The following is a 258,611-nucleotide window of genomic DNA, read 5'->3' as shown; positions in this document are numbered from 1 at the left end:
CACTGATAACATGACACAGCGTGGCAGGCAAAACAGAATGAAACGGAATATAGCCGAGCGCACGATAGCATAACAAACCATAGCATAACATGTCATGACAGGAACTTACATGGAATGATATAGCACGTGCAGCGGGATAATAAAACATAACATACAATGGCGTAATATGGCATCGCAGCATAGGATAGCATAACTTAATGTAACACAGCCTACCATATATTAACGTAACACAGGCGATGCAAAGGCATCTATAAGAATCATTGCATGTATCTAGGTCACACAACACCAGGCTCGGGCAGGCCTATAGGCCGAAACAATAATACAAAATGCTGGTGTGTGCCTGTTTTTGGCCATTGTGGGACAGTTTGATGAGTTACTTCACTCTGCGGCTAATAGTTATGACCCGTGTTGCTGAATAAATATTCTTTCAAATGCATCACGTTGCTTCAAAAAACTCCCCCTTGGGTACTATTCAAACAGTGTCACAAAACGAATTGCCCTTTGCAACTGTGGGCCACTTTTTCATTGGTGCCTGAGACAATTGTATGGCCCAGTGCGACCCTGCACATCAATACAATCTAAAACAACACAGCCCATTTATACATCAACACACAATGTCACGCAACACGTCGCACTCGCCAATACGCCTCATAAACACAGCACGGCACACCATGACAAATGTTTAAGCAAAGCCTCGTCTTTCGGGAACACACTTACTCTGCAGTCTCCGGGAGAAGTCTGACCTCCTACAGCACAGCCCAGCTGGCTCCCAGTCCTCAAGCAGAAATGAAGGGACAGCAGGATGTGGTCATGTGATACCGAAATACACGGCATGTCAGACACTGAGACGGTGCCATTGATCCGCCCAGCATCATAGACACTTCAGATAAAGGGAGGACTTATATTACAAAACACAGGCCGAGAGCGCATTCAATGAACACCTTCAAATACAAACAGAAGAAAGACTGGAGAGGGGGAGATGGGCCTAGTACAGAGTCTGTCAGGAACAATGGCCGCGGATCAGCACACGCCCACGGTCTGAAGGCAGCCCGCTTTAGGAAGGGGATCTCGGCTGGAGGTTCTATCTCAGTCTAGGCTACAACGGCTACATTGCAGTGCAATGGCAGCACCGGGGTAATGTCAGAGGTGACGATGGAGCCTAGAAGTGGCACAGGCCCTATTCAGACTCAATCAACATACTTGCCAACCCTACTGATTTAGGCAGTAGGCTACTGCTTTTTAAGCATTCCTACTAGCTATAATTCGGGCGACAGATCCTACTGCTTTTTACAGGGGCAGGTCATTTATGTAACTCTAAGACAGGCGTATTGAGACCCGCCCAGGACAAAGCATGCAACACATTAGTTTGTTTGTGCGGCGGGCGGGTAAGTGATTACTTTGATGGTGGGCTCAGCCCAATCCACTGACCTGACAGCTATGTGACTCTGCCCTGCACTCTGGCTGGGACAGGCCTAAGGTGAACCACCAGTGAAGGCAAGTGGCAGAGCGTAACACCATCACACAGCATCTGCCTATCAGACTGAGGGGGGTATCAGTCTCCATGTTGTTCAGTTATTCATCTTGCACTGCAGCAATACATTTGTATTGCCCGGGCTGAGTGGCAAACGTTTCCTACCAGATCTGTGTGATTACCTTCTGTGAAGTTCGGTAATTGAATTTGGTGTTAACTTACCATTCAGAATGATATATTTTAAACTTTTGAATAACTTTCCATGTTGTGCTGTTTGATGGGTTGTGTATTTTAGAATGCTCCAGTGGTGCCAACAATGTATGTGTTGTATTTTCCTGTGATGTAATTGTTATGCGAAGTATTATTTTTGAAACTTGAAAAATCATACTTTTTTTGGTCACAGAATGTTGGCAAGTATGAATCAAAGCGTGGCAAAGTGTGGCTACCCAGCCACATGGCATCAGCCATGCAGCCAGTCTTCTCATGGCAAGGCTGAGGCACAGGGCCTTATTTTCAAAATTGCTTTGGAAGTCAGACCCTCAGCCTTTTATCCGTTTAATGACTAGAGTACGATTACAATGGGTAATAATAGTAACAGTTATTAGTCATCCTCCATTTTTTTCCATAAATAACCTGTTTTTACTTTAGCCCTGTTTTTTAAATATTTTTTTTATTTAAGCGCATTTGGTTAAAATAAAACCTTTTGCACTATACAACAGACAATCAGTATTTCACATGAAAAAAACACATACAAAAAGACAAATTAACAAGTCCATATCAACATAGACATCAAAAATATCTAAAACATACAATCAATAGATACTCCATGTACAAAGGTGCCAAATGCATTTACCTAATTACATTAATATAAGGCAAAGTAACAACATGCCCTAAAGTGCAGCGTCGAAAAAGTGCTAAAGCTTCTCTCCATGTATAATGAAGATTACCCAGGCTAATTGCGCTGGTAGTCTTGATTCTATTAAAGACTCGGAGGCGAGCATTATGCTTAACTCTTTAATACCGCTTCAAATAGCAGCCACCTTTCAAAATACACTATTCATTTTTTTTTAACAACTCGGAAAAAAACATCTTCTTCTTTGCAGGATATATTGAAAGCCGCAGATTGGTCATCAGAATCCACATTTAAAACTTTTTATTTTAAGCCTGTGGCTTCTGTGGCTAAAGTGGTTTTGGAAAGCTTTGAACAAGCATAATGCTCGCCTCCGGTCTTGTCATAGAATGAAGATTACCCAGGCTAATTGCGCTGGTAGTCTTGATTCTATTAAAGACTCGGAGGCGAGCATTATTCCTCCTCAGTAGGCAAGGTGGCGAAGTAGTGATTGCATTTTATGATTGTGGGTCTTGTTCATTTATTCGTTATGTTGTCCACTGCGTACTAACACCCTGTTTAACAAAATTTCCTTTGGTTTGAATTTTTAGGAGACGAGGTTAAGAACAGCTGATTATGTTGAAGTTCGACGGTTTAACAGAGCCAAAGAGTTGGAATTGGCAAGAAGTTTGGTTGAGTCAGAAAAGAATTTAGTTAGTTTAGGAGGTTGACCAGAGTTTTTCACTTGTTTTTTCATCTTATGAACATCAAAGAAAGAGGAAGTGATGATGGCAGGAATTGAAGCATAGACTGAGATAGCACCAGATTGGTGTATGGGATGTTGGGAAACTACCAGGACACAGGGGATTTATGGGTAGTGGTAGTCCCAGGTCGGGGTAGTTTCTGATTTGATTTTTGTTTTTCTGTTGAAGTTTTTGATGTTTTTTCGAGTTGTTAAAGAAAAAATAATGAATAGTGTATTTTGAAAGGTGGCTACTATTTGAAGCGGTATTAAAGAGTTAAGCATACTGCTCACCTCCGGTCTTGTCATAGAATAAGGTGCAGTAACAATCACCAGTGGGTCCGCTCCAAAAAGTGTACTCCAAAATTGATCGGACTCAAATCCATCTTCACTGGTTACACATTTTAAGTAGCCCTTAATTCGCGACACTGAGCACTGTGTCAATATGTGTTTACCCATTTCTATTTGCGAGTGACATGATCTGCACAGCCGTTTCTCAAGTGCAATACTGTTCCAAAACCCAAGATATTCTTTCTCTCAGAGGATATTAAAACAGAGGTATGCAACAAATCTCCGAAGCTTAGGGCACAGTATTTTGTCAAAAAAGAACACCGAGTGCGACCCGTGAAGTCCTCAATACTGTATTCCGCGCATGCTTTTTTCCTTTGAGAGTATCCAGAGTTGCAAAACGGTGCCAATCCCCTGTTTTGTTTTCTAGTATGACATGGCCATTGGGCAGAGTTAGGGCACGTTCCAGAGGTGGACCAATCTCATGTAGATGGACAAGTGCTGAATTATGCAAGTCACAGATAAACAGATGTTTTGCATCCATTACAAGATGTGACGCTATCAAGCACAGCAGGGTATCTCCAGTAGTACCAGACCGGAGAAGCCTAAGGTAAAGGTTTGTACGCTGGAGCGACCATCATGATTTAAGAGATTGTAATCCAAGCTCCAGTCGTAGTGCTGCCACAGGGACAGTATTCCGTACACCTAATATGGAGCGCCGCAATTTACCAACCACACCTTCCAGCCAAGCTGAGTAAACAGTTGAAAAGTCCTACAGGCCGTACAGCAAACCACGGATGATACTATTACAGCATATTGTGAGGAGTCCCTCAATATTGAACCCTCACATTCCACTTCCTCATGGAACATGGTATAATGTGCTCTCCATAAAATTGGCGGACTGGATGAGATTTTACGGGATAACCCAAAAAAATGTAGCTGTCTACAATGTCCAATGTCACGTTAGCCAGCCTCCGGGAAAAGGAAAGTGGTGTTCTCCTTGGCCTCTCTCCCAGTATCAAAATCTTGCAGTGTTTATTTTCATGTTATTTGTAGTCACAAAGTCAAGGACATTCATAGAATGCTGAAACCCAATGGTGGTGAGGTCAAGGAGCACTGTGTCATCTGCATAGGCAAGCCAAGTGTAGGGCTCCCTGTCAAGCTTGGGCGGATTATTCTGACAACATCTGAAAACCTCCCCCATATCAGAGACATCGAGGTTAAAAAGCAAGGATGCCACAACACACTATTGCTTAAGACCTTGATTTGTCGCAATGGGGCGAGTGATGTCACTGGCCTGACTCATCCTTACTGTAACTGTCGTCTCAGAGTGGAGCCATCGGATAAGATAGAGCGATCAGTGATCCTAGCCCCACCCTTCGAATTAGCTCCACAAGGTTTTTCTAGAAATGCAGTCGAAGGCTTTAGAAAGGTCAATAAAGCACAAGTATAGTTTACAGTGTAGCCTTTGTTATGTTTCCTCCGCTACACATTGTAGGGCATATAAATGATGTGCCGTACTATGGCCACTCCTGAATCCGCTTTTGTATTTCGCTAGGAGCTTGTTCTCCTCTACCCAGCATTTCCTTTTCCTTAGTAGGACGGAGGAGAACATTTTAGCACTTGAATACAGCATCGCCAATAGGCGATAATTGGAGGGGTCCATCATGTGCCCCTTTTTGAAAAGGGGACCAGCAAGGATTCCCTCAAACTATTGGGAATAGCTCCTAACTAAAGATGCCTATCAAATAATACCTTCAAAAGCGTGGCCCAATAGGAGGGATTATCTTTGATCACAACGTTAGAAATCGTGTCTGGGCCAGGGGCACGTAAAGTTTTGAATTTGGAAATTACTTTCTTCTAGATCAAAGCCATCCATTTTTATGCCAGACAAATGTGCTCTAGCAGTGTTAATTTTTTTTGTGTCATGTTCAAAATAAAGCTCCAAGATTCAAGCGTTCCAAACTGCTTCGAGGATGGCATTACATTCTAACAAAGAGTCCCCCATCAGGTAATGCGTAGACCCAGCCCAACATCTTTTGCTGTCATTCGCCCGTAAAAGGGAGAACATGAGCTTCCAATTGCCATTAGTTGTTAAACTCTCATGATGTTTAATTCTGTTTTTATACTGGGTAGCGAGCAAAGCCAACGTGGTCCTGCTGTCCTCACTAGGCGAGGGATAATAGCATTTTGGACAGACAACGTCTTTGCAATAAGCCTTCTTTCTCACGTGAATGGCCAAATCAAAGACCCCGAGTTAGACTTGGGATGGTGAGTGCAAGCATGGTAGAGATTTAGCATATGTGCGAACTCGTCCATAATTATACTTCGGTCCCACTGGTGAGAAGGTCTTTGGGGTCAAAATCACTTTCACAAGTCAATAGAGTGAACTTTCTAACGTTCGAATCGGACTAAATGATCCGTTTTCCCCGTGCATTTACTTCAGTGATGAAACTTAAGCTATATCGCTCATGGGGGTCAGGTAAGAACTGGGACCAAATCGAGTGTGGATGATCACTAACTGTAGTAAAAGTGATATCTAAGGGACTGTACCATTCCCACTCAGTAGCATCTACAAAGACATCACCTATGCAGGTAGTGACCTTTCCATTTGTCTATGTCATAACAGGGCCAGAGTCCCCATGCCCCAACACATTAAGGCACTTAAGGTCAAAAACCTCCAATAATGAAGACCACCTATCATCTCCTCTGATGTTCAGTTTCCCAGTGCCAGCACAGGTTAACATTGTCTACAACACCGGAGAAAGAATAGCAATTCACATTGATATCGCCAGTGATTATCACCTTTTTTCCTGGCCTATGATATAACCACTGATACAATCATTTTTCAATTACATGTTGAAAATGTCCACTATCTGTCCTCCAGGGGGATAATATGAATTGAGGATCAAACATTTGTTTTCAGGGAAAAATGATCGTTAAGTACAGCAGACAAAACCTGAGGCACGGTAGGGCCCGCCGTGAATTCCTCAAGGCAGGATTTAGATTTTGCCCCAATGGCCAACCCCCCATCGGGCGACCCTTCTCCTTAATAGTTGCACATTTACAAAGCACGCTAAATCCTTTGATCATGAAGCTGCCCGTTACCCAAGTTTCCTGGAACAAAAAAATATCACTGGCTATCAAGTAGGAAAAGAACAGAGATTTGACAGGAAAGATCTATAGCCTCGGGTATTCCAAGAAAGCCACTGAATTTGCTTCCACAAATAACCAGTTTTCAAGTTAACCCTGTAAGAAGGTTCTCAATAGGGTTTTTTGTGCGTGGCCCATTTTGCGAATACCAATTAACCTTAAAACAGGTGCATGTGTGTGTTCACCTGTCTGAACACCTTTGATGATCTGTGGGATTTTTATTTTGTGGCAAGCGGGTTCCTGCACAGGCAGGCCATCTCTGGCCTGCTTCCCCGCTACTCCTCAATACATGGTTTAACGGCAGCATGGATTTTCATGCTGGTATAAAAAAAAATCACTGGTTTCCCCCAGATTCTGCTTGATTCGTAGACGTGGTAAAAGCAGGCAGATTCCTTAGGAATCCATTGTAAATTCCACCTGCAATCATTTATTGAGGGAGGTAGTTATACTTTTCCACAAACACAGTGGAAAGGTATGATGTAAAGAAGATTTATCGCTTTATTTTAAATTTTATTTTCCCAATGTCCGGTGGAAAAGTAGGAAATTGCACGGAAGGGACCTTTGGCTCAGAAGTGCAACTGGACATGGTCCCTGCCAGTGCAATTACCACTTTTATTAAAAATTACCCCCACAGATTTTAGCACTGGTTACAAAACATAAATGGGGTTGTTTCCATTGTACACCTACGCTGCACGTAGTTTAGGGTGACCCGATTTTGAAAATAAAAAACCAGGACAGGCCAGTGACATAGAAGTAGGACTACTGCTTCAGCAGTCAAACTGTAGTCCTACTTCTATGTGGGTGGCCTGTCCCATGTCCAGAGTTGCACAACGGTCCCAATCCGGGTGCCCCCAGAGCCGGGGCTGCCGTGTGCTGGGTGACCCAGCCACGTGGGTTCCTCCGGTGATCCGGAGCGCATGGGGTGATCCCCACTCCAGGGTCCGCGGTGTGAACACCGCACTGAGGGGCTGTGTCGGGTGCTCCCGACATCCGCAGGGGCCTGCCCGGTGATCAGAGGCAGGCCCCCAACAGTGTCTCAGCTCGGAAAAATCTTGGCCTAACCCTTGACCTCTGGCCCTGTGGGGTGACTGCGGAGCGTGTGCTCTTTGAACCGCACAAGGCTGTCCTCACTAAGACTATTCTTGAATCATGCTGTACTGTAATCGGCTGTAAAATCCCTCTGCAGTGGGCGCGACCTGCACCCTTGGTATTACACACAAGGCGACCTATAATTTCGACTGTCTTGGATATTATTGTGTACTTTAGCACTCAGAAAGCTATTGAACGCCCGTTAACTGCGGTGAAGCGGAACGTTGCAAAAGTTCCTCTGCAGTGGGAGTGACCTGTACCTCTGGCAGTACGCTACCTCACGCTTACTGGGACCAGTGTGGGGACTGCTGGAGGCTCCTTCTTGGAGCTGACGAGGGGGATAAAGATTTGATCCTTTGTTTTCCACATCAGCCTGATTGGTTTGTGACCCGTTGAAGAACGAAATCATGAAACTACGTCGAAACTTAAGCTAAACAAGAAAAATGGAAATGGAAATGGTAGTGGCACAAAGACAACGGGGGAAAAAAGTACCCAAACTGTCACTACCAAGGAAAATAAGATAACTGATTTCTTTACAGGACAAACTGTGATTGTCGAGTTTCATGATGAGCCTCTCAATGTAGATGGTGTATTGTCTGACGTAATGTCTATTCCAGCAGACTTTGATAATAATAATTCTTTGCTCAACCTGTGCTACAGCCTGGAAGGCCAGATAGCGAATCTTGAGCAAAGAAACTCTCTGGGCACCCAATGTAATGTGGACGAGGAAGTAAATTGTGTGCCAGTGGAGCCGGTTGTGAGCGAGGAATTAATCCTCCCGTCACACCCTATGTCTGTGCGGAACTCTGGCAGACTGTCTTATACACCCAGATTGAGTGAGATAGCAGATAGTTCTACTGAATCTAACACCGTAAACAAAGAACAATCAGGGATGTCTGTCGAAGGCTCACTGGCTACTTGTACTTGCAAGATACAACTCAAGTACATGGAAGCACACAGGCTTTGCTTTAAAGATTTTGTTGAAATTGTCCCATAACATTTTGTGCTTGTTTGAAATGAATACATCTCTACTCAAACAGATGGCTATAGCAAGGGAGGTGGGAGGGCTGGAGGCACCTAGAAATACTGTCTCCAACATATTGCACCGACTTCAATTATTCAGGGTGAAATCGTCCCCACAATTTTAGAATCTACACTTGTTGAGAAAATGGCTGGGGATGATACCGATGAAAATGAGTCGGGTAGACTCTCGAAGAGGGAAAACCGTAGAAAGAAAAGGATGACCTTGGAATTGAAGGACAAATTAGCTGTTTTACTTAATCACATATTTCCTAAGGATCTAAACTAGGTCCACAACTGCCACGGAGAATGGGGCAGCATTCAGACCTCTATCTGCAGATTACACACAGATGCCTGCAGAGGATTCTCAACCCAATGTCCAGTTAACCTTCTTGATTGCTACCAGGGAGCCGTTACTTCCTAAAGAAGGCTCTGCTCCTCAGAGGCAAGACTCATATCCACAAGATGGCTTACGACTCATGGGACAAACAGAATCAGTCCTTATTTTCATGTTGGACAACCTAAAGACCAACAGACCTACATGGGGCCAACATACCTAAACCCATGTATTCCTAGAGTTTTCCCCAGCATTCAACTCAGTGAGGAACTCATGACTAATCACAAGATTCAGGATGGGTAACACTGTACAACAATGGATGACCTCATTCCTTATGAATGAATCAGCAACCACCTGGCTACCCCACATCATGTGATGATCCCCGGCTTAGGGCCCCTTTCATGTGGCTCATCAAGTGACTCAGCCCCCTCTCTTACAGGTATACAGAGGACACTCAAATCATCTTCAAACTCAAAACCAACAAAGACACAGCCATGGACCGCACAAAATGCCTTGCACAGGTGTACTCATAGATGACCAGAAACACCCTGAACCTCAACCCAAAAAAAATGGAAATCTTGATTTGCATTTCTAAAGCCTCAACTCACTGAACAATGCAATGACCAACAGACATGGGCACTTTCTCAGAGATTTTGAAAGTGCTCAAGAGGTTAGGGGTTCTGATGGGCAGTCGACTAACCCTGGAAACGTGTATCAATGCTGTGGATAATGACGAACTACACTCACTAAGGCAAATAATGCCCTTCCTGTCCTTCCCACATAGAACCCTTGCTTCATATTATTGGTTCTATCAAGACCAAATTATGTCAGAAGCATTTCAAATCATTTACTGAAGAAACTTCCAGGAATCTTGCACTCAGCTGCAAGATGGCTACTGAAACTCGATCAGACAAATCACCCCACCCTTGCTTCGTTTGTGCCAGACACTGTAGTCATAGTGGGTAAGGCGGTTGTGGAAGGACGAAATTTCTCTCTTCTCTTCCCATGGACACTCTACTCAGCAGGGTGGACAGGAATGCAAAAATCAAAGTGTGTCCAAGTGACAATCATCAGTCACATTACCCACTATGACTACTGAGTCTGGCACAAACCAATCAAGTGTGGGGTGATTCATCGTTAAAGAAAACTCCTTTTTCTCCCTTTTTTGACAGCACGTAAGACAGTGCTGTGGCCCTGAAGAAAGTGGGAAAATAATACATACCACTGAAACTGGTAGGCTCGATTTGACCTTTTTCTAAAAAAGAATAGACCATGTGGATGGTAAAAAGGTCTTTTATTCATTTACTTCTCCAAACCCTCTACTTAGAGGGTGTAGAGTTCCTTCTAACAACATTACATAAGAACCATAATATTATCTAGTAATGTTTAGTTGGAACATTGACAAAAGTCGTTTCTCTAGCCAATTGAAACAGACTCATGTACTCATGATGTTTTATTGTTTATAATTGCAAAGCAAAGAAAAAGAATAAAGTGAAGAATTTGATTTGCGAAGCAAATGACACATATTTCGAAGATGTGTCTTTTAGAATATATGGTGACTGTAATAGAATAGTGATAGGGCCAGTCTCTTGACCTATCCCCTCACCCAAGATAAGTGGCCCATCAGAGCAACCTAGGGTTAGCCATTTCATGAGGGTTTAGCTAGATCTTTTGGAGGACAATTTAGGTGAGTGTTACACCATTGGTAACGGTAAAAATCAAAGGTAATTGTGAACTATAACCTGAGATCTTATCGTGTGATACAAATATTAGGGGAATCGGCAGGTGTGAACCCCCCAACAGGTCCAAAAAATGTGTTTGTGATGCATCTTATGAGGACAGTACATGGTATGTTTCTCTGTGAATAGTGTTAAATGTATAAGTCATCCATACACTTATAAAGTTTATTTGCCAACAGGGAGAAAATTGTGAGCATCTTGGCCTTCTACTTTGAAGAAGGTCAGGTGAAGCATAAATTGTCTGAAACATGTAGAAACACGAGGGCTGTGTAGGAAGGCGCAGTACATATCCCATTCACACTAGAGATGTATAAAGGAAGAATACAAGCTTTATAAGAAGTGATGTATTTTTGTCACTGTCATATAGGTCACGTGATTTGTTTTGGTTATCATGTATTTTAACTTTCATCAGAATTATGTGATACAGATTCTATATTTCATTGGAACATTGTGTTTATCACAAAAGTAATACAATCTAATCAACATCTGTAATAAAGTAATATATACACATATAAAAGCATCAGTTTGGTTGCCTCATAATTGGTTCACAACTAAAGAGCATATTTGTGGATTGTAGGGGGTCTTGATATTTCATTAGTACCTTAGCATATGACAGCATTACCTGGCGGTATGTGTTTGTAACTGGACCTCTTATGCCAATACCAGGCATGTTGTTGGAGTAGCTGGGCCCACTAACTTACCACATGGTGCTATATCTTGTGCTAGCTCTACAAGGCTATCACCCTGAAGTCCCCAAGCTACCTCACTGAGAAACTCAGAATCTCCAGAGGCCTACGGTCCAACAGAAGTTTGTGCAGGCTAGAACTCTGCCAGTGCAGGAGGGAAAGAACCAAAAGACAGGCCTTCTCTGTCTACACCCCATGACTCTGGAAAAACATATCAGTCAACATCAGACTTGTCCCCTTGCTTCAACAGTTCCAAAAGGAGTTCAATACCCTTCTCTTCAATTAATGGATCCTCCCTGTGGGGTATATTTGCCAGCCCCAACAGAAACCCCCCTACAACAAAAAACACTTTTCCACATTTCACCCAAAAGAGGAGTTTTCTCCAATACAAAATCACCCCACCTTTGCTTCGTTTGTGCCAGACTCAGTAGTCATAGTGGGTAAGGCGACTGTGGAAGGAGGAAATTGCTCTCTTCTCTTCCCATCAACACTCTACTCAGCAGGGTGGACAGGAATGCAAAAATCAAAGTGTGTCCAAGTGACAATCATCAGTCACCTTACCCACTACGACTACTGAGTCTGGCCCAAACCAATCAAGTGTGGGGTGATTCATCGTTGGAGAAAACTCCTCTTTCTCCCTTTTTTTGACAGCACGTGAAGAACATGGGAAAATAATACATACCACTGAAACCGTTAGGCTCGATTTGACCTTTTTCTAAAAAGGAATAGACCATGGGGTTAGAAAAAGGTGTTTTATTCCAGAAGGAGTTCAAGACCCTCTGTCTACACCCCACGACTCTGGAAAAACATATAAGTCAACATCAGACTTGTCCCCTTGCTTCAACAGTTCCAAAAGGAGTTCAAGACCCTTCTCTTCAATTAATGGATCCTCCCTGTGGGGTACATTTGCCAGCCCCAACAGAAACCCCCCTACAACAAAAAATAAATTTCCACATTTCACCCAAAAGCGGCTGTGCTTTCTCTTCCTGGCGCAGGGATGGCAAGCTTTAAACACTACCACCACAAAGAATGGCTGTATTTGTTTCTTTCATCTAAATCAAGCAGAAAATGACCTATGCTCAGAATGGCATCACCTTTTTATGTTCTGTCATGCTGAATACTAAAGCTGCACACATGACACCCAAGACGGCTTTGCAATTTACTCTTGATTTCCTTTTTCACAAAGTTGTGCCCTTCATGGAAACCCCTCCTGTCATGTTTTATTTCTGATGAGTAGCAAGAAGTGAGGCAAAAACATTCCCAGAGCAGCTGATGTACTGGGAAATCACTTGTAAGGCAAAGAATTCGGATTTCTACTGAAACACGGCTTGAATTTACTTTTGGAAATAAACTAACACATGCAAAGTACTTCAAAGAAAAGATGCTCTCCCTTGTCTTGTGTCAGTTACAAAGAAACTATTTTCAGCATCTCTCTGTGTCCAGAAACTGACCTGATCTTTAAAAGCCTTTCAGACAATTAATGCCAAGAAACTGCATTTTGTGAAATGAACATGAGAAAAAAAATGAACCCATGTAAACCTGCTTTTGCAAAGCAATGAAATGACACTTTGAAAACTAAATGGGAAATAATACTGTAGCTTGCATAGAAACACACAGAAAAATGGTATTTTGGTGTGAATCATAAATGGCGCAGACATGAAACTTGATGGAAATATGCCAAATTATAATAGACATATATGGAGCCATTTGCAGAATTGTAGATATTATATTTTTCTTAAAAACAACAAAATTGTGCCCAAGGTGACGATTGTAAATATAAGGTTTTTGTTCCATAGCTTATTTTGGTAAAAGTAACTGTGGTGAAACAAAGCAAGTCATAAAATCCACACCATTGAACTGAGGTCACTTCCCTGGAACCAATCCACCTGCAGGGAGGACTGGACACCCTTAGCTTGACCTATCCCATCCAAGGGGTATGTTCAGATTACTTCCGCCCATATTGTAAAAATCCTATGCTGTCAGGCTGCCTACTTAAGAGGGGAGAGAGGGAGGCATAGAAAGATTCAACATTCAAAATTCACTCTGCCAGACTCCAAGACTCCAGAATCAGGTCCGGAGGTAGCTGATCCAGATCCTGCAGAACCACCTATCCAGATTCAGGTTCATCCCAATAATTCAGGGAGAAAGGAGGAAAGGCTGCTGATCCCTTGGGGAGAATCCAGCAATTAGCCCCCTTTGCCCAGCTGATGCATCCCGCTGTCCACAGTGACCAGACCCTGGTTGCCCAGCTGTTCCCATAAAGGAGAGCCCAGCCGCTGCCCAAGTGACCAGATCCTTGTCCCGCTGGCCAGAGACCCGGTTAGCTGTCCAAACTACCCAACGCAAGTGCATTTTGCAAGTATCACCTTCCCCAGTACCAAAAAGCTGCAAACACTGCTCTGTTACCTTGCATTCTGTCCAAACCCTATGAAAATCCTATAAGAACACTAGTAATTTCCCAAATTGTCAGCATCCTCTGTTTATTTGGTCCTTAGAAGAATCTGTGTAGTATATATGTGTTAGCGTAATTATTTTCCTATCATTTCAGTCCTCTGTGTAAGTCCTTAGTACAATTTTTTAGATAAATTAATAAATTCCCATATAAGGAGGTGCGCAGCGCGAATTGGTTAAAATTGCAAATTAACCTCCTTGCGTGCAGTATCTTTCTTTAATAATCTAGCCACTAAAATACAGTCTCAGTAGAACGAATAATTTTGTGAACAAAACCGATTTTGCGCGTGTGATCATTCCCATAAAGAAACCCATACTGTCACCCCATAAGAAGTCATCCCTTCACTTCAATATCCTATCAGTTATGTGCCTTTGTACCCCATCATAAGAACTGATTTCCGACTTTGATTACTAAGCTAATTTCCTTAGCTGTTTGCTTGTTTAAAATATGTGAAAAATAAGAAATTGCAATTCTGCCACGTGTGATTTTTGCTGCATTACTTTCCTTCCCAAAGTCGATTTTCTCATCTGTATTCATGTTGCTTAGTACCTTTCCCAGTCGTTTGTAAGCTTCCTTGCTTATTTAGTACAGCCACACAAATTCCTGTCCTAGCCATTCTACTGCACATGTAAACTGACCTCTAACTAGTGCCATTTTGCTCCTTTTTCAAGGGTTTCATTTTCGTTTTGGCCTCGTTTTGGCCTCACATTCTAGGGTGGTAGATCGAATTTACAATCTGATTTTTCCCACTTATTTGTGACTCCTTTCCACTATTTCCACCCACACAGAATTTAGTCAGCAGGGGTTTGGGGGAGTGTTACAGGGGGAGCACCTAACACAAGTGCTATCTATGAGTATGACAAAAAGTGATCTTGCTTCCATTCATATTTACATTGATGCATCTGATGTCAGAAAGTTAAATTAAGTGTATTCATGTTGCTGTATATTATAACCACACTGGTGATCGCTGCCCTACATTTGATCTGTTTGATTTTGCATTTGAATTTAAAAATAAATAAATATTTCATTATTACACACGGCCTGGTTCATGGCCCATTACGACACAGGCTGTTTGTCAAGGGGGTCTGAGACGGGTTCGGTGCCTTCTCAAAGCAGAATCCAAAATCAATAAAATTAAAAGCGTTTTTATTGTGCGCCACATCCCTTGCCAGTGGAAGGAGTCCTGGTCTGGAGTGTGCCGCGTCGTAAAATCTGCTACATCCCTAACACCTAGATCCACACACCCTTCGTTCCCCATCCTAATTGAGACTGGGTGATCTGCTCCCAACTGTTTCCTACCCTGATTGCTTGTAGATCCCTTGCTACCAAACTGCCCGCCCTCCCCATCCCCGGTTAGAGCCCCACTTCCTTGTTTCTCTGATTTCCTCGCCATGTCTGCCCCTATGAATATAAGCGTTACGTTGGTTCCCAAAGCTAGATCAGAGCTCAATAAATAACTTAATAATTATGAAATAATAATAGTGCTTGACCATATAAAGATGCACCTCAGTTTCTGATTACTATAGCTTTGTATGTGGCCTCAGTTGGCAATATGAGTCTGCCATCCCCCTTTTCTCCCCTGTGCCACTCCCTGTGTGCTTCTGTGTAATCCTCTTGCTCCACCCGTCATGTGCTCCTGAGGCGCCCTCTGCTCTGCTGATTTATTCTGTATCTGGTGTTCTCCTTTCTTCTATACTCTTTCCATATACAGCCATTTTCCATTTTTCTCTAACATAGAGAACCCTTTTGCCATAAATGCCAACGCTATTGACTTTGTCAATGCTTGTTTAATGTATTTGTATGTCCAGTTTCTTAATGACCGAATGTCAGTTTAAACATCCAGGAGATAAACCAGGAGATAAACCACTGAATCAAAGAAACAAAAACGATTAGATTTATTTTGTTTCGTATACATTTAATATATAGCGGACCAATCTCCAAGGAGCAGCAGAAAACTTTATAGAGAACATATACTGTATCAGGAGCGACTCAAACATGCTTAGTAGTGAATGGAGGGTATCCAGATTGCAGGGTCAGTAAATGAAGGACTAGACACAACTGTACTGTGGGCCTCATCATAGCCTTGACGGTATCCTGTCGGCGAACCCGTCAGGATACTGACAAAGGCTATTGCCGTTTCCGGCACTCGGTCCGGCGGCATTGCCGTCGGATTACGAGTGCCAGAGGGACAGAGTTAATCCCCATTCATGGATTTGCCGGCATTACCGGCAATGCTGGTGCCGATAATGAGGGTTTTATTTTCCGGTAGGACGCCCCACCGGCCTCAGGTACCCCACCGGCCTCAGGTACCCCACCGGCAAGCCCGTAGTCGGGCGTTCCAGTAAAGTGTTATTATCCACGAATACCAGCACTTTTTTACCAGACTGCCCGACTTGTAATGAGACGTATCTTTTGCAGGAAGTGAAACTTACAGCTTTATATGTTGAAATCTTGGTTGGACAGACTCATCCTTTCATCTTTCTGAGGTTGATGTAAGGAGGATCATTGAGTCAAGCGATAGCAACAAGCACTACCTACAGACTGAAGTTTGGGTTAGTTAACACAAAATACTGTGGACATGACTCACTAAGGCGTACATCGCAACAAATTGGGAAATGCCAAAGAGTATTAAAGATTTGCACCGGCTACAACATAAAGTCTCAAATGGAGCCAATCAAGAGACGCCTGGGGAAGCTCTCAGATGCCCTTCAGCAAATCTATGTAAATCACGTTTCCAAGTTGCTCTGCCAATGGTGTGTGGGCATCTCCAGAGTTGCTTGAGTTTGTTTGTTGGCACAAGCGCAGTCTTGCAGGTCAGCGCCGTACAACATTGGCAATTAGGCGTTACTAAATCTGACGTTCATTGGCAACCACCATAGGACAATGCGCCCAACATTGGCACCTGGGGACACTGGAGGAGGTTAAACAATTGTGTTGCTTGAGAACCGCATTTTCTGACATTCTGAAATGGGCTCTGCACGTTAAAAATCTGACAATGAAGACGGCCTTGATTAATGGTCCATTTCTGACATAGCTGAGAAAATTGGATTGGTTACGGGTGAGGTCCTCTTTTCCCTCCAATAGAGCAACACCTGTTTCATGTGGCGAAGCAGTGGGGGATTTCTTTGACTCCTCACCAATGCAGATCGAGAAAAATCTATTCCGTTGCTCTTTCCTTGTCCTGTGTCAGAGCCCCCTAGTCTTCCCAATGCACTTAGAACGTGGCGTGGAATATGTCTCGGACACCATCAAACCCAGTTCCTCAACCTTCAGGGTTTGGTTTGGTTCTGGAAGAACAAGCATCCCAACCTCAGACAAATCACCCCCATCATTTAATGATAGTGGGCCTTAGTATCAGTATCAATTCCAGTTGATTAGGGTATATTAGGCAAGAATTGATTTAAGTGCTGGAGGTCTCCCTATGCCCAAGGAAGGAAAAGGTCACCACCTGCTGCCTGAGAAGAATCTGGGTTCTCAAACTCAGGGGTGTGGTGGATAGGATGGTAACCCACATTTTTTTGTTGTTAATGGTTATGTGCAAGCACATCCATTCACTTGCAAGAAGAAAAACATTTTGTGACTCAGGCCCTGTGTGTTCAAATTTGAGGTGATAGGGGCAGTGGAGACGTTCTGTTCTGCTGGAAAGTAAAACAACAAAGGAGGCGCTAGCGAGGGTAACAACAAAGGAGGAATGTAGCACATGTAGTCGGGTCCTGAAACTAATTATCTATGTGTCTCTATGAAGCCATTTTGTTTTTTTGCTCCAGCAGCTGTTCCTCCTTTCTGAGAAACTATACCTGGTGCTGGTAGCTGTTCCCGCCCTTCCTTAGATTGTGAGGGCCAGGTCCCCAGAGTCTCCCAAGGTCCGGGACGGCATGTTCGGCCTGACCTGGTAATCTGACTCCTTCCTTTCAATGTCCTCTGAAAGAGTCCGCCAGCAGCGCCTAGTGCCAGTGGCTTTGACGAGCACTGACGGCTTCTTGTGTTGTGAGGAGAGCTACGCACTTCGTATTCACTGCTGTCAGAAGCCAGACGTTCTGTGCAGAGAAGAGGACGTTGCAGGCGCGTAGTTTCACCAGGTACTTCATTCCCGGTGTTCATCGTTTGAGTCTTCAGTAGAGTGAGTTTCATTCTGTGGAATGCGTGGTCTGGAGCAAATCCCATGTTTCCCGGATTCAGGTGGTCGGAGATTATGGGTGATGTGATATTGTTCTGCTCTGGATCCGGCTGCCTGGCCATGACTATTTATGCTTTTTATATGTACTTGTTTGTGTAGAGCTCACTGCAGCCTTGCATCTTCCATGGGTGGTCCCTTGGGGTTATCTCTTTAAGCTCTTGAGTTTTGCACTGAAAGTCATCAATATGAGGCAGGCCAGTCTCGTGCCTCCTGGGAGGTCATTCCAGAGGCGGTCATTGATTGCAGCACTTTGCCCCATCAGATGTGTGCCCCCTCTTTGGGATTAGCAGGAAGTTGACTTCTGCACAGTCATTCTCTTGAGATCTTTACTTTGCGGTTGTGTGGTGCATAGTCTTCCATGCACAGGGGTGGACTGGGAACTAAAAGAGGCCCTGGAAATAATTTCTGGGGACCAAAAGAGGCCCTGGAAATAATTTTCAAAGCGGCCCGATATGACACATTTTTAGCAAGCCCAATGCTTTTCTTATGAGGAAATTTGGAAATCCCACACACAAGAAACCCAGGATGCAGAGGCCCACCGGGAAATCTCCAGAGTTCCCTATAGGCCAGTCCGCCCCTGTCCATGCATTTGTATGCAAGCCACAGCATCTTGAAGGCAATGCTGACTTGCACCGGAAGTAAACGTATGCCTTTCAGTTCACGACCTCTAACTTGAACCTCAAGCTGCCATCTCAGTATCCGTGCAGTGCTCATTACTTGCACAATTGCACAGTTTATCTAGTGGATTGTGTGCAATGAATTGTTGGTTGCGTGTGGAGTGCTTATGCCATCCTAAGCCTCCTTGAAGTCTGTTTTTTTCCCCCATGTTGTGTCTGCAGTCACACATCTGGATAACTCGGGCTCCAAACGGGTGCTACATTTGGTTTTTGGTTGAGAAATGTTAACGAATGAGGTTGAATTCATCCGTCAAGCTGTTCATAGGCACTTTGAGGCACGATTGATAAGTGACAAAAGTCCTTTAGAACAAGAAAAGAACACTCAAATTCCCTGTTCCATCCAGGTGCACTGTTTCTTCTTCAATATGTGTCTATTGCCCACTGCATTAGGTAATACGAAAGCTGACAGGATTTGATAGGTTATTTTTAACGCGCGGGTTTTTAAGCGCGGAACAGGGATCGAACCTGTATTGCTCCGTGTCGATTTGTTTCCGAGACGAGGACGTTGCCCCGAAACCATCCTCTAGAGACCAGGAGTGGCTCACATAGTGAAAGGGATCGTCATGCGTACATGTATGTCCTGTGCGGGCAGGATATGGAGATAATTTCTCACAAGTCTCTGTGCAGGGATCTTACCATCCCTGTGTGTACAGAAGGGCGACCGCCGGATGAGATTGGATTAATCGGCGCAGGCCGTTCCTCTCTGATTCATTGTTTACTCCAGAGATCTCGCAAATCAAATAATGTTGTGGTTCCCAGGTGTGTGCTCCCACGTGTGTACGAATGAAACATCACGCCCCAGACATTGATCAGCATCGGAATTTTATGAGTAACCGCAAACCGGAATTTTTCAAAATACCCATCAGTGAGACAACATGGGAACCAGGGGATGCTGACCCAGGCCAGGGTCGGGCTGGGACAAGAAATAGGCCCGGTCACCCAAAAAAAAGTGGCCCACCCCTCGCCTCACGACCCTTGACCTCTGAGGGTGATGTCATTTGACCCCACCCCAAAGTGACATCCCGGGAAGTGATGAAACACGACCTTTCACCCCTTGACAAAACAGGAAGTGGCATTAAATAGCATTGTTCCTAAGTACACTAAATTACTGTGAATCCAAGCAGAAGTCCAAGGCCAAATGATAATGTTATTGTATAGCACTTACGCTTAAGCTCTTTTTTTATAGAACAAATATGCATACAATATCACACAACCTGTGTTGGTACTCATTTATCGACCTAAGAAGGATGAAAGGCTTTTAGAAAAAAAGAAAAAAAAAATGTGAAAAAAAGATTCTTTTTTTAAACATTTTTTTTCTTCCAAACCGGCCCAGGCATGACCAGAAACTGGCCCCCACTCCCTAGGGACGATTTCGACCTGGCCACGGGCCGAAAGACTGAGAGGCCAATCCGACCCTGCCCGGGGCTTCCTGATGTATCTGGGCACTGCCATGTTGTGCCGAGCTCATCCAGTACAGTCTTTTCCTAATGCAAAGCGAGTCTGTTGAAACTGACTATATCTGACACATAGGTTTCTGTCTGCTGCAAAGTGACAAAAGCATCCAGTTGGCAAAGTCTCAACTCTCCATCCATGGAGCAAGCGAGGTGAACGAAATGAACTGTTAGTGGTGCCACTGAAACATACAAGCAGCAGCAGAGACAGAGAGATGTGTTTAGATCTTTTTTTGGTGGTGGTCAATGTGGCGCATACGCCACAACATTGCTGTAATTTTGTTACAGAAGAGAGAGAGGGAAGGGGGTTCTGAACTGAGAATATTGGTTGGCATTGCAATCGGCAACACCACAGCATGAAAATACCAAATCACAAAAGTTTATTTTTGCAAACTCCTCCAACGTACGACCCAATGAGGAGTTCTCTAACAATATCTGCTCCAATCAGTAGCTTTGTAAGAAACATGTCGGGTGTCAGGTTTTCCATTTCCCAACCGTGCAGTGATTTGCAAGTTTGTGAAATTAGGCTATGTTGGGCTATTTCATTTACACACCAGTCCCCCTTTCTTTGCCCCCACTTGCCTTCCCTTCCCCCGCCATCTTCCCCCAACCACCCACCCTACCACTACTCTTTCTACCCCTACCCACTCAGCCCAACCCGCTCTCTCTCCACCGCCACCCACTCTAGCCCTACTCTCTCTACCTCGACCTATCCACCCTACCACCACTCTCTCGACAGCAGAGGTCTTCAAACTGTGGGACGCGCCCCCCGCCCCAGATTGGGGGAAATGGACAGGGGCGGCTCACATGATTGGACTGGACCATAAAACTGTCTCAAGCACCAATGAAAATGTGGCCTGCAGTTGCAAATGGATATTCATTCCTTTAATCACAAACTGTATGAATAGCACCCAAGGGTTTTTTTTTGGTTAAAATGTAAGCAAATTGTGATATTTAAAGAATATTTATTCAGCAAGAATGGTCAAAACTACTAGCTGCATAGCGAAGTAACTCATCAAACTGTCCCACATTGGCCAGAAAAGTCACCCATTTTGACTAGCCTACACTAGCATTTTCCATTTTTGGTACATGCTTCACCCTAATGCCCTGTAGGCCAGTCCGAGTCTAGTGGCTCATCCACAATGGGCGTGGGGGCATCCACCCAGTGGTCCTCTCACCCATTATGCGGGTGCTGAGGAGCCAGCCCAGTGAAACACTGAGAACTCCCTCATCTGCTTTTTCCAGCTGAGGGAGTGCTCCTGGTGTGGCTGAACTGTCAAAGGGAAACACTGTTTCCCTTTGACAGTTCAGTGCCCCAGCCGCACATACTCACTGAGCCATGCAACGCTGGGGGCGTTTTGCTTCGCCAGCCTTGCATAGCTCATTGGAAATGCTGGCAGAAATGATAGTGATTGCTGCGTGAATGTGCGTGGTGTGTGTGTGTATTTGTATTGGTCTGTTTAGCTGATTTTGGCGAGTGGGGGGAGAGGGGGAAAGGAGGGTTGTACAACAAAGGCATTTTAAAAAATGCCTTTGTTGCACAATCCCCCTACCCACTTGGTTGAGGATACTCCCAGCCCTGCACACCAATAAACTGCTGACAGTCAATATTTGAGAAGATTGATTATTTGTTTCATTCTAATTTCAAATCTTTGTACTAGGCATTGGGTACCAAGAACTGTTTTGCTGACAGAAAATAATTCTCAACAACAAATATGTATATGGAAAACAATTTGACATATTGATCAAATATGTATTTTTCCAAAAGAAGTACTCAGACCAATTATTTCTTTAAATCAATTTTAATGGATTTGCAATGCATTTTGGGATCAAAATATCCCTTCACCAGGATCAATATTAGCCAAATATGTCAAAAATCTATTATACAAAATATATCAGTTTTCTTTATAAGCTGGTCATCTCTAAAATCTCATGATGGTATCTGAAAAACCTGTGTGAAATATGACATTATTGAAATAAGTTACGTCAATGATAAAGACCCTTGCAATATTCAAGGTGCTTGAAAGTATGATTCTTCTACTATTAAAACATTAGATAAATAGTTTGTATTACAAATCTTGTTTACGGCATACGCGAGGAATTGGTGTCAAAGTCTGCAAAAAGAAATAATACCTTCTTTAGGAAGCAATACTCATACTGGAGGTATACTCAAACAAGGAACAGGCTCTCAGGGAAAATGTCCGCAATAAACAATAATGTAATTAGACTTAAGGCTGGTGTTCAAAGTCTATCATATTATTAGGAGTTAAGATGTAAACCAATTCATTCAGGTTATGCAACATGTGGTAGTGAATCGTCAAGCTGCCATCACCAGAAACCTCTGCTACAAAGGAAGCTGTAGTCAAACTCCTATCCTTAGGTGAATGTACCCATATTTCCTTCTAGGTTTCCCATCTACAGAACCTGGCCATCCGTGGCCTATGGAAGTAAATAGAAGGGCTTTTGCGTCTGTGTTTTCTTGGGCATGGCTTCAACATGACCAGGCTCACTATGCAGTGAGTACATTCCAGACATACCAGCGGCGCAGCAAACACCTCTTCTCCAACTATCTTTCCTTTTGCTGTGCCCCATAGAATTCAGCCGAGACGCATGATAAATTTGGTCCAATTATGCCTTCCTGAGCATCTTATTTATCCCTCGCCCTCATCCCAACTCGCTACCCGACTTTGCTCCTCCCTAATGCTATGAATGTTCTACCAAAAATCAACCACAAGTCCAGAGATTGCATCACTGCTCAAAATTTTAAACATCTTTTAAAAACAAGTAACCTGATTTCCATGGTTGCTATTCCCACACGATTGAATGAAACACTTGCCTGCACTGAGTACAATACCCAGCCTACTTAAGAGCAGAAAGATATTCAAAATCAAAAAAGTAAACAATCGTCTAAGTGTATAAATGTACTGTGAATAGACTGGCATTTAGATTTTTTTTTAATGTCTTTTATTATTGGTTCGAATGAAAACATTAAACAAATTCAACATCAATACTTCTACAGAATTCCACTGCTAAGTAAAAACATCCTCATAAAAATACTCAAAATTCATACAATATGAAAAAGAAAAATAGAGATCCATATTATACAGAGAAACAAGAAATTACACAATAAGTAAGAAGTTATAGAAATGATTGACATATTAAACAAATCCATAACTATTCAAGTAAAAACAATTCTTATTTGGTCACCATTGAAATTCATCAAGGTAAAATCTCTTTCAAAAAGTGAAGTGCCCAGCCATTGGTACTATTTGAGATCATGATATGTTGCCAAACTATTCCACACAACAGCATCCTAAAATCTACTAAAAGTTGTTTAAAATAGAACATTTTCCTCCCCCTCCATGTTTTCCCTTGCCCCCAAAATGTCTCTGGTTGGGAAAAGGTTTAATACAAATAAGAGTCCAGATAATGTTTTGCTAAAGATTCCTTCTAAGAGCCATCTAATTAGGCAAAAACCTTCCCTCCAACAAAACTAACTATCCGTCATGGAGTGGTTAGCTCTTGTGTGAGGTGGTGTGCCGCCTATCTAGGGTTAGAGGATAGACAGAGAAGGCTGGCCCTCAACTACTCTCGACCAAAAGCTTCATGAAAGTGCAACAACACAAACAATGGGGTTATTCGAATAGTCCCTCAAATTTATAAAATCCAGACTCGTCGGAACAAGGAGCACAGGTAAGGGGGTTTTGGGCTACTTTAATACCCCCTACTCATCTGTTCATTTGTAGCACCATTCAAAACACAAATAGAAATTCTTTATGGATATCTGATTACTAGTCAAACATTCCAAATCTTGAATGCTCGACCGGTTTCAGTGGGGTCTCAATTGCTTCTATCCCACTTTCTGAGGTGAGGCAGTTGTCAGGGGAGAGACATTTTCTGCTGATGAAGTTGGTGAGCTTAGTAGAGTAAGCTGCTGCTGATGCAAGGGCTTTGACATGTTTTTGCATGGATAGTTCTGCATCAAATGTCGACAGCCAGGGTTTTCACGTGGCTGGAGACAGTGATACTATTGTCATGGATGGTGAAGGAGGTGAAAGCAGAGTCCAGGAGTTTAAGTCGATGTGGGAATCCAACAATGAGGAGCTTGTTCTTGTCATCATTTAGGCATAGATGGTGTTCGGTCATCCATGCCTGGATAATGCTGTATACATGTTTGATTTTGGTGGAGTCTAGGGTGTGGATACCTATGAGTTTGAGCAAGACTTGTGTGTCATCGGCAAAGTTAGTGTAGGAGATGTTGAGATTTTCTAGGTGGTCGGAAAATGGTTTGGTGGGTGAAATACAAGAGCACTGTAGGACCCTGTATGGTACGGGATGGGGTCAGCAGCTTCTGAGCCAGTGAAGACTCCTGAGGATCGTTCACAGAGAAATTAGTTGACCCAGCCGGAGAAGTTGAATCTGGCGGTGAAGTGTTGACAAAGGATGTCATGGTTGACAAGATCGAAGTCTGCAGAGAGGTCAAGTAGGAGGGGGATGATGAGTTTTCACCAAGTCCTGAATGTTGTGAAGCTGGATCTTGAGGTCGAGGAGGGCGGTCTCTGTACTGTGACTGTCTCTAAAGTCAGATTGACGCTAGCCGAGAAGGTTGTGGTTTTCTAGGTGGGCTCGGAGTTGTGTGTATGCAGTGCAGTCGAGAATTTTAAGAAGGTATGGTAGAGTGGTGATGGTTCAGTAGTTAGTGGCCAGGGAGGCCAGGGAGGTGAGGCCACTACGAAATAGTCCCCTTGGGGGTGGTACTTAGCGGGTGGATCTCATGGGGAGGGAAGCCTTCCATGAGACCACTGACGATCGCCTTGGAAGAAAGCAGTATTCACCCCTTTTATTTCTGTCTCCTCCTTCCTTTCAGTCCAGACAAGGAGGCAAAAGCCCACAGCGGAACCAATTTACATGGTGTAGTCTACTAAAGATTGCTCCAGTGATAAAAAGCAATGAAGGACTGTGTACCTTGCCAAGGCAGCCATGGAGGATCGAGGAACCAGACACTGGTTCTGTGGCGAGAGACCCAAGGAGAAGAGAATGAGACGCTGTCGTGGAGGGATGCCTCAGGAGGATAGCTCAGCGGCAACGTGCTTGCCTTGGAAGCAAGGCAGCACGGAGCAACACAGGTTCGATCCCCGGGTCCACGCTTAGAAACCTCTGGGTATTAAGTGCGTAATAAACAACCTATCATATCATGTCATGTCATGAGTGTCTCCAGTACCTCCATGGAGCGGGAACATGCCAGTGATGGGGAAAGCGGAAACCAGACCGGTGAAGTCAAAGCAAGGCGAAGACGTTCAGCCGAGGACGCAAGAGAGAGCTTACTGCAGAGGGCAGGACGCCGAACGCAGAAGCACTGTAGAAGCTCTGCTCTACTCTCAGGACAGATTGGAGACCACAGCAACATTTCCCAAAGGTAGGGAAATGGTCAGGTAGGCTGGTGGGACACGGAAGGCACCAAATAAGTTAAAAAGATACAAACCAACGTCCGAGAGGAAGAAAGAGATAACAAATGAACTGTAAAAGCTGAATGAACTTTACAAAATATCCTATGTGGAACAGTACCTGACAGGAGAGTACACCAGGTCTGTTCAGTTGGATATTGAGTGAAGCAGGGGTAGAGAACCCGCACAAACAACACACCAGGGTCTGAGACCCATATGAAGTTGGGCAACCCCCACAAAAGCAAAACACCTGGGTCATGGACCCATACAAGACCAAAGAAACAGACAGTCAATGGGCTGGGGCCCAGAGCAAATCGGGGAGATAGTATAAAGGGGCGTTGGGCCCACAACAAAAAGAGACAGAATCAACAAAACAAGTTGGGGAGACCCTGAGACAGCCCAGAGGGACCTGGTTGTAATGTAAGAAAGAGAGGTGCAAGAAGCAAAAACCAGGGCTTTGAGGACCCATTACCAAAGGAAGAGACATTTTCTGGAATTCTAAGATCTATAGTCAAGTCTGGCAGGATAGAGGCACCAGACTTGATGCTACAGTTTCTCAGCTGGAGAAAGAACAAGGGGAAGAGACTTACCCCCTTGATACTTGGGAACTAAGTTTTGTGATAAGAAGGTCTACAGTGAAGTCCGGCAGGATAGTGAATCAGACTTAATACTACGTTTGTGAACTGAAGAGAAGAACAAGGGGACGAGGCTCCCCCTTAATAGTTGGGAACTGTGTTTAATGAGCAACTCATTGTGTTTTCTCAACAACTGAACATTAAAAATCTTAGTCATTTTAGGGTAAAGGACATAAATAGGTTTGGACACAGGACGGTGGACATTTTACTTTACAAGACATCCTGACAGAGTCCTTAGTATTTTTCTTGAGGTTGGGCAACCCCTCATAGAACTTGGGCAAGATAGGTTTTTCATTTCTTTACTTTTACATAAATAAAAGTATTTTCCAACAAGCATGCCACGACTGTGTCAGACCCATACTTCTGCACCCTTACAGTAAATACATACAAATTCAAATAAATTGAGTCCCTTAAGATGGTCCTATGCCACAGCTATGGCAACACACATTAAGCAATCACTAGCAAAACAGCTTCAGTGTTAAATAATTGCAGGGCAGAGGTCTTGAAAAAATAAGTGGGGGACTAATTAGCATCTGGAGATTTGCAACACCACAGGAAGTGACATCAGTGGACATGGTGACTGAGGTATTGACTGAGTGTGTGATTGATGAGTGTGTTGAGTGTAAGGGAGGAAAAGGTGTTATGTGCTGGTTTATCCTGTCCTGCTCGCCGTCGTGAGTTGGAGATGGAATGCTGGTGTGGGCACTGTTTTATGAGAGATCGAAAAATGCTGGCTGAGTGATTTGAATGAATGCCAGTTTATGCGAGGTGGCCAGTGGGTGTCTCCTGCTACTTTGCAACCTGAAGAATTGACTGAAGATCCATGACAAGTACCTGCAATAAAAGTCTATTCTTTTTGTACTCCATGCCTTAACATTATGAAGAAGATTTGGGTATGTTTGACCGAATTATTTTTGATCACAGCAAACTGACCACAATTTATTTGCTCGGGGCCCAATTTAAATGCACATGCTTTTTTTTGTCCCCTGCCTCCAATTTTAAGGAAGTGGGGGACACCCGCGCACCCCCAAAATTGCTAAATATCCAACATAGGCGGACGGCGACACCCCTGCTCTCCATGGTTGGTATTTTGCAATACATGCGACCACATTGCCCTAAACGCCAAATCATCCATGCAAAATTTGAACAAATTGGTCATTAGGTCAATTGTTTTAGGTCAAATAGGCTAATACCGATAAAGACACTAGCCTTGTTTATGATACAGTGGCAGCAACGCAGTGCCACACCCTTTTAGTAAAGGTGGGGTTAGGGTGGGGTGGGCGTGTTCCTGTCCCCCTGTGTTAAATTGACCTGATTGGCAGCAGTCATTTCCATAGAAAGTTAGAGGTGACGAAGTAATGCTGGAGAATGGAAAGCTCGAAATGTGGACAAACTACTGCCCACTTCTCTCTCCGAACAAGACTCCTCGATCAGTCACAATTACTTTAAAGAAAATATGTAGAACCTGCGGCTTATGTTCTGCAAGTCCTGTCTTTTTGCTCATGTCACTTTGAACTTCTGTAAGTTATGTTTGAGGTCATTTTCTCTTTATGAATGTCGGACTGCAAGTATTTGTATTTGTATTTGTTTATTATTTGTATCGAGCACCTAACCCTGAGTTAACTGGGCGCTGGAGAACTTAACATGTTACATACAAAAGGCATAATTACATAAGAGGACATACAAAACAATGGCGGAAGGATCGACCTGGGTTACATAGAGGTCTAGCCTTCCAAATAAATACAGTTAGGATGAGATTAAAGAAATATTAACAGAGCAATGAGGCTGTGATGCCGGATCAGTAGGAGTCATATGTTATTAGGCTTGTCAGTAAGCCAGAATTTAACGCTGGTTTTGAAGGCATTGAAGGACGGTTCCAGTCTGATGGTGGGGGGTAGGGAGTTCCAGAGGTTGGCGGCTTGTACTGGGAAGCTGGATCCACCTGCAGTTTTGAGGTTGAATCTGGGAACTGTGAGGAGGTGAATGTGGGACGATCTGGTGGGTCGGGTAGCTTGGTGTAGGGAGAACTTGTCTGAAAGGTATTTAGGTGCAGCATTGGAGATACATTTGTGGGTGATTGCCAGAGTGCAAGTAACACAATGTAAAGTGATGTGAGCTGTAAAACCAGGACTAGATGAACAATTTACACCTGACAATGGACAACTTCAGATCTATGAAAACTCACATACTTCTTACGGTCTTAAAGACACACTGCAAAGGAGCCTGTGTGATGGCCGATGGCCTTCGTCCCTTTTCTTTACGTAGGCATTCAGCTTGTTGTTACGCATGATGCAGTGAAATCAGCACTTCGACAGAGCAAGCCTGTTTTGAATGTGTCAGTCAAGCAATCATCATCAAAATGGAATAGGGAGCAATAGAGAAGTTCTATTGTTGCTTGTGTACCTGTGGGGTGGAGGACATTCTAAAATGTTCAGGCCACCTCTATTGAGATGTCTGATCCAATCAGATTCCTGGATTCAGTTTCCGGGCTGTCAGCAGCAGGTCCTTGAAGGATCTTGAAGCAGTGATCTCAGTGGAGACGGTAGGGTCGGTAGATGGAAAGGCTGTTTCATGTTCATGGACTAAAGGAGAAGGAACCACAACCCCTCTGTCCTTTCAGGAGCTATCAGAATGACACTGGATCCCACACACTTGATCTTCATTATAACCGGATGGAGAATCGAAAAAGGAGGGAAGGTGAAAGGAGGGGCCCAGGGGGGCAAGGATTGACTAGGGCGGCCATCATTCAGACAACGGCACCTGGCTGGAGCACTGCACACTAGGGCCATAGAGTGTTTTCCTCTGTCACAAATTGTTGTAGCAAAGGTCCCCGCAGCAATCCACATACACATGAGGGTGAAGACAGAAGTCCATCTGATGCTTGATGCTGCACCCCTGAGAGAGATGGTGGATGTATGCTTCTAACCACCTGAGCAGTTTTAATGCCAGGGAATTAGGTATATAACCCTGAGATCTCTCTTGGCACTTGATGTAAGCCTTCACTTCTGATTGTCTGTCTATATTAAGATCTGCCGCATCTTTTTGAAAGTGCTGAAAGGCTCCCAGGACCACTGAAAGATATTTCCAATTGATTATGTTTTGGCTTCATGGGCCTAGGTAGGTGGGACTGGGTAGATATGGATATTATTCAACAGCGCGAGCATCAGACAAACATTCTTATAATTGTTGAAGCCGGCCGCATATAATCGTATCACTAGGAAGCATGCTCGTTCATTGTGTACCTGCTTCTGACTCTTCGGTTCCAAGAGTGGTTTTACATTGGCACATATGATTAGACTTCTGATTCCTGTGCTTGATATGCATGTTAAATAACTTTACAAGAGCCACTGCTTCATACCCGTTTGACTTGAGGAAGAGGACAGGAAACACTTGTCTAAACCAAAATCCTTTTTGATGCCAACCAGTCATGAGAATTTTAAGGATTTTTCACTATGACCCACATTGCGATGCACTATCTGGCTCATGGTCTAAGGAAGACCATTCTAAATCATCCCCCAGAATAACAATTCATATATTCCTATTATGTTATTCAGAAGCTGAAAATACTGTTCCTGACGTTTAATTATCGCACACTTAGTAATCACTGCAAAAATCAATGCTTTGTTTTCGGTTTAATGTCTAGATATTCACATCTGTAAAATGCCCCTCCCATGTCATGCAGGTGACACAAGATTTAGCTTTATACGCCTTTATCAAGGGCCTTAGGATGATACCACGTGTTGTCTTGTAAATCTAAGATTCCCACTATTGACATAGACGAATGGTGTTGCTAATTTATTTGTCTGAGGATACTGGCTAAAGAAATCAGGAACCCTTATCCGCAGATATTTTGATAATGTTATCCCGCCCCCCCCACCGCCCACTGTTGGTTCAACATAGGCATGCATTTCCTATAACAGTTGTGTAATATTTTTTCCCCCCATTTCCTTATAGATTTTTTGGATCATATTTTCGGTGGATGTTTCAATCAACCTTTGCAATTCATTTGAAATGTTTGCCCTTGTATCTTCATCATCTGAGTTAACTGGTATATGATGTTTTCCAATTGTGGTAGGCCGAACAATGATTAAAAAAGACGCATTGATAGGATTCCCACCATGAACTTTCTTCCTTTAACAACTTTATTAGGTAAGTATGGTATGGTATTGTGTATTTATATAGCTCCTATACACGGTTAAGTGCTTCAAAGAGCTCAAGGAGCAGGGGGAAAAAAACAACAGTCGCTCAGAGCCCTTGAAATTCTGATCGACAATTGTCTGCACAGGCAGAGTAAGTGCATAAAATACATTTAACAGCTTGGGGGAAGCATATAGGCAAGGCAGCGATTCTGCAGTTTTACCAGTGCAATTAAGGAGAGAAGACAAGGAAGAACAGACAGACGATCTTCAGGCATGGTGCGTAAGGATCGTGCAAGTGCAGACGGTCACAGGGTTGCCGAGTAACGGGGGGGAGGCCCTTCAGCATGGCTCGCAGATGGGGCCCCCACATTTTGTGTTACGCCACTGCCACTGGTATTCCCTATCCTGGTATACTCCCCTGCCAGGTTAAAAATAAACATATATACTTACGTTTTCCTTTTTTTCTCTTTTCTCTTTCCCCATTTCTAATTGATATTTGTGATATGTATGTACTTAACTTTGCACATTTCCATATATATGTACACTATCCATGGAATTCATGGATTATAATGATATGCATTTGTATACTAAACGTATGATTCATGTGTTATAATGAATTAGTGCTCAACCCTGAAGATGGACTTTCCTCCTGAATGCATTGACTAATGAGCCCACACCGCTGAGGATGCTGTTTGCCTTTACTAATTATAATGAAATACTATTTTGGAATTACGCCTAAAGCATTGGGAATAATTCTTCAAACATTCATTTACATGTGAAGAACCTTCTTATCAGCAGAGTAGTAAAGAAAATATCTCTAACAAGTACAGCAGCTTTTGTACAAGAGCAATTTCTGAATGTCTGGTCTACTGAGTGGTTTCACCCAGTTTTTGGTTTATTAAAAATAAACTCCAAACACTACTACAGTATTTTGTGGTTTAGTTGGATTCACAACTTTTAGTAAAGTCTCTGACTTTCAACAAAACTTAAAACGCACATTTCCTTGTGGAAAGTCACAATATGCATTGGCACTACTCATTCCATTGATTTGTTTGCCCCAGGCAAGTCAGGTCATGTATTTCTATTCCTTGATATTTCTTACAAGGAAAGTATCTCTCTTGCCACTATTTATCTCCTACTTCAACATCAACCAACTGCTTAGAATGTTCCTGTATCAGTTTTGCCTGTCTTTGGTTTAGGCAATGCTTGTTGGTGGGTGGTGTATTTATTTCCTCTTCCTCATATTGTGAAATTGTGTTATTATTCCTCTGCAACAATGTTCTCTAACTAATTTGCCACAGTGGGATATACGTTTGCCAAAGTATTGCCCCCCTCTTTGGCGTGGTAATAGTTGTTTCGGGCTCTCTTAAATGTTAGTCCCTCTTTACTTTGGCAATGGTTGTTTTAGGCTTGCTTAAATATTGCCCCTGCTTTACTTTGGCAATTGGGGATTATTTCTGGATACAATATTTCACCTTTTCACTCTGGCAATAATGTGTGTACTCTTTTTTTTCTTCAAATTGATTATATCGCCCAGATAACCTTCTTTCCTTCGTTCGGTATTCAAAAGTATCATTAGAAGCCAGAGTTTGCTTACAGAGAATTCCGGGGGTTCCTAACATAGGCAAATTCACCGGTTTCACCACAGGCATCTGTGCACAATGCTACCTCTGCTTCTTCTCTTGATTTCTGTACTCCTGCCCACCTCTGTTGTCTTTCCGTGGTCCGCGATGCTTGGAAAATTAGCCTGCCTTGCTCTGTTGGCACTCTGGTGCTCGCCAGCCACTCTGAGTAGGCAAACAATATAGAGAGTCTCTCTCTCATGGGACGTTATGCCAATCTACCGCTTCCCGCAGCATGACCTCTGCAGCTCAGCGTTTTCTCTCTGAGGACCCTCTCAAGACCCAGCTCCACCTGTACAACAGCAGCAGTCCAGTTTCTCCTGCTTTCTGTAACTGCTGCTCACAGCTCCCACTACTGCTCCACCTACAACTGCTTCTCTTGGCCTGCACCTGAGGGGGGTCTTAAATTCCTAAAAGTCCCTCTCAGGCGTGGGTCATTAGAATACATTTACTGCACACTGCAGTTTTGTGCCTCTGATTTCCTCTACCTCGTCCCAGTACTTAGGTAATTATGGGACTTGAAGTCCCCAATGTTCTGCTTTCTTTTTATTCCACAAATACTATTGTCCTTTTTAATTAGTTTATTCCTTTTAGTAAACATACATTTAGCAAGGGATTCAGGAAGGAGTAATGATTGGTCCACATTTAAAGGAGAATTACTTTTATTGGAAGTTAGGGCCTCAATGTTTTGCTTTTCATTTCTTTTCTTTTCTTGTTGATCATAATGAGTTTTACTTCCGACAAAGAGGGTAGATGAGAAGCCTAACACTGACAGAAAGCCATTAAACATTCTCGCATTAAATAATTCCCTCTTTAGACAGAAGACAAATACTGTGTTTCTCCCAATGGAGTCATCTCACTTCCCTGGGGCCCTTCTACTCCCAGATGATCCACCCGACTGATACCACCCCCAGGGTTAGGATCAGCTATTGGCTGCCTTCCCCAGGCCAGGAACTTTATGAGGACTCTGCAGGATTCATCACAGACTCCTGTTCCTAAAGCTATGTATTGACAGCACTCCATGACACATTCTCACCACCGGTTCTCAATTTACAATACAACCCTTCAACCCTTCCATAACTTCTAACACCCCCTTCATCGTAATATATTTTGGACAGCTTTTCACGGGCCATGTTCACCCCATAACCGCTGGACATAAAGACACAACAATGTTTTATATACAACAGATTTTTATTGACATTTATACCATCAGATTTGTATTAATATGTTATTCACAGTGAACATTTAGAGTTATCAAATGTTGTAAAGTGATCAAATCGGACTACAAGCTCATGTGCATGTAAGTATGCGCAATTACTTGATACACACACTGACGTTCAGTGCATCAATAAGCAAACATACACAGTATAGAGGTGGCTGATAGAAATTCATAAAGTTCCCTATCAAACAGCCAATGTCCTTTAACGGCTAGGAAAAGATGTTGCATGTTGTACACCTCCAGCTTCAATGAAGGTCCCAGAGGTGGCCTTGGATCATCAGAAAACTCTTTGTGGTGCTTTTGCCAGTATGTGTACATTAGCGGGTGGCTGCTGTTGGAACACATGTTTGTGATACATGGAACATTGACAACATCCTTGGAGATGTAGTGCCTAGATCCTCTTTAAGTAAATCCAGCAATAATTGCTGTACACATCCACTGGTGGGTTTCACATTAAATTGCTCTCTTTCCAATAGGTGTTATTTTTTTTATTTCCTGCAAATAAGCGTAAATACATGTAAAATATCTACATTATCAATCTTCATAGGTCAGTTTACGGGGCACCATGCACATTGCTGTGCTGTACTGGTTTAGATATACTTTATCCCCCCAATTGTGAACCGTTTTTTCAATGATGCTTCTACCACATAGAGGACACCTCTGTCTAAACTGCTTCATTTTCAAGAGGGGGTTATTTGCCCCTTGTATAGCCTGCAATGTTTAATACACACCTTGTTCCATCGCTTTCCCAACCCTTAGTTGAGTTGTCGGCTGTATTTGATGCATTATTTTTAAAAGATGCTTAGGGCTCAGCATGTAGCATATTTTACGTAAGGATTTATCTTTATAGGCTATTTCCAAACATTCATGAGCCTCCTGCTGCGGATTGTCACTTTTATGCCTGGAGCACCACCTGGAAAAGTGTTTTTTTAAACACGTTTTAACCACTATAGCTGTGAGGCCGTGAATACCTACAATATCAACCCGGGTCAGAACTGATGTGTGTGCATCATCTTTAACACTATCAGCGTCCAGTTGTGAGATACATTCCTTACACAGGCTATTATCGGGATTCCCAAGGTTTTCATTTGAGCAGCAAACACAATAAATATTGACAGTGTCTGCTGAAGCTTGACTTTCCTCATAGCCATCCTTTTTTATCAGGAAGAGGCTGTAGACAAAAACAGAAATGCATGGTTTTAACTCCGGCTAGTTCTCACACCCCTACAAAATACATGTTTTCGCTTTAAATATATACCCACCGGTTGACACGCCATTCGATATCCGAGCTCAATGATCACACATTTTTCCCAAAGCTTCAAGGGTTCGAAGTCACTCTCCGTCACCCCAGCTACATCATTCTGCATGACTATGGACTTTTATCTTCTGTCCTCAGACTCCAATTCGTCTGAACACAATCGCACTGGCTCTACCCACTTAGCTGCTCGAGAACCATGCAGTCACCCCAGGTAACCATTTGAAAATTATCCATGGCTATGGGTGTTTCTTCCATTTCCTTTTAAATAAGAATAAATGTCCAACAGACTGTACTATTAACGTTTTAATGTAATCTCCAACAGACTGATTGCTACTGCAAATCTTTAATAGACATTGGCAGTAGCAATCAGAGGTGGTTGACTTCTAACAGAAAGTGTACCCATATTCTCGCAGAGCTCCCCAGTTTCAGGGTCCTCCATCAAATCATGTGAGTCCTCTATTGCATCAGGACTGTTGCATCCGCCCAGAAGATAGTAAGGTGAATAACTATCATTGGAATTTCCAGAGCTACCGGGGGCTGCTTTCCCCTCATCATCACTGTAGCGGTTCATAATAACGCTGAATAGGCCTGAAAAGCCCAAAAAGCGCAGGTGTTTTCAGGCCTGCAATAACAGCTATATATCCGCGCTATAAAACCTACCCCTAACAATGTCATATCCTTAAGACCACCTATAGACATATATCTATTTATATACAATCCGTTAAAGTTCTTATCCAATGTATATAAAATGTAAATTACATTTATGCTAAAAATGTTGGGGTTCTTATCAAATGTATTTAAAATGTTTTGGGGATCTAAGCAATTTCATATCAAATGTATGTAAAACATTTTGGGGGCCATTAAATTTATATAGAACGTACTTTGGTTCAATCAAATCTATAGAGGTACAGGGGCGTGGAAAAGGGGCATTGAAAGGGCTGGGTCACCTGTCACTTTTGATGTTGATGAAAAGTATCCCAGCCCACTACGAGGGTGAATTTGTAAGCAGTCCCCTTCATGCTAAATGTAGAAGATCCAAAATGATCATCTTGGTGTATTAGGTTCACTGAGCAGGGACTTCTAGTACATTCAAGTGTCCAGGCCTGACACTGAAGGGACCTCTAATAAAGAGTCTTTGGTAGAGCACCCATGTACATTCAGTGGGTGTGACTCTCCTTGCAAGAACCTGTTGTCGCTTGTGGTATTGCCCCATTTTAAAGCTAGTGCTGCACCAGACAGACGGGACCTCTAGTAAAGTTCTATGGTACTTCCCTCTTGTGCATTTCATTTTTCAGACTCACTTAACAGGGATCTTCCAGCCAGTGTATTGCACCACTAGAACATACAGACCAGCGAGTTCTCTTGTATTGCAAGTCTCAGTTGTGCTATGTTTGTGTATGTATTAAACGATTGTAGTAAACCTTGTGTCTAAACAAGGATGTCTATGCAGAATATTCTGCCCTGTAAGTAGCACAGCTTCAGTCATGTTTTACAACTCTGTGGCTGATATTCAGACCATTAACTTTTTCACTGGCCACTTTTTTAGTACCACCTGTGATGTTCCCAATTAACCAGGGCACAAGCTAAGGGTACATGCCTGTAGATGGAATCCCCTACTGCTATAGTTGGGGGCGGGGGTGAGCCATTTAGCTCAGGGGCTAGGGGAAAGTGCTCCATTTATTGGTAAACCTGTGAAGTAGAGCATCTCAGCAGAGTCTCCTAGTGGGCAGCAATTACTTATCATCCTATCCCTGCTTCTTTTAAGACACTTTTGTTATTTGTACAACTGTATCTCCAATTCAAGACCCCGGAGTGTCCACAATAGGCTGCTCAGACCACACATGCGTTCAAGAAGTCAAAAAACAATCCATAAAGTGATCCACAAAACTGATCGATAAAGAATCCCAATGCTATTTGAAGGAGGGTCCGGGCGTACTTATATTCTAATGCAAGCGTTTCCTCTGTTTCATGTTCCAGAGTATTCATGATATCGTGTGCTTCTCAGCAGTCAAAGACTGGAATGTATAAATAATTTATGATTACACTATTTTGTTGGTGAGTGAAGAAATGTCCTCTATTCTTCTATCCCCGCACTGTCCCATGTACTACATTTGAGCCTTGAAGACTTCTCAACAAACCAAATACAAATAAAGTGAACATGCTGCTTCTTCATGTCAGGGCTTATAACAAATGGGTTGCAACCATTTAACAGCAACACGTGGCTGATTTTGGACTTTATCTGTAACGTTTTTAGGATGGGATTCGCAGTATCCGACCTCAGGACCCTCTGGGTAGCAATGAAAGCCTTTCCTGATCCAGGGGCTAGACTGAGTGGCATAGACCCATTCCTCATTTGCCTATTTTGAATTTTGGACTACAGAAACCTTCAAGGAAAACAGTCATTCCAAGAAATGGAATTAATGATTGTGTTTAAACACCTTTGACAGCCAACTTTCAAATGCATAGAGAAAACAGATGTCACATTTCTTGGAAGACCCTATGTTGGTGGCCATCACTTCAGCCAGGAAATTTGGCAAAATGGGGGCCTTCTTGACAGTGGAGCCATACCTTTGCTTTAATTCAGATATAGTAATCCCACAAACACCGGCACGTTGTTTATTCCCAAAATCGGCCAATGTCTCTGTCCCAAGCATTATACACGGATCCTCTACACGGCATGTGGCAGCTTCATGGAATGAAGATCAAGTTGTCACAATCCATGATATCTGCGATACAGGAACTTGGCCCTCCCAAACCTTCTTTATAAGACACACACACATTAGGTTTCCTGCCCACAGAATATGGATTGTGAACCAGTGAGCTGTGGATTCATGAATAAAGTTAACTTCAAAGCAAATATTCTTGGTGTTGGAGTCTCTTTAGCATGTGTTATACCAGCTTAGAAATATACTGCTTGCTACCTCTTCACCTAGTAAGAAAGGTGATGTGGAAAGGGGAATGGAAGGTAATAGCAGATGTGCATGCTAATCCTCATTACTCTTTGTTCTACAGACGTGTCTCATTCCTTACTGTTAGGCAAGATTGTATGTAGTTCCCTGTGGAAGACTGCACCAGCCGTGTTCTCTTGGCAATAGTTAACCCAACCTTTGGTATAAGCAAGTACTACACAAGTTGGTAGAGTTGGTAGAGTGACTGAGCAGCCAGGCTTATCTCAAGAGGGGTCAATGCGAGCTGTAGGGTTATTACACAGAGATTCACAGAGACAAGTATTCAAATAAACACTTACTCTCAAGGTTTCTTGATAAGACAATTATTTATTAATTTAACAGTCAGTTGTATAAGCCTTCCTTGGAAGGGAGCAAATATACGTAACACAAACAAATACTTCAAAAATGCACACTCTCAGTTTCAATAAATCAGTAGGGGCCCATTTGGGAAGGCACACAGATACTTCCTAAACCCTGAGGGGACTTAAATAGCTAGGACAATGTGGACATTGATATATCACTGGAACATTTAGAGCAATACTGAGCTTTGGTGTAATAAGAGAAAGATGAGAGAATAAAATGATTATCAGATATTCTTAGCAGTAAGTACTTTTTGAACCCTCCAATGCAAAGTAAATTAACCCTTTCCGGGGGGAAAGGTATAACACAAAGTCAAAGGTAAGAAGAGTCTTTCAGGGAGGCAGAGAGCCAATGTTAGTTGAGCCAAAGTCTAGGTGCGCTGAAGCACTTCTTGCAGGTAGGTAAAAAGTCTTGCACAATGTTTAAGACGTTTTTGTATAAAATGAAATCACTGTAGGGCCACATGCTGGGAGGCTTGTGAGGGGCAAAGCTACAAGCAACTCTGGAAAGGCAACCAAGACAAGACTGAACTGAGAGCTAGCAAGGCTACACAACAACAGGTAAGCAACCCCTTAGTTTTACAGTGACTTTGGTTTGAAGAAAACTGGTTCTAGCTGGCTTCTCTTCCTTTGTAGGTCTGCAGATCCTGTTGTTCCTGGGCCTCAGTCGTGGAGACAAGAGGGCGGACATCTGGGGACTCCTGCACTATGAATGGAAGGTCGGCGCAGCAATTGGCAAACTTCAGATCAGCAGGACTTTGCAGTTTCAGCTCCTCGCGGCTCTCGCAAACAGCACCACTGCGGTTCTCAGATAGCACTATGGATTTTCCTTGCATCTGGGGTCCAGCAGTCTGTTGCGGTGGCTCAGGCTTAGTCAGTCCTGCTTCATGGGAGTGCAGAGGATCTTCCTGTTGCTCGGGTCCGACTTAGACACAATGCACTTAATTCTGGTTTTCCTCTCCCTGGCAATCGGTTCCTGCAGCAGCAATGGAAGTGCAGCCAGCTCCAAGAGCATGTCCAGAGAAGTTTGCTTTGGGGTTGATTGGTCCCACCAAACCAAGGGGAGAAGTCGTCAGTTGCAGGGCTTCTCTCGTTGAAGCGAATTTGGAGCTTCGGCAATGCAGCAGGGCTTCACCGGGCAAACCAACTGTCTAGGAGTTGCAGCAGGCATCATTTCCAGTTCTTCTTCGGATTCCTTCGTCCAATGGTCGACTCTGCCTTCCAAGCCAAAAGCCTCGCCTTTTATGCAGGTTTCTCCCATTCATTCGCAGCCTAGCTGTCAATCACACAGCAGCCAGCTGGCCAATCACCTTTGGGTGCATTCCTGCAACCAAGGGGATTATGCAGAGAGAGTTTCGGGCACCTCCCTCACTTCCTGCCCCTGCCATACATGCTGGAGCCGGAGACAGGTTTCACCAGTGAATCCCGCCAAAGACAAAACGAACAAAAGGGCCAAACCTGGTTTGGCGCGCAGAGTAAATCTCAAGAAGGACCTTTCCAACAAGAAATGGCGAAAAACAAAGACCGGCCATTTTGACAAAATGGGCACCCAGGGGTGCTTTACTGCAGCTGCAATTGCAGCCCGCAGTAGAAGCACACAATGGTAGGAAAAAGTAAACCACTGCCACCAGTCATTAATTGTAGAAAAGGGTAACATAAAAAATGTTACATGAGAAACTAGACAAAGGGGATACGAAGTAACCCCTCCAGCACCCTATTGTAAGATAGTGTGGGCTGGGTCTAGACAGTTACACAACGTAAGTAAAGTCATTTTCACTTCACTGCTCTTGGAAACAGTAGTTTCACCAAGAGAAGGCATTTAAACCTTTGGGAAATCTAAGAAACTTCCCTGTGCCACTGCACTGAAGGTGCTGCATGTCACAACGTGAAGATGATGCCTATGGAATTCGTCAGACTCCAATGTCAAAAGGAACCGAGTCCAAATTACAGAAAAATACATGAGAGTGGGAAAAAGGTAGAACTGTCATTAGTGTCATTTTCTGTAAGAATTGTAAGCACAAGCAACTACTATTGAAGCAGTCACCTTTGAAAAGTATTGTTGATATTTCCTGTGTATTGGTTAGTCTAAAATAATATTTACTTACCTGCCTTATGTATATAAAATAAATGTGTATTTTATTATTACTTTCAGTGGCCCTCATTACGACCCAGGCGGTAAGGGGTTTACGCCGGCGTAAACATCGCCGACCCTTACCGCCTGAGTACGAGTTCCCTTAGCGCCATGGCGGATGTAACACCTGCTTTTAGCAGGTGTTAAAATCCATGGCGCTAAGGGACCTTGTTGTTAATTACGCCACCGTAATTTACGGTGGCGTAATTAACGCCTTCCCCACTCCCATTATGCCCTATGGGGCAAAAATGGGAATGGGGAAGAGTAAATGGGGATTGGGGACTTACCGCCCTGCCAAGGTCGGAATGGGGCGGTAAGTCCGCCAACCACCATGGCGGAGTTGGCAACTTAGCGCCATGGACCATGGTGCTAATAGCGCCATGGTCCTCCGCCAAGGTCCTAATGAGGGCCAGTGTGTTAGAGTTTCTTTGGACTATTGTATTGACTGGATTCAGTGTACCTACCTACAGCTCACATCCTCCTCCTAAAATAAGCCTGGCTGCTCTGCCATTCTACCAGATCCTTTGGGTGGTACAGACATATACTAAGAGTTGGGGACCTATACACCAAGGGATAGGTTTATAGAGCCTTACCTCCAAGTGGACCTTAGGAGAACACCCCTAACACTAGTGTTACAGCTGGTGGGATTGAGTAGTAGTGGATTACATTGACTCTTGGTTGTACCTGTGTCCAAAGAATCCGTCCACAAGGCTAGTTACCTATACTGTAACTACTAAATCACTGTAACAATGGAAAACCTTAAAGCCAAGGATCTAATCAATCTGAAAGTAGATAAAATAAACGATATCTGCAAACATAGAGGCCTCAGTACTAAAGGAAAGCAAAGTGAACTGATTGAAAGTTTGTTGGATCATCAAATTACTGTGAGTATTCCTGTAATCCCTACTCCAGGAATTGATATCAATGAAGATGAACAAAGGCAAAACTTAACACCTAGTCCACATCTTCCAAGAAGTGAGCAAGAAGATGATGTGGATACAGATATGCCTGTTGATCCACTACCAATTCTGCTAGCCTCACAGTTACCTCTTTCTAACATGTCACCAGAACATGTTCTGGAAATTGAAAAGAGGAAAATAGAATTAGAGTTCAGAAAACAAACTGGAGTTACAATCTGCAACTCAGTGAGAAAAAAAATGCAGCATGAATATGAAATGAGAAGGTTCTCTCTTGACTCCCCTTCTGTTTCAGAGTGCTCTTTGTGTGATGCCTCCTGGTTCAGGAAGCCTTGTCTACCCAAGGAGTTAGTGAGTGTGTATAATGTGAAGACTGATATTCTTGATTGGCTGGGTACTTTGAATTTACATGTGCATTTGCAAGGTATATGGGAGAGTGAACCTGTTCCATGGGTTATCTCTAGGCTCCCCCTAAATGGCTGTGATGCTGTGATGGAGTTGAATGGTGCTGATAGAGAAGATTTTCCAGTTGGTTAAGACTGCTCTCATAGCCAGGTTTGGAAAGACCCCTTCCCAATACATGAAACGGTTTAATGACCACAAGAAGAAAGATGGGGTCGTGTGGGCAACTTGGGTGTGTGAACGCCTGGAAAACATAAATGTGTGGTTTAAGGGACACACAGTGAGCACGTGTGATGGTATGAGATGTCCTGTCATGCTAGAAAGTATTTTTGATGCCTGTTCCCCAGAACTGAGACAGCGCCTTGCTGACTGTAAAGATCTGGACATCCACAGGAAAGAGGAGGGGAAGAAGCATAAGAGGGATCTGAAGAATCATTCCAAAAATCCCCCACCAAAAGATGGCCAAAACCATAACATGGGTAAATTCCCCCATAAACCTTATAAGGCTAGATAAACCTCTGGACCCAGACCAGAGGGTGGTTACCAGAAACGCCCATTCCAAAGAACATTTTGGGAAATGAGGGGTGTGTGGGTCTGGTGACCTTGTGAAAGGAGATCCCAGATCTAAGGGTAAACCTTCAGGGATCCAATCTGTCTCCTTAGCCTTCACCCATGATGGGGAATACCAATGACAGGTGCAAGCTTTCACACTCAGGCTGAAGCCCCCACTGCTGTTTAAAACAGAGTTTATTTAGTATCCCTGGGACTGTGGGAACAACAGAACATAGAGCTCTATAATTCCATTCCAGATAATACTAAAGAGTATTATAAAGACAGTGTGCTCATCAATGGTCAGGACATGCATGCCATTAGAGACACAGGGGCCAGCAATACTGTGGTAGATTAATGTTTCTTTCAGCCTGAGAATGTTGCAAAGGCCCCCAAAAGGCTTGCAGGTTATCAGGAGGTCCAGTCCAAATGTGTCCCATACTGCCATCTACCATTGAGTGCCATGACGGCAAGGATCAGTGTACGTGTTCAGTCTGAGGTACCTGGTATGGTACTGTGAGGCAATGACTTGAAGGCCCTGGGTGTAGTTTCCAGCACACCAAAGCCCCCTCTAAAAGAGAAGGGAGCCGAAAAAGAAAGGAAGGGAGGCAACCTTGAAAGACCTTTCCACTGAGACCAGAGACAAATCCAGAGTCTCCAAAGGAAAGAAGGGCCTCAAGCCCAAACCTTCCTCCAAGAAGAGAGTTCCTGGAAAAGATAAACTCCAGATCACTCCTGTGACCCCACCATCAGCTGAGGCTGAGTTGGTAACAGAGGAATCCCCTGAGGAACCATCTGATGATGAGCCAGAAGTAGAGGAGATTCAACCCTATCTAGAGGATCTGGAATATAGAGACCATCCTGAGCTGCAGATTTTGCTTGCAGAAGGTGGACCCTCTGGACAGACTTTATTTAAGCAATATGCCCCGAGCCGCGGGGGCATTACTGAGTCAGGTAATGCCCCGGGGCCCATAGTTATAGGCCCGAGCAAAGCGAAGGGTAATGCACCTTCGGCAAGGGGCATGTTGCTATTACTGCCCTAGCCCGCAAGACAGGGGTACTAATAGCATTCTTTTCTGTTCCGAAACGCTGCTGCGTTTCGAAACAGAAAATAAAAAAAAAGTGAAAGGAAATGGCCGCCGCGAAAGGGAAAACGGAGTCCATTTTTCCTTTCCATGGCGGCCATCGGGAGCGGACGCGTTGGGAACAGAAGTGTTCCCAGCGTGTCCACTCCCAAAAAGGAGAAATTCGAAGGTAAGTGGGGTTGGGAGGGCTGGGAGGGGATTGTGTGTAGGGGAGGGGGAGAAAATAAAAACCTTACCTTAATCCCTAGAGGGGAACTATGGCAGCCTCCAGCCGCGTCGAGGCTTGGAGCGGGGATGGCCCTGCTTCGAGCCTCCTCATTGGCTGAGGGTCTGCCACGCCCCCCAGCCGGGAACAAAGGAGTGGAATCCCGGCCGAGGGATTCCCAGCCCGGTAAAGCCCCAGCGAGGGCCAGTCAGAATGCTTGTTTCATTCTGGTTGACCCTAGCCAGGTACTAATAAGGGATAAAGAGAGGATCACGCGCTTGAAGGTGTGCGCCAGAAGGCAGATTCCCAGAGTGAGGGGCAAGAACCTGGGAAGCATAGGCTCTACTGGGAGGATGGCCTCCTCTACAGTGAATTTATGGAATCTATTCCAGGGGACTTCAAAAGACCGGAAGTACCCCAATTACAGAGATCCATAATTCTGCAATTAGGCCATGAGATCCCTCTGGTTGGTCATTTGAGTTAAAAAAGCACCAAAGAGAGACTCTCACTGTATTTCTACTAGCCCAAGATGGGTGCAGAAGGATACAAACATTGCAGGAGCTGCCACACTTTCCAATTGTCTGGCAAGAGTGGATTCAAGAATATGGCACCTTTAGTGCCATTCCAAGTTGTGGGAGTTCCCTTTGAGAGGGTGGGGATTGACATTGTTGGTCCCCTAGACGCTCCAACTTCCTCAGGCAACCGATTTATCGTGATTGTAGTGGACCATGCCACTAGATACCCTGAGGCCATACCCATGAGAACTGTTACTGCTCAGGTAGTGGCTAAGGCCATACCTGGTATTTTTTACCAGAGTAGGATTTCCTAAGGAGGTTGTTTCCGACAGGGGGGGTCACATTTTATGTCCCACTACATGCAGGCCATGTGGAACACCAGTGGGGTTACCTACACATTCTCAGCATCCTACCCCCCCAAACCAATGGGTTGGTAGAGAGCTTTACCAGAACTATGAAGTGCATGATTGGTACTTTAGAGGATTCCCTTAGAAGAAAGTGGGACCTTCTACTGCCATGCCCTCTTTTTGCCTACATAGAGGTGCCTCAAGGTGGAGTGGGCTTTAGCCCTTTTGAGCTCCCATACGATCATCCACTCAGAGGCCCTTTGGCCTTGATTAAGGAAGGCCTGGAGAGTGCTCCAACCTTAAAGCCAGTACGAATTACTGACTGTGTGCTAGGCCTCAGGCAGAGGATGGAACACATGATAACAGACGCTTCTGAGAACTTGAAGGCTGGTCAGACTCTGGTCAAACATTGGCATGACCAGAAGGCCAACATGGTGGAGCTTACTCCAGACCAGAAGGTTGTTAAAAAGGGTTCCAGTAAGGCAAAGGGCCTCATTACAAGTCCGGGCCAAAATCAGTGGTAACTCTGCTGCCGCAGAATTAGCGTTACCAATATGTAGTAAATATGGAATATGTAATAGCGGAATTACTGCTGCGCACCGAACAACAGCAGCGACGGTAATTCCACACAGAAGAGTTGCTGCCGAAGACCCATTAAATTGCAGAATGTTTGCCAAAAATCAGTAGAATTTCCGTTACCGCCATGCTAGCCATTGGAATTTCCACCAGCAGAAATTCGTCATCCGTATATAAGGAAGCACAGTGGTGGCCATTTTGGAAATCACAATATGTCAAATATATGGACAGAGGAGTAACATCCAAACAACCAGGCAATTCAAACATTTTCAGGAGGAAATGTCAAAGGCAGGGTGCCTGATATGAGGCTGCGTAAGCCTAAATTCTTGGAGCAGGAACTCGCTGTATTATCAGAGCAGGGGGTGGCGCACTCGGAGGAGCTATATGGGGCACAAAACCGGAACTGCAGCCAGCAGCACAAAAACACCATGTGGGCTGAGATCAAGGACAAGGTGGTGGCAGTAGGCCCCATACAACGTGAAGTCGATGACATGAAGAAGCAGTGGAATGACCTCAAGTCCAGCGTCATCATCCTCATATTCCTCCACTGCCGGGAGACAGCTGCCACTGGAGGTGGTCCAGTTGAACCACTGCAACTTACACCTGGGAGCAAATGGTCAGTGACATCTTGCATATGGTCGGGATCGAGGACGTGGGCATGGCTGAGTTTGGAGCCAGCAGCCAGGGTGAATCTGGTGAGTACCTTAGTGAAATATGGTCCCATGCATAGCCAACCCAGCAGGCATTCACAAACGTACAAACTGCCATGCATGCAAGCGATGTGAACACCAGCATGCATACACAATACATGTGAGGCATCAGGTTACAATGACAAGAGTCAATTAAGCAATGACCACCTCGCCCCCATATATGATACCCAGGAAGGAAGTGGAGGGTATGACGTAGGCAAGAGTCACCATTGCAACGCTACTAAGAAGGTACAATGCATGTCCACATTTCACATCACTACCACCCCTTGCATGGACAGTGGACACCCATCCACAGGCAACATAGCCATCATTTAACCATTTGACAAGCCCATGTCCATGAATGCACATCAGTGGATGACTTTGTCGGACCCACAAGCCCATCAACTGCACGCTTCATGTAGACACACATTGAGAAATCCATTCCCAACATCATGTCCACCTGACTCACAAACAACTAAATGCAAAGCAATCACCTGACTGCACCACCAGAAACCAGGCATCAACAGTCCCGGCACACTTCTGGACAGGGCACACTGTAGCTCAACCCATCCCAGGGTCGAACGTCCGAAGCAAGCAGGCCACCCCACACCTTCCACCTCGTCGCCCAGATGGAATGCATGCTAGGAACACAGTGGCTGACACATGATGCAAGCCCCCCCAACCCCAAGGCTAAACACACAGTGATGACATAGCACAAGTGACAATGAATGTTCAATCGCCATGAACCAATGCACCAAAGTGCCATTGCACATTTTAATTTGCCCCAACAGGCACTGAAGACACCCAGGAAACAACAGAGGATGCCGGATCCTCCATGACACCTGCACCAACCAGTGCCAGCAAGCAGCCAAGCCAAGGCAGTTCGGGGAGTGAGAGTGTGCCACCCAAGGAAAGGCATCATGTAAGTGGGCCATTGACCGGTTCACTGACCATTCAGAAGGACACGGCCACAGGGCCTCCACAAGACCCAATTGTGAAAGCAGCACTACCAGCAACAGGGCCAAACACCACATCTGGGGTGACTGTGGACTCACACCAGAGCCATTGTGGGGACGACAACCTACAATCCCAGCAGGCCACTGCAGGCACTGCAGACGTGTAGTGTGAGTCTGAATCCCCCGCATTGAGCTAGCCACTTTCCCCCATCTGCCAATTCTCCCCAGAATCCTCCCCCCTGGGCAGCCTCTCCGCACTGCACACATCACCTTCCCATCGGTCATCACGCCATGCTCTACAGTATGAAGAGGAGTCCTCCAATGAGTAGGCTGAGGCTGCTCGCCATTTAGCGCACCATGATGCCCATGGCAGTAGACATACACCACAGCCAGTGCATGGCCCAACACTGCAGGCCATATGGGAACAACTATGAGGCAGGCAGAGATTAGCACCATAGCCCAACAACAGTTGGGGCATTCTCAGGGTACGTGATTGCATTCAGGGGGCTTGTAGACGGTTGTGAAAGTCCATAGAACATCTGTGCAGGAGCATGGTGCATAGCAACGCCAGCCAGTGTCTCACGAGCCAGAGGATGTAGGAGCTGGCCAAACAGTTCTCACACTCACATGAGGCCATGGCCAGAGTCATTCACCTAACCATGGACCATCACCAGGGAAGCGTGCAGGGAAGTTCACAGTCCACTACCCATCCTGAGGGGTTATTTATGAGTACCCCGTCCAGGTGCTTACAATGGCGTACATCACATGCTGCAAAGCCTACGGACAAAGGGGAAAAGTGGAAGCGCTAGTGAAAGTTGGTGTTGGGGCCTGGGTGATGGTGTTTGGGCTAGGGTGGGGGTGGGGGGTGGGTGTTGGTGTTGGTGCTGGGTTGGGCAGTGGGTGATGTATTGGTGCTAGGGTGGGTGATGGTGTTGGGGCGGGGGTGGGGGTGGGCGATGCTGTTAGGGCTGAGGTTCCTTGTTTTCATGAATAAACACAGTTGAATCATGATCATTTGAAAAGTATTTATTCAATGGTGTTGAGACATGTGCATTAATTGTACGCATGGGCTGCATGTGTCCCAAGTCAGTAGAAATTGTTCATGAGGTCCTGGCAGACCATTCATCCTTCCCTCACATCCCCACTTATATCCTGTGGTGCCCTGTTTAGACCCTCAATGTCTTCTTCATCTGAGCTAGGAGGGGGGATTGGTCCCCATCTGGGGGCACTTCAATGTTCCTTCATATGCGCAAGTTGCGCATCATTGCGCATATGACTACTATTCTGCCTACTTTCTCGGGGCTGTACATGAGGGTATCACCTGTTCGGTGAAGGCACCTGAATCTTGATTTCAGCAATCCAAATGTGTGCTCAATGCATGATATGGTCCTCCTCCGAGCCTCATTGTAGGCTCTTCTGTGGTGTGCCAGGGTTCCTCACAGGTGTCATCAGCCATGGTAACTGCAGATAGCCTGCGTCACCTGCAAGACATGAATGGACTGTGTTAGACATGTCTATGTGTGGGTCAGGGTGCATGTTTATGGTCCTGATGTGTTAACCCCTATGTGCAGAACTCAGTGCATGTGCATGGTTCACCCTGTGTGCATTGACATTGTTGGGACTTGGCCTACATGGTACCCTTGCAGTCATTCACATTGTGGCAGTTGCCAGACATCAAGTATTTGTGTATGCAATGTCATCAGCTATGCACTTGTCACTTATGGTGTGACAGTACGCCATGTACGGACCATGACAATACTTTCATGGGTTTGACAGGTGCCCTGATTGCGTTGTGCTGCCTTGCATGGCCGGATGCCATGCGTCATCACATGGTTACAGTCTGTGTACTGGGGTGGGTCAGTCAGGGTTCTAGGCCTGTTCTGTGCTTTTCTGTTGTTGCTTCATGGGACTTGTAGTTATTTCACATTACTAATACATACGTACCCCAGGTGTGTGACCATGATTTTGGTAATCAGGTCTGCATACTACTTACCCACAAACCAGGTGAGCATTCCCCTGTGTCTCTCAATGCACGCTGGTAGGGTGCTGTTACAGAGTATCATGGCATCATGTGTGGCCCCAGGGTATCGGGCACAGCAGTGGCTGATAGTGAGGTCCGCATCACATGTCATTTGCACATTCATGGAATGGAACTGTTTACTGTTCTGGTATGCCTGTTCAGTCGCCTGTAGGGGGACCAATGCCACATGTGTGCAATCCAATGCCGCCATGGTATGGTGGAAATCGGCAATGGTGTTCAAACATGGCTTTGCTGTATGAACCTGCACCTGCGCCTGGGTGATGGGCATGGAGATGTGCAGATGAACATGCCTCATGAGCGCATCCCAGACTTGGCCCAGCACCTTGGAGAAAGTGAGCTGTATCATCCCATGCAGTGTCCCAACTGTGTGCTGGAATCCACCTGTACCATAGAAGTGTAAGACTGACACAAGCGTCAGCAGGAGGGGTGGCAGTTCTGATTGCAATGGCACTCTGTAGTTCAGCCTGTATCAGGGTGAGCAGTTCTGTGATGGTGGGGCGATCCAATCAAGATTGGGTCACTAATTGTCTGCCAATCATTATCCATGGGGATGGGCGGGCACATGGTATGGTAGCACTCCGCAGCACACGTCTCCTGTGCCTTTGTGTTGCCTGTCTCCTTCCCTGCTGTGGTTTTGCATGCTGCTGTAGCTAGATGTATAGTAGGAGGTTGCGGAGCCCATAATCGACGTCTGCATGTGGCTGCATGTTGCCTGGATGTGTGTTTGGGGAAGGTGTGGCCCTTTTATACCCCTGCCGAGTGGTTCTTGTGCACTTGTGCCTTCATTCCTGGCACCTCTGTGCATTTACCTCCACTGTTTTGGTGGCGGTAACAATGGTGTGTTTTTGTTGGTATTTCTGCAGCTTTTTTGATGTAATTCCACAGATTTTCGTCTTGCAGTGTGACGGAAATTAGTTTTTGTTTTCTGGTGGTAATTTTGCTGACGTAAATAGTCCCGGTGCTAATTCCACACATTTTTGGAGGAATTACTGCCAAAGGTAATTCTGCCATAGGTAATTCCGTTGGGGGAATTACCTCCAATTATTTTGTAGGTTGTGAATTGGCACAGTGATGAAGCTGGCGGTAATATAATTACCACCAATTTGACCACTTACTGCCATACTTGGAATGAGGCCCAAAGAGTTTTACAGGACAAGTGGACAGGATCCTTCAAGATTGTAGCCAAGCTTGGAGGTGTTAATTATGTGGTGGACTTGGGCAACCTCAAGGAGGCACCTATGGTCTTTCACACCAACCTTATGTCTCCAGACCAGAGATAGGAGCTTTGCAACTATCTTCTGATCAAGAAGAAGACTAGAGTGGACCTCTCACAGACCTTCTAAAAGGACATCCTTCAGATGGGTCTGTGGAAGGAGTTAAACTATCCTCTAATTTGACACCGCAGCAACACAGCTGTACCCCACCCTAACAGTCCTCCTCCAATTGAGCTTAGTCTGTTCACTATATCACATCCACTCTGTAGATAGCAAGTCCTCTTTCCAGCTGCAACCAAAGATCAGAATAACCAGAATTGCTGAAAACGTTCATCAGAGAATCCAAGGTACAAACAGTTCCTCGAGGTAAAACAAGACCCCACCCTAAAATGTGCTGCAGTGTAGTTATCCATGTTTTCTGAGGAAGAAAACAACACTCATTAAGTACAGGGAAGCAAAGCGGGGATCATATTTGCCTCCATGTCATTAATGGAATCATGCCTCACTGTGGTAAATTCTTGGGCTGATCTGAATTCGATTGATTCTGCAGAGGCTCTGGTTAAAAAGAGCAACAGACCAGCGTCCTGAGCACTTGCCTGTTTACACTTTGTGATGTATTATACCATATGCTGTTGGACCTTTGCCGCATTTGTAATACTTAAATCCATGACGGGAAGAGTGAGGGGGGAGGAAGGGGAGCAGGGGGGAGGGAAGAAAGGTTGTGATTGTTTTTCAGATTATCACTGTGGTTGCATTCTTGTTGGACTAATGTCACCTAAAACTTTAATAAAATCTCATTTTCAAAAAAAAAAAAGAGCAACAGATGAAACATGAATAACAGGTTTGCAATACTTTCATGATCCACGTGATTCATTGTGCTGGAGAGGCGGGAGACTTTATAGGGTTTATAAAAGGAAATAAACAGAAACCTGTTGGAAGATGTCAAGTAGATCTTACCATCTCATAATTTTTAAAACACTCGACCACGCATAACTGATGAGAATTAGGAAAAGAAGGGCATTGTACAACCTTTGAGCCATTCTTTGCTCGGTTGGACAAATAAAAAAGAAATCCCTGAAGGTGGTAAATACTCTGTAACACCATGGGACTCGGACATCTGAAAACTATGAAAGACAGAGGACCACAGTTTTTACAGAGGAGCCCACAAGGGCCTTATCCCCTCACTTCTTTACAGTCCTGATCCGTACCCTTAATGCCTCATCTATACTCCCGCTCTGGTTCTGGCCATTATCCACGCCATACCACATGCTTGTTCCTCCTTACTTCTCCAGCCCCCTGCCTTGGTTGATACTTGCACTCTTGTAATTTCTGCTCTCTGTCCTGTTGTTTCCTTCCTACCATCTCCTAACATTTTTCTCTTGCCACTTCTTGATAGCCCCCATATGTTTTTTTCTCTTACTATCACGTTATGTCTACCTGCTGCCACCGTTTGATGCTCTACTCTTGCCACCTTCCTATTGTCATCTACTGGCATTCATCTCTTGCCAGCTCCTGAAACTCTCCCCTGCCGCCTCCTGATGTTCCTTCTCCTCCTATTGTCTTCACTTCTCCTTCTACTCTGCCCCCAACGTCACTCCCCTACTTCTCTCCTGAATCGCGGGGTTTGCTTCAAACTCTGCTCATGACTTCCTCCAAACAACTGCACCTCTCCCTGTTGAGGTGGGGTTTAAATAGCCTGAAGGGACTGCCCCTTGGGTTTGGCTGGGATCGAGAGCCTGAAGCTGTGCAGCTGGAGTGTGAAGGGATTTGGCTCCCCTTAATTAGAACACTTAGATGTCGTGCGTTTGGGTTTTCTTGCACCGGAAATGGACTGCAGATTTATAAGCTGTGTCTGCCATCTTGGAATGGGACGATACATATTCCTGCACATTTACGCAAGCCTTCCACTCTGGAATCCTAGCAGCGGCTGCTGCTTCTCTGTGTTTGTGCTCAGTGTTTGGCTGGCATTATCTGCCGAAATGATGGTGGCATAAAACTTGTCTTTGTCCCTTCGCGGTTACTGCTTTTCTGTCTGAGGAGAGACTGCAATAGGACACGCCTCACTTTTACCAAACAAATGTACACCTCTCCAAAGACTTTGTGATAATGCTTAGATGCACTGTGCGCCGGAACCTTTTTTTGTGTTCACAACTCCGAACTGTGAAAGACCAGCCTGCAGGAAAAACCAGTTTATATTCACAGAGGATTCCTGCCAGACCATTTCCTGCCAGTGGAAACTTGCTGCAACCTAACAGACTGGAGAAGGCCCAACTGTGAACTGGACATGAGTCTCCCATTCCTTCATGTGTCTCATCCAGCACATTGATTCTGCTCTTCCATCGGAATGAATGTAAAGCCAAGCTACATAATTTGAGCCTTTTTTTATTTATAAACCACACCTTTTTTTTATCTTGCCAAGGTTCTGCAGTGTGATGGACCTATACATATTTCTTGGATGGAGTGTGAGAGACTGCCCATTACTCTGGCTAGCTGTCTCGGTTCTGCTGTCTAACGAACTAATAATTGAGACATCTCTTTATTGGCAAAATCTTAGCCCAAAGAAGTTGTAATCTGGCTACTATTACTAATTATCGGCCGCAGCGTAGCTCTGCACTGCAAGGATTGTGGTAACCTTACTAGGCAAGAGTGTTGAGGGGCAGGCAGTAACACGGTGCTGTGTGCGAACACAAAACAAAATAACATGGCTGCTCTTTGTCGAGTTGCAGATAGTCACCCCGGAATCCGAGTCTTGGTAATATCAAGGTGTGACTGACATAGCCAGGTTTTCAACCCTTTCCAGAACAGGAGGGGAGGAACCGAGGGGAGCCCTGATTGTTACTGGGATGGAACTCCATGGAACCAGAGTGTGGCAGGAGAATCACTGTTTCCTAGTGTCCCCGGCTGTGAATGCCTAGCGATCATGCACAAGGTGGGTGCCGTTCTTTACAAGACACATAGTATATATATATGCCACTGCACACTGACAGAACAGGACAATATCTGAAACATGTAAAACAAGTTTGCTCACCTAACTTATATTAATGCAGAAGCCAACAAGCAAAAGAAACCACTTAGTCCCAGGCTATTATGCAAGTCTTGCCACTTAAGGGACTTGAGGGGACCATCTCATTAACTTTGGCATTTAATGCTCACAAAAGGCACAGAATTGACACTTTTGTGCATTTTTTAAAATGCACAAAAGTGTCAATTCTGTGTGAACCGCTACTGTATGCAATCCATTAATATCCGGCTGGAAATGGATGACAAATATTGGACAAATAACATATCCAGTTTCCCATAAATATTGCATGCAGTTTTTCTGGGAATCTACACCAGTTGCTGCCAGCACAGCAGATTTGAAAAAAACTGGTTGGTTTTCCAAAAATACCATATGCAGTAACAATAATAATAATAATTTCAATTCGTAAAACCCCCTTAATGTATAATGAGGGCCTAAGTTGAGGCTTCAGGGCAGTAGTGGGCAGGGCAAGCGGTAGATTGCGTGGATCTGACAGATTTGATATGTTTGTGTATCACCATAGTTAGGGGTTGAGAGACTCTCAAAAACATCTGCCGCTTGTGGCTGTGTTGATCCAAGACCGGGAAGCCACAGCAATATATACACAATGAAGCATCTGGGAACCTCTGGAATGCCAGCCGGCACGCAGGAACCACGCAGGAGTCAGGTAAGTACAAATAGGAAATGTACTTTCTTGCTTAGTTCTGCGGTAGATAGACTAAAGTGTGATATTGCAGTGAGCAGGCTACAGATGTGGTGGCAGAGAAGGAGGAGCATTGTGGGTGTGAAGGGGCAGAGACAAGCAGTAAGGCGGAGGCGGAAAAGAGTAGAAGTGAGGCATGGGAAAGAAGAAAAGGAGTGGTGAAGTGGAGAGTGAATGGAACTATCGGAAGAAGGAGAAGGAAAGAACAACAAAGGTGTAGGGTGTCAATGAGGGATACGGAGGAGGTGGAGATAAGAGCTAAGCAGGTTGCGGTAAAGAGAATGCCAGAAAGGTGGTGGCAAGAACCTCAAGGACAGTAGCTGAACTGTTGGGGGTAGCAAGCAGACTGGAAACGAGGTGGGGAGAAGGCAAGCCAAGAGGGAAGGAGGAAAGGAGCAGATCATTTTAAGCCATAGAAGAGGAGAACAAATAAGCCTGGGGGGGGGGGGGGTAAGTGGGAGGCACGGGACAAGAAATGCAAAATATATGTGGAGCAGGAGATGCCCAGCTCAAAGGGCAGAAGTCCATCAAAGTAATTGAAACCCAAGTGGTTAGAGAGACGGTGTCCGGTCATTTTTTCGAATAGAAAAGTTTCGAAAGGCAAACCTTCTCATTTTTTTTTTCGAAATACAAAAGTTTTGAATGACAATTTGATCGAAAAAAAAAAATCGAAAGTTTGCCTTTCCAAACTTGGGTTAGGGTTAGGGTTGGGGCTTGGGTTAGGGTTGGGGGGTGGGAGGGTGGCGTGGGGTTTGGGGGTGACTGAGGGGGACCACCCAATATACACTAAAATCTTGCAACGTTGCATGGAGCTGTCCAGTGCTGAAATTACAGGCCTGGACAGCTCCATGTAATGTTTCAAAGTAAAAAAAAAGCCATTTAAATGCCAATATACACAAAACACTTTGAAACGTTATATGGGGCTGCCCAGCCCTGTAATTTCAGCACTGGACAGCTCCATGTAACGTTTCAACGTTATAAACAAAAAGGCAGTGAAATGCTACTTTTAACATGTAAAAGCGCATTTCAGTTAAAACCAATCCACGACTATTGTCGATGGATTGGTTTCGAACGAAATGCACTTTCCATGTTAAACTTAGCATGTCGTAGCTTTTGATTTCAAAACTTTTGTTTCGAAACTTTGGCTATTCGAATCTTTTGATTCGAACAAATGACCATAAACCTAGAGAGTCTACTGTGACCAGGTCCAACAAGGTTATTTTTCCGTGAGGTTTGCTCTGGTTGCACAGGCAAAGACTAGTGCAGTTTTTTCGGTGCACAACATTTTGTTTTGGAGATGGATGCGCCCAGCGGGGCTTGCAAAGCGAGGATTGCAGTAGTGGAGAGGAAAGTGCACATACATAGGGATGTGGGGACCCTGCTCCTCCAGCCGGAATATGAAAAGTCCCTTGGCCTTGGCCCACATCTTCTCACTGCCACAGGGGAGCTCTTTCAGGTGCATTCACAGTCCATAGAGCGGCTTTTACCTTAGAGAGAGCAAAAGACCGGTAGGTCCTTCCTTCTACACGTTGAACTGCTGGCCACTGACAGGGACATGGAAGTAGCAGCTCCTTTGGGGTGTGGGGGGGTTGGATACAGAGGGTCACAGAGAAGGGGCGCACAGCATTCGGTGAGTTGAATGCTCCTGAGGCTGCAAAGGTAGATTTTAAGTCATTGCCTTCAAGGAACTATGATTTCCAGTGACTGTGAGTAGCAAAGAAAAAGCAAAAGTAGAGACCCATTATATTTTGTTACCAATCTGATATACTGCATTATTAAAGATCAAAAGTATTCAATCATTACAGTTTGTATCCGCCTTGCCCCTGCCGGGAGGTTTATTGATGTCTTGCTTAGAAGGACCTGTGATTTATAATTGAAGATTGCAGACACTGATTGATGCTATTGATAAGTGCTTTACTCAGGCCCTAAGCCTTGATATTATACGGTTGTGGTGTAACAGAGTAAGACGTCAAGGGTGGGCACCTTTCCCGCCGGCCATTTGTGCTACAACAAATACACGTGCACCCTCTAAAGGTATTTTGAATCAGTACTACCAATGTGGTTGGCATTCTTTCATTTGTTCACACTGTCATTTCAGCCATCGTCATTACTGCATTGTGTTTGTCTGAAATATATGTTGTATTTTAAAAGACGGAACCTGGAGTTTGCTTGAAAATCCAGTGCAGGTAGGCTGGAGTTCTCGCTTGCCCTCCTAGACTAGTTAACAATTAGCCTCTTTTGTCATCGGCCAGACACCTTACCCGGGCCGTGGCTTTTTTGCCTACATCACTTTGCATGCTGCGACGTGTAGTTCTGTACTTATAACAGGAAATCTAACAGTTGTGTAGCAGAATGCAAAGCGCCATGGGTCAAAAGCCTACAGTGATGATATATGTGATTTAATACGTACTGCTATTTTAATTTTGCGAAAAGTCGAGTTCTTTGCCTAAAAAACAATAAATAAATAACAAAAGAAAAGTCTCAAGGTGTCACCTGTCCCCCCCAGACTTTATTGGTCTCCTACGCCCCTGCCCTTGGGGCGTGTGGGGAGGTGACAATGGGAGCTGGGTGCTGCCCCCCTTTCTGTGATGCTGAGTCAGACAGTTTCTTTGGGGAGGAACCCCTGGTCCCCACCACAAAACCTGCGTCCGGGGGCAGGTGTTCATCATATGGACCCTGGTATAACACCTGGCCCTCTAAACAACACATCAAGGTAAATGACACGCAATGTGTGCAACATCAGGGCCAGTGGGCCTTTAAGACAGACTTTGTGGGGTAAAATCCCCCACATGTTCAGTTCCGTGCCGGAAATGCCATGCTTTGTCCCAATGGCCTGCTTACCAGACCAGCAATGGGGAAGTCAATCACTCAATTGTTTGGGACCTCCATTGCCAGAGTACCTCTGTCTCCCGGTAGACAGATGCAGAGTACTGAATCTTCTGCGCATGTGCGGAACATAGACTGAATACGTGTTAGCAGACTGGCATGAAATAGCCTCGGTCTGTGGAAGTTGGGAGCCCCGCATTCCTCCATTAGTAACAGCTGACTTGAAACAAACATTTGAATACAGCCAATCCCCACATAGAAGAAATAACACACAGCTGCAGAACTCAAGAGGTTCCCGAACCATTGGGTAAGGATACAACCATATATAATGGAGTCCAAAGGGAGCATAGGTGTGGGAGTTTGGAGAAGGGGACCAGGCGAGTTTCCTGAAGGCCATTGGACACAGACACAGGCAGAGCAGAGGTTATTGAGAGAGGAGAGGAAGCTGGTGCAAGGATGGGCAGAGGGGGGGGAGCAAAGGGCAAGATAAGAAGGATGTGTAAGGTTAAGCACCGTGTTCAGAGGGCGGTGGAGGAATGATATGGGGAATTTGTGGAGGAGCAGAGGAAGGGAGGAATAAGACCTGGGTTTGGAAGGTGGTGACAAGATGAGACGAGGAGTGGAAGGAGGGACTAAGTACTGAGGAACAGAAAGAGAGTTGAAAGGAGGAGCAGAGGAGTGGAATGAGGGAATAAAACATATGTTGTATTTGTTTTATTTATAACGCGTAAACCATCAGGCCCGGAGGCATCAGGGCGCAATTTGTACAATGTTACAGAAATGCATATATACAGACATAAAAAATTACATTACATTAACAGAAATATTAACAAGGTTTCTATCTGCATATATTCAGTGGTAGGTTATTTATAATGCGTTTGATACCCAGAGGTTTCTAAACGGGAACCCGGGGATCGAACCTGTGTTGCTCCGTGTCATCTTGATTCCAAGGGAGCACGTTGACGCTGAGCTATCCACCTTGATAGATAGAGTAAAGCATCCAAGAAGCAGGAGAAGAGAACAGCAGGTGAACAAGAACGTTGTGGAGAGGGCAGCATGAACCCTAGCGAGTCGTGGGTGAGATTGGTGGGAGAATTTACGAGCATGTGCCAATGCATCGAGGAGGGCCATGAGAAGCCATTGGGGAGGCAGGTTTCTGAAGAGGGAGCAAGCTGCCCCAAGATATAAGGTTCCATTGGCGCTATGGAAAGGAGTGTGATAGTGGGTGGTGGACAGGAAGGACCAGGGCACTGGACCAAGTAGGTGGTCAGGGGCCTATAGACCCTACATCCCCAAACGTACGTCACATCCGGTAGGAGTAGTTTACTATTGTAAACCTGTTGGTGCACATCTAAAACAAAACAGACAACTGAAACCATGACCCCGTCATGCAATGATCAACACAAAAGACAAGGCAACTACCATCGAATGAACCAGAACTGTGAGAGACCCCTGAAGAGACCTGGAAAAGACTGGAAGGATGTCCATTCTAACCAGAAGGTTAGAATGGACATCTAGAAGGGGGTCTGTTTGAACCCCTTTCTAGACCCATTTTGTGTTAATTCCAAAATAAACCGTTGTTCAAACTTGATTAGTATTTGTTTGTGGTGACCACTCTGTTTCATGACAAGAAAGCACATCAATACTGTGCATGGAAGCATTTTTCATGACATATAAAGTGAAGTATCCTCTGTCCCATTCACAAACTCTGAAAGAGTACATTCTTCTTTCATTCCTTCTTTGTTTTTGACTTTCTTTCTTTTGTTCTACTACCAGTCAAAGGCGAAGGGGGCTAGACTACACTCAACAACACGATGCATCCTAACCTCATCCAAGTCCTGCTTTTTTTACTGTCAGGTGAGTGGTTCGATTGCAAAATGGATGTTTGAAAAGAAAAATGTGTAACCCCCTCCGGTGCGTGTCTGTCCATACTACCTTCCCTTCAAAAAAGTATCTTTTTGACCTAACAAATATATGACTTAGTTACAAGCCGAATGTGGGTGAGCTTTGGATTATGTCAACTCGATACCATCATTATCCACGGAAGGCCTGGCTATGGCGAGCAGTTTGCAGGATGTGCAGCTGTAAACTGCAGGCCCGTTAGGTGCACGCCACCCCCTTGAGGAATGTCACTGGTTTGGTTTGTGATGTGATTTCTATGGTATTCACTGAGCTGCAAATCACCTCATATGTAGTCAGGGAGTAAGTGGTGTTGTTGTATGGATGAATCTAAAAGCCTAAAAAGCTGCCTTTAAAATACATTTCCAGTAAAAGGTTTAATGCAGTTTTAAGTTAAGAACTTGCTTCTACTTAACATATCGGGTTTGTATTTTCCAAACTTACAAATGATGATATAATGTGTAGCACAATTTGAAGGAAGAAATGTGTTTCACTTGAGTTCTTAATGCCTTCTTCATTCACTGAATTCAAAACTCTATTTTGAAATAGTTGCCCTCCTGGCCAGGTGGCGGAGTGGCCTTGATCTTCCCTGAGTTGGTTCCTGCCACCATCATCTCCACTCAAACCTACTCATACTTTGAATCCCTCGCCAGTAGGCTGTCTGCCTCTCCTACCCTCTCTCTTACTCTCGCCACCATCCACAGGCCCCCATGAACCACCACCCTCTTCCTATCGGAATGGGCAGACATCTCCTCCTCTCACTTTAACTCCTCCCCAAACTTCTCTTCCTTGGGGACTTTAACATCCATTTTGACTCTCTGGATTTGGCTACTGTACTCTTTCGCGACCTCTGCGACTCTATTTCCCTCACTATTCCTTCCCTCTGGCCCTCCCCATTCTGCCGGGCACACCTTGGATGCTCTCATCTCATCCCTCTCTGCAACCCTCTAACTACCTCTGTCATGGGTATCAGGCAGGTAGTTGGGGCAAGCTGGGTAGAGGCTTGGCAGGCTTGGCATAGGCGCACAAAGAACCCATAACAAATCCCTACTTTCATTCCTTCCTAGTGTTTGTAGTAACTTCCTGGTTACCACTTCCTGTTGCCAAACAGGAAGTGCATGATAACTCATGAGCTCTCTAGTGTTTGGGTGTGGCTGGCTATATAAGCCACACCCAAGATTCTTCCAGTGCTTCGTGTTGCTTACTGTGAGCTGTATCAGCAACACACTTGCCGTGGGCCAGCATCTGCTTACCTGCTCCGGATCATCCTGCTTCTGCTTATCTGCTCCGGATCATCCTGCTTCTGCTTACCTGCTCTGGATCCTCCTACTTCTGCTTACCCGCTCCGGATCATTCAGCTTCAGCTTACCTGGTTCTTACTCCATGCTGCAGCTATCTCCAGTCAAGAGGGGACTTCTACACCGGCACCTGTAAGAAAAAAGAAGAACAGCGTTAACACGCACACATCAGTAACGCTGCGCATACTCACCAAATCTTCCTGCGACGCTGGAATTCAGGTTAGTTGCACGAGCGCACAAACCCCTGTAAGAAAGAAGAGACATTATTCATTGTGCTCGCTCCAATAACGCAGACACTTATTTCACTGCGCTCTCTCTCTCTACGCGGTGCATACTTACCAAAAGCCTCCGTACAAACTTACCTAACCACCAAGTCTCCAGTAGCGCTGTACCCGGACTCGAGGCGCTAATACCACATAATTTCTCCTGCAAGGGAAAGGGAGAGACATTACCAGGCGTGCTGGAATTGAAGGCACTGCTCAAACCGACCAGCAGCTAGCTTCTACACGCAGCGCTACTCACCCACACAAATACCGGCAAACAAAGACAATACGGACAATTTTGGACACTCAACATTCTCCGCGCAATGTTCACTTGTGGGAAGGACTTTCTAGCCAGTGAAGAAACTGGCACCTTGAACTCTCGGCCTCGCTGTGAAGGCATAAAACAGCGTTTGGCATCTGAACTCAGCCTACATACATTGGCACCAATCACATGAGTGAATGGCGTCCCTGCGAATGCAGGATGGAGTGCACACCCTACTAAAGATCAAGGTAAGCCCATTGGGGAACATCACAGCGCACAGTAAAGAGAGGGGAAGGGCCCAGGGGAATCGGGTGAATTCAGGTCTGATTGTACACCTTGTATTTGACAGGTATTACTCTGGGTGAAACAGGGGAAGTGAAGACTGGGGGTCAAGGGAGGCTCATCCATCGTTCCTGCAGAGACACAGGTGAGTGTGATACCTCTCTCTCCTGGCCTGGCCACTCCATCCTCTCCTCCCACCTTGAGCTCCCCTATCTCCTGAGGATGCCTCTGCCCGTACTGCCGGTTTCCTTCTCCGTCATTCGACCGATGAAGCGTGTGTCAGTCCTTACATTTACTTCTACCTTCATCCCTCCTCCGGCTCCTGCTTTTGACTCTCCTTCTGAAGCTGCTCTGGCTAACCTCCACCTCTCTATCTAAAACACCTTGGATATCCTTGCCCCTGTCATGAGGATCCGCATGAAGCCTGCCTCAAAATGTAACTCTTGGGATGACTCTGAAAAGTGCAAAGTTGCTTAGCGGAAGTGGCAGGCCTCAAGTTCATCCTCTGACAAATTGGCCTGCGGCCTGCTCCAAAGGCAATATCATCTCGCCATCTGCTCCAAGAAGAGGGCTCATGTCCAAGCCTGCATCACTAGAGCCACCAATCACATGGCTGAACTGTTTAAAAATCTGCAAAGAACTTGCCAATCCTACTGCAGTCTCCTCCTCTGCTGCTCGCTCCCTGGCCCTTTGCACTGCATTGCCCTCCCACTTATCCTCCAAAACTCAGGTCATCCTGCCCTCACTGTCATCTAGTCCCCCAACCCGCCTCTTCTCATGCCTATGTTGGTCCCCCTCACCCCCTTACTCTCCTCCTTCTCTCCCATTGCACTGGGCAAGGTCTCTAGAGTAGTCCGTTCTATGAAAGTCTCCTCTAAACAGGTGCTCTCCTATTCTCCCAGAACCACCAAATACAACATTGTCTCTCTCATCCTAGCCTTGGCTGACCTCTGTAAGCATTCCTCTGCCACTGGCTCCTTCCCAGAACCCCTCAGGCACTCTGCTGTGCACTCTAGCCTGAAAAAGACATCTGCTGACCGTTCATGCCTGGCTAACTATCGCCCTATCTCTATCACCCTTTTCTTGGGAAAACTCATGAAGAAGCTGGTTATCCCCCAATTGACCCTTCACACTGAAGCAACTGGTTGCCTCAATGACCACCAGTCTGGTTTCAGAGCATCTAGAGGCACAGAAACTGCTCTCCTAAACACCCATGAAGACCTGCTCTCTAACCTGAACTCTAACTCAGCCTCTGTTCTGATTCTCCTCAATATTTCTTCTGCCTTTGACACAGTTAACCATTCCATCTTCATAAATCGTCTCCATGATACCTTAGGCATCACGCACCAGGCACTGGCGTGGTTGACCTCGTTCCTTTCAAACCGACCCTCCAGAGTACAAATGGGTTGTTTCCTCTACTCCACCTCTCTCTCTTACCTGTGGAGTCCCTCAGGGCTCTATCCTATTGCCATGGCTCTCCAACATCTACCTAGCCCCTCTGGGCCACTTGATCTCCACCTTCTGCCCTAAATTCCAGTGTTATGCTGATGACACACAGCTCGTCTTTAAGCTGCCATCCTCTAGCTCCTCTCCATCCTCTTTCATAATTGACTGCCTGACTGCTATTCAGGCGTGGTGCTCTGCCAATGAGCTCTGGGTTAATGACAGTAAGACAGAGATCCTTCTCATTGGGATGCCCACTCCGTGTTTCCCCCCAACTTTCTGGACACCATCCTTGGGCCACCGCCACTCAGCCTCTTGTCAGGCAAAAAACCTTAGTGTCATCTTTGACTCCTCTCTCTCATTCTCTCCACATATCACAGACCTTGCCAAGAAGTCTAACTTGCAGCTCCACCTCCTCAGAGGCATTCTCCCTTTCCTCACCTTCCCCCAGAAGCACAACGTTTCCAGAGCTCTGGTTCTCTCTAGGCTGGACTACTGCAACAGCCTCTTCCTCGCTCTGCCTCTTTCCTCCCTTCGCCCCTTAAACTAATCCAGAATAGGGACCACATAGACCACATCTCTCCAGCCCTAAAATCTCTCCACTGGCTTCCGGTAACCGCAAAGATCAAATTCATGATCCTTTGCATCACCCACAAGGCTATCTGGGGCCTGGGACCTCTCTACACCCAGCTTTCCCTCCCTAAATACCTCCCTGCTTGAGTTCTTCGCTCCTCAAGCTCCAACTCTCTGCAGGTCAGACGTTTCTCCAAGCAGAGAGTGGGAGGCTGATCCCTTTCCTTGGCAGACTCCTCCCTCTAGAAGGGTCTCCTTGCCCCCCTCAGAGTTGAGCCAGATCTTAAATTCTGAAAACTTCTCAAGACATTCCTTTTCTCCTCTTCCTTCAACTCCGCCTCCTGTGCTAGTGTCCCGCTGCTGCGGCGACTGGTGCCTGGTCCCTCCTGAGTCACACAGGGACCAGACCACCCCTGACCAGTGCCACCCCTCATACCCCTGGCATCCCTTTCCAGCACTTTCCCTCAGGCTTCCTTACCCGGACTAACCTGTATCGGGTTCACCCTGTCCATCGCACTTATCTGCCCTTCCCCCTTTGCCCTGGCACTTGCCCTCATTGGCCCCCCTCAGCACTTGCTCACCCCCCTTTGTGCCCCCCAAGCCTGCACTTCACCTGCTCCCATCCCTGTCCCCCCTCGCTCACACTTATCACCTTTGTATTGCACTTGTACGGTAGGATTGCTACAAGGCCAATCTAACCATCATCAATGTTTTCTTTCTTCCATGCCTTCTCCCCCCCCAATTATTTGTCTTGTGGTGCCTGGAAACACTTGTGTATAGGCACCATACAAATGCCCAATACATAAATAAATAAATGCTTATTTAAGGATGGGTTCTGCTGATGTAACTAGCAGTTTACAGGAAATCTCAACAAAGAGTCACCCCCATGTTTTCCTCAACAAAGAGAATGGGCATCTACTTCTAAATTGGGAGGAATGGCATATTAAACACAATGGAAGCAGGTGACCTTGCCCTGTACAGGCATCTACACAAAATGTCCCAAACAAAACTGTTTAATATGGAGTTAATCCTTTGTTTCTCATCTGCAATCACAAATCTGTCTGGATCTTATTCTCAAGGGATTGTAACGCTTCTTCCTGCTTCCTATTTTCTTCCTCTGCTGTGTCGATGATACATATAACCCAATCCCAGCTGCACCTATTTCCCACACCACACCAGTCTGTTTTAAATGTAGGATTGTCTAAGAAGACACAGGGCGCATTCTTTACTTGAAGTCCCTCATGAATGATTTCAGCCTTCAAACACTCCAACAGAAGTTGACCATGGAGTTCAGTTCTGGATTTGTTTTTCTTTTTCTGTGTTAAAGTGTCTAGATCATGTGTGGTGGGGTTGGAAACAATTGTAGCCGGTGAGGAGCCCAGCAGGGATGTTGTATTTAGCAACCTCTGGAAATCTAAGGCTTCACCTACTGGGCATTTTATCAAGCCTAAGCGTAAAATGATGGAGGTAATTGGATCAAATAAGAAACAACTTGGGCACAAAGTGATTAATTTCCGGGACAGGTTTGGCCTTATTCCGTCCTGTTGTTTTTTAAATATTTGACGGGGAAGGGGTTGACTGCTTCCCCCAAAAATATAGCTATATCTCCCATGGTGCTTTGCAGTAGAGAGGCTTTTCAGGAATGCAAAGCTGCATTTTGTTGTCGTTGATGCAAGCGATTACTGCAGTAATATGGGGGAATGCAAAAACGGAGGAGGAAAAAAGAATTTATTTGCATCAGGTTAGAGGTGGTGGTTGGGGGGTGGTCTGGAGAGCCAGTTACAGTACTACCATTTTGTGATTATCGAGGTGATACCTGGGAAATCTCTCGAGATTTCCACGGTAATAACGCAAGACACATTCAGAAAAAGAATGTGTCACATGAAGCAAAGTGTGAAAGGGGGTAATGGGAGAGGGCCAGGGACGGAAAAGCAGCTATGTGGCATGGGGGGACCATGGAACAAGGAGGGGCACTTGGTGAGTGCCCGTGAGAGCAGGGAATAGTTTTTGTATTTTCGCATTATCACAGGAATACTGAGGGAATACCACAGGCATGAGCAGTTCATTGCTTCTGTATCTGTAGTCCATTGCCATTATCAGGGTAAGACTGGGGAATCCTGTGGAATTCGGAAGAGAGTGAAAAAAAAAAGAAATGTATACCTAGTGGTTCCAAAGGACCCTACTGGTGCAACATGTACTGTGGCCAGGGCCAAAGGCCGGGTCCCCTGCCATGGCCGAAGGCCACTGCTTGTGGGATCCAAAGAAACCTATTGGTGTAACATGTAAAGGGGCTGGGGCCGAAAATCATAGCTAGCCTGCCCAAAAGAAACCTATTTGGTGCAATATGTACAGTAGACATGGCCGATGACACCTATAGATGGAAACCTATAGGTGGAACATGAACAGCGGGCATGGCCATAGGCCAATGTGAGAATTTAATTCCTAAGAGAGGGCTCAGAGCTGAATGATATCAAAGTGTTGCAAGGTTCCTTGGAACCATCTGTCTAGACCTAAGAATGCTGATCTTTAAAGGGAAGGAAACCCCCCCAGACCTGCAGCTCAGCTGACAGAAAAAGCTCTACCATCCCTCTATGCGACAAGTCTGCACATGGTCGTTGGCTCAGGTTCAAAAAGGCGTCTCTACGTATGAGTACAGCACCACTTCATGCATTGCTCCAAAGGTATTTGTTGATTAATTGGGTTTGTTAGTTAGCCTGATGGGAACTCAAGGCAGGTGCCCTCATTCAACCCTTTCAGATAAGCACAATTGGCGCAACCTGTCATGGCATAATACATCAACACAACATTTGCACTATGCACTTTGATTGTGAGTCAAAACGGACTATTGCTGTATAGAAGAATACATTTTATTTACAAAGTATTCCACTGTTCTCTCTTTAATGAATCACCAAAACAAGTGAATCATATACATGAGCAGGGGCAGCAAGAAACCACATTTCAAAGACCTCAAATCTGTTCTGTTCAGACCCACTTGGGCATATCACAATTCTCACAATTCCCCTGCAAAAACCAAAATCTTCCACACCAACTAAGTCAAAATGACAGGTATTCAAACCCAGACTAAACAAGAGCACTTATCATAACATTTCTTTGCAAGAATGAAATTACATAATGACATTAAGCAATGTTAGATGGTGGATGATGCAATCATCTATCTCAAGATTGCAAAATATCAAAAACAAAAATGCAATAATTAAGACAAGATGCAATGAAGAAGCCACACTGGCAATTGAAGTAATCATCCATTTCAAATATGCATTGACCATCAAGAGCACACATTTAAAACAAGATATTGCCCATCAAATCACTTATAAGATGTCTGCTTTCTAAGTCAAACAAGCATCCCCTGTGGGTGCAGCTGGTCAGTGACAGGACCCTCTAACAGCTTGCATCTCCTCATCCATGCAATTATCCAGCCCCCCTTCTAAGGCTTGCATGGCATCATATACATTTTATTTGGGAACCCCTTAATTAGCATGCTCACATGTCATTTGATGGACAGCCTCCCTGTGTGTAATGGACCTAATGCACATCTGTGTTGCAGGGACTTTAATGTACTGCCCTTAAGGTGTCAGGTACATCAACAATCACTTAGTGCACTTCTTTAGCTTTAAGCTGGGGTAAACAATGCTCAGTGATTTGTCTGTTGCACGCAGAAGGCTTGCATTGTCTGTCTGTGTCTGGTTATCTGTCAGCAGCAGAAAGTGTCTATCACGTCTAAGGCCACGTTTATCTGTGCCCAGAAAACATGTTTCTGGGGCAGGCTGCTCCAAAGCAATTATGTAATTGCTGTGTCAGTCCCCACCTCTGTGCCTCTGCTGATTAGTGCTGTCATCACGTTCTCAATGCACAACAAAATACTGGTAGGTATTAGTGCAAAGCCTTTTGCACAGTGCATTCTAGAGAACTGCTTTTCTAATCCTTTTTATGAATAATATAAACTAAATAGCTGGTTATCTTTGCTGGTTCAATCTACAAGCTATAGAATTCTATAGCGAACTAATTATGTATGCAGAACTCAGCCCTTCATATGTGTAAACGTTCCATAAAAACGCACACTTCACTGAGAGGTTGCTTTGCAATGTAAAAGCAAATACAGGCTCTCAGGCATCTAGTGCTTTCCATATTTCCTGCTTTTCAAGGCACTATAATTCTAGTCTAACTACATTTTGTTTTGAGGGTATACAGTGTTTTTATCAAATCTTTCATATTGAATGCCCATATATCGAATATTTTATAGTGAAAACCTTTATAGTGAATGTAGTTAGGGGTGCGGTAAAGGTTTAAATATTTTTGGGAAGCAGTCGGGTGGGTTTTTAGGGGTTGGAAACGGGTGTTTTGGGCACCCTCCTCCCCCCGAATCCTCTCCAAAAAGGTGCATTCACTATAAAAGTTTTCAATATAAAATAGTTGAGATATGTACATTCAATATAAAATATTTCGATATAAAGACGCGTAACCGTTTTAAGCGCATAGCACATTTCTTAATTCATAGCGTCTAGTCTAGTTTTGCTTCTATGAGGGGAATTGTAGCATGACATGGTATCTTCATATGTTGCTTCCCTGCCCTGAAGGGTGAATGGGGTGCTAACACATGTCAAAAGACTGTGTCAAGTCTCCATCTGAAGGAAACGGCACCCGCTACCATACAAATTGATAGAACACATAGAATTGGGCACCCATAACAGAGGGCTGACTTGCCTCTGTGTGATATTCTAGTCAAACATCATGATTTCAAAATTAAAGTGCCCGTGCTGACTGAAGTTAGAAAACGGAGGGGAAATATCAGTGTTTTGGTCGTCTCCATTCATATCTACCAGGACCTAGCCAAAGCTACTTTGCCATGCCGCAGAATCAGGAAACTAGTGGCGGAGGAACTACTGGAGCGCCATGTGAGATTCAAAATGGCGTATCCATTTGGATCACAATTTAAGCTACACTACAAGATCTTTATGCTCATGAGACCAGAAGAATCAGCTAAACTGCTGGATATCCAGCTGGCACCAAGGGATGAATCCAGCACATCTCATAAAATGTCAGACAGCGGAACATCATGGAAAAGCCAGAGAACGAGAAAGGGGGAACATGTAGATTCGGAGCACTCGTCACCGCCAATCGAAAAGGTGGCTTGATTGCTGTAGTCTGAATGTGGAGGAATGAGGAATTGAGACCAAAAGATCCTTAAAGCCTGTACAGATACAACCTTTGGTCTGGTGCTCTTAAATGCTGTATGGTTTATTGAGGATGGAATCACACAACCACATGTTTACATTCAGTCCTGAGGAGAAGAGGAATAGATATTATGGGCATCTTGTATAAGGAGAACATTTAGGGGGTTTCGTTATCAATAGAATGTGATAGTTGCTGCGGGGAGGGGCAACGGTTGAACTTTGTGCAAGCCACTACAGAAAGTTGGCGCAGTTAAACATTCAATCTGTGTGGTAGCAAAGAGTGAGGAGGAGATGACACCTTGAATTTCCCTTTTGTGTTGATGGTTTCAGGGAGTGGAGGAGTTCATTTGAGACATGGAGGGAAGGGGCTACATTATTAACAAACCTTTCAAAGAGGAGAAGACAGAGGCAGAGATCAACCGGACAGGGGGCCTTACTTGGAATATGCAAAAGAGAACTGTTTGGATCAAGCCACTGGAGAAACATGTTATGCATTTTACATCTATTGCAAGTATGACTGAAGGTTTTGGCTCACTTACGTACGGTGCATGAACACACCTAATAATTGATGTCAAAGATTTAGCGAAATTAAACATTTGGTTTTAAAAGTACAGGCATTGCAGGAGATGCACTTGCGCTCACTAGACCAGAAAAGACTTCGACAAAGAACATCGCCCATACATTTTCATTCATCGTGTGAGGCGAAGAGAGCAGGAGTGGCATTGCTGTTCCATAGACACTTTGCTTTTCCTGCCTAAGCATTTAGGAAGGACAATGAAGGTAGTCTTATCTTGGTAAGAGGCAAACTATGAGGTAAGCCTCTGACACTAGCATTGTTTAGACCTCAAACTCACGCCAAGACAATGTCATGCTAACACTCCCAGATCAAGTAGAAGATTTGACCGAAGGGGAAGTGATTCTGATGAGTGACCTGAATCTGATAGTGGATCGTGATTTGGATAGATCAATTGAAATATTCAAATGGGGAGCAGTACAAGTCACCAATGATCTAAAGCAGACACTACACAACTTTGGCTTGAAAGGTGCCTGGCATCACATGGACGCCCACATACATGTTCTCATTATACTCATGTACATCAGTCAGACTTGAGAATAAATGATATATTCTTATCTGCAAATTTGACAAGCAAAGGATGCTAAGATCTATCGGTGTGGGGGCAAATGTGCAAAAGTGTCACTGCAAGCGTTTCTGAAATATCTGACACTTTTTGGATTTACAAAAGTCTTCTTGAGCTTCTTGTAAAAAGGAAAAGTGGTGCTGCAGACTGAGAAATGCCTTTCTTAGGAAGGGAAAAAGATGTGTAGTAGATGTCAATGACAACTCATTGGTGCTGTTTTCTAACTCCTTTTTTGACATGCAAAACCAGAATCCCCTTGCAGTGCCTACCCTGTATTCCTTTTTTTGTTGTTGTTTAAAGCGCAGACCTAGCTCAAGAGCAGCAGAGCGCTGTACAGAGTGTGGGTTTCCGGCATTTGGTTTGGAACCTTTTAACAGTACGACAGTACTGTGAGGTATGTGCGTCGTTATGTTTATACATTAGAATTAGTCCCTGGTCAGGGGTTTTTGAAAGAGCCATGTATTGAGAGATTTGAGAAATTGGAGAATTGTGATGGCATTCCGAGCCGACACTGGGATCGAGTTCCAGCGTGTGGGTGCATGACAAGGGAAGGATTGTTTGTGGGTCCTCTGTGGACGAGTTGTGATTCAAGCCGGTTTGTCGATTTGCTGCGCGAGTAGCATGTGCCACCACATATGTAGAGCTTAGGCGACAGGTATGCTGGTGTGCTACTCATGACTGCATTGTAGATGATACATTTACAGGCCGATTCATGGAATAAATGTGCGCCGAAAATCCCGGCGCAGAGGGGCCAATACGTGCGCTGCGCCGAAAATCAGCGCAAAGCGCAGGGAAACCAGCGCACGTCGATTCATGGAAGTCCGTGCGCAAGAAAAGCAGAGGACGTGCGCCGAAAAAGCGCGCGGCGCAGGCCGGCGCACAGGTCAACCAACGTCGTGCGCCACGGCCACTGCGCCATCACTCCGAGCGCAGCGCACAGCTCTAAAGTAGGCGGAACACAGGGCGGGACACTCGGAATGGGGAATAAAATGGGGCACAACACTCGGAATGGAGAAGAATGTGGGCGGCACGGGGAAAGTTCAGGAGGCAAGTGCGCGGAACGCCCACACGCTCGCATACAACACGTATTCATGGAATAGAATAGGGCAAAAAAGCGCACGCTCAAAGCAGCGCACAGGCACAAACAGGCACAAACACGACCGCCACAAGAAAGCAGGCGGTAGCGTGTCTGCGCCTGCAAGAAATGTGCGCTAAAAGGCGCGCCAACAAATAGCACCTATATACAGACATAACCAATGTACAATACTGTTGCCCTCCTGGACAAATGACGTACAAAGGGGTACCCACAAACACAGACACGCGCAGAGAGAAAAAATAAACGTGTGCGTGCATACCGGGGTGCGCGGTAAGTCCCACACGCGATATGGCAGGGAACGTGGAATCGAGGGGTGCGCGGGAAGTTGCACACGCGAAATGGCCGGGTACGTGGATTTCAGGGGCGCGCGGGAAGTCCCACACGCGATATGGCAGGGAACGTGGAATCGAGGGGTGCGCGGGAAGTTGCACACGCGAAATGGCCGGGTACGTGGATTTCAGGGGCGCGCGGGAAGTCCCACACGCGATATGGCAGGGAACGTGGAATCGAGGGGTGCGCGGGAAGTTGCACACGCGAAATGGCCGGGTACGTGGATTTCAGTGGCGCGCGGGAAGTCCCACACGCGATATGGCAGGGAACGTGGAATCGAGGGGTGCGCGGGAAGTTGCACACGCGAAATGGCCGGGTACGTGGATTTCAGGGGCGCGCGGGAAGTCCCACACGCGATATGGCAGGGAACGTGGAATCGAGGGGTGCGCGGGAAGTTGCACACGCGAAATGGCCGGGTACGTGGATTTCAGTGGCGCGCGGGAAGTCCCACACGCGATATGGCAGGGAACGTGGAATCGAGGGGTGCGCGGGAAGTTGCACACGCGAAATGGCCGGGTACGTGGATTTCAGGGGCGCGCGGGAAGTCCCACACGCGATATGGCAGGGAACGTGGAATCGAGGGGTGCGCGGGAAGTTGCACACGCGAAATGGCCGGGTACGTGGAGTTCAGGGGCGCGCGGGAAGTCCCACACGCGATATGGCAGGGAACGTGGAATCGAGGGGTGCGCGGGAAGTTGCACACGCGATATGGCAGGGAACGTGGATTCGAGGGGTGCGCGGGAAGTTGCACACGCGAAATGGCCGGGTACGTGGATTTCAGGGGCGCGCGGGAAGTTGCACACGCGATATGGCCGGGTACGTGGATTTCAGGGGCGCGCGGGAAGTCCCACACGCGATATGGCAGGGAACGTGGAATCGAGGGGTGCGCGGGAAGTTGCACACGCGATATGGCAGGGAACGTGGATTCGAGGGGTGCGCGGGAAGTTGCACACGCGAAATGGCCGGGTACGTGGATTTCAGGGGCGCGCGGGAAGTTGCACACGCGATATGGCCGGGTACGTGGATTTCAGGGGCGCGCGGGAAGTCCCACACGCGATATGGCAGGGAACGTGGAATCGAGGGGTGCGCGGGAAGTTGCACACGCGATTTGGCTGTGTGCTCCCAGGCATTACCTATACACCCTCCACGGCCCCTGCAGGCAGCACACACCACAGGGAACTACCCTGCACACCTGCTCATGTCTCCCACCACCCCCACCCCCAGCACTGTGGGCAACCTGCCAGCAGGCCCCCACCCATGGGCAACCCATGTCTCCCACCACCCCCACCCCCAGCACTGTGGCCAACCTGCCAGCAGGCCCCCACCCATGGGCAACCCATGTCTCCCACCACCCCCACCCCCAGCACTGTGGGCAACCTGCCAGCAGGCCCCCACCCATGGGCAACCCATGTCTCCCACCACCCCCACCCCCAGCACTGTGGCCAACCTGCCAGCAGGCCCCCACCCATGGGCAACCCATGTCTCCCACCACCCCCACCCCCAGCACAGTGGGCAACCTGCCAGCAGGCCCCCACCCATGGGCAACCCATGTCTCCCACCACCCCCACCCCCAGCACTGTGGCCAACCTGCCAGCAGGCCCCCACCCATGGGCAACCCATGTCTCCCACCACCCCCACCCCCAGCACAGTGGCCAACCTGCCAGCAGGCCCCCACCCATGGGCAACCCATGTCTCCCACCACCCCCACCCCCAGCACTGTGGGCAACCTGCCAGCAGGCCCCCACCCATGGGCAACCCATGTCTCCCACCACCCCCACCCCCAGCACAGTGGCCAACCTGCCAGCAGGCCCCCACCCATGGGCAACCCATGTCTCCCACCACCCCCACCCCCAGCACTGTGGGCAACCTGCCAGCAGGCCCCCACCCATGGGCAACCCATGTCTCCCACCACCCCCACCCCCAGCACTGTGGGCAACCTGCCAGCAGGCCCCCACCCATGGGCAACCCATGTCTCCCACCACCCCCACCCCCAGCACTGTGGCCAACCTGCCAGCAGGCCCCCACCCATGGGCAACCCATGTCTCCCACCACCCCCACCCCCAGCACAGTGGCCAACCTGCCAGCAGGCCCCCACCCATGGGCAACCCATGTCTCCCACCACCCCCACCCCCAGCACTGTGGGCAACCTGCCAGCAGGACCCCACCCATGGGCAAGCCATGTCTCCCACCACCCCAACCCCCCATCCACCTGGGGCACCCTCCACCAGGCCCCCACCCATGTCCCCCTGGCCCCTGGTCCTGACGATACACAATAATGGCAGTAATGACCAGCATACCCAGCACAAACACCCAGGCAAGGATTGCATGCACCCACATAGTGAATGCAATCACATGACACAACCCCAAAGGCAACTAAGCAAAAGAACACATGTCCGCCACACACACATACACAATGGGTGCAAGTCAATGTTAAAACCCATATCATGGCATGTAAGAAATCAATGAAAAAATGACACAAGTGTAAGATAAAATAAAAATGTATTAAAAAATAAAAATAAAGTTAACTCTGACAACTATCTGGGAAAGCAAATAAAAGGTCCATGTCCGGGAACAAAAATGAGAAACCAAAAAACAAAGGATAGAAAAAAGATTCGATTTTGTCCAAAGTAAACACAAGTAGAATGAAATGAAACATAAACCATTACGTCATGGTGTGACCAATATGAAAGTAAAAATAAATTATCTCACAAAAAAATATAACTATATTTACAGGATTGTTCAAGGGTCCATGAGCCCAACAGCACTAATTAAACCTAATACTAACTATCTAAAAAAATATGTACAAAGAAGTGGCCATTGTCCAAGCGGTCCAAAAAAAAATTTAAAATAAAGGAAACCTAGCACTAACTAACTAAAAAACTATATACAGAGGCAGCGGGCTAGTCCTGCGGCTCACTTGGTGATGTTGGCCAGGGCATCCTCGAACTCCATGTCTATGTCCTGGAGGCGGGACTCAGTCCTGGCCCCGAGGTCTCGCAGGGACAACCCCATGTGCTCTCCAAATTCCCTGCGAGCCTCCTCGAGGCACGCAGCCCGCCTCAATGCCTGATGCATGGAGATCTCCGCCCTGGCCATGGCGAGCCGCTCCTCTTCCGCCCGCTGCCGCTCCGCATCTATCCGCTGGCCAAACTCCTCCCACACGGAACACACCGCCATGCCAGGGTTGCCCTGCCCTCCGGCCGATGCCTGCCCCTCCGATCTTGATGGCCCTGAGCCATGATGCCTCCCACGTCGAGCCCGCTGCTGCCTGCGACGCCACTGCCTCTGCCAGCACGACGGCATCCAGGCTGATGGTAACCACCGACGCCGTCGTGCACGTGCCCTGCCCGATGATGCCGGCACATCTTCCATCTGCTGGGGTCCACTTGCTGTGTCGTCCACCCCTGCTGGACCTCCGACTCCCAACTGCGGCAGGGATGGGATCCCCACCGAGCTGGCTGCATTGGTTGGGGCAGGTCCACAGGGGGCCATGGTGGCATCTGGGCCGGAAGACGGCAAGGAGAACGACTGGTGGATAGCCTGCACAGAGGAGGAGAGGGCCGTCAGATTGGCCAACACATGCAGGAACCCCCCGAACATGGCCGATCCCAATTGGGCCACGTCGGCACGGTGCACTTCGTGATGACGTGCGTGCTCCTCCCGGGAAGCACGCACGGCATCACGAATCACAGCCGTGCGCATCGCGACCCCAATCAGGACCTGCTCCACGCGGCCAGGGGTTCCCACGGCCGCAGGTGGAGGGGAGTCAGTTGACATGGACATCCCCTCTACCTGCGGACGGGCCTGGGACGGGGCATCCCTGCTGGTGCATGGTGGTGCACTCACAGGGTCAGGGACAGCGACATGCACAGGCCCCTCCACGGTGACCTGTGCTGCCTCCTGCCCCAGGCCCTGGACTGCACCACTTGCACCAGCAGGGATGCTCCCACCAGGCCCCATGTGTGCACCAGTGTCGGCCTCCTCCTCCTCTGTGCAAACCACCAACCTGGATGGCTCCTCACCGTCTCCCGCCGTAGCAGGCCCCTGTGGGGGCTCACCCACCCCTTCCGCTGCAGCCGTGGGGGCATCCCCGCCGCCTTGCTCCACAGCGCCGTCTCCGCCCTCTTCTTCACTAGCCGCTGTGTAGAGGGAGACAAAGAACACAAGCATCAGGCTACTGTACAATGGTCCCCTAGACAGGAAGCAATAGCAGATGAGCACCCCTGTCAAAGTACACTTCCATCATGTCCCTCCACAACACATGGGTCAGTGCAGGCGAAACACACACAGTAACAGGCATGGTGCATGCCATGCACATTTCCATGCATGTCCAAATGACTATTGAAACATTCAATGAAATGTAACTCACATGCATCATGGCTCATGCATATCACATGCACACACTACACCTCAGTCACATCCATCTGGCCACAATCACACCAAACACAGGCAAAACAAGGGTAAGGTGGGTGCGTCACTGAATCTGTGCATTGTCACACACATGAGTCATGCATCCATGGCATGCACAAGTCACAGACATGCAGGTCAGGCACACAGACATGGCTACCATATATGTACCTGGCATCAGCACCCATCCTCACCCCCATCCATGTCCAGGTACAGAGACTGCCATGCTCTCATGTCCCAAATCTGCATAGTGCTCCCCATGCCGCATTTCTACACATGCAACAACCATGTGGGTCACACATCACTGGTCGCACAGGCAGTACCATGATGTCCCAGCACACATACATGCATATATGGCACATGGCACACATACAGGCAAGTATCATAGAACCAGCTCACCGCAACATGCCCTGTCTCACACAGTGATGCTTGGACACTTACCGCTCAACTCCAGACGGGTCTCCCTCTCAAGGATCTGGGCGTGGAGCGCTGGGCGTACGCGTTCCAGGACCCTCTTCTGGATGGTACTCATGTGGCCCCGGCCCCCCTCCACGAGGCGCCGGGCCTTCACAAGGGTCCTGGACCTCAAGTCCTCCCAGCGCTTCTTGATCTTCAAGACGTTGCGGGTTGCCACCCCCTCCGCGTTGATGGCAACCACACAGTCGGCCCAGATCCTCTCCCGTCCTTCCTTGCTGGCGCGGGACGATCCAAAGAGGGCATCATACTGCCCCAGGACATGCTCCACCAGGACACCAACTTCGGTGGCAGTGAAGCTGGTGCCCCTCTGCCCCTCTGGCCTGGGGTTGCCACTGGTGCCAGATGTAGAAGTGCCCGACATGGCAACCCCAGAGGCAGGTGTGGGTGGGCAACTGGGTCCTGGGGCTGGGCTGTGGAGCGATGTAATCCCAGTTGGGAGTCTTCAGTTCCAGCAGGGGTGGACACAGCAACTGGACCCCTGCAGATGGCTGATGTGCAGGCACCAAATGGCAGGGCACGGTGGCAGCAGGCAGGCAGGCAGGCAGGCAGGCAGGCAGGCAGCAGCAGATAGCACGTGGGAGGCTGCTCAGGGCACTTGGGGGGCAGTAACTCGGCCTTCGGGGCAGGAGCGTGGTGTTCCGTGTGTTTTCGGGTGGCCAGCTTGATACGGAGTGATTTGGCACGTGAAATTCCTGCACGTCAGCGTGAAATCCGAGGAAAGGCCCTTAGCGCGTAAGTGCGTCAGCACGCATACGCGATTCTATTGGACCAGAGTCCCTCATCGCGTGAGCGCGTCTGACGTGATCCGCACGGGCGTTCCCCACTCAGCACGTGAAGACGGAGCACACGTGGAAATCCTGCACGTCTGAGTGTAATCGCGTGTAATTGGCCAAAAGTGCGCGTACACGCCATTGGCCTATGTACGTGTATTTCAGGGCCGCGCGGCCCCTTACACAGGCAAGTACGTCAGCGCACCTGTATGCCTGCAGCGTGGGAATATATACACGCGATTGGAGTGGGAACTCGATTCCAGGGGTGCGAGGCTCACACGCTGCCTACTACACGCGCAAGGCATTAATTTGCGCACTTTTCAATAAACAAGCCAGATGCCAGGATGAACATACCGTTCCTAGCAGCAGTGGCAGTGGGCTACCAAAGGAGGATGAGGAGGAGAGTCAGGGCCAGAATATTCACACCCAGAACCAGCCTATTCGGGATGCCTGATGACCAGGTGTATGGGAGGTACAGGTTTCCAGCACACATCATACTGGACCTGGTCAGTGAGTGGGAGGATGACCTCACATCACCCACCCTGTGCTCCCAAGCACTCAGCCCCCTGCAGAAGGTCCTGAATGTACTGCACTTCTTGGCCACTGGATCCTTTCAGCGGACAAGTGCCATAGTGGGTGGTGTGTCACAGGCCACGCAGTCACGCTGCCTACACCAGGTCTTGAACATCATCACTGCACGGCCCTCAGTCCGCAGGCACATATATCTCCCCAGGACTCATGCAGAAAGGCGGACGTGCACCCAGGAATTCTATGGTGTGGCTCAAATCCCCAAAGTGCTTGGTGCTATTGACTGCACACATGTGGCTCTACGTCCTCCCAGGGCAACAGAGCACATCTATAGAAACCGCAAGCACTGGCATTCCATCAACGTCCAAGTTGTATGCAATGGCAAGGGAATCATCACATCAGTATATGCCAACTATCCAGGGTCCACCCACGACAGCTTCATCTACAGAATGTCTACCCTATGCCGGGACCTAGAGGCTGGCCAGCATGGAGATACATGGCTGCTTGGTGAGCATGAATGCCACTCCACATGCATGCATGTCAGATACTGGGTCATGACACAACACCACTAATGATACCCATCACCACCTCCGCAGGGGACAGTGCCTACCCTATCAGCCCCCACATGATGACCCCAATCCGGAACCCCACCACGCCACCCCAGGTAAGGTACAACACAGCCCACATTGCTACACGGGGCATAGTGGAGCGCACATTCGGAGTGCTGAAGTCACGCTTTCGCTCCCTTGACCGTTCTGGCGGGCAGCTGTTATATGCTCCCCGAATAGTGTGCAGGATCATAGTGGCAGCATGTGTCCTGCACAACGTTGCAACACGCCGGGGCCTGCCCGTGGACATGGTGGTGCCCCCACATCCACAACCACATGCACGCCCGCTGCGCATGGGAGGGGAAAGGGCACGGGGGGAGGCAGCCCGTACGCAACTGGTGGCCAACTTCTTCACCTAGGAATCACAGTGCTGGCTAGTGCACACTGCTCTGGCACATGCCATCTGACAATCAATGATGACTCTACCTGACAATGTCTGCAAATTACTTGACAATGAACTGTCAGATACACATCAGCCTGAGATTGTTAACATGGAAGTGTCAATATGTGTGCACCCCTAGCTACACATACACCAGCCATGCATCACAATGCAAAGACACAACTCCATCAATCTAAAATGCATTGCCACAGGCGATTCACTACATGACAACATTGCCATGTCACCCACTCCCTTCACAGTCCCGCCACTGAGGACACCATGTCATGGTATGTGACAGCAAACAAACTGGCCATCACAACATGACACCAGTGTCACAAATAGCAGTGCCCAAAATGGAACATAGCCGCACTTGAGCAGCTAACCGCCCTGGGCCCACTACTACACACCTGTGTAAGAGTAATTTCAATCAAATTACACACCAACCCACCCTGAAGCCCACCCAAACAAGACACATTGCTTGTAATCAATGGTAGTCTCATTACCTGAATCTGCTGGTATGTCCTCACGGTCCAGGTGTACAGTGATGGCGCCATGCAAAAGTGTCAGTGCACATCTACCGACATGTAGTGTGACTCCAGAGAGTATGCCCTTGTGAAGATCTGTGTGAAATACCTGCAAAACATGAGCAACATATGTAAGTAGAGGCACATATCATACCATCATGCATAGTTAGGTGCAACAACAATGAACACTATGAATGTCTACACAGTATTGACTATGGACTGGCCAACAGCTCATGGGAGTCCAATGTCACCGTGTAATTTGCTGTCACTTGGGCACACCCTTTGCAAGCCCATGGAAAGGGAAGCAGGAGGGGTGTGGATGTCTGCTACCCAAGCATCGAAACCAAACTCAGGACAAGCCTGCATGTGCCCAGCCACAATACAGTGTATGCCCAGGTACCCACACAAGGCAACACTCTTGCAAAATAAAAATGAAAAAGAGAAAAAATGGCCATGAAAGGGCCGGCGGGGGGGGGGGGGCCACCTATGAGGTCCGAGGACAGGATGCACGCCACAATCCACCTGTGTGGATCATGGGAAAGGAAAACACCCCATAGGCTCGTGGCCCACACGGCTACTCTGTTGTGGGAGATGAGTCGCTATGGCTCTGCCCAGACCCTGCAGCTGACTCTGGAGGTGGGGGAGCTGCCTCAGATGATGGTGTGACAATGGGAGGCAGCCCACGCAAAGCACGAGTTTGCTCCTCCATGGCTGCAAGCAGGCGGGTCTGGTAGTTCTGGTTCTGGGTTATAATCATGCGGAGGTCCCCATGCAGTAACTCCCGGGATGACCTGACCTCCGCACGAGTTGCCTGCATCTCGGCCGAGAGCGTCCGTGTCAGACGCTCCAGCTGCTCCTCTGTCCTTCTATGGGATGAAGCCTCAAGCTCTAACAGGGTCGACCTGAGGTGACGGAGTTCTTCCCTCAGGGCTTCCCTGTGGCGCTGGGACTCCATGGAAAGTGATTCCCCCAGAGTCGCCAGTGCCGCCCGCCTGTCCATGTTGGACGCCAACATATCCTCCCTGTGTGCCTGGCAGATGGACTCTGTAGCCTGCTCCAGTCGCTCCATCAGCCTTTCTGGGGGGACAATGGAAGTGGCCACCCTATCCATGGCCTGTGCAATCATCTCGGATGATGCTGCCTGTTGGGTGGCCATACCGTAGATGGATTGCTCCCATACGGTATTGCCAGGTGGCATACGGCCACCACGTTGACGGGCACCACACCTGCCTGGGGCAAGGCGGACTGCGCCTTGCTGTGCCGGCAAGGCCTCAGGCTGCAGGACTGCATTCCCTCTCTGATCTGCAGCCCCAGGAACAGGATCAGAGATTGGGTGGTGTGGCCCTGCATCCGTAACCACCGGAGGCTGATCTGCCGACACTGACATCCCCATTGAGGCCAATGGCCTGGCTGCAGGTGGGTCGGACAGAGGAGATTCTCTCCCAAGAACACTCACCTGCGACTGCACATAGGTGTCATCCTCCGAGTCTACACCTGAATACTGCTCGGGGGAGGAACCCCCAGAGACACCCCTCGACAGCACGGCCTGCAGCACTTGTGGGTTTTCACCCACAAACACACCACGTCCCTCACTTGTGGTAGGTCGGCCCGGGTTGCCCTCCTGGGACGGCTCCACCACCACATCCCCAGCATCAACAAGTGCTTCGTCCCCTGCAAAGACATGAAAGAGAAAAATGGAAACAGGCATTAGCACCATGGCATGCAACAAGGGCTGATGAACAACATAGGCAGTAGTCCTACGACACATGTCCTACATGACTGGGAGTCCTCCTATGCATTCACCATCACTGGGTCTGTAGGGGAGGCTCAGGGCATACTATGTACTGATTGGACAGCAACGCCTGCTCACCTTGATGCCTAGCACTGCCATCACACATTGGGCGGTGATTGCCATGTCAAAGGCACATGCCATCACACACATGGCATGTGACATAGCCACCAAGTGAGGAGGGAGAGGAGGGCTACTTTTTTGGATTTCAACCACTCTGGTCCTGACATTGCATCGTCACATCAATTAGTATACATGTTGTACATGGATCTGCTAGTCCAAATTGGCAACGATGCACAGTGCCTTGTCTAGATCAACATAATGCAGTAGACATTGTGATTCCACCTCCCCAACACCTGTAACGGAATAATTTTGCATTCGTGAAGCACCGGTCAAGTAATGTTTGTAGGTGCAGCGGAGCACTGAGGGGTGGTGGGGCAGAAGGGGATGCCAGTCAACAATACTACTGGTGCTGGTGTCATTCATGTCACGCAAGTGCAGGGGTGGGTGGCACAATGAAGTGCAAGGGGGAGTGGCGGCTGGAAGTGCTGTACAAGGTAAGTAGGACTTGACGTCAAGGGCAGATGGTGTTAGGCGCAGACAAGTGCTGGGGGGGTGGCCTATAGGGGTACAGAGACAATCATGCTGTGCTGTGGGCTCGGAGGGGACAGGGGAGGTACACACTGCCTCTGGCTCGGCAAGGTCCTTTCAGATTTCTATGTGTCCTGCAGAGTTGTCACATGCCGCAGATATGTGCCCTTGGATTGGGGATCTCATCTTGGTGAGAAGGGTGAGGCGCTATTGCCTTTGGGGCATGTGGCAGGCCAGTTTGCCAGAGGATGGCCGTGATGCAGGACATTCCCTCTCTGCCACCCGGCACCTGTGGTTTGGGTTCCCAAGATCCGAGTCATGCCAGGACTCTGCATTGGCATGGGGCTTCAGACAGGTGGTCATGACCGTGGCTAAGACATCCAGTGTACCTGACATGGAGTGGAGCATGGAGTGGGCCCTGTCAGGATGGGAGTGAGCCTAAGGGGGAGCTGGATGGGGGGGACATTTTGGCAGCATGAGCCTCGACTGACACACACTTCATGGGTCGGAATACAAAGAAGGTGTGTGACAGTGGTGAGGGTGGCTTTGCCTGTGGGGTGTTGAGGGTGAGCTGGGAGGAGAGGAGAATGTGATCACTCCAGGAGAGAGGAGTGCAGAGATGGACGGAGAGGGGAAAGTCAGATGAGATCAGAGCATCAAGAGTGTGCCCTGCAGAATGAGTAGGGACAGACGGGAGTCTAGAGGGTGAGAGGGAGTTGCTGAGGTCACAGAAAGGTCACGTGGGGGCGTCAACAGGCATGCAGGTGGATGCGTACCGCACCAAGGATGAGGAATTCTGTGTCTGGGGACATGAGTGAGGAGGAGAGGTGAGGACACTCAGAAAGGAAGTAGTACATTTGACCAGTTTTCCCAGACACAGTACGCACTGTTTGGAATGTCAAGGTGTGGTGGACAGTAACCTCACACAAGCCATTCCAGAGTGGAGTAGGTCTAAGTAGGTGTGACAGTGGCAGGAATACCCTCAGGGAAGCCAAGGGCACACACCCCCTGCACAGTGGTGGCGGGCCAAGGAGAGGGTCAAGGATGCAGACAGAGCTGGCCGTCTGACATGTTTCCATGAGACCAAGGATGTCAAGGTGCATAACCTCATGTAAGTGACAGTTATCGGAGGAATGCCTGATGCAGCCGCAGTGAAAGGAGTGTAATTGTGGAGGAGGTTGACAGCCTTGTAGGACTTACGGGGAGTGCTAGAGATCAGAGGTGCCGCATGTGTAGGAGTTGGAGTGGGAGGCGGAGAAGGTTCATGGGAGGGTGCAGGGAGGCAGTGCAGGATTGATGAGGAGAGAGGAGGGGGGACAGCAGGAGAGGTAAGGAAGTTGATGAGATGTGGGTAGCATTTCTCAAGGAGATTGAGGTTGGCCTAAGGGCCTTGGACTGAGACGCTCCCATTACCATGCACATCATTAGTGGTATCTGAGGATTGGAAGGAGGCCAGGAGTACACCCCAACGGGTCCCACCTATGATGGTGGAAGAGGAGCAAGGAGAGAGGACAGGGACCATGTGAAGGGTCTATGGGACAGGCAAAGGCATGTATGAGCAGATGTCAGTGAGAGTTAGCTTAGAGTAGGCTCAGATGCACTGGTCAGCAATAGGGTGGGTCGCATTGGAGGGCAGGCTGCCCTCATTTGACTTTTGGCAAGCAGGTGTCGTGCGTAGGGCACGATGGTCTGAACTGTAGAAGTCATGGAAGATAGACCATGAAGAGCAGCATGGAGTGTGAGGGAATGGGGCTCGAAACCAGACGGTACCAAAGGACACAGGAAGGAGGTGGATCTCAAGGCTACATCCACATTATGACTGCATGTTGGTAGGCATTTATATACAGAGGACGCATTAGCATGTGGTATCATTGCATGTCAGGCATGTGAAGATGATACTTGAATGGCTGGGGGAAAGGAGAGGAATGGTATGTAAGACATCAGATGAATAGACAGGGGAGTATGAGCAACAATGTAGTGACAAAATTACTAATCAAGGGCAACTTCCATGGTGTTGGCCCATATGTGCACTGTTGCCAGTAGGGATAGTGCTGTGGCCAGATGGTGTTGCACTGAACATACTGGATGAGGCACATGGGTGCCACTATCAACTCTGCCACACACCCCCTTGACAGGCACCCAACATGAATGCTTCACACACACAACATGCACAGGGATGATACACACATGCATGTGCACTCACCGGATGATGCCTCGTAATCAGGGAGGTCTCCCACACCTTGGAGTTGTCCCTCGGTGACGTAGGATCCAGCTACAGACTCGTGTGGTGTGAGTTCTATATCCTGTGCTGGGGACCCACCTCCAGTCACCAAGGTTGCGGCATGACTTGAGGCCAGCTTATCCTTTGCCCTGCGCTTAAGGTCATTCCAGCGCTTCTGGCAATCACTAGCTGTGCGCCTCACTACTCCAAGGGCACTTATTCTGTCAGCAATGGTCTGCCAGTGTGCCTGGCGTCTGGCATGTGTGGTCTTGGACCCTGCAACGATGACCATTTCCCTATCATGATCTGACACATACTGAACAAGTGCATTAAGTTCGGCGTCTGTGAAGCTTGGCTTCCTTGATGGGCCGGACTGTGCAGCCGTGTCTGGGGCATCAGCCTGTGCCGGACGTGCACTCTTCCTCTTGCGCTTGGAAGGGGGTGGGGATCCAGAGTGTCCTACGCCGCTGTGGACACTAGGGGCAGGAGCCGTGGTGGACTCTGTACTGGGTGTGTGTGATTGCCCACTCAGCATGGGAGTAGGTGCAGGCATTGGGGGTAGTGGGATGGGGTCAGGCCTGATCTGAGGTGCATGAACTAGGACCGACACAGTCTTGGCAGGGTGTATGAGAGGTGGGGTGGATTGAGCCACACCCTGGCTACGGGGGCCAGCAGATGACCTATCTGGCATAGATGCGCGTGCCCTGATGACACCGATGTGCACCGGTGCACGTACAGTGGACCTGCTGACCTGGATGTCAGCGATGGAATCACCCTCGGACAGGTCTGGTGCCACAATGGCCTGGTCCGACATGGGCTGATCAGGGTTGGTATCAGCCACATGACTCTCACCGGGGGGGGGGGGGGGGGGGGGGCATGGGTGTCCCTGACTGTTCCTCCAGACTGGGGGGAACAGGGGCGCCCTGCAAGTCACAACCACGTCCCCTGTTGGATCCTCCACGGCCACCACGTGTGGCTCGGCCACCTTTGCCACCCTTACGGCTTGCACGCCTCCCAACCATGGCACTGATGGTATTGTGCGTATGGGAGTGGGTGTGCACAATTGTCCTGGGCAATTGGGTGTCAAAGGGGTTGGGTACCAGATGGTATTCGTACCCTAGTGCAGTGGCAAGGCTATATGACACCCCTGGGGAAAGATGACGGGTCACGCAACGCACAGGCACCCCAGAAAAGTATAGGAAAGTGCACAATACCCCTCCTAGACCACGTGTGCTGATGGAAAACCCTGCACTACGCTGTGGCATCCAGTAACACAATGAACGTATGCGTGTCACACGCGGCCTAGATTGACCTCTGAAGGGGTAGGCTACACACGGGGCAAGCACAGATGTTAGATACGTGCGTGACTCACCGTCTGCCAGGTAAAAGAGCGTGAAAAAATAGCACTTTTGGTTGGCAACACCCCCGCCAAAAGAAGAGGTGTACGCTGTCTGAGGAGACAGGTCAACTGTAGAAGGGGACACTGTTTGAGGGAACAGGCCCAGGAAAACCAGTACAAGAGGAAAAAGAGAAAAGAGCTGTCAGAGGTAACAGGGAGTACGAACTGGAAACGCCGTGAAGTAAATCGCGTGTGAAACGACAAGAAGTACCGAATTCACCCACTCGCTCTCCACGAAAAGCACGTACAAGGAAATGGTGTTCAACACTACCTTTTATACAGGCCCACACGTACATCGTCACTTACGGCGTGTACGTGCTTGGCCCATTTTCACCAATCACACGCTTTGGCACTCCTGCGTGTAGGTATCTTTTCACCAATCACACGCTTTGTCACTCCTGCATGTGGATCCTTTTTCACCAATCACGCGCTTCGACACTCCAGCGTGTAGCTCAGTTTTCACCAATCACACGCTTTGTCAATCCTGCATGTGGATCCTTTTTCACCAATCACGCGCTTCGACACTCCTGCGTGTCCCTCACTTTTCACCAATCACACGCTTTGACACTGCACGTGCAGGTAACTATTGACGCACATATGCTGGTGACGGGTTTTCGCGCGATGAGTGGGGGGTTTTCAGGTGCACATTCACTCCCTATCAGGCTGTCCACGCGTTCTAACACGAAAGACCACGCTCCTGGCCAGGAGGCCAAATTTAAGTCCCCAAGAACCCTGAGCACGCTCCCACCTGCCATCGGCTGCTGCCTGACTGCCTGCTGGCCACGTGCCCCACAGTGCTGGTGGGTGGGGGTGGTGGGGGCCTGGTGGAGGGTGCCCCTGGTGGATGGGGGTTGGGGGTGGTGGGAGACATGGATGGGGGCCTGATGGCAGGTGCCCCTGCACTGCTGGGGGGTGGGGGTGGTGGGAGACATGGGTGGGGGCCTGGTGGAGGGTGCCCCTGGTGGATGGGGGTGCAGGGGGACATGATCAGGTGTGCAGGGTAGTCCACTGTTTTGTGGGCTGCCTGCAGGGGCCGGGGAGGGTGTACAGGGTACACCTGTGGGGGCCCACCCAGCCTATTCGCATGTGATGATTCCCACGCACCCCTGTGATACACGTACCCTGGCCAATCGCGTGTTGAACTTCCCGCTACCCCTGTAATACACGCACCCTGCCTGTTCGCGTGTGATGATTCCCGCGGACCCCTGTGATGTACGTTCCCTGGCCTATCGCGTGTTCTACTTCACGCGTCCCCCTGTAATACACGTTCCCTGGCCCATCGCGTGTTGAACTTCCCGCTACCCCTGTAATACACGCACCCTGCCTGTTCGCGTGTGATGATTCCCGCGTACCCCTGTGATTCACGTTCCCTGGCCTATCGCGTGTTCTACTTCACGCGTCCTCCTGTAATACACGTTCCCTGGCCCATCGCGTGTTGAACTTCCCGCTACCCCTGTAATACACGCACCCTGGCTGTTCGCGTGTGATGATTCCCGCGTACCCCTGTGATGCACGTTCCCTGGCCTATCGCGTGTTCTACTTCACGCGTCCCCCTGTAATACACGTTCCCTGGCCCATCGCGTGTTGAACTTCCCGCTACCCCTGTAATACACGCACCCTGCCTGTTCGCGTGTGATGATTCCCGCGTACCCCTGTGATTCACGTTCCCTGCCTAGTCGCGTGTAGTACTTCCCGCGTACTCCTGATTTGGAGATTGCCCGCTTTGCTTTCCTTGTTTGCCTGCCCTGTGAAGTGGTCCGGGGTTAGCGCAGCCCTTAGCGATGATTTAGCGCTTTTGATGGCTTTTCCGTGCGCGAGGGCGTTCTTGGGGGCGTTACTGGCGCTGCTGCAGGCTCGCTGCGATTCTCTGCGCCACGGCTGTTTTGGGAGCTTGAAATCCATGAATACGCTGTGCGCGGAAATCTGTTTTAGCGCACGTGCCTGGCGCAGACTATCGCAGGCGCACGCTGTGCGCCAGCCGCGTGCGCTACTTGTGCGCTGGATTCTATGAATTAGCCTGTTAGTCTTGAACAGTATCCTGGCTTGGAATGGAAGCCAATGTAGTTTGCATACGAAGGGGGTAATTCGTTCAAATTTCCATGCTCCAGTAATAAGACGTGCTGTAGCGTGGTGGACTGCTTTTAGGGGAGCCAAGTGAGCAGCTGGAAGCCCTGTCAGGAGAGAATTTCCCCATCGATGTGCAAGACCACAAGGACCTGCACTACGGTCCAGAAGTCCTGTGGCGGGATGAAGGGTTTGATTTTTCAATAGGTAGAGATTCTGCACCAGGCTATTTCGGCCTTCTTGGCTTTGTGTTTCTGGAAGGACAGATTGCTGCTAATACTGAAGCATAAGGATTTGCTGAGAGTTGTAGATCAAATCTGTGTAGGCGCATATTATTGATCCATTGTTGGACAAGTTGTTTTTTGCGGGTGGACCGATGAGGACAAATTCAGTCTTGGATGGGTTTAGTTTGAGGTAGGCAGTCGACGATGATGGCAAGGTAATCGCAGAGATTAATTATGTCCTGAGTGCTATTTACTCTCATGTATAACTGAGTATCGGCTGCTTATTGGTGGATGGCTATATTGAGATCTTTGAGGACAGTGCCTAGAGGCTCCATGTAAAGATTTAAAAGGATTGGTGAGAGGATGGAGCCTTGGGGGACTCCGCAGCAAACCAGTAATCGGTTAGAATGCAACAACTTCATCTGGACATCCTGTTGACTGCCTGACAGGTAGGAGATAAACCAATTCAGGACAGTGCTAGAGAGTCCCATTCTGTCAGCAAGGAGGGAGAGAATGATGCAGTGGTCGACGGTGTCGAATGCATCAAATAGGTCAAGAAGGACAAGTAGGACAAGGAGGAATGAGTCTTCCTTATCCATGAATTGTAGAGCATCATACTCCATCTGGATTGTGGCTGTCTCGATGATACACTTTGGGCGGAACCCTGGCTGATAGTCATTTAGGAGGTGCAGTTGTTTGGTTCTGGCAAGTACTTGTGTAGCAATTACTTTTTCAAAAAAGTAGCCAATAAACAGGAGGTCCGTAATGGGCCTGTAGTTGACCAGATCGTCTGGATCTAGGGTTGGTTTATTCAAATGAGGTAATTTCAGACCGTTATTCAGGGTGTCTGGGAATTATCCTCTGCGAGGGAGGCATTAATGATGCTGAGGTGTGCATTGAGTGCCGGGCCCATCAATTGCTTTTATGACGGAGGCCGGCATTATATCATCAGAGTAAGAAGTAGGTTAGGGAGGCAATTATTTTTAGGAAATCTGGGGCAAAGGTAGGAGAGAATTCGGTCCGGAGGGGCAGTGTGCATGCCGGGGTGCAGCGGGTGCTAATGCTGCGAGAGGTTGATTTGATGGTCTCTTGGATTTTGTCTATTTTTTCAATAAATTATTTGTTGATTCTGTTGCATTTTTCCTGAGTTGCTTTGCTCCTCTTAGATGCTGCTGCTTTGGTACAATGCTTTAATGCTTCATAGACGGCTTTGCTCCTCTTAGATGCTGCTGCTTTGGTACAATGCTTTAATGCTTCATAGACGGCTTTGCTCCTCTTAGATGCTGCTGCAATGGTGCTGGAGTAGTAAGCAGCTTTGCCCTTGGTAATCAGAATCCTACGGTTCGCACGCAGAGATTTGAGGTTGGTGAGGTCTCACGAGTCATGGTTTTTGCACCACCGTTTCTCTAGGGCTCTGACTGAGCGATTTTTGGAGGCAAGCTCAGGGGTGTACCGTGGGGCAGATAGTTTGGTTTTAGCCCAGTTGGAGTTTAGGGGGGCATGAGTGTCCAGCAGTTTCGTAGCAGAGTTGCTGAATAATTCCAGCAGGCCAGAGGCATTCCCTGTGGTAGGGGGAGTCTCCAAAGTTTGTTTCTAGCTCATTAATCATGGTTACTAAGGCTGTTGCCAGGCCATCAATAAGGGACATGCAAAAGTCGGGGCTATGATGCCAGACCGCCATATTCTTACTTTAACAAAATAAGATGCTTTTAAGACAGGTGTTCTTCCTCCACAGAAAAGCACTTTTCTATTTTTGCATGCACCTCAGAATAGGCCCCTGGAATGCAAAAGTGGTGGATTGCAATGTAATTTGCCACTTTTGTTCAGCAGTCCAGCTCTTCACTTTACGGCTTGGCAACCGTCGGAGTGACCGCATCCACCGGTGGGCCACCAGTGCAGACATATTCTGCTCGCCCAGCACCACAGGTGTATCTACGGCAACCGTGAGGTGCAGTTAAGGAATAAGTAAAGCAACCTCATTGCTCTGTTGTTTAACAAATAAGTACGATTTCATATTTTGGTCACAAGAAAGCACTCTATTGAAAATATAAAATGAAATAAAGCACTGGTATAGTAAACATCATTATTATTGTTGCAGACAGTAGAGTAACCACGCTTTCTTTAACAGCTTGTCACACTTCTATTTTACATAAAGTGCCAAAGAGGGTCTGCAGGCTCGGCAACACTCTCAGTAATATCGACATGCGTAGCTCTCAGCTCACCAGCTTTTGGCGGGTGTCACCCGCAAAAAGCATCCAGTCACCCACCCACCCGCCAGCTCGTCTATTTCACCCGCCCTGGAGCCGCAGACTCTGGTACCTAACTCACACAGGCTCAGGGCCTCATTACACGGATGGCGGTAAGGATTTACTGGTACCGGTAAAATACCGGTACCAGTAAATCCTTACCGCCTTACTACGAGGTCCCTTTGCGGGTTGTGGGATTTAACGCCTGCTTTTTGCAGGCGTTAAAATCCAACCCGCTAAGGGACCTCAGAGCTAATTACGGCACCGCAAAATTGCGGTGCCGTAATTATCGCCTTCCCCATTCCCATAGAGCCCTATGGGGCAGAAATGGGAATGGGGAAGGGCAATGGCGGAAAGGGGATTTACCGCCCCTCCAACCTTGGAATGGGGCGGTAAATCCCCTTTCCGCCAATGCGGTGCTGGTATTTTACTGGCATGAGCCATGGCGCTAATAGCGCCATGGCTCACCGCCTACTGTGTAATGAGGCCCTCAGTCTTACTAAGGGCCTCATTACACGGATGGCGGTAAGGATTTACCTGTACCGGTGAAATACCGGTACTGGTAAATCCTTACCGCCTTACTACGAGGTCCCTTTGCGGGTTGGGGGATTTAACGCCTGCTTTTTGCAGGTTAAAAACCAACCCGCAAAGGGACCCAGGGAGCTAATTACGCTACCGCAATTTGCGGTACCGTAATTAGCGCCTTCCCCATTCCCATTGAGCCCTATGGGGCAAAAATGAGAATGGGGAAGGGCAATAGTGGAAGGGGGAATTACCGCCCCGCCAACCTTGGAATGGGGCGATAATTCCCCTTTCCGGCAAGGCGGTGCCGGTATTTTACCGGCATGAACGATGGCGCTAATAGCGCCATGGTTCTCCCCCATCCGTGTAATGAGGCCCTAAATGAGGCAGCGCAGTGGCCTGTGGGTACAGAGGAAAGCCAAACGGAAGTGTAGGGAACGCCACAGAAACTCGAGTCTACCGAGTCAGCACTGATTAGCTTCAACTTTCTATGTTGTGATTATTTACAGCCTCATGTGAGACAGTGGGGGTCATTACAAGTTTGCCGGTCCGTTAACTACGGTACCGGTAAGCTTGCCGGTACTGTAGTTACCGGACCGGCAAACTACGAGTTCTGCTCGCGGGTGGCTTTTCGCCCGCCAGGCAGGCGGCACGGCACCCGCGAGCAGAGCATGTCGGAGGCACTGGCACCATTCTGAATGGTGCCAGTGCTTCCGACCTCCCTATTCCCATTGAGTCCTATTGGGCTCAAAAGGGAATGGGGAGCATTTATTTACGGCGCCCGCAAATGGGCAATTACCGGGTCCGTCTGGGCATTAATGACCCGGTAATTGCCCATTCACGGGTGCCGGAAAAAATTGCAAGTTTGGCGGCAGCCTGCCGGTTTTACCGGCAAGGCTACCGCCAAACTTGTAATGAGGCCCAGTATGTTTTAGTTTATAAATATAATACGAGATTCATTTGTAAAAAAAAGTCACCCTCCTTACAATCAGCTGTCTCACTTGCCAAGCCCCCTATACACCCATTCACTTCAATGGGCTCCCACTGCACCCCCCAAAAAATCGGGTGTTTTCACTCGCCTTGGTGTCAAAAAAGGTTGAGTGCTATGGAAATGTGTCTTTAAATGTTTCCATTTGTCAGAGGATTGTGCTCACTTTAGATTAATTTACTGGGCAGCAGCCACACCACCTCTCCACCATTCCCCCCTCAACCTAATTAATATGCTTCAAGGAACAGCACTTTTCTTTTTTTGCATGCATTTCAGAATCAGGCCCGAGAATTAATATGCTTCAAGGAACAACATTTTTCTATTTTCGCATGCATTTCTCAATCAGGTCCAGAGAATGAATGTACCCAGGGCACAACACTTTTCTATTTGTCATGCCCCTCAGAATCACGCTCAGAAGTTGTATTCCGTAACAGGTCCATCATTGACGGATGAGGCACTTTTGATGCTATGTTTAGTGCTAACTCTGAAGTATTGTTCTGCCCTTTTCTCATTTTTATATGACTTTTGGCAGACAGTAATGACTTAGATGGGCTTCTTGAGCAAGCTGCGTTAGTTATATTACTGCACAAACCATATCTGTGCTGTTTTTGCACTTTTGTGGATATCATGCTCGTAATTAGGGGTACAGCTGAGCCTGTGCCTTCGTGCTAGTAGATTGATCCGCAAATAGAGGGTATAATGGCAGACCTAGCATCACGATGGCTCTAAACAGCAAACTCATCGTCAGTGTTATCAAGAATGATACCGCTTTTGTCCAAACATAGCCTATACGTCCAAATGGTTATCAATTTCCCAGTTCTGCTGCTCAAGTGGGGGCCAATGAAGAAATCTTATTACTACTGACTTCTCACCGGCTTCTCCGAACTACCCACCGGAGGACACTCACCACTTCTCTAGCGATGATGCCATAGGAAAAACACTCTGATCATCAGAGTCGATGGTAACATCAAGCACCCAAGCCAATCACAGATGAAAGGAAAATAAAATGAATGGTAAACTTGCCACGGCAAAGACAGAGTATCCGGAGTCCAGAGACAGGCTATGTGCCTTATATTGGTTTACAAATAGAGTAACTCGCGTTGAGCAGAGTTGGACCAACCGTCAACGTGGGCATAGCGGGCTGCGGACTGCACTCACCGCCTTACAACCCGGGACTCACCCTCAAGCCTTCATACGCTCTCATCTCAGTCTCGTCTTACCTTATGTTGCCCAATGCCCCCCGCCCCCAACCGGCCAAAGCTGTTTTGGGCTACAGGGCGCACACTTCGTTCCCCCGGTCTCCTTCTGCCCTTTATTCCTGTTCTTTTCATCAGCTGCACCCGCAGCCAGCAGCCAGCAGTCAGTAGCGGGACGCAGCAGTCAGCAGCCAGCAGTCAGTAGCGGGACGCAGCAGTCAGCAGCCAGCAGTCAGTAGCGGGACGCGAGGCAAAGCAATAGTTGATTAGTGAGTCGAAAGTACCCTTGAGTGTCCCTCACACGTCTTTCACGCATGTCAAGCCGCACTGCGCACTGGGTTAGGACAACCACAACAACAATGATCTGCAGCCAATTCCGACACTGGCGTATCTCTTCATATATGTCCCAGATGCGCCACAGCGACCCAGCGTAGCAAGGGAGCCTGCACCAATAAAGGGAAGTTCAGAGGGGTTCTTCCCCCCCAAGAGTTTTTTTCAAATAATGGTGCATACCTTTTAGAAAAAGTGGGTAAAAAGGCAAAAAGTTTGCAATTGGTTTTGTAGGGTAATGCATGAAAAAATCCAATGGATGCAAGTCACCAACAGTGCACAGGAGCATTTCTCCTACACATTTACATGATGCCTTTTCGCACAATATGTGCCAGTATAAAACATTTTCACAGTTGCTGTGCCCATACATTTCCATGCTGACTTCACCATTATACTCTAGTATTACCATATAAGAACATACTCATGTATGCTTTGCGCATAATGTCAGTAATGATACTATAGGAAAACATGTACATGTTTGTTCTGCCAATCTATGGCAGTATCACCACGTGAGAACATACTTCAGTTGGCTTTACCATTAAAAATGCATGCCAAAGTATGGTCACATGTCCAAACTGGTTGCACTAAAATGACAGCCGATCTACATAATAACACTTATCATGCTTGCTTTATCAAATCTGTCCAATACAAAATGTCATGCTTCAGAAATGGCTAGAAATGGCTAGACAGGTTGCATAAAAAATGCCAGTATTGCTTCGTAAAAACATGTATCATGCTTGCTTTACCAAAGATGCCCAATACAAAATGTCATACCACAATAGAAAATGCCTAGACTGGCTTCATTAAAATGCCAGTCTAGCTACATATTAACACTTATCATGCTTGCTTTATCAAAGATGCCCAATACACAATGTCATGCCACAGAAAGAATAATACCCACTGATCATGCTTCCTTTATCAAAGCTACCCAAAATAAAATGTCATACCACAATAAGAAATGGCTAGACTGGCTGCATTAAAATGACATTCTAGCTACATAATAACACTTATCATGATTGCTTTAACAATCATGGCCAGTAAAAAATGACATGCCTGCTCCATGGTGCACCAGCACCTTGCACTCAGACATTATCAAATTAATGATGAATGTGATTATGTGTGATTGCGTGTCAGGAGCTGGGGTCCCAGGATACAGCCATGGCATGTTTTACTGGGCATAAATGACATGTAGAAATTGCCATACACGCCCCCTGAGGCCCCGAGAGCCTCACAGGCACACATTAATTGTGTGCGTGCGTGGTACTGTGGGGGCCCAGACATGGTATTTTTAACTGGGCATCTATCAGACGCCCATTAATAAATGGCATTCCTTCCCTCATTGCCCTCCAGTGCCTCACATGCACAGATAATCAATTATGTGTACATGCGAGGCGCTGGAGGGCCTAGGGGTCAGGCTTGACTTTGGATGCAAGGTGCAAGGAATGCCAAATCAGCTTGGACCAGCACAAATAAACACACACACATTTACACAACATACACACAGCAAGCACTCTTGGTCTGATTCACATAAGCACCCACCATGCACTCACTCATAACACAAGCATACACGCATCCATATACATATTTAAATAATAAAAACATGAACATACAAACAAACACGTTTAGACAACATAAACACAGCAAGCACTCTCTTTCTCATTCACACGAGCACCCATCATGCACTCACCCATAACGCATCCATATACATATTTAAATAATAGGTAAATGAACATACAAACACACACATGTACACAACATACACACAACAAGCACTCTCTGTCTCATTCACACAAGCACCCATCATGCACTCACTCATAACACAAGCATACACGCATCCATATACATATTTAAATAATAAAAACATGAACATACAAACACACACATTTACACAACATACACAAAGCAAGCACTCTCTGTTTCATTCACATGAACATCCATCATGCACTCACTCATAACACAAATATACATGCATCCATACACATATTTAAATAATAAATAAATGAACATACAAACACATGTACATAACATACACACAACAAGCACTCTGTTTCATTCACATGAGCATCCATCATGCACTCACTCATAACACAAGCATACACACATCCATACACATATTTAAATAATGAACACACACACAGACACACACATTCACACAACATACACACAGCAAGCACTCTGTTTCATTCACATGAGCATCCATCATGCACTCACTCATAACACAAGCATACACACATCCATACACATATTTAAATAATGAACACACACACAGACACACACATTCACACAACATACACACAGCAAGCACTCTGTTTCATTCACATGAGCATCCATCATGCACTCACTCATAACACAAGCATACACACATCCATACACATATTTAAATAATGAACACACACACAGACACACACATTCACACAACATACACACAGCAAGCACTCTGTTTCATTCACATGAGCATCCATCATGCACTCACTCATAACACAAGCATACACACATTCATACACATATTTAAATAATGAACACACACACAGACACACACATTCACACAACATACACACAGCAAGCACTCTGTTTCATTCACATGAGCATCCATCATGCACTCACTCATAACACACATATACATGCATCCATACTCATATTTAAATAATGAACACACACACAGACACACACATTCACACAACATACACACAGCAAGCACTCTGTTTCATTCACATGAGCATCCATCATGCACTCACTCATAACACAAGCATACACACATCCATACACATATTTAAATAATACATACATTAACATACAAACACATTCACACAACATTCACACAGCAGCACCCACTCTCTCATTCACACAAGCACCCATCATGCACTCACTCATAATACACGCATCCATGCACATATTTGACTAATACATAAATGGACATACAAACACACACATTTAGACAGCATACACACAGCAAGCACTCTGTCTCACTCACACTAGCACCGATCATGTACTCACTGATAACACAAGCATACACGCCGCCATACACATATTTAAATAATAAACATACAAACACACACATTTACACACAGCAAGCATACTCTCATTCACACCAGCCTCCATCATCATACATTCATCTAAAAACACAAGCATGCATGTATCCATACACATAATTTAAATTAAAAAATACATGAAAATAAACAACTTACCTTCTGCCATAGTTCTTTCCTCTCCAGCGCTCCAGCCCCTGCTAGCATGAACAGGAAATAACCTGAGCGTGGGTGACGAGATACACCACACCAGCCTGCTCTGTATGTGCGAGGAGGAGCAGGAGCACCACATGTACATATAGACATGCAGTTCCTAAGACAGCATTTCCAATGAGGCATGCAAGGCTGGGGAAGCAGAACACCCCCAGCCTTGCATGGCTCATTGAGCTTGCACAGCTAGGGAACTTCAACTGTCAAAGGGAAGCAGTGTTTCCCTTTGACAGTTCAGAGCGCTCCCTCAGCAGAAAAAAGCTGAGGGAGCGCTCAGTATTTCACCGGGCTGGCTCCTCCATAATAGGCGAGAGGGGGCCAAGACCCGGTATGTCGATGGCCGCTCGCCCATTATGGATGAGCCGTCCCTGCCAGACTATTTAGAAATGCTGATGGTGGCCCTGGTGCACACACTGCCCTCACAATGATAGATTGTATCATCATTTGCAGCTGGAAAGCACAATAGTTACTCTCTGATCCTTGCACCCACCTACCTCAGAATGTCAATCCTCAAAACTAGAGTGCAGTATGCAGGGGTATTGCTAGGTCTAGAAAAGATCCAGGGCTACACTAATGTTGGGACTGTTGACTGCTGGGACTTAGGGCTAGCTAGCCTTTTGGTTGTAGCCCTTGAGCTTATATCGGGGCTACAAACAAAAGACCCAGGGCTATAGCCCCCTTACCCTCCTTCTGCAACGTCTCTGAGAGTATGTCAGATTTCCACCCTACTTTTCCCAAGAGCTCTCATGGCTAGATTCAGAGGTGCTTGCAAGAAAAGAGAGGTATCTTTCTTTGAAGGAACGGAACAACACTTTTGTACATTGCACCAGATTGACTTGGAATCTAAAAGCGGTGGATTGGAATTGAATCTGCCTCTTTAGTTCACCAGTTCCGGTGCTCACTTTACGGCTTGGCAAATGGCTCAAGTAACCACGCCAAATCCTGAGACACCAGTTCACACTTATTCTTATCACCCAGGACCACATTTACATCTAAAAGTTAGGTGCTGAAGTATGGCACGCAGCATGTGTCGTTAAGGAAGAAATTAGAGAACTAAAGCACCCGTCATTGCCCAGTTTGGTATGTAATCCCTTCAAAATTATTTCATAGACCACATGATGACAGTCGAGTGTAGAAATAAAGTAAAAGGAAGCACCAATAAGCATGCGTCCTTTAACAGGGTGTCTGTGGAATTACGAGGCAGGAGACAGGGGAATGCTGAAATAATATTTATTTCTGGGGTAATAGAAGGTTTTAAATGTCCGTAAATTATATATGTCCAAACGGTTCCTTCACCGCGAATACTTCTTTTTGCAATACTCTGTTGAAACAAGGTAATGTCTTCTACCTCGAGGCATCCGGATAGGCCCACCACTCTGCTCTGCCTTCACTCCTTTTCTCAGCGTCCTGTAAACATAACAGACAGCGTTACCTGGATTAGGCGGGCCTTTGTACTTTCTCCCAGATTCAAACCCCCACTAATCACCAGGGTTCCTGTCTAGCTGTGTGTTATTTGGCTGGGGTGGCTTTGTCCCGCCTCCCTTAAAGTTCGTGCTCACCGCCGTCATTTCTGCCTGCCGCCGGAGATCCGGGAAAAGACTTGTGGAGACCACCTCAGTGTGACTCGCAAGGGGCCATGAACCGACCACATACGGGCGCACCCTGGCATCCGGCTTCCTTCCCCAGCCGCAATATGCTTCATGACTGCCGTGGGGTGTCTCTCGGCAGCGCTCCCGCCCCCCTCTCGATTCGGCCTGCACAGTCCATGATGGCCACCCCTCCCCCTCTGTTCGGATCCAGCGTCGGGTGAGTAACGGTGCCTGTAAACATTGCTATGCTCCACATACGCGACGTTTCCTGATTGTTTGTATTGTTTTTCATGGTTGCCATTGAGGTGGGTTCTCTTCCCGTGTAGTCCCTCATGTTCGTCCGTCCTCGGTGGGATGTCGGCTTCCCATGGTTTCAGCAATGGTTCCGGTTCCTCCTTACACATACTCACCCCAGTTCCAGGCCGATCAGGCCAGTGAGAGCATCTGGACAGGTAGTCGGCCACCACCTGAAACCTGGCCGGTCTGTGCAAAGTGAGGAAATCAGAAGGTTGTAGGGAAAGGAACCAGCGTCGAACCCTCTGATTGGTGTCTTTGTGTTGGGCGAGCCATTGTAAGGGCGCATGATTCGAATACAACGTAAAACAGCGCCCCAACAAATAGTATTTGAGGGAGTCAATGGCCCATTTGATGCCCAGGCACTCCTTCTGAATAGTGGAGTATGCTGACTCATGCGGTAGTAGTTTCCTGCTGATGAAGCATACGGGTTGTATTTCCGCCTCTTGCTCCTGTGAAAGCACGGCTCCCAAAACTTGCTCCGAGGCATCTGTCTGTAAAAAGAAATGTTTCTGAAAGTCCGGACAGCGCAGTATGGGGTCCGATGTGATCCTTTGCTTCAAGAGGACTATGGCTCTTTGGGAGTCCTCGTTGTTTACCAAATTTGGGTTACCCTTGGGTCTCAATGCATCGGTAAGGGGTGCGGCAACAGAGGAGGAGTCTGGTATAAATCGTCTGTAATATCCAATGAGACCCAAAAATGCTCGGATCTGTTACCTATTAACGGGTATTGGAATCCAATGTATGGCCTCTGTCTTGGATATTTGTGGTTTTAGAACGCCTCCTCCTACAACGTTTCCTAAATATTTCATTTCATGGGTTCCCATTGTGGTCTTTTTGGGGTTTATGTGTAAACCCACTTTGTGTAGATCAGCCACAACCAGTTCGAGGTGGTTTAGATGACTTTCCCAAGATCTACTATACACTATGATATCGTCCAGCTAGGCGGCCGCATATCCATCATGCGGACGAAGTATTATGTCCATCAACCTTTGGAATGTGGCGGGTGCCCCATGTAGGCCAAAGGGTAAAACCTTAAACTGGTAAAGTCCTTGCGGTGTGGAGAAGGCGGTTTTCTCCTTATCCTTGGAGTGCAAAGGGATCTGCCAATAACCCTTCGTCAAGTCCAGGGTGCTCAAAAAGAGGGCAGCTCCTAGTCCTTTAAGAAGCTCGTCCATTCGTGGCATCGGATAGGCCTCGTATTGAGATACCGCATTCAGTTGCCTGTAGTCCATGCAGAAGCGGATTGAGCTGTCCGGCTTAGGGACAAGTACTATGGGCGATGACCATACACTGATTGATGGCTCAATAATGCCCATGCATAGCATTTCTTCCATCTCAGAATTTATAATTTGTAGCCTGGCTTCGGGTATACGATAGGGTCTAAGTCGTACGATCTGTCCAGGCTCGGTTTTTATCTCGTGTTCCAGTATACTGGTTCGGCCTGGTAAGGTGGAAAAGGCTTTAGCATAGGGTGATAATCTGTTCAGTAGTTCCATCTTCATAGTTGGTGACAGGGTCTCTCCCCACTGGACATTGTCCAGAGGTTTGGGAACAGTGTTCACAGTCTCATTTGCTTTGGTGTTGCCAAATGCCGCTACCAGTGGCTCGTTCCATCACTTTAGTAAATTGATGTGGTAGACTTTGTCGGTGGTGGATCGGTCGGTTTGGTGCACCCTATATGTCACTGGGCTTAGAACATCAGTGATTTTGTAGGGCCCTCTCCATCTGGCCAATAGCTTATTTGCACCAGTAGGCAAGAGTACTAGTACCTGGTCGCCAGGTTTGAAGGTCCTCATTCGGCTTCCTTTATTGTAGTTCTTCTCCTGTGTTGTCTGTGCCTGAGTAAGGTTTGCTTCCGCCAAAGTACGTAGCTCTGTTAAGTGTTCCTTCAATTCCTCTGTATATTCAGTTAAGGATACTTCTTTGGAGGCCTCCCATTCTTCCTTAACTAGGTCTAATATCGTACGGGGTTGTCTTCCAAATAATAATTCAAAGGGGGAAAAGCCAGTGGAGGATTAGGGAGTGTCCCTCAATACCATCAGAACCAGCCGTATCGCTCGTTCCCAATTCTTGCCTTCTGGTCCTGTCACCCTTCTCAACATTTTCTTGATCGTCTTGTTGTATCTTTCGACCAACCCATCAGTTTGGGGATGATACACTGAGGTTCGCAGCTGTTTGATTTGTAAACGTTCACATACTTGGCGTAGAAGGGTGGACATAAAATTGGTCCCTTGGTTGGTGATAACCTCTGAGGGCAGGCCTACTCGTGCACAGAAGGGAGTAAGTTGATCACACAATTGTTTGGCTGTCGTCCCCTTGAGAGGGAAGGCTTCTGATATCGGGTGGCATAGTCGACTATGACTAGTAGATATTTACATCCCCTACTTGCTGGTTCGAAGGGACTGACTATATCCATGCCGATCCTTTGGAACGGTACTGTAATGAGGGGCATTTTCTGTAAGGGGGCCTTTGCGGGTAACACCCCACTTGTTAACTGACAGGTAGGACAGCTTTTGCAGAACTGTGCCACCTCTCCATAGAGGCCAGGCCAGTAAAACCGTTTGAGTAGGTTCTGCTGGGTTTTCAAGGAAGCCATATAGCCTCCACAGGGGTGGTTGTGTGCCAGTTGGTAGCACTAGTTGTTCCTTGACTGTCCCATCGTCGGCCTAATACCTCCGGTATAATAATCCCCGACGAAGCAGGAACCCCGCTCCCTTGGGTACGTCTGGGTCCCCTTCTTGGGCTGCCCTTTCTCGAGCTACCCAGAGGGTGGTGTCTGTTAGGGTCTCTCCCCTAATGGTATCTACATTGTCCTCCACCTTCCAGTCAGTGGGCCGAGTCATATATCTAGCCTGACACCAAGCCATACGGGATCGTCTCTTTTTACTCATTAGGGTTTTTGGGCTGGCCAGATCTGTTCCTGTGATACCTGTTTTGAACCGTAGTTCCTTCCCCTCTTCTCAGGACACCAGTGCCTGGTCGAAATTGGGTAAGTCGTTCCCTATAACTACCGGGGCAGGCAGAAAGGGTAGGACGGCAGCGCTCAAAGGAGAGCGTTTATTGTTCAGTTCAATAACCACATTCTTCATTGGATAATGCTTTATGTCCACATGAATACGTCTAATAAGTACAGACATATTAGGTAAATTGGGTGCGTTACTAACAGTGGGTGATATGGCGGTCTGCCTGCTGCCGCTGTCGAGTAGAGCGCGTGTTGGTCTGCCGTCGACTCGTATATCCATGACGTATGGCCTGGGAATGCCTTCTTCGGGCGTAGGGTTCAGGTATCCTATATCCATTGGTTCAGCCGTTCTTCTCCTGGGACAGAATCGGGCGATATGGCCCCATTTGCTACATTCAAAGCACTAGGGCTGCCACTAACCTGGTGGGGCTCCAGAGGGTTTTTCTTCCATCCTAGACACTTGTCTTCTAACCTCCTGGTACCATCTTTGGATTGTCTCCATCTCATGGTGTCACACACCGGCGTGACTGGCCTGCATGGAGCTGATGGCGTTGGAGCGGCCATTAGCCGTTCCGCCACATCTCCATGCAACGCTCAGCGGTGGTCTAGTCTTTTCTGCCGGTCGCCGGGGAGGACCGTTTTAGCCGCTCCAACCCAGAAGTCTGCGCGTTGCAACCTACTCGCGTCAGGCTTTCGGGTTGGAGCGCTTGTAAGTTTTCTCCCTCTGCGTGCTGCCCTGCGCCTTCTCTTGGCTCTGGCTTGCTTTTCCCTGCTGCTGGTGCCCTTCCTCCTGTCTATCTTTTTTCTCTCTCTCTCCTGGGACTCGAGGGCTCCCCCCAGGTTTCGCAGGGATCTTTTCCCCTTTCCCTTCCCTTTCCTCCTGCTCTCCCTCTTAGTCTTAGCTACAGTGCTTTTGTGGTCTGTCTTTGGGCTCGCCCCCGGGTACCTGTCCAGGCTCCTCCACTCCAATCCTTAACTGTATGCCATATTCCTGCCGGCATCTCATCCCTGTTAATACGGAACTTACCTTCTGCATAATCAAGTGTGAAGACCACCAGAGACCATCACAAAGGGGTTTTTTGTGCCTACGGCTTTTTCCCCTCTGGTCTGAACCGGAGGAGGGCCCCCCCGGACCTTCTATTTTGGGGTCAGGGTGGCTTCCCTTTGGGGCAGATCCCTTCCACAAAAAAAAGGAAAGAAGAAATAAGAGCTGTGGAAGAAGCGGTTCGGAGGAACTTTGAATTCAGAACTCACAGGTGAGGAGGAAGGGGATTGGAGTGACTCGGAAGGGGTGAAGGGAACACCTGAACCTGACAGTTTGCAACACCAAAGGACTCCAATGGCTATTCCTGAGCAATTTCAAGAGTTGGTAGCCGTGGTTCAGGCTATGAATGTAGAACTACAGAACGTCAAGACTGAGAATGCCACCCTGAGGCAATCGGTCGCTAACCGAGAAGCTCGGGAATTGGATTTGCCTCCCATGGCCTTGTCCTCGGGCAAGTTCGACGGGGCTCCTAAACGTTTAAAGGAGTTTTTGGAAGCATGTTCGGAAGGGGTGAAGGGAGCACCTGAACCTGACACATGGGTAGGGGTCTGACACCTCGAAGCGTGTGGGGATCGGTTATCGGTATTGCTATGTGGGCTGTAACTCCTGTAGGTTGTATCTTGTGGTACCCTGCCTTTTGATATGCCAAGGCGATGTCCACGGCTTCCGTTAGGGATGGCTGATGGTGTTGTCTGATCCACCTCTGCATCTGCCCAGGCAGAGCTTCGACACACTGTTCCAGGATGATTTTATTTGATATAGGTTGATTTGCTGGTGTCTAATTCATTAGCCATTTCTCAGCCAAGTCCTTTATGCGATAATACAGCTGTCGCAGGCTTTCCCCAGCCCTGAGCTTAGTGTCTCTTAATAGAATTCGATAGGCCTCTTCGTCTAGACCAAGGCGATCTAATACTGCCGCCTTAATTTCCCCATATGGAGTGTTGCTGTTAGGGTTTACCGCCTGGTAGGCTCCCTGCATGACTCCAGATAGTAGTGGAGTGACACATTGTCCCCATCTTTCGGGGGACCACTGTGCGTTCCTGGCGATTCTTTCAAAACTGGTAAAAAATAAAGCAGGGTCCTCGCCGTCTTTATACTTTTGGAGTAAGGCCGACGGCACCATTGGTTGGCGCCTGGTACTGGCGACCATATCTGTTAGCCTGGAGATGGTCTTATGCTGTTTGTCTTGGGCTGTGGTTTGCACTGAGCTCTGCAATTGAATAGCCTGCTGAAAGGCTTGTCGATCAGCAGCTGCTTGCAGTGTTTGCAGCTGTATTAATTGTTTCAGCTGTTGCTGGCCTTCTAATAGGGTTTTAATTAGGGTCTCCATGGCTCTGTCGTGGTCCCACCTTTGTCGCCACTTGTGGAATTACGAGGCAGGAGACAGGGGAATGCTGAAATAATATTTGTTTCTGGGGTAATAGAAGGTTTTAAATGTCCATAAATGATATATGTCCAAGCGGTTCCTTCACCGGGAATACTTCTTTTTGCAATACTCTGTTGAAACAAGGTAATGTCTTCTACCTCGAGGCATCCGGATAGGCCCACCACTCTGCTCTGCCTTCACTCCTTTCCTCAGCGTCCTGTAAACATAACAGACAGCGTTACCTGGATTAGGCGGGCCTTTGTACTTTCTCCCAGATTCAAACCCCCACCAATCACCAGGGTTCCTGTCTAGCTGTGTTCATTTGCTGGGGTGACTTTGTCCCGCCTCCCTTAAAGTTTGTGCTCACCACCGTCATTTCTGCCTGCCGCCGGAGATCCGGGAAAAGACTTGTGGAGACCACCTCAGTGCGACTCACAAGGGGCCATGACCCGACCACATACAGGCGCACCCTGGCATCCGGCTTCCTTCCCCAGCCGCAACATGCTTAATGACTGCTGTGGGGTGTCTCTCAGCAGCGCTCCCGCTCGATTCGGCCCACACAGTCCATGACGGCCGCCCCTCCCCCCTCTGATCGGATCCACCATCGGGTGAGTAACGGTGCCTGTAAACGTTGCTATGCTCCGCATACGCGACGTTTCCTGATTGTTTGTATTGTTTTTCACGGTTGCCATTGAGGTGGGTTCTCTAACTGTGTAGTCCCTCATGTTCGTCCGTCCTCGGTGGGATGTCGGCTTCACATGGTTTCAGCAGTGGTTCCGGTTCCTCCTTACAGTGTCACATTTCTTATTTACAGAAAGTTCTACCTCAGAATGGAAGAGACATTTTTAGAGGGGAGGAGGTGCGAATGTTGAATAAATAAGGCACATTTGCTGGGCTTTAGAATGAGTCCCTTGGACATACTTTCAGAAATATAGAAATTGATGAATTTATTGCTGGAGCTGCTGTGAGCAAGCAGAGACAGTGCCGCTCCTTCTGCATTGATATTAGAAGGCTTTGCACAACCTGATAGTACGACATACCACTCTTCCAGCCACCATCAGACTGGCACAGGTAGGATTAGCAGTGGGAAATGGCATTGTTTTGCCACCCGTTCAGGATCAGGACCTAAATGTTATTGAAAGATAACGAAGGGGTAAAATGGAAGATCTTTAATTCATCTTTTTTTGTCTTCTCAGTAGTCGTCAATAGTTGTCATGCAGTATTTAAGCAATAGGTCCCTAGCAGGGGAGGCATTACCGCCTCAGGTAATGCCCCAGGCCCATAGTTACAGGCCCAGGATAAGCGAGGGCCTTATCGCCGGCTTATCGCTATTAGTACTCCGGCCCATAAGACTGGTGTACTAATAGTCTTTGTTTCAGTTTGCAACTGAAAAAAAGAAACAAAAATGGCCACCAGGTAGCTGGGAGAAGGGACTATAGATAGTCCCTTCTCTCCTTCAATGGTGGCCATTGAAAAAATGAACAAAAAATAAACAAAACATGTCCGCCGTCGAGCGGGAGATGGGACTACATGTAGTCCCTTCTCTCTTTCCATGGCAGCCACTCGCTGAAGGTATCCAGGTGCTGCGGCGGTCAGCAGAGCCTTGTCAGCCAGGTAAGGAACCGCCAAGGACCAATCAGATCATTTCAAACAATATGATTGTCCCTCTCCAGGTACTAATCAATACTAAATGAAGACTAGAAGAATAAAAGAAAAGATTTCTTTAGTATTCTGTTAGTAATCGTCTAGTACTCTGCACACTGAATTGTCCTCATATAGTATTCTGCTTAAAAGATATAGTATTGAATGCGTCATGGATTTTTCGAGGGGAACTCGGAAATCTGAAACAGTGCCATTTTCAGCTATTGACTCCCTTTGCTCTTCATGCATTCACCCACCTGGGAAGCTGAGAACGGGACGTTGCAAATGGGAAACTGTCACGCACTCACGGCTCCGTTCAAGTACGTCAGTCATACACCCCTCATCCTCACACAGCTCTCACACACGCTCTCATGTCCGGGGGGTGTCACGTGAGCAGGCTCATCTCTGGGGTCGGAAGCACCAAACAACCAGGTACAATAGGAGCTTTCCATACCTCCACTGGCGGCTTCCATGGCGCTTACGGGACAGCAACTACAGACAAACGCCTCGGCATTCGTCAACACAGTTCCAGCGTGCACTTTCTGGTCCCGGGTCACGTGACACGCTCACCGGTCCCGCTCGCGGATCAGCTGACACAGGGACACACAGGATTTAAACGCTGGACTCCCGCGAAACAGCGCTTCACAGCTGTTTGCACCGGAGGACTCTGTTCAGCTATTCTGCTTCTTGGATTCACGGCTTTTGACACGGATTTCGACTCTGGACCTTGCTCTGCTCTTCTGCCCCTCCTGACTACTTGTTTGCTTTGGAACGTTATTCGGAATTGCCTTTGGATTACCCCTTACGGATTTTGTGTCTCGGATCTGGCTTCTCGCCATTCCAGCTTGCGCATATATCTCTGCAGGTTGGTTGGGTGGACCCTCGCACGACATTGGTCTTGATACTACTGGGAGGCCAGCTCACCTGATCACCCCCCCTCTCCACGAAGTACCCCAGAATAGGTATACGGCATACCAACTCTCCACATAGGTAAGACTCTGCCTTCTGTTTTCATCAGTGTGTTTTATTGTGCTCGCTTGGTAACTAATCAGACCTTTTTCTACAGCTGTCTGGGGTCAGCAGTTTCGTGGTACCAGACCGGCGAGGGAAACCCACCTGTGGCCCCAATAACCGCAGAGGGAGTGCTTTTACTCTTCCTCTGTGGTGCTTGGGACGGAGGTTCCATACTCTGCACGACAATCAAGAACAGAACAGAAACTACTCAGATTACAATAGTAAAGGGTAAATGATTGCTTGCTGAATTTTCCTAATCCCACTCATCTCACACTCCTGAGTCGTCTCTACTAGAGCACAACTCCCCCTATGTCTCACCTATTGACTAAATGCCATCTGGACAAGCATTGGCAAAGTCAATAGTTTTGGCGTTTACTGCTTTTCTTTGCATTTCGCATGTATAGGCACAAGGGTGCAAGGAGGAGAGTGCAAAGTTTCAAAGGAGGATGCGATAAGGGGTGCGAGTGTGCAAGACCATGAGAAGGAAGGAGAATAGAGCAATGGAGGAAATTATTGAGGGAGGTTGCCATTGATGAAGAGCAAGAGGAAATATAAGTGAGAAAGGTGAGAGGGTAAGAAATAAAGTGAGTGTGTGAGTGGAAGGATGAGAGGGGCGAGAGAGTGAGTTTGGGGTGGGTTGGTGGTTTGTATAGAGAGTTGGGTGGGGGTAGAGAGACTGGGGGTAGGATGGGTGGGTGGTTGTAGAGATTGGTGGGTGTGTGGGGTAGAGAGAGTGAAGGAAGGGTGGGTGGGTGTAGTGAGAGTGGAGGTTGGGTGGGTGGGTTTGGGTTGCGAGTGGAGATAGGGCGGGTGGGAGGGAGTAGAGTAAGTAGGGGTAGGGTTGATGGTTGGGGTAGAGAGAGTGTGGGTTGCATATGTCACTGGGGTTAGAGATAGTGGGGGTAGGGTGGGTGGGGTAGAGAGAGTAGGGGTTGGGTGGATAGGTGTGGTAAAGAGTATGGGGTTAGGGTAAGGTGGGTGGGTGTTGGTGGAGAGAGGTGGTAGGGCGGGGTGTCTAGGGTAGAGAGAGTGGAGGTAGGGTGGGTGGCAGTAGAGAGAGTGGGAGTAGGGGGGTGTGGGTAGAGAGAGTGGGGATTGTTAGGGTGGGGGCAGAGAGAGTGGGGAAGGCTGGGTGGGTTGGGGTAGAGAGAGAGAGTTGGGTTTGGGTGGGTGGGTCAGAGAGGGCAGGGGTAGGGTGGGTAGTTGGTGTTAGACAGGGTTGGGGTAGGTTGGGAGGGGTTAGAGAGAGTGGGGCTTGGGTGGGTGAGGGTAGAGAGGGTGGGTTTCGGGTGTGTGGTGTTACAGAGGTTAGGGGTATAGTCAGTGGGTGGGGTAGAGAGAGTGGGCATAGGATGGGTGGAGTAGAGAGAACAGTGGTAGGGTGGGTGGTTTGGGGTAGAGAGTGGCAGTCGGGTGGGTGGGTTTGGGTAGAGAGAGAGTAGGGGTATAATGGGTGTGTGGGGGGTAATTGATTTGTCAAAAGTAGTCCAAAATAATAGCACAAACAAAACCAAACCAGAACAAATAATGGCAGTGGCTTGGGTGGGGGGTAGAGAAACAGAGAGTGGGAGTGGGCTGGGTTGAGGTAGAGGGGAGGGGGAGGGGTAGAGAGAGTGGGTGTTAGGTGGGTGTAGAAAGGCAGCCTCAGCAGGACAAAAACAGATCTGCAGTCGAAAGAAGACCAGAAATAGCTCACAAGTCTGCAAAAACAGCCCAAATAGCCTGATAGGAAATCACTGCGCAGCTGGGAAACGGAAAGCTAGGCACCCAACTTGCTTCTTACAAAGCTGCTGATTGGAGTAAATATTGTTAGGAATTTCTCATTAAGTAGTATGGTGGTTGAGTTTGGAAAAAAGAGATTTTTAGTAACTTCGAAGTTTCATGCCATGGGATTGCCCGTTATTATGCCGACCAGATATTCTAAGTTCAGAACTCCATTCCCTCTCTCTCTCTTCTCTAAGTGCCACACACATTTTCAAAAACCAAAAATGGTGGTCTGAGACACTGGTCCCCATTTTTACAAGGCCCATTACTGCACTGGTACTTCTTTCATGGCAAGGTGCTCATGAAGGTGGCTAAAAACAAAAGTGGCACACGACTGTAGCCTGCCTTGTGCTCCTAACAGGTCTTCCTGATAAAGCCTCAAAAGTTTTCAAAATCTGTTCTGATGTCTTTTGAGGAGTGATTGTCAGCATCTGGTATTTTATTTTGTATCAACATATTAATTATTTTGTATTTTGCGAAACAACGAAGTACCTAACAGGGCATTTGCAAGGTAACAAGTCTTCCTATCATGTATGTATGGGATGTATGAAGCTCAACCCTAGCTGCGAAGCAAGGTAATGCCATACAAAGGGGATCCGCAGAGGGGTAACAAGTAGGGGGCAGGGGTACGAGAGAAGCTGGAATGATTAGTGGGAACAGGGGATCTCCAGAGTGGGAGAAATAGGGTTGACGGGAGTGATCGGCGATTGACAAGATGTTCTTTGAGCAGTGAGGTCTTCAGGTCCTTCCTGGAGTGATGGAAGAAGGGTGGCAGTCTTCTCTGTGTTGGCTACTTGTTCCAGAGAGAGAATATGCACAATATGTCTTAGACTTTTTTTTAATAATATCTTGAATTTTTACAAAAACATAACACCTTCAGCATTCTTTATGCTTTGAACTTGACCCCTCCCCTAACCCTCCCCCAATAAATAATTGAGACAAATCCAAAGAGATCACTTTCTAGAGGTAGTTTTGAGGAAAGATCCCACTTTAAACAGTGGCTTTCCAGTTATTGCTGGGATCACACCAATGCCAATTGGAATTATATCAATAAATTGATTTTGATTAATGATTCCAAGAAATGTGGGCATTTTGGGCACTTTGCCATGGCTACGTCGACTGCGAGAGAACATATCAGTATACCCGAGGGGATTTGGGCATCCCATATAAAAAATATTTATTGAGACCCAAAGTAAATCATTGATATAGAGAAAAACAAATCAATGGTTGGAACACGGGTATGGTACCATCTAAAAGACTTAGACTGTGAGTCACTGATATATAAAATGAAACCCACTGGGGCTATGGCCCTGATGGTATGAGTAACATGGTCCATAATAACAATCCTGTACTTTGGGCTAATCTTCTCAACCATCTTTTTTCCCATGTTTGTGAAACTGGGATAATACCAGAGACAGGTACCCACTCTGTCTTGGTCTCAATCCATAAATCTGGCCCGCGCAACATCCCAACGAACTTTAGAATGTTAGCCATGTTGGATAGTTCTTCAAAAATATTTTCATCCATACTATTAGAACTACTGACAAACTGGGCTGAAAGGAGGGGTCTTTTAGATTCCTCCCAAACTGGTTTCAGGAAGAATCATAGCACTATCCAACCGATTTGGGTACTACAGACCCTTATATCAGATGCTTGGCATTATGCCGACACCAACCAGTATGCATGTTTTATAGACTACTCTGGTGTCTTCGACAGTATCATACAAAGTAGACTTTTGTGGAAGCTAAGCAGTTGGGGCATTGATCCCTCACTGCTTTATTGCCTTAAGTTACTATATTCTGATCCGGAAATCAGATTGGGCCTCATTACGACTCAGGCGGTAAGGGTTTTACGGCGGCGTAAACAGCACCGACCCTTACCGCCTGAGTACGAGGTCCCTTAGCGCCATGGCGGACTTAACACCTGCTTTTAGCAGGTGTTAAAATCCATGGCGCTAAGGGACCATGGAGTTAATTACGCCACCGTAATTTACGGTGGCGTAATTAACGCCTTCCCCACTCCCATTATGCCCTATGGGGCAAAAATGGGAATGGGGAAGGGTAAATGGGGATTGGGGACTTACCGCCCCGCCAAGGTCGGAATGGGGCGGTAAGTCCGCCAACCACCATGGCGTAAACGTAGTTTACGCCATGGTGGTAAAGTCACGGCCCAGGCGGTAACTTACCGCCTGGGTCGTAATGAGGCCCCTTGTGTCTATCTCAGGAGGGTGAGTTATCAGAATCTTTTTTCTACTCACAAATGGTTAAAACATTTATGCCTCCTAGCTCCCCTGTTGTATAACTTATATGTTTCTTATTTACCTGAATGTCTTGAAATAGTCGGACATAACCACCATCCTAGGTATGTTAACAGACCATTGCACTGTCTTACATATGCAGATGCGATTCTGCCAAGAACCCCGATTGGACTTCAACGCTCCCTAACAACATTGCGACAATATGCCTCTATGAATGGTTTAGTAATTAACCCCCATAAAACTAAAATCCTTATTATTGGTAGGTACGCCCCTATAAATAACTCCTTTAATTGGTGGGTGTGAACGATCTACTGAGTGCAAATACATAGGTATATATCTATGGAACAATCCTAAATCAACACATCTACCTCTGAAAATTGTACATAGAGTCTGGAAGAAATGGATGGTGCTCAGAAAGATCATTGATAGGATTGGGGGAGGCTACATTGAGGCAAAGGTCCATGCTTATAGAATCTCAGTCATTCCTACTATTCTCTATGTGTTAGAGGCTTATCCTGAAGGCTCTCTCAGATGGTTGATGTCTCTGGAAGCTAAAATATTACGATCTCTTTGGGCTTCCTGGGAGCCACCCTGGTTGAGCCACCATGTTAGAGCTGGCCTTGCCTTCAATCATGTCCTGTTGGAAAAATGCTGCATGCAGATTTTGGGCAAATATTACATTAATGGAGGAGGCTAGTAACTCATTAATGATGTCAATTTCTGTCCATCAGTCAAGGCAGTCGCGATGTTCCTGGTTTGTAGACCTTGAAAGGATGGTCAGAGATCACCTTTTCAAAATCAGGGTGTTTAAATTGAGACTCTTATTGAGTTTTGCCTGGCGGGCCATGTCAAAAAGACATTAGAATAGGATTGGATACAGACATTGTCAAAACTCGCAGGCAAATCTAAGTATGAGAGATACACTCAACACAGTGGCTTTTCTGACAGACCTGGTAGTTACTTAACAAAGTGCTGTTCTCCGACCTTGATAAGTTCTATTACATATTATAGATTTGAGTTGGAGAGGATTGTCTATGTAGATTTTGTCAAGGGGAAATAGAAACCGGGAGACATGTGATTACTAATTGTAGTTGCCTGATTTCTTGCTACAATAAAGATTATGCAGAATTTCAGGACTATGGCTCTGATCAATTTTGGAGCTCTGTATATGGTGCTGAGTCCTTAGTAACCACGGCGGACGCATTCAATATATGGAACCTGATTAAGGGTAGACTTAAGTGAACTGGTACTTGACCACATTATTCATAATATTTCCACATTCTTGATTATCTACTTGCTGTTAAACCTAGATAGATAATGGGCCTCATTCCGAGGTGGGTGCAAAGGGATTAGCGGCACTGGTAAGGACCCGGGTGCCGGTAATCCCTTTGCACCCTATTCCGAGGTCCCTTTGCGGCCCAGTCCTTAATGCCTGGTTTTACCAGGCGTTATGGCCGGGACCCACTAAGGGACTTCAGAGCTAATAACGGTACCCCCTTCCCATTGAGCCCTATGGGGGCTGAAATGGGACTGGGGAATGGCTTTTTCAATGGGGATTTACCGGTCCCGCAAAGGTCAGACTAGACCGGTAAATCCCCATTGAACGAGGGCGGACACGGTACCGGTATTGGTGCTAGTCATGGCGCTATTAGCGCCATGACTAGCACCAACCTTGGAATGAGGCCCAATGAATTTTATTACTGAGTCTTAAATTTACATTTCATCTTGATAATGCACCAGCCACAAAAGATTATAATTTTCACACATACCAGTGTTTTATAATGTTTTATAATGACCTTTTAACTGAAAAGTTTTCTAAAGGATGCCTTGTTTTTATCATAAGGAAATACGGTTTTAATGACATAGGATGTAATGTGTTTATGTGTAAAGGGTGGACAGCGAATATGCACAAATAAAACAACTCATGGAACACGAGAGGACATTCCCACTTGTTTGACTCACCTGTCCCTGAACTTGAATCCTGTCAAGTAATTTGTCTTCAAGAAACTTAGCTCACCAAACCGCCGACTTGTGATGGATATATAACTGCGCTCAACCCGGCCCTGCAAGGCACCCGGGGCCGTGCCTCCTCTGGCCTAATGATGCTGATTAAGATTACTCCAGCCTGGAGCCTTCTTGAAACGGAGAACATCAATCCATGGACCCAATTCACATTGATCAAGATTTCTAAACTGATCAACTAGGCCTATCAAAGTCGACAGAATAGCCCTGCTGTTAGATTGATTGCGATTATAAATGTGTATTGGAATCCAGCGGCAACAAATGATAACAACTTCCTGGATGGTGTCTTTCTGACCATCGATAGACTTATTGTGAGATTCCTCAACATCGACTTCATCATCTGTCGGGACCTCAATATCCCTCTTTATGCTTCAACTGGTCTCCTCAGATCCCCTGATGATTTGACAATCAAAGCACTCTGCTTGTCCAAAGAAATAACCATGAGAAACCTGATTCTAATGAGCCACCCCTGTGACGAACACAAGTCGCTGATTCCCACCTGGTCTTGCAGAAACACCATGGCAATCATCGATTACATTTACCTTTCAACAGCATTGCATAATTTGATACTGGAATTTTAAATCCATCCTTCTACTATGAGCGACCATTCTATGTTCATCCTGGGTGGCGTTGGAATGTCCGATCAGAACACGATAATTCCAGCTCCACCTCTAGAACTTACAGGAACAACTACCAGACTAAGATTTAGTTTAAAACATCAAGTCTTCCTGCCACAGACTTTCTGCCAAACCAACATGCCAGATGAAGAAAAGCTAAACTATGATTGGATTTTGACCCCCTTCCAGATAAACGTCACTACAGCAGAAAACCCTGTCCATTGGCATCACTATAATCCTGAGCTAGCAAATAAAAAGAAAACCCTTCGGCAAAACCTCCGTAAATGGGGGAAGAATCTCACGTCTGAAAATCTGCAAAATATGAAAAAAGCAAAACAAGCTTTCAGAAATTGGGAAAAAACACATGAGATGATTTTGCAACAAACAGACACCGAAACCATGCTCTCAACGCTCAAAAACAAGAACTTGAGGAATCTGTGGAATTAGCTAAACCATGACCTCAATCACCAACACCTGATGGTTTCCAATGTCTCGGAACAAAAATGGATCTCACACTTCTCTAAACTGTACAAATCCCAGCACCTAGAAGAAACCTCCTCAGAACTACCCATCTCGAATCAATGGACCATTCTTTGGGATAAACATCATTTTCAAGAGATGATCAAAAAATGTAACGCCTCTCGCACCCCTGGCCCCGATGGCCTGTCAAACAACATTCTGAAACAGGCTCCGGAGACTTGGGCAAACCTAATGGACCTCATTCTGACCCTAATCAATAAACTAAAATCGATACCTGATACTTGGACTAGAGCAGTGCTGATCCCGATCTATAAACAAGGAGATAGAGACAATCCATCCAACTTTAGACCTATTGCTCTCCTAGATACACTGGGAAAATTGTTTGCGACATACCTCCTTCAAAAACTGACTGCCTGGGCCAAAGAAACAAACCGCTTCGATGCTCAACAAACAGGCTTTATGCCAAATATGGGCACAAATGTGAATCTTCTGCTTCTAAATCTATTAAAGCGCAAAGCCTTAAGAAACAACTCTCAAGTGTATGCCGCCTTCATAGACCTCCATATGGCTTTTGATGCCATAAATAGGAACAAACTCTGGTAAAAACTTACAAAATGGAAATGTTCACTAGAGATCAGCGAACCCATCAAGCTGCTCTACTCCAATACGTCTGTCATCACCAGATTAACAAAACAAGGACTCAACACAGATGAAATAAGAACACTCAATGGCCTAAAACAGGGATGCCCCCTCGCTGCAACTTTGTACAATCAATACACTGCTGACTATTTTACCCACATCAAATCTGACACACTCAACCCGCCAAAAATCATACCTCATGTATGCAGATGACATTGTATTGCTGGATAAAACCCCATCAGTCCTTCAAGAGAACCTGCTCTTGACAGAAACATACATGAACATCAATGAGTTGCAGATCAATGTCAAACAAACCAAAATAATGACACTAACCAAGCATCAAACTACAAACACTCGACTTAGACTTCATTGTTGAGAACCAACCACTTGAGGTAGTCACAACATTCAAATACCTTGGTGTATTAATTAATCAGCAGAAAGCTGAAACAGCTTGGGTAACCTCAATGGAAGGTAAGATCCAAAGGTTAGCCAGACAAGGAGTGATGTTACACAGATGCTATTGCAAATTCTCCTTAAATCCCATCCTGGCATTCTACCGTCGAAAGGTCATCCCCATCATTACCTACGGGAGTGATGCTATGATTATAGCAACAGAGCTAAACTGGCAAACCTTGGAAGCATCTTTCTGACAAAAGATCCTGAACCTCCCAAAAAGTTATCCCATGGTCAGAATATGGTTTGAAGTGGCACTACAATCCTTCGGTTACCAGTGATTTGGTCGAAAACCAAAGTATCGAATGCCATTTGATCGACAGTCAAATGGTCGAAAAAAATGGTCGATTTTTTTTTTTTTTTTTAGGGGGGGTTCCCCACTAACCCCCCAATTTTCTTTATTAAAATTTTTTTATATAAATAAATAAATTAAAAATTCGACCTTTTTTTTCTCGACCATTTGACTGTCGATCAAATGGTCATTCGATCTTTTATTTTCGACCATTTGACTGGACACCCAATCCCTCTCCTCGATTGTATGGTGGAAGCAGATGGACCTCTTGCAAAAGCTGATAAATTTATTTATTTTATTTATTTTATTTAATTATTTGTATTGCGCCGTTAACTCGCGAGTTTCGGGGCGCAGAAACGTGAACACAAAGACAACAGAAATGGACGGGACAGTTCCTGGAATCAAGGATTTAGTGGGTCATGAAAGTCGAGGTCAGTTGAAGAGATATGTTTTCACTAATTTACGAAAACGTAAGTAGTTAGGTTCTTTCCTTATGTGGGCTGGCAGATTATTCCAGATGCCTGCTGTAATGACTGGGAAAGATTTTCCCAGTCCAGATCTACGTTTGTGTGGCATCACTGCGATCCTATTTTGATCCGAGGATCTCAAGGCGCGGCTTGGAACATAAGGACGTACTTTCGATTTTAGATAGCCTGGTGCCTTCCTGTGGATGCATCTGTGGGCTATTGTGAGAGCCTTGAAGTGGGTTCTGCTCTCCACTTTGAGCCAGTGTAATTCCTTCCTAGATGCACTGATGTGGTCTGATTTAGATTTGCATTTGATTATCCTAACTGCGGTATTTTGGATAATCTGGAACGCTTGGATGTTTTTTTTGTTGGCTCCTAGCATAAGTGCATTCCCATAATCCAAACGGGAGAGGATGGTTGCTCTGGCTACTGTGGCACAGTTGTTCTCCCTGAGATACGGTCTAATAGTTCTGAGGAGTCTCAAGTAGTAATTGCAGGTTTTTTTTATGTATTGAGTCTGGGCCTCTGCTCCTAAAGACGCTTCCATCATCATACCCAAAGTTTTTACTTTCTCAAGTACTTTGATGTTAGCATCCTTGATCTTGAAATTTGCGTAGTCGTGGGGCAGTGAGTTTCTGGCTTGGGTAGATCAGAAGATCATCAGCTCAGTTTTGCTGGCGTTCAAACACATCCAGTTGGAATCCATCCATTGTTCTATGATGTTATAGATACTGCTTAGATTGTTGTTGTCAGTTTTATGGTCCCCGCTGAGTTCCAGTACCAGCTGCGTATCGTCCGCATAGTTGGTAAAGAATACATCAGCATGGTCTAAGATGTAGCATAAGTATCTAATGTAGAGGTTGAACAGCAATGGGGACATGCTGGCTCCCTGGGGAACCCCGCAGAGGATCTTCCTTTCCATTGAGAATTTGTCTCCCCAATGGACTCGGGATGGTCTGCCTTTTAAAAAGGACATTATCCATGTTTTTGCCTCCTGTGAGCAGTTTGCTGTTTTGCATAAGGCAGTTTCGAGCAGATTATGATCCAAGAGATCAAAGGCAGCACTGAGGCCTAACAGGATGAGAAGTCCCGTTTTCCCCTTGTCTAAGATGCTAAGCATCTTTGTCTGTAAGTCGTGCATGGCTGATTCTGTGCTATGAGATGGTCTGAACCCTGATTGATGTGGGTGTAGCGCATTAGAGGCCTCAATGTGTGCCTGTAGTTGTGCCGCGGCTACTTTGTCCATAATCTTTAGCAGGAAGTTACAGTTGGTTATTGGCCTAAGGTTGCATGGGTCTCTTGGATCCAGGCCCGGTTTTTTTATTAGTGGGGTAACTGTGACTTTTTTTATGGCCTGGGGGACTAGTTGGTCCCTAAAGGAAGTGTTGATGATCTTAGCAAGTGTAGGGACGAAGATGTCTGGGTTTTCTAAGATTATTTTGGCGGGTAGGATGTTCTCCGCGCACGAGGTAGGTTTCATGGAGACGAGTGTTCTTTTCATCTCTTCTGTGGTGATAGGTGAAAAATGAAAGGGTTCTATGTTTTCAAGTGGTTCTTCCGCTGGCATTTCAATCATGGTGGACTTGTTTAGTTGTGATTTTGTGATTTTATCTCTAGCCTTTTCTAATTTCTCAAAGAAATCTTCTTGGGTATTGTCGCATTCCTGTTGGGATGGTAGAAAAGGTGGCGATATAACTGAGGGTTTGTCTAGGGATTTCAAGATGTTAAAAAGTTTGCTTGAGGCATTTTCTGCTGCCAAAATTTGTTTGTTGAAATACTGTTTCTTAGCCTCTGTTATTTCTTTCTTGTATTTTGTTTCTATATTTTTCCATTTTTCCCTGTTTTCAGGTGTTGTTTTTTTTTCCAGTTGTTTTCCATTTTTCTTTTGTCCCCTTTAAGCTTGAGTAGTTCTTTAGAAAACCATTCTTGCCTTGTATTTTTGGTTCTAAATGTTTTGGTCTGCAAGGGTGCGTTTTTCTCTACTAGCTTATTGAGATGGTCTAAATGAAAACGAAAATCCAATCCCGGCACTTCAAATTCTACGAGAGACTCTGCATGCCATGAACAACACTCTGTTGAAAACGTGGAAAGCCGCCTTATTCCAACAAATGGCGAAAGAAGACATCACAATAGAAATGCTCATCAACCGCCCCAACGCGCGAAGCTAAAAATGCAGCAAAACGATTGGGCTAAAACATTTGAAAGAAAAACAAAGATACTCCATGAACCTACAATGCTCGGTTGACATCCGAGCAATTTACAAACTCCCGCAATACTTGGCACATTTCCTAGATGCAATAATTCGTACTGTTTTCATGAACATCCATTTGAACACCTATCCAACCAGACAAAGACTAGCCAACATTCGACAAATACCCAAGAAGGAACAATTTTGCCGCTTCTGCCTGGACAAAAACACACCTGAAACCTTGAAACATCTTATCATGATCAGCCCTGCCCTTGCCGACAAGAGAATTTTATTTGGCGAACTATTTAAGATATCTGAACAGCGAGAAGAAGGAGACTCCAGATGGCTGAAGATCTTAAGAGGACAAGATAAGACACTGATCTACACAGTTGTCCAATTTCTTGCGGACATCCTTGAGCATCCACAAGACCCTAATCCATAAATTGTACATTCTAGAAATTCGCTCTTTTACAATACATTCTAGACATTTGCTCTTTTACAATAATTTTATGTTATATTACTGTTAAGAATGGGATATATTTCAATGAAACCAAATGAAAAGTTTATGTTTAGTCCAAATCATTAAAAAAAATAAAATCTATTTAAAAAATAAAAATCATTACTCTCCGTGGACCATATGAGCCACTCTCCACTTCCATCAAGCCCACATTTCTTGCTCTGAATTACAATTATAAGCTTTGTCAGAAATGCTTCTTTATGTGCACTAATAATTATGTCTATCTGCGGGTTGATCCTCCATACTTCTGTCGTCTAGGCAGTGAACGATTTAACTTGACCTTATCTCTTACCATGTTTATTTCCCCCAGTCTCCCAGTTCAGTGCTTGGCTGCAGGTAGGGATTGCCACTTTTGGTAGAGTTCACTGAACTGCTCTTGCTGATCAGCTGAAGGCTTTATTTCTCTTTGGTCACTCAATGTTGCGGAAGTATGTTAACGGGCATTTACAAGCCAGCGCGAAGTGGCAAGAAGAATGGACCTTCACGCTGGCAGATAAACCCCTCTTTAAAGAGATGGGGATTAATAGTCGCTCTAAGGACCACATTCCAAGTTTGGGGGTACTGGTGTTTCCAATAGCACAAACAGAATTACCCTTATCATAACCCAGTAAACTGTATTTGGAGAACCAGAGCGATGTTATAAATTTAAAGAATACAGAAATTGATTAATATTAAGGTGCATCAATCAATCTATGGTTAGATTTTAATAAAGTGTAAGTATATCTAGTTATCTGCTATGTACCGCACACTTCTTGTGATTCGTGAGCCTGGAGAACCGCAGGAAATAGAAGAACATGGTCAGAGCAACGCATTTCTTAGACTGGAGAGTGTGCTTAAGGGAATAATCTGCAACGAACTAAATCCTACCCTATGTAATTGCAGAGATTTCAGGAGTGAAGTCTCAGAAGCAGAGACTGGAGGACAGCATGTCGGTCAGTTGGGGAGCTTTCAGAGCTTTGCTCCCTCACTATATGGTCTGAGAAGAGCGAGCAGCTCTACACAGTCCATCCCTCCGAGAAATTGGACAGTTATAAACCTGCCAGATCCAAGATGGCTCTACGTGTCTTTATCGACTCTCACCACTGAGCACTGCAAGGCAGGGGAGGGAGCCAGGTAACAGGGAAAGTTTAACCAAACCACTAATCAGGACACCAGTCACCCAAAGAAACACACTTGAATCCTGTTTATCTCGTGGAGGCCATGACGCATGTCAAAGGGTTAATATGAAAGCACGGTTTTGGAAAGTGTGGGTTCCTAGAGAAGAAGCAACATGAGAGGGGATGAGGCAGGGGCAAGAGGGGGAACAGAAACAGAAGGGGAGAGATAGGATGCCAGAGGAGAGAGATATAAGGCTGTAAGGAGAAGGTGACAGGAAGCCAGAGAGAGAAAGAGATTGAGGTTGCAGAGAATCACAAAATAAGAAGGAGGTGGTGGAGGAGGTTGAGAAGGAGTATAAGACTGAGGGAGCAAATCAGGATAAGGTGGCGACAAAGAAGCAGTACTGGAGACGGGAAAGCAGCACCTGGAGGATGTGGAAGAGCAGTATAAGAAGGAGATGGAAGAACAGAATATGGAGGAGGTGGAGGAGCAGTCTGAGGCAGAGGTGGAGGTGTAAGTACAGTATAAGGAGGAGGTGGAAGAGCGGTCTAAGGCAGAGGTGGAGGGGTAAGTACAGTATAAGGAGGAGGTGGAAGAGCAGTCTAAGGCAGAGGTGGAGGTGTAGGTACAGTATAATGAGGAGGTGAAGAACCATATGTAAGGAGGAGGTGGAGTACAAGGAAGAGGTGAAAGAGCAGTCTAAGGAGAAGGGAGATAAACAATATGACAAAGAAGCAGTAGTAACTATGGAAAGATACAAGAATAAGATAATGAATGTTAAGAAAGGAGGAGAAGAAAGAGCAAGCAAGTTGTATGCACACCTCAAGTCTCTGTGTGAGAGGAAGGGGACGAAGAAGTGTCGAGGAGGAATGGAAGGAGGATATGTATAGTGAGGTAGAGGGGAAGCAGCCAAGAGTGGATGCCTGGTGAACATGCACATGGCAAGGGACAAGGAGGAAAAGAGTTGGAATTTACTAGGATTCTATAAAGTAACCCGTGTAATCCCTTACCGCCCTACTACGAGTTCCGTTTGCGGGTCCTCCCTTAATGCCTGGTTTTTCCAGGCGTTAATGACGGGACCCGCGAAGGGACTCTGGAGCTAATAACGGTACTGCAATTTGCGGTACGTTATTAGCCCCTTCCCCCTTCCCATTGAGCCCTATGGGGGCTCAAATGGGAATGGGGAATGGCCCTGGTGAATGTGGAATTACCGGTCCCGTCAACCTTGGAATGGACCGGTAATTGCTCAATTCACCAGGGCGGTGTCGGAATGATTTTGGAGGCAGGCATGGCGCTAATAGCGCCATGGCTACCTCCAACCTCGTAATGAGGCCCATTGTTTGCCACCATTTCAAAATGGGGACCATTTCATTGTGAGCAGATGTAATGGGGTGGGAGATTGGTTAATCAGGCTAGACCTCAACAATGCATATCTTGCCATCGCCTTTGTGTACCAGCACAGATGCCTGATTACAAGTTTGCCGGTCTGGGAACTACGATACCAGTAAGCTTGCCGGTATCGTAGCTCCCGGACCGGCAAACTACGAGTTGTGCTCGCGGATGCCTTTCTGCCCGCCAGGTCTGACTTAGCGAGAAGAGCGGCAGTGTAACGCTCACCTGATTCTCGCAGAGGCGCCGGTCTTGACTGGGCGACTACCGTATCTTCAAAGGTGATGTGTAGCACCCGGTTGGCTCTTTGGGCTGGACCTCTGTGCACTGTATGCCTGACGTGTAGAGTAAGATGTCTGCAGATAGAAAATATGGGGTTAATGAACTGGGGTTATTGGGGTGTCCCTATCTCTTTCCTCTTCTCCTCTCCTGTAGACCCCCAAAGGTTAACGCTCTCACCTTAGGTAAGTGAATGCCGAGCTCTCCATCTGCCTCGGGGCAGGGTGCTGTAACCAGTTTCTTCACTGGATAGGTAGCGCAGGCCTCTTGACTTCAGAGGACTGCTGTCCGTCGTTTACTGCACGAACGGTAAGTTTCGAGTCATTCAAATGTCTTTAAAGTCTTTAGTAATGATGTCTCTTGTTTTGCAGGGTTCCGGCGATGGCGGATGACGGGCTGAAGTGAGTTGAAGATGGAGCCCGTGTGATGAATAGAAGCGCCTGGAAGCACGTAAGAAAGCGCTTGTTGCCTGCTTCACTATGCGCTCTAACTGTCTTTTTATTTTGCAGGTACGAGTTCGGAGCGGCTGCAGGGTGCGGAATACCCACTGGATTAGATGTGGAAAGGAGTAATGGCACGTGAGTATTAAAGTTCCCCAATGTCTTTAAACGCACCTTGTTTTGTCTTTCAGATGCCGGAATGCAGTGTGAAGACCTCCGGAGCGCACGAAGAGTAGGTAAGCCTTTGCCTTTCAGATGCCGGAATGCTAGCCTGTTCTTTCTTGTCTTTATAGGTGTTGCTGAAGACTGGATTCAGGATGGTAAGCCTTTGCCTTTCAGATGCCGGAATGCTAACCTGTTCTTTCTTGTCTTTATAGGTGTTGCTGAAGACTGGATTCAGGATGGTAAGCCTTTTTCCTTAGGCCCAGGACCGGATGCAGAAGACACGATGAGCGTTCTGCTGCAGAGGTTGCAGAATAACGCAAAGCAAGATTCATCCACCGGGTGTGGTTTAAATAGCCTCCTGTAGTGCTTAGGTGTCTCCTTCCACAGCCACGCCTAAGTAAGAAAAGAGTTCCTGGTAAGAAAAGAGTTCCTGCCTTCCAGAAGAGTTCCAGTGTTCTGAATCTAGGGAGTGGCTCCAGCCCCACCCAACAGGAAAAGTAGTTCCAAACAGAAGAGGATCAGAGGCTCAACTGGCAGGCAAGTAAGCAGCATGGTCTGCTGAAGGTAAGTCCACCCAAGCATTATGAGCCCGGCGCTTCCAGCGCTGGGACTGGGCATATTTATGAGCCTGGTGCCACTGGCGCCAGGACTGGGTCCAAAAGGTCCCAATTGGGACTGGTTGGCACTCGGAACCTGGGTTATGGATCTGCTTCCAAGGGAGTTGGGAAAACCCTGACCTTTTGGAAGCAGAGATCATGACAGTACCCCCCCTCAAGGCCCCTCCCAAACCGGGCTTCTCCGGGGGTTTTGGCTTGTCAGGAAATGTTCGGTGAAATCTTTTGATTAGGCGAGGAGCGTGGACATATTCAGCAGGTTCCCAGGATCTCTCTTGGGGGCCGTAGCCTTTCCAGTCAATTAGGTAGAATAGTTTAGATTTGGAGATCTTGGAGTCCAGAATGCTTTTGACTTCAAACTCGAGTTCTCCATCCACTAGGATAGGTTTTGGAGATTTGGTTAGTCGGGTTTGAGGTTGCACGGGTTTTAATAGAGCGACGTGGAAGACCGGATGTATCTTCATGTGCAGGGGCAAGTCCAACTTGACCGCTACTGGGTTTACTATGGTAGTGATGGAATAGGGACCAAGGTATCTTGGGTTGAATGTGCGTGGCCCTTTTAGAGATAGATATTTGGTGGATAACCAGACTTGATCCCCTACTTGATAGTGAGGGGCTTCCTTCCGATGTTGATCTGCTCCTTTCTTGTATTGTTCTTTAGCCCTTTGAAGGTGAGAAACAGCTTCCTTAAAGGCTTGGGTGATTGTAGAATGCAGGTAGTCTACTGCTGGTGTTTCAAGATCTTGGAGGGGATCCAACTCCGAGGTTCGAGGGTGACTGCCGTACAAAAGAAAAAACGGGGTTTTCCCAGTTCCCGAATGGACAGAGTTATTGTAGGCATACTCGGCTATCCAAAGGATATCTTTCCAAGTTTTTTCAGTTTGTTGCAGCATGCAGCGTAAATACTGTTCCAGAGTTTGATTGGTCCTCTCGGTTTGTCCGTCGGTCTGAGGGTGGTGACTGGTCGATAGTCTCACATCAATTTGAGCCGACCGACAGCAACTTCGCCAAAAATGAGAAATAAATTGACTACCTCGATCCGAAATTAGAACCGAAGGAAAACCGTGCAGTCGGACGATGTTTTCGAGAAATTCTCGGGCCAGAGTTGCTGCTGTTGGCAAGCCTTTGAGCGGAATGAAATGCGCCATCTTGGAGAATAAGTCCACGATTACTAGAATCGTATTGTATCCGGAGCATGGAGGTAGATCGGTGATGAAGTCCATAGAAAGCGTATGCCAAGGGCTAGGTGGGATGTCAATAGGGCGTAAGAGGCCTGCTGGTCTTTCCTTTTGACTCTTGTTTTGGGCGCATACTCCACAGGACATTATAAAGTCTCTGATATCTTTTTTCCAAGACGGCCACCAGAAGTAGCGCTTGATCTTTTCTGAGGTCTTGGCTATACCGGGATGACCTTCCATTAAAGAGTCGTGATAACAAGAGATTACTTTTTTCTGTAAATCTGTGCTGGGTAGGTATAATCGTTCTTGGAAATACAATAAGTTGTCCTTTACTGCAAAGTCCTTTCCCTGCAGATGCCAATTCTGTATGTCTGCTGGAGTTACAAGTTGCCTGGCTTTATCCTTAACTTCCTCTATGGATTCTGTAGCGATTACACCCAGAATTCTTTGTTCGGGAATGATTGGTACAGGTTTAGGGTTGACCAAGTGTTCTTCCACTCCCATCCGAGAAAGGGCATCGGCTTTACCGTTCTTTGTACCAGGTCGATAGGTAATTATGAAGTCAAACTCGGCAAAGAATAATGCCCAAGGGAGTTGTCTAGAGGATTGGGCTTTTGCGGTCTTCAAATATTGCAGGTTTCGGTGATCCGTAATCACAGTAACGGTGTGTCGGGCCCCCAGCAGATAATGCCGCCAAGCCTTAAAGGCAGACTTGATAGCCAGAAGTTCCTTGTCAGTAATCGTGTAATTGATTTCAGGAGGCGAGAATTTGCGGGACCAAAATGCCACAGGATGCAACTGATTGGTTACCGGGTCCTTTTGTGATAGAACTGCCCCCATGGCAAGGCTTGAAGCATCAGTTTCCACGATGTAGGGGAGTTCGGGGCGAGGGTGTTTTAAGATTGGTGCAGAGATAAATTTAGTCTTCAAATCCTGGAAAGCTTGTTCCGCCTCGGTAGACCATTCAAAACGTTTGTTTTTCTTTAACAAGGCAGTGATGGGCTGGACTATTCGAGAGAATTCGGGGATAAACCTGCGGTAAAAGTTAGCGAAGCCTAACATGCTTTGCACACCTTTTACGGAGGATGGTGATGGCCATTTGAGAACTGCATCGACCTTCTTTGAATCCATACGCACTCCGCCAGGTGATAATATGAATCCCAAGAATTCAACTTCAGTCACGTTGAAAACACATTTTTCCAACTTAGCGAAAAGTTTGTGTTGACGCAATCTTTCGAGGACCATTTTCACGTGTTTCCGATGTTCAGATTCCGATGAAGAATAAACGAGGATGTCGTCAATGTAAACAACAACACATACATCTATGAGCTCTCTGAGGACATCGTTCATAAAATATTGAAAGGCGGCCGGGGCATTGCAAAGTCCGAAGGGCATGACCTGATATTCAAATAGCCCATACTTGGTGCGGAAGGCCGTCTTCCATTCATCGCCCTCTTTTACTCGTACCAAGTGGTAAGCTCCTCTAAGATCCAGCTTTGTATATATGCATGCTTTTCTGACTTGGTCCAGGAGTTCAGGGATCAAAGGTAACGGATATATATTCTTAACGGTGATCTGGTTCAGGGAGCGATAATCGATACAAGTTCTAAGGTCTCCTTCCTTTTTTGGAACGAAGAACAAAGCTGAAGAAGCAGGGGACTTGGAAGGACGAAAAAACCCATTTGCCAGGTATTGATCCAGGTATTGTCGAAGGTGAAGGTTCTCAGGCTCGGTGAGGGCATAAATTCTACTACAAGGAGGAGTAGATCCAGGTATCAGGTCTATCTGGCAGTCATAAGACCTATGAGGAGGTAGAGAGTTAGCCTGATCCTTCCGGAAAACATCTTGGTATTCTAGGTATTCGGGAGGTAACTGGGGAGTCTCTGAAGAAATTGCGGCCAGTGCAACACCAGGTGGAGGGTGACAAGTAGAGACACATTCTGGAAACTGGACCGTTCTTGCTCGCCAATCGATCAGAGGATTGTGTTTCTCTAACCATGGTATTCCTAGAATAATCTGAAACTGAGGGGCCTTGATCACATCGAACACGATCTTCTCATGGTGTCCATCTTGACTTACTAGCGTCACCTCTTGAGTGGTATGCGTTACTGGCCCGGAGGCTATCTCCGTACCATCCACCATAGTAATGACGTCCTTTACAGCCTTGGGACAAAGAGTTAGATTCATCCTCAAAATCATTTCATGATCCACATAATTGCCGATGGCACCGCTGTCGACGTAAGCTTCAATTGCATGTAATCGATCCGGATTATCAGGGCTAATGAGGACCATAGGTATCACGAAATGCGAGGTCACGGAACTGGTTTTCACGCTCGGCAAGAGGACCTCTATTCTTGTCGGGCGAGGTCGTTTCCCTGCTCAGAGTTTGTAACTTTGGTAACTGCAGCTCCTACTGCCTTCTTGGCAGGTTTCACCGGACAGTCTCGAAGAAAGTGCCCTGAGTTTCCGCAATATAGGCATAATTGCAACTGTTTCCTCCTTTCCCGCTCCCTTTGTGTTAGAGGACCTTTCAGACCCCCTATTTGCATGGGTTCCCCGGAGTCTACTCCTTTGGAAGGAGTTGGCGGTTTGGAAAATACTCGAGCATCAAACTTGGAACGATCGGCCTTCCTGTTCTGCAGCCTGTGATCTATTTGAACGACCAAGTCTATATAATCCGAACAGTCTTGTGGGGGATTCACTACTTGGGCTAAAACGTCTTTGAGCTCTCCACGTAGACCTCTATAAAACAGCGTAATCCTTTTGTCCTCAGGCCATTGAGTTTCCACTATTAGTCTATTGAAAGATGCAATATAAGCCAAAAGGTCTTGATTACCCTGTCGCAACGAAAGAAGCTCATTGTCCAAGGCCTGCCCCTGTGAATGTCTTGCGAACAGTTTTTCCATACTGAGCTGAAAAGCTTGAAAATTATGGAGGACCGGATCATCTTGATTAACTAGATGGATCGACCAGTCTGCCGCATTGCCACTAAGGTACGAAAGCACGAAAGCTACTTTAGCTTGATCAGTTGGAAAGGCTGCTGGCCGGCATAAGAAGTGCAACCGGCACTGATTGATAAATACTGCAAACCTCTTTGGGTCACCAGAAAATCGTTCGGGCGGAGCCAGAGGTACATTCCCAGGTAGGTTGATCTGCACTGGATTCATAGAGGATGTTGAAGGAAGATTTGCCCCTGATGCGGGTAACGGGGTCTGTCCGGCTTGTGACTGTAGCACTTGTCTAGCAAGATTGTCTGTTCTCTCCTTGGAAATAATGAGTTCCCTTCTTAGAGCATTCGTTTCCTGACGAGCTGCATGCACTTCTGCCCTTAGTTCCCCAAGTAACCGGGCTAGGGGGTCAGTATCCGAGGTTTCCATAGCGCCTGGGCGAGAGTTTTGCGGTAGGCTTTGCGTTCTGTAACGCTCACCTGATTCTCGCAGAGGCGCCGGTCTTGACTGGGCGACTACCGTATCTTCAAAGGTGATGTGTAGCACCCGGTTGGCTCTTTGGGCTGGACCTCTGTGCACTGTATGCCTGACGTGTAGAGTAAGATGTCTGCAGATAGAAAATATGGGGTTAATGAACTGGGGTTATTGGGGTGTCCCTATCTCTTTCCTCTTCTCCTCTCCTGTAGACCCCCAAAGGTTAACGCTCTCACCTTAGGTAAGTGAATGCCGAGCTCTCCATCTGCCTCGGGGCAGGGTGCTGTAACCAGTTTCTTCACTGGATAGGTAGCGCAGGCCCCTTGACTTCAGAGGACTGCTGTCCGTCGTTTACTGCACGAACGGTAAGTTTCGAGTCATTCAAATGTCTTTAAAGTCTTTAGTAATGATGTCTCTTGTTTTGCAGGGTTCCGGCGATGGCGGATGACGGGCTGAAGTGAGTTGAAGATGGAGCCCGTGTGATGAATAGAAGCGCCTGGAAGCACGTAAGTAAGCGCTTGTTGCCTGCTTCACTATGCGCTCTAACTGTCTTTTTATTTTGCAGGTACGAGTTCGGAGCGGCTGCAGGGTGCCGGAATACCCACTGGATTAGATGTGGAAAGGAGTAATGGCACGTGAGTATTAAAGTTCCCCAATGTTTTTAAACGCACCTTGTTTTGTCTTTCAGATGCCGGAATGCAGTGTGAAGACCTCCGGAGCGCACGAAGAGTAGGTAAGCCTTTGCCTTTCAGATGCAGGAATGCTAGCCTGTTCTTTCTTGTCTTTATAGGTGTTGCTGAAGACTGGATTCAGGATGGTAAGCCTTTGCCTTTCAGATGCCGGAATGCTAACCTGTTCTTTCTTGTCTTTATAGGTGTTGCTGAAGACTGGATTCAGGATGGTAAGCCTTTTTCCTTAGGCCCAGGACCGGATGCAGAAGACACGATGAGCGTTCTGCTGCAGAGGTTGCAGAATAACGCAAAGCAAGATTCATCCACCGGGTGTGGTTTAAATAGCCTCCTGTAGTGCTTAGGTGTCTCCTTCCACAGCCACGCCTAAGTAAGAAAAGAGTTCCTGGTAAGAAAAGAGTTCCTGCCTTCCAGAAGAGTTCCAGTGTTCTGAATCTAGGGAGTGGCTCCAGCCCCACCCAACAGGAAAAGTAGTTCCAAACAGAAGAGGATCAGAGGCTCAACTGGCAGGCAAGTAAGCAGCATGGTCTGCTGAAGGTAAGTCCACCCAAGCATTATGAGCCCGGCGCTTCCAGCGCTGGGACTGGGCATATTTATGAGCCTGGTGCCACTGGCGCCAGGACTGGGTCCAAAAGGTCCCAATTGGGACTGGTTGGCACTTGGAACCTGGGTTATGGATCTGCTTCCAAGGGAGTTGGGAAAACCCTGACCTTTTGGAAGCAGAGATCATGACAGGCAGCCGCGAGCACAGCATGTTGGATGCACCGGCACCATTCTGAATGGTGCTGGTGCCTCCGACCTCCCCATTCCCTTTGAGCCCTATGGGTCTCAATGGGAATGGGGAGCATTTTTTCCGGCGCCCGCGTATGGGCAATTACCGGGTCCGGCAGGGCCGTAATGACCCGGTAATTGCCCATTCGCAGGTGCCGGAATTTTACCGGTTTTACCGTCAAGGCTACTGCCAAATTTACAGCATTCTCTGTTTTTCAGTTTTGTGTACTTCCACTTTGTTTTTTGTTTATCTTCGGCCACTTGGTGATTTACAAAGTTACTAAGGGCAGTAGGAGGGTTTACTGGGAGCTATATTGATCTGAATGTTGACATACATATACAACTTTTTGATAATGGCTCATAACCCTACAGTCGGAGAGAAGCAATCCAGGACAGTGGCCCTCATTACGACCCTGGCGGAAATCGAAAAACGATGGCGGAAATGCAATACCGCCATCGAATAGCGCTCGGTGCGATTATGACCCGTCACCGTAAAGTACGATGCCATTAGCGACACCGTAGTGAACGCCAACGCTAACTGCACCAAGTACGCGCACGCGCGCCATGCGAAACCGTATTTACCACCATGGCGCAACGGTACGCGAATTCTGACCCTAGCGGACATTTACCTAACGCCATCAAGCATGGCGGAAAGTACCATTCCGCCATGGTGAGAAGTACGGCATCTCGAACCAACCGTAAAAGGCCCTACTGAGTGCCCGTACACCACTCCCTGGCCACATTGCACAACTCCTCGTAGGTGCAATGAAGTCACACAATGCAACCAGTGAAATGTACAAGTCACCCATGCATGCCAACGAACAAATGAATGTAGGGGCTCCAAGTGCCTTGTGAGTGGCCATCCATATTTGCCATGGCACCATTGCCGTACTGATGCAGCACAGGCATGTGAAGGTTCAAGTACAGCAACATGAACTGAAATATGAGACAAACAAAAACAGGCCCCCCATCGCTTGACACGAGTGTAAGGCAACATTCAAAGCAGTATCCTGAGTGAGACTGCCCCAGCCCTGTACTCCTGCCAGTAAACAAACCAACCATCAGCATAAGCTTGTACCACACAAGTTGGCAGAGTGACTGAGAAGCCAGGCTCATCTCAAGAGGGGCCAATGGGAGCTGCAGGGCACAGATGGCACGAATACAGAAGCTATTCCAATGGACATGACCTCAGTCTCCCTCCAAGAAACGCACGCAAACACAGGCACCTGTGACCAGCCATATTCTGATAATCACATAATTCCACCAATCCACCTGGCTGACCGGCATCTGTTACACAAAAGCTAATCCCCCGCCCCTGAGCACGACATCATCAAAACAGTCATAATGGCAGCCCCTATCCCTGACCTCACTGGGCTTCGTAGGCAAACGCGCCCAGTACAGTACCACGCAACTATACTCAGAAGCCGGAACCCAATGCAGATCTTCTCACAATACATCGCTCCACAAATAGGAATATGCTACATTACTTGCAAAGAATAACGCTACACGGTCAATGTCATAATCAAAATTTAATGCACAACAAAATCACCAAGCCCATACAGCTATTAGGTCATGAACTCCAAAATATATTTCATCATTGTGGGCTGCATCCGCAATAAATGACCAGCCTCTTCTTGTGTGACGCCCTGTTCCTTCATGGTACACAGGGGCTACATTCACGTTCAAAAAGGCAACATGGAAGCGCCTAGAACCGCAGGGCCGTCCCATTAGGTAGGCACTAGTCCAGCTGAAAGGTCGATATGTTGCTCCTAGCCACTAGTACTGCGTAAGGGCATGTGGCCCATTGGCGATCGTCCCATAAGATCGTAATGGTGCTCCACTGATTAACATGAAGCAGCAGGTGTCGGGAGTAAAAGCCATCTGCAGGAGTGGCATACAGATGGCAGCGGCAAAAGGGGAGGAGATACCTGTCACCCAAATGAAATGAAAAAGAATAGTATGGGCATCAGAACTTCATTTGAATTACTCACTTCAATGATCACACTAAATCCACAGCCATATGCATGCTAGCCCACTCCAAAGGATTATTCCCACCCAAAAACCACTTGCGAATCATAACTATATAAATCGAGGTGAAAACACTATTACAAACGAGTGTTTGTGTGCATGCGTCTGTTAAAACAGAATCCATTAGCTGGGACTAGTAACGTGCATAGACACAAGTGTTTGAAGGCGCGTCGAGACAGGGAGGGTTCAACAAGGGCAGATAGACGATGGTCCCACTATGGCAGCCCTGCATCACATAGCGCAGGGGAAGTGGATAGATTCCAAAAAGCCATGTACATGGCAAACTCTCTATTAAATCATCTGTCCATGCATCCATACATCATTCCCTCATCCCGGTATGAAAACGCCTGATTATTTACTCACATAACATGTGAAATTTCCATTGAGTCTGTGCGTAATGCAGTCTGCAAAATCCACTGTGCTCCAGCCCGGAATTCCAGTGTTGTGAAGTAACATGTATTTGGGAACGTCCTGCCTTATCGTCCACTACGCTATTGCGTATCCCATACTATTCATATCAATCATTGCATTCTCGCCATGGCCCCTGTCCGAAGGACATTAAACAATAGAACTTTATATCTGCAGTCAGACCTGTGGGCGTCTCCTCGCCGCTAGCTGAAAACCGAAAGCTCTGTCCTTCGAATTCCTCATTTGCAACATCACGCCGAAAAGGCATCTGTGACCGCTTGAAATCACAAATCCATCCATGTAGTGCGGCAGTGTGTGAAAATGGCAACTGGCTTCACTCACAAATGGGACGGCCCGCCCGTCGGTGAACCGCGGTACAGTGCTGCATGCGGGTCCACCGTTAATCGAGTACTACATTCCACTGACCCTTCACAAGTTTGTTCGCGAGAGTATCAAGAAAAAACAAGTTTATTTAACACTAACACGATACACATATTTTCAGAAAACGAGACATATTTTCAAAAAGGGTGCTATTGCATTCAGGATGTGCAACCGTGAGCACATAAATATCTGCTATTTCGTGGGTTAGTAGGCAGAGTGAAAACTTAGTACATGTATTGCTTGGAATCACAATATGTCTCGTTTTCTGAAAATATGTTTATCGTGTTAGTGTTAAATAAACTTGTTTTTTCTTGATACTCTCGCCGTCTTTAATGGTGTTTGTCTTAATAAGCTAGCCATTACCTAGCTTTGCTGCAAATGTTGTGACCTCCTTTCCCGTCTTGGGTCTGGGTAGCCTTTTGACTCCATTTCCTCTTTTTCTAGTATACCCACCCTCAGGAGTCAGGCCCCCTTCACAAAAAAGAGGGTTCCGCCCAATTTTTCTCTCATGTGAAACAATGGGACCATAGCAGAATGAACATATGAACCAATATTCCACTGCCATCGGGATTAAATACATGATTGCAATAGCAAGATGCCATGCGTCGAATTGCAGCGTTGTGTGCGTGACGTGCTCGCCCAAAGGGGATTGCAGCTTGCACAGGTGGAATGAATCACCACAGGTGGAGGCTATACAGCCTGGAAACACATAAATTGCACACCCAACCCCCTCCCACAACCACACCCACTCCAAAATGCTACCGGCAGGACTAGCGATGTTGGCCCTGGGGGACCTGATAGCACTGCAAGTACTCCAACTTCAAGAAGAAGACGAACACCAACTACTACAACAACCGGCCGCACAGAGGAGACGCAGGAGGAGGAGGAGGGCAAGGCAGGGCCAGCAAGGCCCACCAGCACAGCCACTACCACCACGCAGGCAGCCCGCAATCCCACGCCTCCGAGCACATCCGTTCAACCTCACTGATGAACAGATCCACACCCTCTACCGTTTGGACCGGGACACCATAACCGCCATTGTGGACATGACACACGCTGACCTTGTCAGCATGATAGATAGCCCAACCGCCATCCCACCCCTACTGAAGGTGGTGTCTGTACTCCACTTCCTGGCCACAGGCACCTACCAGCACACAGTGGGACAGTTGCATGGCATTTCACAGCCACTGTTGTCACGGACACTATTGCAAGTGCTCGATGCCCTCCTGAAGCACGCAGACGACTACATCTCTCTACCACGCTCGGAGCAGGAAATTACGAACACAAAAGTGGGATTCCATGCACTTGCCGGCATACCGGGTTGCATTGGTGCCATCGACTGCACCCATGTGGAATTGGTTGTCCCACATGCCATGGAGGCCCAGTACCGCAACCGAAAACAATATCATTCTCTTAATGTACAAATGGTGTGTGACTCCAACAGGATCATTACACATTGTTGTGCCCGATTTCCTGGATCAACCCATGATTCTATGGTCTTGAGGAACTCTACAATACCACGCTACATGGAGCGACACGCAGGGAACAGATCCTGGCTACTCGGTGAGTCTCATTTCATGCATGATAATGTGGGGTATGTGATGCGGCAATGACCTGGCAGGAAGGGTGGGGGAGATGCGTACGTAGCAATGTCATTCCACAAACATCCTTTATTGTCCACATACAGGTGATGCCGGGTATCCACTGAAGAGATGGCTCCTTACACCACTCCGGAACCCACAGAACCAGCATGAGGAGGACTACAACCATGCCCACTCACGTACCCGTGTAGTCATAGAACAGGCATTCGGCCTACTGAAGGGTCGTTTCCGCTGCCTCAGCAGGTCTGGCGGGGCACTCCTGTACCGCCATGAGAAGGTTGCAAAGATGGTCATGGCATGTGTCATGCTACACAACATGTGCGTACGTAGAAATGTGCCCATGCCCCCTGACGCAGAACTGCAAGCACCTGAAGATGGTCATGATGAGGGTGGGGATGTGGCAGCACCTCAAGGAGTCCGCGAGGCACAGGAGGGCCGTGAAATTCGTCAGATTATCATAGATTCATGCTTCTAGCACTCACGCCTGGTGGCTGATACATGGACACGGGACTTGTGGCACTGTGTGTGTCTGGAACATGCACAATATGGACTGTACGCCTATAAAGGCCTCGTACACAAAGATCAATGTCCACACATCTCATTGGATGATTGTGAAATGTTTATGGCATATGTGAAATTATGTTACACACCCCATCGACCCGCCACCCAAGTAAGCCCAACACACCCCCTCCACCCTCCTACCTCCCCCCCGAACACCAGTGTCCAAAGATGCTCATTGTCAGTGGGCAGACGCTATTGCAAGCCCCCTCTCCGGGTATCAGGGGCACCCCTGCCTGTGGAGCGCAGGTTCCTCCCAGATCTACGTTGGGGGCTGCCCTGGACGGAACTTGCAACGGATGATGTCTCTGCCTGCTCACGTCCATGCATGTCCCTAAGGGTTTGTGAGAGCTCAGTGAGCACACGGCGCACAGCGGCAAGTTCAGCACATACGTCTTTGGACGTCGCATGCAGTTCCCCCCTCAGGCTCTCGGTGCTTCTCTCCATTTGTACTCTCAGGCTCTCGGTGCTTCTCTCCATTTGTACCCTCAGGCTCTCGGTGCTTCTCTCCATTTGTGCCCTAAGTGTCTCAGTAGATGTTTCTATGGCTGCCTTAGTACCCCCACATTCATCAGCATGGTCCTTGAGGAGCGTGGCCAGTTGCTGCTGTTGCACGATCACCTGGTCGAGGGACTGTTGCCTCTGCTGGGCCATGCCCATTTGCGGTGGTGTCACAGAGGGGCTGATCACCTCATGTTGCCTTGACACAGGGCTTGTGGGGGATGGCCAGTCGTCGTCTTGTGGGTGCCCCTGCGTGGTATCCTCATGGTGTACGGGATGAAACAAACAGGGGGATTGAGACAGGTCATGGATGGATCCTACATCGACATCACCGTTTTCTGTGTCGGAGCATGCTGCCATTAATGCAGTGTCACCTATGGTGCTGCTGCCACCAGAAGCAGTGCCTTCTGTGGCATCCATTGGGGGGACCTGTGGTGGTGCTGTTGTGGGCATGCTGGCTGCTGGGGTGCCTGTTGAAGTCCCCTCCTGTGTGCTGCCACTTGATTTGTGCTGCTGCCGTGTCTTGATCCGTGCAGCTGAGGTGGAGGGTCTTTGGCCGTTGGTCTTGGCCCTCTTTGCAGGTGTGCTAGTAGGGGTGTCCTGGAGCTCGTCGTTTGAATCGGACCCTGTGGTGGAGTAAAGGAGGGCGAGCGTTATTAATGGGTCTGTGGAAATTGGAATGGCAATGTATCACATGCATTGGGGTGGTACCCTAGGGTGATTTGGGTCAGGGCCTTGGAGGTGGTTTCATTTTTGTGTGGATTGAGGATGCAGTTGTTTTGCAGCCTGCAGTTAGGGTGTGCCTGCTGCACGTGTAGAGGGTGTTTTTAGGATTTTTAATTATTTATGTATTTAATGTGACTTTTAAAGTGCGCTATCAGGCCAATGTATGTGGACGTTCTCCTGGACATGTGTTTCTGTTGCACTATGTGGACACATGGTACTTCACATGATTGGACATTGTGGATTTAGCATTGTTTTATTTGGCCCACCTACCTGATTCTTCGGATGTCTGCACTCCTTTCTCCATCCCTCCGACTCCCTCTATACTCTCCATTCCAATGGTGGAGGCACAGATTTCTTCCCAGGGGGTCAACTTGATGGGTGATTCCGATCCTCCCCCGGTAGCTGTGGCAATGTTACGGTTGGCGGATAGTATGCTCCGTACGCGTATCCGCAAGTCGTCCCATCGCTTTCTGCATTGCTGTGGGTTGCGGGGTGCGGTCCCCACCGCACTTACCCGCTGTGCCACCAGGGCCCATATGGCCTTCTTGTTCGCAAGTGCCGTCCTGGTCATTTGCGTCGAGAAGACGACGGCAGCATTCTCCTGGAGGGTCTCTGTGAGCACGGTGAGTTCCTCAGGGGAGAAGTGGACCTGCCGCTTGCGGTCGCACGCTTTTTTCGCTACTTTTCCCATTTTTATTGTTTTCACTAGGGTGGATGACGGGTTGGGATGTGTCTCAGGGTAGTATTTTTAATGGTTGTGTGGGAATTCTGATTTTATAGGTGTACGGCGTGCTGTTTCCCGTTCCGGGACCATGTTTTTACTTCCGTTTCCGTATATTTACGGTCACCGTATTTTCCGATTGCCGCTCATTACGGTGACCGCTATGATGGGTGGCGGAATTGCACCTAGGGCGCCGTACGACGGCAGTGAGGGGCGTTTTGGGGACATTTCCGCCATCGCGGACTTTGCACTTCCGCCATGGCGTAGTGCTCGTGCCCGATGGGTCAGAATTAGCCGCACTTTACTCCGTCGTGCAATGGCGGAAACGCTATTTACGCTATGGCGGTCAGGTCAGTTACTTTCCGCCAGGGTCGTAATGAGGGCCAGTATCTTTAATTAACCTGGTACAGTCAGAGTGGACTGTTCAATTCCTTGGCTTTCTGATCATCTGTATAAACCTGACCCTTCAGGTTTCCCTGCATGATAAAGATAATCAAGAGAGAATTCAGGTGCCTGTTGTCAGGCAATATAGTATCCTTGTGAAGTCTAGGCGGAGGTATTGCCCTATTGTTGCATTTTATTTAGGTGATCTTCCAAGAGCCTTTTCCATATAGAGCACTCTAGCGGTTAACACATCATTAACTAAGAAAAGGGCCACTCTATTAAGCGTAGGTTTCCATCTTGCAAGGAGTTGCAGGTGTTCAGCTCTTTCAAGTGACTCTATGCCACGGGGCCTCTGCCCTACCCACCTACTGATCACTGCTAATCTTTTGGTGCCAATTGTTTGGAGCTTTTTTTTTCATTCCTTACTTAAGCTGCCTACCAGCCCCTTTTCTTTTGTAATTGGTCATCTGGTGAAAGTTGATGCAGGTTACGTGAACTCCGAACGCCAACCCACTTAGCTCTGCCCCTTGTTTAGATCATGCAACATCTGTTGTCCAAGTGCCTGAAGCGAAGGGCAGACAAAGAAAAGGAAAGTTCTTGTATGGTCTGTTAGGGCCTGGATAGGGCCGGACCCTCTGCCTGCTCCCTAAATCGGAGATAAGCCAGCAGCATGTGACCTCACTCTTCCGCCTTCTCAACATCACCCACTGCTGACCATGCCTGCCTCACGCTTCAATTAAAGGACACAAGCGGCATAAGCCAATCCAGCCTCCAGCAGAAGATGCGTGGGTGTAGCAACGTCATACAAACTTGCTCATTTTGCTTTCTGCCTGCCACCCATTGCTGACAACATCCACCTCTGACTTGCATTGAAGGGCATCAGCAACAAAAGCAGATTCAGCCTCGAATAACAAATGAAGTCAGATCAGTTCTCGCAACCTCGCTCTTGCCGCATTCAGCTGCCATCCACTGCTGACCATGCACACCTTGGGCTTCCATAAAGGGACACCAGTGGCGTAAGGAGCGGTGAGTTTAGGCCCTCACCACATATTCCTTCCCTCACCACATATTCCTTCCCTCCCCAGCCTCCTGGAACTCTTTCTCCCCATCCTCCTCTGTCTCTCTCTCTCCCCAGCCTCATGGGTTTCTCTTTCCCCAGGTCCCTAAATCTCTTTCCCCCCAGCCTCTGAATTTCTCCAGCCACCTGGGTTCCCCTCTCTACTGCCTCCTGGGCCTCCTCTCCTGCCTAATGTCCCTTGATCCATCTCCTTATGCACTTCCCCCATACATCTATCAAACCACTCTTTTTCCAAACACCCACACCCTTCTCCCACGGCCTCCTCCTATAATAGATCCTGCAGCCCACCTTCAAGGTTCACTGTCGCCGCAGGGCACTTATGTGTGCCTCTCTATGCAACTGGTATGGGGATTGCCATATGCCCCCCTCCCCACTAGGTCAGCTGGCATTTTTGATGTGGGACTTGGAATGGGCAAATTCCTCCACATAGGCAGTCCTTTCGCTCCTTGTGTGTGTGTAAACCTTGAAATGTGATTGAATAACTGCTTGAGCATTCTGTCCCCATTTGGTTCCCACTCCTTCCGCCTATGCTTGTGTGGTTCTGCGCAAGAGCTTTCGGATTTGTGGGACCTCCCTCTCCTCTCCATTGCCATCTTGCTGGCAATTCCCTGCTGGCTTGAGCAGTAGGGGGTTCCCAGTGGTTAGCAACACTCGAGTATGATTCCCTCATAATCTATTCCCTTAATAGTACAATGGGCCTTGGCGCTTGAATGTGATGATTGCCTGCTTCCTGTTGTTGGCAGGGTAGGGCTAGCCAGAGGATCCTTCTCACATCACCATGGGCCCAGCTTCATATGGCTTTTGGCAGTACCTTATCACCTCAGCGAGCCTGCCATCCACCAGTAAGGTCAGGCAGCATGGTCACATCCCTAAACTGTCCTGATTCTGTTGAACCAGTGGCTAAGATCGCCTGGTCAAACTTCTCCTGCTGGTGTCACTAACTTGATATGGGGCATATTTAGGGTCTCAGGACACCAAAGGGGTTTTAATGTCTTATAGGATAAGCTCCCTCTAGAGGCTTCCCCTTAAATAGACAGGGGCATATTCTTAGTTACTGTTATAAGCCCTTCCATCTAACTGGAGGCCGTGTGGGGTAAGCCATGGCATCCTTTCTGCGTCACTTCTGGGCCCAGCAACACTTAGCGGGGGTCAGTACCTAACCCCCAAAACTACGCCTCCCATTACACCCGGGAGTCATGCAAAAGACACTTTGGCAGTTCCAAAGTACTTAGTTAAGATCTCTACGTTTTGTCCCTCGTGCTGCCGCATACATGCATATAAACTTGGCGGTAATTGCTACACTCAAGAATGATCGACAGGGGAAGGGATATGAATCGCATTTAGCCAGAACAGTGGGGTTAGGAAATGAACTGTCACTAACAAACCGTACTAAAAACGAACCCTTCTGCATACACCTCTCAAGCTCTGAATTAAACACAACCAGACCTCTACAGCACAATAACCCGCACATAGTTCACAACACCACAACAACGAAACAAACCGCATAAATCTCACCCAACACCACATGGCGGCCACCAATCTAAAAATCACACCTACGCTCAGCGAACGGTGTATCCGAACTGAATCTGCCAACAGCAGATCACAGCTCTCTTGTTCTTTTTCCCCTCTCAATTCTACTAACCACCCCCCCACCCCATTGCATTACAGATCCGCCAGAGCGCCAAGAGACCACGCAGGTGGCAACAATGTGCGGTATAAGTACCTTTAACATAGCATAACATAACCCCGCACACCTAACTTCTCTACCCTTAAATCCAAGCTGCCTCCTCCCCGGGTGCACTCCCCGATCTGTAATCTCCCAGCTCGCCTATCGAACGTGGTTATACAGCAAGAGTCTGGGTGTAATTCAAGCTGATGGAAACCTTTATTGGGATCTAATTTTGAAAAAAATGTTGCTCCATGCACCAAGTGCATCATGTCAGTCATTCTGGGGGACACAATGCCTCTGACTCCTCGTCATCCAGTGGAGACCACAAGCCAGGATATGTACATGCAATAGGCAACAAGACAGCAGCAGAATACAGCCTGACATTATTATTACAGTTGAATGGTAGCCCCTGGCATTTCTGATCGACACAGCAGCAACTGTGACTGTGGTCAATGAAGAAACATATCAAGGTCCCAAATGCAAGAGAGCGCTGAAACCGGCTGACATTGATATCTAGCCATACGGAGCAAATACACCCCATCAAAGCAAAGTCATGTTCAAAGCCACATGCACGTACAAGGACAAAACTGCTAAATAATTATATATATAGTCAAAGGTGAGGTGCCAGATGGCAGCATTCTCAGCTTCAAGTCGGCCATACAAATGGGGCTGGTACATATCATGTACCATATCATGACGGCCTACATCACAAGCCCAAACGACATGATGATGAAAATGTTTCCAACCCTTTTCAAAGGACTGGGCCGACTTAAAGGAAAAGAAATCAAACGACACATCAACCTGAACATGAAACTCATCGCACAACACTATGGAGGAATTCCGCTAAACATCCAAAAGCTAGTAGAGTACAAGATACAATCACTCCTCAATCAAGACATTATAGAACATGCCACTGGGCTCACACCCTGGGTATCACCTATCGCCCCAGTCCTGAAGAAAGAGAACGAGACAAGCATTTGCATCTGCATAGACATGAGGGTGCCCAAAACAGCCTTTGAGAGAGAGAGGCATGTGTCCCTGAGAATGACAGACATGATGCACTTGCTGCATGGAGCGAAAATCTTTTCAAAATTAGATCTCAATAAAGGTTTCCATCAGCTTGAATTACACCCAGACTCCCACTATATAGCCATGTTCTCCACACACCTAGGTCTATTTCGCTATAAGTGACTCAGCTTTGGGGTGTCCTCTGCCGCAGAAATTTTCCAACACGAAATACATAAAATAATTAAGCACATCCCGCAATGTCTCAATTATAGCGATGACATTCTAGTGTTTGGTGCTACTCAAAAAGCTCACAACGAAGCACTGCGTTGAGTATGCATGGCACTAGAAGAAGCCAACCTGACCCTAAATGTTTACAAGTGCGAATTTAGCAAGACAACGCTTCTTTGGACATATCTTCTTGCAAGAAGGACTACAACCTGAGCCTGACAACGTTCAAGTGCTTGTTGAGGCGCCCACGCCCGGACAACATCAGCCGCCCATTCATTTCTAGGCATGGCCAGCCACCGTACACGGCACATACAGAACTTTGTGTCCATCAGCACGGTTCCTAGTGATAGCATTGAATGCAAAAGCATCGAATGCAAAAGGCCCAAAAAAATGCATTGAACAAATTCATTTTTTTCCATTTTTTTAATGGGGGTCCCCGTAACACCTGTTTATTGACCCCTTAAAACCCATTTTAATAAAAAAAATGTTACCTACAAAAAAAATTCAATGCATTTTTTTTCCAGGCTTTTGCATTCGATGCTTTTGCATTCAATGCTTTGTTTTAGATGCAATGACAGAATACCCCTCAGCACACCACTACTGCATCTCACAGGAAAGGGGCAGGAATTTTTATGGTCAAATGATTGCGGGGAGGCCTTCCAAGAAATCAAGCAACGGATTGCATCGGCCTCATGTATGGCATACTACGATCCGGATCTTGAACCGGAATTGACTGTAGATGAAAGCCCAGTTGGTTTAGGAGCGATCCTTGCCCAATTTAAACCATGCTGTCCCTCATCGACCTCACACCGAATTGTAGCTTACACAAGCCACAGTCTGTCCCCTGCAGAGTGTGTGTACTCGCAGCCTGAAAAGGAGAGTCTAGCGGTAGTCTGGACATGTGAGCACTACCATTTGTTCCTTTAAGGGTGGAAATTCACTATCATCATGGATCATCAGGCCCTCACAACCATGTATGGAAAATCAACAGCTAAAATGCCTCCTTGCATTGCAAGATGGGACCTTTGCCTGCAAGAATATTCTTTCACGATATTGCATTGCCCTGCGAAAATAAAACAACCCAGCTGACTTCCTATCGAGATATCCCCTCCCTGTGAAAGAGGAATCGCAGTACCTCAAAGCGGATCAATGTATCAATTGCATTGTCAGCAACGCATTGCCAAGTCACTCAGCATTCCTGAAATCCTCAACAGCATGCGCCAGGACCCAGTGCTCATGAAAGTCAAAGAGAGAGTATCCTCTGCGAGATGACATGAATTCAAACAGGAAGAGAAAGTTACCTCTGACATGGAACAGAAGCTACTCCAAACTTTGAACCTTCTGAAGCATACCTTACCTCTATCTCCAGAAGGTCTGCTACTAAAAGAAGATAGAATTGTGTGATCAACATGGCACACACAGGGCACAGAGGAATCGTGTCCACCAAAAGACAACTGCAGACGAAGTTGTGGTTCCCCCTGATGGATGCAAAGGTCGAGAAGATCTTAGGAAGCTGCACAATATGCAAAGCTGTTGCACCACGCACATTTCTTGAACCCCTCAAAATGACAGTGATGCCACCTCAAGTATGGACCGAAGTAGTGGTCGACATGTTTGGACCCCTGTCCAATGGCAAGTATGTACTAGTGACCATGGACAAGATTTCAAGATTCCCGGAAATACACCTAATAAGCTCCAAGGCAGCGCATGCTGTCATCCGAGCACGGGACAAAACATTTGAAGATTACACCATCCCAGCCATTGTAAAATCCAATAATGGCCCACCATTTAGTGGACATGATTTCAAATCATTTGCTGAACACCTAGGTTTCCAATATTGGAAAATAACCCCTAAGGCCACAAGCAAACAGCGCCATAGAATGGTTTATGGCCAATCTAAAGCACACTCTACAAGTATGTTCCATTACGAATGGTTCATTTATGCAAGCCACCTGCACTCTACTCAGAGACTATCGTAACACTCATAGCTCCACAGGAGTGTGCCACGCAGAACTCATGTTTGCCAGAATCGTAAGAACCACCATCCCACATCTGCCCACCATGAGGTGTCTGCTGATGCAGAACTGAAAGTGAGAGAGAAAGACAAAGAAATCAAAGAAAGAATGAAATCGTACGCTGACATAAGGAGGAATTCAAAAGAGACAGAGGTGCACATAGGTGACCAACTACTGGGGTATTAGACACAAGGATCGAAGGAAATGCCTGCATTCAATCCGCAGCCCATGACAGTCACCCACGTCAAAGGATCCCTGATAACAGCAGCAAGTCAAAATGGCACCATCACCAGAAATTCCTCTTTCTTTTAACGAATGGGAAGAGAAGCAGCCCAGCAAAGTGAGGAGAGCGCCCTTGTCAAGGCGAAGTCCGTCCCAACGCGGAAGTAGCAAGAACTCCTACCTCCCCTTGACGGTCTTGGCGCCTGGATTAGCTGAAGCACAGGTCACTGCGACCCCCACGGGGAAAGAGGGTTAGGGTCCACGGATTGGATGGGTTTCGGGATGGTAGGATAACCGGGTTGAGGGTTAGGGAGATGTTATGGATAGGGAGGGGGTTTTAGGGTTGAGTTGTTCCCAGACTCTGACCTTCTGAGCCTGGACTACCTTCTCCTTGGGAGTTGCCTTTGTAACTCCTTGGGCATTCATTCAGTCATGCATTCTTACCACATGCATGCTTTACCCTCAAACTGGAACCCAGCACTTGTTCACCACATTCACAAGTTTGCCCCAGTTTTGGAATTTTCTGTAAACACAATAGTCTATCGGGCTTCTATATGCAGATAACGTCTGCCCTTTGTTACGGAACACCACAAATAAAACATATATCTTGACACATAATGCACTTAGCTCTAGTGTTCTGAGTGTTCCAGTGCGCTTCTTCCGCCCGCCGGCTCTGCAGACTGTACGTTGCGAAACGATCTGGTCGTTGTCGATAGCGGCTCACTCCTGACAAAAAGGGAGAAAATTAGCTTTGCCCTTTCACGCCTTGTGGCTTTCACAAGTGCTCGCTACTGCGAACACAGCATAGATTGACCCGCAACAGGCGAGTATAATGCTACGTTTTGCACCCGCAACTGGCGAATGCATGTCACATGCAAGTTTAGTGGGTTAGTTAATTTGCGAACTTTCGCGTATCTCCCCCGCAGCGTAAGTGTCCTCAAAAGTCACTGGTAAGCGGAGTCTCTTTCCAGTGCACACTTCCCTCTGGTTAACTTTAAAAAGCAGGCAGGGTACTTATCTTTGACATCGCGGGGCCTGAGGGTGTGTCCAGTGGCGAGGGCGGCACCGCGAGAAGCTTCGCTGGAGCTCCGTGAGATGCGTCCTCTCGGCAGCTGAGTCGGGCACGGACAAGCTTTCTGGGATCGCGCATGCGCGGTAGCTTCTTCGCGCATGCGCGTTGTGTCGGGCGTTGTCCTGGGCGTTTCCTGGGCTGCTGGAACTGCAGTTTCAGGCCCGGGGCTGCTGGGAAGCGTAGTCTTCCTGGTTTTCTGAGTCCTGCACACCTTGTACCCCTACACCAAGTACATCTGCAATGGGGACAAAGGTGGCAGCGACTCAGAAACGTTCCACCCACAATCCTTGCAACCCCCCTGTCTTTATTCTTACCATGTGGGCGTAATGCAGGCCGTGAGTTTCTGACAGTACATCCCCTCCCCGCAGAAGGGCCAGGTTTTGTGGGATGATTGTGATGAAATAAACGTACCAATCTAGGGGCATGCACATTGGTGGCAGGTTCCCAGGACCTATCCTCAGGACCAAATCCCACCCAATCAACCAAGTAATGCAACCTACCTTGCCTCACTCGTGAATTCAGTATGGCCTTAACTTCGTACTCTGGGTACCCTTCTATGAGGACAGGTGGTGGTCTTTCCATGCGCATATGGGGTTTTGCTGGTTTTAGGAGCGCTACGTGAAATACAGAGTGAACCCTCATGTGGTCTGGAAGGCGAAGTCGCATCGCTACTGGGTTAACCACTTGTGTAATGCGAAACGGGCCTATGAAGCGGGGCTTCAATTTTCGGGAACCTGAGAGGTGCAAATGTCGTGTTGAGAGCCAAACTTTATCACCTACTTGATCATCCGGGTTAGCACGGCGCTTTTTGTCAGCATACTTCTTGGTTGTGTTCTTGGCTGTTATCAGGTTTTGTCGGCCTTTTTCCAGACCTGCTTTAACTTAGCCACTTTGGTTTGTACTGAGGGCAATGCATCCGGAATTCGTTCTCCACTTGGCTGCACGAATGGGTTGTATCCGTAAGTCATGAAAAAAGGAGAATATCCTGTGGAGGCATGTTGAGAATTGTTATAGGCTAGTTCTGCTAACCACAAGAGTTCAACCCAACCCCCTTCAGTGCCGTGTGTAAAACAGCGAAGGTACTGTTCTAGCGTCTGATTCAGTCGCTCAGTCTGTCCGTCGGTCTCGGGTGGTAACTACTAGACATCTGCAACTGTATTCCTATTTTCTTACAGAAATGCCTCCAAAACCTTGACGTAAATTGCGTTCCTCGGTCCGAAACCATGTGTTGTGGTATTCCGTGCAGGCGAACGACATGTTGTAGAAAAAGATTTGCAAATTCCTCCGCCGTCGGCTGGCCGCTACTGGGTATGAAGTGAGCAAGTTTAGTAAATGAATCTATTACCACCAATATCGTGGTTTGACCCTGATCCGGGGGCAATTCAACAATGAAGTCTAATGATATTGTATGCCACGGCTGTGTGGGCGTGGGTAAAGGTCTCAATAGTCCTGCTGGTTTCCTATGATCTGTTTTATTTCGAGCACATATTTCGCAATTTGCCACATATTCTCGCACGTCTTTGTGTAAATTGGGCCACCAATAGTGTCGTTGCAGTAGTTCTTGTGTTTTGTGCACCCCTGGGTGACCAGCCAGTGGGGAGTCATGGCACCATTTGAGGGCTTGAGCCTGTAGACTCTTAGTACTTCTTTGCCTTGGAACGGTATGCCTTCTTGTAAAGAACGTTTTAACTGTGGGTTTTCCCATTGAAGTAACTCATTCGCTGTCATGGCATTCCCCACCTGTTCCAGCAAGGTATTGATCACGCTCCCTACAATCTTGGTTAAGGGCACAATGGGTTTTACGACTTCCTCAGGTCTAGGAGAAACTGATGATTCCGGATATCTGGAAAGTATGTCTGCCTTCTTGTTCTCCTGTCCGGGTCGTATTCCCACTAGCGGCTCTCCTTTGTTTTCCTGTGTGGCCCCTAGAACCTGCACCACATGTCCCAGTTCTTTAGTGCACTGTGTACGGCAGAGACTAGAAGAGAAACACACTGTTCCACGTGCCCAGTCAATCGCCGGGTTATGTAACGCCAGCCAAGGTAGCCCCAGGATGAAACCAAACTGGGGGGCGGCGATGACATCGAATTGAATGCGCTCTTTATGCCCTTGGATGTTCAAAATCATCTCCCCCGTTTGCTGTGTCACTGGTCCTGATGTCAACAGAGATCCATTGACTGATCGAACCTCCTCATGTATGTTCTTAGTGGCAACTGGTAAACCCAATTTAACAGCATAATCAGAGTCCACAAAGTTACCGGTTGCTCCCGAATCCACCATTAACGTGATGGCTTGATCCCTTTGGCGTGTCTGAAGTATTCCAGTAACGGTAACATGGGCTTTGTGTACCTGTGTCACGTTACCCAATAAATGCTTGGGGGCACTGTGATGATTTTGGCTCGGCAGATCCCCCCTCCTTACTGGCGAGCGTTGGCGTTTCCCGACAAAGTGGAGTTCTTTGGTTTAGCCCCACATTCCTTCACAAAGTGTCCTGACTTGCCACAGTACATACACAGCTTTTCTCTTCTGCGTTTCTCTTTTTCTTCTTTGGAGATCGGTCCGCGGATCGTTCCGATTTGCATGGGTTCAACTTCCGAAGTCTTCTCTGTTGCTTTCGAACCAGGTGCAGCTCTTGGATAATCCACTCTTGTCGAATACTGTTTGGTCTCCCATTTACGTCTGTCTTGCTTCCTTTCTCCTTGCCTGTGATCTAAACGTAGGGCTAACTCTATCATTCCTGGGCAGGTGGTTGGTTGCGGGTCCACCTGCACTATTAGATCTTTCAACTCCTCCCTAAGGCCTTGATAAAAAAGGGCCAGTCTTTTTTCATGGGGCCACTCTGCTTCAACCACTAATCTATTGAATGTTGTCACATACCAAATGAGTTCCCTACTTCCCTGCCGTAAGGTGAGTAACTCTCGGTCCCGGATCAAGGAGGCCGCCTTCCTATCAAACATTTTACCGAATTCCTCCTGAAATTCCCCCCAATCATACAGTAAAGCATCGTCTTTTTGTACTAGCGGGGTAGCCCATGCCGCAGCATCCCCCGTGAGGTAGGAAATCACGAAGGCTGTGCGGGACTGGGCCGAACGAAAGATGGATGCTTTAGTCAAGAAATGCAACTGGCATTGGGTCATAAATATGGAGAATTTTTGTGGGTCTCCCCCGTACCTTTCTGGGGTGGCTAAGGGCATGGGCGGCTCCGTGGTCACTTGAACCTGTACTGGGGTTGGAGGAGGCCCGTCTGGCAGGGGTCTACCTTGTGCTGTGATTTCCTGCACACGGTGAGCTAGTGTAGCATAATCCTGCCTTGTCGCTTCTAAGGCATCTTTTAGTTCGTGTAGGACGCGAGCTATGTCTTCCATGGTGCCGGAGTTCGTGCTACTTGGGCGTGTGAAAATACGTGGGTCCGTGCTTCTGTCAAGGCGAAGTCCGTCCCAACGCGGAAGTAGCAAGAACTCCTACCTCCCCTTGACAGTCTTGGCGCCTGGATTAGCTGAAGCACAGGCCACCGCGACCCCCACGGGGAAAGAGGGTTAGGGTCCACGGATTGGATGGGTTTCGGGATGGTAGGATAAGCGGGTTGAGGGTTAGGGAGATGTTATGGATAGGGAGGGGGTTTTAGGGTTGAGTTGTTCCCAGACTCTGACCTTCTGAGCCTGGACTACCTTCTCCTTGGGAGTTGCCTTTGTAACTCCTTGGGCATTCATTCAGTCATGCATTCTTACCACATGCATGCTTTACCCTCAAACTGGAACCCAGCACTTGTTCACCACATTCACAAGTTTGCCCCAGTTTTGGAATTTTCTGTAAACACAATAGTCTATCGGGCTTCTATATGCAGATAACGTCTGCCCTTTGTTACGGAACACCACAAGTAAAACATATATCTTGACACATAATGCACTTAGCTCTAGTGTTCTGAGTGTTCCAGTGCGCTTCTTCCGCCCGCCGGCTCCGCAGACTGTAAGTTGCGAAATGATCTGGTCGTTGTCGATAGCGGCTCACTCCTGACAAAAAGGGAGAAAATTAGCTTTGCCCTTTCACGCCTTGTGGCTTTCACAAGTGCTCGCTACTGCGAACACAGCATAGATTGACCCGCAACAGGCGAGTATACTGCTACGTTTTGCACCCGCAACTGGCGAATGCATGTCACATGCAAGTTTAGTGGGTTAGTTAATTTGCGAACTTTCGCGTATCTCCCCCGCAGCGTAAGTGTCCTCAAAAGTCACTGGTAAGCGGAGTCTCTTTCCAGTGCACACTTCCCTCTGGTTAACTTTAAAAAGCAGGCACGGTACTTATCTTTGACATCGCGGGGCCTGAGGGTGTGTCCAGTGGCGAGGGAGGCCCCGCGAGAAGCTTCGCTGGAGCTCCGTGAGATGCGTCCTCTTGGCAGCTGAGTCGGGCACGGACAAGCTTTCTGGGATCGCGCATGCGCGGTAGCTTCTTCGCGCATGCGCGTTGTGTCGGGCATTGTCCTGGGCGTTTCCTGGGCTGCTGGAACTGCAGTTTCAGGCCCGGGGCTGCTGGGAAGCATAGTCTTCCTGGTTTTCTGAGTCCTGCACACCTTGTACCCCTACACTAAGTACATCTGCAATGGGGACAAAGGTGGCAGCGACTCAGAAACGTTCCACCCACAATCCCTGCAACCCACCTGTCTTTATTGTTACCATGTGGGCGTAATGCAGGCCGTGAGTTTCTGACAGCCCTCTGTGGGACTGTTCAGACAGCTGCTCGAACTTTATGGATGGCGATATAGACACGGATAACAGTGACAGTGAGAGGGAGGATCACCCTCTGGTGACTAACAGCCCGTCAAAAAGAACCATTTTGGCTTACTGCACAAAAACCCAGACTCATTTAAAAGTGGAAAAGGTCGCTTTAATGTGACAGGCCCAAGCTTACAATTAACGCTTACCTGGCTCCATGGCCTTACAGACTAACGAAATATTTAAACAACCAATTAACTAATTACACATGTTCATTTCCCCCAACAATTAAATAATTAATTAAAGCCATTTCCTCCCTAACTGTCCCTTGGACCCTACCATCTCCTTACCCCTTTTCCAGGCATCCCGCGTTCTCCCTGGGGCCATGCCCCTCCAGGCTCAATACCTGTTCCCCCGGGGTGGCCTGCTTGTGCAAACAGCACCACCCCCTCCTTTCCCGTGACATTCCCCATTGTGCTTCTCTCCCCCCACATCAAAAGGGGCCATGCCCCCGGAGCCCAGACCCACTTAAATACCCCTCATACTCTCCTCTACACCAATCTCCCCCTTCCTATGACCTGCAGCCAGACTGACCTGCCACATCAGCAACATACATTTTACATCACAACTTCTCTATTGCCCCAACCTGTCACACAAAACTACCAGCCAGACGCCCCTTAACCTACCAAAAAGTCCCTCACAAACGCCCTGGGACGTAAAAACCCCAACCAAGTCAACCTCCAAATGGTCCTCCCCCCTTTGATAAACCAAACCCCATACCTAAACAAAATGAAGGGGTGGGAGGGCGGGACAATCGCCAAGTCCAACCGTCGCCTGCCTCCCGAACCTTCCCTGCCCCCTTAAATACCGCAGAGGGGCGCTCTGCCCCCACGGCCACTCGCTGGCCGTGTGCAGCGCCAAAAACTTCCCCGGGGGGAAACGCTTCGCGTTCCCCCCGGTACCCCCCTTTTGGCTTACTGCACAAAAACCCAGACTCATTTAAAAGTGGAAAAGGTCGCTTTAATGTGACAGGCCGAAGCTTACAATTAACGCTTACCTGGCTCCATGGCCTTACAGACTAACAAAATATTTAAACAACCAATTAACTAATTACACATTTTCATTTCCCCCAACAATTAAATAATTAATTAAAGCCATTTCCTCCCTAACTGTCCCTTGGACCCTACCATCTCCTTACCCCTTTTCCAGGCATCCCGCTTTCTCCCTGGGGCCATGCCCCTCCAGGCTCCATACCTGTTCACCCGGGGTGGCCCGCTTGTGCAAACAGCACCACCCCCTCCTTTCCCGTGTCATTCCCCCATTGTGCTTCCCTCCCCCCACATCAAAAGGGGCCATGCCCCCGGCACCAGAAAATCCCTCCCCCGAGGTGTTCTTTCTGCCCCACCCCCCCAACCACCTTCCTTTATTTCCAACTCTTCAACCAATCTCCCAGCCAACAGCACAAGTCCGCCAAATAGTGATTGTTCCCATAAACCGACAAATGCACCCCATCCTCCCTAAATATCATAAAGCCCTCATACACTATTTCCTTATGTTCCATCACCTGTACTGCCACAGAGGCACAAAACTTCACCATTTCTCTGTTGATCCCTTTTCTAGCCCGCTCTATAGCTCCCTCGCTCCTTGCTCCCCTCCATACTCTACGCGGCAACAACTTAGTCCACAACACCTCCGCTTGAGGCCACATTTCCCGCACCCAAACCAAATCCCTTTTCATCTACCTTAGCAGGGCCACCCCAGCATCCCTCACCAAGTCATTCTCCCCAGCGTGAATGATCAACACCTCCGGCGCCCCGTAGCGCTCCCGCAACCCCGCCAGGATAGGCAGCAACTGGTCCCAGCGCAGGCCCCCTAACCCGTGCCATCTTACCACCACATCCTTATAGCTACACCCCAGTTGCCTGCCCAAAACCCTTTTCTCCACTTCTTTCCCAGCCCATTTAACAATTGAATGGCCGACAATCCACACTTGCGCCAACTCCCCCTCCTTTCGCACAGCATCTGAAAAAGAAATTACAACATTATCACCACCATACAATACCAACCCCACGTAGTTGTCAGCCCACTTTTACCCCCTTCCTTCAAAAATCCCCCTTATGAAAATCCCTGACGTACCCCTTGTATCTCCCAGACTTCCACCGCCCCAGACTTTTCACCTTATCCTCCGTGAAACCCCACCTCTTCCCCTCCGATGCTGCGCCCATCCTGAATGAATGTGTACCAAAATCCTCGCCCTTTTCTCCTAACACCCGCAGAGCCTTCTGCAGTACCCCCAAAACTTGTGCCGCTGAGACCGATGACCCATCCTCATGCTTGAACACCAAGCCTGTCTTCACCCCACACCGCTCCTTCCACAACCTCCCTGCCAGCACTGGGCATAAATCCTTACTCCCCCGTCCCAACAAAACCCAGGAACCCTTTCCTTTCTGGTCCGTTTTACACTTTTTAATCCTTAGGTCCAAACCCAATTCTGTAATGTGCACATCCTCCCACTGCAGACCCCCAGATCCCCCTTTTCCCCCACCAACTCCGAAACCCGAAAGGCCCCGAAAAATAACCACGTAAAACATGTTGCAAACAGCTCCCCCTCCCATACCGACCAGCAAACTCCCCCCACTGTCTTAACCAACCTCTGCAGCAACTCCGCCGATATTGGCCTCCTCCTGTCCTTGTCCCTCTTACTTTCCCTTGTCCATCCTTCCAGCATCCTACTTGCCATTTCCCCCCCCACTCGGCTGAAAACCCCAAAACCACTTCCCGTAAAAAGCAATTCCTGCTAACTTCCCCGCTATAGTCACTCTTGACCAGCCCCTGTCCATACACCTCAGGAGGAAATTCACGACATCGTCCCTCCTCCTCTCTTCCGCATCCCATCTGCCCTTCCAACTACACGCTCCCCCCCCAATAAAATCCTCCCAGGCCCTCCTGTATGCCTCCTTAGACGCCACGGCCAATGAACCCTCCACCAACGCCAGCGCTCTCATCTTCCTATCTTCCACAGCTCTTCGGGAATCTGCTGCCCCTCCTGATCCGCTTCTGGAGCCAATCCATGGAATCTCTGCCATTGAAAACGAGATAATGCATCAGCGATGCCATTATCCTTCCCCGGCACATGTGTTGCCTTAAACACCACATTCAGTTCCATGCATCTCAGCACAAACTCCCTCATGAGTCTTGCCACCCTCTGATCCCTTGCTGACTGCCTGTTTACCACGTGGACCACGCATTCATTGTCCACATTGAAATTCACTTTCCTATTCCGCAAATCCTTCCCCCACAGCTCCAATGCCACCAGTAGTGGGAAAAACTCAAGGAATGCTATACTCCTTCCCTCCTTCAACCAAAGTTCAGGCCATTTCTCCGCACACCATTTCCCCCCCCAAAACACTCCGAAACCCCCCACCCCTGCTGCGTCCGAAAATATCTGTACCTCCCACGTCACCGGGTCCCCCTGCAACCACATTGACACTCCATTAAATTTCTCCAAAAAACGCAGCCAAATTCTGCAGTCCTCCCGCACTGACCCCGATACTCTTATCCGGTGATGCGGGCACTTTGCTCCCGCCATAGCCCTCGCCATGTTCCTACAAAACGTCCTTCCTGGGGCTACCACCTTACATGCAAAATTCAGATGACCTACCAGTCTCTGCATGTCAACCAGCGTCATTTTCTTGGCCCCCACTGCCTTTTCCAGCAACACCACCAGTTTGCTCACTTTGTCGTGCGGCAAGCGTGAGGTCAGAGCCACTGAGTCCAGTTCAATTCCCAAAAATGTCAATACCACTGCCGGCCCTTCCGTTTTGTCTTCCGCTAACGGCACACCAACTCCTCCATTAGCTCCTGGAACAACTTTAGCATCCCTCTGCACTCACCCCCTCTATCTGCCCTGCTAATGAACAGAAAATCGCACAGATAGTGCAGCACACTCTCCCAACCCGAGTTAAATGAAAAAACCCACTGTAGGAATGAGCTGAATCGTTCAAACAGCGCACAGGAAATTGCGCACCCCATTGGCAAGGCTTTGTCTACGTATATGCGATCCTCAAACTGCAAACCTAGCAACCAAAAATCCTCTGGGTGCACCGGCAGTAGCCTGAACGCCGCTTTGATGTCACACTTGGCCATGAAGGCCCCCCGCCCTTCTTTCCTCACCAGCTCCACTGCCTGTTCAGCACTTGCATATACAACACCACAATCTTCCGGGGCAATGAAATCATTCACCGACATGCCAAGACAAATGGTGTATTAACCGAAACTCCCCCGGAGCTTTCTTGGGCACCACCCCCAATGGGGATATCACTAGGTCACCCGGCAGGTCATAAAATGGCCCCACGATCCTTCCCGCCGCTATTTCTTTGCTCAATTTTTGCCTTACCACTTCCACATTTTCTTTGGCTGACTTCAGATTTTCAGCCCACCGGCGCACCCTTGGGCCCTGATACCCCAATCTGAAACCTTGACTGAACCCCTCACTCAAAATCTTCGCCCCATCCCTGTCCGGATAAAATTGCAACCATTTTTGCAGAACCCCCACCTTAATTGGCGTAAAAGCCTTTCCCCACAACCCCTCTGCCCGAACCTCTCCCCCTCCACCTGTCTCCCTGTTGGAAGCACTGCATAAGCGGGTGTTTTCCACCACACTTGCTACACTCATGCCTGAACCTACACAGGGTCTTTGTGCAGCCGTCCTTGTTGAACGCCCAACATGCCGCTGAGGACTGCCCTCTGCCCCCCACACCCCCGCCCCCGTATGGGCGGGGCGACCAAGAAAGGGCCGGAAGAGCACCGGCAGCCCACTTGCTGTGTGCAATGTAGGGGCAGGCCTTGTTGGAGCCATCCATTGCAGCCAAAGATCAATGTCTATCTCCCCCCAGACCGCATGGCTGTCTTCCGCCATTCTCGCTCTAAATTCCTCGTCGTACCTCACCCATGCAAAGCCCCCAAAACTCGTGAAAGCCTTCCTAATTACGTCCATATATTTAAGTAGGGCCACACAACGCTCAGAAAATGTTTTCACAATAGACACTGGCATAAATGATAAATGCCGATTTCCAATTCTCAATGGTCACCGGTACCCTTGGTCACGCAGCCAGTTCCCTCTCCTCTTCTTTAGACCCCTCCTTCGCTCTCACTTCCCTATGGAGCAATTTAAAGACGTCTAAAAATTCACCCGCCTGAATCTTCTCCCTGGTCGCTGCCATCAAGTGCTCCCCCAACGGTTTTGTTATCCCCATGTATGGCAATTTTCTCTCCTTTCCTTTCACTTCAACCTCCTTTTCTTTTCCCCCTTGCACCTCGAGCCCCAATGGCTCCACCACCTTGTCCGTTTGAATCTCCACTGAGCAAATGCTCTTCTCAACCCCCAAGGCTCCAATGGCCTGTACACCAACTTCTTTCCTTAGCCCTTGCAAACCCGACCCTTCATTTCCCCCCCCCCCCCCCCCGGGATCCCTCTCTGCCATGCAGATGACCATTCCCTTTCCCGCTCACCTCTTTCTGCACCCGCCGTCTGCTGCCTTACGTCCACACCAATGCTCCTCATCTCCTTCCTTATCGGGCTCCTACTGCGGGGACAAAACATGTCAGCAGACTCACCCAGCCAACCTTTCCCCCGCCCGCTTGCCCCCTGACCCCCCTGCGCCTGTCTTTCCATATCCCAAGCCCAACTTCTTCTCTCCTCCCCCCTCTCCCCCGCCGTCCTATTACCATCCACCTCCCACTGCCCCACATAGTCCTCAAAACACCTTTCATCACCCATCAAATACCATTGTGGCTGTGAGCTCGTGCCCCAGTCGAGTTGTTCATCCTCTTGCGAGCCCGGGGTGTCCACCCCGCCACTCCTTTGACGTCTTCTCGGCGGGGCCATGGAAACCCCTGCCTGGTCCTCTTCTCTCGGGCGAGGCACTCCGACCTCCACCCTGGGGTCTTCATTGCTAGGGGCCGTGCTGCACCCTCTAGGCTCTCCGCACGCTGACCGGGTAGGGGCCGTTCTCAAACCCTCTACTTCCATTTGACCAGCGGGGGCTGCGCAGCGCCCTCCGCCCTCACTCACCCTACCCGGGGGGGCTGTTCCGCACCCCGCCCTCTCCACCTCAATTGATGGGGACCTCCCTCTCCTTCTCCCCCCCGCACTCTTCCGTAGGTATTTCCCCCCTCTTCCCCGCTGCCCTTGACCCCCTTTTGCACCTCCACCAAAGCCCCACTGTGGTTCCTTTGAGCCACCTCCACCTGCGCACCCGCTGCTCCCCTAGTGCTATCCCTCATTCCCTCCCCACGTGGCTGCCCCCCCGAAATCGTTTCTTCCCCGGACGCCCTCCTGTCTATCTCCCTCCTCATCTTCCTGCCCCTGGATTCCCAAACATCTCCTCTCCCCGCTGCAGGGGTGCAAGCCACCACCCCCGCGAGAGCCCCGTCAGCTGCAGCTCTCCGCTGCGGCCTACCCCCACTTGTCTCCCCTTCGCCCGTGACCTCCCCTACCGCCCCCTCCAGCTGGGCCTTTACTGCCCTGCTAATTATGGCCAGGGCCTCCCCCAGCGCCCTCGCATCCACCAGCCCCCCCCTGCTTGCACCTTGTCCCACCATTGTGCCGATATGATACCCCCAATTAATATGCGTTCGCACCTACACAATTATTATTATTATTTTTTTTTTTAATATACTCCTAACGCTGCCGTCACCTCTCCCCACAACCCTGCTGCACCTAACCACCCGCCACTAGACCCTAGTTAACCCCTACCTCACTCCTCACACGACCTACGGCCCTGCTACAGGGAGGAAGGCTCGGGAGCAGGCGACAGGACTTCACAATCGCCAAGTCCAACCGTCGCCTGCCTCCCGAACCTTCCCTGCCCCCTTAAATACCCCAGAGGGGCGCTCTGCCCCCACAGCTACTCGCTGGCTGAGTGCAGCGCCAAAAACTTCCCCGGGGGGAAACGCTTCGCGTTCCCCCCGGGGTCCCCCTCGGAAGACCCACAAGATGGATCGGAGAAATGGGGTAAATGAGGACGTTTTCAGTTAAGTGGGGGGGCGAGGATGTTTCATGTTTATGTCTATTAATCACTGTCCTCTGTTTATGCCGAGCATTGAGGCTCACGCAAGTAGGTGGGGTTACCTCCAAAGAGTTCAGTTAACCTTTGATATTAAAGAAGGAAAGACCTACGCCGCTTTGCCTCCAAGTCATTATTACGCAACACCTTTCCACCTTGCATAAAGCACAACAGCCCGATTCATAGAATCTTTTGTGCAGTGCAAAGTGACTTTGCACTGCTGAAAAGTGACTTTGCACTGCCAAGAAAAACCCTGATTCATGGAACTATGGAAAGTGTATGTTTGCATTGCAAAGTCAGTACAAAGTCATTTTGTACTGCGAAAATGACGTTGCACTGACTTTGCACTGCGAAAATACACTTTGCACAGTTCCATGAATCCGGGTTTATGTCGGCAGTTCAAAGTCACTTTCAAAAATGCAAAGTCACTTTGAACCGTGCGAAAAATTCCATGAATTGGGCAGTGTCTATATCTGCCACTGTATTTACAAGAATTAGATTTCTCCAACCACTGGCAGGGATAGAAGTTTCCAAGCCACCACTTTGAGTCCTGGGAGGACCTACTCATTCTTTATTCCTGAAATTGAGTCATGAGTATCATTCTGTTGAGTAAAGACATCTGTCATAATCGCTGTGCGACCTCAGTGTGTTAACACTGTGATACATCCCTTATTGTATAAACAGCAATATGCATTTCTCTCTTCTTCAATCTGTGCAGCACAGCAGGCCTCCAGCCAGAATATAGGGTGGCGGGATGCCCAGCCTGGGCGGTGGCCCTGGCAGGCCAGCATCGGACCCCCGGGCTACCACATGTGCGGAGGGACACTCATTTCAGACCGCTGGGTGCTCTCAGCTGCCCATTGCTTCACAACGTGAGTTTAACTCGTATTATCAATTGTGTTGTGCACCGTTCCCTGTCATGTCGTATGTTATTCAAACACTGAGTCAGAAGTGAACAATTTTAAAAGGTATGTTGTGTTGCATGTGTGCATTTACAGCAGGTGGCATATTGAGGTCTTCCTGGGGGCTATATAAGTCAATATATTTTTGAAATGTAAATACACACACGCACGGGAGGATAGCTCAGCGGCAACGTGCTCAACGTGCTTGGAAGCAAGACGACAAGGAGCAACACGGGTTCGATCCCAGGGTCTGTGCTTAGAATCTTCAGGGTATTAAGCGCATTATAAATAACCAATCATATCACAACAGCTCTATGTTAAAATGGAAATATCCTTTTCTCTAAACCTTTTGAATTTTTGGATGGATGTATGCCGAATTTGGCAACTTAATGAATCTGACAGCATTTTTCTTACGCTTCATAGAACCGACATCTCAGTAGGAAAACTGAATACTACTAAGCTCAGTTTTAGGTAAAATAATGTAGTTTACAGTATGAGGAGAACTGGCACGAGATTAAGCAATCGGTTTAAGAACCAATGGAGTCGGACAAAGCAAAATAGCTGTATTTTTCTCAAAAGGCAGGAGAAAAGAGTTATGCAAGCACAACTATTTTAATACGTATGAATACTAATGATACCCATACAGATTAAAATATACATATGAATACATAAACAAATATGTTTGAAAAGAAAACAAACACAGATCTTACGTGGAACATTATTGATGGGAAATGTATTATATTTTTAACCGTTTGTTTGAAAACAAGGAACCTACACATCAGATGACTTTTGCAAGATTCTCAGAAAAAATAAAAATGTCCATGGTTGATCAAGGGCACCCTAGCTGGCCTTATTATTTCCATGTGCATGAAAGCTCACTAGCAGCTAATGAGAAACTCGTTGGCCCTCCAATATAAATTCCATGAAGATTCATAAACACAGATGTAAATTCTTTCTTTTGGAAAGTTTTCTTATTGAATGCAAATACATTACATCTGAATCAATTCATATTATATACACTTTCAAACCATACTGAAAGTGAAAAAAAAACTCTTTGGATCTCGTATTCATCTCCACCTCTCGCTGAGCCACTAATACTACCTTCACATCATCCATATCTGATCACTCAATTATTTACGCCACTCACTCCTTTTCCCCCACTGACCTTTCCTTACCACTTGCTTCACCTATTACTAAAAGGAAAGGTACACTTTCTGCCATTTCCCCCTTTCTCTCTGACCTGCATTACTCACTCTCTTCCTTCACACCTGTGCCTCTTCCACCAGCACTGCCTTCTCCAGCTTCCAATCCCTATTATATCACTCATTCTCCTCTCACTTCCCATTGCTTACTTTCACCCCTAACTCTCAGCATCCTCAGCCAGGTCTCACCCCCTTCATGCGCTCACTCCGCACAGACTTGCGTCGGCTGCTGTCAAATAGAAGCGTACCCACTCACATTAGGGCCTGCAACTCTGCATCTCTGCCCTGAATATTCTGAAGTCTACTCTTGATAGAGCGAAAAGGGAATTCTGCCTAATCCTCGTTGACTCTCACTCCAACCATCCTTGCTGGCTAGAGAGCACACTAAACTCACTCCTCACTCCTCCTAAATCTATGACTATCAGTTCCACTCGTGCAGCTAATGACCTAGCGGAATACTATGCAGCAAAAATGTCAGAAATTAGAGACTTTCTCCTTACCTTCCTCATGCTCCCTCCTCCTGCATTTTACACTATGCCTACTCTACCATCACCCTCCGCCTCTATCTCCCACTTTAGTCACACTAATACTGACAAAGTCCTATCTCTACTGATGAAGGCTAACCCCTCTTGTGCCCCATCAGACCCTCTTGCTCCTCAGCTAGTTTAGCCTATTCCCCTTTTTGTGACCTCTCACATTGCTGAACTCTTCAACCTGCCCTTCGACTCTGGCTGCTTTCCCTCTATTTTCAAAACAGCCACGGTCATCCCTCTCCTAAAAAATGAAGGGGCTGTCCCCTACCTACCAGCTAACTTCCGATCTGTGTCTCTTCTTCTGTGCTTCTCTAAGGTGGTTTAAAGGGTTCTGTTCAACCTTCTTACCAATTTCCTAGCCATCCACAACCTTCAAGACCCCTACAAGCAGGTTTTCACTCCTGTCACTCCACGAAAACTGTTCTCACAAATGTGTCCAACTTCATTGCCTCTCCGATGCACTCCAACCTATCCTTTATCCTAATTCTCCTTTACATTTCTGCTGCCCTTGACACTGTCAATCACTCTGATCGTCTTAATACTCTTGTCTTGGAATTTGCAATCAATCCCTTGCCTGGATTGTATCCTACCCTGCACCTTGCCAATTCTCTGTATCCTGGAGCTACACCACCTCTCAACTCACTCCTCTAACTGTTGGTGCACCACAAGGCTCTGTCTTGGGTCCGCTCCTCTTTACACTCAACACCTCTGTTCTTGGGGCACTAATCTCCTTCTTTGAGTTCTCATACCAACTCTTTGCAGACGACACCCAAATCTTCTTCTCTTTTCTTGAAATCTCCTCTGATCTCTCTAATAACATTTCCAACTGTCTCTGTGCCATTAAATATGGGATGGCTTTGCACTCTCTAATGTTAAACTCTACCAAAACAGAGGTGCTCTTCTTCCCTACCAAATGCTCTCTCTAATCTCTTCTCTTCCTATTCAGTTCTCACCTACTCTTCTTCAGCTAGAATCCTGAATTCTGTTACCCAAGGCCTGAGGGAGAGGCCTATCATGACTCATGACCCTAAGGTCCACAAAGGACGTGTGGTGAATCTTTAAGCCAAGATCCATGAGGTGCCTGTCAATAATTCAGAATTCTAAGGTTCAGGGCGGGTCTGTCGTTAGCCCTGAGAGGACCCAGATGCAAGTCTGTTTTGTTAAACGTAGACTAGGGACAGACTTTGAAGAGCAGGTTTGTGAAATGTTTGCTTTGGCCTTTCCTTTCAATTTTGTGTTATTAATTTAGGGTAGCAATAAGGCTATAGACTCATAAAGATTAGGTTTGAGACTTTTTCTGGTACCCAACCATTGCGGTTTCCTTGATTAGAAGTATGGTATTCCTGGAGATGCAAGGAGCTGTTAGAACAGGTGTGTACCTTTATGTTGGATCAGGAGGTCATCATTTGGAGCACTAAGGGATCACTGCTTAGTTTAGTCCACCCTGACACAGTTTGATTCAGAGATCCCTCTTTATTTACAAAGTTTACCTTAGTACTTATTAGGTGTTTCTCTAACCCTGACCATTTTTCCATACACACATTTTCTTTTAATGCTCTAATCAGAATCATATAAGATTTTACATAAATTCTATTTCAAACGTTTACGATTCTATAAGAATTGAATACGTATTTCGGTATCATATAAGTTCTTATAAAGTTCTTATTATTGTTCTGAAAATCCCACAAGTTTCTGTAAGGGTGCAGAAGGAGACTGACACACAAGTGCCATGGTGAGTGTTATAGACTTTTATTAGTCAGGAAAATAAAGAGAAAACCTAACATTCCCGATCTCTAAGAGGAGGTTCCCTGCCTCAACGAAAACACTAAGGGTTCTATCAGAATGTCTGTGTAAATCAATAGTCCACTGTCCTGTGACAAAAACCCTACCTGCTTGAGTCTCCAGTAGTTGGGCTCCTTCTCGTTCAAATCTCCTGCATCTGGCAGCTTCTTCGTTTGTTGCCCCAAGGACTGGTTTGACACTTTCTGCAGTTCTTCTTTGGTTTTGTGTCAATGGTTGTTTGGCAACCACTAAAATGCTCCCCCTTAGTTCTTGCTGCATTCTTCATGGTGGTTTGGAAAATGATTTAAAGGCCCATGAAGGGGACAATGTGTTTATTATTGGAGATATTCTACAATCCCTGGATAACATAAATAGGAAAATGAGCATAATTGAAGCAGTCTCCTTGAGTTTCTTCTACAAACCACAGCTCAGGAACCAGCTGGGCCAAATTAGAGATAGCACAAATAACATTACAAATATTCAGCAGAGGATGATGTTTCTGGCGAATGAGGGCGGCATCAGGTCATTTAATTTGGGGTTCACCCCCCTCAGGGTGAATGCGTCTTTGGGGGCCAATGGGCCAAGAGCAGTAAACCACTTCATTCATTACAACTACGCTTTTCTCTCATATAAGGTTCTGCTGAAACCTTATATGAGCCTTTTGGCTCTTTGCATCAGGTCAAACAATTGATACATTGGTGATCTAATTCCTAAGATGCTGGATGAAGCATTATTGGAGTTCCTTAACCTCTTTGACATTTGTATTCTCCAGCAGACTTGGATGGATTAAGCACCAAAGATGAATGATTTTCTTAGTTATTTCAAGCTGAGAATCCTATAGGGGGAGAAGTAAGGGTGGTTTGGTAATTTGGGTATCAGCTAGTCTAAAGTTTAAATGAGCAATTATACATTTCTGGTCTAACATAATGCTTGTTGTGGAATTGTAGTTTACTTCCAATTGTTTGCTCATAATGATTACATTGTATAATGATGTTGGGACTACCACACCTGGGACATCATTGATCTATCATGATGAGCTTCATGAATGTAACTCAAAATGTTTCTCCCGACTTATAATTGGAGATTACTTTCACATCAATCTAGGCTTGGGTAGCCCTAGAGATTCTTCTGGCCATGGAGAAGATTGTGCAGCACAGCTGCAAAGACAAAGGCAATTATTAAATGGGACACAGATAGGTTTACACCCAAATAGGTTCCGCTTAAAGAGAACCTGTGATTTGAGTCTCGAACCTTGTGTACACTGTTGATGTGGGCATGGTTTTGTCAACATCTGAGAATCTATGAGAAATTATTCGTCCTTTAATTTCAACTGGCAGACCATGCCAACTGAAGTGGAATTCTGGAGTAGAGCTGAGTTGGTACGATGGGTACTGTAAATTAGCTAAGCAGTCCCTGTTAAAATCTCTGAAGACTTCCCCTCGGGACAATGCTGCACACATAACAAATCGAAATAAGTATACGAACGCTATTAGAGTAGCCAGATTGAATACACACGAAATAGCGTGGGGCATGCTAGATGCTGCCATTTTGTGCAAAGACCATTTGACATTTTGGCCTCCTATTGCAACCAGACAGACAGATCTCAATTGTTTGTGGTGGCTAATGTCCCAGAGTGTGGTTGGGTGTCACATTTTTCAGCATTGTATGGGGCAGTCAATGAAGTGCCAGCAGGGGTCGATTATGAGCTATCTACTTACTCCAAGGAGTTGCAATGGTATAGAGGACACTACCCTGGCATTTACTTTAGGACAGGAGAGCAAATAATTACTTAATGTAGCACCCCATGAATCTCCCGGTCCTGATTTCCGCCCTGTGGATATCTTTTAATGCGATGCACCCCATGAATCTCCCGGTCCTGATTTCCGCCCTGTGGATATCTTTTAATGCGATGCACCCCATGAATCTCCCGGTCCTGATTTCCGCCCTGTGGATATCTTTTAATGCGATGCACCCCATGAATCTCCCGGTCCTGATTTCTGCCCTGTGGATATCTTTTAATGCGATGCACCCCATGAATCTCCCGGTCCCGATTTCTGCCCTGTGGATATCTTTTAATGCGATGCACCCCATGAATCTCCCGGTCCCGATTTCTGCCCTGTGGATATCTTTTAATGCGATGCACCCCATGAATCTCCCGGTCCTGATTTCTGCCCTGTGGATATCTTTTAATGCGATGCACCCCATGAATCTTCCGGTCCTGATTCCTGCTCTGTGGATATCTTTTAATGTGATGCTCTTTTTTGGGCTACTATTTTTAAAGCTTCCTTTAATATGATATGATGTAGGTATATGAAAGTGCAGGTGAGTTGGAAAGGATCTACTGTGGTCCCAATCTTTAAGAAAGGTGATCGCAGTGACTCTAAATGCTAATGGACAAGTTCCCTGCTGGATGTGGCTTCAAAGCTGTTTGGCCGACTTTTACATGAGAAACTGCTGGACTGAGTTAAAGAATTGTACCCAATGTTGTAAGTCCAGTTTGGTGGTTTCTGAGGGTCTTGTGCTAAATTGTCCATGGTTAACAGTAAATACAGTCTTGGGCAGTTCATGCAACTCTCCAGTGTCTTTGACATTGTTAACCGCGTTTTATTTTGGGATATCCTTGAATCGAAAGGCATACCGCTCTCTATCTTGAATAGCATGAAAGAAATTCACTCAAATTTGGAAGTCAGAATTAGGTACTGTTTTAATGATAAACTGTCTCCATCTACAGTTGGGGTTCGCAAAGAGGGTGTTTTCATGCCATTGCTGTTAAATCTTGACCTTGATGGACATTTCATGGATGTTGGTGATGTCTGAGGGTAGGTGGTTGTTCATTGAAACCTCTCATATATGCTGATGATGTAGTATTATTAGCTCGTACCCGAAAGCCCTACAGATTTTGATTGATCACTATACAAAGTTTATAGATTCTAGACGTCTTTCTGTAAATACATGTTGTGACAAAATGACCATTGCAGGGATGAGTAGTAGCTAAACCACCTACTTTGCCACACACTACTACTAAACTAGCAGTGATGCCAACCATAAATATGAAACAGGCCAGCCCGTAAAGTACACCTCTTTCGACATATTTGCTAGTGCAGGCAGTAGCAACCCTAACAGCAATGGTACAAGAGTTGAAAATAAAAGAATGACTTATGAAGGTTCTATAAAAATATATACTTTTAATTAAAAAATAAAGATACAAACAGCTAACTAGAAACAAAAGCAAGAACCCACCCCTGTAAAGAAACATAGAAAATTCAAGCTGTTGTATAACGGCACTCTGGGTAGATGAGCAGGGTTATGCAGGCACTGAACTGGCACATTGTCAGTGTTCGAGAAAGTAACAAAAAAAAGAGGTGATGGCTGCAAGGTTTAGAATTAATCTTAACCTATGGCATTGCTCTGGTCAACCCCCAGAGCATCGTTCTTTGCCGGCCAAGCCATTACAGAAAGAGGAAAGACCATATGCAAATCATACTTGGTCCCACCCCAAAGGGGCAGGCCAGCCCGAACTGCTAGATCACATAATTTCTGCACAAGACCACAAGCATCCCCAAGGGACCGGGCGGATAGCTCAGGCGCAATGCGTTGGTCTTGAAAGCAAGCCAATGCATAGCAACACAGGTTCGAATCCCGGTCTCACACTTAAAAACTGGGCTCCGGTTTATAAAAGAACAATTAGAATTATAAGCATGTTTCAGCCTTGTTGGGTCTCATCAGTGGGGAAAAGCTTTGGGTCTCTAAACCCTGCAGGCATGGGACCCCCTTCTGGGCAGACTCATCCCACACAGCAAAACAAAAGAGGTGATGGCTGGAAGGTTTAGAATTAATCTTAACCTCTGGCATTGCTCTGGGCAACCATCCAGACCATCATTGTTCGAAAAAATGCCTTGTAAGAAAAAGGCAATGAAGGGAGGCTTAAGTGATACTATGGTCACAAAAGTGGAGCAGGGGGACAGGGCCTCTTCAAAGTAACTTATTTCTTTGCCTTGTGTGCTTGAAATGCTGAGTTTGGCTTCAATGCGCTTTTCTGCAGTCGAGCCAAATGGGTTGAATCACATTGATCAGTGGCGAGTGGGGATTGAGATGGGGGTCTGCCTGAATTGAGGCAATGCATTCTTTTTAATTTATTTGTACTTGGTTTGCAAGAAACCTTTACAATTTACGAAAAACAAATGACGCTTCACAATGAAATATCACAATATACAACAAACTTACATTTTCAAAAAACCTTTCACTTCAAATATCACTAAAAGAACGTAATCGTCCCGGGAGTATAGCTCCGTGGCAATGTGCGCGCCTTGGAAGCAACACAGGTTCGATCCTCGGGTCCGTGCTTAGAACCCTCTGGGTGCTTAAGCGCGTTATAAATACACAACCAAGACATAACAAAAAAAAAAAACACAGCGCCTCGATGCTCACGTGTTGCGTGTGCGCTTTAGAAATGCAAAATAAATAAAAATAAAATAATATTTGAAACATATCTACAACGTGAATAAAAACATTGCTTATAAGAATTACACAAATAAAACTAATTTCTCAAACTTATTATAGTCATTTTGCCTTCAGTGTACTAATAGTACTATCCATGATTGGCAGTTAGACATTACTGTCATTTCCATTTCCAACAAAATGTATGTTTTATGTTTGGTTCATTGATATGCATCCTAGTGGCTTCGTTTGTTACAAAGTCCTGTTGTATCTTGATACTAATAACAGTTATATTTTCACATAGATAACCTCTATTTGTGGGGCTGATTGTCTCAAACATTATTTTGAAATAAGTTTCATCAATACATTACAATGAGTAGTTATATTAGAGTACAATTGAAATTAAATTAAAATAAAATAAAATAAAATCTTCTACCCCATGTTTGAAAATCGATACTTCAATTCATGGCGATGGTAAGAGATTTGGGAGATGCATGGCTAAACTATGACAGAGAGTTCAGGATGATGAGGGATAGTTACCCAGATTCTGGTTGGGACGAACAAGAAAAGAACCTTAACATATTTAGGGGGTAATTCATAGAATTCAGCGCACAAGTGGCGCACGCGGCTGGCGCACAGTGTGCGCGTGCGAATCCCTGCGCCAGCCGCGTGCGCCAAAACCCATTTCCGCGCACAGCGTATTCATGGATTCCAGCCACCAAAACCAGCCGTGGCGCACAGTGGCGCAGCGACCCTGCAGCAGCGCCAGTTACGCCCCCAAGAACGCCTCCCGCGCAGGGAAAAGCCATCAACATACCCAATCCAGCGCAAAGGGCTGCGCTAACCCTGTACCAGCACAGCAAGCGGGCTACGTGTATCACTGGGGTGCGCGGGAAGTACCTCACGCGATTGGGCCCATGCGAGCAGCGTATGCGTATTTCAGGGGTGCGCGTGAAGTTCCACATGCGATTCCAGCACGGTACGTGTATTTCGGGGTGCGTGGGAAGTTCCACACGCGAATAGCCTGGGCGCGTGTATTTCAGGGGTGTGCGGGAAGTTCCACACGTGAATAGCCTGGGCGCGTGTATTTCAGGGGTGCGCGGGAAGTTCCACACGCGAATAGCCTGGGCGCGTGTATTTCAGGGGTGCGCGGGAAGTTCCACACGCGAATAGCCTGGGCGCGTGTATTTCAGGGGTGCGCGGGAAGTTCCACACGCGAATAGCCTGGGCGCGTGTATTTCAGGGGTGCGCGGGAAGTTCCACACGCGAATAGCCTGGGCGCGTGTATTTCAGGGGTGCGCGGGAAGTTCCACACGCGAATAGCCTGGGCGCGTGTATTTCAGGGGTGCGCGGGAAGTTCCACACGCGAATAGCCTGGGCGCGTGTATTTCAGGGGTGTGCGGGAAGTTTTACACGCGATTTCAGCAGGGTACGTGTATTTCAGGGGTGCCGGGGAGGCCTACATGTGATTTGACAGTGTGGGTCCTCCCAGGTGTTCCCTGTACACCGTCCACGGCCCCTGCAGGGAGCCCACACCACAGGGGACTACCCTGCATCCCTGGTCATGTCCCGCAGGCAGCCCACCCAACATGGGCATGCCCCCCAGCAAAGGCACATGTCTCCTTGAACTAATGAACACCAACTCATGTCCCCCACCACCCCCACCCCCCAGCACTGTGGGGCACCTGCCAGCAGGCCCCCACCCATGTCCAACTCATGTCCCCCACCACCCCTCACCCCCCAGCATTGCGGGGCACCCTCCACCAGGCCCTCGCCCATGTCCCATCCATGCCCCCACCACCCCCAGCCCCCAGCACTGTGGGGCACCTGCCAGCAGGCCCCCACCCATGTCCCATCCATGCCCCCCTGCACCTGGGTCCCAACAATCCCCAATCATGTCCGTAATGGCCATCCTTCCCTGCCAAAAGGCCCAACCAACTATCACATCCACCCACATATCAAAGGGAATTACATGTTACACACCCAATGTAAATAATGCAAATGAACACATGTCTGTCACACACAATGGCTGCAAGTGAATGTTAAAACACCCAACATGACATGCATGAAAGTAATGAGATGATACGACACATTGAAGGATGAAAATAAAAATGTATTGAAAATCAACAAGAATGGAAATGAAATAAGAAAAACCACAAAGCAAAACAACAAAAAGAAGTTGAATGTCTATGAAAAAAATCCAATAAATCCAAAAATCCATTGAAGAACTATATACAAGACAATCCCGGGTCCATGAGCCCAACCAAATGAAACCTAACTATGTCAACTAACTAAAAACTGAACTATATACAAAAAAGTGGCGCATTGTCCAATCGCAACCAAATAAAAAAAAAAATAATTCAAAGGAAACCTACCACTAACTATATAACTATATACAATGGCAGCGGGCAAGTCCTGCGGCTCACTCTGTGATGTTGCCGGCCAGGGCATCATTGAACTCCATGTCGATGTCCTGGAAGCGGGACTCTGTCCTGGCCCCGAGGTCTCGCAGGGATAACCCCATGTCCAGCTCAAACTCCCTGCGAGCTTCCTCGAGGCACTCAGCCCGCCTCAACGCCCGACGCATGGAGAACTCCGCCCTGACCATGGTGAGCCGCTCCTCTTCTGCCCGCTGCCGCTCCGCACCTATCCGCTGGACCAACTGCTCCCACACGGAAGACACTACCATCCCAGGGTTCTCCTGCCCTCCGGCCGATGCCTGCCCCATCTTGATGGCCCCGAGCCATGATGCCTCCCACGTCGAGCCTGCTGCTGCCTCCAACGCCACTGCCTCTGCCAGCACGACGGCATCCAGGATGATGGAAACCACCGACGCCGTCGTGCACGTGCCCTGCCCGATGATGCCGTCACATCCTCCATCTGCTGGGGTCCAGTTGCTGTGTTGTCCACCCCTGCTGGACCTCTGACTCCCGACTGTGGCAGGGATGGGATCCCCACCGAGCTGGCTGCATTGGTCAGGGCAGGCCCTGGTGGCATCTGGGCCGGAAGACGGCAAGGAGAACGACTGGCGTATAGTCTCCACAGAGGAGGAGAGGGCCGCCAGATTGGCCGACACATGCAGGAAACCCCCGAACATGGCTGATCCCAATTGGGCCACGTCGGCACGGTGCTCTTCGTGATGACGTGCGTGCTCCTCCTGGAAAGCACGCACGGCATCACGAATCACAGCCGTGCGCATCGCGACCCCAATCAGGACCTTCTCCACACGGCCAGGGGTCCCCTCGTCCGCAGGTGGAGGGGAGTCAGATGACATGGACATCCCCTCTACCTGCGGACGGGGCATCCCTGCTGGTGCAAGGTGGTGCACCCACAGGTTCAGGGACAGCGACATGCACAGGCCCCTCCACGGTGACCTGTGCTGTCTCCTGCCCCTGTCCCTGGACTGCACCACTTGCACCAGCAGGGATGCCCCCACCAGGCCCCATGTGCGCCTCAGTGGCGGCCTCCTCCTCCTCTGTGGAAACCACCAACCTGGATGGCTCCTCGCCGTCTACCGCCGTAGCAGGCCCCTGTGGGGGCTCACCCACCCCTTCCGCTGCAGCCCTGGGGGCATCCCCGCCGCCTTGCTCCACAGCGCCGTCTCCGCCCTCTCCTTCACTAGCCGCTGCGTAGAGGGAGACATAGAACACAAGCATCAGGGTACTGTACAATGGTCCCCTAGACAGGAAGCAATAGCAGATGAGTGCCACTGTCAAAGTACACTTCCATCATGTCACACCACAACACATGTGTCAGTCCAGGCAAAACACACACAGTGACAGTCATGGTGCGTGCCATGGACATTTCAATGCATGTCCAATGGACTCTCAAATCATACAATGTAATGGGACTCACATGCATCATGGGTCATGCCTATCACATGCACACACTTCACCTCAGTCACATCCATCTGGCCCCGTACACCCCAATCACAGTGCATACAAGGATGACTAGGCTGCATCAGTGAATCTGTACATTGTCACAGACATGTGTCATGCATCCATGGCACTCACAAGTCACAGACACGCAGGTCAGGCACACAGACATGGATACCACATATGTATCTGGCATCAGCACCCATCCCTCGCCCCCACCCATGTCCAGGAACAGAGACTGCCATGCTCTCATGTGTGCAATCTGCACAGGGCTCCCCATGTCGCATTCAAACACATGCAACAACCGTGCGGTTCACACATTACAGGTCGCACATGCATTCCCATGATGTCCCTGCACACATACATGCGTACATGGCCTATGTCACACATGCAGGCAAGTATCAGACAACCAGCACACTGCAACATGCCCTGTCTCACACAGCAATGCTTGGCCACTTACCGCTCAACTCCAGACGGGTCTCCCTCTCAAGGACCTGGGCGTGGAGGGCTGGGTGTGCGCGTTCCAGGACCCTCAACTGGATGGAACTCATGCGGCCCCGGCCCCCCTCCACGAGGCGCCGGGCCTTCATGAGGGTCCTGGACCTCAAGTCCTCCCAGTGCTTCTTGACCTTCAGGATGGTGCGGGTTGCCACCCCCTCCGCGTTGATGGCAACCACACAGTCGGCCCAGATCCTATCCCGTCCTTCCCTGTTGGCGCGGGACGATCCGAAGAGGGCATCATACTGCCCCAGGACTTGCTCCACCAGGACACCAACTTCGGTGGCAGTGAAGCTGGTGCCCCTCTGCCCCTCTGGCCGGGGGTTGCCACTGGGGTCAGATGTGGATGTGCCCGACATGGCAACCCCAGGGGCAGGAGTGGGTGGGCAACTGGGTCCTGGGGCTGGGCTGTGGAGCGATGTTATTCGAGTCGGGAGTCTTCTGTACCAGCAGGGGTGGGCACAGCAACTGGACCCCTGCAGATGGCTGATGTGCAGGCACCAAATGGCAGGGCACGGTGGCAGCAGGCAGGCAGGCAGGCAGCAGCAGATGGCACGTGGGAGGCTGCTCGTGGCACTGGGGGGCAGTGATTCGGCCTTCTGGGCAGGAGCGTGGTCTTCCGTGTGTTTTCGCGTGGCCAGCTTGATATGGAGTGATTTGGCACGTGAAAAATCTGCACGTCAGCGTGTAATTCGAGGAAAGGCCCTTAGCGCGTAAGCGCGTCAGCACGCGTACGCGATTTCATTGGACCAAAGGCCCTTACAGCGTAAGCGCGTCTGTGACGTTTTGCGCACGGGCGTTGCCCTGGCAGGGCTTGGAGATCCCGCATGCCTTTATGTTCTGTACGTGCTTTTCGTGCGGTGCGTGTGTTTTCCATCCGTTGGGGTTCACACGCTATTACTTCACAGCGGGTGTTGGCTACGCGTTCTACTACACGCAAGGCAGACGGTGAGTGGTACCCCGCTCCCCCAGGCCCGATCGCGTGAGAAACTTCCCGCGCACCCCTGAAATACACGCGCCCAGGCTATTCGCGTGTAAAACTTCCCGCGCACCCCTGAAATACACGCGCCCAGGCTATTCGCGTGTAAAACTTCCCGCGCACCCCTGAAATACACGCGCCCAGGCTATTCGCGTGTAAAACTTCCCGCGCACCCCTGAAATACACGCGCCCAGGCTATTCGCGTGTAAAACTTCCCGCGCACCCCTGAAATAAACCCGCCCAGGCTATTCGCGTGTAAAACTTTGCGCGCACCCCTGAAATACACGCGCCCAGGCTATTCACGTGTAAAACTTCCCGCGCACCCCTGAAATACCCGCGCACCCCTGAAATACACGCGCCCAGGCTATTCGCGTGTAAAACTTCACGCGAACCCCTGAAATACACTTAGCCCGCTCCCCCAGGCCCGATCGCGTGAGAAACTTCACGCGAACCCCTGAAATACACGTAGCCCGCTCCCCCAGGCCCGATCGCGTGAGAAACTTCACGCGAACCCCCGAAATACACGTAGCCCGCTCCCCCAGGCCCGATCACGTGAGAATGCGAACCCCTGAAATACACGTACCCCGCTCAATCGCGTGTGTAACTTCCCGCGCAACCCCGAAATACACGTGCCCCGCTCGCACAGGCACTATTGCTGTATGTTGCCACTTTTGTAATGCGCAGGGACGCTACCGCCTGCCTTCGTGTGGCGGACGTGTATCGGCTTGTGCGTGTCTTTCGCTGTGCGTGGCTTTGCCCTATTCGGTTCCATGAATACGTGTGGTTCGGGTGCGTGTGGGCGTTCCCTCTGCTTCCCTGCAGTACATCCCCAGTTACGCCCTTGTTTTCGCAAGTTGTTCCCCATTCCGCGCGTTACGCCCCGTGTTCCGCCCACTTTCTAGTGTATGCGCAGAGGTTGTGCGCTTTCACTGTGCGCGTCGCGCACGTCTTTCGGGATGTTGCAGTGACGTGCAGTGACGTGTGCGCCATGCACGGGTTTGGCGCACATCCCGAGGAAGACACGCGCAGGGACTTCCATGAATCGCACGCCTCTTTTTTTCCGCTTGCGCCTGCTTGCGCCTGCTTGCGCCTGCTTGCGCGTAGATTTTCGGCGCACGTTTGTTCCATGAATCGGCCCCTTAATGTTTTGAAGGCCAAGGCCACTCAGGCCTTCACAGCAAATCCCACGCATATCTCCTGCTCACAGAATGGGAAGGGGAATTCTTACAGCTCATACAAGCAGGTGGACAGCAGTACAAAGGGTATCACTCCTTTCGGAGGAAGCAGCTTGGGGTCAGAGATTGCCATTTCTTAACAACTTGCACCATCAAAGTTGGGGCATCACTCTGGCACGTGAAAAAACAGTAGGCCCCTCCTATACAATCACATTCCTAGGAATAGAGATAGATTCCAGCAAGGGCGAATGTCGGATCCCCAGGAATACAATTAAAGACAGGCTGGATGCAATTGCGTTTATAAAATCAAAAGAAAAAGCTTCTCTTTGGGAACTTCAGTCCCTAGCAGGAAAACTAGAATTCACATCCAGAGTAATACCGCAAGGGCGCATCTTCCAGAGAAGCATTGAGATTAGAAACGAGGAGTTACAAAAGAAACACCACCATACCCGCCTAGGGAAGAACGTCAGGAGAGATTTAGCGGTCTGGGAGGAATTCTCGAGAAACTTTAACGCGTGGTGATATGGAGGTAAACCGTGAAGACAGGTGGGCCTTTCGCACGGATGCAGCAGGCAGCATTGGCTTTGGGGCAATATTGGGCATTAAATAGAGTGCAGGTTCATGGCCCACGGCTTGGCATGACAGAGGCTCGACCAGGAACATCACACTTTTAGAAACATTTCCAGTGTGGGTGGCACTCAACTTATGGGGCTTAGAATTGGCGAGCAAGCAGGTGACCATTTGGTTAGAGCATTTAGCTGTGGTACAAGTGATTAATAGATGCTACACATCGTGTCAACAGGCAATACAATTAACAAAGGCAATCACAAAGGCCATTTTAAAACTTAGCATTGAATTGAAGGCCAGACACATTGCCGGGAAAGGAAATGACAGTGCTGATGCCTGGTCTCGTTCACAGTGGGCATTTTTCAGGAAGCTACACCCAAGTGCGGAGCGTTATATGACACCAATAGCAAAGAAAGTCTGTGGACTAATGGCGGCGTAAGAACAGAACAGGAAAACAACAACCACGCCGGTAAAAGGGTTCACAATGCGAAGGCCAAAACACTGATAAAGGTATTAAGGGACAATGCACCAAACAGCAACATGGAAATTGAAAGCAAGATCAATAAAAACAGAATAGTAATGGACTTGGCAAAGAACGCGCTGGCTCCAAAAAGGGTCAAGCAATATATTAAATGCTTTGAAACCTTTAAAGCTATAATGACATTTAGAACAATTGAAGATATAAAATATTAAGGCAAAGGCATTAAGGTATTCGGAGAATGGGCATTTTTACAAAACAAAAATAAATCCTGGGCATTGGCACATCGTACAGCAGTTTCCCATTTCATTAAACTTTCTAGGCGGGATAGACCCGACCCACAGCACATTGATAAAATATGCCCTCAAAGGTTGGGCAAGATTAGAAGGCAAAAAAGCTGACAAAGAGACGTCCTTTGAATTTTGAGAAACTACTGAGGTTGTTGAGTATACTGGAAGAAATGAGCAGCAACATTTATGAAACGCACTTTTTAAGCCAGTTTTTGCACTGGCTTATTTTGGGGCTTACAGAATTGCTGAATTAATCTCCAGGAGTGCGGTAGCAGAGGATGGGTTATCACGGGCAGGTGTTAACATAACTAGGGACAGTTTAAAAATAATGCTTAGAAAATCAAGCGGGGAAAGGTAGGTTAATCAATGTATGTTGCATCGATAATCCTGCCAGCTGCCCAGTATGTATCACAACATTATTTCTCTACTCCCGCCCCTCCCAGAGAGGGCCACTGTTGATACACAAAGATGGCAGCGCTTTGAGCAGATTTCAATACCAATCCATTTTAAAGAAAGCAATTAGCCTAGCCGGATGCGGGGACCCTGCTGAGTTTGTAACCTACTCTTTCTGCATCGGAGCTGCCACTTCGGCCTAGTTGGGCGGCCGAGGGGAAGAAGGCTTAAAAAGATTGGGGGTTGGCATTCAGGAGCTTTCAGGAGACACATTAGAGAAGAAAAGTTATAATACAGAATTTCTTCTCCTACAGGTCGCCATCCCATCGGGTCATCATGGATAGTGGGACAGTGATTTGTGTCAAGAGCGGGCAAGTGGCTGGAAGAAACACACCACTGCAAGCAACTTCACAGCACCATTATCTCATGGCGGGGTATGTCGGGCATGCTGTAGGAAGACATTCACAATAGATTGCCCGATGTAATTGCTTTCAGGGATCCACCTGATTGCTTGGTAACGACCTAGCAAAACTAGGTAGGAGACAATTAATTGGGGAAATATGCACATCCTTAGGCAGCATAACACATTGCTGGAAAGAAACAGAAATATTTATGTCAGAACTCCTGCCCAGATGGCATTGGCATGGAGCTAATTCAGACAAAGCCGTAGAAATATCTACAAGGAAGTTGAATGCAGCATTAGCAAACTTTTGCAAAGGTATCTGGGTAACATTCATAAGACATGGAAACATAGCACTAAGTAACCCTAACTTTTATCTATCAGACAAGGTACACCTGTCGGGAATCAGAATGGACTATTTTACCAATAATATTTTTTAGGAATTGATCATAAATGGGTGCATTTAGTGGACTTTTGGGGGATCCTGATAGGCTGTAGACCCTCTGAGGTGTGGCGGCAATGGTCAGAACCGACCACCTCATAAAGAGCTGTCAGCTCCCTACGGATTGAAAGCCCAAGGTATTTAATTGCATGGTTTTCACTAGTTATACCACACAGTTCCTCCCCCTCTCCGCTTACCCCACTCCCAACAGTCAATGGCATAATCAAAGATGTTGGCACATTTATTTTGAGACTACTATGATATGATATGATATGATATGATATGATATGATATGGCATTTATAACGCGCATGTGATGCTGGAAATGCATCAGAGGGACAGGGCCTCTGAATCCTTGTCCTTTACTGCTTTTTATTGTGTGTTCTGTCATGTTTTCTGCCCAGGAGTCCATGTGGGACTCCTGGCAGTGCAGCTCTCTCTTTTGGTTTGGTGAACAGACCCATGGGATACCCTTATGGCACCCATGGGTAGGGGTACAACCCTGTGCCCCTAGTGTATGTTTTTGGGCACCTGTGGGTGGCCCACAGAGCAGGGTATGGGCTGGTGGCAGCTCCATGCTGAATTTGACAGGTGCTCTGGGTGTCCTCCATTTTGGGATACCCAGGCCCTGCCATTGGGATCAGTTGATTCCTGATAGGAAACAAGATGGCCCCTGTGGCCTCTTGCTTTCTATTGCCTGTTACCTTGTTTTCCCAAAGTCCTGGGAAGCCCTGACTCTGTCCCTTTCCCCTGACTGGCTGTTGAGTGGAAGTTCCATATATGGTGTTGTTGTGAAGGCCCAGCTAGACTGACTGGAGCCTTCCCAGTGACTGTATGTTGTGGGTACCTCCTGTGGGTGGGACCTGGGTGAATGGAGTGTGTGACCAATATACACTCCTTGTTGTGGTTGTCTGGTTTCTGGCATGAGAGACAAAGACTGAGACAGCCCTGCCCGAAACTGGCCTGAATGCAGTGTGTAGTGTTGAATGGCTGGGTACTTGTCCCAATACACATTCCTTGTTGTGAGTGTCTGAAAGGGAGGAGTGTGGCCTGAATGCACTGTGTGCCTGATTGGCTGACTGACTGCATGAATGCCCTTCTGTATGATTGGCTGCTGAGTGTGTGCCAGCAGTGTGGATGAGAGACAGAATAGTATATCTGGGGACCTCTCACCACTGGTAGAGGGGTTCAGGGAACGTTCAGAAGCGTTTAGAAGCATTCTGGAGCTGAGTCTTCACTCTAAGAGTAACTGGAACTGCTGATCCTCGACGTCCAGCTGGAAGAAGAAGACTTGCTGTTGCATTTGCTTCGACCGATCCGAACGCTGCCGAAATCGTCGAAGACTGACCCGAGAGAGGACCTGGTAAGGCGCCCTCTTCCCGTGCTCCGAGGGACCATCGAGCACCGCTCCATCTTCGCCGAAGTGCCCTGGAAGACAGACCCTCGAAAGGCTGCCGACCCGAGACGGGACCGCCGAGGAGATCGAAGTGAAGCACCCGGACATCGACGCCGTCGAAGTCCATTGCCGTCGACCAGGGTTCGCAGGTTTGTGTAACCGCTGGAGGCCCGTCGAAGTTGTGTTGCCCAGCCGTGGGAACCACTTGACGCTGTGCCGCCGACGACCGGAGCCGTCCGCTCCTTTGCCTAAGAACATTCGAATCGAAGGACTCACTCGTCCGCACCGTTGACCGCTTTATCCTGCCGGAGAAAGTCGAGAACAACCAACGCCCTAGGAGAAACCTGCCGGTGGGTTTCCCGCCACCTGAAAACCACAAAGACTCGAACGACTCGACGCCCTTGCTGGGCCTCCGTCTCCACAATCTTTGCGGTCCAGAACTATTGTCACCAAGGTGCCCCGCACGCCTCTGCCTTGCAGTACGCCGACGCTCCGACGCCGACGAGCACCGCTCGGACGAAGCTGCCGCCTCATCGACGCCGTTCTACCCTGTTTGTCGACGGACGTTCGACGCCCCGTGTCTCCCGCTTGAAAGGGAAGGCATTCAAGAAGGGCCGTCGATTCCCCGTCGCCGAACACCGAGTTCCTCGACGCTTCTCGACGCCTCTCGACGATCCGTGACTCCCGCTTGAAAGGGGGTCTCTCAAGAAGGATCTGTCGACGCCTCTTCGAAGAACTCGACTCCACCAGGTACATTGGGGGGGTAAAAACATTATAGGAGGGAATAAGACTTGCAGAACAATATATGGACTGGGCTTGTGCTATATCTTTATTTTACAGGTTGCCCAGGTGGGGGGATCTCCACACAGAACTGTGTCTAGTGGTAGGGGCCAGTATTCTGCCTATTGCTCAACCATCTTATTTTCTCTCCTCTCTCTATTGCTGGTTTCACTCTATTGATCTGTGTGACATTGTTACAGTATTGTTGATGCACTTTAATGAGATCTAATACAAAGGGTGGTACCACTTTAGAATTGTATATATTTGCCATTGTTGATTTTCCTAAGTACAAAGTGAGTTATTATGATAAGTGTACATAACCTTGAATATTGATTATATAAAGACTGTGTTCTAACCAATACAGTGTGTGGACATTCCTTTGTGGGGGCTTGGGGACTACACTGTACTTAAGAACCAGCCTGCATCACCTCCTGAGAAGCTAGGCCTTGATTGCTCGTCCATTGCTACCGTAATAGAGAATCTTGGCTGGGGTCTTCTGTGCCTCTCTTCTACCATATAGAGAGCAGAAGTACAGACACCCCCTACCGGTCTTCTTCACAGCGCCTATACACAAGTGTTTCGAAGGCGCAACGAGGCAAGGGAGGGGGAACAAAGGGAGGACAGACAACGATCCTCCTAGGCCAGGTGTCATTCAGATTGCACAAGTGCATGGGATGGGGGAAGGGAGAAAGTGCAGGACTATCTTTCCATACGCCATAATAGTCGACATCAATTGCTGAAGGGATTCCCTAGGGTCTTTTAGTCCCAGATATAATCAGCAAACAACTTAAGTTTATACTCCACAGCCCCACATTCAATACCCCTAATGTTAGGGTTCATCCTAACGGCCACCGCCAAGGGCTCTATCACTAGAGCATACAGCAGAGCAGACAAGGGACAACCCTGTGTAGTACCTCTAGACAACTGAAAAGACTCTGAAACTCATCCATTCACCATTACCCTAGCAGTGGCTTCCTGATAAAGGAAGGATACCCATCTTCTGAAATTATCACCGAAACAATATCTCCCGAACTGGGCCTCCATAAATTCCCACTCAACCCTGTTGAATGCTTTTTATGAGTGTAGAGAAAGCAGGGATGCATCATGGTGTGCTCGTTGAGCCAAATACATCAAAATCTAAGTCTTCCTCACATTCTCAGAATCCCGCCACCCCCAAACAAAAGCTACCTGATCACCATGAATAAGGGATAGGAGAACAGCACCTAATTTGGAGAACCTTAGCAAAAATGTTCACGTCTGTATTAAGGGGGGAAATAGGTCTAAAGGCAGAACAACATGTAGAATCTTTTCCCTCCTTTGGGATTACTGTAATGATTGCACCCAACTTGGCAGGGCATCCCCTGTCAGAACACTAATAAACATTCTCTTCAGCAATAGAGCAAGAAGAGAGTTAAGGATCTTATAAAATCGGATAGTAAATCTGTCATCACTCTGAGCCTTTCTACTCCTCATAAACTTAATTGCTGTTGCTAGGCTATAAAGACATCATATGGAAACTAAGGCACAATAACCATACACTATAGTGACATGTCAGACACGAGGTTCGATTTCCAAACAAGTCTGGTTTATTTCAAAGTATTCTCAGTCGGCCGACTGGGTCTCAACGCCTCACGACGTGTGTTCCCAGGCCTTGAGATGCGAGAGAGCGAGCAACACTCAAGCAGCAATATATATACATTACATATAATCTTTACGAAGGCAATTCAATCCGCCCACAAACGTCATTCAGGCTAGGGTTCAGTGATTGACAATCATGACAATTATGACACGTTATGACAAGTCTTCATTCAGTCTAAACATAGTTATTCTAGCAATGGTAGCAGAGACAGCTTTCTGTTATGGGGAACATAGAGCTATTAGCTCGGCAATGATATCATGTTCTTAGCAGAGAAACATTCCTTAGTACGTTATCTGTGTGTCTCGGTTCATGAGCTAAGGGTCAGACAGTTCTGAAGCAGAAAATACCACTCTCCGCGAAGGAGCACCGCTAGGACAATATAATTCATGGTTTAACTGCTTTTACTACAGCATTTGCAAGACAGGCCGGCACCTGGACTACTGATTAGATGCGGCTTCTGCTCGGCTTCAAGGACTTAGTGAGAGAGAAAAACAATGTATTTCTTCACAGTTTGACATTCCTGTCTGTGTTAGTATTTCAGCATTCAGGCCGTGGCCTCGCACTGTGTGTGAGTTCGAAGCATAGAATACATTTGCAAAGCATTTTGACAGAAAAGAAAAAAGCAAATGGCCGACATTTCACAAAATGGACGCCCTCTGGTTACAATGACGATTCTAGGATTGCGATGTTTGTCACATGATGCGATTGGTTTCTGGCCAACATACTATACATACTATAGGGTTGTTTCTGGTCTAACAAACCCTCCTTTTGCCCGTAGGCCAAGAGCATCATCCATACATCGCGTCTTCATCGGACCACGTGTCCGATTCCGAACTATAATCGTCATCAGAAATATTAATTGCAATAAATTCATTAATGATTTCATTTTCGTGTTGTGCACCTTCACTTAGCATGCAAGGAGGTTTCGTTTTGATCGCATGTACACACTCATTTGTAATTTGGGAGCAAAGGACTGGCAGGCATTGTATGCAACAACAGCAGAACATGAGGATTCCAAATATCATAACCAAAATTGTAATTAGCTTCCATCCCCATGATCGCAGCAGTTCCCAAAACCATGAACTTATATTCAGATTCCAACCACCTGTAGGAACATGAATTTCAGAACTTAGGACATGCACATTTTTTATTGCTTCAAATATCGTGGTGAGGAGTCACTTACGAATACACAGCACGCTGACCCCACCAATTTGCATACCCCTCCACGATCAGTCAAAATGATATCAAGGACCATTCTATTTTGAAGTGCAATTAATCTGATTGCTTTTTGTTCCAATGTCATATTATAGAGTGTATCTGTAGTTCCATTTATCATTTTTTCTAACACCCTGGACAGTTTCCTTATATTCCACAAATGTATTGCTTGTCCCCAAAATGGTATAAATGATTTTGCTATATCCCCCACGATTTGCCCTGCGGTATCATCGCGGCGTGGCCGAGATCTCGATAGTTTTGCTATCTCCTAAGTTTTGGAAAGAAATACACCAGGTAAAAGTATACCTAAATAACAGGTCCCTTCCCAAGTTCTAGGTAACCATGGGTAGGCTTGATCTCCACATACAAAATAGACAGAACCTCCTATATATAATGGTTTTTCTTCTTGCTCAATCACAGCAATATTTGTGCATCTAGTGAATGTTCCCACTGGGTAGGAACCCTTTTTCCGTAAGCAAAATGGGACAGAACGTGGACTATGATTAATAGTATAAGAGGGAGGCAGAGCATCGTTATTTCCTACCGGAGCCATTTTAAAAGTGATTAGGGACTTGTAAGGCCTAGAGAGCCTATCTACTGGACTCGTTGTTACCGTGTTTATTTTGCTTCTGCTTGTGAATACGGAACAACCCAACGGTTCCAATACTAATCTTTCAAATTCATTTATGTTTGTTCCATCAAACTGACCAGTAACACTATCATTCCATTTTACGAAAAATAGCGCTCTTAATGATGCATAACAAGCGGTATTAAGTGGCAAAGGATGTACATACCAACCCATTCCTCTTTCCCCGTGCTGCGGTAAATGGGAACAGACCCAACAATTGGACCTATTCAAGATAGCATGGGTCATATTCATAATCTGTAGCAGTGTATTATTGTCATACCCTTTTCTATGTTTCACTTATTGTGAAGAGAGAGTATAAGAGAGCACATACACTGGGCTGCTGGTAGTAGGAGCATTGGTAGCTGTCAAAAGAGAGTTCAAAGGATGCACAGTTTTTAGATACCAAAATATTGGGGCCAGCGTAATCAAAATGCAAAGCGGTATCATAATCCTTAGCATATTATTCTTTCTGAACCAAGTCTTTCTAGGAGCAGACTTAGTCTCTATTTCTATATCATCAACAGCATTGGTGCAGGAGTGAGCAGGAGCAAATATAGGCATTGTCTTTCAATGTTAATCTCAGGAAAAGTTTTCAGTGTCCGTCGGGGAAAGTTCTCCACAGCAACACACGTTAGCAGCAAAGCTTTCAGACCAGTTCATTCAGGCTAGCCTGCTTAACAGAAGACAGCAAGCTGATGTGAACCTGCGCAGAGCTTCAAAAAGGCAGGAGCAAGTATCAATTCGATAGTGTCGGTACCAGTTGCCCCCGCTTGTTCGTGCTAAGTTGAAATGGTCCTTCACTTTTCAATGGCAGCACCGGGAAACCGCGTGTCAGAGCTTTCAATGGATCCAGCTTGATACAGCTCATATGCTCCTTTTCCCTAGGCCTCTGTTCCCACTTCATCCATGCTGGGAACAAAGGCAAAACAAAAAACGCTGATCACTTCCGATTTTGTGAACGTAGATTGTACCTCACAGCTCCAGGTACAGTATGATGGATGAACAATGCACTCTCATTTCCAGATGCAGGATCAGTGCCAGCTTGTGATGCAATACATGATGGTGAGGCAGCAGTCGGACAAGGTTGAGGCACCCTTGGCCTTTCGATCTTCGTTGCAATCTCCCCAGGCCCTTTCGCGGGCTTAGGAAGCACTTCTGGCAGAGAACTGGCGATGATATCTTTGTGATCAAGTGCAGCTGTCATCAAGCTCTTTCTCATGTGGCAAAGAAAATTGAACTCTTTTTGTGTGTGTTGCGTGGATCCAGTGTCTGCGCCCATCCACTCGGACTGCAGTCTGCGTAGCCAGTAATACCTGGAAGGGCCCCTTCCATTGTGGTGCGAGTGAAGACTTTCTTTCAAAATTCTTAATTAACGTCCAGTCCCCAGGCTGCAGACAATGTCCTGGGCCGTTATATGTGACAGGAAGAGCCTCCTGCACCTGCTGATGAATTAAACGCAAGTTTTGAGTTAACTGTTTGCAATAATTAATAAGCAACAGGTATTGTATATCCCTCAGCCATTTCGGCTGAGTAGCATTCCAAACATTTGCTGGTCTCCCCATCACGATTTCGTAAGGGGAGAGACCAGTCCTCGCCTGTACAGCTGTTCTCATGCATAGCAAAGCTAGCGGTAATGCATCGGGCCATTTCAAATTGCTCCCCGCACAGATTTTGCTGATTTTATTTTTCAAGATACTGTTCTGACGTTCCACCAAACCGGCACCCATCGGGTGTCTGGCCGAATGGAATCGTTTATCAATCTGGAGACCTGCACAAATTTGCAATATCACGGTCGCAATAAAGTGCGGGCCATTATCTGACCATATGACTCGAGGTAGGCCGAAACGGGGAAAGTATCTCTTTAGCAGGGCTTTAGCTGTGGACATAGCTGTACAATCTTTCAGGGGATAGGCCTCTACCCATTTGCTAAATGCGCAGACCACCACGAGAACATACTTATAATTTTGGCACATTTCCATTTCTATGAAATCAAAATGGATGACTTCAAATGGCATACAGGGGGGCCAAATCTTCCTACTGGCGTCACTGTTCCCTTTCCAATGTTATGTTGTAAACAAGTCAGACAATTTTGAACCACACTTTCAGCAGTTTTTCTAATGTGTGGATTCTGCGATACAGAATCCAGATGTTGAATCATTTTTCTAGCACATATGTGTGTTGGACTGTGGGCCATGGTGACCATCGCCATCACATAGGCGATGGCAACATCCATCTGTTATTCTGTTTGTCCACCCAACAACCTTCAGAATCTAATTCTAATGCTAGTAGCAAGATTTATGTTACCATTTTGCACAAGGAACTAACAGAATGGGTAAAGGAGAAGAAAATAATTACATTACTTTTAAACAGGTTTTCTTTCTGGTTATTCCGTTATGGGCAATGTAATGATACAACGATATCTGATTGCTCAACCAAGCTACACACATACACACACCTTCTACCATTCATAGCGTTCATTGACTTAAATGCAGCATTTGAGAATGTCGATTGCAATTTATTATCTTCCGAGCTGGTAAGACAGGGTATAACGTTTGGTCTACTACATATGATCCAACAATGATATAGTGAGACAACAGTGACGATACGCCCCAATAAGCACAGGGAACATTCCTGCCAATTCATACTAACAACAGTCTAAAGCAGGGTTGCATACTAGTGCCATTATTATTCAATTTTTGCATAGCAGATATCTCAGAAGTCATTCAAACTACTCATGATTATCCTCCGAAGGTAGGCAATACGAACGCTCACTGGTTGGGGGATGCTGATGGCATAGTGATCATGGATCAGACCCTGATAGGCCTCAAGCATCCACTTGACTCACTCCACCATTATGCATCAGCCGCATCAAAAGTTCATGTATGGTGGTATTAGCACCGAAAACCGGCTCTAATACCGCCGAAAACACTGCACAATTACGTCCATCCTCCTATGGGAGGCAAATGAACACAAGTGTCAGAAATGAATCCACAGGTGATCCCAATCCTTTCCAGAGGGCTACATAAGGCACACCTCTACCCCAAACACTGTTTCCATCACCATGCTGCCACTGGCCACTATGAGCTGGGACAGGCAGCTGCTCATGCTGTGGCTTTAAGTAGAGAGGCAGGACATCCAGGCCAGGGCACAGGGAGTACAGGGAGGGTGAGGAGGAGTAGGGCCCAAGCAAGGCGTGCACCAATCCCCTCGGTCAATTCTTCACCCTGGACCCCCACTGACAGCCAGTTGGTCCCCCTGTACTCAGGGCTCAAGTCGAGGGTACACGCTGGGGATGGAGTCCACCCACTTTATTCAGAGGGTGGACCCCTTCCCCCCCCAGCTAAAGTGAGAAACATTGAATGTCCTCTTTGAATGTATGAATTAAAGGCAACCTCGGGGATCAAACCAAAGTCGTCACGTTTGTAGGCTGGAAACCTCACCACTTCACTATGTAACCTGAAGAAAAATAACAACCAACTAAAGGTAAAATGTCCCATTCCGATACTGCAAGTATTAGGGGAAAAAAGTTTAAAGAGTTTAAAACATGCATACCTTTTAACGTTTTCAAAAACACTATTAAAAGAAAATATCCTCCCTTTGTTTTTGTGTGGATGTTGATTTTATGAAAGGCAAATGCTATTCATCCTGCGCAATTTGGGTGGTTATGCAAAGCCAATTTAATGAAATGTGCATATTTCACCATGATATGCTAATTTCGAGCAGAGAGGAGTGTGCAGGGCAATCCTGAACGCCTGAAATGAATAAAAATACATAGAACGGACCTGATTGCATAGAATTGCATGACATACATAATATGCTCTGGAATGCAGGGAACATTTGAAAGGGCATATATCATACCACACCCACGCTTACTCTCTTCTTTACACCACCTCTCAACTAGAACACAGAGATACTATGACCTCATATCAACATCTACCGCTCACTCCCCATCACTCTAAGTAAACACTGCTGGTTTCACACCCCTCATCCGGGCGTTCTCCTCAGGCCTAACGCAGCCACACTCGGTCTGGATAAATCCTGCCAGAGCGAACACGTGCCCCTGATCTCTCAACCACCACACCTACCGCTAAGAAGCAGCTACCTCACGAATTCCGCACCAGCTGCATACATACCGGTGCGCACACGCACCTTTGAACTCTCTCTACTCTCTCTACTGACCCGAACTTCGGTTCCCAAGGGCGTTCAACCTACCAGCGCCTTCAGACCATACCAATGGTATATAAGGCGCTATATAAATGCAAAATAACATAACATAACATAGCATTTCTGGTGACATCACATCCCATTGCATTTGTTGATGAGTCCCCCCACTTTAATTTTTAGGACTTGACCCCTGCCTGTACTGCCTCAACAGGGAGACCATAACCAAGCTGCTCACCACAATACAGGAAGACATAGGGATCAGGATCAACCTCCGGACAGCTGTGCTCCCACTGCTGAAGCTAGTGACCGTCATACAATTCCTTGGAACTGACACCTTCAAGCACTCTGTGGCCATAATGAAAGGCATGGCACAGCCCACATTCCGTGCAGTGTTGGCCCAGGTGCTTGAAGCCCTCCTGCGGCAAGCGCAATGCCACATCTCACTGCCTACTACCCAAGCCCAGGTTAATGCCATGATAGCACAGTTCTATGCTGTTGCCCAAACTCCAAATGTGATAGCAGCCCTGGACTAAACCCATGTTGCGTTGTTGCCCCCCGAGGCCCATGAAGCAGTGTACCATAACTGCAAGCACAACCACACCCTGAATGTGCAGGTGACCTGCGACTCCAACCTGTACATCACCCACTGTTGTGCCCGCTACCCTAGTTCCACCCACAATTCCATGGTCCTACGGAACAGCATACTACACGGATACATGCAGTGACATAGAGGACAATGGACATGGATAGTGGGTGAGTAGAATTGCCTGCACGCATGTGCAGCAAAGCACCTGGCCAAAAGGTGGGGGTGCCAATGACTACACAAAGCATGGCATGACAAGCTAATGCAATAGATGTACCTGCCCACCTCCTGCACCAACATCACAGTACAGCCCAGGGAGCATGCCCATGTCGGACATACCTGGATTGTGAAGCTGATGTACACATACAGTAGCAACTCCTAACACAAACATGCACAATCCAAAGCAATGCTGACAAATGGCCTGATCGCATCACACAACAGCAACCCTGCCAGTAGCACGGCGATGCACCCATGTGCGACCTGCCTAAAATGCCAAACCGGTGGCCCCAGAAGTCTAGTGAGGACTGATGGGAAACCCAGCATGCCACATACATGTGAGAAATACACTGCCACATGACAGCCACTATGACAGCTGCACATGTCACCAACAGACACCCTACTTAACAACTGCTGTAGGGGAACATCTGAAGTGAAACAATGCATGATACAAGTGACACAGCATACATAGACATTGCACAAACACATGCCACGAAATGAAGTCCTATATGCATGCACATGATGTCCATTGCCCTGATATTGTGTAAGGCCACACCCACACATTGCATCGTGACTGATATATGTGCCTCAACCCAATGGGCTGACTCTGGTTACACACAGCTGTCCCGGCTAATCACTCCTGTGCATGAACCACAAACACAGCAGATATTGCCTCCAACCACATTCACAGAAGGACCCGTGTGTGCATCGAGCCTTCCTTTGGTCTCCTGAAGGCATGTTTCCGCTGCTTCAACTGTACCTACTGTAATCTATGCTCCAGAGGAAGTGGGTAAAATTGTGCTTGTGTCTGCCATGCTGCACAATCTCTTCCTGAAGATAAATGTGCCGATACCCCCTGACATAGACATGCCTCCCCAAGATCATTGGGCCTCATTACAAGTATGGCAGTAAGGCAACAACGGTGCCGGTATCACTATTAGCACTGTTGCTACCGTACCGCCATACTAGGAGTTCTGCTCGCAGGTGCCCTTGCAGCTACCAGGTCTGACCTGGTGGCTGTACCGGCAACCGCGAGCAGAACAAGAAGGTAGCACCGGTACCGTTATTAACGGTACCGGTGCTACCACCCTCCCATTCCCATTGAGCCCTATGCAGCTCAATGTGAATGGGGATGTGCCGGACCCGGCATGCGCAAAAGGGCAATTACCGGGTCCGGCTGTGCCAGAATAACCCGGTAATTGCCCATTCGCGGGTGCCGTACCCGGATGCGAGTTCGAGGTAGCCTTGCCGGTAAAACCAGAAAGGCTACCTCCAACATCGTAATGAGACCCATTAGCAAATGCACTTTATGCAGTGTGGAATTGTAGTATTCTTTCGAGACTACATGAGTCACTGTGATCATCTTAGTTTTCTTAAAATCATGAATTTATCTCAATTAATATAAATTTGTTGATACTTGTAATTGTTATCTATTCTATGTATTTTGTATATCTCCACCATATTGAAATTGCCTTACCTGATTAATGTAGGGGCTTCGTATTTAGGAGGACCTTTGGTCAGCAAATGGATTTTATTCACCATGGAATCTTTTTTTTCCTGATACTTATTTGAGTCACACTGATCTTTCTAGTCTCTAGAATTATCAATTTTTTCTGTATGATTTGAAATGTTGCTGATAAATGCAAATGTTATGTTTTTATGTACATAATGTTCTGGTACGTTCTTTCCTTTGGCATGCAAAGTTTAATTTGTTAACTGACACACACCTGAAAATAAATAAAAAGATTTGTCTTCAAAATTTTGTGCTCTGATTAGTCACTGTGCCACAACCAGGCATAGCGTATTTTTTTAGATTTACCTGTCACCAGACCAATTAAAGCAGGCAATTATCATATATATTTTCAGAGGTGCAGAAGTTAAATTGATACGTGTGCCTGCAGTGATGACGTGTCCTAGCAGATGCACAGGTGATCTTTGAACCTGCTGTGTTCCACAGCAGAGCCGGCACGGTCAAGTCAGTAGACTGGTTACAGCAATGCACGTGTGAACTATAATTTTGGCATGGGCAATTTCGAAAGGGGGGGTCTGATTAGCAGACCTCCCTGTCAGGAACAGAATTATCTGCATCATTTTATATGGATAAAAAGCAAAAAAGCTTGGGCTATCCTACCCTCTCACCAGATGGAATTCCTACACAAATCTAAATTAATGTTGCTTGGCAAATTAAAATATAAAAAATACCCATTTATGTGTAAGGGCTAAAGAATGGATTGGTTTCAGACTTACAACTTTTGGGGATCACATTTGATGACTCTCTCATATGGGATGATCATGTGCTCGAACAGTTGATAAAGTTGAAGCAGTTAGGTTTTTCACTTTTTTGCTTTGCAAAGTATACCAGTAGCTACCAAATTAAACCAATGCGTACAAATTATCTGGCAAACACTGTACAGTCAGTGGCATATGGGGCTAGCATTTAGGGTATTGCAAACAATGACTGTCGTTGAGTATGCTTTTCTTCAGATGCTTTTAAGACTTCACCAGATCAGTTAATTCCCACTATTTATTATACGAGGAAGTAGGTTTGGGTTATTTAAGAATTTATTTAAAAATGAAACCACTTCTCTTCTGATCTAATCCATCTGCTACATCTACTGGGAATATTTTCACAGATCTTCTCCCCTGGTTCAGGGTTGTTAAAAACAAACGTTGTAAATTAGGCTTGATTAATTGGTTCAGTAACCCTTTACTAATGGATGACAAATCATATAGGCCTGTGAAAGGTAGATTTACAGATTATTATTCTATTGGAAGAGAACCAAATTAGCTAATTAAGCCTGCTGTGTATGTGTATAGATTGTTGAAAAAAGTGCTTGTGCAAGAACCATATTTGTCCTGGGTACAAAATGTGTATGCATTCTCCTACCTGACAAGACTTCCGATGAACAAGCAGCTGCTTAAAACTATTTGTACTGTACTAATGTGGTGGTAACTCTGGGAGTAAGCCTTATAGGAAGAAGATCTGTTGCATTTCATGTTCTTCTGCCTATTATATGCAGATTTTGAAGGAATCTTTGGGTTGATATCACTTAGAACCCCCGCAACCTGATTAAATGCAAAAATTTGCACTGTCGCATTGGTGTGCCATAGAACGGAGACTTCGAGTTCCTCAACTCCGTTTGTTTAATTATGAAATTACGGATTATGGATTACACGTGTTTCGGCAAGGTGCCTTTCTCAAATCAGGGTTTATCCAACCTTAAATATCATTGCCGCATCCCGCATTTGAACGCGGGACGCGGCAATGATATTTGCAGTTGGGATTGATCCAGTAATGATCAAGAGAAATAAAGTTGGATAAGCCCTGATTTGAGAAAGGCACCTTGCCGAAACACGTGTAATCCATAGGGCAGATCAATTAAACTTTCTTATCACACAACAGCAATTGGACTTAGTCTCCAGCATAATTTTTTTTTCTGGCGCAGTAATAAGGTGTGACCACAGCAGCCTGGTTGCCTATTATATGCAGTTCCATGCAGAGAATGTGAATTCCCCAATGAAGCATGCACGTTTTGGACAGTGTCATCCTGCTCTGATTTATCATCAGTTGATTTTTTTTGATTTTCTCGTAGGAAAGTACCTGATTTCTGCTTTTAGAATGAGAGATTTTCATTGATATTGATGCATTATTGTATTGCTCTTTGTGAATCTGTAAATGTTTTTAGCTGGAATAAAGTGAAATTGGAATTTGAATTTGAACAAGCATAAATACAAGAGCAATATACAAAAACGCCAAACCCTATTCACACAATAAGAGTTTCGCACTGCAACACAATCGCAGGTTTTTAAAAAAAGGTTCTTTTAATTAATGTTATTTTTAGTGTTAATGTTGTTTTCATTTTATGCTATGATTAGCGTTAATGAAGCTTTTATTTTATGTTATGTGTAACTATAGGCTTAATCTTAATTTTGTCCTTCCAAAAGCCTATAGATTTTATGTTTTTATAGGTTGTAAGTTAATGTAGCAAAAATGTAGTTACGGTGCAAAACATTTTACGCGTGTTATATGGGTATGAGAAAATGTTTACTCTGGCACCGAGCATGATGACTTTTTCAATGGATGTAATCATGGAAAATACATCATGGAAAAAAATAGGTGTATTTTTCGTTTAGGTTTACATAGTCTGGGAAAAATACACCCTTTCAGGGCATATCCCTCCAAAATGCTTTCTGAGATTTTTTTTAGATTTCCAGTGCAGACCTAGGGCAGACCTAGCCCTTATCTAAGCAGGTGCACACTGCAGAAAAATGTGATAGTAATATAATCCAATCTAGGTTATTCACTTTTTGAAATAAAAAGACAAACTATAATCCAGACCTGCTCCTCAGATTTAGGGTGACAATGAATACTCCATTGACAGACTGCATGCAATTACACCCACACCATGATTACCAACACCGGGCTCAGAATAAATGCAAGCCATGTGATGATTCACAGGTATTTGCCCCTTCTCTCTTAGGGGGAGACTCCCCCTGTGAGGGTAGGGAGGTGAGCCCGCTCCACAAGACCCTCCCTAGGGTATTCGAGGCAAGTGGAACCTCACTGGGAGAGACTCCCCCTATAGTGACCAGGACTCACGTTCCTGTGAGGAAATCTCTAACGGAGCTACCATAGCCGCGTACATGGGACTGTCTTCCATGGAGAATATTAATTAGGCTTCATGTTGGGCGGAAGGCAATGCAGGAACAAAATCGTCAGAAGAAAATAGGGAAAATATCCCTTTGACTCAAGATGTGTATTTAACTGTGATGAGTCCGAGCAGAAGGAGGAGAGCCCGATATACAGGGGAAAACCACTGACCTTGTCATGCCTTGTGGAGGCAGAGTCAAGGTATATTGCGGAGCCCACCAGTTTTGAAGAAGCAGAGCAGCAGATTGGGAGATGTCGCAATCCCTGTTTACAAGACCACAAGGAAAGTGGTACAGACCAGAAGAGAAGCAGAAGGTACTTGGTAGTGGTGTGACCACACATGCAGAGTGGTGGACATGATGCCCAGAGAACAGCGCCAAGACTACAGCAAAAGGAAATCCGAAGACCTTTCCGAACACCAGCATATGTAGACGGTAGACGTGCGACACTGAGCTGAGAACGAGAGACCAGGGAAAAGTGAAGAGAGTGAGAAGCACCACCTGAGTGAGAGACGAGCCCTGCAACCCTTCCCCACATCACGAGAGGTACCAGGTGAATTGGGAACAGCGGGAGGCCACCAGCGAATCATTATTTAAGGATGAAACCATAACTAGAAAACGGAATGGTTGAAACTGTGAAAATCGAAGGGAACATATAATACATAATCCAGTAAAGAAAGACCAGGAGTATATGGATAGAGAAGCTTGTCCCAGTACCAAGATCAAAATATTCTGGAATAGTCCAGATGGGAAGGGAAGTGAACAACAAGTGACAAGAGATACATTTAAACAACCTAGTTGGGGAATTGAGGGAGACTGGGAACAGAAACCCTGCGAAGAAGAGCAAGAACCCTATCTGTGAAAAGTTGAAGCGCATGCGAAGGAAAAGCTTAAAACATATAACGAGAAAGGAAATATAAGACTCAGAGTTGAAGAGGATAGAAGTAGCCTAAATCCCAGAGGGAGTACAATTGACAAAGAAATCCTAAAAGGAATAGAAATAAAGATACTTTGCAAAAACATCCACAGAAAGAGTGTGAAGAATGTGTATGTGATACCAATAAGAGGAGAAACGTTTGAAGAAAAATGTACTACTAACATAGGACCATAGAAAGGTCAAGAACCAAACGTTGTCTTGAAGAACTACAAGAAATAATAAGAAAGACTATCAGAGTCGACTATACTAAGAAAGATATAGTATAACAAGAAACCTGGATAATGAGAAGAAGAGACATTCGCTTGGCCTATATTTCTTTAGTTATATTTAGTGGTAGGGGCAGAGAGGGTTTGCTTGGACGGAGGACAGAGTTACTTTGGACTTCCTGATATCTGACTAGCACCTTTAGTTTCTTTAGATAAGCAGGGTATTCCCTTTAGTCATAGGGAGTGATAGAGTTAGTTTAATAAAGATAATACAAAATTGCCCTTAAAGTGTCTGAATCCTTCAATTGGGCAGAATAGGCAAAGGCAATAAGAACAAACAATACACACAGAAAAAACACATGGAACAAATGCACAGAATGTGCGAATTACTATATGATGAATGATTATTAATACTCACCCCTACACACATCATACTAATACACCACAAACAAACACACACACAACCCCCAGACTAGCCCCACCCCCACACATTACAGTTTATAAGGCAGACACACTAAACCCCACATATATACCCCTCACACAAGTATCCCTCTAATTATGGATACATAAAATATACTCCAAACACACACAAGCATAATATGCTCATACAATACATACAGACACAATGCAACATCTACATATTTTATGTTAGAAATGCATGTACGTACATGATTGGAATATGCATTCGCATATACATGCTTAGAGCACACACACAAGATTTACAAACCATAAGAAAGTAGTATGCATACACACAGACAACATACAATATGCATAAACATTGCATTCGGAGTGAACGTAAGCATGCATGATATGCTTTGGAAATGCACATGCACATCCACGTAGGATTTCTACAATCCACACACTCCCAATCTGTGCACATACTTGTAATATGCTTCAGATTCACGATGCATGGAATGTGGGCACTACATAGCCAATACCCTCTAAATGTGTAAATTCACAAGCCATACACACCTATAGCGTGCGGAATAGCAAGGAATATGGTCAGAATAAACATACGCTCATACACATACAGGGCCTGATTCACAGACTCATTTTATAATGGTGCAACCCCATTGGAAAATGCTCTGTGAATCAGGCCCAAACACTCTTAGGAACCACCATATATAGGCAGACAGAGTCAAGCATACAAAGACAAGCAAAATAATATAAGTCTAGATGACAGGTGTTTCAGAATGTCTTGCCCTTTATGTATCTCAAAGTTATCTATCTGTCTGGCTACTAATACTCAGTGAGGACCACACCTGTTTTGATGCTTTAAAAGAATAAACTATACTTCATCTTGAACAATGCTATGGCACTGATGAATACATTATTACAAGAAAAAACAGTCTACAAATAATGCAGTTAATAGTTAAACAATTCCTATGGATTCTGTGTCCTGATGTCATCAGTATCCCAAGGTTACACCAACTATAATTAAGCAATATGACCCGAGCGGCGGGGGCATTACCGACTCAGGTAATGCCCCGGGGCCATAGTTATAGGCCCGAGCGAAGCGAGGGCCTCAACGAAGGTCCCGGGGCATTACCAGAATCGGTAATGCCCCCGCCGCAAGGGTCATATTGCTATTAGTATCCCGGCCCGCAATATTTGCGTGACCGGGGTACTAAAAGCAATTTTTTTCTGTCCCGAAATGCTGCGCCTTTCCATGGCGGTCATCGGGAGCGGACGCGCTGGGAACACATGTGTTCCCAGCGCATCCGCTCCTAAAAAAGGATCAAGAAAAAGGTAAGTGGGGTTGGGAGGGGAAAAAAAAAAATAACGTACCTGCGTCCCCGGCGGGGGATGAGGAAAGCCCCAAGCCGTGGGGAGGCGCGGAGCGGGGATGGCCCCGCTCCGAGTCTCCACACGGCTGGAGAGTTCCCTCGTCCCCCGCCGGGGACGCAAAAAAGGATCAAGAAAAAGGTAAGTGGGGTTGGGAGGGTGGAAGTGGGAGGGAAAAAAAAAAACGTACCTGCGTCCCCAGCGGGGGACGAGGAAAGCCCCCAGCCGTGTGGAGGCGCGGAGCGGGGATGGCCCCGCTCCGAGTCTCCACACGGCTGGAGACTTCCCTCGTCCCCCACCGGGGACGCAGAAAAAAGAGGGTAAATTGGGGGGGCGGGTGGGAGGGAGGAGAGGGAAGCCTCCCCACAGGCTGAGGGGTTGCCACGCCCCCTGCCGGGGAAAAAGGCCGCGGAATCCTGACGGAGGGATTCCCGGCCGGGTATGCACCTGGCGAGAGCCAATCAGAATGCTTGTTTCATTCTGATTGTCTCTCGCCGGGGTACTAATAGGTGTTAACTATTTTAAGGAGTTGAATATTCGTAAACATGTACACATAGAAATATATACATTAATTTTTATTACTGCAGCATTCAACAGTTTTACCAGACTTCCACGTTTTTCACCTTTGAGTGCATATAATGAGTGCATTGTGTCTGCTTCTTCAGGGCCAATTGTACAGAAACATGAAAAAGGGAAAATAAGCTGTAATACTTTATCAGTTTATATATAAACATGAAATGAATATTTAAAATGGAATTTAATGTTTTTGTATAATACCTCTATAGATTGCCGAAAAATTGTCAGTTGTAGTCAAAATTGATCTACGTTTGTTTGTTAATGCAATCCAATTTGACTCTCATTATTTGTGCCAATGATATATTGTATTCAACAAAAAATGTATACAGTGTCACACAATTAATGCGTAACACTGACATTATTTTTACACTTATGTGATAATAAGACGTCTTACTAATATCTGAAATAGATTTGCTAGTCTGCATAATATTAGGTGTAGTTTATATTCCTAGCTTACTTTTGTTCAAATCCTATCTTAGATTTCACAATGTGTAATGTAATTCCTCGTCAGAGGGATTTAGCATAAAAATGAAAGAGAATCATTCATATTATTCTAATATTTACATTAATCCCTGCTTATGGTGACTACACTTTTACTAACACTAGTACACTCTTAAAGATACTCACTAATGACACACCTGAAGTGCTTTTAATGGTATTTGGTGCGTTTGCCAGATGGTCCTGTCATCCATGTGCAGGCACTGCACCATTTTTATTACTCTTAAATATTCCTGTCCTATTAATTGAAGTAGCGAGTGGACTATCATACGAGCAGCTTATTGGCCATTCTTACATAGCCTGACATAGTAGACCTATTATTAATATAACTATTTGAATAAAAAATGGCACTGTTGCTCGTTGTTTATAAACAATTCCACTTATTAAAAATCTTATCTTTTTTTATGTAGTGTTTTATTGGTTAATTTTAACCGTAAACACAAAAATACAAACAATTACAATTAAAAGCTTTAGATACACATACAAATTTCATCATACAGAATTATACATCATGAATAATTAAAGGAGTTAAGAGAATACATTAAGAAAAAACAATCTAAGTTCATTCATATTAATACCTTAATAATTTTCTTGCCACATATTAAATAATGTAATATTCATGACCAGGTTTCACCTGTTACCAGACGTGCCCAAAATTGGTCCGTACAAATAAAATGCTGGTCATATACTTTTTTTGCATAACCTTTCATGTACAGTGGCGTGAGAGAATTACAATCAGTCAGTAGGTGTCTAGCTGTCTCTGTATCCCTCCCACAAAATGGACAAAAGCAGTCCTTAGATGGAATATCGTACCAACCTCCCGTCTTTGATAATGTGGGGAGTTGGTTCAGTCTAAGACACATAATGAAGCGTCTCACTTTCCCACTTTGCAGAATCTTAATATGAGTACAAAAGGTATTCACTGGTAGGGCTTGCTTCGTATACTCCTTAAAACAAGTCATGCTTGCTAATTCTGATACCATATTGTCGCTTTTTGTTTTATTTCCCTGAATTGTATTGCCAGATCACCTATAGGGAGGCAAGTTCATCCAATATCACTTAGGAACCCTATAATTTTGTTATACCAGGATTTTAAGGCTTGTTGGTTACCCTCTTTAGCTCCAATTACATCAAAATATTAATGCATTGGGCCTCATTAGGAGGCAGGCGGCCACATAATGAACGGTGCCGGTACGGGACCGGCACTGTTCATTACAGGCTGCCCTATCACGAGGACTGCTGCGGGACCCGCTAAGGAACGCCTGGTCAGACCAGGCATCCTTAGCGGGACCCGCTAGCAGTGCAGGATGCTAACAACGGGCCCGTTAATGACGGGCCCGTTGTTAGCATCCTCCCCATTCCCATTGAGCCCTATGGGGGCTCAAATGGGAATGGGGATGTACCGGGTCCGGGTCCCGCGAAAGGGATTTACCAGGCCCTCCAAGGTCGGAATGGCCCAGTAAGTCGCCTTTTGCGAGACCCGGACCTGGAATCCGGTATGGGGGTAGCCATGGCACTTTTATAATGAGTAATGAGGCCCATTGAGTTTGAATTATTGTCATTCATTAAAATATTCATATAAAGGGCACACACAGATATAGTTTTCTGTGTGGTAAGAGAAATAAGGCCCAATTCACTGCAAATAGCCCCCACCGGCACAGACTGTGAAAACCCCAAGGCAGACCTCCACAGTTTGCCTTCCAAAACACTCAACCAGGATGTTTCTTTTGCAGTATGTACCTGCAGGCCGTAAAGAATGCAAGGCACAATACAAGTTTTGTATAGTTTTGTATAGTTGTAATAGGCCCTCTGTTGAGTGGCCACCTGATTTCTGAATAAAAGCACTAATAGCCTATAATATTGTGTTGATTTAGTTTATTATAACATTGGATAAGATCGCTTTATCAAAGTTAATTGTAATATGTAAACCCAAATAACATTAATTAGTAACTTCTTTCAGAGCAGCGTTTTGGATGGCCCAATTATATCTTTTTATACTTTTCCTATTTGATCATAACTTCTGTTTTGGGCAAATTTATAATTAGCCCATGGTTTGTAGAAATAAGAAACCGAACTGTGTTTGAACAAAAGTAGCAAAGTGGGCAATCGAACAAATTACAAAGAACTGTTTGATTGATAAGAGAAGGGAACACCAGCTACAGAAGAGGCAGACACCATGTGGGTGTTCACTTGAGAGACTCTGGGCGATTATCATATGGTTGAAACTACTCTTACCAGAAGGCACTGGGAACGGCACGAGAAGAGGGTCAAAGTGATCATACGGGGGTCTGTTCTGAGCCGCCGGCAAGCCACAGCAACTGCGGGAAGACAAGAGGAATGCCTGAGAAGCCAAAATTTTGTGCAAGATTGGAACTGGCACCCAATTATGTATATGAAGGCAAGTCTGGAGATCCGTACCTAAAAGGAGAAGTAACTTGCTGTAAAGTCCTGCAGGAAAGTATACCAGGCAAGTCTGAACATAAAGCAAATATTGTGAAGTCCTGGCAGGAGAGCAAACCAGGCTAAAGTGAATGCAAGTCTGGAGACATGTATTTTAGGAGTGTGAAATCTAGGGAAAATGAAACATACTCCTGAGTGGAATAGTTGTAAAAGAAATGTGAACTGGAAAGAAGAACTGTGATGAACTGTGAACTGTGGAGTAAGTCAATGGGTAAGGAAGAACCTTTGAGTTTGTGATGCTAAGGAAAGGGGATAATACCCCTTCATTGGTAAATTGTCTTTTTCGATGGAAAGGAACTGTGGTAGAGAAAAGAATAGAAGCTGAAGACTCGATGAAAGGGAAGACCTTCCCCTATCGTTCTGAGAGCTGTGAAACCTTTGGGAGCTTTGATCATTTGTTATTTTGAGCACCTTTTGGAACTTTATGCTGGAACATTAAAGAAGACTACAGAGGGCCAGTTGAAATATGTTTTCCCTTTGCACTTTTTCTAAGGTTTAGCTTGTAAGGGTCAGGATAGGATTTTGGATACAGGATGGAGAACCCTTTGTATTTTTGGACATTCTGACACTGACATTCTTTATTTTCGTTAAGGCAGGGAAACCTTTTATAGTGTTAGGGCGAGATAGGTCTTTGTACAACACTTCTTTTACTTTAATAAAAAATTATAACAACCATTACAATGGGCTTCATTCCAAGTTTGCCGGTCGGGAAACAGCTGCAATGTAAGCTTACCGGCACTGTTGTTTTTGGACCGGCAAACTAAGGGTTTGCCTGTCGGAGCCGCTGTGCCCGACAGGTCTGACCCTGCCGGGCACAGTAGTCACAGCAGGCAAAGCCGTCATGGAAGCACCAGCACTGTTAACAACTGTGCAGTGCTTCTGTGTCCCCATTCCCGTAGAGTCCCATGGGAGTCCCATGGGACTCTACGGGAATGGGGATTAAAAATATTGCCGGCGGCTGACTCATGCGCCGGTCATTTTTTACGGCACCGGTAGGTTTACCACCGGACCCTTAATGAGGCCCAATGTCTCAGTGTCTGAGTCTTACTCCTGATTCATTAAACAGTGTATCTTCAAACATTTTCAAATAGTTAAGTGCACACTTATAGTTATTACAAGTTCCACATGTCTAAAAACCCATTCTTTCTTTTTTTTTAAATATGTTTTTATTAACTTTTTCTTATTTTATAACCAACACAAGACGTTTTCAATAAATGTTACCTTCACAGTATTCTTCTACAGTATTCTCATGAAACATTCATGTTATAAAAGAAAGAAGAATTGCGGAGCATTGTCCGACAAGAGCCTAGCGTTTCGGCCCCCCGTTTTCCCCTCCCAATCTCCCCCCACCTCCCCTTACCACTCATGACAGTCTATTGGGCTGAAAAAACAGGATTAATGCTTAAATCAACGATCAACTCATACACATTGACCTTGCACCGTGCATTATTGATAGCTCCCCTTTTTCCTCACCACAAGTAACAATACCAAAACGCAATTCAAAGCTTGGGGGTAGACGATTGACCGGCAGTCAGGGGCGCTGCCCCTAGCTCTATTTGTTGCCTGCTATGGTGCTTAGTACCAATTAGTCTGTGGACTGCCAATATGCGGTGTAGTATTCTAGAAAGGGCAACCATATCACATCCACATTTCTTCACAGTTCGTTGACGGCAGCCGTAAGGCTTTCCATTTCATATATGGCGTGTGCCTTCAGTAACCATTCCCTTTTGAGGGGAGAACTGCTGATTTCCATGTAATGGTTAGGCACACTCTAGCTGCTAGTAAGAGATTGCGTGGCAAATACGTCAATCATTCGTATGTTTCCTGGTCTTCTGAATCCACTCCAAATAACACGAGGATGGGTGATATGTCCCTGTGAACCCCATCTACTGCTCGCATCCAACCGAGCACCTCCCGCCAGTACACCTGGACCTTGTTGCATTTCCACCATTGGTGCCAGTAATCGCAATGTTTTTGGCATCCATCCAGCAGTAGGGAGATGTCCCGGGGAACATTTTAGATAGCCTAAGGGGTGTGTAATACCACCTCATCAGTAGTCGAACATTGTGCATCTTGTATTGCATTGAAACTGACGATGACCACACTGCTCTATATATACTGTTCCACAACTCTGGTCGAGCTTCCATTGCTAAGTCAGCCTCCCACTTTACTTTTGACTGTGGGCGCCGACTAAGACCCTTTGTAATGAGCGATTTATACATTCTTGATATAAGGCCTCTTGATACCTGGGGAGTACTTAAAATGTGCTCAAATGGTGTCAGGGAGTGTTTTAGGGAGTCACCCCATCTAGTGTCGTGTAGGGCGCTTCTTAACTGAAGATAGAGCATAGGGTGGACATCTACGCCCTGCAGGTCTGTTTCCAATTCCTTTCTGGTGGTAAACACTTCATCTTTCCATAACTGTCTCACCCGGCTAAGACCTGCCTCGTACCATGGCTGAAATCGCTGGACAGAACACAACAAGTTTTTAATTGGTGGGGCCCAAATACAACTCAGGGGGGAGGGACAAGTGGTTACCCCTTGCATGACTCGAGATGGGCGCCACAGACACCACAGCACTTTAAGTATGGGGTGTTCCCTGATCCCCCGTGTCATGGCTGACAATGGAACCCATAACCATTCTCCCAGTGTGACTGGTGCGAAAATGTCATTTTCTATAGCCACCCACTGTTTTTCAGGATTTTCCCACAGATGGTCCGGGAGTACCCAAAGTTGTGTTGCCCTGTAGTATTCCCCTAGGTCCGGAAAACTCATGCCTCCCTCTTCTTTGGGTTGGATTAATGTCGAGCACGGGATCCTTGCTCTTTCATCAGCCCACAAGAATCGTAACAATATGCGCTTCACCTCTGCCAAAAAGGTTTCTGGGACCAGGACAGGGAGAGACTGGAACAAGAATAAGAATCGTGGGAGAATATTAATTTTGATGGCTGTAAAGCGCGCTGTCCAAGACATGTTTGCGCCACCTAGAGATATCATTTTGAATGGCAATCCATAGTGGAGTGTAGTTGGCTTCAAAAAGGTCAGCTAGGGAGACTGTTATGTTCACTCCTAAGTATCGAACAGAGTCAGTGTGAACCTGAAAGTTGCAGTTTGCTTTCATACGTTGTGTCAGATCGGTGTTATTTCTTAGGGGGACCGCTACGTTTTTTGTAGGTTGACCCGAAAACCCGATAGGGCACCATATCGTGACAGTTCTTGCAAGAGAGCAGGGATAGAAGTAGATGGATAGGTGAGGTATAAAAGAATGTAGTCAGCGAACATTGCTAGCTTGTATTCTTTACCCCTCCCCTCCATGGGATTCCTCTAATCATGGGGTTGGACCGAACAACCTGAGCAAAGGGCTCCATCACAAGGGCGAAAATGAGAGGGGAGAGTGGGCAACCCTGCCTTGTAGCCCTAGTAAGAGAGAAGGGGGGCGATGAAACTCCATTGATCGAAACCTTGGCTCGGGCAGACCGGTATAAAGCTTCTGCACCCTGTATCCAGGCACCTCCCAACCAAACTCATTTCAGAACAGCTTTTAAAAATGGCCACTCCACTCGGTCAAACGCCTTTTCGGCCTCAACTGACAATAAAAAGGGGTCTTCACCGGCTTCTTGGAGCGTTGCCATTAGGTCGAGGGTTTTTCTAACGTTGTCCGCACCTTGCCGGCCTCTCACATACCCAACCCATTCTTTCTTAATCAATAGATGTATGCTTCACACTCCTCATGATGGTAAAATGGCGGGGTGACAAACTTTTTTTAAGTGTAGTTTTCCATTTGAAAACTATCAATGGCTAGTTATCACAGAGTTCCTTAACATCCACATCTGATTGTAATACATGCAATGTTTCTTCAACCACTTATATATGAACCACTTATTTGAACTGTATCTTGTTATTAGTATAACTTTGTTCATATCGTCATCATTACTTGCCGTGTATTTCAGTAGTTCAAACCTTTCTTTCTTATGTACCTTCTGCGCAGCCTTTTATTACAGTAATGCTATATACTCTTTCCAAAATCATCTTATTAATATGTTTTGCTTCCTTGTTATAGTCCTCTTCCAAGCTACAGGTTCCTTTTGCCCTTATGTATTCTTCTACTGGAATATTTTTTATGGCATTGCATTTATGGCAACTGCTACCATACAGAAAAGTATTCGCCTCTGTTCTTTTCTGAAATGTTTTGGTCTGCAATTTCCCCACTTGCAGAAAACTATTAAGGCCCAATTTCATTTTTTGCTATATGTGATGGTGCACTTTAATCCAAATTTGATTTTAACACATTTAAAATAACCAATTAGGCTCTTCTCAGTTATTTTGCATATCAGCAATATATGAATGGATCTCATTCATTTTATGATGTGTTCTTTGTGATTTTCTAGGTCATGTGTTTGTTCAACCTGACCCATAAACACATTTTTTATCAGAGGAGCAAATTTGGAGCCTGTTGGAACCCCTGCTAATTGTTGATAATGTGTACCATTGAATAAAAAAAGAAAATATTCTAAAATCTAGAATATCCGGAATCATCTGGTGTTCAGTAAAGTATGATCAGACTTTCTGTTGAGTGGATAAGATTTTGCCTTCTTTGCCAACAACGGCATCAAATGTGACCTGCCAGTACTGCTCATTCCAAACAATTTCCTGTACAAGTGGCAAAACGTGCATTGGGACGCTTTTACAAGATGGAACTGATTTTACAATGGACATTAAATAATCTATTCATTCCAGAAGTGGCTTTATTAATGAATCAAATCCACTTGCTGTTTGTCACACCAGTAGTAAAGCTTGAGCATCCTTGTGTTTTTTAGAGAGAAAATAGATTGTTGGTGTAGTGGGAGGAACAACCATATAAATGTTTTCTCTTCATCTGTAATTTTTCCAACATCCCTTGTGGGACACTTATTTGAAGCTTTTCTTTAACTTCTGTAATTTTGGCAATGTCTGGCCTCTTACTCCATCGCTGCATACTAAAATCATATGTATATTATTGTATACAATCTTGCTTTTTCATTATAAGAATTTGCCCTCCTTTGTCGGCCTCTTTAATAATGATGTTCCCATCTTGTTCTAAATTTTGTAAATCCGTCCTTTCTTTGTTTGAAACATTTTGAGTGTAATGTGTTTTGCTGACTTGACTCCTTTTCCTTATGCTCACAGGTTTCCAAGTAAGTCAAAGAAGATGTCTGCTACATTTCCAACAGGGAGTGTTGGTGTAAATGTAGACTTCCTTTTTAATTCTGTACTTATTGTCATGGTCTGGTCTATATTTAATTCATTTGTTTATTCAGAAATTATACATTTCTTGCAAAGTAAAACAAAACAATAATTCAAAGCAGTAACACTTCAAATCACCTGAAAACAGTAATTCATAGTAAGATCACTTAAAATCAGCACCATATCTGAACATGACAAATTGCACAAGGATGGTCTATATTTAATTCTTCCAGTAGTCTAGAAACATTCGATTTTTGTTCTTTGTCTTATAGAGATGAAAGTAGATTGATGGTCCCAATATCCACTCGTGAATGAGTTGAGATATTAATCATTTCATCTATTCCCCTAATTCTAGTGCCTCTTTAGAGAAACCCTTGTTCAATTTGATTTTTCTGAAAAAATGTAAAAAGGTCCACATATGTTTCCATGTAGTTCATTGGGGGATCTTATATATGTTTAAAACTCTACTCGATAAATGAAATATCATTTTGTCGAATTGTGCTTTTCATTCGCAATCTGGTCATTACTTTTATTCCTCTTATTTCTTTTCAGTTCCTTTCTCCTTTCTTGCCTTGTGTTCTTCTACCCTTATATCTGGCTTTCTGATATTGGTTTCTACTTCTTCTTTAAAAGCTGCTCGATATTGTGTCCTCTTAACCCTTCCGTACTCCTTCACTAAAAAAATACTTTTGTTTTTGGGTAATTCATGATGATCTGTTTCATTTGTTACCTGTATTTCTCCACCCTTTTCTATACTCTCTGGCTCTGAGCTCACTGGTGATCCTACCTGTGTTCTGCGCATTGTACGATTATATTAACATTGATCAGTGTTTGCAATCCCGTTCATCCTGAAAGAATGGTTTTGAATTCCTTAGTTTCACTTCATTATGATAGTTTTTTGGATACCATCTAACAATGCCTCATTTTATAAAATGGATTCTGGTGAGTGTACTGATACAATTCCCTACTTTAGTTGGAAAACTGATCCTCCGTTCCTTTGTACACTGTTTCTGCATGAGTTATTAACAATTTAATCATGGTAATTGACGCTTGGTCTAGATTGTTTTCCAATTGCTCATCAAAGTTTGAAAACATTAAAATCCTTAATCCACTAGGTATTCCGTCATGTTCTAGATGTTGGCTAAAGTGTGCTTTGCTCCTTTTAGGGGTGAAAAGTATTTTGATGTCTTCATCTCTACATTCTATGTAGCTGTTGTTGTCCATATTTAAATGGTTAAGCTGCTATCTATAGACCAACAAAGTAATTTAACTATATATGGCGGTATGTCCTGTGCATTATGTATCCCAAAGTTATTATCTATCTGTGTTGCTACTCATGTTCAGTGAGCATCACACTAGTTATACTTAATCATGAATGACGCTATTACACTGATAATATCATTAAATTATTACAAGAAAAAAACAGTCTCCAAAACAAAGTACAGTTAATAGTTAAACCTTTCCTACAGATGACATGTCCTGGCGGGGTAATCCAATGAACTATAATATGTTAATTAGGTCAGCATAAGTGTACATATGAAGACTGAAGATGTGCTAATTCATTCACATTACTACACCATAAAAAAAAAAAAATTCCAGGCATACATGTGTTTCAGACTTCAGTAAAAACTAAAGGTCCACTGCATGTGCTTCTTCAGGACCTATTGTACCAGAAAATGAAAAAAGAAAAATGGAAAAAGTAAGGTGCAATCGTTTATCAATGTATGTATAAACATGAAATTAATATTCTGACTTCAACATTTGTTTAAATTATAATATCTATAAAGATTGCAGAAACGTGTGAGTTGTGATCAGAATGAAGCTTCGTGAGTTGGACTCGGTTTATTTCTGATTTGTATCAATTATACGTTGGCTGGAAGACAAAATGGATGTTTAACTATGATTTAACTATTGACTGCACTTTGTCTATGTTTTTTGTTGTAATGGATTTCATTACCAACAGTCTATGCTCATTTAAGATTAAGTATAGTTGATTTTGTTCAAAACAGTTGCGGTAACTCAATTCCATAAAGAGCAGACAACATGAGGTGCTGTTTCTGCCTTTAACATTCTATAAATCAGACTACCAAAGTAAAGGTCCAAATGGACTGCTTCCATAATACAAGCAAACAAAGTCCACTCCCATCCAAATTGAACCTTAACCCATGCTACACCAATACTTCAGAACAATTGCCTTAAATATTAGGTAGCTCAAATCGATGGATGGTATATTTAAAGTGAGTGTTGTGAAGTATTGATATACAAGGAAAAGTGCCTGACAAAGGGGAAACTGGCCATTTTGCATCGTTGCTGGGGACTCCAGGCATGGCAAAAATCCATGCCATGGGCAAAGTGACCTCTGGCTATGGCCACAGGCTAAAGGCCATGCTCAGTGGAAAAAGCGGATGACTTGAGGGGACCCCAGGCATGGCCAAAGGCAATGAGTAAAGGCACCACTGGTCTAGGGCACAGGTTGCGGGCAGTTGCCACTTTGGGTGCATGTGGGGCCCTGGACATGGATGAAGCACATGCCCTAGCAAAGCGACCACTGAGTGGGGCCCAGTGGGTGGCCTGTGGGTACCTGCGGCAAGGCCACTGGTCACGTGCTGTAAAAAGTAGTTTTCCAGTTCGGGTGCCTTAGAGAACAGGGCCTGGTTTTGGGCACTTCATAAGGCTTGTGCGTGCCTGAGGGAGGGCCTGCCTGCCTTCTCTAGCAAAGTGGTCGCTGGGCATGGCCAGGCTATCGGGTGCCATGGACAGGACCAGGCATACCCATAGGTCATTCCAGTGGATACTGTAGGTATGATGGTGTATATCATTAACCAAATTAAATTCAATGAAAACAAATATTTGCTAAAGGGACATTAATGCTAAGTGTGACTGAAATTCAGTGAAAAGCTTTGGTAAAGTGGAGTTATGGTTGCAGCGCGAAACAACACAACTGCACATTTGCCTGCTATTGTTTCTTAAGGAAACATAACACACCTACTGCTAAAACAAAACGACCACAACTTGGTCATGCATTGCTCATGATGCCACATATGCCAAGATAAATGATAAGCATGTGCACAAGGACATGATCAGAAAATGATCAGAAAAATAGTAGTATCCCAGAGTGGTTATGATCACTTGAATTTGTTGCTAGAAGACATTCTTTCACCACATATGTGTTCAGTTCAAACAATGTTCCATGGATTTTATTTATTGCACTTAAACCAACAAAACGAACATAATGCATCTGTTACCTGCACCTCCACTGCAAAACCACCATAGCTTGGCCACTTCCAAGCACTCCTGAAGGCGACTCTTCTTGTACTGAATGACATGGAAAAGTGGGGCTTCTATAAAATGTTTACGTTTTTTTTCTTTTCTCCCTCACATGACATTTAAATAGACTCCTTTTTCTCTAGGTTTAAATGCAGGTTATTTGTTGTTTGTCTTGGCATATGTTGGTGACCACGTGCGACTGCTTTACGATGGCAATGGTCTAGTCATGGATGCTTTATAAACAATAACTGGCACATTTCAGTGAGTTTGCTTGCTTTAACTTGAAACCATATCAGCACTTTTAGAAAGGTGTTTCACTGACTTTATATGTTTTCCTAATGGAGACTTTAACCATAACTTTAAGCATAGTTATTTTCATGTAATGCTTTGTTTTTTAATGATCTAGGGCATCATACTGACAGTGTCAAGGTCATGGCTCTCCGCCAGGTCCCAGGCCTCCCAGACTCAATTGATAATCCACATTGAGCATGGCAGGATCCCCCAGGCCAAGAGATAGGCCGAATCGGCATGGCCTGAGGTCATGCCTAATTGCATCTTTGACTGGCACTGGCCATGGCCTGCCGCCATGCCCGGGGCCTTCCCAAGGTGCTTAAATTGGCAACTGACTATTACCTATGGTTTTGCCTTCTGGCCCACCTCCAAAGTGGGCATTGGCCATGGGCTGCGTCCATGGTCAGCAGTGACATTGGACAGGATATGGGATTTGGTCATGCCCCCAACTATCTAAGTCCTTGTACTGGCCATGGCCATGGCTAGTGACCTATTTGCCCCATGAAAGGGCTACTGGCCGTGGGCTGTGTCCAGGACTGTGCTCCTAAGGCCGAGGCATGAACCCTGGCCTTCACACCCTTTCCAAAATGGTCACTGGACATGGCCCGTGGCACTAGCCAGTAGCTACTGTAACCCCTGAAGTGATCACTGGCCACTGTGCTGTGGCAATGGCCTTCCAAGCCACTGAAGGCCACAATGTACTGACTGGTAAAGAGGAGGGGCCCTCAGACCTGTCTGGTAGTCTGCAGATACAACGGCCCAACTGCCAGTCTTGTTGAATGTTGGTATATTCTGATAAAGTAGATTTGAAAAACTCACGTGTGTCTCCTAAGAGGCCTCATGGCACTGTAGGGAAAGATTGTCTCCACTAGGCTTACGGTTGTTTGATGGTGTTACAGGTTTTGACCGAACAGATATTTTTCAAAAGCTTTCAAAAATTCACATGGTCCAAAGTGGTTGTAAGCCCCGCTGGGATTGAATGCCACAGCTTGGTTGTAGTGCATGAAAAAACTCAGCTTTGTAGCCTTGTTCTGCCTATTTTTGGGAGCAGTAGGAGGTTGGAAGGCTCCAAGCGTAGAGACCATTTTGGCTTGGATGGTCTAAATATTAACATAATACATTTGAGCACCTTCTTACTGATTGCCTTATAAACCACACATCAGGCCTTCAATTTACCACTGATATTACCGACATGCAAGGTAAAGAAGCCAAAGTTGGGATATATTCCTTTTCTTATACATATAGATATTTGGGGAGGCCTATGTAAACAAGTTAGCGCAATAAACGTGTCATATCCAGCATCTGGATTGCCTGAATTTGCATGGAAAGGTAAGTGAGGGAAGATGTGACTCAGCATTCTCATAGCGATAAAGCATTTTTAGCCACTGCTGTGACTTGAGAGGATATAGATAGATAAGCATCTATAATGTACCCCAGGTTTCCTACTTACTTGGGCAGTAGGGAACCGGTACCACATTGTTTGGGCTACATGTGAGCCCGCCACATGAATTGGGACTCCCTGATAAGAAGAATTTGCCTCATAAAATGGTTCAATTGCAGCGGATTTGTACCCATACGAGAATTAATAAGGAGTAAATACTAAATGTTCAATTGAATTTTGGGTGTTGTGACTGATCTTAAATATAATTTGAGTTTCATCAGCATAGTTATAAAAAAAGTACAGCGAGCTATTGTAGTTGCTTTATCAATGGGTCCAACTAAATATTGAATAATAGAGTGGATAAGGATACGCCCTAAAAGGACACCACGGTACAGTTTGTAAGAAGGGAATGTTAAAGGCAGAAACAGCACCTCATGTTGTCTGCTGTTTATGGAATTGAACCAGGCAAGCATTTTATCATGCACTCCCACGCTATGCAGAGGAACATTTTATGGTTGGCTTTGTCCAAACATGCCAGGATTTGAGCTGCAAAAGTGCTCTAATCCAGCCCACATCCACTTGCTACTATAGATCATCAAAGACTACCACGATAACTCCTGTACTATGGTCTGGGCTAATCCTGTCCTGAATTGAGGACAAATCCAGATTATCCTCAATAGATGTCTGCAACAGTGAGGTTACTATTCTTTCCAGTAACTGTGCTGTGGAAGGTAGGTTAAAAGTAATTCTAAAATGAACATATTCACCGGGATCTGCCTGAGTCTTTTAAAACATTGTGGTGACCATAGGTAACTTACATTCTGGGTGGCATACTCTATTCCTTTGCTCCCCTAAGCCTTCTATGCGTGAAGCTTCCCCAAGTGGACAAAAGTATGCCCCTTTATAAAATGTTTGCAACATGATGTCCAGTTAGAATCTAATGTAATCCACAGGACAGAAGGATGGCCCGATTAAAAATGGTCCATCCTGCAACCATGAGCCAATCTGTTGCATCGTGCTGATTCTGTGGGCCCAGATTCAGCCAGACATTGTATTGCTGACCCAGACCCAAGTAGCCAATCAAGTGGCCAATAATGGTAGGTCCAGACCCAATCTAGCTATAGCCAATTGGTTTTTGCACTTTAAGACAGATCTGCAGCAAATTTGTTAAACCGCAATTTCATTCTGCTAACAAAGGTTGTTCAGCAGCTTTGGTGATAGGTGAGAGCAAAGTTTTGCCTACGGAACTGAAAGAAGAACATAGGTTTTGGCACACTGTATAACTTGATCTGCTTTGACAAAGCCTTACAAAACATTCCCCAAAAAATCAATCAAGTTTATATTTTTGGGAAATGTTTGATAATTGGTGTAGTAAGACTGTGGTTTTGTACGAAGCAAGGACTATCCGAATGGTAAGAGAAGGTGTAAGCAACGGGGATGGGTGGGAGCCGTTTAGGTTTGCTATGTTCTTCATTGTCTGCCTGGCAAAGAAGTCAACAAGAGTGCAAAATGGAGCCTGCAGGATGACAACCTATTCCATCAGGGTAGTGTAAAGGAATGCTGGTAGGATGGAATGAGGCGTGATGAGAGGTTGTAGGGGTAAAATGGAAGGTTTAGGGGTAGTTAGAATATTTCTGATGTTAAAGAGAATACAAGGCAAAATCATTAGGAGCTTCAGACCAGGAAAGGCAGTTAGACTGGAAGGGCAAGCATGGGCTAAAGGTTAGAAGAAAGTTTTTGGGGGTGAGAGACGAGATAGAAGGTGAGGTTGGCATATTAGCCAGATTGTTGTGTCCAGGGTGATGTAGACAGCAACAAGGGAATCCTTATAGGAAACAAGGAAAGCTGGAGAGGGGGGTTTGCACCATAAAATAGATCTACAGAAAGATCAGCTATTCTCTAGACAGGAATGACCATGATTCAATGCCTCCCTTTGCATGCTACAACGAGCATGACGCTATAGGTATATCAGAAACTAGCAACATGCTTCTGGCCTATTGCTGGTAAGGAGAGGCACTACTCATTTGAGTGAACAGTAACTCAATACATTTACTCAGCACACCCTCACCTGAGATTTGTGTACTATTCCTTCTATACATGTAAATAATTAAAAGCAACTTAAATACTGTAAATCAGAGAAATACAACAACTGATTCAGTCCAGTTTTTATATTGCAGGCCTATCAATACCATCCTGTACGTGATACGCCTTGGGGTGCACCAACTCTCCAATTTCACCAGCCCTAGCGTGCTCACCTTGGGGGTGAAGCAGATAGTAGTCCACAACAGATATACTAGTGTCCGGACATCAGGTTGGGACATTGCCCTGTTGGAGATGAAGACCAGGGTCACCTTCTCGCTCTTCATCCGCCCGGCCTGCCTACCACCCATCATGACACAATTTAAGTCGGGCCTAAACTGCTCAGTGACTGGCTGGGGAAGCACTACGAACATAGGTAAGAGTGCCAGTCTATGTGCTGTAGCAAGGGGGAAATCTTGACTAATAGTGTCAGTTGAAGTTGAGAGTTGAAATTGAAGTTTCAAGCTGAATGGAAAGGCATTCTGAGTTTGCAAAGGAGACGGAAATCAATTAATAGGAGGTCTTTTGTAGTCTTTACTCCTTGGGCTACTGTAGCCTCCATTAAGTAGCAGAAAGGGATCGGAATTGCTGGGACCAGTTGAAGGGAATGTGGTTTGCTGCCAAATGTCCCATAAGTGTTTCTGAGGCAATTAGGCAAATTATGTTACTGAGGCAACTAGCTATTAATGTTATTGAAAACTGATGTTGTTCAAATATATGTATTTGTTAGTAATTGTGCTTATGTATTACTGTTTTATAAACTAAATGAAATTGTGAGGAAATGACGACATGAATATGAGTACATGTTTTTAGCATTTCTTATACTGTTTCATGTTTATTAAAGAACAATCTGATTGTTCTAATATTTTGAATAGGCACATGCCATAACCATCCGGGCATGTGTCGTCTGCCTCACAAATGAAGAGGTTCATATTTTTTAATTGTTTTCTTTGTTCGGCAGAAAGAGTAAAAGATTGATGAAAATGTCTTAAACTAAAAAGAAAAATGTTTTGTAAAATCCGGGGTATTGTCCCCTTTCAAAATAAACTGTTCAGTTTGTGTCCTTAGATATAGTACGGGGCACACGACTGAGCAGGTTTTCCTGTCAGATATTTCTAGGCAGAATTGTAGTCTTTCAATAGTACAACCCCATGGAATCCACAGTCTGTGTCTACTTTCTTTGGGCTCAAACTGTGGTTCAATCTGACTCCTTCCTGGGTTTAATGGAAGGATCTATATGCGGCTTTTCACCATTTAATTGGTACATTTTTTGAAAAGACCGGACAGAGCCTACCGGTTTCAGTGGACTGAAATAATTATGCCACTTTCTTCAGGGCTATCTGGCAGCACGGTTCTGAGTGCTGCTTATGTCATTTTCGGCTGTAAAGATCTGATCTTAAAGGTACCCCACCTGTGAGGGAGAGATAATGGAGTGCGGGGGGTGGTGAGAGATACATGACTGAGTTAGATCTCTGTGTCTCTAGAGTTACCACAACATTGCGGCACACATAGAAAGAGGGTGAAAACTGCTTACCCTGCTCTTTCAATGAGACTTTCAGAAAAAAGTTCTTTGGAGGGTGTGATTTGTTTTGTTGGATATCTTCTTCCTGGATGCCCCAATTACTGGCATTCAATAGTACCTAGAATGATTATTAATGCATTACTATGGTATTATTGGCAAATGCACAACTGTGTGGTGAGTTTTGGTACGGCCTCGGGCAGTTTGTTTGTAGGCATACCTGATCTATTTTAGGGATAGTGGTACGGCGAGGAGCTCTCTTGCCTGTCGTGCAGCCATATCTGAGCTCCTCTTTGAGGCTCTCGTACCCGGAACGTTCTGCAAGAGTTTCGCAGCTGCTCCGTCATGTTTAGTATTTACTTGTGTTCGCCACATGTGCGCATGCGCAACAGCGAGTCACTCTTACTGTGTGCGCATGCTCAGGAGCGAGACACTAGTTCCTGGTGAGTGTGCGCTGGAGATTGGCCCTGATGTTATAGGAGGCAGTCTCCCGGCGGGTTTATCATGCCGGAATGCTCAGTAGCTTGCCTATTTGAGTTAGGATGCTCTGTAAACCTGTTCTGACTGGCGATCTCAAGGGGCTAGATTAGAGTCTTAGTATATTTATTTATATATCCAGTCGCGGTCTCGGGAGGTTGCATTCATAGTTGTCACTACAAAATGACCCAGGCTAAATTCTTCGGGGGGCTGCACTCACAGTTGTGTCACTGCAAAATGACCCGGGCTGAATTCTTGTGAGAGTTGGTGGGAGTACGTATCCAAAAATGTGGACGGGACCACTCAGGAATTACTGTGTGGCCCCATTTTCTAGTGGGATATTCGCTCTGCCATGGAGTATGCAAAGACACCCCGTTTAGGGTACTATGTGTGAGCAAAAGGCTTCACAATACAGGAGACACGTTGCTGACTCCTCTGAGTGTTGAGGTATCGTGTTGTGCTAGACCATGCCTGATGAGACTCTAGAACATCTATGGCGGTCTGTATTCCACATATGAGCAGCTGAATGGGGTTCTTAAAGGGTAGCCAATGTTTGCCAGCTAGTTGGTTAATTTAATCCGGTGGTGTCTGTTTTTAGTCTGAAGATCCACAGTTGTTCTCTTCTGTAGAGTAGGTTGTACAGGTTCCCACCTCTTCTCGGTACAGCTACTTTTTCAATGATTGTCCATGTTAGGTCATCTGGCCCATGGCCATTCTCTATGCAGTGTTCCACCATAGGTGCAGCCAGGTTTTTAGTTCGAATGTATGACCTATGTTCTGCCATTCTGGTTCTGATGGGCCGTGTGGTCAAGCCCACATACTGTTTTGGCAAGGGCGTGTTATCCAGTAGATCACATTATTGCTGTTGCTCAGTCGTGTGTCCCGTACTATATCTAAGGACACAAACTGAACGGTTTCTTTTGAAAGGGGACAATAGCCCGGATTTTACAAAACCAAATTATTTTTAGTTTAAGACATTTTCATCAATTTTTACTCTTTCCGCCGAACAAAGAAAACAAATAAAATATACGAACCGCTTCATTTGTGAGACAGACGAGACATGCCCGGATGGTTATGGCATGTGCCTATTAAAAATATTAGAACAATCAGACTGTTCTTCCTTGAGTGTGCTAGAAGGTTAGTGATAGGGCTAGTTTCTTCGCTACTATCCCCTAACCCTAGATAAGCGGGTCAACCAGCGCAAGCAAGGGCAAGCAACACACAAGGGTATAGTTTAGCATGGTTGAAGGGCAAGTTAGACTAGGGCCACATTTTGTGCCAATGAAAGTTATGAGAAACCATAAATACTGAAGACTTTAGTGTGTGAAGAAATTGATTAGGGAGGTCTTCAGGCTGACAACCTGAACAGTCCCAAACGTGTTTCTGGTCATGTTCATTAAAGTCATTTGTTTATACTCATTGTTTGATGCCATGAAAATTATTGTTTTGTAGTAAATCTGTATCAGTGTATCAGAGTTTAGTTCTTAGGTTGAAACATTGAGATTAATTCTCCTGTTTAGTGAGTAACTTCCAAGTAACATGTATATCCCATGTGGAATCCTCTCATGTATTAGATGTTAATGGTCCCTTATTTCCAAATGCGTTATTGGGCTACGCATTCTTGCTTTTTGTGGTGTCCATTGGCCAGCTTCTTGGTGGAGGTTCTGGGGTTACACCTCGTGGTATCCAACAACAACCACTGCCGTAATTGTGGCCTAGAATGCAGACCAAGTGGCATAAGACCAAGGTGGAGGGGTGCTCCAGGAGTCAATGGTGAGAAGCAGAAAAGGCGAATTGACAGAACCCGGAGATGAGAGAGAAGGGTCCAGACACTTAAACACCCCAAACTTGGAGAAACTGAGAATTAATGATGAATCCCAAAATAGGACCCTGGTACATTCCCAGTGACTTTCTTTTGTGTTGAACACAAAGGCATTTTCGGAAACTTAGACTTTAGCATTCCCTAGAGATTTCACTATTTCTTTAGGCAGTTCAATCCCAGGCAAACACAGGCCACAGGCATGGTAGCAAAATGTACACAATCAATACGCAGTGGGGGAGTCACCATTCTCAATGGGCTGAGATAATCAAATGTAGCAAACCCCCAACTAGGTACTGATGGGAAGTTATTGGGAAAAGATGTATTTTATAGGACACATTTAACTTGACCCCAATTTAATACATCTTTCATTTTTGTATCATCCATGAGGATGTCCAATGTTGATCTCTCTCAGTTTCATGACTGTTGCTTTTATGAAAATTCCTATGTCATATGAACTGTCCGATTGGCCTCTAGATAATGTCTGGTAAAAGTATATTTCCTAAATTGACTTTGTATAAGAATTCATACATCAATGAACTGTCTTATTGGACGCATGCTTTGCTCCATTGGAGCTTCTGCAAGACATCTCGCTTTGTATATTACATATTCAGTTCACATATGATCTCAAGATTTTCTTATGCGCAGGTCCGGCTGAATGCTGCACATTAGTGCTCAGTACTGTCGGTTGCTTAATACTGTTGTTGACTCAGTATAATCAGTGGCTTAGAATTCAAGTGACTTGCTGCTATTAGTGGGTGAGTATCAATGGGTCAGTACCATCAGAATGATCACTCTGTATCAGCAATTACACTTGTCTTACCTCCTCTTATCATAAACCCGGTGTAATGAGTAGTTCAGTATCATCAGTGATTCAGTATCATAAGTGGAGGCAGTATCAATGGTTCAGTATTAGGTTCAGTATTAGGTGCGTCTAACAATCGGTAGCTCAGCATCATCAGTGACTCAGTATCATCAGCAAACAAGTATCAATGCTTATGCGTCATCAGAGGCACACGCCAATCAGTGTCTTTTTGTCTCGTGGGACAGTATCATCATGGCTTGGTATGATCAGTATCTCAATATTGTCAGTGGTTAGATATTATCAAGTGATTTATATAATCTGCAACACAGTATCACTGGCTTACTATCATCAGTACCTCAGTATCAACAGTGGCTTAGTATGAATAATGACTCAACAGTATCAGTAGCTTAACATTATCCAATGCTTATATGATGCTGGAACTGCCTTATGGAGGGACAGGGCCTACTGTCCTTATCCTACCACCTCTCTGCATGTGTTTTATATATGTTTTCTGCCACTGAGATCCAACTGGACCTCTGGCAGTGCAGCTCTTCATTTTATCTTTTTGTGAACAACACCCATGGGATACCCCTATGGCACCCATTGATGAGGGTACACCCTTGGACCCCTTATGTGTGTTTTTGGGCACTGGTGTGTTGCCCACAGAGCAGGGTATGGGCTAGTGGCAGCTATATGCTGACTTGGCAGTGGCTCTGAGTAGCCTACATTTTGGGGTACACAGGCCCTGCCATAGGAATCAATGGATTACTACACAAAGGCAAGATGGCCCCTATGGCCTATTGGTTTCTAATGCCCTTTACCTTGTTTCCCGAAGTCCTGGGAAGCCCTGTCTCTGTTACCTTCCTCCTGAGTGGCTGTTCGGTGGAAACACCATATATGTCTCTGTTCACTTTCCCTCTGACTGACTGTTGGGTGGAAATACCATAAATGGCTCTGGGGCTGCCTCCTGTCAGACTGACTGAAGTCTTGCCAGGGGATGTGTGTTGTGGGTACACCCTAGGGTGGGACCTGTGTGAATGCAGTTGGGGTCAACTCACATTCTCTGTTGTGGGCGTCTGGTTTCTGTGTGTGTGACACAATGAATGAGACAGTCCTGACTGAAACTGACATGAATGCAGTATGGTTTGCTGAAAGGCTGGGTACTTACCACAATCTACATTCTTTGTTTTGGGTGTCTGGGTGGAGTGAATGGCCTGAAGGCATGTGTGCCTGATTGGCTGCCTGCCTGCATGAATGCCCTTCTGCGTGATTGGCTGACTGCGCCTGGCTCAGCCAGATTCAATGGGGAACAGATGTGTATATTTGCAGACCTCTCACTTACCAATTTGTTCAGAAGCTGAAGACGAAGCTGAAGCAAGAAGAAGCTGTTAATTGAAGCTCAGTTGGAGGAGAAGTCTGCTGCTGCAATTTCTTCAATGTAATCCGAAAGCTGTCATGTGTGCCAAGGACTGATCCAGAGAGGTCCTGCAAAGGAGACCTTTACCCGAGATATGAGGGACCATTGTGCAAACTGCTACTCTTAATCTAAGTATCCTGGAAGCCCGTCCTGTGGGCGTGCCATCTGGAGAAGAGGACTTTGTGAGTCCTGAAGAGGAGTGCCCAGACATCTCAAGTCGAAGAAGTCCATTGGTGTCACCCAGGGTCCAGAGGTGCATTTCATGACTGCTGGAAGCCATTTCTGCCTACCACCCAGAAGAGGGGGTTCCCTCGCACAGTGCAATGCACAGTGCTGCTGGAACGCAGATCTGCAAAGTTTCAAACTGCCTAAGAACATTTCAAAGGACATCTTTGCCGCCACCACTGACAACTTTGTCCCGCCGGAGACAGTCCAGAGTCGCTGGGTGCAGTGGAAGGTCTGTGGTGGATTTTCCACCACCAGAAGCTAATGATGTCCCGAGGGTTTAGACTTGGTGAGGGTCCGAGGTCCACTCCAGTGGTCAAGTCCAGTTTGCCAGAAGCCATCCAGAGGTCTGTGTTGTGGCTACAGCACTGAAGAACCAAAAGTTCGAAAACTGCAATATTCCTAAACCCGACTCCAAAGGTGACCTATGCACCCATGACAGCCAGAAGTCATCGACGGGTCCCAGGTGTCTTACTCTCATCTGCCAAGACTTTAAGGAGCCCACAGCAAGTTTAATCTTCACAGGACTTCTACAGTTGTAGAAATCGACGACCAAGGGAGAGCATCGTGAAGAGTCAAACTGCTGCACTTCAGAAAGACTTTGGTTACATTTTTCTTCTTGGACTCAGCATCCCAGTGGCTCCTTCTTCCAAAGGGGGTGCATCCTTGGAGGGAATCATCAATGCAAACTGAGAATCTTTGCCACTTTGCCTGCCAAGGCACCAAGGGGACTGTGACGAGGAAGAGCCTCTGCTAGCCTCAGAAGTCGCCCAGGGGCCCCAGATTCTCCTGTGGCCTCTCAGGTACTTTGGGGTGGTAGAACCTTTTAAAGGAAAGCAGAAAGTTATTGAACATTATTGGACCGGGCAGTAAAAGACAACATAAGTTACTCCCTAACTTTACCATTAAGGGTTGCACAGGTGGGGGGATCCTCACTCAGAATTACTTATTCAGAATTAATTATATAGTCTAAAGAAAGCATTCTGCACTGTTCACAATAAACCTGCCTTTGTTAACTATTCCATCCTGATACACCTCACTTAAGAATTCACATGCCTATTTAAAACTTTCTGCAGTTAGTGCATCCATCACTGAATTTAGGTGGTGTGTGGTACCGCATAAGAGTGTATATTTTTGCCATTCTTTGAATAAGTATTTCCAAGCACAGAGTGTTATTATTTAAATGTGTATATATTACTGAATCTTATTTTATATAAAGAAGCTGTGTTATCACCTAACATAGTGTGTGGACATTCCTTTTGGGGGCTTTCGGGATTTACTGTAGTTGGGAACCAGCATGCATCACCTTCTGAAAGCTTAAGCCTGGCTGCTCTTCCATTGCTACCAAATTGAATGGCTGGGGTGTTCTGTGCCTTTACCCTACCATATAGGTGACAGAAGTACAGATAACCCACTTCAGTCTTTACTGCTTAGTATTATCAATGCCTCAATTTCAGTCTTATTGTTATCAACTGCTCAGTAACATCAATGGCTCATTGCCACAGGCTCAGTGTGCCCAGGGAGGCAGTCCACTAAGAACTGGAAGAAGGAGAAGGCAGTGATGCCAGAAAGAAAGCTGCCACACAACAGAACCAGTGAAAGCAGGCTGGACCTGCAGTTTGTTCAGCACATTAGTTACATGAAATAGGAGAACCATAGTTACCAGTGATACTAAATCATTGGAACAGACCTTAACAATGCAGTTATCGACGGAATCAGCAAGGTTACAACTGCAAATGCAGCTTCTAAATCTTCAACGTATAGCTGTTGGGCATTTTTGCATCCTTAGTTAATACTTCACTGAAGAGAGAGGAGATGGTTTCCAGTATTCAGTTACAATTTTGGAAACTGGACTAGTGACTGGGGAATTATTTCTTTTAAGGGGTATAAATATGTCCCACAAATCTGTGTCAGAGACTGGGCGTAGAGAGAGAGCCCTAACAAATCAAGTGAGGTTTTGCATCCTAAACAATGTTTTTTCTTTCTTTATTTTTTTTAAACTGATAGTTCAAACATTGCAATTTGAGCTTTTTTATGTTTAATATTCATTGTTTATTTATTTGTTTCAGTTCCTAAATTAACTTTAACAAATATTTGACACAATCATAAAAAACATAAAACAAATAGTACTTTTCATTAAGTGCATTCATTAGGTGCATTTAAAAATGCATTCAGATTTATTCAATTAACAATTGACCGTGATACATTAGGACGAATTATGCTTATCGCAGTTCATGATCAAACAAATCACAGATCACAAATAAGCGCCATTCTGACAGCAGTGTTGGTACTGTGCTATATGGACAGATTCGGAGTCGGTATTCAGACAATAATTCCAATATTCGTCTCTGTTTTAATGGCATCATACCGACTCATGAACTGGCCCAATATGCACATGTATCTTATGCACATATTCCCACATTGGGTTAATATGTGTCTTGGATTTTCCAATATCTCTGCATTTTTACAGATGCAGCAAATTCTCAGTTCCATTAGCTTCTTTACATATTGTTTATGTTTATTGAATTTATATAGCGCTTTAAGCCAAAGCGCTTTACAATATAACAACAGGTACAAAAGTGAGAGAAGCATATTTACAAACATGAACAGGTCATTAGAACAATAAGTAGAACTATTTACAAGGTGGGGAGAGGTTGTGGGGAGAGTAGAGGAGGGGGTAGGTGAAGGGAGTTACGGTGTAGGATTTGAGGTAGGGGGAGAAGGGGAGCGGAAGGGGGAGTGGAAGGGGGAGTGATCTGTTGTCCTCATTGCCCTTAAGTAGTATTTGTTACCAAATTAAAGTCAGAGGGGAAGGAGAGAGGATGGGGGAAAGGAGGGGGGGCAAGGGTGGGAGGGGTAGGGAAGGGAAGTCAGGGGGAGTGAAGATACGCATGCATGCAACTGATGCACCGTGAACTACAAACAAAGGTAGTTGGTTTACTCGAAGGCACACTTAATTAGATAAGGTTGGGGTTTTAGATATCTGTGGGTAGCACCAATTACATATTTATAGTTGCATAGTGATTCTAAGGGGGCATAATTATTTAACCAATCCCATTGCTTAATTTTTTGTTACAAATATTCTTTAAAATTCCAAAACAGGTGCCACGTGTAAAGTCGGGTAACCACATAATGGACTGAAAGCACTCTTCATTTAATCTCTGGTAGTCGTTTCTTCTTGTTTTTCCTGGAGGTGCAACTGCATAGCATGTGCCTATTATGCCTAACAAAGGACATTTAGGCTCTGCCCTTGATTTAATGTAAAGTAGACCTCTGCGGATCGACGCCCGAGCTCTCAAGGAGAGCAACCCCAACTCCAGCTGTAGGTAGGCCCTGGGGGTAGCTGGAGGAAGGTTCAGAAGCTTCCTCCAGAATATACCTTCTAAGGGGCCCAGTCATGACAAATCTCTCATTGCAAGGGCCTCAAGCCCATAGAGTATGGCCAGAACAAAGCTCTGCTTATAGAGTTCCATAATACCTTCAATGGAATATCCAGCAGTCTGCTTCGAGAATCTATTGATAAGGTAGGTGAGTTGGCGTGCTTTATGCTTCTTGCCTTCGATGATAGGAAGATAGTCACCAACACGCAGCCAGCTCGACACCCAGGTACATGTAGCACCCCACATAATCCACATTGCCAAAGCGGGACCCCAGATTTACTTGATGTATTTTACCACCAGATATTACCTTCATTATGGTCTTATTCATATTGATGGCTAAATCATTTTTATGTACATACCCAACAAGAGCATTCAATGTGTCTTTCACTCCTCTGGTGGTTTGATCCATTAGCAGCAAATTGTCTGCGTATAATACGGTAGTTGTACTACTGGTACCTACTTTTACATGTCAACCCGTTTCAGACAATACTGAGTGGGGGAGGTCCGACAGACAGAGGTTAAACAGGGGAGGCAGCACACAACCATGCTTGACTCCCCTGTTGATAGTCACCAATGTGGTCAGAGATCCGACATCATCCAGCCGAAGGTGCATGGCTGTGTTTGTATGTAGGCAAACAAGGATTGTCAGAAGTCAGGCTGGAGATCCCAATATACTCAGTTTCCACCAAAGAGTGGAACGGCTGACAGAGTCAAACGCTGCACTGAAGTCGACAAAAACTAGATACAGTACAGGGTTACCCCTTCTAGCGGCTTCCTGTATCAACGTGTCAACCAACCTGATGTTATGGGTTGTACTCGACCCAGGGCGGAAACCAGATTGTGTTGGGTATAGTAGCTGTCTTTCATCAACCCAACTCTGCATAGCCTTGAGGACATAAGCTGCAAACAGCTTCCCTGTCACATAAAGGAGAGAGAACAATCTATAGTTTTCCGTATGCGCTCTGTCCCCTTTTTTGTAAACAGAGAGCATAATGGCCTAGTGCCACGTCCGGGGTATCACGCCATCTCTACACACTTTATCAAAGTGAATTTTTAATATTGCGGCCCATATTCTTGGGTTGGCTTTTGATACAGAGTTGGAAAGGCTGTTAGGCCCAGGTGCTCTAGATCCCTTCAGGTGACTAATAGTAGTGTAAATGTCTTTGAGGTTTACTGGCCAGTTTCCACCACCATTAAAACCACTCTCCCCAGTAGTTGAAGATACAAATTTCAATTTTATATATTAAATCCATTTTAACGCTTTGGCTGGGTTTACTGGACTACTGCCTGTCACCTTAGGCCTTGAACAAAAGTTTCCAAATAGTACAGGGAGCTCTACCACAGAGTGCAGCAAACAATTGTTGCCATTGAGTGTTCCTATGGGAGAGTCTCTTTCTCTTCCACCAGTTCCTGTATTCACACTTAGAACCCTTGATCCTTGCCTCCACCTCCCATCCAAGGCCCATGGCATTTTACATTTTTCGAATGTCCCTTCTCATTATTTTCTTGGCGTCTCGGATTTGTATGTCAAAGCACCCTTGTGTTTAAGATTATGGATAACCAGATGTCCCTGACCAAGAGAGCCAGAATCACAAGCCAGCAGCCTCAATCGGTCACCCACTTCCTGTACACTCAAATTTCAAAAACAGAGACAACTCATACCCAAACAGCTGGTAGGCCGCCCTAGAGGCCTTATCAACATTCTTATCAAGTCCAGCTTATTCGATTAGCCGCATGATTTGCTTGCACACCCCCTCCACCAATTTGCCTTTGTTGTAAATCACTCAAATTCAATGTCAACACTAATACGGAATGGTCACTGCAGTGGGTATCACGTACCACGAGGGACTCAGCTTTCTCTGCACAGAGGTTGCTTACAAATAGGTAGTCCAATGTTGACGTTCTTTTGCCCATTCGCCAGGTCCGCTGGCCGGGGCAATCACCTGATGTTCTGCCGTTGAGCATCAACAACCCTCACTCTTTCAAAAAGGACACGCACTCGGCCCCCTTAGTATTACCCCTGTTTTTGATCATCAAACTAGTTGGATTAATACTTCTCAGGGTCCATGCGCCGTGCATTAAGATCTCCGCCTTATATGATAACATTGTGGCCAGGTGTAACCAGCCAGTCTGCACAGATATTATCAGCACTCTTCAGTATGGCTTCCAGATTTGATACAGCAGGGGAGACATACATTTAGCAACAACATGGCTTCCCCCCGACCCCACATCCAACACCACCTCAATAGCCAAAACATGTGCAGTACTAAAAATCAATCCAGATCTCCAGACTGGTAAATTTTGTCTTATTCCGGAAATAATGCCGCCGAAAGGATGCCCACGTGTACCCCTGACAGCCAATTCCTGGTAAAGAACATATCCCTCCAAATGTATCATTTTTGTGAGCCAAGTTTCTTAGAGGAATATTATATCATGTTTATACAAAAGAGGAAGGGAGCCTTTCGGGTGCAAGAAGGGACTGTGGCCCCTGGTGTTCTAACACGCCAATTTCAGAGGTCATTTGGACTCTACCAGTTGCCTCAATAAAAATGTCTTAAACTATTCCCAACCCAAGGCGTCATCCAAGTTTTAAGCGAATGGCAGCCCCCGCCCAGAGGTGCCAGAAGTAGCGTCAACTCCACTGCTTCTTACAATCTGCGAGGCCAACAAAGCCCCAGCTTGTTTCATGGGGGACATGTGGGATTTGCAATCCACAACATAGCTTGCATTTGTGATAGACGCCTGATGTGCTCTGATAAGGAGTGGTACTTCGGCAGTGACACAATGAACCCGGACACATTTTCCCCCATTTAAGTCAACAGGTTCCACAAAACTAAAGTTGGTGGATGATAACACCCGCAAAGCAGGAACCTTTTTACAAACATTTAACAGGTCAGATCTTTTGGTGCGTTTGCCTGAAAAGGTTAGAGGACCACGGCCAGTCATAAAGGATTTCACATCCGGAGCAGGGGCCACATGTGCAGGACTGGCACCGTTAACATTTGAATTGGGAGGGGCGACAGGCTTGGGCCACAGAGTTTAGTTCAACCAATGGGCCAGCTGCCATTACCTGCTGAGATGAAATCACTCATTAGTCCAGTTCAACGGGTAGTGATGCTACTTCATTTTCCACAACGGGTTGGACGTCGTGGGTCCCCTCCCCAATTAACCAACTAGTTGGGGTGCAGGCTGATTTTAATAGTCTGTTCTGCCTGTGTGAAGCTTTCTTCTTCATTTGCTTGTTATTTTGTTTCACCGAGGGTATGGCTGTGGAATTTGAAGCTTCAGCCATAGCCGGTGTAGATGACAAATATGGGCCCTGTTGGAAGTTACAGCCTTTTGCGTTTTAGCTCTCTTTGTAAACCATCTTTCCTTTCTAGTTATATAGAGAGAGCTCTGCCTGCCTTTCATCTGTGGGGTTTATATCCGATGGGCGAGTGAAATGCTTGTTGCTAGAATAAACGGTGTTGTCTGGGTTGGTCTCCGCTGATACAGTATTGGTAAAGGGGGGCATATTTACCCACTGCCCCTGTGAATGCTGGTCATACAATGCGATGATTCTACCCTGTTTCTGCACTTCCTCCAAAATAACCCCACAGAGTTTTAATAGGTTTTTCACTGCGACATGTACAACACTCATAGCATTTTTACTGGTGTCTGAGACGTATGTACCTCCGCTTCTGCATGTTAAGTTCTGGCGACCATCTTTGTCGGTAGAGTTTGGAAATAAGTTTGACGAGGCTGATAGTCACAGACTCTCTTCTTGAGGAAGCAAGGGGCAGGGTTGATCAGATATCAGGATTCGTGCATTGTTTGATGCATGACTTGTGGTGCCAGCTGCTAAAACTACATATGCAGTGCTAGTAGCTGTTACACCTTGAAGTGAATAACAAAGCGCGAGGAGGGAATTGTTATCGATATCACCAAAATCGGAGTTTGTGCCATTAAAAACTTCAACTGTCTCTTTCTGTCCATTTTCAGCTATTTTAGATGTGACTCCTTGATCAGGTTGAAGTAGTCAGTAATTCTCCCCGGGCTAAAGGATGTGTAGGTTTAATAACTGTCGCTCCATGGTCTGGCCTAGGGGAGAGACCTCCTTGTTCAGCACCATTATTTGAGCATTCGTCGGAGCGGGTTACTGCCTTACCATAGGGTTTTCTCTTTCTGAGGTTATAGTTCCTGGTTTTGCTTGTGACCTTTCCTGCCATTGTTTGCATGAATTTCGGTTCCGGCATGCACACAATTGTTTTTACCTGGAAGCCAATAAAAATATAATAGACCCAGGTGCCGCACCACGCAACATGGAAAATCGTATTGTAGTTATACAGTTTAATGGAACCCGCCGTATTGATACAGAACACAGGGGGGAACAGTTAAGACTGGTGTCTAGTGGTTAGCTAGTTACCTTATTGATGAAGTTGAGCAACAATGTCCTTAAGTCTCCAACCTCCAGGTCGTCGGGACCGAGGCACGAAAGCCCCAAACACCAAAACACTCGAGAAAAAATACAGTTTTATCAAGATTATTGAATGCATGCAAACATGATATAAGAATGGTAGCAGTACTTGTAACATGCATTGCCAAGCTTTCCTTACAATGTAGGAGGATACATTAACATTTTTGCATGAAATGAGATTATTTAATTTAAATAGAATAACAAATGAATAAATCATGAAGGAGATGTTATATAAGCCTCATTCGGTATGCATAACTATATGAAATTGTCTCTAATCTGCATTAATAGATTTAATGGCAATAACAATGAAGGATATAATGAATAAATGAAATATTAGCATCATCTCTATTCAGTCTAATGCTACCCAGCAGAATATTTGTGAAGGACATTGGAAGATGAATTTTAAAAAAATTGGTCAAGTGTTTCCATATACCTTTCCAGAACCCATGAGTATATGAACATTCATAAAACATATGTTTTAAAGAGCCAGGATATTTATTACAAGACCAACAGCTACCATCAAATCCTTTTTGAGACTTATGCAATTTAATTGGAGTTATATAAGCCTTTGTAAAACAGAAAAGAGGCTATGTGTGATGTTAGCTGAGGTAGAAGTGAGTTTCACCTTAGACCATAACTGCAGCCAGGTGCTTTCATCAAATACCTTGCCACAATCTATTTCTCATTGAGATCCAAAGACCATTTCATAGTCGGTGATCTAACATGTAACAACAACTTATACCAATTTGCAGCCTTCAGAAGCTGTAGCCAAGAGTTGTAATCTTGTGGGATCAGGTATTAGTTATTTATCAGTAGAATGATCAAATCTATCTAGGCAGGCCTTAATTAAATTACTTTAGAATTTGAGACCTGATACCGCTAGTTAGAAATTCTCTGTAACATCTCAGAAGGATCTCATATTAGGACCATGAAAAATATGATGAATATACCTGATACCTTTGTTTAGTCAAAGCTTCTGATATAACGTTCTGCCATTTATTGTAATAGATTTATTATGCCATAAATAAGGTGAGAACCACTGGGAAGGGGGCCTTGTAAAGGGGTGAAGGAAACCCCTTAGAGCATTAGAGGATGTCTTTATTAGGCTAGAAAGTTTGGAGGAGACACGGTCAAAAATGTAAATGAGATCACAAATGTTAATTGGGTAAATTATTTATTTTCCTAAAATATGCCAGGTGGGAATATCATTGTTTACAGAAAAAGAAAACCATATAGAAGCTTGTTTCAATTGAAACGCTGCGTGATAGAACTTAAAGTTAGGAAATCAGACCCCACCAGCTTCATAAGTAGCCTTGAGATTATTGATGTCGATTCTTGTATTTTGCCCTGTTGCCCAAATGAAGTTAACCAGGATTGAGTTGATGGATCTGAAAAAGGAGGCAGGGAGGGGAATTGGAAGCATTTGCACATAATAGAGGACAATAGGTGACAGCATCATTTTATTAGCCTCCAGACATCCCCGCCATGAAAAATAGAGAGGCGGCCATGCGGACATTACATCTCTGAGCCTACCTAGCAGAGCCTTCATATTTAAGTTTGATGATGCTGGAGACCGATGAGGCAAATTACTGTCCAAGATATTTAAAAGAGCTCTCACACCATTTGAAACCAAATGAGTAAATTTAAATTTAAAGATTAAATTAGGAAGATGAGTTTTGGATTCTTTATGAGACTATGTATGGCATCCTGTAAACAGCAATTTTAGTCTCATGTTTACCGCTAATAATCCCTGGGATCTGTATATCAATTCTAATAAGTTCCAAAAATGGTTCAGGATAAGAACATATAAGATGGGAGACAAGGGGCTTCCTTGTCTTGTTCCCCTTTTAAGAGGAAAGAAGGACGAGGTCTGGCCATTGATAAAAGTAGAAGTTCTGGGATCAGAGTATAGGAGTCTGTCAAGGGATATGAAATCCTCACTTCAGTCATGCCACCATTGTGAAGGAAGGATAGCTCTGTGGCAACGCGTGGGTCTTGGAAGCAACACCATGCTGAGCAACACAGGTGCAAATCCTGGATCCGCGTTTGAAACCAAGCGCGTTGTAAAAGTAACCTGCACTTGCACAATCTGAACGTAAAAGGCCTAGTAGGATCGTTCCACCGTCACCCCTCCCTTTTCCTTGTTGTGCCTTGAGACGCACACCCATACAGGTGCATAATAAATGAGCTATAAAAAAATAGCATGGAACAAATAGTCCCAATCGACATGGTCAAAAGCCTTCTCGGCATTTAGCGCAATTGCAGCATGACCATCCCTATCTTTATTTATCACTCTTGATGAGATGACTAATATCAAGTAGTAATCTACCATTGGAAGAAATATTTCTTCCTTTAATAAACCCAACCTGATCAGGTTTGATCAATTTGGGAAGGAAAGACTCAATTCTATTGGAGAGGACTTTGGGAAATATTCCAAAATCTACATTGATGAGGGAAATTGGTCTATAATTCTCTGGGAGATCTGCGTCTTTTTGAGACTTTGGAAAAATAATTAATAATGCCTCAGTGAATGTACCTGATGCAGTTTCTCTGTTAGAGAAAACAATTCTTTGAAATAATGGTTTAACATGATGCATTTTACAGCCACTGTTTGAGAAAAATTTGGCAAAAAGCAGTACAATTTCCAATCGCCTTTGTAGGGTAACATGAAACAAAATCCAATGCACGCCAGGCCACCAACACCACTTGAAACCTGGCCACTGAGAAACAATTCCACTGTCAAACCTTGTCACTGTGAAACGTTGCCACAATGAGACTGCGCCACTGTGAGGCTTTGCCATTGTTAGGATTTCCCGCTGTGCGGTTGTATCACTCTTTAATGTTTCCACTGTGAGATTTTGCCACTGTGAGATTTTGTTGCTGTTAGTCTTTGCCGCTGTGAGGCTTTGCCACTATTAGAATTGGCCACTGTGAGATTTTGCCTTTGTGAGATTTTGCCACAGCATGGTTTTGACCCTGTGACGCTTGTTCCCTTGAGAATCTTCCATTGTGAGATCCTGCCACTGTGATACTTTGCCACTGTGAGGCTTTGCCACTGTGAGAATTGGCCACTGTGAGATTTTGCCACAGCATGGTTTTGACCCGCGAGGCTTGTTCGCCTTGAGATTCTTTCATTGTGAGATCCTGCCTCTGTGATACTTTGACTCTGTGAGGCTTTTGCCACTGTGAGGCATTCCCAAATTGGGATTTTGCCACTGTGAGATTTTGTTGCTGTTAGTCTTTGCCGCTGTGAGGCTTTGCCACTATTAGAATTGGCCACTGTGAGATTTTGCCTTTGTGAGATTTTGCCACAGCATGGTTTTGACCCTGTGACGCTTGTTCCCTTGAGAATCTTCCATTGTGAGATCCTGCCACTGTGATACTTTGCCACTGTGAGGCTTTGCCACTGTGAGAATTGGCCACTGTGAGATTTTGCCACAGCATGGTTTTGACCCGCGAGGCTTGTTCGCCTTGAGATTCTTTCATTGTGAGATCCTGCCTCTGTGATACTTTGACTCTGTGAGGCTTTTGCCACTGTGAGGCATTCCCAAATTGGGATTTTGCCACTTTGTGACTTTGCCACGGAGAGATCCTGCCACTGTGAAGTTTTCTGTAGTCACTCAGAATCAGGAGATGGTCAAGGAGACATGATTTTCAGAAGTTTCTTTTATTCTCTCAGAAAACCCCTTCTATTATTCAGTGACACTATAGCCCTGCGCTATATAAATGAAGGTTAAAAGGGGTGCAGGTTGGGATGTCAAGATGGTTAAAGGTAAATTAAGTCCTCATTCCAGGAAAATCTATTCTAACCAATTTCCTCTCCCTATTGCTCAAAAAGAAATACAAAACAGCCACTTATACGTTGGGCCTTGCCAAATGAAAAGGGACGGTTACTGGCTTCTGACCCCTCCCATTTCTGTCTTTTTACCATAGGCCCTTGCCTATGTTCACAGTTAAAAAGAAAATAGAGTGAATGCATCATTTATAACGCGAGTATTGCAATCGTAGTACAGATATTATAAAGCCTGCATGATATGATATGATAGGTTATTTATAACGTGCTTAATACCCATAGGTTTCTAAGCACGGACACAGGGATCGAACCTGTGGTGCTCGGCAAACACATTGCCCCTGAGCTATCCTCCCGAGATATGAAAGATGGAATCTTGCAGCAGCTCTGATCTCTAATGGAACATATCCCACTAAACAGGACAGACAACGTTCAAGACACCACATACCATACATATATCACAATTTAAGTTTAGCATTGAAGACCGCCATATTTGTTTGACGTCATTCGATATTGTATACAATTTGTGAGAAAGAAACGTTCCTTTTGGCACACGAATCCAGATTTAAACTTCATAACTGTATTAGATTTTGTATGTTTTTGAGCATTGTGATCACTGTGTGATGTTTATAATTATTTTGTCTTTAGGATGTCCAATCTATCTCCTGGCATAATATTGAACACGGGTACATCTCCGGGCGCCAAGCAACACAAGGGCCATTATTACGACCCAGGCGGTAAGTTACCGCCTGGGTCGTACCCTTACCACCATGGCGTAAACTATGTTTACGCCATGGTGGTTGGCGGATTTACCGCCCCATTCCAAGGTGAGTGGGGCGGTAAATCCCCATTTCCCATTTTACCCTTCCCCATTCCCATTTTCGCCCCATAGGGCATAATGGGAATGGGGAAAGGCGATAATTACGGCACCGTAAACTACGGTGCCGTAATTATCGCCAAGGTCCCTTTGCGGCATGGATTTTAACGGCTGCAAAAAAGCAGCCGTTAAAAGCCATCCCGCAAAGGGAACCTTGTAATCAGGCGTTAAGGGTCGGCGCCGTTTACGGCGCGGTAAACCCCTTAACGCCTGAGTCAGAAGGAGGGCCAAGGAATCTGATAGCTAGCACGCGCCTTCTGTGCCTCCATGGATTCTCTTGGCCTAACAGAGTTCTGGTGGGCACACACATATATTTGTTGTTCACAGAAAAATTGCCCGTGGGGACTGTGGTAGGCTCTGAAATATTGGAGTCTTTGACCGACTCCACTTCAGAACGGTCTGTGCAACCTATGGCTTCTTGGCTGATAAAGGTTGAAACACGAGGTGCATTTTAACTCAGAAGCCACCTTTTTTAAAATGTGGCTATCTTGCCACACTACTTTCTTCATTGATAGCTCATATAATGGTGATGAAATGATACAAGGGGGTGATGGGTGCTCATTTCAGGCAACATGTGTCTGTCCTTTTGGACAACTATTCAGCCACTGCCATTTCCATTTGAGTTTCCAAGCTGTTGGGTACCCACGTTGAATACAAGTGGGAGCAGTAATGGAGTCCTGTATCCCCTTTTTAATAATTATTTCACGTATTGATTCACTGCTCTGTTCTTGCAGCAAATCTACCACCAGCACAGACCATCCTGCAGGAGGTGCAAGCTCCCCTGATCGACACCAAGGCTTGCAACGCCATGTTCCAGAGCTTCCTGAGACAGAGCCCGCGCTTCAACCCTATCCAGGAGGACATGATCTGCGCTGGGCATGCCATTGGCCAGAAGAGCTTCTGCCTAGTGAGTATGGTTCCAGTGCCACCGCCCATGGCCAAAAATAAGTCAACTCTTTGCCTACAGGTGATCTACATCACACACAACTTTAAAAAAAAAGTCCATAATATAAATGGGGGGGGAGGAGCAGTGGATCATAGGCTTATATGCCTCTCAAAACAGAGCCTCATTTAAGTCTTAAGGAGGTGATGCACAGTTACAAAAAGGGGCTCCAAATTCCTCTTCATGTTTGTCGTTCATGGACCCCTTCCCAACATGGCAGCACATGTCCTTTTTCGGTTTTCCATGCAGTTCCTGCTTGCTGCTCTTACTGTGCCTGTAACACTTATCAACTCCCACTTGAACGCAGGGTGGACCTATCTGGACCAGCATATGAGGGTGCCAGGGATGCAAGTACAACTGTGGTAGCTGTGCAAAATGGTGTTTAGGAACTGGATTGGCTTGGGGCCCTGCACTGCTGTCTGCTGTTTATTCTTATCTGCTATTAGATCAGAAGGGGATTCACCAAAGCATCTACTTCTCATTGGCTAAATCATACTATGGTCCTCATTACACGGTAGGCGGTAACCATGGCGCTATTAGCGCCATGGTTGCCGCTGGTATTTTACTGTGTCCGCCTTGGATGGCGGAATTACCGCCCTACTCCAAGGTGAGTGGGGGCGGTAATTCCCCATTCACCAAGGCCCTTCCCCATTCCCATTTTTTGCGCCCATAGGGCATAATGGGAATGGGGAAGGCAGTAATTACGGTACCGCAAATTGCGGTACCGTAATTATCACCAAGGTCCGTTTGCGGGTTCATTTATTAACGCCTGCTAAAAGGCGTTAAAGTACCAACCCGCAAAGGGACCTCGTAATAAGGCGGTAAGGGTTAACGGTCACCGGTACCCTTACCGGTGACCATTAACCCTTACCTCCTACCATGTAATGAGGCCCTATATCCTAATTGAATAACCAAACTACTGCTAGTTGGTTCTCCCTCCACCCTGAGCAAATTGGATAACAAATACTCCACCTTCTCCATTGACAACATCCCCATCACTGTATCACCTTCCATCAAAACACTAGGGGCCTCATTACGAACCAGGCGGAGGACCATGGTGCTGTTAGCACCATGGTCGATGCCGGTGTCCGCCATGGCGCAATGGGGAATTACCACCCCATTCCGAGTTTGGTGGGGCGGTAATTCCCCATACCGCCATGGCCCTTCCCCATTCCCATTTTTGCCCCATAGGGCTCAATGGGCATGGGTAAGGCGCTAATAACGGTACCATAAATTGCGGTACCGTTATTAGCACCAAAGTCCCTTTGCGGGTCCCTACTTTAACGGCTGGAAAAACCAGCCGTTAAGGTCGGGTCCCGCAAAGGGACCTCGTAATCAGGCGTTAAGGGTTTAACGGCGCCGACACCTTTTACGGCGCCGTTAAACCCTTAACACCAGGGTCGTAATGAGGCCCTAGGCGTTTACCTCGAACCAGACCTAACCATGGAGAGGCAGGTCAATGCCATAGCCTCTTCATCTGCCTATCACTCTAAACTCATTAACGCAGTCAGACCATTCCTGTCTCAACAGAATTGTCTCTCCATCGCCAGGGCAATACTCATCGGCACCTCTGCCAAGAATGTCGCCAAACTCCAAATCATTCAAAACAATGTGCTTAGAGCCGCCACCGGCCTCACGCGTAAAGAACACATTTCGGTACTTAGAAGACAGGTCCACTGGCTCCCAGTCAAGGAGAGGATCACATTCAAAGCCCTGTCTCTGTCTCTGACTCTGACTCTGACTCACAAGTGCCTTCACGACCTTGCCCCCCCCTACTTGTCATGCAGAATCACCAAACCCGACTCTCTCAGACCTTCCAGATCCCTTTACTCCAACCTCCTAGCTGTCTCTCCTGTGGTCTGGGGCCTTCCTGAGCTAGCAGATGATGGGGCCAGGTGTGGTATGGGGGACATCTAGTGGGGTGACCATGGGGGCTGGGTGCCTCCCTGAGCTAGTGGATGATGGGGCCAGGTGTGGTATGGGGAACATCTAGTGGGGTGACCATGGGGGCTGGGCGCTTTCCTGAGCTAGTGGCTGATGGGGCCAGGTGTGGTATGGGGGACATCTAGTGGGGTGACCATGGGGGCTGGGTGCCTCCCTGAGCTAGTGGATGATGGGGCCAGGTGTGGTATGGGGGACATCTAGTGGCGTGACCATGGGGCCTGGGTGCCTTCCTGGGCTAGTGGATCATGGGGTCAGGTGTGGTATGGGGGAGATCCATGGCGATTCTCTCTTCAACCTTGTCACTGGTCAGAGGACAAACACATGCACCTTCTGTCCCTATTTCACAGTAGAGTGCACACTGGTAAACACGGAATCTACTCTTCTCATATACTTCTTTCCACATATACCATTTGGGTAAACTATTTTACGAAGACTCTCGCCATTTGAAGACTAATTTCCAAATGAGTATCTCTGTCCCTCTAAAGGAGGTAGCTATGGGTCTCATCACGAGTTTGGTGGCAACCCTTAAATGCGGCAGTAGCGCTATTACCGCCGCATTTAAGGGTCCACCAGATCATGGGCCTCATTCCGAGTATGGCGGTAAGGGATAGCGGCCACCGGTAACGAGACCGGTGGCGGTAATCCCTTACCGCCATACTCCGAGTTCCCTCTGCGCCCTTGCCCTTAACGCCTGCTTTGAGCAGGTGTTAAAGTCGAGGGCGCAAAGGGGCCTCCAAGCCAATAACGGTGACCGTAATGAACGGTCACCGTTATTTGCATCTTCCCCATTCCCATTGAGCCCTATGGGGGCTCATTTGGGAATGGGGAAGAGCCTTGGTGAATGGGGAATTACCGCCCCGCCAACCTTGGAATGGGGCGGTGATTCCGCCATCCACCAAGGCGCTGCCGGTCCGGGTACGGCGTCAACCAAGGCGTTAATAGCGCCATTGGTTAGCGCCGTACTCGGAATGAGGCCCCATGTCTTTGGCGGATTTCCCCCCAGCTCCGAGCTGGGGTGAAATCCACAGCTAATTTGCCGATTTTCAGCGCATTTACTGCCAGCGGGAAATCCACCGGCGGTAATACCGTGAATTTTCCCCATTGGGCCCAATGGGGAATGAGGAATTCCCGAATGGGCCCAATGGGGAATGGGCAATAACCGTTCCGCCAAACACGTGATCCGGCGCGAATAGCGCCGGGGGGTTGGCAGTAGGGCTATAAGCGCCGGAGCTATTAGAGCCGGCGTTACCGCCCAACTCGCGATGAGGCCCAGTGAAGGCTGAACTCCATAAATCTAGGGCTGAAATCCAGGGAAAATAAAATTTAAATAAAAACAGAGAAGACGGATGCGGGATACCTCTCAGCTTGAGTTAAGACTGTAAGGGGGCCCCGGAGAACAAGTGAAACAGAGAACGTGGGAACCCCTTTAAACCCAGAATTCTGTTACAGCAAGGATCGACCTGAAGAGACCCTAGAACAAGCAGGGACTCGCCCTGTTTCATGACTTGTGTTTATAGAGCCCCATTTGTTCTTTTGGCCACTCTGTGTGATATTGCCAAAATAAAGGCACTTTGTCTAAGGGTATTCCTGTCTCATCCTGCTTGTAGATAAGACAGGAATCCTGCTTGTAGATCCCTGCCATGCTTGTGTCCATTGTATACAGTGCTCTCGGCAACTGTGTGTGTGGCTAAATGAATACATCATGATAAACATGGATTTCTTTAAAAATAACACAGGTAAACACTGAAAATCACCACTGAAACCAATAATACATAAAAACTGAAAAGAGTTCACCCTGATTATATGCCAATTTGTTAACTGATGCATGCAATTGTGTATCTAAAAGAGACTTGAAAGGCAATACAACTAACAGTGTGACATTTGTCTTTTAGGGGGACACTGGAGGTCCACTGGTGTGCAATGTCAATAGCACCTGGCTTCTGACAGGAGTGGCGAGCTGGGAGCCAACAAGCTGCGCTGCACCTTTTTCGCCTGGGGTCTACACTCTGGTCGCATTCTACATAGGCTGGATTAAGGAATATGTCCCCAATGCCAACTGCAACGTGGCAAGTGCCTCCATCACAACACCCTCCGTGTCTGTCAGTCCAGCGTCACTAAGTCCCAAGACCACATCAAGTCCCTCTACAGCACTCCAAGCAATGGCTTATTCCTCCACAACCTCAAGAGCCATAAGTGCCTCCACACCTCTCACAAGACCACAGACCCTCATTTCTGCCATATTTACAAGTAGAGCTTCCACTTCTTCTCAAATGAATGTAACCAACTCTACCACCTCTAGGCTTAATACCTCAAACTCCTTCTCAACACACCCCACAAGAGACTCAACGCTTGGCCTCACTGTCACAATTTCATCTCAAATTAATGTAACCAACTCTACCACCTCAAGGCTTAATTCCTCAAACATCTTCGTAACACACCCCACAAGAGTCTCAACTCTTGGCCTCACTGTCACGATCAATGCCACTGTCACAACTACAGTTGTTGCCACAAAACCAGTTACCAATTCAATCACCAATAGCTCTCCCAAGACAATCTCCACATCAACCACACCATTTATCTCTCCAATTTGGCTGAACATGACCAGTCTAAGTGGAATCACAGCACCGAAAAATGCAACAATTCCCACAATGGCATCAACCTCCAACTTCACCACAACACAAGTCTCTCCTATGGCTATCTCAATGGTGAGCATCGTCAACATCACTGCAGCCAGCAACTCAACCACAAAGGTTGCAACATTAGGAAATGTGACACCCAACGCTTTGGGAACAACTGAAGCAGCGCACAGTGGAGACACTGCTCATTCTACCAACTCTGCTGTAACAGCACCCTCCAAAATGATCACGATGCTCACCTCTAATGTGGCCACAAAACTCAGCAACTTAACCTCCAGTGTCTCCAGTGAATCCACCACAGGTAGTCATATTGTGTTGAGCGCATCAATCCCAACGTCAACCAGTAAGTCATTCACTAACTCCTTACCCTCAAACACAACACGCTTTACCACAACAGATAACTCCATCACCATACCCTCCACTCATGCAACAATGACATCTCACAATATGTCAACGACAACACTCTCTGCCCGCACAGCATTTCAAACCACCTTGTCTCATAATCTGAGTTCAGAGTTTTCACGCAATACAGCCTCTGTCACCATGACTCAACTCACAGCTGTGCACCCCATAATTACCACCATTCTCCATTCCAACATAAGCACACCTCAAGGAAGCACAACCAGAAATGTCTTTAATGTGTCAACAACATCTCCTGCTCCCACAGCATTGCGCACCACATTCCCCCATAATGTGAGTTCAGAAGAAGCACACAGCTCAGCTTCTCTGACCATGACACAGCTCTCAACGGCAAGCTCCATATTCACCACCATTCTCCATTCCACCATAAGCGCACTACACATGAATGCAACCAAAACAGTCTTGGTAACGAAAACAGAAGGTAGCGCGCCATTCTCAGTCTTGCCCACCAACATTGTACCTATGACAGAGATCAACTCAACTTCAAGTACTACCAAAGCAACAACCTCCAGGGTTTCGACCATGCATTCCACCAACACCAGCGGGAATGAGTGGCTCAATAATCTGGTACAGGGCTAGAGAGCATTGCACTCCTGGGAATAGAATAGAGCCCAAGAACATAACCTTACATAGCAAGATCAAAAGTCACTGGGCCTCATTACAACCCTGGTGGACAGCAGGCACGGCCGCTGCCAGAGTGTTTTTTTTTCTGGCGCCCTGGAATGGGCAATTACCGGGGTATTATAACCGCAGTGGATCCGGTAATTGCCCATTTCAGGGCCCCCAGAAAAAATTCTTCCCCATTCCCATTCAGCCCTATGGGGCCCTATGGGGCTTAATGGGAATGGGGAAGCTGCATGCACCGGCACCATTCGTGAATGGTGCCGGTGCATGCGGCATGCTGTTCTCGCGGGTGCCGCTCTGCCCGCCAGGTCCGACCTGGTGGGCAGAAAGGCACCCGGGAGCACAACTCCTAGTTTGCCGGTCCGGGAACTACGGTACTGGCAAGCTTACTGGTACCGTAGTTCCCGGACCGGGAAACTTGTAATGAGACCCATTCTCTTATTAATGGTCTGTATAAGGAAGGTGGCTGGCCACAATCAGGGCCACAATCGGATCTGAATGGGCAAGTATCCACACCACAAAATGCAATATCGATCAGAGAATAAAAAATACATAAATAAATGGCAAATATGTCAGAACCTTCCTAGCACCCCCTCACAAAGGAGGGCAGGCATCGCACAGTAACAGGCTGCTGTGGGTAAATGGCACTGCTGTTCAGGACGTGTGTGTCATGGCTCTCGTTTCAACAGTTCTCATGAGTTCAATGTAAGCCATTCACCTGCATTACTCTTCATGGTGCCTACGAGCCTCCTACCGCTCAGTCACAGTGTGTAGTTCAGCTTAAGTGCTGAATCGAATCATAGAATGAAAACTAAGCCACTGTACAATGTACTGCTAACCCCACCAGCCAATGGAACTCCCCCTCCTAACAGATAAACTATAGCACCTAAAAGGGATAGGTGGGCAGACCGACATCTCCCTTGTAAAAAATGCCACAATCTATCCACTCAGGCAATCCCTCACTAAAGCTCCACCTCCAAAGCAGAGAAGCACACACCACATACTTGCAGAGGACTCCCCTACCTGCCTACCTGCTCCTAACTTAATTGCCTCTTCTAACCTGCAACTATCCTGTCACCTCTGACCTGAGTATGTAGTGTGTGTCCTGTCTCCTGTTTCTGTAGCATGCACTCCTCGCCATGAGGTCCAGCTCCAGGAATCTTCATCTGGGTGGGCCCTGTTTGTCATCAGTGGGGGTCGATTTCCATTGGGTGTGGTTGTAGGAGCACCCTCACCTGTATTCTCACCACTGTAATTATGGAAATAACAGCAAATGTATGAAAAAACGCATCTATGCTAATCTGTATATCTGTATATTCACCATGTATGCCTGTAACAAGTAAGACTTCTTAGCGCCACGATGCCCCCGGGCAGATGTGCGCTCTACAAATCCAAATAAATAAATAAATAAACCCTAAACACATTGAGCCAGATTTCCATGATCCAGCAAAAAATGTATTTCCTGGATCTAGAACAATCCATTCGCACCCTTCAATTGGTTTAGTCTATTGGACTGCTTTAAGCAACCTGGATTCAAACCCATGTTGTTAGCACCAGGGGAAAGACACTTACCCTTCAGAATACTTGAATGTCTGATTAGGATACTTGTTAAGATTGCACTCAGCAGCATTAAGGGAAAGAGATTCATGGGCAAGACTGACAGAGAGCCCTCGATAGGCCAGGTTATGTGGGTAGAGTTTAGGGTGGGAGTACTTAATGGCTGTCACCAGTCCAACAAATGTTCCATGATTTCAAGTAGTTTTGCTGACAAAGTTATTTCCCCAAGATCACTCAATTTTTTCAAGAGGGACATCGCCCCCCCCTCCATCTGTGCATCCCTTCCAAAATCAAATGCTCTCAGTACCCGTTCCAAAGTGTTCTGCTCTCCTCTTCCATCCACCCCTTTGTTCCATTCCATAAGGTCCCACACTACTTTGACTTTCCATTCGCTACTCATGTCAGCTTCCCTCCGTTCCCCCTTCTCCATAAGGAAAGCTATTGTCAAAGCATGAAAAATTAACAAATGTATTCTGCAGACTGCTGAACAAGAGCCTGAGAGGTGAATCACAATTAATCATGTCCTAAGAACAAAAGTTATTTATCTTTTGTTAAAAAAAATGCCATAAAGGAGTGATAAAAACTGTACAGAGAGGTTAAGCAAGAAGCCAAATATTGTGGCAACATCAATTTACCCATCTTCCCTACCTTTCCCCTCCTTTCCCATCTGCTCTTCCCTTTCAAATATATCCACTCCTCCTTCACTTTTCACCCTGAGTCACCTTCCATGAGCTCCCCCTGACCACCATTCCCAGCTACCGCTATCTCTATCTTCCCCCACCACGTCATCTTGGCCTGGCTCAGAGAATGGAGGATAATGCCTCCTCCTCCTCTGCGACGGCTGAGCAACAAAGCACCCAGCACTTATTCAATCTCCGATGGTGTTCGCTCAACAATGCCTCTCTGAACACTGTGGCTACTCCAGCAGACCACAGAGGAGGTTCTTGTGGTCCCACCATCTTTTTGTGAAACACAGAACCCCCTAGGGAATATTGAAGCAATCAATAGGGCATTTTATTTCTCAAAAAATGACATTTTGCAGCACACCATATTATTTTTTGTTGATATTTTGCAACACATTTGAGTTGAGTTGTGGGTGTGAGGGAGTGCTAGCATGCAGGAGAGAGAGTCAGTGCAGGGGGTGTGGGTTCAAGGGGCAGATGGTGCAGGTTGAGGGGTTTCTGGCCTCCTGGCATAGCTCCAGGTTGGTGTGGCAGGGAAGAAGGGGTCTATATATCATTGGGCCTCATTACGAGTCCGGCGGTAACCAAGGCGGTAAAACCGCCTCGATTACCGCCGGACTCGTATTACCATTCCACCTCCGAGATTCCCAGAATTACCGGGGCATTACAACCCCATTGTCCCAGGAATTCCGGAGGCAGAATGGTGTAAATCCCCATTCCCATTGAGTCCTATTGGACTCAATGGGAATGGGGATCTTGGTAACACTGGCACCATCCCGTGATGGTGCCGGTGTTTCCTCGTCCGTCTGCAGGCGGGCGGTGGTAAACCCGCCAGGTCTGGCGGGAACGCCACCTTCCGCCTGCAGGACTTGGGATCGGGCGGTCTGGAATTAACAGTGGCGGCCGGTTTGCCGCCACTGTTATTTCTGGACCACCCGACCTGTAATGAGGCCGATTGTCTGGTATATCCTGTTTATAATATGGAATTGTCCATGATGACTTCTTGCTTGACATGTTTGCTTTGATTTTCTGTTGAACGTCGCAATTTTGTTCAATAAATACAGCCTTATATTTTCCAAAGAAAGATATATGTTTGTGTCTTCTTGGCAACCCCTGACACCTGCACTTCCCATCTATTAAACCGTGAATGAGTCTTTTAGATTTTACTGTAAACTGAATCACTTCTAGGGGCACCAAATGTTGGCAAGTAAGGCACAGTGACATTGAATGATTTGTCCATGATCATAAACTTTGGTTTAGTGGTAATGCCAGAATTTGAGAACAACCTTTCAGGTAGGCGCTTGACCATGCATCTTCCCAGCTCAAATTAATCCAAATATGTGTTGAGGTTTGGTTTTGAATACATAAAATAATACTCAATTGTCTACATATTACTTTAAAAATGCACAAGTGACATGATAATTCAACCTGACAATGTATAGATCACTGTTGATGAAAAAGATGAAGGGGGTCATATGGTTTTTAATCCTGAATTACACAGAGGGGAGGGACCGCTCCTGTTTGCAGTTGCACATGGTTGCAAAAAGGCCCCTTCATGCAATTTTAATTGTTTACACCAAGTAGTGGAAAGGTAAATAGCAAAACACAGGCAAAATCGCCTTTGCACTTCATTTTTCCATTACATGTCTGGAAAAGTGTAAATCCTTCCCACAATTAACGATTGTGGAAGCCATCTACAATGGATTTCTTTGCAAACTGCCTGCTTTTACCAGGTGTATAGATCAGGTGGTTTTCATGGGAATCCATTGGTCTTTCCACCAGCATAAAAATACATGCTGGTGGAAAACCGATCAGATTGGGCAGTGGGACCTGTCACGCCAACGTGTTAAGTCAGATCTCCTCTCCAAATTCGCCTGCCAAATCATACAAAATCCTGCACCACATGAAAAGTGTCAGTAAATCTTTTAGCGTCACTTTTTCCGCTGCGCTTGACTTGGCAAATGACCCCCATGATTGTAGCATTATTTTCCCCATCATGCAAGTTAATGAGAATTTTCATAAAATCTCATACAGACAGAAAGTGAACTGAAATGCATGTCAAGGCCATTGTTTCACACAGCTTGTCATGTACCCCATAATTTCTAATCACTCAACAAACACACTTAAAAAAGTATCAAAATCTTGCATAATTTTAAGAAATAAGTGCCACAACAATAGTAAATGACCTTTTTCCATATCAAATCACTTCCTGATGTAGATAATCTGCTGCTAAGAAACATTAAGATGATAAGACCTCACTGGGAGGCCCTGTGCAGCCACAGCTGTTTGTCTTTGAGGGGAGAGAGGCAGAGCAGCCGGGGCACCTAGGGAATTTGTCCATTGTCCGACTGTTAAATCCACCTCTGATTGCACTCTGCAGGTAATATTTAAATGCTGCTTTTAAGGTTTAAAATTTGTGTCCCTTTTATACTTTACCGGCAACATTATAGGAAACCCTCCTCTCTTGTGTTATTCTCCAGGTATTCATGATTAATCTTTTGAAAGGCAAATGGTTATTGGGTGGTGGGAACAATCTGTCCATCTCGCTCCCTGCCCCTCTTATGACTGGTCGTATCCCACACTAAATCATTTTCATTTACAAAACTGCCTAAACACCCAGCTCCAAGCACATAATACCATCTAAACTTGACTGACAATAAACATGATGGGCCTCATTACGACCCTGGCGGAACGGGTTAAACGGCGCCGTAAAAGGCTGCGGCGCCGTTCAACCCCTTCCGCCACATTACGAGGTCCCCTCGCGGGACACGTTAAGCACGCCTGGGAAAACCAGGCGTGCATACCGGGTCCCGCAAGGGGAAGAGGGAGCAAACAACGGGCCATCTCGTTATGGCCCGTTGTTTGCTCCCTCTCCCATTCCCATTCAGCCCTATGGGGGCTGAAATGGGAATGGGGATGAACCGTGTCCGTGTCCTCGAGTGAGGAATTACCGGGCCATCCGAACTCGAAATGGTCCGGTAAGTCCTCATTCCGAGGATTCGGACACGGATGCGGTTTTGCCGGCAGCCATGCTACCGGCATACCTCGTAATGAGGCCCGATGTGTTTTCTTTGCATACAAACTCTATTGATAGTTCCTCAAACAGTGTGAGGTTATCAAGTCAGTACTTATCAGTTTGAAACATGAAAAGTTTTGTCAGGGCAGGCTAGGCTTCCACACAAAGAACTTTCTATTATGGTTAGAACACCCCTTTTAGGTATGCATGAGAAGAAGTTCTGAAATTGGGCCATAGTTGTCATCCTAGCCGTGACATGTTCATGTATGACCTTGTTGGATTAGCACAACGATGACTGATTCCCTAGGTGGAGCAAGCAAGGCACCCACTGGGCATATACACTTTCCCTTACTGAAACCACCATACATTGGAAAAGCCTACAGCTTAGGCTTTTGAGTACGCATGGGATAGGCATTTGCCATGCACTGCCATAAGGGTACCACCTGGGCGTGAGATGGCAACAGCTAGAAACTGGTGCATGTACCTGGGCATGTGATGACAAGCCAAACTGTTTTGCTTTGTGATTGCTTGTTTTAGACAGGACTCCAGTGCAAGGAACAAGTGCATGACACAGATATTGTTTATAAATGAACAGGCTACATAAACACATTTTTAGGAGATTTTTATTACAACAGGAGCTCAATTACAGTGGCATTTAAGTCATTAAATACTCAAAAGAATGCATAGATATATGACATGATATGACATTTGTAACACGCCTATACACAAGTGTTTCAAGGCGCAACCAGGCAAGGAAGGGGGAACAGAGGGAGGACGGAGACAACGATCTTACTAAGCCAAGTGACATTGAGATCGCGCAAGTGCAGGGGAGGGGAAAAATGCCAGGGGAAAGGGGAGGGGGCAGTGCTGTACATGGGATCAAAACAATAACAAGAAGTGCGGCCAGCAGGTGGCAGGTTCAATGGTAAGTGCAGACAGCAGGTGTCCAAAAATGCAGATAAGGAGACTGTAGGGTTACATATACAGGCCCAAGTGCAAGGGTTGCCAGGAGGCAGTGGGGGTGTGCAACTGGGCGGTCAGGTATCTCAGCCCAAAATCAGAGGGTAGCCAGGTGACCAGTGCAGTATCAGACAGGAAATCAGCAGAGGAGAGGAAGAGAGAAGGTAGAAGCAAAGAGGAAGGTATTGAGGTGCTTCCAGAACCGGAGATGGTTCTCCTCAAGTTTCAGAGAGGCAGAGAGGCAGGGAGGCTGTTCCAGAGGGAGGCCCCAGCCAAAGAAAGAGATCTACCACCAACTCGTTGCTTGGAGAAGCCACTGACCCTGAAGGAGTTGGAGATGGAGGAGCGAAGAGCTCGAGTAGGAAGGTATTTGTGAAGAGAGAGTTAGAGTTATTGAGGAATCAGGCCCCAGAAGGCCTTTTGGACAATGTAGAGGGTCTTGAACTTAATCCTTACAGCCACTGTGAGCCAATGCAGATATTTCAGTGCTGGAGAAATACTATCCCTGCGCTTGAGGCCAAGGACAAGTCTTGGAGTCCTGTTCTGGATGAGTTGCAGAGGGCGGAGAGTAGCAGCAGGTAGATTTAGAAAGAGACTGTTGCTGTAGTCCAGCTTAGAGAGAACTAGAGCTCTAGAGACAGTGAGCTTCTGGGGGAAGGAGAGGTACAACACTGGCAGGTGCTGCACATCACACACACTGGTGTTACTTTGTAATAGATCTTACTCAAAGATGTAATAGCTCTTACCCAAGACATGGTAACTATGTTATCCTCCATGCATGAGACTTCCTGTCACCATAACGTGTTGCCCCCCAAACTTATACTGGAGCACAAAGACCTATTTGCCCCATTTCGTGCACAATTTGGAAATGCCTCCTTCGTTGACAGTCAAGTCCCCAATGAAATCAAGAAAGTAACAACTACCCCCAGACCAAAAAAATGTAATCTCGGCCCCAGGGACCCAAGTAACCTGAGACCAATTACCAATTGTCAATTCCTTCTGAAAATATTGGACAAGTTCGCAACTTCCCAGCTGCAAGCCTTTACCGAATCGAACAACATCCTCCATAATCGACAGTCAGGCTTCTGCCCTTCCTTTAGCACAGAGTCTGCCCTCGTGGACCTCCAATCACACCGCTTAAACATCATGGATAAGGGGAAGGCCGGGATTTTGATCCTATTGGACCTGTCTACAGCCTTCGACTTTGTCGACCGCGAGCATCTCCTACTGTTTCTGAAGGATCAAGGCCATTGTTCCAAAGAAGTGGTGGATTGGGTTCAGTCCTTCCTCTCAAACCGAGAGTCTAAAATCCAATGGGGACTAGCCTCCTCCCCTGTCTCTCTAATTAACTGTGGCATACCCCAGGGTGCCTACATCTCACCCTTATTGTGCAATCTTTACATAAGGTCGTTCTGCACTCTACTGGAGCACATATGTGTATTTATTTTACAAACTATGACGATGACACCCAGATGGTCATCGAGCTCAGTGGGGAAATTATACGGGACTCTCTTAACCTGAACAACATCTATTGCCTCATTGAGAGCTGGATGTATGAAAACTGTCTGTGCTTGAATTGCAGCAAGACGGAGCTCCTGATATTTGGTTAATCTCAGGCTTGTGCCATACTCAGCCATTTATACAAAACATCAAAATTGAGACCTACGAGAAAGTAAAAACTGTATGGGTTCAAATTGAGGCTTCCCTCAATTCAGATGCCCAGGTAAAACATCCCAGTCAAAACTGTAACTACTACTTAAGACTACTCAGGTGCATTTATCCCTATCTTAATGAAAAGAATTGTGTGACCATAGCCCGGGCTATCATCTTGACCAGATTGTACTATTGTAATGCCCTGCTATGCGGGGCTTCCAAAACTAATATCAAGGCCTGTCAAACCATCCAGAACTACGCCATTCGCATTGTCAAGAATGTTCCTAGCAGAGCCCACATCTTCAACTACAGGAGAGAATTCCACTGGCTGCCCGTTCACGAACATGTTCTCTTTATGATGGGTACCCTGGTTCACTGCTGCCTCTATGGTGTTTTACCAGAATACCTTAAAGTGGTGGTACCTCCGTACCAACCGACTAGAAATCTACGATCTTCTACACACGATCAAGAGATCTTGGCAGATCCTTTCTAGTCGAAGCAACCTCTTTTTGGAATGCTTTACCACCAACACTTAGACTCCTGCCTGATGTGAAGATTTTTGGAAAAAGCCCTGAAAACCCACCTATTCAAGTGAACACCCTGAACTGATATCTAGCCTCCAGACCTCTTTTGTCCCGTTCTTTTTGTTCTGTCCTTCCAGTGTTCTTGTTGCGCCCTAAAGCCCCCGGGCTTCTGGTGCGTTATAAACATATAAATAAATAAAGATTTCCCAGTCGGGTATGTTTCATCAGGAGGGGTGGGTAGTTGGTGGAAATGTCATGGCAATGGTTATTCAATGAGTTTGTAAATGACCAAACGCACCAGTAGGATGTGTGTTCCACCTCACATCCATCTCCATCCTATCTGTGTTCCAGTGCAAGAGCTCTGTTTTACACCTAAAAGCCCAAACTAAAAAAGTATGGATGTAAGTCTCGGAATCAATCATAACCACCGGCATTGGTTTAGTCAGCCTTCCAGGCCATTGTTTGCAAATCAGCCTTCGCCCTACCACTAATGGGAACAACCTTGCCCAAACTACTAGACCACAAGGCCTAAAAATGCCTTCCATGAGTTGTGTTCCAGTTCAGAGGGTACATGGCCTAGCAGTTGAGGTGGAACTACACCTTTTGGTGGCAGAACCAGTCTCATTTGCTAATGGCTTGTCCCCTTTTGTAATGGCAAAGACATACTAACGACTTTTGGGATGAAAGTTTTTCCAGAGCAATGGCAGTGGTAATATTTAATTCAAAGCCTTGAATCTATCACTTTTTGATTTTAATACACTCTCCCCTGTGTGCAAGGTTTGTATGTGATAAAATCGCTGGTACAAATATCGAGCGTGACTTGATATTTTTTTTAAAGGTACTAAACACCCTTGCCAACATATTTCAAGACAGGTGCAATTATATAAAAATACTCCAGTGCTAGAATATTAGGGGAAAGTGTTGGATAGTGCCTTTAACAAAATATCGAATCACCCTCAATGTTTATTTCCAGCGATTATATTGCTGGATACTGTGTGCAAGCAACATCACCTGTCATTTATTGCTTGATACAGTTAATCATTTTATTAAGCATGCTTTGAATAACTGCTTTATGTACACAAAAAATAAACACACTTTAAATTACAGAAATCAACTTAGTATAATAAAATAGTTACCCTGTAACTGAGATGCTGGGAAATATAGCTAAAATGAACAGTGCAGTTAAAAACAAAAGCAACACAGGCTCTTGGTAGATAGTTGTAGGCAGCCTGTTTGAGCAAGCGTGCTACCTCACTAAGAGGTGTAAATGGTCCTCCATCTCCCCAGTCATTTGTGCTTTCATGGCTGTAGGGCATAAATGACTGCCCAGGCCAAGCAAACAGATCCTGGCCAGGCCTTCTGCAGTCTAGACCTTCAGTATGCTAATCATACAGAAGTTGCTACAGCATGTTTATAGCAAAATCTCCCTTTCCTTCCCCTACACCCCTTTTACAGTGGGGTTTCACACCACTGGCAAGGGCTCTGTTCTGGGGGGGGGGGGCAGGAGGATGCCTTGGGGGCTACCTGGCCCTTCCTCCCCCCACTGCTGGATGCGGGCCTGGGGGTGATTGTGGAATTTTCTATCCTTGAGGGTCCTGTGCTGCTGATTTTGGGGCTTAAAGGGGAGGCAATGTCAGAAATGGTAAACACTGACTGGAGACAAATTACTAACCACTCATGAGTTGTCTTTTGGTGGAGACCTACCATATAAAATATGGATATAAAAGTTATGGGATATTAGGGCCGTGGAATCTGTGATGTGCTCTGTGCTCCACCCGCGCAGAGACTGCCCAATGCACAATAGTAGGTATCAACACACAGCGTGAGGCAACAGCGCCATGAAGCCCCACCCGCAGCGCGGATGCTGCGCAAAAGACTTCTCTTATTTGAAAAAACAAAAATACATCCTACAATACCCAGGCGGCACATCAATCGCACAAGGAACAAAAACATAACATTAACACGCGGCGCATGGGCAAAGCGAAAATCAATATCAAGAGCTTCTGAAACACAACAAACAGCAGCACGACTTGCCAACCAGAGGACAAGAGCAACATCCTCCAGGGCACATGAGACACCAGAGCAAACTGAAGCACGACTTGCTGACATGAGGACAAGAGCAACATCCTCCAGGACACATGAGACACCAGAGCAAACTGAAGCAAGACTTGCCGACAAGAGGACAAGAGCAACATCCTCCAGGGCACATGAGATGCCAGAGCAAACTGAAGCACGACTTGCTGAAATGAGGACAAGAGCAACATCCTCCAGGGCACATGAGACACCAGAGCAAACTGAAGCACGACTTGCTGACATGAGGACAAGAGCAACATCCTCCAGGACACATGAGACACCAGAGCAAACTGAAGCAAGACTTGCCGACAAGAGGACAAGAGCAACATCCTCCAGGGCACATGAGATGCCAGAGCAAACTGAAGCACGACTTGCTGACATGAGGACAAGAGCAACATCCTCCAGGGCACATGAGACACCAGAGCAAACTGAAGCACGACTTGCTGACATGAGGACAAGAGCAACATCCTCCAGGGCACATGAGACACCAGAGCAAACTGAAGCACGACTTGCTGACATGAGGACAAGAGCAACATCCTCCAGGACACATGAGACACCAGAGCAAACTGAAGCAAGACTTGCCGACAAGAGGACAAGAGCAACATCCTCCAGGGCACATGAAATGCCAGAGCAAACTGAAGCACGACTTGCTGACATGAGGACAAGAGCAACATCCTCCAGGGCACATGAGACACCAGAGCAAACTGAAGCACGACTTGCTGACATGAGGACAAGAGCAACATCCTCCAGGGCACATGAGACACCAGAGCAAACTGAAGCACGACTTGCTGACATGAGGACAAGAGCAACATCCTCCAGGACACATGAGACACCAGAGCAAACTGAAGCAAGACTTGCCGACAAGAGGACAAGAGCAACATCCTCCAGGGCACATGAGATGCCAGAGCAAACTGAAGCACGACTTGCTGACATGAGGACAAGAGCAACATCCTCCAGGGCACATGAGACACCAGAGCAAACTGAAGCACGACTTGCTGACATGAGGACAAGAGCAACATCCTCCAGGGCACATGAGACACCAGAGCAAACTGAAGCAAGACTTGCCGACAAGAGGACAAGAGCAACATCCTCCAGGGCACATGAGATGCCAGAGCAAACTGAAGCACGACTTGCTGACATGAGCACAAGAGCAACATCCTCCAGGGCACATGAGACGCCAGAGCAAACTGAAGCACGACTTGCTGACATGAGGACAAGAGCAACATCCTCCAGGGCACATGAGACACCAGAGCAAACTGAAGCACGACTTGCTGACATGAGGACAAGAGCAACATCCTCCAGGGCACATGAGACACCAGAGCAAACTGAAGCAAGACTTGCCGACAAGAGGACAAGAGCAATATCCTCCAGGGCACATGAGACACCACTCGATCAGGACACGGGCAACGCCTGGTACCCCAGCTAGTAAATGATATATGGGACAATGTGCACGCAGGCATGCACATCTTGAAAACTATCACTTGGAGCCAGATGGGAATATTGTGCAGTATCAAGACTTTGCACTAGTTCACCAGCTATTCCCATGCAAAGTGGTATCATCATTCATGTATTTATGCTAAAATAAAATACAAATAAAAATCCCTCTCTCACTCCACTAGTCCTTGCAACCGCCTCTTCTAAAGTGCTCTGCTGCTCTTGGGGTAGGTTTGCATTTTAAGCAAAAAAATGAAAGGAGATAAATGTTAGTAGTAACTGATGTAAGAATGTTCTAAAAGCATGAAGGCCATATGGCCATTTCCAGATTCTAAACATTGGAGCAGCGCATTCCGACCATGCCCTTTACCTATGGGTGTTAGGACAAAGAGCCAGGGAGCCTCCCCAGAACCCTGCAACTCACCTGTGTCCTTCCATGTCCTTGATGCGCCATGGTCTGGGGGGGCTGATTCACATGCCCTCTATGCTCCAGAAATCTAGAGGGGCTGTATCCATCACGGTAGCTGTCTGGCCGGATGTCAGGCAAAGTGGAGAGATGTCACACAACCAAAAACAAATTACGTCATTTCCAGTTCAGTCTGCTCAAAGCCGATGGGATATGCGGCAGGTTCAGGGCCCAGACCCTATCAGAGGTGAGCAGGGACCGTGCACAACCTAGGGAACGCGGCCTACCGGGGAACTGCCAGAGCCTGACCTTCCCCAGAGGTGGGGTGACAGAGTTGAGAGGTACCCCGGTTACTGACTCTCCACAAAGTGTGACCATGCCTGAAAGCATTCGCATCGCTGTCCCATGTGTAATGCCTAGCAACCTGTATTTCATAAGCATAACTCCCAAAAACGCCTGGACACCTATCGAGAAAGTCCAGAGTCGAGCCGCACAAAAAGACTGATCATAAGCCGAGAAGCGCAGAACATCCAATTCTTGAGATTAGCAAAACACAAACCCTCACCAACAGACAGACTCCAAGCAAGCACGGCCAGTAAACTCGTGAAAGAAGACAGAAGCAGGAAGAACAAACTGTTTACATTGGCAGCAGCACTGATCCCATCGCACACCTGAAAAAAAGGGCGGGCCTAGTAGATCTTTTGTAATGTCTTTACACAGTCCCAAACCCCAGGGAAAAATCTAGTATGCAATCGGGCCCGCAGGCAAAGCCAATGGGATCCAGAAGGGGGGGGCAGGGGGGAAACGCGAAGTGTTTCCCCCCTGGGATATTTTTGGTGCTGCACACGGCCAGCGAGTGGCCGTAGGGGCAGAGCGCCCCTCTGGGGTATTTAAGGGGGCAAGGAAGGTTCGGGTGGCAGGCGACGGTTGGACTTGGCGATTGTGAAGTCCTGTCGCCTGCTCCCGAACCTTCCCTGTAGCTGGGCCTAGGGCGTGTGTGGTGGAGGTAGGGACTAGCAGGGTTTTGGTGGCGGGGGTCAGGTTATAAGGGCAGGGGGAGGGTGTCGGCGGCGGCGCCTTATATTAAAAAAAAAAAGAGGGTGGTGTCGCAGGCCCCGCATAGTTGGGGGTATCGTACTTAAGGTACCCCACCCCTCTTACCGGAGCCGCCGTCCGCGGGTTGTTTGCATCAGGGCGGGCGGTTCCGGGCCAGTTATAGCCGCGGTTTCCTTTTCCTGGGAGGGAGCTGTGTAACGCGGGGAGTCGGGGAAGTGGGTATCCCTCGCCGGCCGTAGTGTGGGCCAGGAGGGTTGTCCAGTTCAGGTGCCGGCCCCGCTTCGCGCGTGTGCGGTGCAGTGGTTCGGGTGGGAGGGCCGTTGGTTTCGAGCCCGCGTGTGCTGGGCTTCTTGTTCCTCGCGTGCGGTGCCGGCGTGCTGCAGGGAGGGGACCGCTCCCCCTTTTACTTAGGAGGAGGAAAGGCACTGCGGTGCGGCGGTTGGGCCACCACGGGGCGGGCGGTGGAGCTGGTTTGGCCCGGAGTGGGGCCTAAATAAATAAAAACATTTTTAAAAAAATTAAAAAAAAGAAATAAAGAAAGTAGGAAAACGCAGTATAGGGAAAGGAAGGGGTTTTTGATAAGGGGTCATTAGTATTCAGTGGTGGATGGTGGGGGGGCCCTGTGGGGGTTTCTTATTAGAAGTAGCTCGTCAAGAGAGTGGTGAGAAGGGGGGCTATCCGGGTTTAGGGGGTGGTTGGCTAAGTGGGGGGGGATTTAAAAAAAAAAAAAAGTATTTTTATTAGATAAGTAGGTTGTGGTAAGAAGGGGTTATTTGATCTATTTTAGTATTTGGTGTTCAGAGCGAATTTTGTGGGGGGTTTATCGGCGTCCAGGGGTTTTTTCTGGCCCCGGGTAGGTTCTGGCTCGGGGGCTTAGGTAGCAAGGTGCAGCAAGGGGCATTTTTAGCGTGCCAGAGAGGTTGGTGCACGATGGTGGGACGAGGTGCAGGCAGGGAGGTGTTGGTGGATGCGAGGGTGCTTAGGGAGGCCCTGGCCATAATTAGCAGGGCATCTAAGGCCCAGCTGGAGGGGGTGGTGGGGGAGGTAACGGGTGAAAGGGAGACAAGTGGGGCTAGGCCGCAGCAGAGGGCGGCAGCTGATGGGGCCCTCGCGGCAGTGGTGGCTTGTGCCCCCGCAGCAGGGAGAGGGGAGGTTTTGGAATCCAGGGGCAGGAAGATGAGGAAGGAGATAGACAGGAGGGCGTCCGGGGTGGTAAGGATCTCGGGTGGGCAGCCATTTGGGGATGGACTGAGGGACAGCACTAAGGGAGCAGCGAGTGAGCAAAGGGAGGTGGCTCAAAAGAACCACGGCGGGGTTAGGGAGGAGGTACAGAAGGGGGTGCAAGGGCTGAGGGGAAGAGCGGGGAAATACCTACGGAAGAGTGCGGGGGGGAGAAGGAGAGTGAGGTCTCCATCAATAGAGGTGGGGAGGGCGGGGTGCGGAACGGCCCCCCCGGGTAGGGTGAGTGAGGGCAGAGGGCGCTGCGCAGCCCCCGCTGGTCAAATGGAAGTAGAGGGCTTGAGAGCGGCCCCTGCTCGGTCAACGTACGGAGAGCCTAGAGGGTGCAGCACGGCCCCTAGCAATGAGGACCCAAGGGTGGAGGTTGGAGCGCCTCGCCCGAGAGAATAGGACCAGGCAGGGGTTTCCACGGCCCCGCCGAGAAGACGTCAGAGGAGTGGCGGGGTGGACACCCCGGGCTCGCAAGAGGATGAGCAACTCGACTGGGGCATGGACTTGCAGGAACAATGGTATTTGATGGGTGACGAAATGGGTTTGGAGGATTGTGTGGGGCAGTGGGAGGTGGATGGTTATAGGTCGGCGGGGGAAAGGGGGGGGAGAGAAGAAGTTGGGCTCGGGATATGGAGATACAGGTGCAGGGGTGTCGGGGGGCAAGCGGGAGGGGGAAACGTTGGCTGGGTGAGTCTGCTGATATGTTTTATCCCCGCAGTAGGAGTCCGATAAGGAAGGAAGTGAGGAGCATTGGTGTGGACGCAAGGCAGCAGACGGCGGGTGCAGAAAGAGGTGAGCGGGAAAGGGAATGGTCATTGGCATGGCAGAGAGGGGTCCCAGGGGGAGGGATGGGAAACGAAGGGTCGGGTTTGCATGGGCTGATGAAAGAAGTTGGTGTACAGGCCATTGGAGCCTTGGGGGTTGAGAAGAGCATTTGCTCAGTGGAGATTCAGACGGACAAGGTGGTGGAGCCATTGGTGCTCGAGGTGCAAGGGGGAAAAGAAAAGGAGGTTGAAGGGAAAGGAAAAGAGAAAAAATTGCCATACATGGGGATAACAAAACCGTTGGGGGCGCATTTGATGGCGGCGACCAGGGAGAAGATTCAGGCGGGGAATTTGTAGACGTTTTTAAATTGCTCCATAGGGAAGTGAGAGCTAAGGAGGGGTCGAAAGAAGAGGAGAGGGAACTGGCTGCGCGTCCAAGAGTACCGGTGACCATTGAGAATTGGACGTCGGCATTTATCATTTATGCCAGTGTTTATTGTGAAAAATTTCCTGAGCATTGTGTGGCCCTACTAAAATATATGGACGTAATTAGGAAGGCTTTCACGAGTTTTGGGGGCTTTGCATGGGTGAGGTATGACGAGGAATTCAGAGCGAGAATGGCGGAAGACAGTCAAGCGGTCTGCGGGGAGATAGACATGGATCTTTGGCTGCAATGGATGGCTCCAACGAGGCCTGCCCCGACATTGCACACAGCAAGCAAGCTGCCAGTGCCCTTCCGGCCCTTTCTTGGTCGCCCCGCCCATGAAGGGGCGGGGGGAGGGGGCAGAGGGCAGTCCTCAGCTGCATGTTGGGCTTTCAACAAGGATGGCTGCACTAGGACCCTGTGTAGGTTTAGGCATGAGTGTAGCAAGTGTGGTGGAAAACACCCGCTTACGCAGTGCTTCCAACAGGGAGATAGGGGGAGGGGGAGATGTTCGGGCAGAGGGGTTGTGGGGAAAGGCTTTTACGCCAATTAAGGTGGGGGTTCTGCAAAATTGGTTGCAGTTTTATCCGGACAGGGACGGGGCGAGGATTTTGAGTGAGGGGTTCAGTAAAGGTTTCAGGTTGGGGTATCAGGGCCCAAGGGTGCACCGGTGGGCTGAAAACTTGAAGTCGGCCAAGGAAAATGTGGAAGTGTTAAGGACAAAATTGAGCAAAGAAATAGCGGCGGGAAGGATCGTGGGGCCATTTGATGACCTGCCGGGGGACCTAGTAATATCCCCATTGGGGGTGGTCCCCAAGAAAGCCCCGGGGGAGTTTCGGTTAATACACCATTTGTCGTGGCCGGAGGGCATGTCGGTGAATGATTTCATTGCCCCGGAAGATTGTGGGGTTGCATATGCAAGTGTTGACTAGGCAGTGGAGCTGGTGAGGAAAGAAGGGCGGGGGGCCTTCATGGCCAAGTGTGACATCAAAGCGGCGTTCAGGCTACTGCCTGTGCACCCGGGGGATTTTTGGTTGCTAGGTTTGCAGTGTGAGGATCGCATATACATAGACAAAGCCTTGCCAATGGGGTGCGCAATTTCCTGTGCGCTGTTTGAAAGATTCAGCTCATTTCTGCAGTGGGTTTTTTCATTTAACTCGGGTTGGGAGAGTGTGCTGCACTATCTGGACGATTTTCTGTTCATTAGCGGGGCAGATAGAGAGGGTGAGTGCAGAGGGATGCTCAAGTTGTTCCAGGAGCTAATGGAGGAGTTGGGTGTGCCGTTAGCAGAAGACAAAACAGAAGGGCCTGCAGTGGTATTGACATTTTTGGGAATTGAACTGGACTCAGTGGCTATGACCTCACGCTTGCCGCATGACAAGGTGAGCAAATTGGTAGTGTTGCTGGAAAAGGCAGTGGGGGCTAAGAAAATGACGCTGGTTGACATGCAGAGATTGGTAGGGCATCTGAATTTTGCTTGTAAAGTGGTAGCCCCAGGGAGGACGTTTTGTAGGAACATGGCGAGGGCTATGGCGGGGGCAAAGTGACCACATCACCGGATAAGAGTATCGGGGTCAGTGCGGGAGGACTGCAGAATTTGGCTGTGTTTTCTGGAGAAGTTTAATGGGGTGTCAATGTGGTTGCAGGGGGACCCGGTGACATGGGAGGTACAGATATTTTCGGACGCGGCAGGAGCGGGGGGTTTCGGAGTGTTTTGGGGGGGAAATGGTGTGTGGAGAAATGGCCTGAACTGTGGCTGAAGGAGGGAAGGAGTATAGCGTTCCTGGAGTTTTTCCCACTATTGGTGGCATTGGAGCTGTGGGGGAAGGATTTGCGGGATAGGAAAGTGAATTTTAATGTGGACAATGAATGTGTGGTCCACGTGGTAAACAGGCAGTCAGTAAAGGATCAGAGGGTGGAGAGACTTATGAGGGAGTTTGTGCTGAGATGCATGGAACTAAATGTGGTGTTTAAGGCAACACATGTGCCGGGGAAGGATAATGGCATCGCTGATGCATTATCTCGTTTTCAATGGCAGAGATTCCATGGATTGGCTCCAGAGGCGGATCAGGAGGGGCAGCGGATTCCCGAAGAGCTGTGGCGGATAGGAAGATGAGAGCGCTGGCTTTGGTGGAGGGTTCATTGGCCGGGTCATCTAAGGAGGCGTACAGGAGGGCATGGGAGGATTTTATTGGGGGGGAGCGCGTAGTTGGAAAGGAACATGGGATGCGGAAGAGAGGAGGAGGGACGATGTCGTGAATTTCCTCCTGAGGTGTATGGACAGGGGATGGTCAAGAGCGACTATAGCGGGGAAGTTAGCAGGAATTGCTTTTTACGGGAAGTGGTTTTGGGGTTTCCAGCCGAGTGGGGGGGGAAATGGCGAGTAGGATGTTGGAAGGATGGGCAAGGGAAGGTAAGAGGGACAAGGACGGGAGGAGGCCGATATCGGCGGAATTGCTGCAAAGGTTGGTCAAGGCAGTAGGGGGAATTTGCTGGTCTGTATGGGAAGGGGAGTTGTTTGCAACATGTTTTACGTGGCTATTTTTTGGGGCCTTTCGGGTTTCGGAGCTGGTGGGGGGAAAAGGGGGATCTGGGGGCCTGCAGTGCACATTACAGAATCGGGATTGGACATAAGGATTAATAAGTCTAAAACGGACCAGAAAGGAAGGGGTTCCTGGGTTTTGTTGGGGCGGGGGAGTATGGAGTTATGCCCTGTGCTGGCAGGCAGGTTGTGGAAGGAGCGGTGTGGGGTGGAGACGGGCTTGGTGTTCAAGCATGAGGATGGGGCAGCGGTTGCAGCAGCACAAGTTTTGGGGGTACTGCGTAAGGCTCTGCGGGTGTTGGGAGAAAGGGTGAGGATTTTGGGACACATTCATTCAGGATGGGTGCGGCATCGGAGGGCAAGAGGTTGGGTTTCACGGAGGATAAGATGAAAAGTTTGGGGCGGTGGAAGTCTGGGAGATACAAGGGGTACGTCAGGGATTTTCATTAGGGAAATTGTTGAAGGATGGGGGGTTTGAGCGGGGCTGCAAACAACGAGGGGTTGGGGTATTGTATTGTGGGGGTAATTTTGTAATTTCTTTTTCAGATGCTGTGCGAAAGGAGGGGGAGTTGGCGCAAGTGTGGATTGTCGGCCATTCAATTGTTAAATGGTCTGGGAAAGAAGCGGAGAAAAGGGTCCTGGGCAGGCAACTGGGGTGTAGCTATAAGGATGTGGTGGTAAGATGGCACGGGTTAGGGGGCCTGCGCTGGGACCAGTTGCTGCCTATGTTGGCAGAATTGCGGGAGCGCTACGGGGCGGCAGAGGTATTGGTCATTCACGCTGGGGAGAATGACTTGGTGAGGGATACTGGGGTGGCCCTGCTAAGGAAAATGAAAAGGGGTCTGGGTGCGGGAAATGTGGCCGCAAGCGGAGGTGTTGTGGACTAAGTTGTTGCCGCGTAGGGTATGGAGGGGAGCAAGAAGCGAGGGTGCTATAGAGCGGGCTAGAAAGGGGATCAACAGAGAGATGGTGAAGTTTTGTACCTCGGTGTCAGTACAGGTGATGGATCATAAGGAAATAGTGTATGAGGGCTTTATGATTTTTAGGGAGGATGGGGTGCATTTGTCGGTTTATGGGAACAATCACTATTTGGCGGACTTGTGCTGTTGGCTGGGAGATTGGGTGAAGAGTTGGAAATAAATGGTAAGGGTTGGGGGGGTGGGGCAGAAAGAACACCTCACTTTTTCTGGTGCCGGGGGCATGGCCCCTTTTGATGTGCGGGGAGGGAAGCACAATGGGGGAATGACACGGGAAAGGAGGGGGTGGTGCTGTTTGCACAAGCGGGCCACCCCGGGGGAACAGATATTGAGCCTGGGGGGGCATGGCCCCATGGAGAAAGCGGGACGCCTGGGAAAGGGGTAAGGAGATGGTAGGGTCCAAGGGACATTTAGGGAGGAAATGGCTTTATTTAATTATTTAATTGTTGGGGAAATGAAAATGTGTAATTAGTTAATTGATGGTTTAAATATTTCGTTAGTCTGTAAGGCCATGGTGCCAGGTGAGCATTAATTGTAAGCTTGGGCCTGTCACATTAAAGCGACCTTTTCCACTTTTAAATGAGTCTGGGTTTTTGTGCAGTAAGCCAAAAGGGGGGGCCCGGGGGGAACGCAAAGCGTTTCTCCCCGGGGAAATTTTTGGCGCTGCACACGGCCAGCGAGTGGCCGTGGGGACAGAGCGCCCCTCTGGGGTATTTAAGGGGGCAGGGAAGGTTCGGGAGGCAGGCGACGGTTGGACTTGGCGATTGTCCCGCCCTCCCACCCCTTCATTTTGGTTTAGGTTCGGGGTTTGGTTTATTAAAGGTCGGGGGAGGACCATGGGAGGTTGGTTGTTTGGGGTTTTTTACGTCCCAGGGCGGTTGGCGAGGGAGTTTTTTGGTAGGTTAAGGGGCGGCTGGCTGGTAGTTTTGTGTGACAGGTCGGGGCAGTTGAGAAGTTGTGATGTAAAATTTATGTTGCTGATGTGGCAGGTCAGTCTGGCTGCAGGTCATAGGAAGGGGGAGATTGGTGTAGAGGGGAGTACAAAGGGGATTGAAGTGGGTCTGGGCTCCGGGGGCATGGCCCCTTTTGATGTGGGGGGAGGGAAGCACAATGGGGGAATGACACAGGAAAGGAGGGGGTGGTGCTGTTTGCACAAGCGGGCCACCCCGGGGGAACAGGTATTGAGCATGGAGGGGCATGGCCCCATGGAGAAAGCGGGACGCCTGGGAAAGGGGTAAGGAGATGGTAGGGTCCAAGGGACATTTAGGGAGGAAATGGCTTTATTTAATTATTTAATTGTTGGGGAAATGAAAATATGTAATTAGTTAATTGGTGGTTTAAATATTTCGTTAGTCTGTAAGGCCATGGAGCCAGGTGAGCTTTAATTGTAAGCTTGGGCCTGTCACATTAAAGCAACCTTTTCCACTTTTAAATGAGTCTGGGTTTTTGTGCAGTAAGCCAAAATGACCAATAGAATGGGACCGGCTGGCTATAAAATCCCAGCCAGGCCAGAACCGATTGAAGGGTGTTCGGTGTGGTGGCCCGCCCCCGGTCACCTGGGCGGCCTACAGCTGATGTCGGTACGCCTGACCGACACACAGGACGTGGCACTCTCGCCACGTATGGATCACCGGGATCACCCGATGGCCCCCAGGAGGGATGTCTGCTGTGGCACCCAGCGCCAGTCATTTCGTGCCGTGGGGGCACCCAGGCAGGACTAAGGAACCAGGCCACGACCACGTGGCAGGCCCACCCAAATGAAGACACACAGACACGAGTTGCCACTTCCGGGGGCTCTGCTGCACTGCCTTGTGTGCCAGCAGAGCCCCTTTTATTAGAGATGCGTCATGACGAGGTCATGACGCTCTCTCACAAAAAGATCTAGACCCACACATAACATTCGGGTGAGGCTTTGAGCAGAGTTGACGGACCAAAAGACCAGGAAATGAAGAGGAGACGGTGGGGAAGAGTGGTGGAGATACTGTGGTGGTGCTCTGAGAGAGAGCAGGTAGGGTATTGTATGTGAGAGAGTGGTAACAATTGAGATTGTGTTGTGTGGATGTGAGGGAGTACATAGCAGGAGAGAGAGAAAGAGGGAGAGAGAAAGAAAGAGGGAGAAAGAGAGGGGGAGACAGAGAGGGGGAGAGAGAAAGAGAGACAGAGAATGAGTCAGAGGGAGAGTGAGGGGGAAAGAGAGAGGGGGAGAGAGAGAGAGGGACAGAGAAAGAGAGAGGGGGAGAGAGAGAGGGAGAGAAAGGGAGAGAGAGAGAGAGAGAAGAGGGTTAGAAAGAGTGGTATGTGCGGAAAAGGGAGGACGTTCACAGTGAGCGAGAGAGAGTCAAGAGGGTAGTGAAAGGGAGGGTGGAGATAATATTATCAGTGGAAGAGAGGAGGTTTGAGAGCAGGTGGAAAGTAATGGAGGGAGACAGGGAGATAGAGAAGTAACTAGTGTGGTGAGACAAGGACACGTAGGGATGGAGGGAGCGGGAGGAGAGAGAGAGAATTGGGGAGTGTTATGAGGAAAGGACACGGCGGGAGTGATGTACAGAACAAGGGATGAGCGGAGTTTGAAGGGGAGAGAGAGAGGAGCGTGAGATCAGTAGGAGTGAGGAGATGGAAAGAGAGGGATAGCAAGTAGAGGAGCAAGTTGTGCGAGAGAGACAGAGAGAAACAATTGAGTGGCGAGAGCTTGGAGAACTGACCATCGAGAGGGGGGGGATAATCAGAAGACCATTAACCCTTATGAAGTGCCAGAGGGAGATAGTTAGAAAAGGCTACAGACTTTAGTACTTCCCTTAGAAGGAGCCTCATAGGGGACAATAGGGTTCACCAATCGATGGCTGTAACATCTGGGAGACCTTGCATGGTGGTAGGGATGTGTAGGCCGCTCTGTTAGTGTGATCTTGCAGACTCTCTCTGTGTATCAGGGAAGGCTGGTACCTGTGCACTCTCTGTCAGAATGGGCTCATTTTCTCTCTGCCTATTCCCAACTCGTTCTCGGTTTCTCTTTCACTCGCACCCTCCCAATAGTGTTTCTCTTCTTTTTCTCTCTCTCTCTCTCTCGCTCTCTCTCTCTCTCCCTCTCTCATTCTCTTCTCTCTCTGATATCTCTGTTTCTTTCTCTCTCTTTCTCTCGGTCTCTCTCTGGGCTAGAATTGCATTGTTAGGGGTGTCATCTCTGTTCTCTCTCTCTGTTGGCGCCATCCGACTGTCTCTTTCTTTGTTAGTGCGATCTTGTGGACTTTGTTCTCTGTGTCAGTGATGGTATCCACAATAATGTTAAAACACACCTACCAGTCCCAATTACCCAGGGTCATAAACAACATCCGACAGAATAGTGCAACCCCAAATAATCCATTTACTACAGGGCCAAAACGTAATACTGTATCACTCCAGGGTAGAATGTAGACGTCTTGATATATAAAGCTGAATGTATGTATGTGTGTGTGTTTGTCTGGCTATACAAATCCACACTTTTGAACCATTGCCTAAAACATTTTGCATGGATTCCTCTTTTGTCTGGGGCAAGATCGTAGTCTATGTTTGAATGCAAAAATCTTATATGGAAGAAATATTTTGGATGTGTGTATATGTTAGTCCGGCTATACAAATCCACACCGTTGAACCCACTGGTACCAAATTTTGCATGGATACCTCATTTGTCTGAGGCAAGATTGTAGTCTGTGTTTGGATGCAAAAAATGCACTCCATAGACACGCTCATTTACTGATGCTTGCCCCGATTCACTACAGTAGGTACTAGAAGGAGGCAACATTTTGAAAAGTGTCTGGAGCAAAATGTTCGATGTGTTGGTTATTACTTTGAAATGTATTACTACTGTATACAGTTCGAAAGTGTTTACTAAAGCATTTTTAATGGGAATAAAAAAAATATTAAAAATATTTTGATCACGCCACTCCAAATATGGGAAATGGCAAGGTTACAGTTTACTTAAGTTCATTCACGAGAAGAGAGCACAATCAATCAATCTTTCTTGGACATTTTCTCATTGAGTAACTGAAACATGCTGCACAAAAAACGAACATCACTTGGAAAAGCTCCATCTGATGCAAAGCGAAAATCAATATCAAGAGCTTCTGAAACACAACAACAAACAGCAGCACGACTTGCCCACCAGAGGACAAGAGCAACATCCTCCAGGGCACCTGAGACACCACTCGATCAGGACACGGGCAATGCCGGGTACCCCAGCTAGTAAATGATATATGGGACAATGTGCACGCAGGCATGCACATCTTGAAAACTATCACTTGGAGCGAGATGGGAATATTGAACAGTATCAAGACTTTGCACTAGTTTACCAGCTATTGCCATGCAAAGTGGGCATCATCATTCATGAATGTATGCTAAAATAAAATACAGACAAATAAAAATCCCTCTCTCACTCCACTAGTCCTTGCAACCGCCTCTTCTAAAGTGCTCAGCTACTCTTGGGGTAGGTTTGCATTTTAAGCAAAAAAATGCAACATACGTTTTTTACTTGAATTTCAAGGGTTTTGTGATTCTATAGATTTTAGACCGCTTCCAGACCACTAGCATGGTCTTCGGATTGCAGGCTTTGAGAACTCACAATATGTTTAGCTAATGCTCAGTGAGATAAAGGGGCTGATTCATGGAATTTGTGCGCCAAAAAACAGGGATTTGTGCGCCATCCTGCCCGCAAATCCCCATTTGTTAAACAGAGATTTGCGGGCAGAATGGCGCACAAGTCCCCGTTTTTCGGCGCACAAATTCCATGAATCAGCCCCAAAATGATTTGCCATGGAGCACATACTTTGGTTAAGCATCGCTCTCCAAGTGGTACACTCCTTTTCGGGGCCATCATTTTGGCGCGGACTGATTTGAAACGCCCATTCAACCGCAGCACCCATTTTGGTGTACCCTTTAGGGCGCAAAAGCCATTCCGGCTCTGTTAAGTTGGTGCACGGGATGTTTGGATGTGGCTGACATTGCAGCCACGTCTATATGCCTTCATGCTAAATAAGATCACAGGACTGCACTGCAATAAACCTGGCCACCTCCCACTTGCGTTGCTTTTTTAAAATTAAATTAAGTGAATAACATTTTTTAAAAACCCTGAACCCTGGTATGCAAGAGTTTGAGTTTCAGAAGTTAACCATTAGGCTTGGTGCTTCAAGGGGCATACAGTTCATACTTACCCTATTATTTAATAGGTTCAATGATAAAAGGCTAGGTATGAAACTTGTGAAAATTCGACAAATAACATCATTGTAGCATAATGGTTAAGCAGAGACGTTTTTATGGGAGGGCAAAAGGGGCACTTGCCCAGGGCCCCCACCTTGGAGGGGGCCCCACAAGGCTGCCTGATCTAAAGAAGTAAGATTCCTTTGTTCACCAGACTTAAATAGCACACATCAGGATATTGTATTGCATGGTGTTGAGGCTCTAGACCTATCTGTTTTGGCAGGGACATTATGCCTCGATCAATTGACCATGTAATGCTTTCTGTTTTCACTGTGGTATATACAGTTCGTGTGTTCCTTCTGGCACAACTCGTATAGCATTCTTTCCTTCCTGTGGGAATTATGTTGATCATGTGCAATAGCCACATTTGAAATGCATATTTGTAAATTGAGTGCCACAATGGGTTCAGAGGTTAGCTCAATGTGTTAAGCACTCATTGCAGAGATATGCGTTTCTGTGCAAGATTAGAATAGCACATTCCTCTAAGGCTGACCGAGCCTTTCCCATGCCTGAAGTTTATAAACCTGCATGCATATGTACTTGGTCTTGCAGCACAACAGGTGTTATTATCAGCAATGTACCTGCACAATATAGGGGTTGCAATAAAAACGAACATGTCATCCTTATGGTGAAGGTAGGGGCTAACACCTCCAATGAGTTGCATAAAATGTTAGTCCAAAAGATGAATAAGTATCCAAATTTGGAACCAAAGCATTCATGCTTGTATCCTGGCTTTGCCAGCAGACAATACAGTAATCCTGGTCAAATCAACATATATCTCGTACATTACTGTACTATCTTCTGTGTAGTTCGCCTTATCACACGCTGGTGACATCGTTTAGCCCATTACTTGATCATTCTTCTTATGGAAGCCATTTGAGTGGAAGGGGTGGTAGACAGAACCGAGCGGACCAGATGGTGCAGGACTCGGGCAAGCATATTTTAAAGTCTGCTCGTTTGACACAAAAAACGCTATGCATTTTTGTAAAAGTCAAAGGTTTTTCTGCACATTTATAAATGACAATTTCACAAGCCAGTGTTTTAGGAAGTATGTAAAGCTTTAACATACACAAGGCAAACCCAGATTAAATCTGTTAAATCACACTGATTGGCATGATGGTACTTATATACTTCTCTTGATGATGGAGAGCATGAAGCTAGAATCATTATGTGTTACACCCTTCTATAATATTTAGTTTTTAAAAATTATCTGTACTTTCCAAGTCAGTTTTATAAAATGAGACGATTTTAGTTCATGGTAAGAACTGCTAATGAGTGCTCAAATGCAGAAATTGCACAGTTGGCAAAAATCCCAGCTTCACCCCATAACCAGTGTGTGTAATAGTGGGCATCTTATTTAATCTTGTATTGCCTAGCCTCTCGAAATTGCCAATCCCTAAACCTTTCAAAATGATCAGCCCTTCAGAGTGATTTCCTTCTCAGGGTATGATCTTCAAAAGAGCCTTACTCATGGTGTTACTGGCTATAGTGTTGCTTCCACTATAATAGTGAGCATTGATATATTGAACATATATATTGAACACCACAGGCACTTATTCTTTTGATCTCTAATGGCAACAGTATTTGAAAACCATGTCCCACTTATAATCTCAGTCTGTCTAGATACAGACACCTTACTGCTAGCTTCTAATTTGCATCAAAAAAGCCATGCTATGGTATGTGTAGCTTTTTCTTCCTCCCAATTGGTCTGCTCTATCCATGCTTGAGCACGTGTCATGATCTCTGCTTCCAAAAGATCAGGACTTGCCCGACTCCCTTGGAAGCAGACCCATAACCCCGGTTCCGAGTGCCAGCCAGTCCCAATTGGGACCTTTTGGACCCTGTCCTGGCGCCAGTGGCACCAGGCTCATAAAGATGCCCAGTCCCAGCGCTGGAAGCGCCGGGCTCATAATGCTTGGGTGGACTTACCTGCAGCAGACCATGCTGCTTACTTACCTGCCAGTTGAACCCCTGATCCTCTTCTGTTTGGGACTACTTTTCCTGTTGGGTGGGGCAGGAGCCACTCCCTAGGTTCAGAACACTGGAACTCTTCTGGAAAGCAGGAACTCTTTTCTTACCTAGGCGTGGCTGTGGAAGGAGACACGTAAGCACTACAGGAGGCTATTTAAACCACACCCGATGGATGAATCTTGCTTTGCGTTATTCTGCATTCTCTGCAGCAGAACGCTCATCGTGTCTTCTGCTTCTGATCCTGGGCCTAAGGAAACAAAGTCTTACCATCCTGGAATCCAGTCTTCAGCAGCACCTGTAAAGACAAAGAAAGAACAGGTTAGCACTACGGTCTTCAGTGGCAGCGCATCTCTTACCTGGTCCATCGGCTGACACCAACGCCTCGCGCTGCATTCCGGCATCTGAAAGACAAAGGTTTACCTACTCTTCGCATGTTCCGGAGGTCTTCGCACTGCATTCCGGCATCTGAAAGACAAAAGCTTACCAGCTCTTCGCACGCTCCGGAGGCCTTCGGCGCTGCATCCCGCATCTGAAAGACAAAAGAAGGTGCGTTTAAAGAAATTGGGCAACTTTATTACTCACGTGCCATTACTCCTTCCCACGCCGAATCCAGTGGGTATTCCAGCACCCTTCAGCTTCTCTAAAGCTCCGAACTTGTACCTGCAAGATAAAAGGGACAGTTAGTGCGCATCGTGAAGCAGGCTACAAGAGCTTACCTACGTGCTTCCAGGCGCTTCTATTCCTCACGCGGGCTCGATCCTCAACTCTCATCAGCCCGCCATCCGCCATCGCCGGAACTCTGCAAAACAAGAGATATCATTACAAAAGACTTTTAAGACATTTGAAGCGCCCAGAACTTACCGTTCGTGCAGTTAACGACAGACAGCAGTCCTCTGAGGTCAAGAGGCCTGCACCCTTATCCAGTGAAGGAACTGGTTACGGCACCCTGCCCCGAGGCAGATGGAGAGCTCGGCGTTTACTTACCTAAGGTGAGGGCGTTAACCTTTGGGGTTCTACAGGAGAAGAGAAAGGGAAGAGGAGAGAGGCACCCAATAACCCCAGTTCATTAATCCCATATTTTCTATCTGCAGACATCTTACTCTTCGAGTCAGACATACAGTGCACAGAGGTCCAGCCCAAAGAGCCAACCGTGTGTTACACATCACCATTGAAGATACGGCATTCACCCAGTCAAGACCGGCGCCTCTGCGGGAATCAGGTGAGCGTTACAGAACGCAAAGCCTACCGCAAAACTCCCACCCAGGCGCTATGGAAACCTCGGATACCGACCAACTAGCCCAGTTACTTGGGGAACTAAGAGCAGAAGTGCATGCAGCCCGTCAGGAAACGAATGCTCTAAGAAGAGAACTGCTTATTTCCAAGGAGCGAACAGACGATCTCGCTAGACAATTGCTACAGTCACAAGCCGGACAAACTCCGTTACCCGCATCAGGGGCAAATCTTCCTTCAACATCCTCTACGAACCCAGTGCAGATCAACCTACCTGGGAATGTACCTCTGGAGGTTTGCAGTATTCATTAATCAGTGCCGGTTGCACTTCTCATGCCGACCAGCAGCCTTTCCAACTGATCAAGCTAAGGTAGCTTTCGTGCTTTCGTACCTTAGTGGCAATGCGGCAGACTGGTCGATCACTCTAGTTAATCAAGATGATCCGGTTCTCCATGATTTTCAAGCTTTTCAGCTCAGTATGGAAAAACTGTTTGCAAGACATTCACAGGGGCAGGCCTTGGACAATGAGCTCCTTTCATTGCGACAGGGTAATGAAGACCTTTTGGCTTATATTGCGTCTTTCAACAGACTGATAGTGGAAACTCGATGGCCTGAGGACAAAAGGATTACGCTGTTTTATAGAGGTCTACGTGGAGAGCTCAAAGATGTGTTAGCCCAAGTAGTGAATCCCCCGCAAGACTGTTCGGACTATATTGACTTAGTCGTTCAAATTGACCACAGACTGCAGAACAGGAAGGCCGATCGTTCCAAGTTTGATGCTCGAGTATTTTCCAAACCACCAACTCCTACCAAAGGAGTAGACTCCGGGGAACCCATGCAAATAGGGGGCCTGAAAGGACCACTAACACAAAAGGAGCGGGAAAGGAGAAAACAGCTGCAATTATGCCTCTATTGCGGAAACTCGGGGCACTTTCTTCGAGACTGTCCGGTGAAACCAGCCAAGAAGGCAGTAGGAGCTGCAGTTACCAGGGTCACAAACTCTGAGCAGGGAAACGACCTCGCCCGACAAGAATAGAGGTCCCCTTGCCGAGCGTTAAAACCAGTTCCGTGACCTCGCATTTCGTGATACCTATGGTCCTCATTATCCCTGAACATCCGGATCGATTACATGCGATTGAAGCTTACGTCGACAGCGGTGCCATTGGCAATTATGTGGATCATGAAATGGTTTTGAGGATGAATCTGACTCTTTGTCCAAAGGCTGTAAAGGACGTCATTACTACGGTGGATGGTACGGAGATAGCCTCCGGACCAGTAACGCATACCACCCAAGAAGTGACGCTAGTAAGTCAAGATGGACACCATGAGAAGATCGTGTTCGATGTGATCAAGGCCCCTCAGTTCCAGATTATTCTAGGAATTCCTTGGTTAGAGAAGCACAATCCTCAGA

At 46.8% G+C, this 258,611-nt stretch overlaps 1 protein-coding gene across 1 annotated transcript; it reads left to right on the top strand.

The window, feature by feature from the left end:
* The first annotated feature begins 57,681 nt into the window (after window positions 1-57,681).
* On the top strand, window positions 57,682-229,732 carry LOC138580926 (uncharacterized). Its single transcript, XM_069651859.1, has 4 exons — window positions 57,682-57,767; window positions 152,936-153,089; window positions 223,642-223,814; window positions 227,687-229,732. The coding sequence occupies exons 2-4, from the start codon at window positions 152,972-152,974 to the stop codon at window positions 229,427-229,429; spliced, it is 2,034 nt and encodes a 677-aa protein (XP_069507960.1). The 5' UTR covers window positions 57,682-57,767; window positions 152,936-152,971; the 3' UTR covers window positions 229,430-229,732.
* The last annotated feature ends 28,879 nt before the right edge of the window (window positions 229,733-258,611 follow it).

This window comes from Ambystoma mexicanum, chromosome 3p (genome assembly GCF_040938575.1).
Source record: "Ambystoma mexicanum isolate Mex_15411 chromosome 3p, UKY_AmexF1_1, whole genome shotgun sequence".
Taxonomy (NCBI): Eukaryota; Metazoa; Chordata; class Amphibia; order Caudata; family Ambystomatidae; genus Ambystoma; species Ambystoma mexicanum.
Note: the sequence above shows the minus strand (reverse complement) of the source record. Positions and strands in the feature narration are given on the sequence as shown.

Coding starts and splice junctions, on each gene's coding strand:
- LOC138580926 (XM_069651859.1), top strand. CDS start 152,972: ATGCCCAGCCTGGGCGGTGGCCCTGGCAGGCCAGCATCGGACCCCCGG. Junction 153,090..223,641: donor GCTGCCCATTGCTTCACAAC/GTGAGTTTAACT, acceptor CTGTTCTTGCAG/CAAATCTACCACCAGCACAG. Junction 223,815..227,686: donor GCCAGAAGAGCTTCTGCCTA/GTGAGTATGGTT, acceptor TTTGTCTTTTAG/GGGGACACTGGAGGTCCACT.